Genomic DNA, 235,953 nt, shown 5'->3' with positions numbered 1-235,953 from the left:
CAGCACCTGCTGTGCTCAGGGTTTGTGTCTTGCTCTGTTCAGTGGCAGCTGTGAGCTGCCCTCCTGCAAGCTTGCCTCCAGGATTGTGAGTCAAGAACTCAGAACATGAGGAACAAACAGCTAACAACAACTTATGAGAAGTTCAAGTAGTAATTGATTATTACACTGTTATTCTTTGGCAGAGGCAAGGTTGGATTCCCAGGACAGCACTTAGCTAGGATACAGTAATTTCTCTTCCTAAAATTTCCTGCCTCATGCCATCTGTGCCTTCCAAGTTCTGCAGCGTGCTGACCAAAGATTAACATATGGACATTTTTTTTTTTAAATGTGCATCCCTGATTTATACCCAGAATAGGTTCATCCTATAAATCATCTCTCTGTTTAGACCCTGCTGTGACCCAGTTGAATCTGGATATCATAAAGTGCAGTTACTGATGTTAAAAATAGTTTTTCACTGGAACTTAGATACAGCTTTTGATTACATAGCATCAGCTGAATTTGTAGCACTGACTGGAGTTTGTCTATGTACTTAATGTATGGATCAAATAACAAACTGATTGGGAAGTTCATGCTAGAAAGATGACAGTAGATGATCAGTGGGAGGTACAAGAACTGATGATATGCATATAAAGCCTGTTCATAGAATCATAGACTCAATTAGGGTGGAAAAGACCTTTAAGATCATTGAGTCCCACTATTAACTCAGCACTGCCAAGTTCACAATAAACCATATTCCTAAGCACCACATCTGGACATCTTTTAAATCCCTCTAGGGATGGTGACTCCACCACTGCCCTGGGCAGCCTGTTCCAATGCTGGATGACCATTTCAGTGAAGAAATTCACACACAGAATCTCACAGAGGACCACTTAAGTTGGAAATTATGTTGAAGATTATGTACTCCAACCTTTGATCTCCACTCTGTCAACTAGACCAGAGCACTAAGTGACACGTCCAGTCATTTCTTGAACACTTCCAGGGATGGTGACTCCATCACCTTCCTGGGCACTAGGGCATTCCAATGCTTGGCAACCCTCTCTGTGAAGAAATTTATCCTGAAATATCCTGAGCTGGAAGGGATCCACACAGATCATCTAAGCCCAAGTCCTGGTCCTGCACAGAACAGCCCTAAGAATGTGCCATCTTTCTCTTTATTTCTCACACCATGAGAAATAAACAGAAATAGATTATAATCCATTAAATTATCCTGTTTATTCTCACACCATGTGCCTGAGAATGTTGTCCAAATGCTACTTGAACTCTGTCAGTCTTGGGGCTGTGACCACTTCCTTGGTTCTTTGTGCTTAAACTGAGCTGGTAAGCCTCCTGAGAAGCTGCTTGATCAATAGTGGACAAATCTTGTAATGTTATTGCTATCCTTGTTCTACAGGCTCAACAAAGAAACCTGGGTGATGAACCTGTTATCAAGCTGAGTAATGTCTGGACCAGACTGAATGAGTCTGGTTTCTAAAAGAAACCAGAAGTTTTTGGAGGGCCAAGTAAGAGCAACAGGCAGAGTAGCCAGTGGTCAGAGGGGGAGGCAACCTTGAAAGTAGTCAACATGATGGAGATCTAAGCTCCCTAAACAGAGCTAAGCATGGCAATGGACTGCTCTCAACCAGAAAAATTTTCCTCATGTCAAATCTAAATATTCCTTACTGCAATTTAACTTCACTCCTTTTTGTTCTGTCAGCAGCAGACACAGGAAACAGGTTATTCTCTTGGTCTTTTCAAATACCTTTATTGCACAAGTCTGGAAGACAGTCACCTTCTCCCCTCCTTCTGTACTTAGACTAAATAATTTAAACTTCTTCAGCTTTTCCTTGTGGATATATTGTGGTTCTTGGTTGTTCTCCTTACACTTCTTTGTTGTCTTTGTGATTAGTTCTTGAAGTCCAGGTCCCAAACTAGATGCCAGATTGCAGTACAGGTTATACCAGTAGCATGTGCTGTAGGGGACTCTTTCAAATGCTTCACAGGTGATATTCCCAATATTTTACCTTCTTGTATTTTGTGTGATCAGTTATCCTGGGTGCAGAATATTCTGTCCTTTGTGATTTGTCTAAATTTTCCCTTGTTCTTGTTGCATTGCCTGTGACTGAGACAAGTTGGCTTCATTACACACACCTCCTGTTCTTTCTCCACTTTGCATTACCCTGCAACTGTGCCATTCATGTTTTTCTAAGGAAGGACAACTTTTCTGAGACTCCATTTCTTCTTGGTCATATTTTCCTTAGGACCTGTGAGTTCACTGATTTGCAAGGAAAGCACTTTATTGTCTCTATTTTGCTGTTCCTCCTCACAAAAATGAAGAACACTTACATCCTAGTCTCAGCTACCTTTTCTCTACATTCTCAACCAGTTTCTCTCTACTGCTTGCAATCAAATGGAAAGTGAGCTTTCTTCTACCTATTCAGAATAAACACATTGCTAGATTTCTTCTAAGAGTTTTCTGGACAATCTGTTCCGTATATTTTTTTCCTTGATAAATATGCAGACGCTAAATCTCCATGGCTTACAAATTTGTACCTTTGACTGATTCTGCTAGCTGGTCTCAAAAAGCCTTGTCTGCATCATCTGCCCTGTTGAGTGTTTCTGTGGCACCACCCTTGTGCATTTCCTTCTTTGTCATTATGCCTATGTTAATATTACAGTATGGATTATTCCTCTCCCAGTTGTGCAACTTCAGTAGTAGCTGGTTCATTGTATTTAAGATTCCCAGCATTTCTTGTTTATTTCCTGTGTTTCTTGCATTAATAAACAAACATCTGGGATGTTCAGGGAATTGACTCACTGTTCTTCTTATGATCCTTATGAATACAAAGCAAAGATACCAATCTCTATTTATTAACAAGGTGGACTAAACATCTGCCCAGTAATTTGTAGAATGATGTTTCAGGAACCCAAGCTCTTCTGCTGCTACAATTTATGTAGACAAATGCTCATTTTCAAGATGTCTTTCTCACTGTCTTGCCATTAAATCACGACTGGAAGAATAAAAAAGAGTTCAAGGTGACTCCCCTGCTGCATCACCCTCACTCTTTGCACCTTGCAGGTACTACCTGTCCCTTCAGTCTCTCTTATAGCAGTATCCTTGGCACTCACATGGATGAAGAGCATGAGGAAATAATCACTAAACTGGTGGGGCTTCCTCATCTCATGAAGACCCAAGTCCTGGGAAGAAAGAAGCCATGAAGCATTGGCTGAAGATATTTTGCCTTTTCAGACTGAGAGGTGTGTAAGACAGAAGTGTTGGCTGTTCCACAGGTGGGACCAACCTGTTTTGCTTCCTGACAATAATAGTGCTGATGGTGCCAGGGGGATTTGCAATTCCACACCAAGCCACAAAGCATTTCAGAGATAAATTAAATGTTATTGACAGGTTTTGGTTCAGAAGTAACAGTTAATGAAAACCTGTGACTCCTACCATGAGATCTGAGATAACGTTAAGAGTGTTAGCAGTGTCTTGTTACAAGAGGAAAAGTGCATGGAAAATCACACAAATACTGACACTAAGAGTCTTTTAAATAAGAATTTAAGATAAGGAGGTCCTGTATGAGCATAGTGGGATCCTATTATGGGATAACATGATAATCCTATATCATGGGATAACTGCTGGAGATGAGGCACTGGTATCCCTAGAACATTACAACCAAGGATTGGATTTTGCTTTACCTGCCCACAATATGGAATGGGTAGTACTCCTATCTCCCATGAAAAGCTTGAGGCTAATAGCCAGAGTTACAGCAATGGCCTGAATGAGATGATTGCTTTGGAAGCCCCTTTTAAACAGAAGCAGGTTTAAGCTGTGTCAGATGATTCTCTGTTGACTGATGATTCAAGGGTTTTTGTATGCAGAGTGTAGGTGCAGATCCTAGCAGATAAAGTGAGCCCTGAATGCAGCAAACTGAAATTGATAGCACATCACAGTGATTTAAATTAATAATGTGCTGAAAGTCTGGTTTTGCTTACGTTTCAAGATTTTGGCTCTGTCTCCCTTTTTACCTTTGAAGTTAACATTCACTGCAGAGTGATCTTTGTTTTCTCCCAAGCACTTTCATCCTCTGCCTTAGGCCATCCCCTGTATATGGGAGGAGATCTGTGTGAAAGGTTTTTTTAAATCCCTCCTTAAAGTTAATTTCTGCTATGAATCTTATAAGCAATGATAAGCTGCTACTGTTTGCTGTGCTGCATGTGGTGTTCACCTCATTACTCACCACTTTCAAAATAAAGGAGCTTAATGTGCCAGAAGGTATTACCTTGGTAAGACCAGTTCTGCTTCTGTAGACCTTTGCAGCTGTCTGAGGATGTCAAGGCATAATCTGGCCGTGAAAATGGTATTTTAGGGTAAAGATAGGCCTCTGAGTTTTGTTGGGACAGTGAGTCCACCAATTCCTTTCATTTTACTGGAAGAAAAAAAATGAATTCATGTCAGATCCTGATAATTTTTCCCCTAGGTGTCTGGTTCTCCTCCTACTTCACTTTCTAAAGAGTTGCTTTATTTGAGTTGTTTAGATTCTAGCATAGCTCCTACAGTAGTTTGTGTGTTGCTGTATGAATAGCACCCAACCTGGGAATCCATACCCTGTTGAATTACACCTGTGCTCTGGAGACACCAATCCAGGATTAGGCACAGTGAGCAAGTCTTTTATTAGAGCAATGGAACTAATGCAGCCAGGCTCTTACATCACTGCTTGGGGATATTAACCTAATTCCAGGAGCAGTACAGATATTTAGCAAGGTATTGGGCATTGCTTTGCTGCACAGAGATGTACCCTTAGATTCTTACAGGTAGTATTCACATTCAGTCCATAATTCTCTGCAAGCAAACTGCAGGTAAAATCAGTGTTGCAAGCAGAAGACAAAAATGTCAAAGACCACCAACTGAGATGGATGGCCTGGCTTTGGACTGGACCCAGGATTCCAGCATCCTCCAGTGGTGAACATGGCAATTACTTTGTTATGCCTACCCATAACAGCAGAAAAAGGGCCAAAAGATTATGTTTTCTTGAGACGTCATGAAAAAAGATCACCTCTGATGACTTTTAAAGTAGGCACAGTACATATATGCAAATTGGATGAATGGAAGTACTGACTAGCCTGCTTTTGCAAGCCTCTAGCTGATAACAATCAGCTCTTGGGATAAAATTTTTATTGTCCAAAATCCAGTGTGTTGAACAATCATACCATGGGTTGTCTCCTCCCTCTGTCTGGCTTGGCCCAGCGCCACTGTCCACAGTTGTAGAGTGCCAGTTTATACCAGCTGGGACTCCTGACTATGATTTGCTTATTCATCAGGTTCTGAGGGGAAAATATAAATAGTACTTAGCTCTCTTACTGCTCTTTACAGGGGAAAAAAAAAAAAAAAAAAAAGAGTCTCATCTACATTTAAACAGAAGAGAAAAGCTAAATACTGTTCAAGGTAAAGTACTCAAATTTTGGTGTCTCCAGAAAACAGTCAAAAAGCTGATTGGTAGCAACACTATCACTGACTGGTGGATGAAGGATAAATCTTCAAATTGTCATAAAGGCCCTTTAGGAAAGTCAAACAGCTTTCAGGGGAATTCAGCATTTCATTGCTTCTACCAGTGTTAGCAATATATTGATTATTTTTGTGATTGCAAATAAAAGCAGCAGCCAGTTTGGGTCTTAACCACCTACAGAAATATCTGCTGGAAGAACTTGCAAAATGCTCAGTTTTTCTCCAAGCAGTTGCTTTGTATTGAATGTGAAACAGAATGGGAAGCAGCATCCTCCTTACTGTGCCGGCACTTCCCAGGAAGCACCTGGCAGTGGCTGGTGGGTCAGAGTGCCTGTCAGCCCCCAGCACAGCCAGGAGCAGCCATCACACAGCACTGTGCCACTCAAAGGCTCAGACTTTCAGCTGGGACTTTACTGGATTTAGCTGTGCCAGAACCGTGGGAGAAATCTTAGCCTAGTCATGTTAAGTAACCCCTGCATCCCAGCTCTTACACCATTGACTATTGTTTGAGCTTACAGAACAAAAACGTTGTATACTGCATACAGCAGCCAAAACCACAGCAGAGAATGTCTTTTATCCCAGGTTTCAAGCAAGTTTTAATTGTTTTTCCTGCTACTTAACAAGTGGATAAAAATCTCATCCTTCAGAGCAAAACCAGAGCAAAGTCGTTGTACACCCAACCAACTGGGCCTGCTTGGTGTTGCACAATGAATTAGTGCCATCTACAGTGTGAAATGGGTCTTGAAGATGGAAGGCTGTCAGAGGTTTAAACTACACTCAAAGCAAAACAGCATGCACAAAAAAATTACCTTACAATTTAAAAACAAATAAAGACATGATAAAAAGCCAGAAGAAAGTAAATTAAAACCTTGCTATGTATTGAAATAGCAATAGAAAATTAACGTTGTTTAATAAAAGTTTTGCTTTTGAATATGCTTGATTCCAGCATAGATCAATGTATTCATGTGTTTAGAATTTCTTTTCTCAGCTTGTTTATTTTTGCTGTTGTTGATCTAACTGAGCTTGAAGTAAATGACAAAATGTCACCTGGTGCCCTTCTTAATAAGCTTTATGCAATAGTTTCTCAAACCTGCTCTGGGTGCTCTGGTGTCATTGGTATTACTTACCTACACTTCAGGTAGGAGGACAGAATCTGAACTCAGTTAAGTAAATTCCATATTGTGTCATTTTCCTTGTTAATGTAGTTAATCAAAACCTAAGAGCATATTGTTCTTTTGGAGTGCTGTGCCCTTGACCAAGGAACATGAACATTTGATTGGGCTTTACCTATTTACCTAGGAAGTTGTCTCCATTATCTCTTATGTGCTCTGTTCAGGCAGTAAACCAAACAGGGGATTTTATTTTGATAAACTGAATGATTCACTTCTTTCTTCCCTTGAACAGTCTCACAGCAAGAGGGCTGAGCCTGATTGCTCTTCAGCCTTTACATGCCATAAATGAAATTTGGGATGGAGAATGAGTTTCTGACAATTGGATGTGGAGTTATCTTAAACTCTTACACAAATTGGCAATTAGGTTATGAAAGCAGGAGCAGCATCCCAATTTCTGCAGCACCTCAGTGCCTAAGTGGAACCTCTAACAATGATCTCTGGGTGACACCAATAGCAATTGACTCCTTCATTTGCCACTGATATTTCTAAAATTAAATGAATTTGAGAATAGGAACTGAAGAATCAGGCTCTGATCTCAAGGTCCTCCCAACCTTCCTTACTGCTCCCCTCTCTCTCCTTTCCTCTTTGCATCCATTTTCCCTCAGTATTTATATGTCTTTGCACATAGATCCATTGTTTGCTTATGCCAGTGATATTATGTCTATGGTACTTAGGGTAATACATGGCAAATTCAAGAACATACTTTCTCCTTTTTTTATACACACTATGCATAGCAGACTTATTAAATGTTGAAGCAATACTTGCAGTAATATCATATATCAGCCATTCTTTCCAGGAAATTCATAAGTGTTTAGAAATACCCATTCTCACTGATTGGTATGGATACTCATAGATCCACACAGAGAGCCCACACCAATTGTGAAAACCTTGTTTGATTTTCTGAGCCCAGGACTAGTCAGGCATTGATTCAGGCCACCAAATGTCACTACTTAACCAAGTTGTCTTTGTTAGGAGCACAGCCTCTCTTAAAGTCAATAGAGGAAGAAGGCAATATGCATTGTAGATTCAGATTTTAGGTGCACACTGCTAGAAAAGGGAGATGTACACAATTGAAGAAATCAAAAACAATGATAGGAAGAATTTATGGTGTCCACACTCCTAACTTGCATATCTCAATAAAATCTGGGAGATGAATTCCCTGGAGACAGGAGCTGAAAGGAATGACACTATTAATATTTTTTCCTTTAAAATCAAACCAGCTGTAGAATTGTGAACAAGAAGCCTTGTATGTCTGTGTTCAAGGACATGAGAATTAATCAGCTGTTTTTCTCAGAAGGATTATGTTAAAAAAATATCTGCTTTCAGTTTTTCTCAGAAGCAACCTGTACAATATCAAATACTCAGTAAATGCTCAAGGCAAAATGCTATCTATAATTAGCTTGTAAATGGTTTGTTTATTCAAAACACAGTGATGACTTCAGTGTTATTAAGGCCGCTTGGGCAATGCTCTTCAGCAATACGTATTCCAGATTATTAACATGCAGCATCTGATCCCAGCATTTGATTCTTCTCTCTGATACATTCCAGAAACTCAGGAGAAACTCCACTCAAGCTTTTGCTCCCCAAAACAGGCGTGGGGCTGAGCTCTGCCATGCCCACATGGGGTGTGCTCCCCAGAGAAGCACAAACACCCAGGTGGCAGCTTGGGTGTTGTTATTATATTGCAAGGGTTCCACATTGTTAGAGCTTCATACCTCCTTGATGTTTCTCATAGGCAGCTCCTCAGGCACTGACTCTGCCTTGTCCTCACAGCAGCCAACTGACTCCAGTTCCCTTATCCAACCAATCCACTCTTTTATAACACTCTTCTTATTGGCTACAGGTGCAGCCTGTTAATCTCAGGCCTGCTCCCAAGCCTTAATAATTAGCTCAGCTGCAACTATTCTACCTTTATTTTCTTATATTGTATCCCCCTACACTTGGGGACACACAGGTTCCCCTACATTGGGGGTCCATTCACCTTGGCCAAGTCCCATTGATGCATTAAAAAAATTATCCAACCTTTTCTTCCAAAGGTGCTTTCCATACAGCTTAAACAAGTGTTCCACTAAGGTTCAGAAAGAAAAGGTTATGAATTTATCTAATAACTCATCTAGATTGTGTCTATTGCAAAGCATGTTGTTCTGTATCTAAAGAAGCAGCTCATGGTAGAATTGCCACCAAATCCTCTCTATTCTACTGTAATTATTATTGAGTTGCAATTTATGGAAAAAATATTTATTATTGATATCAGGCACATTTATAGATGTCAAATGTATTTAATTTTATTGAAGACAGTTCTAATAAATATGTCCAAGTAGTAGAAATAGAATTTATTTTCTTCCAAATATGAAACTTATGCAGGGCAAGTTAAAATGTTAGAAATTTCTCATTAAAAGAAAATAAACCCCAACCTTCAACAATCTTCAAGGTAATTATAGTTACTTCATTTTCAAATAAAATTCTTACTTTTCACCATAATTCTACAGGTTAAATACCACCATCAGTACAATTGTCCTAAATTTATATTGCTGTAAGAATCATGTTTTGAATTCTTCTGTATCTTGATACATCTTTAATCTTTTAAGGCAGTGATAGGTTAGAAACTCGTTCATTGTTACTGAAATGTTTTCTTCTGTGAAAAAGCAAAGACAATCACAAATAGTCTTTCAAATATAACATCAAGAGATTTATTTGTGGGAATATTATTATAGACAGACCAGGGAAAAAACCCCACAAAACCACCAATGGTAAAAAATTCTCTCTCCAATAATGTCATTGGAGTAATTTTATCAGGACTGTGGATCTGAAGATTCGTGATAATGCATGACAATTTTTAGAGAAGTTTCAACATGTGTATGTTCTGTTGTTTTTAAAGTAAGGATTTCAATGTTTATGTCCAGGGAAAGTTAACAATTCTCTGTGCAGCAGGCTTGGTTTCCTCAGATGATATTCTGAAACCAAGTACCATGGAAAATATAACCCAGCATTATCTTCCTTCACACTCAACTCACATTTTTAAATAAAATAAACAAGTGGCCTCACACAGAAACCAAACTGCTGAAAGAGCCTTACACTATTATTTACAATCTTCCCCCAGGAGCAAATGAGGGAGAAAATGAGCTACAAATCAGGGGGTCGTGCTGTCTCTGTATGTTAATTGAAAGTGCTTTGCACTGGCACTAATGGAATGTTATTACCTGGCCAGAGAAGCTGCCCTAGGACCTGCCCTCCCAGCTCAGGTGTGAGGAAATGGTTCCAGCCAATGAACAAGGGACCTCAGCAATTCAACAGCAAGTTATTCCAATGACAGCAGTCTAAAGAGCAAGTACTCTTAAAAGCAGGGCTCTGAAAGAGTGAAGGAGCAAGGACCACCCTGTGGGATTCGGGGAAATTCTACATATGTTGGGAAAAATACAGAATGTATTTTTTTTGTCAGCCAATAAGAAGAAAGTACCTGGATAAGCTGTGCCAGGAGAGCTTTGAAGTCCTCCTGCCATTCTGAAGGGATCAATAACAAATCTAGGAACAGCAAAAAGCTTTTAAAATCTAAACTTAATGTGAGAAAACTCCTAGTGTTTAGGAGTGGTGTATAAGTGCTATCTGGAGGGTTGGCAATGCAAGTGTGGAGGAGGCTGGAGCAGGCTGAGCATCCCCAGGCACTGAATGAGACAGACAGAGGGATGAACAAAAGGGCCAGGGCTGAGCCAAGAGCAGCTGAGCCTTTTGGGGAACCCTTTGGACAAATATTGTTCAGTGCCATGTGGAAATAGCAGTGGTCTGGCTGTCAGTGCCCAGCACTGTCCTGAGCAGGGGCTGTGGTGATGGGGAAGAGTGCTTTGGATTTACAGTTCCTGCAAGGTGTAAGAACCAAATACATGCAGGAAACACCAAGATGACCACAGCTCACAGCTGAAGTGCAAAAGTGCAAAAAATAGATTTATTTCAGCACCTCACTGGCTGGAGGATTCCAAAATCAAACAGAGACACATACAATGCTCATTTTATCAGGGGCAAAGTGTGGCTAGGCCTGAGTCCTGTGTTACAGAAAAAAAAGGGGTTTGGGCTGCACAAATCTTCCCCAGGCTGTGTTTTACAATCTCTGAACTTCTTATCTCCCTTCCCCCTTACGAAAAGGCCGCCAGCCTGTCTGAGGAATGTTGTTATGTTTGTTAACAACACTTTGTTATCTGGGTGAGAAAGCTCTTCTAGAGCAGACAGAAAACAACCCAAATTGAACACAAATACATGAATTTTCTCACACTGAGAGAAATATCTCCCAGGTGCTAGGTTGGTCTTTGAGTGAAAACCGTGTTAGAAACAACTTATTTTTCTCTCTCCTTGCCAAGCTTCCATTTTTAACCCTTTCATCCCCATGGAAGATTGGATCGAAAAATTAGATTATATCTCATTTTCAACCCTTTTTTTAACCCTTTCATTTTTAACCTTTTTTAACCCTTTCATCCCCACGGAAGATTTGATCGAAAAATAAGATTATACCTCATTTTCAAGTGAATGTTCAGAAAGCTGAAAAATAAGTGCCAAGCATGGCAAGATTAATTAGAGGCACTGTTGCTATTGTAGGACAGTGCTTAATTTCATTTTAATACAGGAATTAATGCTAAAGTAGTCTGAGCAGGAGATAGAAAGGAGAATCTCAGCATAAATTTATGAAGTTTCCAATCCTCACAGCTGTAAAGAAGAAAGTCAATGGAGAGAACATGAGACACAAAAGCAAATACCTGAAAACAAGTAGCACAACTCAAACCCTATTATTTTAAAATATCGTGTATCTAAGACAATCTCTTGCTGTCAGAAGGTCTGGCACAGGAAGTTTGGTTGCTTAGGGTTATCCACCATGTGCTTAGCTGCTATTGCCTCAGCTGATGAATGTAAATCAGTCTTTTGCTTTCTGGTTACTTTAGACACATCTTTCAGACATATTTATTTCTGGATAATTCTGTATCTGTTACAGACAGGTAGGATATTTAGTGTTTGGGGAGAATTTACAGGAAGAAAACCTTGTTTCATCCTCCATAAAATCAAGCAATTAAATTTACCAAGATAACCAAACCACAGCTCTGGCAGATAACATGCCAGATATGTCTGTTTAATTACTGATCCAGCACTGTTTGTTTGTGTAGACTTCTAACTCTTTGCTCTCCACACCTTGCTAACATATTCTGGACATTGTCAAAAACTCCTTATGCTGAGGCTCTCCCCACCATCAATGTGTTGCCAGCTGTCTTGGAGGTGAGCTTCAAGGGTGTACTCTGACTTATAGCCTAGAGGAGGATGCTATAGTTATCTGATTCAGGATTTGATAATTAAAAGCAGGAGAAAGCACAGCAAAAAATAATAAAATGTATTTAGAAATGAGTAGGGGATTGAATAAATCACCTGTTTACTGCAGCTGAGTAAAAATCTTCATGTCTGCATATAACAGGCACAGATTTCATCTATGAGAAATGTCCATCCTGGAAATGGCACAGTCCATAGCTGAGGGGAGGATTATTTACTGCCCTGCCTCTCCACCTCTGAGTGCACAAGCAACACATTCTAAACAGATATGCAGATGTCTGATTGCTGATTGCTGTGTCAGATGTCTGATTGCTGTGGCTGACAGCTGACTAGCCATAAACCAGCCCCAGTTTGCAAGATGAGTTGCTCAATTAGCACAGTGCTTGTTCCTGGGCTAACAGCTCCTAAGCTTGGGCTTAGTGCCATGGCACTGTGGCTCTCCAGTTCTGCATGCAGAGGAGCAGACATGTCCATCTCTGTGTCTGCCCAGCCACTGTGTGCTTAAATAATCTCCTACCAGAAATGCTGGTAACATTTTTCTGCCTTTGCCTGTTACCCTATCACACATTTTGCTTTGATCCAGAGCCCAGGCAGGTAGCTTCACATTTCCCTGCTGTGGAAGGCTGCTTTCTCAGCAGGGAAGCCTCACAGCTCCACTGTGCACATGGATTAATGATGGTTTGGGTAGGGTGTGCACGAAGGAGATATTCTCTGCAGTGGGAGCAGGGGAGTATTTTATTCAAGGTACTGGTCATTGATGGGTCAGTTTCTTAAATGAAAGTAGTAAGTGATCTGCAAACAGGAATTCCAGAGAGTGTTTAATTGGGGTGCAAGCAATTTGCGTGTAGACACATATGGACAGGGGGAAAAAGACTTTTAAGGTTTTTGTAGATGGGAAGACGGACAGCTTTCTCCATTTTGCTCACAGCATGAGCAGCACAGACAGACTCCTCCCAGCGCCCGGGCTCAGCAGCACAACCCCATGAGGCCGTGGGAGGCGGCTGCCCCATCCCCGTGCTGCTCTCCGGGCAGCGGGCACGGCCACGCTCCTGCTGCTCCTCACCCAGCGACTGCGGCGCTGCCGCTGGCACCCAGCTTAAAAACGAAGGACTTCACTGGCAGGCAGTCTTCATTGAAGGGGATTCAGCATTCTACAGGCTTGGAGCAATAGAAGATAACAGAGGGCTGAGAAATTCCCGGCAGCAGTAGTCACTCGTTAGTCAGGATATCCCAGCTGTGCTCTCTCCTCCTCGGGCTAAAATAAAAATAATGAGCCCTGTAAAGCATTTTGGGTCCCGGCTCTTCTGCTTCAGGTCTGCCACTTGGAGCACTCGCTGGATCCACAGCTCCCCACCTGAGGACAAAGTGGGACTGCTGGTGAGTTGTGTTTGAGCCTTTTTTTTTTTTTTTACTCTCATGCAAGCCTATCTTCTTGGAAGAGCTTTCTCTTGCTGTTCTTTTTCATATAGAAAATATTTGTTTTCTTCTTCTTGACTAGAAGCCAGCTCTGCCCAGGAGCTCCCTCCACTCCTCAAATAAGTTTGTCTCCTTCCACTTCCTAGAAGGGAAATTTGTGCCTGAGAGGAAGGGAATGCTGACATAGCATCCTACAGAGACATGTCACAAAATCCATTTCGATGGGGTGCCTTTTATAATCTTTGATTATAGTCCCCAGCACAAGTATTCCACCATGTGATTATAGAAGACCAACTCAATTTATTTAACTAAAAATTAAGCAGCAACTCTCTGCATTATTGTATCAACTCCCAGTGTTGGTAAATACCCAAAGCTCCTTTATCTGAATAGTGGAGTGGTAAACTGTGCTACTGTAACTATTAAGCCAATAATACTATTTCTATAAAGATTTTATTTATAAAAACCTCAAGAAATAGGCACAAAATTTACTGAATCTGTAGGAAACTAAGAACCTGTAGGAAACTAACTAAACCTAATATCTTTTAATGTGCCTTTTATGGTTTTAAATGTGTCTTGTATAAGCATCTTGGTGCATGGAATGGACTAAGATACTTTTCTTTCCAACTGCCATAGATTGCTAGTACTTTTAGTTCAAACACATAAAATAATCCTCTGTGGATTATTTTTCCTTTAGAGCCTGTCACATCTCTGGATTTATAGCTGCAGAAGTTCAATAATACCACATAATTTGCTTGGCAATGGACATATCAGTTTGGGAGCATTTCAATTTGTTTAGCTTTATTTAACCTTATTTCTTTAATTTAGGAGACAATCATTGGATTCTCAGCATTTTCACTGGCAGTTCTTGGACCACCCGGATGGTTTCTCTGCCACCTTTCAGGCTATAAAAAGAAATAGAGAACATCCCTTCAAAATTAAGATGTAAAGGCTCCAATAAACTGTAATACTCCAAACTTGGACTCTCTTGAAAGTCCCCGTTCCCACACTGTCACCCATCCCATGGGCCAGGTCCCAGGAAGCTTTTGCAGGTACTGTAGAACTGGACCTGGATGTACAATGGTGAAATGATACAAAATAGTGGCAGGTCTGCTCTGCCATCTCCTGCAGCCTTGGACCAGGCTGGATCTGCCATCAGGACCTGTGAGAAGTGGAAGAGCGAGGAGGAGGAGGACTGTAAACCTGCTCCAGTGTATTTCAGTTTGGCCATTGAAAACCTCATCCATCATCCTGATTGCTGTTTGACCTTGTGTTTTAGACAGCAGAACATCCGTGTCTAGGAAACACAGGCCTGTGGTAGACTTAGAGGCACCCTACCAAACATGCTTGAGAATCCTGCCCTCCTGTGGGCAAGATTAAAGCACAATGGTGAATTATACTTGTGTGAGTCCCTGAAATACAGGAAAAAGCAGCAGGTTGGCTGATCCTCCACCATGGACCAAGCTTTGCAGTGCCTGTGCAGTCCCATTTGTGTGCCTTTCCTGGCTGCTGCTTTGGTGGTTCCCTGGTTGGTGAGGTTACAAAAATGAGTTTACTCTTTGCCTTTCATCCATGGCTTTGTCATTATTCCTGCATCCTTTCTGCACCAGCACATACAGGTACCATCAAAAGTTTAAAGTAAATAAATGGGAAAATATACAGAGAAAAAAAATTATAGTCATCTCATACTAAACCTCTGAGAATTTAGGACGATTTTCTTGATAGTTTCTCTTTAATCTTTACATGTGTTCTTTTGGTGTGTTCCTCTTCCACCAGGATAAATGTTTTTCTGCAGGTCATGATTGTCAGGTATTTAAATTTATTTTCAGTTTTTAGATTAAGATTTTTGAGACGTTTCTCCATGATTGCTATTTGCAATCACTATGATAAATACTTTGAAGTCTAGACTAAATTTGAGAAAAGTGCAGTAAATAATACTTATGTCATGTTACATGTGTTATAAAAGAATGTCTTCTAATAATTTCAAGTCTGTCTTGCAAGAAAATACAGAATATCAACCTTTTGTTATGCTTAAGTATTAGCAGAATATAATTTAAAATTCCATTAAGTCATTTGTAATATCTAATATGAAAACAGATTCCTAAAGTAGGGCTGTGAATGTGTAAGTGTTGTACTTGCTGTACTTCCAAAGTATTATTTTCAGATAAATGGCTTGAATTCCCTTCGGCCTTGTAACCATGACTGAAGTTTTCAGATGAGAATGGAAACATTCATCCTGTTTAAAGAAATACTGACTTATTTTTTTTCCGAGAAATGATAGCTTTGTCATTTAGTTGAACAGTCTGATGTGAAAGCCCAGTTGTGTATGTGGAAAGTTTCCCACAGATTTGAATGAGTGTTGGATATGTGCCTGTGTTCCTGGAATCCAGAGAAAAAGCAATGCCAGTAACTGCAAGGCACTTGGACAAGGAGTTTTGATCCTGCACACTGTGGGTGCATCCTTTGGAATAATAAGGCTATTTTGCAGAATTTTTTTGTAAAAATCAGCTTTGAACATTTCAGTGTATCTGCTTGTCCTGTATCTGATTTCATCATCCTTCTGTCACCTAGTAATGCTAAATAAATCAGTAAGATATTACATTTCAGTTGTTGTACTTGTCCTCTTAAATTATGACAATGAGTAATAAGATTGCCTGGTTATAATACATACTCAGGGGATGTGAGTAAAGCACTGACAATTGTGTTTGATGAATTGAGGTAACAGATATATGGGGATGTTTATATTGAAGCAGTGAGAATTTTTAGAATCTACTTACCTTTAAGAACTACTTAAAATTTAAGTGGTTTTTGAAAATACTTTTTTTTTTGATTTTCAGTCCACTTCAAGCATTTCTTCCTAAAAGTACTAATGATTACATTTTACAGGCATTTAAAAATACTTCAGTGTTCATGTAGCTCTCTTTACTGATTGCAAATGAATCTTTAATCCTGGGACTGGAAGCTCTGGGGAATGTGGTGCATAGAAAAGCAAGATGAAAGGGAGAGAAGCCAGGTCATTGCAGGCATTGCTGTTAGTGTGGTATGAATGAGCTTATGCTCTTCATCAATTGCAAAGGTGTTTATTTATTAGTCTAAACCAGCCACAGTTCAGATAGAACTGGGCTGATAAATGCAGCCAGTAGTCCCAGGGCTCTGGCTCCAACAGCTGCTTTTTTCCCCTCAAGCTTCCTACAGCTGCCCAAGGTGTTTGGTGAAAGTGGTTGGTGGGTTTGTCATTTCTCAGCAGTGACCCTGCCTGGTACCACTCAGGGCTCCCTGAGTGATGCTGAGTTCTGTGTGTGGACGTCAGTGGAGGCCTTTGCAAAGAAAGGCAAGAGACTCCTTCCTGTAATTCCACAGATGGGGAGCACCAAACATGAAATGCTTGCCCAAGGTAAGGCAGCAGGGTAGCAGGAGGTGGAAACAGAATTGAAGGATGGTTCCCTGCCATGCTTCTCATGGTATCTCTCCATCAATAGTTTGCATTTCTTGCAGATGCGCCAAAGCTGGTTTTAAGCTGACTCTAAGTAGCACGGGTAACACATATATTCCTAAGGGTAAGTGGCTGAAACCTGTTCTTCCATAGGAACACAAGGAGCAGCCATTCCAGGTAAGGCAGAAGATCTTGTATTGAACTAAACTTTGTAACATTTACATGCTTTGTGATTATGGTAATGTTCTGCAGTGTACAATTAAGCTAAAATACTCATAGTTCTGAGTAAGTGGAAGTGTCTTTCAGCCACTCTGTTGTCTCTTCTTAAGGATGAATGCTCTGGATGAGCTTACACTTAAATTAAGGGGCCCAGTAGTGTTCAGCTTATGGTCCATAAACACTCTGGGTCTGTAAAAAGTAGTTGGGGAATATTATGCAATTGTCAGGAAGCCTGAATTAGCAATAGATAGGACAATTTGTAAGGATCTGCAGATGAAAAAAATACATTCCCATGTGAAGTGCAGCAGCTTTCCTGCAGGCTGCTTCAGGAGTGTCCCAGTTCTATCAATTTAGTTCACTTTCTGTTTCCACCAAGGTTCCTGTCTCTGATAGTCCAGCTTTTGTTTCATCTTAGGCTGCTCCTAGACTCCTGTGTACAGCAAACCAATTTGGAGGAGAGACCAGACAGCTCACTGGCTTCTAGGGAGGCAGCCTTCAAATCAGGAGCAAGGTCAGTCAGCTTTAGTTGTTACTGAGCCAGGGTCTTCACCTGGGTCACAAACTTGGTACAGGTGTGGTAAAACACCAAGGATGTCAGCCGTGTTGAGTGTCACATGCTTTCTCTTCCCTTCCTTGTGGAAAGTCTCACACCTTCTTTTGCTCTCTGTAACTGTTTTTTCCCAGCAGAGACATCTTACAAATGATTTTACTTGAGTGTAGAAATACTAAAGCAAAGTAAGTATCTGGTTTTCTTGATTTCTCTGTTCATTTCTTTGCCTTTGGGCCATGATGCTATGATAGGTTTAAGAAGGCAATATTTTGACACTTGTCATTCTGATTCCTAAAGCATTACTACCACTACAATGTGCTTTTATTTTAGCCATGTAGGTAGGTGGTATAGTCAATTCTGCACAAATCTGATATTAAAGATAAGAAAAAACCCCAGCTGTTTGCAGGGGAGATATAATTCAGCCAGAGTGGTGCTGATTTCCACAAACTTGGTGTGTCAGTTGTCACAAAGACTGTGCCTCTTAGAGCAGTATATCCAGTCTCTGGTTTTTTAACAGTTGTAGTGCATGCTGATCAAATTTGTGCTAATTCTTTATGCAGGTCACCATGTATTTCTCAAACTCCACTGCTATGGCAACAAATTAAGTATTTTGCTCACTTAAAGGCTAATGACATTACTCTAGAAGAGAAATTGAGGGCATTTATCAGAGATTTTACAGTGACAGATGCTGACAAATGTAATAATAAAGCAAACATCCACAGACTTAGTTGACGTAATTATCAGAATAAGAGGAAAATTACAGTTTTGTCAGTACAATAAAATAACCACGGTACTTCTTAACAACATTTCGTTTCCCCAAGATCTTAATTATTCTAAATTGGGGAAAGAAAGAACAAATATCAACATTACAATCTGGCTACTCTGTTGGAAACGCAGTACTAGCTAGCAATGAGACCCAGAGCCCTTTAATGCTCCATCTCTCACTTTAAAGCAGCCCCAGTCAGTGATGACTGAAATGAATTTGTCACATGCCAGATGGCATAACTGATATGGGTCGGTGGCTTCAGCCAAGCTTCTGGTCACATTATGATCACTTCTGCCATTACTGCCAACTTGTTCTCTATTCTATTCTAATTCTCTACCCTACTCAAATGTCTACTCTACACCTTCCTTCTCAGAATAGTTACTTTCCTGCCCTCCCACAGGAGGAAGGTTGGGTTGATATTTTTTTCTGTACATAGTGCTGTGTGATAGTACCACCAAAGGAAGCTTTCCTTGCATTTATAAGTCTCAGCACAGAGGCTAAAATTGGATATCTTCACCTCAGAAGAAATTATTTCCCTGCACAAGAGTATACAAGCTGTCAGTAATATTGTGTTACTTTTGTGCAGACGTGATTTTCTGTGAGCAAGACAAAGTGCTTTCCCTGCTCGCTGTCTCTTGGCTCATGCTGTTTGACCCAGGTGTCAGAGCCCCAGGGAACTGCTCCAGGATACCTGCTGTAGCCTGAGTTAAGCCTAACTGTTCAGTTTAATCCCAGATAGACTTTTTCCTCAAGCGATTATATATTTTACAATCATTCATGAGGATTAATTCTTACATAGAGCAAAGATTTAGAGACAAATTTAATTTAATATGATATAACTTTTGCTGTGAAATACACTCATCTGAGCCTGAGGGACTCCATCTGCTGTTTGAATCTGACAGGGAGGAGGTTGGTCCCTATGCAGGAGCTGTTCAGGGGCTCCAGTTCCGTACCAAGACCCTTTCTTTGGCATTAGTTTTGCCTTGTAAGTATTCAGAAAGCACCATGTAGATTGAAAAATGCTGAGAGGCAGAGAACCCTGCGTCCTCCTACTTCGATTCACTCTGTGTTTGGTTTTTCTTATTGCAATTACCCTTGGCTCCCTCCATGCCACAGCCTTCAACTCAGACAGGCTTGTAGAGACTTAAGGAAGAATTTGAGATGTTTCAAACTTGTCCCCTCCTCTACTGCAGTTTTTAATATTCCCATCATAATGCAGTTATTGGTAATCTCCTGCCAAAAGTTTAAAAAAATTGAGGTATTGGCTTAAAAGAAATGAAATTGGATGTTAGCTGTTTTTGTTTTGTGTTTTGATAAAACTTAGGTCCTTGCCTCTCATTCAGGCATTGAAATCCTCATTTGTTTCAAACATTCTTTATATTGCATTGGAGTCTTTGACTATGTCAGGCAAGGACTAGTTTTTATTTAAAATGCAAATAGAGACCCATGTAATTACATGACTCAGGAATCTGAGCCTTTAAGGAAAACACCATGAGAATGTTTGAAGTGTTGGTAACAGTGAATATGTCTGGATAGAGATGTGCAGCTATATATCTGTGTAAACTGATAGAATGATTTATTTTTATACATGCATCAATTCACTTCAATTTATGAACAGTTTAATAAATTTCCTGTAGCGATTCAAGGTAGGAAGGCTTAGGATTTGTATTTTCCAGAAAGGATTACCTTTCTAAAAGTAGATTTGTTAATGCATGGAGATTTTTAAAAAAAGGAACAACAGAAGATGTTGTGTCTTTTTGGAGCTGAATACTTGAAAATGTAATTCAAAGTGACAATAGTCACATAAATAGTGACTTCTGCTCTTGATTACTTCTTTTCTCCTTACACAGAATTGATTTATGCCTGAATTATGTTGTAACTACAATATACACTCTTAGGTGGGCAAAACTTAATTAAAAGGCAGCACAATTCACAGAAACAATATGCTCCAAATCTCTTCCACCTTATCTACCTTATCCTGCAAAAGCCATCTTTCAAAACAACCAGACATACACAAGTCCATGGGACATGATAGGATGCACTCACGAGTGCTGAGGGAGTTGGCCAATGACACTGTAAGACTCATTTTTATTATCTTTTAAAAAGGTCAAAGCAACTTGGAGAGTCCTGAGAAATAGAAGAAAGCAAGAGTCACTTCTATTTTCAAGAAGGACAAGCAGGAGTATCTGGGAAATTATAGGTCATTTATCTTCACCTTGATCCATGGGAAAATGATGGAGCAAATAATCCTGTAAAGCAGTTCCAAATACATTAAGGACAGGAAGGTTATTTGAAGTAGTCAGTGTGCATTTGCAAAGGGAAAACCATGCCTGACCGACTTGATAGCCTTCTGCAACAAAATTACTAACTCAGTGTAGGAGGAGAAAGCAGAGAAAGTTTATCTTTAGCAAGACTTTCGTCAATGCTTCCCCATTACATCAGCAAAGAAAAAGTAATGAAATATGGACTAGGCAAGTTGTCAATGATGTGAATTGAAAAGTGGCCAAACAAACTGCCAGGCTCAGAGGGTTGTGCTCAGGGGCAAAAAATGCAGCTGGAAACCAGTGCTGCCCTGTAGGGGTCAGCTCTGGGCCAGTCACTGCTGGTTCATGTCTCTGCCCATGACCCAGATGATGGGACACCCTCTGCAGATGGTGCAAAACTGGGAGAAGCACCTGGTACACCAGCAGCTGAAGGCTGTGGTGCCATTCAAGTGTGTCTTGAGAGCTTGGAGATGTGGGCCAACAGGAGTCTCATGAAGCTCAACTGATGAAAATCCAAGTCGTGCACATCAGAGGGAATAACTAAGCAGCAGTACAGACTGGGGCTGAGCAGCTGAAAAGCAGCTCTGTAAAGAGTGACATGGGGGTCCTGTAGACACCAAGCTGACTGTGAGCCAGCAATGAGCCTGCCTGGCAAGAAGGCCAACAGGATCCTGGGCTGCAGGTCAAGGGAGGTGTTTATACTGCTCTACTTGGCACTGGTTAGACCTGACTGGAGTTCTGGGTCTGGTTCTGGACTTACCAGTACAAGAAGGACATGAATATACTGGAGTTAGTTGAGGGGAGGGCTAAGTGATGAAGAGACTGGAGCACCTGTCATGTAAAAGGATGCTGAGAGAACTGGGACTGCTTAGCACCAAAGTCAAAAGGTTTGGTGTGAGGAGTGGGTCTTGTCAGTGTGTACAGATACCTTGGGAGAGGGACCAAGAAGATGGAACCACACTTTTCTCAGTGGAGCTCAGTGACAGGACCATAGGCAATTGGCACAAACTGAAATACAAGAATTTCCACTTAAACAGAAGAAAAAGCTCTCTACTGTGAGGATGGTCAAACCTTTGAACAAGTTGCTTAGAGAAGTTGTGGGGTCAAAGATTTGAAACTTGGCTGGACATGGCTCTCAGCAATTTGCTCTAGCTGACCTTGCTTTGAGCAGGGAAATTGGAATAGGCAAGCTCTCCACACAATCTTTCCAACCTCAAAGATTCCATGATTCTGTGAAATTTCTGTTCATGAACCCAGAAAATAGCATTTATTCTTTCAGTTTTCATCAGTTGGTATGTAAATTTTCCACTCCCCATTCATTTAATGTTAAAATATATTCTTTCATTAATGATTTGTGGGCTTTAAGATGCCTGCAGCTTTTATGTGTTCGCTTAACTGAGGGTGTGCAGAGGCAAAAACCATATAGACATAAACCTTAGCTGCTTAAAATGGTTTCCAGTGGAGCACTGTACCCATTTTGTTTGGCATATTCATGAGGATCTTGCTGAGAAACCATGACTTTGGTTTAGCCCAGACACTTGAGAAATTAATTCCCAGAGTACCAAGTTTCTATAGTTGCTCCTTAATGACATTTGTTCACAATATAAAGTGTGAGTCTCTATATTTGAATTAACAAGCTAGGCAAGTATTAAATTGTTTGACTGAACAACAGACTACTTGTATAGGATTTATTTAGGGCTTAGACATTGTTTAGACAATGCAGAAGGACTCATAAGCAATAAATTGTTTACCATGTACCTGAACTACATGCTGTACTATGTAGGACCTTGTTCAGTAAATGAAGGCATAGCTGCCATTTTCAGACACTTAAACCAAAGAAGAAATTTTACATGAGAAATGGAATTAATATTTTCTCAGTGTACTCCTGCTTTATCAACCTGAGTGTTTTTAATAAGCTCACCACTCTGGTACATGAACACTTGGTATAATTTAAAGATACTTATGGAATCTCAGTTCCCCTCAGTGCAGAGAGTTCCCTATTGTAATGAGCAATAAAGCAGTTCAGATTGATTTGTTGCATCAACAGACAGAAATTCAAAGATGAAACCTGTCTTCAATATCTTATTTCAATGAAGTCTGAAAGCCATTTGTCTGTATATTCATCACTCCATGTCGTGAGACATAGAGCTGGGGGAAGCAGGTTTGTAGCACCACATGAGCTCTCTGGTCTAAATAACTCTCTAAATAACTTCATTAAATAACTCTCTTCACTAAATAAAGCTTCTAATAAAAGAAAAAATTAAATATTTACTCTCAAATGTTTGAATGTAAAAGAGAAAACAGTGGTATAAGTTGGCTTCTCTCTGTCTTTGGGGCTCACAAGCAGCAGGGAGTGTGGAAAGAATTATGGCCTCCAGTAAGAGCTCTGTTTTGTACCTGATTAAGTGGTGCTGAAGAATATTGGCCATGCAGTATTTTTAGAAAATTTCTTTCAGGAAAAAAGCAAACCAATTAAATGCCAGTGAACAGCATCTGCCCCTTCATTGTGCTTCATGGCACTGAATGTGCATTGTCCCAAATGAGGGCAGCAGTAATTTGGAGGCACTGCCTTGTATGATGAATACCAAAACATACCTATTTTCCTCCACCTCCACAGCACAATTCTCAAGACTCCCATGCCCTGGCTGATGAAATACTGCTGCTTCCACATAGCTTTTTCAGAGGTGGGAGGATCTGAAAAACTGGTATGGAAAGTTTCAGAGGAGAAACTCATAGCTCGCCGTTAATTTCTGACACGTAAGGTCAAGTCAGGACGCTGGGGAAGCTGACAGGACGCACAGCAGTGAAATAATTTCTCTTGGAGCAAATGAGTTTTATTGTTATTACTGTATATTCCCACCACAACTGGACAAAGATCTTTTCATCTCACCGTCGTCCTGGGGCAGTCACCATGGCTGGGATCTGCGGATGGAGGGGGCGCAGTCGGGCTGAGCGCAGCCCTTGGCTCCGCGGGAAGCGCTTGGCGGTCCCGAGGCGCTCGGGGCACGGTGGGACCAGGTGGGGAGAGCCGGCCCAGAGGCACCTGGCCCAGAGCCCGCCCGCCCGCCCGCCCGAGTGCGGCTGGAGCCCGGGGGCCGAGGGGAGAAGGACGCAAGGGAACAACAACGGTGCTGTTCCATGTCAGAGATCACACGGATGCACAGCACAGCTCCCGGCAGTGCCACCAGCGCTGTCCTCGCTCAGCACCAGCCCCACCGCAGCCCCGAGGGCACCGCCAGCCCCTCCGCAGCCCCGGCCACCCTGGCGGCCCCGGGGGCACCGCCGGAGCTTAGCAAGGTCTTCCGGCTCGGCAGCTCCCAACTCGGCGTTGTGACAAGCTCGGCGGGGCCACAGTCCCGCTGGGCAGGTGCCCCGGGACAGCCCCGGGTCCAGCCGGTCCCCCTCTCCCCATCGCATCCTAAGTCCCCCGTTCCCCGTCCCGTCTCCCACGCCGTCCCCCCTGAGGATGTTGTTTGCCGCGGCCGCCAGGCGCGCTGCCCCTTTAAGCGCGCTCCCGCCCGGTCCCGCCCGCCCGCCGCTCCCCGGCCCGCAGCCCTGCGGCACCGGCAGCGGCACCGGCACGGGCACCGGCAGCTCCATCGCGGCCGGGGGCCGGCGCTCCGCGGCGCCCAGGGACAGAGCGGGGCGGCAGCATGTCCACCAAGGCGGAGCAGTGTGAGTGGGGCCGGGCGGGCGCCGGGCCGGGGTCTGTCCGAGGGGAGGGGAGCGGGGCCGGGGGCGCCGTCCCGCCGATGGCGCTACCCCGCCGCCGCCGCCGCCGCCCGCCCGCCGTCCCGGCGGGGCAGCGCTGCCCGGGCTCTTCCTGCCGCGGTCTGCGGCGGCCGCCGGCGGGCGGTGCAGGGGGAGGGGGCTGCCGGCGTTCTGGCTCTTTCTGTCGGAGCCGGTGCTGGTGGCCGCAGCCCCCGGAGCTCCTCGCTGTTCGGGCGGCCAGCTCGGGGCGGCGAAGGCAGCGCCGGGGAGCCGACAGGAAAATGCGGGATCGAGGGGGACAGTTGGTATTGAGGCCGCCGGCTTCGCCCCCCGCCCCACGGCGGGAGCGGTCCAGCCTGCCCCGTGTGCCGGCGCTGCGCCGCGTCCCGAAGGATGCAGCCACCTGCGAGAGCAGAGGTGACGCACGCCTTGCCACCCTGCAGGTGGTCTTGCAGTGAGATGGAGCGAGAAGAGCCGTGCTGCCCTTCTTGCCCGGGCCGCTCACCTTTCACCGGGTGAATGTCGGCCGGGGGTTTGTGTGTTGCCTACAGGCCGCTTGCCACAGTGCCCGCGCCCAGCAGGGTCCCCCAGGTGCTGGCATCCCCTGCCCGCGGCCAGCCTGCCTCTGCCTGGTCACGGCTGCTGTAACCACCATGTTGGCTAGAGCTGATCAGAGCACGAGTAGATGACATGGTGGTTGGTACCTGCATCTGGCTGTGGAAGTGCTCCCCACTGTTGTTGCTCGTGACACCTGGTGTGTCTGCAAGAGCCCTGATGTGATGCTGAAAATATTGGGGTACTTGAGCTTGTCACCTATGTCAAAGCTACTTTCTTGCCTGATACAGTGTCATGGTTATGAACAGGCAGTCTGTGACCAGGAGGTTGGATTGATGTTTGTCACAATGACGTGATGTGATTTGACACTTTGCGTGCTGAGACTTGCTCTCTTCTTCCTCCAGGTCACTGAGAAGGATCCTTGTGTTTATATATGCCTATGCTGAACCCATCTAACAAAAAGAATAACTGTATTTTTTTCTATTAGGGTTTACTGCTTATTTATGGTGATGAATGAGCTTGCTTTAAAAATATTATGCAGATGTTAATTTATTGCTGTAAAGATGCAGTTCTAGCCTCATAATTAGAGACACAATATTCAGATTGTGCAGAAGCCCTGAATTGTGCAATATTTGGATCTGTACCCTTCTGTTGTTGCTGCCTTCCCCACCTTGCACCTGAGTTTTGTAATTGTTCCTTCTTTCCTGTGATACTTATACATTAATTACACTTCCTTCACACTGTCATGTGGAAGAATTTGTGCTACTTTTTGTCCTAGCACCGGCTATGGCATTTTTTTCCTTTTCTGTTCTGTCTTCTCTCTTCCTCTGTTCCTAAGGCTTTTGGTCTGCTCTGTTTGAGCTCCTCTTACATATTTTATCCTTGGCTGTTCTTTTCTTTTCGTCCCTTTGTACTTTTCAAGACACTGCATCCAGGCCTGCCATGTCCCTGTTGCTCTCTATTTCAAGAATTACTTAGGCTCCAAATTTCAGATCTTTCTGCCTTCTAATGTTCCTTTTCATGACACTCCAGGAAGAGTATTTGGTTAATGGACATATCCTGTGCATTCTAACCTGCTGAATGTATTTTTTTTACCAAGGCTGCTTCCCTGACTAGTTCTTATGGCATTACCAAATGTCTTTGTCTCTACTTAACTTTAAGATTCCCTCACCAGCAATTTTTGAGCAATGGACTCTGACAAGGATGTGTTGGTGTGCATACATCACTACCAGTCAAACTTTCAAACCCCAGCTGTCGCTGTTGTTGCTTCTGCCCTCAGTGAGTGACAGGCAAGAACCAGAATGTCTTGGGAAGGACTCAAGTTCCAAGTCATAATGAATCTCAGTTTACCAAGAACATCAGTGAAACACTGCAACTGAGGAATCACTGGTTGGAACAGAAGATGTGCTGGTCTAAACATGAATCCCACAGCTCTTGAGCAGGTTCTATGAACAACAGGTAAAATGGTGCCAGTCTGGAGGTTGACTGGAGAAGCTGCTCTTTTTTGTGACCACACACATCATGTATTGCCCACCAGATATATCAACAGTGAGTTTGATCATTGGACTCTTTGCAGCATGCCTCAGGTGTTCTGTTGTAGTCAAAGAAAATGAATTGTTTATCACCTTAAAAAGCAGTAAGTGGTGTTTAGTTGTGGTAAGTAATGTCCTGGGAATGCCTGATGCCTGCTCTGTTCCCCTCCAGGACAGTGGAGCAAGCAAGGCCATCTTTGAGGACTCCTAATGGTTTCACTCTCAGTTCAGTCAGTGCTGACACAGGGGCTGAGGAGTTTAGGGAAGTCTGTGTAGATGCTGGAGAGAAACCCATTTGTTTTTTGTGATGACCCTATGAGAGTGCCCAAGTGCTTCCACAGGGTGACACCACTTTTTGAAGTGTGAACTCAGAAAGTTGGGTCATTCACGCACTTGGTGTAGCTTGAAAGCTGGCAAAGTTTTTGCTCTGGGGCTTTCCTTTAGAAGTTTCTTTGTGTTCTGGGAGGCTGTGCTGAAATGGACAGAGTTTTGGGAAACAGAACTGGGAAGTGAGGCTGAAATCTGTAGCCTAAAGCTAATGTTTATATTTAGGCTTTATAAATAAGTTTTCTCTTTTGATATTTCGCCTGATACAATTGCACAACAATGCCAATCAATAAAAATGAATGGATTTCCATCTTTATTAAAAAAAAAGCTGTTCTAAGTGATTCTAGATACCCTATGCCCTTTATTGAAAGTTAGTAACTGTAGGGAGCACATAGCTCTCTGAAGTACATCTAGATCTGAATTCTGTAATAATCTTTGGGGTTTTGTTAGTCCATTTAATTTACAGATATCTGACAGCAAATCATGGCAGCCACAGTAATCTGTGCACCTTGCTGTGCATTGTTCTTAGCTGGGTACTGCCTTGCTCAGTCTGTGTCCTTTACAAGCATACTTGGTTTCATACTTTATTTTTCCCCCAACCAGAGAAAGTAACATCACAAAATACATTTATGAAGTCATTGCTTTCTTAATCTAGAAACTGAACTAGATTAGTTTTATGACAGTTAAAATCAATGTCTACCTTTTAAATAATCTGATGAGATGGCCTGCAAATCTGGGACTAAAACTGAGATTAGTGGGCAGAAAGAATGAGGTGTGAGATGAGGAGGGGAAAACAGCCTTGCACTGCTCAAGTCAGCCTCTGTAATGTGGAGTGAAGCACATCCTGCCCAGATGTTCCCAGCCCAGTGGTTTGGGGGCTGTCAGGAAGCAGTTATGGCTGCTCTCACACAGGATAAGCTCCTGCAGAGCACAGGTCGTGTGCCACAGGTCTACGTGGTGGCAATGTGAGTCTGTGTGACAAAATCCTGTTTTCAGTTGACTGAGGGAGAGGGGGAAAAGTCATGATTGCTTTTAGTTATTCATTAATTGTGAAGTAAAAGACTTAAAGATGAGGAAATATAATTAAAGATGCTTATGCATTTTTATGTGTTGCTTTTGCATATGCATTATGGCAGTGTCTGTGGTTGCATTTTTGCTTGCTGGTTTCACATAGACACCAGCCCTTCAGTCACATGATGGGCTTTCTCCTTGTGATGAAGCCAGGTAATATCATGAGGGAGACTTTTGTCTGTAGAAGCTTCACTTGCTGCAGGAACTGGGGAATGCCCTCCTTACAGCAGGAAATGAGTTAAAGAATGACCTTGGTTGGGTGCTGCAAGATTGGATTTCTTGTCATGCATTCAAGAAAACAGTTTTCTTTATTTGATGATTATTTGAGTGTTCCTCATTTTATGGATAATTGACTTGAAATTGTCAAACCTCATTTGTTGTGTGGCTGAAGGAATCTTTTATTTTCTGGATGTGAAAGTCCAGTGTGTACCGTTCCCTATACTGGCAAAAGGACTCTCAGTATCTCCAGCTGAGCCTCCAACAATATTTGCAGACACTTTGCTTTTGGTGCCTGTCCATCAGTCTTTTTCTGCAATATGGATACAATGTCACCCATTCTCATTCAATTTGCCAGTGTCACAGGAAAAAATCAGCTGAACAGTTCATGAATTTTCTAACTCAGCAGTGAGAGGCATAGCAATGTCTCCCAGGTAGTTACTACCTTTCTGTTCAGTGGTGGACTTAATGGTATTCATTCCTTAATAAAAGCCATTTGACCATGAGAATAAAACCAAGTATTGACTGATTACTTGTTTAGGAAGCATGATTTATCTTCCACACTGAAGGAACCCTGTAGAGGAGCAAGATATATCTTGGTCTAGTGACAGGCTGTTATAATCCGTATGTTTTAAGGGCTGAAAGAATTCAGAAGCTTCTCCCCTTTTAAGTGCCTGTTACAGTCTTGGTGCACTTTAAACAGGATGAAGGGTTCCCAGGCAGCTGTGCTTTCATGAGGCTGTGTCTGCAGTGCAGCATATCTGAGCAGCCCTCTGTCCCAGCCAGTGCACTCTCTCTCAGCAGAGTTGGTTCATCTGAGTGGAGCAAGAAGAGTTGTGTGTCTGTAGGTGTCCCTACATGAGACTGCTTGTGCTGTATAGGCAATGTAAGGCAGTGCAACTAGGAGGGGTCATAACTTTTTTTCCCAAACCTGAACAAGGATTCCTATTAGAAAATAAACCCACTGTTACTTGTAATACAACAAAAATTGGTTTCAGTGAAGGTGTACACCTGCTACTGCTCTTTGAAATCCCCTTATCTGCTTGATCACACAGGTCCTAAGACAAATAAACAGCAGAAACTTCACTCTTTTCATATCTTTAGTTCATTGCATAAAGTAAATGTATGGCCCAGTAAATCACCTAAGGTCTTTCTGTCTTAGCTTATATCTCTGCTTTGGCTGTAGAAATACTTATCTGTCTCACATGAACCTCCTGTGATCCAATGACTCATTCATTATAAATGACTCTTGAGATGCTTGGAGACATGGAAGAAGTGCAGAGTGGCAATATATATTTTTTAATTTGCTAACAGTAAGTTTGCCTAATACAGATACAGAAATTCACTTCCATGTGAATTTTACAATTTATTCAGTCAGAACAGAAGGAACAGAGAGATTTTTTTGAGTTTAATACTTAAAAAAAATATGGAAGAAACAGACATGTTTCTGTCAAAGTCTGCAGAAAGCCTAAATGAAAGTTTTTGTGTTTGTCTTTTTGTCTTTTATGTAGTTGCTTCCAAAATCCGTTACCTTCAAGAATACCACAACCGGGTTCTCCACAACATTTACCCTGTGCCCTCTGGAACTGACATTGCAAATACTCTGAAATACTTTTCTCAGACGTTATTGAGGTAAGTTCTGACTAATGCTCTTGAAGAAAAAAGAGCTAAAGAATTGTAGGGAATATCAATTGGCTTTGAATTGGTTGCCAGATTTAATGGGTCAATGGTCAGCCAAAAAGAGTCAGAGCACAATTTAAGAAAAACATGGTATGAACAAATCTCTTCAGTGGCTGTTGCCCAATTTGCCCAGTTAAGCCCCCTTACTGAGTGGCTGATTCTAGAATAAACTTGGTTGATTATGCATTTGCTTGGTCCTAACACTTAGCTGAACGCACAAACATGCTGAACTTGTGAAGAAAGGAGTTTGTGACCTGTCGAGTTTTAGATGTGTATAATCATGGCCTCCTTGACAGTCCTGGTGCCTCAGAATCCCAGAGTGGAGCCAGAGGAGCAAGCAGAACAAGCTTCTCACTGTGTTCAGCTCTTCTGGGTTCTGGTTCAGTCCCTTAGAGCAGCAGGAGCAGACACAAAGTTTGTGTACAGATCTGGATTTGGATGGTAACAACACATCAGGATTGTTCTGATCCAACATTTTTGATGTAGTCTAATGTTTAGTAATAATATATAGTGCTAAATACCACATGAATAGAGACTACATTATAAATAGGAAATACTATTCTTGTCTTCCAAAAAAAAACAATAGGAAAGAAATGTGAGACTTTATTAGGAATAATGTACATTCCACAGTGCTGCCTAGTGGATTCATGTTTCCACATTGTTTTTAAAATGGCTGTTGACCATGAATAGGGGATTTTTATCTGCTGGTTTTGGCTGGTACTAGTTTTCACATCCAGAAAAATGCAGTACAAATTGCATTTCTATGCATAGCTTCCTGATTTATACCTGGAAAGATTGTCCCTGCTGTCAAAGTGTAGTTTGGAAATAAAGCTAATTGCCTTATTTGAGGAGGAAACATTAACAGAATACAATTTACCCATATATTTGTACATATACTCCTATGATGTATACAAATTGAGAAGCAAGAATTTAAACTTGAGAGAATGACAACAGTTCATTCTAACATTTAAAGAGCCTGTGATACATCAAAATTTTCTTGTCCCTGTTTAAAAGGAGAGACACATAGACAGAAATAATTTTTAGTAGAATGTCTGTTCACAGCAAACTTGAAACCTCCTGTTTACTTTTGAAATTTCAAGTGCAAAACTGTTTGTTTCCCTTCTCATTTAGACTGTTGAGGAAACTTACAGCACCCAGTAGGACTTTTTTTGAAGGTTAATAAATTGAATTTTGTTTCATTGTATTGAGCAGTGGGAAAAAATGTTCAAAGAGTCACAAAAGATAATTCTGAAATGTATCTCTGTTCCCACATCAGGCTGTTATGATGGACTATTTGTACAACACACACTTAAATTGCATTTAAGTAAGATTATTTATGACAAGACAGCTTTTGCTTAAATACTTTGAGCCTTTAAGCTGTTAAAGCTAGAAAGTTGGACTTGATTCTGAACATTCTCTCTTTTAGCTGTAACTACCAAGTGCTATAATGAGATATGTTTCTTTTTGGTCAGAAGTTCATTGGGTCAGGATAGATTTACAATGATCTGCTTAAAGAAAGCATCTTTCTACCACTCTGTGGTCTTCTTGTATAATGTACAGCTGACCTGTCCTGTTGATAAATTCTTCACACTCCTGGAGCAGTGATGTTCCTGGGCTTACTGAAAAAGCTTTGTACCTAGCAACTATGAGAGCAGATCAGAAATCAGGGCAGCAATTGCACAATTTAGCAACTCCATTTGTTTTATTTCATATTCAAAATGGGACTGAACCAAAATCCTTTTGTTGATGATGCTGAACCCCGTAGGGCAGAAGTGATACTCATATCTGATACACAAATGGCTTTGTCCTTCATGATCTGGGATCTGATTAGCCCCAGAACTAAAAGGGTATGAGAAATTAATGTCAGGGCTTGGATCTAAATTTAAGTGGTCTGGGTTCTGATACTCAGGCAAGGTCAAATTCACATTCTAAACCCCTGTAACTGGGGAGTTTGAACTGTGGGTCAAAGGCTGAGTGCTATGGTTGAACCAATGTAAGTTTATACACTTGCTGATACTAAGAAAGAAGATGGATAAAAAAGCAAAACAACACACCCTGTATTTAGTGTGGCAGATGGAAAGAAGGAAACTCCCACCCACTGTGTGCAGATCTCTGGAAGATTTACCCTAAAACTAAACAGACTGGTTAAAAACCTTTCTGAAGAGCGTGTTCAAAAATTTATTTGAATATTTTGCATGCTGAGTCTCTTTTCTGCCTCCTACACTGAGACTCCATTGTACAAGGTTTAACATCAGTAATAGAAGTACATGGTGGAGAATAATCTTTCTGGCTTAACACAGAGCATGTGCAATGAATTTGTGCTGTTAGGGACAAACAATTATTGGTGAACATGTATAGTCATAGAAATAATGAAGGAATAGTCAGATAAATTCCACATAATGATTGGGTTTTACAGAAGCAGATTTTACTGTTTATTACACTTCTACCTTTCCCTGTTATGGACACGCTGACTGTGTTCTTTTCAGTGGGATGTGCCCACTGTTTTGAATCACATTCATATGTGCTGTCATTTTGCTGGCTAAAGATGGATTGCACAAGAGATTAATTTGCTCCTTTGCTCTGTATGCAACCTCCATAAATTACAAGCTCAGGGGTGGGGGGAACAGATGTGGAATGACTGAAAAAAAACCTCCTTATTTCTATAACAAACATCACATAAAATCACCATACACAATGCATAGCACATTGATTCATTTAATTCTTCTTTAGTTTTCTCTTTGGGAAAAGCATTTCTTTACATTACAGCATGAATTTGTTTCATGCCCTACTCATTTTCAGTGATTTCTCCCTCATTTGAGGAATGATCTAAGGCTTAATAAACATCCTGCAGAAAAGCTTGTTCTTTCACATTTTCCTGAAGAAAATTCTCCATATGTATTTCTAAGGAAAATACTTTCTGTGAGGCATAGTTATAAATGCCATGGTGGCTAATTAATGGTCATTGTGCTGCCTTGGTGAGATGTAATTCACTTGTAGGCATTTTAGGAAACCTGTCCAAGAGGGCAGTAATTGTGGCATAGATTTGCAGCAAAGATATACACATCTTGAAACAAGCCTTGGTAGCTTTGCCCCTTATTGCAGAGCAAGTTCAGTATGGAGTAAGTTCAGTATGGAGTTGTGATTTTCAGATATTCCAAATTCTCAGTACTTGGTTTGAATTGAACCAGAAGCAAATTGCTGTTGTATCTTGGTCCTTAGGGACCTCCTAGATTTTCAATTTTGACTCCTCTGTTTATTGCCTTTTGAAAACATAGGTCAGGCAAGAGCCTGGACATAAAATTGTGGGGTTTTTTAAATTTGTTTTTTAATAAATTTGGTGTGGTTCCATCTGGAATTGAGATCTCGTGTTATTGCTGTTAAACTAAAGGATGCCCTGATCAAGATAAAATAAGTGTGCTTTGGCATCTAATCCAGAGATGGGCCTGCAGCTCAGTGTAAAAAGAAAGGATTAATATCCTTTCTGGAAATAAGTGCACAAGGAGTGATGTTTTGGCAAGTAAAGAGATGGGTAATTGGTATTATCTGTTGGTAGACAAGAAAGGAATACAGTGTAGTACCTTCATATCTCTAAACATAAGCTATAAAATATGGCAAATGAACATCAAGCAAATTAGAAGGAATCAGCACTCTGATAATTCATTTTTAAAGTCATACTAGATCTTAGGTGATGTTCTGATAAAAGCATGACAGTGATCATGTTTCTCTTACTGGACATTGGGTAACAGAAACCAAAATCATCTGCCAAATATGTGAGGCACAATAAAAAAAAAGAAAAAAAAGTAATTTTATAAGACAGACTGTGTCTGTCATCTCTGACTGCAAGGGTGATGTGATAGTAGCCAAGTAGCCATGTCATAGTAGCCACTTGGCAAATAATTGTTTTTGTAAAAGTGTTTTTTATATATGGCAAATGAATGACACCTTCTCTTAGAAGCACCTTAGCAAGAGTTTGGCTTACTTGTGTAAATTGCTGAATTAACTGGGGGGTAAGATTTGCTGAGGTGATTATATGGTAGGGATTTCTGGACTGTTACAGAGAAGAGAGGTTTCCAGAAGTGCTCTCTCTTGATATAATTCTGCTCTACATGAGTCAGTGGAAATCTTAGTGCTATTGGCTTGTCTTTTATAAGTCTAACACTGACTGTGGGAACAGAGTTAAACCAACAGCAGCTGCTTTTGGAAATCCCAATGACTGAGAGGTGCAAAAAGGTGCTTAAAAAGGAAAAAAAAAGCATTGTGTGTGGGTTAATATATTTAAAAGGTGTATTATATTTTATAGGCACATATGGAGATTATGAACTAACCCTATAATTGCTTGATAACTAAAATATAACACTGCTTAAGTGAGAATTTATTTCTATTTAAAATAGTGGGGTTTATTTTTCAAATAAATTAGATTACCATGTTTACAACCATGTTTGCAACATTTTTAAAACTACATAACAAGCTGGTTGACGTATAGCCTCTATTTTGATTCCCACTAAATTATTTTTATTTTTTGAAATTATCTCTCCTTTAGTTTATAGTGAGTTATGTTGAATAATAACGTAAGTAACAGCAGGAGTGTATGGTAACATACTGTCTGATCTGCAGTTACATAATTGGTCTTGCTTGCTTAGCCCTTAGATTTTTGAAGGTAACTATTTACCCAAGGAGTGTTTGTATTCATAAAGCAAATTGTTTCCTCCCTAAACATGGGCAAAATTAAAAACACACATAAACAACCATTATCATTAGCTCACAAACATATGCTAAAGACCATCTACTATATATTATTTTATGACTTTTCCAAATGTAGTTTAGTTAACATTTTAGAAATATTATATTATTTCTAAATCCATGTGCCTGTTTAAACTTCATTATCTCAAATGATACTGAGTGAGTGGTCATGAAACAGTATCATAAAATACATACGGACATTATTTTAATGCAATAAACATGTGATTTTTAAGACTATCTTAACAAACACACATGTTTATTCTTTGCTAAAACATGTTTCTGCAAGTGCCACACCTATATTTTGCATGTTTTCAGTCAGTTGGCTCAAAAGATTATAGGGGGGAAAAAAGAAATCTCTCAAAATCCTCAGAATCTCAGAGCAAAATACCAGCCTATTTTGACACAGCTAAACACTTTTGATTCTTAGAATTTTTCTTAACTGTGAAACATGGGTAGGGCACTGAAACATGCATTTTTATATTTTTGCTCCTTATGAACCAGATAACACATGAGATGCAATGAATTTTTTCTAGATGTCAATTTTTAATTCTCTTATCTTGAAGCATGGAAGTAAATGGTTGCTAGATTTGTAGACATGCTGGTTTTGGTAGTGATTGCATCTTATGTGGGATGTATCTGGTCTTTTATTATTTGTTTTATAGTGTCATTTCAATGTAATGTGCTGTTCTTTGTGTCTTTGTTGTCTCTTTTTTTTCTTTGTCCCCCCAACAGCATTTTGTCCCGCACAGGGAAGAAGGAGAATCAAGATGCCTCCAATTTGACAGTGCCCATGACCATGTGTCTTTTTCCTGTGCCATTCCCACTCACCCCATCTCTAAGACCACAGGTCAGTTCCATCAACCCTACTGTTACTCGCTCCCTCCTTTACAGCGTCCTGCGAGATGCTCCATCTGAACGTGGCCAGCAAAGTCGTGATGCTCAGTTATCAGACTACCCATCTTTGGACTATCAAGGACTTTACGTGACACTGGTGACACTACTGGATCTAGTTCCCTTGCTACAACATGGGCAACATGGTAAGCAGGCCCTTGAATGATCCCAGTGCTGTGAATCCATGAGTGGTGCATATATCCAGTAGAAGAGATGGGCCTAAACTGACCTGGATCTGGATTTCAAATCTCCTGGGATGCATTTATATCCAAGTGTTCTGTTTGACTTTCTCAAATAAAGGATGTTTTTTTGCATAATGTGGATTTGGGTCTGAATTCTGAGGTTGTCTGATTTTTAGTGATGTGCTGGTGGTATGTAACTAAAATACAATTGTATGTAACAAAAACTACACATATGGGTGTAAAAATACCCAGATTTTTAACTTGAATCTACAGGGATGACTTCAATCTGTCTTTTTGGGGTGGGTCACTTAAAAATGCACAAAGAGCTTGCAAATGTGTATCTGGCCTATAAGAAATGCACAGATTGAGTGTTCTGGTGAAGGTCCATCTCTACACAGAATATAGTAGATATCTATTTGAAGAAAAAACTACAGTAATTGTGCTTTGAGATGGCTTAAAAATACTCCTGGGTAAAATAGATAGCAGCATCTCTGTCTGACTAAGAGAAAAACAATATTGTCTTATGTTTTAAATTAGCTACAAGTGGTTTTTGTGACTGTGTTATATTTGTATTGTTTTCCTTAAGTTCTGCTCTGCATCTGTCTGCCTTGTTAATCTGTTAGCTTTTCCATACTGGGATTCAGTAGCCCAGTATTCTCCCTATGTATTAGCCAATACTAATTTCCACTGTGGTATCATGATGTATTACTTACATAGTTCACTATGGGAAGATGGTTGTCTATCTGATAATGCTGCTGAAATTCTTCAGGAGGAAAGCTGTTTCTGTTAAGTGCAGAATTCCCTTTGAGCTGGCAGCAGTATGTTTGAATCAAAGACTGCTGCATGAGGAAATGGTATGATGCCCCAAAAGGAGGGCCTATAGCAAGATACAGATTTGTTGACTTAAATTCTTAGAAATGGTGGAGTTAATTATCAAAATACCTTTTCCTAAATAGATAACGTGGTGATGATTAACAATCAGTGGAAACCTGTAAAGAACAAATAACATCGGGCAAACATTTTTTATGGCAACACAGTGGCTCACCTTGTGTGGTTTTCCTGTCCCTAGTCACATTTTTGTTGCCATGCCATTTAACACCAAAAGGCAATCCTGGGACATGATCTCCACTTGAGTCAGGAAAATACTCTAGGAGTAATTACCAGTGACTTGGCAGCTGGAGGAGTATACTTGTGGGAAATCTTACAGGGCTCAGTGCTGGTTCTAGTGTTACTAAATATTTTAATTTTTTTACTTAGCTGATAGAATTTGGATTTACAAGTGTTATCAAGATGGTTGCTAGCATGTGCTTTATGTGAGAGATATGTGATTCAAGTAATTGTGGCAAGTTGCATTCTGTTTTGAAGTGTCTCCACAGGAGAAATGTAAAATACTCTGCTTAAGAGGGAAGTTAAAGGAAATAGAGGCAATACTAGCTTGGAAACCATACTGCAGAGAGCTCTGGGTGTTAACAGTGGATCAGAGAAGACCATAAGTCACTAACGTATAAATATTATTCTAGCAATGTGTAAACATTTTTTTTACGTACGAGGCACTCAAAGCATTATGTTTATTATTCTAGCAGCCCTAGTAAAGCCTCAGCTGGAGTAAAATTTTCATATTTGTCCATCTAGCTTCAAGAAAAACATGTACTGTTTGTGAAGAGTCCAGGAAAAAAACCAAGAGTGATTTGAGGTCTAGGAAATGTGAGCAGTGAGAGAAAACCAGAAAACATTTGATTTATCTAGCTTAGATAAAAATGGAAGGGAGATGTGATTATTGTATGAAAATACGTAAAGGTTGCTGTGAGGAGAAATAAACTAAACCAATCTATTAGTGGTTATAGTTGATCAGGATAAGAAGTTACACACTTAAATAGCAGCAATGGAAATTCTTTTTAATGAAAAATATTTTTATATGATAAGGATGATTAAGCATTAGGATGAATTGACAGGAGAAGGAGTGAACTGTCTTGCAGGTTTTTAGAACATTTTAGATAAATATGTGCCAGGAATAATTTGGTTGACTCATGCCTGGGGCAAGGGGAGATGGCTTGCTGTTTTGTATGGTTTTGTGTGCGGAGAATCAAATTTTGCAGTACAACTTGTTGTTTATTTCTTCCTCAGCTTAGTAATTGATTAAAAGACATACATATTTTTTTATCAGAACAGTCCGTGTTGTTTGGGTAAGTACAGCTGCTGTGCAAGGCAGTCCTGAGCTTTGGCCTGATCAGGTTGCACAAAAGTGTATTTAGCTGGTGGGTATGTATTGCAGGAGGGTGAATATGTATTGCAGGAGGAGCACTCTGTAGCATGGAGGGTCTGCTTAGACTCTTGCATGGAAGGCTGGCCAGAACCACTGAAATGGGCTGCCACTTTTAATTTTTGCTGTGACCCAAGATGTTTACAGCTACAGATCTCTGTGCTTTACAGAGACAGTTTTAATTCACACCAGTTGTACAGGTGAGACTGAAGGCCTGTGTATGTACTTAGGGCTAGGGAATAATTAACAAATTAACTAACAATGCAGGAGAAAGGCCTTCTGATGTGTTTGGATCATCATGCAGGTTCATACTCAGGCTTCACTGAGTGCTGTAACCTTTGTCAGAGGGTTATGGGCACCAGCTCACTTTCTCATTTGGGAGAGAGTATCAAGATTATTCCACAGTGCCCAGATACACAATAAACTGTGCCTTCCCTTTGGATCTAAAGTGTTGCACAGTTATTAAGTATCCTTTCCAAAGAGTTACAATATGTTTTATTAGAATAAGTATAGAAAATCTTGATAAATATTCCTATCCTTTTAAGCTCTGGCTGCTTTTAGCCTCAGTGGTTTCCCTGGAAATCAAAATCTGTAGTTTAATCACATGTGGTTTGAAAAATACAATGACACTTCCTGTAGTCAATATATGTGAGGTATTTTGCAGAACTCTTGAGGGTAATTAAGATAAAGTTCTTATTTTATTATGACTGATAAAGACTAGAATGATTTTTGCAAAATCTGGCCTTCAATACAATGTGCATTTCAAATTCTGCTTCTAGTAACATCTCTGCTTAAATTCAAGCCATTGTACATTAATATTAAGCCATTGTACATTAATATTATTAATATCAACACTGATTTTAACTGAGTATTTTATAGGCTGTAGCTTTCATATTCCCTTCAGACTCTTTGGAGGAGTGTTCAACAGCTGTTTCCCTCTGTTTAGGAGGGACATAAAAATTGAGGGTGAACTCACTTGTCTACAGTGATTGTCTTTCCAAATTACTTTGAGAGGAAAGCTGGAATTAAAATATAATTAATTATTTTAGTTTTGTACGTAGAAAGTACATAGTCATAATTACATTTTCATTGTAATGATTCTATATTTCTTTCATTTTATTCAACAGATCTTGGCCAATCAATTTTTTACACTACTACATGCTTACTTCCTTTTCTCAGTGATGATATTTTGAGTACTTTACCCTATACAATGATTTCAACATTAGCTACCTTTCCTCCATTTCTGCACAAGGATATTATAGAGTATCTCAGCACATCTTTTCTGCCTATGGCTATATGTAAGTAGAACTCATTCTAGTATTGTTCTCTCTTGGCACATAACAGTATCAGACTGTACGAGTCAAAATTTGATCTGTCATAGAATTGTAATGGAACATCAATCTCCTTACATAAAATAATTTCATGTGACTATTTTCAAAGGGAAATAGCTCTATAATTTTTATTTATTTATTGCACAGTGTTTTGGCGTGAATTCTTCCTTCCTTTAAAGTGTGAGGTTTATTTTAAAAATCACTGTTTTCAGACTCATAGAACTTTCAGTGCCAGCAGTGGGAGTTGTGAATACAGAATCAATGGGCAAACTGCTCCTGAAATAATAGATGCAATAGCAGCATGCATAATTTTTGCATCTGGACTGTATCTGGATGTACAAATATGATTTGTCTCAATGTGATGATGATGTGGTGATTTTCTGGTTTTCTCCCTCTCTGCCTTCTTGTCACTTTCTAAGTTCTTTACTAAATGGCTGTGCCTGTAATGTCTCCTATCCATAACAGTTAGGACTGAATCTGATGGTCCCTGCCTTTTGTCCTCTTCTTTCTTTTTACTTCCCCTCTGTGAAAATGTCATGTGATTACATAACGTGATAGTCCCTGCTCAGTGTGGCTCTTGAGGCATGTTCTGAGTGCTTATCCACGTACCTGACAAAAAGCTTGATGGGACTTCAGCAGTAGTGAGAAATGTAACCATTTTCTGTAGAGAGAATCATTAGGGTCAATATTAGGTCAGTTTTAACCAACAAGCCTTTTACTGTGTGTGACCAAACGCTGGAACAGCTTTCCAGGGCAGTTGCAGATTCTCCATCCTAGCAGATGCTCAAAACACAGTTTGCCCTGGATATCTGCTCTAGTTGGCTTTGAGCAGAGGGATTGGCCAAGATGGTCTCCAGAGGTCCCTTTTAACATCAACCATTCAGCGATTTTGTGAGAATGTCTCTTCCTTACCTCTATATTCCCGATCTTTGTGGAAAAACATGAACAACTTTTGTACAGAGATCAAGAGTAATGTAATTTAAGCATGCAGAAGATGCTGAAATAAGTATAGTCCAGTGTTTTGAGATTAATATTTAATACAAATTTATCATGTGTATTTTCTGACCAGTCAATGATCTTGGAAGAGTCCCCTAACTCTCCTGGAGCTCAGTTTTCTCATGTAAATATTCATTTTTAGTACATCCTAATGAGGTTTTCTGTATTAACTTTGACACATTTAATGACAGTGTGCAAATCAAAAGTGCTAAGATATATTTCATATGAATGTGCAATAGGTCCTCTTTGTGTTGAGAACAGAATTTTGAATTAAACAACTCCTTTTCCCACTGCTGGAACCTGTTAAAGAACAGCTGAAGGTGGTAACTTACCCTGTCTGTCCTCAGATCTGTAGAACTGTACCTTAGAATAACTGTTTGAGTCAAATCCTTGGTTTACTTAAATAGATGCTGTTCCCCAACTGCCCTGATAGAGATTGTATCCTTGCATTTGCATTTGTCATGCTGGCTTTCTTCTCTATCTGTTTTGGTGAGATTTCTGTATGAAACCAGTCTGCTGCTTTTTAAATTTACTAATCTAGTACTGTGTCCTACTTTTTTGCTGATGGCTATATTTAATTGCCCAGTTAGAGCTGCTGAGTATTTTTCAATTTAAATCCATAAAAGTACACCTTTCTGTAATAATTTGGGGGCAATTATTTGTCTGGATAACATTAAAAAATAAATGAATTAAGTGCAGTGAATGTAATGGTAATGTTGGGTCATGTGGAGAGCAGAAAGGGAGAAATTCTCCATTTTCTCTTCTCTCCATCATTTCTATTTGAGTGTTCTTTTAATTAGTCTCCTTGTCTTTCCCTGCTGGGAATTATATGCTCCTTTGCAAGGCAAGTGCAGAACCTTTCCTTCCCTTAGCCTTTAGTTCTGATTCAAACCAAAAGGGAGGATGCAAGAGATTGTCTAAGCAGTTGGAAAGCCAGATGGGAGGGATGAAAACAGCTCGCTGAGCTGGTAGCTACAGTTCTGTGCTTCTATCCCAAATGCTTGGTATTTGGGTCCTGGCAGCCAGGCTTGGGGAAGTGCTGAGAGGGTGGAAAGATACTTGTGACTTCTCTGTGTAGGAGCTTGCCTTCAAGGCCATGTTGCCATGTAAAAGTTCTGCAGGGTTTTTCCAGATATATACCATTTAATAGTAACCACTTCATGGGAGACCAGGAGGAACTCAAGCCACTTCCTGTGTGAGGTGAAAGATCCTGAGGTAAAAGAGAGTCAAGTGCTGCTGTTCAGCATTATCTCAGCCCAGTTCACATAACCATGGGACTGATGTTTCTGGTCTGCAGTTAGAACTTGAGCTCTCAGCAGATGCTCCTTGAGGAGTAATCTGTGCCCTTCACCAGCAGCTATCACCAGCCCCAGCCCTTCCTCAGCCTCAACAGCAGGCTTTCCATTTCACCCTCCAGTTCCTCTTCACCCTTCCTACAGTCCAAGGCCTAGGTGCACTTGGCTGCACAAGTGATGTTATTTTGACATGTACAAGTGATATTATTTAATTTGTGGGTTCTGAAGGAGAGAGCCTGAGAAGGCAACTGGTTGATGCAGTTTAGGGATGAAGTTGCACTGATCTGGAAAACCAGGTGTGTGCTCTGTGAATCAATACCTAGGCATCTTTCTCTTCCACTTTTTTTTTTTTTTTTTTGGTTTTCATGACATGGCACCTTAGGAATTTTATCTGCATGAGTTGGAATCAGTTACATGCTATTCTCACCTGATTTTCCTATTACAATAGAAAATTTATTTATTTTTTCCTTTTTATTTAAGTGGGATCTTCAAAACGAGAAGGTGTTCCAGCACATGTCAATCTGTCTGCATCATCAATGCTGATGATTGCAATGCAGTACACATCAAACCCAGGTATGTGTAAACATGCAACATGGTATCATTCATTCTGAAGCTATCAGTCAGGAAGTATTGTCAAATGCCATCAGAAAAATTTTCATTATGGGGAAAAACTGTGTCGTTTTCCAGCACAGGATGAAAATTATTTATTTTAGTCAAAACTGAGATTTCTGAGCATCATGCTGGTAATAATCCTTATGTAGATAAGAGATCTCTTTGTGATGGAGAAATAGGATTTGGTCCAGGATTGGAGACCCTGATCTACTCACGTTTGACATGAGAATATAGTGCTGATATATATAATGTCAGTGTTGGAGAGAAATACCACTTACCTTGACTACAGAAATTCATAGTAACTGTCTTATACTATGATTCAAATATCACTGAATTCACAACTGGTGCTGTTTTACTAAAGAAGACAGGTAATGCTGGCTGCAGGCTTAATGGAACCATAATGAAATTAAATGTAATTAGGAGTATCTAAAAAAAAGTGAGGCAGTCCCTGTTAAACGATTGGGATCTCATAACCAAATTGAAACAATATTTAACCCCAGTGAGCTGTTACATTGCATAATCATCAGCTGTCAAATATCTCCTGTCTTATGTGAATGGGTAGATGGTGTGTGTGGAGGAGCCCCACACTGCATTGTGTGAGGAGTGTCACATCATCCTAACTTGGTTCACACAAGTAAATAAAAGCAGAACACCATTTCTAAAAGCTGCTTGCAGAAGTCAGGTTTTCTTTCATTAAATGTTCTGTCTTTGCTTTTTTTTGTGATTTCTGTGTTGAAACTGTCAGAGAACAAGTGGCCCTGTGATTTTTGGGAAGTCAGACATGTAAAGTAGTTCACTTGGCTCTCATGTTTGTTTGATACAGAGTGGCTCCTATAGCCTCTTGATATGTGGGAATAATATATTGTTACATGTGACTTCCATTGCTGCCTCAAGATGAATGACAAGATACCCATTTACACTGTGACAGAGGGACAAAGTTCTAGTGAATCAGCAGGTATTTTTCAACTGGATGTGTTTGAAAAAGGTCTCCATTGCTGTGCAAAAAGCTGTACCCTCATGGTAATCATCTTCCTGAATTTCTTGACAGAAAGAAGTTACTAATATTCAGTTTCTTATATTTTGTGATGTCTCTTGGAGCATTGATTCTTTAGCAAGCCCTTTAAAATAAAAAATATTTGAATGAGGCATAGAGTTCTGGATGGACAAAGCAAAGCCAATCAGCTGATTATGTAACTTCTGTAGTTTCCATGTCCATGTTAAGTCTATACTGTCTTTTCTCTCTCAGTGTATCACTGCCAATTATTGGAATGTCTCATGAAATATAAGCAAGAAGTATGGAAAGTAAGTTTATGATCATATATACGTTGTGGAAATGACTGTGCTTGGGTAGTAATAAGAACCAGATGGCTTGGAAATTGAACTGACTGTATGCCAAGAAATTGTAAATGATCTTTATATCCAGTCCTCCCTCTGGATTATGGAGAGGAAGGTCCCTCTAATTTTTGGTTTACAGAGGCAGTTCCATGTTTTATAGAAACCAGCTCTGTTTCCTAAGTACTATGTGGTTGTGGCTCCAATGAGTGGAAATTTTAATAATGAGCAGGCTTCTCAATTCATGTGGGACTGGACTTTTATGAGAACTATTTGTGAGTATTGTTGTCTGAGTCTGCTCTGAATCTGGTTTATTTATCTGTATCTCACCTCTTTGCTCCATGACTAGACAGAGAATTCATTTTGCTCTGTTAGTGCACTGTGGGATGGGTGGTTGCTGTTGCATGCTCGGATCAAACTCAGAAGCATTCAAGTTGGTCATCTAATCTGTCTCTAAGAGCATACAAAGGAAGTTTCTTAGGGCATGAAATGTGTTAATTTTGTGTGTTCAGCTGTCTTTGAACAGAAGTGCAATATATTGAATTGCGGTGTGTTCCCTTGCAAAAATGAACATTTTGTACATGTCTTTCCTTAGGATTTGCTATATGTAATAGCCTATGGACCATCTCAAGTTAAACCTCCAGCAGTACAAATGTTATTTCACTATTGGCCCAATTTAAAACCCCCTGGGGCAATCAGTGAGTACAGAGGACTTCAGTACACAGGTCAGTGCAGCTGGTTTTGTACAGGCCAAAATAAATAATGAGAAGTGTTAAAGTCACATTTTTACAGTTCTATGATGTATTTGATGCTTTTTGTTTGATAAATTGTACATTCATAACAATATGCGATATCCATTTATCTGCATTTTCAAAACATGTAATGAAAAATAGAAACTCAGATAATGGCTAGTAAATATGTTGTCTTCATCACAATATTAACTAAACCTGAATAGGAGAAGAAATAAATATCATGTTTGTAACAAATAGTCTGTGAAACTGCTGCCTGGGCCTCCCAACAGTTCTGGTTTATGTTTCTTTCAATTATTGCTTTGGTTGCTTTTGTTGTGTCAGCTGCTAACACTGCTGTTGTTGCTAAGACTTCTTATCTGGCTGTTACTGTCAAAAAAAGTCATGTGATGTCAGGTGCAGTTAGTACAATGGATAAATTCTCAAGGTTATAGGATGAAAATGGGGGACAGTCAGGAGTGCAGCTGGAGTAGGTTCATGGTACAAAGTCCTCTGTCTGCCAGACTCCCCAGAGATACTGATGGGATAGTGCTGCTACAGGGGTGACTGTCCAGCTGCAACTCATTGCTTTTCCTGCTTGTCTGTCTCAACCTTTTTCAAATAATCTCTGTCATATGACATAAATTTTGTTCACTTTTAAAATTTCTGGACCAGAATGTGACATTTTAAATTATGAAAATCAAGGATTGGAAGAAACCTTAGAAGACCCCTAGACCAACTCAAGTGCAGCCTTAATGTTCCCAGTAGAAGTTTGTCTGACCTGTTCTAAAGCCTTCCATTGAAGGGTTGATAAATTTTCTTGACTATTTAGAAAAAAAATTCTTCATGTACTGCTCTGCATCACTTTTTCCACGCAAGCAGGTCTGTAAACTAATCATGATAGTATTCTTTTTGATAGTATTCTTTTTGAACTAGTTACTAGTACTGGATAGACTGGGCTTTTTCCATTATTTCTAAGTTTTTTGTTAATATATCCCAGAATGGGATGAGTATTATCTGCAGTTACATGGTATTTTGACCTGGGGGCATCCTGTAGAGCATCCAAGTGATGCCATTTGAGCATCCCTTTGTTGTTTACTTCTTGTCATTACACAGCCAAGGCTCCTTCTGTCACTGGACTATTTTTCCTTTGTCCCAGCTGTATTTTCATTTTGTCTGGGAAAGTAACTGAATTTACTCAGCTACTCCTACCATCTTGCTCCTGGAGTGGCAGGATAGTTAATTATTTCAAGATGCTGGTGAGATCTAGAAGAGTCTGCAAAAGGAATGTCTGTGTCTTTTTCCATTTTCTCACTGGATCCATGGTTCATTTAATTATATTGTAAATAAGTCAGGAGGCAGGTATATTCAAGATTGTTTATTGTAATTATTAAGCTTCATGAGGAATGGCTATTTGTATCATACTCATATTTGTAAAGAGGCTCTTGTTCTCAATTGAGACTGCTAGACAGAAAGAATATAAATGTCTCTTCTCATTTATTAATCAGCCACGTTTTGGTTTTGCAGCCTGGAATCCTATTCACTGCCAGCACATTGAATGCCATAATGCGATTAACAAACCCGCTGTGAAGGTACTGCTGTTGCTTTAGGGGCCAAACCCAGCTCTCTGGGACAGGGGAGGTTGTACTCCCACCCCAGCCATGAGCTGTGGTGGTGTGCAGGTGACCAAAAGCAGGTGCTTGGGGAGCAGCAAAGCCTGTTGGCACCAAGGGGCCACACCTTTGGGAATATGTTCTTTGGCTGCCTAAAGCGGAATGAGGTTTTTCCTGCAACTACAGTAGGAGATCTTGGAATTAAACATGGTGATGGTTGTAGAGTACTTTATAGAATTCTAAGCTGGCTCCTGGCTAATCCATGTAAATGTTTTCCTAGACACACACATAAATGTGTATAAATATGTGCACAAATATTACTGTATACAGGAAACATTACTTCAGTTCTGTAGGTACATGTTCACCTTGGTATTTTGATTGAGCTCATACAATACACCTACTCTGGTTATGATCCTTTGCTTGGAATGTGTCCTAAAGCAAATAGCAACAAAGCTTTACTTACCTTTTCTGCAGCTCTCTTTGAGGAAGGTAAATTGTTTCTTTACTGTTTATAGGCATAGTAAAAATGAAAAAGCTTTAACCAGGCTCACAGAACAATTTAGTAGCAGAGGCAAGAACAGCAGCCCAAGTCCAGAACATACTGCAGTTAGGTGTACTGATTAATTAATTTGTATCCATTAAATATGTAGGTACAATCAATTTCCCTGGCATCAATTTGTATACTAATATAATTTCTTTAGTCAAAGAGTTCTGCAGTGAGCCTTTCCCACAGGCTGTGCTAGGACATAATGATGGCACTTATCTCAAGAGTCCTGCAAGGGACCACCTTCCTGCCCACTCCAATCATTCTCAATGATTCCTTTCTCACAGGAAAAATACTGAAAGGTGCTTCATGTTGTAGTGGTCACTAGTTCCAGGCTAATAATACAATAGAGCAAAATATTAAAAAGTACAGTTTAGAGCTTTGCAGATTAAGCACATGAATATTTTTGAGTGATACTGTTAACCAAATTTTGACGGAACCAGTTTTGATCAGTCATCACTCAGAAAAATGCAGCCTAAATTGATGATTTGGTTAACAAAGATGAGAAACAGTCAAAGAGATATTTGTCTTTATTTACAGTTTTGCACTCCATTGGAATAAGAGTGATCAGAGTGGTTAAGATGTAGTGTACTCATACTACTGTTCAGTGTTTCCTTTGTAGTACAAAACACTTGAACAAATGAGGATGGAACTGGCTGTTAACTGTAACTATTTTCTGTAATTGACTTATGTGGAAGATAAAAGCTAATGCAAGACAAAGTCTGGACCTATGTTGCCAAGGGAACTGTGAGTCTTTGTTCTGTCACTGCAGTTGTGCTCTATACTTGAAAACTGTGACGACTGAAAATTAGATTTTGCTGGAAGAGGCATTTTTGAGATAGAAAAATCTAGACCTTTCCATTACCTTGTCCATTACCTTGTCCTGAACAATGGATCCTCTAAGTGCTGTCTCTTTGAGGACAAAATAGTAGCAGTGTATAGTGAATATGTGATGTGAGTATATAACAAAACGTACTTGTCTTTCAGAAAGTGATAATATTGGTACTGCAATATGTCCTATATTTTTGCAGGCTCTCACATCCCTATCTTTGTTAGAAATAGTTTGAGATCTTGTACACCACATGCTGAGTATTTTCTTTCATTACTGAATACTCTTAACACATATCAAAGCTGTGTTACATTTTATGTCCTAGCATTAACATGTTGAAATTTTTCAGCAAGCTTCAATGAACAGAGATGTTAATCCTTTTCCTTCTCCGTGTTTCAGATGTGCATTGACCCATCCCTGTCTGTGGCTTTGGGTGATAAGCCACCTCCCCTATATCTTTGTGAAGAATGCAGCCAAAGAATTGCAGGGTAGGTAAACCAAAAGCTGGAAATTGATAAATACTGTCAGACTCTATAACTCTGGAGGTTTGCTTTTTTGGAGTATGATTTGCATATAATTCATATAGGTAAATCTGTTGAAATATGTGGAGCACACTGCCACTCAATATGAATAAGGATTACAGATATTTACATGATCAGTATTTGCACCTACCTTTAAACAGAGCTTTTAATTTGAGATCTGTGAAAGAATAGATACTGTGGGATGCATTGACTATTATAGGGAAACCTCATTAATGAACCAGCTTATGCTTATGGAACATTTTTGTCCTCATCCATTAGTTGTCATTTAAAACCAAACATTCCAGTGAAAGTTCTTTTACAGAGCTTTCACTAATGTTTTGTAACATGTATTTCAGATTAGTCTCTAAGATATACCATGAAGCAGCAGAGATCAAAGAAATTGATCCAGGATTGGCCAGTACTTGGAAGGAATGTACCATGAAATAAAATAACCTCACTTTGTTTCCATTTTTGGTTGTCTTTTTTACCTTTAAATTGCTACTTTGGTTTGCATTAATATACAAAATCTACTGATACTTCCAGTCAGTGCCAGTCCTTACTTCAAATGGACAAGTTTACAGGTAGTTCAGAGCCTAAAGAGTGTTTTTCTCCTCAGTTTCAGACAACTTTAAATCACACTGGCTGTGGGAAAAGCAACTACATCTCACCTTAGGTTTTTAAGTCATCATTGAGTTAAAACTGCAGGAAAAAGTAATTGAATTTGGTAGAAGCATAGCTTCTAAGGACACACAGAGAAAACAGTACTGGTACTCTGGTTTCTTTTCTACATTCATCTGCTATTCTTCACTACCATTTCTTATCTGTCAGACTTTCAGAGGACACTCTCTTTTAATTTGATAAATTTAGGTCTCAAAAGTCATTTTGAAAACCTTGAACATGGTGACCAACATCATCAAAGTGGTAATTTATGGTAAGACAGCACAACCAAGAGATGTTATGTAAAGCAGTCTGCAATTTATAAAATTACATTTAAAAAAAGCAGCTTCAGAATAATGGCATTCCAACCACATTGATTTATCTAAATTTCCTCTGTACAAAAATAAATCCGTGTATATATATATATATATATATAAAGAAAGCTAATTATATATACATTTTTACAGGGATCACAGTGAATGGTTGATTGATGTTCTTCTGCCACAAGGTAAGAGATATTTTAAGGGTAGGTACAAACTGATCATAATTGTACAAAGCTATGCTGTATACTGTATTACTTGAACTGCTGCATTCTGTTCAAAAGTGTTGGTTTTTTTTTTTTATTTAAAGTAGTTTGTACTTAATGCTGCTTAATGTCCTTAAAGTACTATGAAGAATTGACTAATCCTCTATCTGAAATACTATGCAACTCTCTATGTGTGAGGAAACAGAAACAAGTGAACAGATTTTCAAATCTTGACGCATTCACAATTGGAGCCAAGTTTTTTAAAAGTACTTGTGTCCTACAGTGCTGTCCAAAAAATGGGGCTAGTTCTTCCAGTAACCTGGGTCTGATTTGAAAGCCCTAAAAGCTGCTGAAAATCTGTAACAAAGACTGCAAAGGATCTCAGAAAAGGACATAAAATATTTTTTGATGGTCCAGTCATTGATCCAATTATTGTCCTTTGGCCAGTGAGAAAACCTGATATTTTGTTATCTACTAGAATGCAGACAAAGTGTGTTGACAGACTAGTCAGCATATTATCTGAAACAATCCTTCCAGGGATAGAATGAAGACACTGCTTCTCTCCTTGCTTTGCAAACTGAAAATTCTTAAGCAGTTGAGATTTTCTTGCTGTTTGCTTTTAGTTGAAATGTTACCCAGATAAAGAATGTTTTATTTACTTAGGGGAAGCACATTTTCTTAATCAGCCCCTTAAACTTACTGAATCATATGTTGCCACGGCAACAGATCAAATAGCTACTGCTTACAGGTTGAATCTGCAAACATTTCACTCTGAAATTATGGGCCAGACATAGTGTCTGTTTTGGCATTGTTCATCCATATTCATTACTCTTATGCCAAGAGCTTTCACAAGTAGTGTAGGCCCACCTGAGCCATGTCTCCTGCAGCATGCCACAGTTGTGTGTGCAAGGTGTGCTTTTACAAGTCTGCCTGTGAGGCAGCAGCATAAGCAGAAGGAGGAGGGGTTGCAGAGCCCACCACACTTAATGCACCAAGGCTGTTATTGTATTTCAAAGTAGAAATAGCCACAGGCCTAAGTGTATAGTGTCCTCGCTTCTGCAGGCTTAGGGGTTTCAGTAGTAGCTGGAAACACAAGTTCAGCCCAGAGACTTCCTTGCAGGGTGTCCATTTTCCCTTGGCTGCCATAGTAAACTACAAAGGTCGTCACTTTGTGTTCATGTTTTGTATGCCTTCCCCTTACAGCTGAAATTTCTGCTATATGTCAGAAGAAGGTAAGATTCAGCCATTTGTGTGATGGGGCATGATTTGATGTTGTGTGTAATGTCATTCCATCGCTGTATAGTACGTTCTTCTTTGTACCATTCCAAAATTTCACAATTTATCCATGAATGCATTTATTGGTGGATGGAAATAATTCAGCAGCAGCAGGTTTCTTTTTGTTAAAACTGATAATCTTGATTTGAGTTGTAGGTTTTAGTTTAAGTGGCAATTAGTAAAGCAATCCAATTATGCAGTTGAGCTCTGTTTGTATTCTATAACTCTGCTTTATGAAGAGGATAGAACAAGAGATGAATTTTAAATTTAAGTGTTTATGTATCTTCTCATGTCCTTGAAGTCCTGGATTGATCCTAAATTGGGCAAAAATCAAACTGTAAAATGTGTATTTTTAAAAATACATGGAAAATCTTTAGCGCTTGGCTCTGAAAAGGTTGCTGACAAAAAGAATCTGCTCGCAGTACATATCAGCTAATGTGTTTTGATAAGACTTTTATAGCAAAGGATACAGTGTATAACATATTCCAGTTCTCAGGTGGCAAAGAAAGTTTCTCTGTGGGCTGGATTACTAGGTGGCAGAAATTTCAGGTGCTTATTTCAAAGGCTTGTACAGTTTCCTATGATAAGGCAGGTTCTTACATAGCATAAACTGTGGCATGGTGGCACCACTTTTTTGCACTCCTAAGGATCTGCCTGTTGCTACCTGTAACTTAAAAAGACCTTCTGAAGCATAAGCAGGTGTTAAGAGAACTGCTGTAAAATTTAGAGATTGCTCTAAGTCAGGACGTTGAGGTTGATGATTTAAATGTCAGTTTGGTGTTTCAGAAGAGGAGCAACTGTGACATTTAAGTCCACACTCAGCATTTAGTCCTGAGCTTGTCTTTCTGGAAGGTCAGTGATGTTTGGCATCAGGAGGTTGCACACAGTTGTGCTTAGACAGAGTGATTTTGGAAATTGCCAACACTTGAGCCAGCTCCCTGGTGATGGCTCTCATCCCTGCTTTCAGTTCCATTTCCCGATAACCTGTGGCCTGACAAACCCTTTTTTATTTCCAGAACTGCAGCTCCCACGTCCGAAGAGCAGTCGTCACATGCTTCTCGGCGGGCTGCTGCGGCCGCCACGGCAACCGGCCCGTGCGCTACTGCAAGAGGTGCCACTCCAACCACCACAGCGAGCTGGGGGCGGCCGCAGAGACCCACCTGTACCAGACCTCACCGCCCCCCATCAACACCCGCGAGTGCGGCGCCGAGGAGCTCGTGTGCACCGTGGAGGCTGTCATCAGGTACTGTGAGCCATGGGTACGCGAGGCAGGACCAGGCCTTGGTGTCCATATTGCAGCTCATGTGCACTGTGGAGGCTGTCATCAGGTTATGTGAGGCAAGGACATGTGAGCAGGATCAGGCCTTGGTGTCCATATTGCAGCTCATGTGCACTGTGGAGGCTGTCATCAGGTAATGTGAGCTGTGGGTACGTGAGCAGGACTAGGCCTTGTGTCCATATTGCCTGCAGATCTTGTGCACAGGTGGATTTTAGTTTCACTGGGATAATTGGGGAGTAGACACTGAACTCCTGCTGCTTTAGCAGAGAGTGGCTCAGCTGGGGACACTGTGGCTGGACAGTGTTCAGGCGGAAAGGGACCTGGGGGTGCTGGTCAACAGCCGGCTAAATATGAGCCAGCAGTGTGCCTTGGTGGCCAATAAGTACAATGGCAAGGAATTGTACAAGGCCAGCAGGAGCAGGGAGGTCATTCTTCCCCTGTACTTGGCACTGGTGAGACCACATCTTGAGTGCTGTGTCCAGTTCTGGGCCCCTCAGTTTGGGAAGGACGTTAAGATGCTTGAGCGCGTCCAGAGGAGGGCAACGAGGCTGGTGAGGGGCTGGGAACACAAACCCTGTGAGGAACGTTTGAAGGAACTGGGGGTGTTTAGCCTGGAGAAGAGGAGGCTTAGAGGTGACCTTATTGCTCTCTACAACTTCCTGAAGGGAGGTTGTAGACAGGTGGGGGTTGGTATCTTCCACCAGGCAGCAACTGACAGAACAAGAGGACAGAGTCTCAAGCAAATCAGGGAAGGTATTGGTTATTAGGAAAAATAAGATAATAAATATTCCTAATAGGATATTAGGAAAAAATTTTTCACTGAAAGAATAATAAAGTATTGGAATGCTCTTCCCAGAGAGGTGGTAGAATCACCATCTCTGGATGCATTTAAAAAACGACTGGACTGGCACTTGGTGCTATAGTCTAGCTGAGGTGTTAGGGCATAGGTTGGACTTGATGATCTTAGAGGTCTTTTCCAACCTTTTAATTCTGTGATTCTGTGAGTGTTGTCCTGATGAGAAAGTCAGCCTGGAATCCTAGGATTTGATGTTATTTTGTTTCAGGAAAGTGATGACATCATATGGCTAAATGTCTAGTTACTCTTGATTAGATACCTGTATCCACTGCAGGGAAGGTGCATTCACTGACCACAGGCTTGTTTTATAGCTTGCTGAAAGAAGCAGAGTTTCATGCAGAGCAGAGGGAGCATGAGCTCAACAGAAGGAGGCAGATGGGCCTCTCCTCTTCCCATCACTCCCTGGACAACACAGACTTTGATAATAAAGATGATGACAAGCATGACCAACGCCTCCTGAGCCAGTTTGGAATATGGTTCTTGGTAAGAAATTCTTGGTTTTTTCTCTCTTCGTGGTTGCCTCCCCTTTACTTTCTGAAGTCTGTTTTGCCTCTATTTTTTCCCACACTTCTTGGCTTTAGTTGGAGACATTCTGAATTGTAAGCAAGAATTTGTCCTGTGAAGCTGTCAGACTTGGAGATTTCATAACTAGTTTGGGTGGAGCTGCTGACTGCCTCTGAGTCTGCTACAAAGTATATAAAAGAATTATTCACTCTCAGGTTTTTAATTGACTTCTGTTTGCTTCTGTTCACAAGTGCCCCTGGTGAGTGCCATTTTTTTAATTTTAGAAGGCAGTCCTCTAAAAATCTATTTTTCCCCTTCCAGTTTTCAACATCACTTTCTGGGAGCAGAGCTTTCTCTCTTACCTCTGAATAGGCAGGAGGATTCTCAGTGGGATGTTGTTCCTTCCTGCAGTCAGCTTGATGAAGTTGTGTCAGTCAGTCCACTCCATTCACCTGGTGTGGGATGACAGAATGAAGCCCTGGGTTCTACCTCTACAGCAGCTACCAGAGATTATTCCAAAACAGCAGGGCTGCTCCTGGCTAGGTCATGAGCAGGCCAGGCTGCAGCCTCATAGATCCTCAGAAACTGCATTCTGCAGTTCTCCTTAAGGAGAATTCTTTTTCTCAGGCTCTTTCCAAGTCACCTTTCCTCTCAGGCTCTCTCTTCAGTCACCCAGTGACATGTGGGCAAATAGCAGGACCCCTCATCCATTGTGTAAACAGAGATAGGATCTCTGGATGGCAGAGTGGTAGGTGTGGAGTTCCATGGTGCCCAAAGAGCTGCTCTGCAGTTTCAAGGAACTACATGATTAAACTTCATATTCTGCTGACATCTTGTGGGTTTTGTTGTTTAACGCTGTTTCAGAATGAAAGACATCTATATATAAAGACATCTCTATATATTTTTTTGTGCCATGTGCATCTATTCTGTATTAAAGGATGTTTTGTAAAGACTGAAGGTCTATATTTCCAGAAGTAGAATTAAGTGCAAACAGAGCAGGTTGTGTTTCACTGTACATGCCTCATCCCTGACATTCAAAGTGTACCTTTCTGTGGTAAGGAGGAAGAACTCACTGTCTCCATTCTATTCCTGTAAAATCTCTTGAGCTTTCTGTAGTGGGTATTGACAGAGATGACCACACAGGTTGTGAGACTCTTGGGTTGCTGTTTTCCTCCATAAAATTACTATCTTTCATGCAGAAACTGGACAAGGGGTCAAGAGTTCCTTTTAAAAAGGCTGCCAGCTGATACTGCCTTTGAGTTAATGCTCACCTGAGCCAAGCACAAGGAAGCCAACACCTTAACTTCAACCTGCAATGAAGTAAAAGACTGTACTTTGAATTTGCAAGATCTCAAGAAAAATCATGGAGGAAGAACATTTTTTAAATGGGTTCTGGTTTCTCTGGGAAGGAGGGCTGTCATTTTTTTCTCCAGATGTGACACAAACATTGCTCTGTTGTTCGCTCACTGCCAGGCAGTGGTCACCAGTTTCAGGTTGCCAAGTGCTTAGGGTGCAGTTTTCACTAGGAAATGACAATGAATAGCTGTTTGGTGGCTAAAGGAGCTTCTCAATTCTCCTGTCATCCATTCTTTGCATTCAGTTCAGCAACCTGATTTGAAACTTTGTCTCCTGTACCCAGAGGGTGCCAAGAGCTCAAATATTAGGTAATTAAGGGCTTTGCAGTGTTCTGGCCTGTGAACTGGGGTAGAAACTTGGTCTCAGATTTGTGACAGCTTTACAGTCCAGGTGTCATTTTTAAAGAGTTTGGAGAAGGGGTGAAGAATGTTAATCATTATGTGGGAATTTCTGAGGACTTAAAACTCATATTCATGCCCCAAATGAGGACAAAAATTCAAGATTGAAGGCTTTTTGCAAAGTAAAGATCACTTATTACATTAGGTAGGCATTTTCTTTCAGAATTTTTGAAGTTCTTGATTTGACTTGTCTTTTTATCTGGTATGTCTTATATATGTGTGTGTATGTATAGCATATATTTTACTAGATTTACAGTACCTTCTGAAATTAAAAGTAATTTTAAAGTTCAAACCAAAAAGTTTGTCAAAGCACTCTATACTGATTTTTTTCAGTGTTGAAAGTAAACAAAAAATTCAGTGCCTGTTTTTTTTTCCCATTTTATTGTTATTTTCTGGTTAGGAAATATTTTGTCAATTGTCCTCTACCAACCTCTATTTAAAACTGATCATTTCATTTGTCTCATATGTAATCTGCATCCTCATAACTCTGAGAATATGCAAAATCTAGTAGACCAAAAATTTCCCCCCTTTAATTCTAGAAATGAAAGTTGGTTTGTTTTTCTCTCTTCCAGGTGAGCCTTTGCACTCCCAGTGAGAACACACCCACAGAGAGTTTAGCAAGGCTGGTCAGCATGGTGTTCCAGTGGTTTCACTCTACAGCTTACATGATGGATGATGAAGTTGGTAGCCTGGTTGAGAAACTGAAGCCCCAGTTTGTTACCAAGTGGCTGAAGACTGTTTGTGATGTCCGGTTTGATGTCATGGTTATGTGCCTCCTGCCCAAGCCAATGGAGTTTGCCAGGGTAAGAACAATTTATCTGAAGGCTCCCTTATTTGCTACAGAGATTAAGGTCTTAAGTGAAATTGCCTTTTTTTTTCCAGCTCTGACAACACAAAGAAATCTCAGTGGTAGAGGGAGCAGTGGAAATTGGGAATTTTTCCTTTTCACAGCATTTTTAGTTTTACTGTGTTAGAAAGTAGGCATTATTTACACTGATGTGAAGGCAGGTTGGAATAATATTATAGGTATTGAAAGATATTGTATTGTATAGGTATTGTAATATTATAGGTATTGGAAGCTACATTTTTGATACCTGCACATTTTTATGGTGCTGAAGTACCTGAACTTGTCTTTGCTAAAAGGTATCATTTGCCTACTCCCAGATATAAGCCTGTCCTTTAGTGATGTTACTTTGCTCTTTGCATACTTCATCTCTGCAGCTGTGAATTAAGGTTTTTGAAATCACACAGTTGTAACTGAAGGGAACTCTGGGAATTCTGATTCTAACTTCAGAAACCTAATTTGAGTGACTCAATTAAGATCCCACTCTGACATGGTTTGCCTTGTTGCTGATGGAGAGACAGAGATTTACCTGGAAGGTTATCCAGGGTGCCTAAGTGTAACTATTGGTGCAGCCTCTTCTAAAAAGAGTCATTCTTCCTGTCCATTAGTTATGGAGCAGAACTCACCACCTAATCATGCTTTTGTAAGACTTTCTTTTTCTGAGACTCTCATGTAAAATGTCCAGAGGACATGTTGGGCTTGTCTCCTAAAATTAAGTGGCTAGACTTGGAAGAGACATAAAGACTTTGTGTGATGTATGACACCATCACATGAACTGTGCATTGTAGGTTTTTCATAATGTAATGTATGGGATTTGCTGTACATTTGCAGACCAGCATGGACATGTTTTACTCAGTAACCATTGCTGCTGGGGGGCTTGTAGGTCAGCTGGGGCAGTTTGAGAGGTGGATGGATGCTTCAAATGTTAGAAACTGAACAACAGAGACCATGGCTTTGAGGTTAAGGGAGAAGGAAGGACTGAACCTCATGCTGAAATGTCTTGCAGATTTTTTTTGTTGGATCCAGCCCTTCTTTTGAGTTTTGTTACCCCCTACTGCAATACTTAAGACTAGACCAAAAACTTGCCAGATTTGCAAGACTTCACTAGAACATGAAGACAAATAGCCATGAAATTAGCTGTGATGAATGAAGGAAAAATAGTTTGCTGGCTGAGATTACCAGTAATTGCTGCCAAAACAGCAGGCATCTCTAGAGCCATTAGTCAGGAACAGCAGATGTGAGCCGAGCTCAGTTAGAATAATTAATCTCTGTATGCCAATTACTTATATACTTAGAAGCATATTTTTTTGCTTCCATCACTGAAAACCTTTCTTCAAAAAACCCTGAACTAACACCCATGAAAGAACACCTTGTACAGACTAAGTTTTTCAGAATAAAGACCCAGCACTGTAACAAGTTTCCCAGAGCAAAAAATTGATGGTGCAAGTTTGACCAAATAAATCTGTGCCTTTTTGAGAATTATAAATAATAATACACTGAATCATGACCTGAAAGTGAGCAAAGTTCATTTAAGTCTGGACAAGGCTTTTGTGTACTGTCAGTCAAATTAAAGAGAAAAAAACAATGCAGCTCCATGTCTGAATTCTAAATTCGGCCTTGAATTTATTAATAATCACCTCCAAAAATTTCCTGGCTGCAACACACTGAGCAAATTTGTGATACTGAGTAAGTTACAGGGACTAGAAATGTTGTTCATAGTTGCATTCACATTCTCTGAAAAAATTCCTTTGCCCAGGGCTTTTCTCCTGGGAAGCTGAAAGGCAGCAAGAGAGACCTCAGAGAAAAGGAAAACACTTCTTATCTCATTTGCTTCTCCTGTGTTGTGCCCGTGTGGAATATGTTTGGAGATTGTTTACCCACAGGTGATTGTTTGATTGGATTCTGGTGTGAGTTGTTTTGACTCATTAGCCAATTAGGGCCAAGCTGTGCCAGGACTCTGGGAAGAGTCACGAGTTTTCATTATTACCTTTTTAGCATTCAGTAAGTATCTTTTCTGTATTCTTTAGTATAGTGTATAGTGTAGTATTCTTTAATATAATATAGTATAATAAAGTAATAAATTAGCCTTCTGATAAGATGGAGTCTGATGCATCATTCTCTCCCCTTGTGGGTGGACCTGCATTTACAATAGTTCATCAGTATGATTTTTTGAAATACCCACAGGTTGGTGGATACTGGGACAAATCATGTAGTGCTGTAACCCAGTTAAAAGAAGGGCTGAATCGAATCCTTTGCTTGATTCCATACAATGTGATAAACCAGTCAGTGTGGGAGTGTATCATGCCTGAATGGCTGGAAGCTATAAGGACAGAAGTGCCCGATAACCAACTGAAAGAGTTTCGGGAAGTGCTGAGGTATGTAGGCATATGTTGGAATCATTCTGGTTTTGCATATGTTTGTTGAGGTTTTTAGCATTTTAAGATGGTGGCAACTAATAAAATGTGTGCAATAGACAGTAGTGAGTGAATGCTTCGGATTTGTTTTTGTATCTTATGTTTAAAGGATTTAAGCTTTGGGAAAGTTTTCTTTTATTGCCCCCCATGTCTTTGTGTCAAGAGCCAATTACATGATGCCTCTTTGGTGTGAGCAAGGCATATTCTTAGTGTGCTTCCTGCAGCATGTTGGAAGGACCATCTTTCTTCTCCTGTCCAGTTGATGAGAAATGGTGGGGATTAGTAGAACTGTATTTGTTATGATAATATCTTCCCCTATTAAGCAAAGGAAACACCAGGATAAGATTGGTGGTGGAGTCATAATTTTATGCCTGGTTTATGACTTTGACAATGAAACTTCACATTGCCTTTTAATTGATGACAGGGCTCAGAAACTGACTGTAAGTTCATATTTGTAGGTATTGCTGTAAACTTTTTTTAGTGCAAACATGGAATAATGGACTAGTGAGATGAGAAGTTTTTCAATTTTTGCATTGGATGATGGAAAAGATATTGCTATCAAATTAAATTGAACATATGTGATATCAATTCTTAAGGTGCATCACCAAATTCAGAGATGGCCTTGTATAGTCAGGACAGGTGGTATCAGCAGCCTAGCTCAGCTCCCATGGTGGGTGAGGCTGCAAGTAAGATTAGCTTCCTACCAGTTTTCTGTTCTGTCTCACACAGTGTATGCCATGCTACCTCAGTGATGCTACATTTTTGTTCTATTTTTCAGCAAAATGTTTGACACTGAGCTCTGTCCTCTCCCTTTCTCCTTGGAGGAGATGTTTGGCTTTATTAGCTGTCGATTCACAGGGTATCCATCTTCTGTGCAAGAGCAGGCATTGCTCTGGCTGCATGTAAGTGTCCTTGCTTGACAAGTCATGCTGAAACAGCTGATAATTTTGAAAAATAATCTGCTTTTCTGAAGTTGTTGCACCCCCTCTGCCCTTTGCTTATCTCCAATATGAGGATGGTTGGTAGGCAGACCCTGAGTGTTGCCAACTCATCATGGGCAATAATCTAGCTGACAAGGTGGGGATCAGTTAAGGGTTGCACTCAGTAATCTTGCCTGGGAATTTCTTTAACCTTTAAAAAAAAACCAAAAACCTTTGTTGTCAGTTGAGTCTTTAGAGCCATTCAGCTGGCTGACTTTTTTACAGCATTACTTTTTAGTCTCTACAGAAATTGGTCTGTAGATTCCAAAATTAATTCCAGACTCCAGAAACAGCTGTAGTTGTTTCTGCATATGAAGAGCTGGATTAGACTAGCTCTGTACCCACCAAGCTTTCTGCTGCTCTCACCCTATTTGTGCTATATTTGCTGCAAAACTGGCATTCACCCAATGTTACAGGGAGCTACAGGGATAATCATGTCAGATGAGGGCAATGAATTCAAAAAGGATATAAAATTTTCCACAGCACTTCAAAATTATACCTGTACTTTTCATTATTGCTTCTTTCCTGCTGAGGGTTATTTTAATTAAACCTTTACAAAGACCAATTTACCTGACTGTAATTTTAATTTTTTAGGTGTACAGAGTTTTCAAGTATAACATGATTTCTTTAGATTTTTCTTGAATTAATAACAATGACAAGTGCAAATGAGTTTATATTTATCTGAGTAATAGAGGCATAATAGATTTGGAATATTCTCCAAGTGATGTGCAGTTAACAATCCTGTCACTATGTTGACACCTGTAGGCTACCATTCATTTTAAGGAATAATAAACAAAAATAGTTATTAATTCAAGTATTGGTAATATTTCTGATTTACAGAAATATTTTTGTAGAATAACCTCACATCTCTCTGTGTTTGGGCATAAAATTGATCTCAAGGTGCACCAAGTGGATGTCAATAAATATTTTGAAAGTGCCTGTTTTATTTTGCCCTGATTCTAATGGAAATCTAAGCTTGCACCTCACTCATTGAGTCCCAAAGTTAAATGCAGAGATCTTGCTGAACTGAGGATCGTGTTACAAAAATGCATATAAAGTAGCTGGTGTTTGTGATCCAACTTGAAACTCATGCTTTCTTATTTATTGTCTTTCCTTAGGTGTTGTCTGAACTAGACATTGTTGTTCCTCTTCAGTTACTAATCAGCATGTTTTCTGATGGAGTTAATTCTGTAAAAGAATTAGCAAACCAAAGAAAATCAAGAGTCAGTGAACTGGCAGGAAATCTTGCAGCTCGGAGGGTAACTGCTTATTTTTTTTTGCTTGTAACAGTCTTCCTGATAGAGTCCACAGGAAGAATTAAAAAACATCTTTCAATATGGCAGCATTTGACTGAAACAGTATACATTTTGAAAATGAAAGAAATTTGGCATGACTTCTGTTAATATTACTCTATCATATAAAAGTGTAAAGGTAACACTGGTAGGAGTTTCTCAGTATCTTTTCCAAGCTGTTTTATTCTTTGCACCTTCTATTAAGAACCATCAGGAACAAACTGTTAGGGACAACTGGTCATCCAGAATGACTTTCTGTATATTCTGGTATGAATTTGGTGGGCCCAGGTACGGTTTGAAAGGGTGAGAGAGCAGAATTTATTTCTGGTTCCTGCATTTTTTGTCCCAAACACAAGAGATTCAGAATGTGATCTAAAGTTGTCTGTCAAAGGCTTATGGTCTGGAAGAAAACATGTACAAATACATAGGTACTACACATACTTGGTCTGATGTGACTTAACTTCCCAGTAGTTGGGATGAAGTGCTTCAAGGACACCAGGAACAAGGTTGCTTGAAAGACCTCATTCTTTACATTTAAGGAACTACGGCATCTAGGCAGTTGATGACTCCTTACACGTGGTCTGCCAGTCTTCTGATACAGCTTTGCAGAGAGCACTGCCACACCTAGCCCATGATCACTTCTAAACTAAGCAGAAAAGCACTTCTAAACTAAGCAGACTGTCTGGTCTTTCAGACCATGGTGTGAAAATTGACCTGGTGTGTCATCTAAGTGTGTATCTCCCTGCAATGCCTAGAAGTTCTCAGGGTGTTTTAGCTGACCTGCTGTGTTGTGGGCATAAATCAGTGCAGACATACACAACTTACTGCCATTGTGTCTAGTTCATTTCCAGCTACTTGTATCCTTGGTACAGCCCTAGTTAACAAAGTTCTCTTGGGGTGGGCTCCTTTATTAGCCTCCTGTTATTAAAGTCAGTGGCCATGGATTATGGAGCAGATCATTGTCACCTGATAGGTGCTTTACTGCCTGCACCAATTTTCAGTTTGGTTTTGGATGTTGAAATTCTCCTTAGTAGAAATAACATAATGGATGTCAGCTGCTTAGCTTGAGAGAATTTATCATCTGGGCAGAATATGGTTCCTGTACTTCCACTCTATCTTATCATTCAGTGGTGTTAATAAGGGACACATGTATATTTGGCAAAAAAGCTACACAAGGGAGTGGCAAGGCTGTCAAGAGTTCTTGCTATTTTTGGCATTTTCTTATAGAATGAGATTGCTTACATGCCTAACAGTCATTTGGACATGTTGATTTTTTTATGTTTTCAGGTGAGCGTTGCTTCTGACCCTGGGCGCAGAGTTCAGCACAACATGCTCAGTCCTTTCCCAAGCCCTTTCCAGAGCCCATTTCGGAGCCCAATACGTAGTCCTTTTCACAGCCCTTTCAAGAATTTTGGACATCCTAGTGGAAAAACAATTGATTTTGAGTGTGAAGATGAGGAAATGAATCTTAATTGCTTCATTCTGATGTTTGATCTAATCCTGAAGCAGGTACTTGCAGGAGAAAAATGTCCGCATGGAAGGAATGCTGAAGTTCTGTAGTCACTTTTGGCTCTCCTTTATTGATTCTCTTTAGGGCCTGGCATTGATTCTTTTGATCCTGTATTGATTCTCTTTCTGCTAAGGGCCTGGCATGAAGTGTAAGGCATTTAAATCCCAGTACAGCTGCCATCTGTCTTTATCTCTATAGAAATTATAGGTTAATGTTTAAAGAAGTTAGATGGCTCCACATTCAGGTTAGATACTAACCTGACACTAGTGAAAGGAACTTTTCCTTGGAACTTCGTTTATTTTTACAGACTAGAAGCAGAGATTTGTTGATAAACTTAGGTTATCAATTTTTGGATAGCTAAGTTTCTACATTATGAATCCAAGGACACTTGTTTTGGATGACAGTCTCCAGGTAAAATTAATGGATTAATTCTGTGCTTGAAATTGTCTATTTACTCTAGCTGTTTGAGCTTGGGCCTCAACACCAGTAGCAATTTAAAATTCTGAGTTACAGAATTCTTACATTAAGAATTCTCAGATTCTTTCCAGTACTGTAATATAAAACTAGCAGAAATGTAGGAAGAAGCAGACAGTTTGTACTCTGCCTTTTAAATTAATAATAAATCCTTACTCTTTTCACTTTTTTTCAGATGGAACTCCAGGATGATGGTGTCACTTTGGGCTTAGAGAACAGCATCTCAAAAGATATAATATCCATCATAAACAATGTGTTTCAGGCACCCTGGGGTGGTTCTCACACCTGTCAGAAAGATGAAAAATCAGTTGAATGTGGTCTGTGCCAGTCCAGCATTCTGTGTTACCAGCTGGGTTTTGAGCTGCTGGAACAGCTTGCTCCAAAGGAAGAAATCAGGCTTGTGGTAAGTAGAGTAGGAAAGGGTCTGTATTATTGGTGTGCTGAAACTCCTTCACTATTCTCATTCCATTGTGCTCAGGGAGCAAAGCTGCACTGGCTTTTGGCATGAACGATTCGGGAGGTTAAAGCAAAATGCCATTGAACTGTAAAATTTCCCAAGTTTGAATTGATTCAAAGAACCCAGGGAAGATGGCAATATTAATCCATCTTGAACTCTTCCCCCATGAACACTGAAGTACTTTTTCACTTTGGACATGCATCACTCCAATCCTACTGTGTCTCACAAAAAAAAGTAAAGTGTTAATACTTACCTTCTGATAAAAGCAAGGAGTGGATACTTTGAAATGATAAATGATTTTGAGTGAAGCAGTTGTCAAGTGAGCAAGTTGGAGCTTGACTGTTTGAAATGCTGAGCACTGTGGGAAAAATTGTTCTACTTCAGGTTGAGTACCCAGCTTTATCAGACCCAGATATGTACTCTCCAGTCACTAGTCATCATTAAAATTTTCTGTAGCTTTGCAGGAGAGTTGGAGAATTTCCGGTGGTGGTGGTGGTGGTCTGATGAATTTATTTTAAGCTGGATATCTATTATATGCAACTGTTCCATCTGGTAGTTGAGAAGAAGGCATAATTCCATTTATTCTGATGCTCATTTGTTGTGGTGTGTTAGTAGCAGATTTCTATTAGTTTTTTTCCTCCCATGGAGGGAATAGTGATGCCTTTTTATGTGTCAAATTGTCAGAATTTCATTTGATGTGTATCCTAGAAGTAGATATTTTGCACATAGTATTCAGTATAGTATTTGTCCTAGAAAAATGATCTCATGCCCCTCCAGTACAGATTCTCATCTCAAGAGAGAATTAGCGAGTAGTGCAGTCTTTGGGGTGCTGGGACACTTCCAGACTTCACCCTGAAATTTCCAACATAAACATCACAATGGGAACCTTAAATCCTGTGCTCCTTGCCACAGGCAGAAGTACCTCCAGCCTGGAGTTTACAGTTTTCAATGTACAAGTGGCTGAGGTAGGTCCTGCCCCTAAGCCTGTAGTGCAGGAAACACCCTGCTCCTGTCTGTTACTCCTTTCAGGCAAGGATGACAGACTTGGTGAAGTATTGGCCCTTTGATTGAATCCACCTCAGCTCCAATATGCATATACAGTTTCTGTTAAATCAATGTCAGAAACACACTTTTTTTTTTGTCAGTATCCATTTGCTGATGCAAAATATTAGATATGCAGGTGATTTGAGTGCATAAATGTACATGGAACTAAACAAAGAATGCCTCATTTGAGCTCAGTTTGTCACACCAAATGTAGCTTAGTCAGCAGGATATGGCCTCATGTATGTAGGTAACATCAAGAAATGAATTTAACTTATTATATTCTTAAAGGAGCCCACAGATAACCTCGAGGATAGTCTTCTGTATACTAGACCTGAGTTTATTATAGGAACTGAAGGAGAAGAGGAAGACAAATCAGCACCAAAGCATGGAGAAAACCCAGGAAATCACACAGAGACCACAGAAAATGCTGGTAGGTAGAGGCTGAAAAGGTTATTGCAGTAAGGCTTTAAAAGAAATGCTTATACTCATATACAATACAAGCAGTCTTTCAAGTTCAACAGTGCACAGTCACTTTTTTTATCATGCATTTAATTCTTTCAACGTATTAATTGAATAGGCTGTAAATAAGTTGATAGCAAGTGTGACTGTCTCCCAAAGGTGTTAAAAGAAGTCTTGGCTTTTTGAACATATAAAGTAGCAAAAACATTAGATGCCATATTCCATGCTATGCTAACTTTGCTGACTGCAGGGTTAATGTGCCTAGAATTAATTTATCTCTCATCATCTTAACATTCTTTAGTTTCATTTTGAATTCATAGATAAAAGAATTTTGATATTGTCTGTAACTTACATTTTTAACAGCAATAAAGAATGACACAGAAAGGAAGTTTTGTTATCAGCAACTTCCAGTTACCTTGAAGCTCATATACACTATATTGCAGGTAACATTGATTACTTGTTAGTTTACTTTGTATTGCTGGTGATGTCATTGTGTTGAGAGAGAAACATCTGTTTATGCAGGAAATGTCAAGGTTTGAAGAACCAGACATTCTTTTTAACATGCTGAATTGTCTGAAGATCCTGTGTCTTCATGGGGAATGCCTGTATATAGCAAGAAAAGACCATCCACAATTTCTTGCCTATATTCAGGATCACATGTTGATTGCAAGGTGAGTTATTATTGCACATTTTGTCTTCATGCTTCATTGGTTCTCCAGGTATACATTTTCCTTAATGTCAAAGAATTTGCAAGTTTACTATGGGAAATTAACAAGAGTGGTAGAGAAGTGTGGAAAGATTAAGAAACCTTTATAAAAGTTATTGCACAGGCTAATTAAGATGTAAATGAAGTCAAGGTAACCCTGCAGTGTCAATCATGGCTACTCCATTGTGAACCACCTCTTATGCAATAAGTCAGACTCTCTTATATTCAATAATACCATTACCTGAGACTGATGTATCTTCCTGGAATCTGCAAAATAAAATAAAGGATGTCATGAAGGCAGGCACACAGTTTATAGGGCCTTAGCATTAAAGCTGAGACAACAATAGTATTTCAAATTATTTTTATGAGGGACAGGAAGTTCATTCACTTAGAGTGAATTGGATTGAAATCTGTGCCTTTTAAGATTCTCTTTGGAGAAAGGGACTTCTGAAGAAAACTAGCTGAGTAAACATCAGCATATGATCTTCTGAAATACTGTTTGTCAGCACTTAACAGCTGCTCTGTATCAATTTCACTGAGTATCTCCCAAGACTGAGGGTTTTAGCAGCCTAGAGAATCTGTCCTGAATCTATACCAGCAAATTGTGAATATCCAACTTCTTAGTTACTTGTGGATGCACATGGTTTTTGGTGTCAAGACAGTTCATGTGGCTTATGTGGTCATGCTGAAAGCTGGTCATGCTGAAACTCCTAATTCTTAGCATAGACTGTGTTCCATGGCAGTTGTCTTGAACTAGGCAAAACTTTCAAAATGAAATATTTCAAAGTGAGGAATATTTGAACCTGGATTTTCAATAAAAAATGCTGTAGTTGAAGATCTGCAAGTAGCTCTGTTTTCCTACTTTGTTTTTACTACAATCCATTCTGTAGTAGTCACATAAATGCCCAGCATGGCTCATAGATATTTTCATGGAAAGTTCTTTACATTTAGAAGAAAGGATATCAAGGGAGTGTCTTTATAAGCAGCCTTGCTCTTTTTTGTCTTTCCAGCTTGTGGGGAGTTGTGAAGTCTGAATTTTCTCAGCTTTCTTCCCTGGCAGTCCCACTTCTTCTTCATGCACTTTCACTTCCTCATGGAGCTGACATTTTCTGGACAATCATAAACAGCAATTTCAACAGTAAAGACTGGAAGATGAGATTTGAAGCAGGTAGGCCTGAGAAATGTACTCTGTTTTCTCTTTGTTTCTTCTCTGAAGAAGTAGAGCTTTCTCTGCAGTAACTGAGAAGACATATAACAGATTATGAACTTTATGCTGCTTTGGAGAGTTTTGGAGATAGTTCAGTGCTAAACTATGGCAAAACAGTGTGCAGTAAGATAAAGGGGAAGATGAGACATTTTGGATAATAAGAATCAAAATTATAGCTCTTTCTAGCTATTTTTCATTGTTACTTTCTCAGCTGTGCATATTTCTTTGTATTAATCTGTTTATTAATCAGTACATAAACCATTGCCTAAATGAATATGCTCTTGTCTCGCTGCTACAGTTGAGAAAGTGGCTGTGTTGTGCAGATTTTTGGACATTCACTCTGTGACAAAAAACCACCTACTGAAGTACTCTTTGGCTCATGCATTCTGCTGTTTCCTGACTGCTGTGGAAGATGTCAACCCAGCAGTGGCTACAAGAGCTGGACTATTACTTGACACCATAAAGAGGCCAGCTTTACAGGTGGGTGTGCTACATGGGAAAAAATATATTCCAGTGGGAAGCTGCCTTTTCACCTGGAGGTCAGATGTACAGCATCACAGTCACTGCTAATACCTCTTTAGGCAAGCATTATTGGTCTTGGTACTTGACATATGCACAAAATAACCAGGGGAAATGAAACTGCCCTACCCCAACTTGGAATCGTGGAAAAAATAATTTTTAAGATCCAAGTCCAACCATAAATACTTTGATGGCTGCAGAGGATTATTGTGTTTGAACTGCTATTGTAGAAAACTGTAATTTTTTTTGATTATTTGAAGATAATTTGGTATTTTTCAATTAAAAAAATAAATTTTTAAGTCTTATGAAACCCTGCTGAGCTCACAGTGAGAAAATATATTTGAGCAAAACCAAACTTGGTCTTGATCTTTTCAAGACTCACTTAGACATGTAATTTTATGAATGTCAGCCTGCCAGTCAGGATTCACATGATTAAATCTAAACAGATACTTAAGTGAGAAAAGCAAGATAAAAAAATAAATCTTATAGAACAATTCAGTTCTAGTTCTGTGGAGAATAGAATGAATATGTATTTTAAAGAGCTCAGGGTTACTGCCTACAAAATGCTGTTAATGCTTGCTAGTTTAATTCCCTTTGGTACCTTTTCAAAATAATTTCCAGAGAAATTGAGTTCAATGACACTATTACTGAACTGGGGTTCAGTGAGACCAGTGTACTGCACTTTGATATTCAATATGTGGGCTTTCTTATCAAACTTAAATCTTGACAGTCCAGACAAAATTCTAGTGCAGAAAATGTACAGAAGAATTTTCAGGCAAAGTGCCTCTGATACACTTGACAATGTAATCTTTCTTCCCCTGTTTAACCTTGGTGATTCATTCTTTTTGTAATTAAGGGCTTGATTCAGTTACATAAATGTAATGTTTTTCTCAGATAGGGAGTGTACAAACCACTTTGATATTGTGTACAAAAGATGCAGTATTATAGAACTTTGCCTGTACCTTTGTATTTCTCAAAATCTTAGAAAATTCTATATTCAAAATATGATGCTTATTTATTTCTTTACTTACCTTTCTCTCTGATACCAGTAGCATTAGTTCTGATTTAAAGGACTTGGTAGAAAAAAGGAGCTAAACCTTGGTCCTATATTAACTGACAGGAGGAGTTATGAGCTCTGACCTTCCTTTATATAAAAAATCCTTAAGAGATATCTCATATCTCAGTTATGTGTTGTTTTCTTTGTTTCCCTCTATAGGGTCTCTGCCTCTGCCTTGATTTCCAGTTTGACACAGTTGTCAAGGATAGGCCCACAATTCTTAGTAAGCTTTTGCTACTTCATTTTCTAAAAGCAGATATCCCAGCTTTGAGCTGGGAGTTCTTTGTGAATCGCTTTGAAACCCTGAGTTTGGAGGCTCAGCTTCATCTGGACTGCAACAAAGAATTTCCTTTCCCAACAAGTAAGCATATTTCAAATCAATCTGATCACTTTTTACCAGCTTCTGGAATTTTAGCTGCTTGCAAGAGACTGAGGGAGTTGCAGGTCTTGTGTATATAAATTCTCTGAAATTAAGTAATCTTTCAGGCCAAATTAAAATAAAGTAAGCATTTTTTACTTCCTGAATACCGATTAGTCTGTATTCTGCTGCACCTTTGGGTGTTGTGTTTTGCTCTCACTAGGATGTGATTGCCAGCCTTGGTTGAACTGTGGTCTGGCTCTATGATCACCTGCAACCCACGTTAACCCCCTTGTTCTATTGTAGAAGTTCTAATGCTGTCACATTTGCTGTTCTTCAAGTCCCAGATCATGCCCAGCCCTGTCCTGTGGTGATCTGTACAAAGTCAGCCCTAAGAGCTGTTTGACCCTCTGAAAAGCACAGCATAAGAGATACATGGAATCCTAGAGCCAGTGCTCAGTTAACTATCTTTGCAGTGACAAATGTTTTAAAATGTTTGTCCTGTTCATACTTGGTTTCTTAATGAGAAACCAAATCTTCCTTTCACTAGACAGGGACTAAAAATTAATTCATGTATAAATTTTTAGAATGCTGAATAATTGAAGACTTCCTAACCCAAGTGGTGGCCTGTGAGTCAGATCTATTTCCATTTCCTGGAGGAGATGGGAACAGCTGTCTGAACAGTGCATGTTCCCTCAGCAGCTTAATGCTTCCTTCTACATTTGCATGGAGCCCAGTGCCTAAAAAAGCCTAGGTGCTGTGACTGCTCCACAGGAGAAGGGTGGAACTGCAAAGATATTTTCTTCATGTGTGAGTAGCTTGACCCAATGCTGGGAACTGCTGCTGTGGCCTGAGGAGGGTGTCTTGCCACTAGTTTCTAACACCTCTGGCTGCAAATGTAGGGCAATATCTTGAAATAGGAATATTTTTGCGTCATTTAAAATAAGCACAAGAAAATGTTCAGATTTCTTTTGAACCTTTTTTTTTGTCATTTCAAAGAGATGGGTGATGCAAAGGATGGGCTCACTGACTTCAGTCACTCAGATGATTAAACTCAAAGGGTTCCAGTGCACTATAGATATGAGTGTGGAAAAGTATTGGTGATCCCATTAAAACATGCAGTGATACTGCTGATAACACCACTGTAACTCCATAATCAACACTCACAGGTTTTTTGAAATCAAAATCAGGATGGTAGGTGCAGGTAGAACAGGAGGTTAGTATGGCAAAACTAGGGGCCATGGTTAGGTATGAGTACACTAAATGTGATCCATACTTGTGAGATTTCTGCCCTTTTAAATAGGGGGCACCTCATATTCTCTTAGCTTGAAATTCAGTTTTTGGCTTCAAGAATCTGTTTTTGACCAGCATAATCTTTTAACACAGTTATGCCTCTTGGGACTGTATAGTTTTTAGAATGAGAGCATGCAAATGAGTACCTTGCAGATGGACCCCATGGGCCCATTTGAAACTTTCTTGGCTCGAGTGGGACCTGGGGCCCAGTTGCATTTGGCACTTGGCAGCAATAGGACCTCCCCATGGGGTGGAATGAATCCTAACTTGGTCCATTGCATTTGCAAAGCTATCACTGCTGTCAGGACAAACGTGGCCAACCTCAGTGATGCGGCAATGTGGAAGATCAAGAGGGCTCGTTTCGCGCGTAACCGCCAGAAGAGCGTGCGCTCCCTGCGGGACAGCGTCAAGGGACCCGCCGAGTCCAAGAGAGCGCTCTCCCTTCCCGAAACCCTAACCACCAAAATTCGTTGAGTACCTATTTATGTTTTTGTGACACACCTCTGTCTTCTCCCCATGGATCATATCCCATTGATGGGTACACATTGAAGTTGTCAATATCTATCCAATTGGTTTCTGGCTGCTTTGGCATTACTCAGATAATGACAAGTCCGTGAGTTTGACAAAGAACACAGAAAAATTGTGTCTAGATGTGCCTGTTTAAAAGGCCAGAATAAAATGCTCCAAGACTAGCTTGTCTTTTCTAGATCTTAATTTTTATTTGTGGCTAATATGCAGTAGTTTTGTCTTAAATAGATACAGATTTTACAGAAAAAATCCTCTATTACTTATATATTTATTAATTATAATTATTAATCAGTGCATGTAGCATATGCTAGATGTCTTAAAAACAGCTGTTAATGGCTCAAATGAGTTTTTGAATATATTCAGCATTCTGTTGATAAGGAAACAATGTCCATGCAACACGTCTTTCCTGATGGTTTCTACAGGAGGACTTAGTGCTGGAGAACCATTGTCTGGAGTGCTGTGCAGATACCTTTCCAAGCAGAAATGAAGCTTGTCTATTCTCATTTAGAGAATTTTGAAAACACAGATTAGTCTTTATATTCAATTTGGACCTCTCACATTGCTCTTACCCATATAATAGGAACTAATAAAACTTTTGAACCTGGGTGCTAGTGAACAATTAACTTAAGCAGCAATTTTCTTTCCAACACTGCAATATATATTCTTTCCAACACAGTCCCCCTGAATATTTTGGGATTCTTAGGTAATCCTTCATGACCAATTACTGATGCTGCACAGGAACTCCTGTGTGCTGACTCTTGTACCAGTAAAATTAAATGATGGAGAAAATTAGAGTTATAGAACATAGTGCACAAAATCTGTAGGGCACAGAAGTGACATGTTCCAAGCAGTTACACTCACTGCCTGACAACAGTGCATGAGTAAACGAACATAAATGTGCTAGCACTGAATATATGCTAAGTGTAAGATGTCAGTGCTGCCTTAATAAACAGAGTTGCTCTTGTTTTTTTCCTGAAGCTGTGAGCTTGACCAGACATGAGCAGTCTGCACCAGCACTTGGAGGAACACCAGAGCAAACACCAGGTGGGTGTGACAAAGGAGGTGTGTTTTGATGGAACAGGAAAAGGAAGGCTCTAACTCTGACTTTCTTGCTGAATCATGAGATAAACTTGCACAAGATGGAAGTTGTCTAAATGGCAGACTGAATCACATCTCAGCATGATTCCAAAAAGTGTAAATTGAAGTTTTGCTCTCAGTCTGTATTTAAGGCTGCTTCCAGTTGTAAGTTAGACTTTGGAGTCAGTCAGCTATGCCAGCAGTGCCTCACCCTCCTGTGTTTGATTGCCCACAGGTAAATATTTGCTAGACTGGCCCCATGGGTCACCTGTTTTGAGTCAGGTCTTTGAGTCCTTCAGATTTTAAAGACAGCAGACAGAATGCTTTTGCCTGTCAGTACTGTATATTACACTCTGCATGCTTACAGCTACCTCAAGTCCCTTATTTTATATTTACTGACATTTTCTGAAGATGTCACCCTTCTGTCAGGCTTCTGTAGAATAGGTAGCACAGCAGGATCCAAGGAATCTCTTAATAATTATGACTACTGACAGTTATTGCTCTGAGTGCTGTGTAGGCTGATGATTTGGAAATGAAAAGATGTCAGATTCAGATCTTTTCATGTTCTGTCTTCAAGACTTGAAATACTTCCAACAGATGCAAATTCCTAATCAAAATATATCAACTTATTTGATGATCAGCTGAAAGAAAGATACCTTGTCACTGTGGGAGCTGACTAAGCTGTGAAATGAAATAGGGGAGTTTCTGAATTATCAGGATATAGCCCTGCTGTGCTAGCCAGTGAGAGCTGGAAATAAACAAAACATATGTGTGGGTTGTCATAGGCTCACAGAGGGATCAAGTGACATCATGATGCAATAAACAGGTATATCAGTGGATGATTGTTCTTCATTTAACAGCACCAACCACCTGCTAAATACTGGGCTTAAAGGAATTTGTTGCATAAGAACTGTCATTGTCACAGTAGGCATTGTTACACATTGTGGTTTTATCAGATGTATTTTGGTATTGCTACGCTTTACTTTACAGCCTTAGGTAGTTCATCACCTAAGGTTAAAACAAAGTTTCCACTAAAATATGTATATAAAATGTTTCAGATATCTAGAAACTACTGGTTTCAAGAGAATTCTGATAATATGATTCAGAATATGACAGATGATTTGGAAACTAGAAGACTAATTACTGTCTCTTTTCTCCTGCCCAATATTTATTATTTCTTCCTAAAAGCTTGTATGTTTGTAAAAAAAATTTTTTTTAGGTTTGTTTCAGTTTTTAACGCTGCATTGGGAGTACTGAGCTTATGTGTTTCAGCTAGGGAACTGACTGACTCCTAAATGGAGGATGTACATCTGTTGTAGAAAAACATGTATTTTATACATAGCCCTTGAATGAACCAGTTTTCATGCTCATCTGTTCTTTCTAGATCTAAAACAGGCATCCTTGCACAGTCCAAATGCAAGCTGAATTCAGTGTGCATTCTGTATGGATTAAACACCAGGATCATGTGTTTGTTCCTATGTCTTGTGCAGTATCCTGGACAGTCAGTGAGAGAGTTTCACTGATAGGGATCACACTTGGGATGATGAGCCCTGCTGTAATCCTGATCTGCTGCTTTATGTTACATTGTGATATACCTTAAAGTAATTTGAAGGTGTAGAGGTCTGATATAAGGCACAGATGAATAAAGAGATGAATCTTTGGCAGTAAGGCTAGATTGAATGAGGGCATGGAGGTTGTATATTACCTGGCTGTGTGTTTGGTGATGTGAGAAGGTTTTGATGAGGGCTGGGGAGGACAGGTGTCTGTATCTGTATACCTTATACAGGCACATACAAATGCACGTGAATTTTAAGAAATAAAATTCCTAGCCACTGTAAAGACAGAGCTGTCTTGGTTTTGCATTCCAGGCTTGGATTTAAACAGCCTCATGTGATAACAGGATACTCTGTACCTTGTGTTGATGAAATAAATGTTTAGTTCAGGCCTGGTATAACCTAAGACTCATTCCAGACAGCAGAAGTTTTTCAGGCTCTGAAGATCAATTGATTAAACTGGATTGTACCATTTTTGTAGTTTTAAACAAGTAGTTCTCCATTGCTGGGTTTTTACAGGTTCCTACATCAGAAATAAAACCAGGGTGAGTGACATTCCATAGTCTTGATCCTTAGTACAGCTGTGACAAACAAACCAGGGTGAAGCTCTGTTCACTCTATCCTGCTGTATAGTTTTCCTTGAGAGTACTGTATGAGAAATGAGATCTTTAATGCATCAGAAAGTGCAGTAATATTTCTGGAAAAGTAAAATGTCAGGAAAAGTCCTGAGAAGTGTCTGTTAGGTTGTTAGAGTTATGAAACAGTTTTGAAATTGAATGTTTTATCACTGAGCTTCTAAATTATATTGTTCAAGTGAAAATAAAATGGTTTAATCTTTGGAGATTAATTACTCTTTGAATTCTCTTTGGAGAACCAGTATTTATTTAGAGCCCAATGATCTTTTCATTTGTTTTATTTTATCTCCTTCTTTATTTTATTGAAAATCTCACAACATGTTATAGAGATGAAAATAAATAGGGCTGAATAATACAGTCAGATATCATCCTTATGAAAATTGTGTCTTTATGATATAATTCCATGGAAAATTTTAACCTGGGTGTAATATTATATAAGAATCAAATATTATTTCTCAGTTTATGTCCATGAAGCTAAGATTACTTTTTGTGTACATTTTTGAAGTACTTCTGAAAATGGTTTTGCTTTATTTCTGATTCTAATTATCTCAGACTTCACTGTTTTCTTTTTGTATCTACAAATCTCGGTCCAGCAAAAGCTTGTGTAGAGAATTTCCATTTTGAAGGAGGGTTTTTAAGTTAAAAATCCCAGTCAAAACTGGAACAAAAAATGTTGTATAACATAAAGTTCATTATTTCTTCTAACCCAAATAAGACCAATAAACCAAAGTGATTCTTAATAGAAGTGGATCTGAAAATTCCTGCCCCCTGCATAGTTTTAATTTTCACCTGTCATAGAAATGATAACCATCTCCCATGCTTTGCAAAACAGCCAAACAAATCTCTGTTCACCCATGAATACAAATGCAACACACTTTAAAACTATTTTAAAAAATTACAGACATTGCATTTTTTCTTGTGAAGAACCTAAGACAGATGCAGTTGTACCAGCAAAGAAGTCCTTTGTCAGAACAGCATATCATGTTGAGAATATGGGAAAATTAGAATATTAAAATAACACTCTTTATTTACAAGTTATTTGCAGTACTACAAGTTATCTAAGGGAAATACAGATATGTACTAATAGGGGAAGTCTTCATTCTTCGTTTAATCATTATTTGGTACAATTTTTCATATTTCCTAGCCTTGCCATTTTGTACATTTTCCACTTACAAAGACTGATGTCTGTTCATGTTAACTGAGAAAAGACTGATAACCATACCAGATGAGAATTTGGTGGCATTGGGATTTAAAGGATGTGGAAGAATAATAATATTCAATTTGGCAGAAATGCACTGGGATGGGAAATAAGGTGCTCCACTAAGTATGGGAAAGCTGAGAAATGGAGTTGAGTGACACAGTGGTGTTTCTGTGCTGTTGGACCTGAGGCTACAGAGGAGCAATGTCCTCAGAAGTGCATGCCTGTCTCCTGCAATTTCACTGGCTGTATTTGGGCAGCAATGGAACAGTGAACTCTGGAAAAAAATTCTGGTGTGTTCTATACCGTGTTTCTTGGATTTACAGAGTTCACACAGTGTTCTACACTGTCTCATACCAATGTCTCTTGTGCCCATAGGACAACCTTCCCCAGAGAACGATAATACAATAAAAGACCTGCTGCCAGAGGATGCTGGGATTGACCACCAGACTGTCCACCAGCTGATCACAGTGCTGATGAAGTTCATGGCAAAGGATGAGAGCAGTGCAGAGTCGGACATCAGCAGCGCCAAAGCTTTCAACACGGTCAAGCGCCATCTGTACGTCCTGCTTGGCTACGATCAGCAGGAAGGATGCTTCATGATTGCACCCCAAAAAATGCGCGTCTCAACCTGCTTTAATGCCTTTATTGCTGGAATAGCACAAGTAGGTGAAGGCACTTACTAGCTTTTGCTGCTATTTATTATTGCCTGTTGTTGAAATAATGGTAGCACAGCCTTGTTTGTAGCAAAATAATGGCTGAATGAGGTAATCCTATGTTGGCGATGAAGAGAGACAGGCAAGACTGACAGGTGATCAGGATTTGAGTTTATTGTGCACTACCAATTCTTATATACTGTTTTAAGAAGACTAGTAACATTTACTACAATTATTGGGTTAAAATCACAAATTAATGCATATTACAACGTCTCTTGGTTGCAGAGTTTAATGAAATTTTCTTTTTCCGGTCAACCAGTCTGATTGAATCTCCTTTTAATCCTCAAAGTTCTGTTTGCTCTTGCCAAGGTATCCTATTATCAAGTCTCTTATGCTAACCAGGTCCAAAGTCCATCGTCTGTCTTGTGTCCCAATATCTCAACAATCCTACTTAAAACTTTAACATATTTTCAGCTTGTGAAGGAATTTCTTTCCACTAGTAGTCTAAAGTTTCTGCATCACTGGTGAAGAGATTGTAGTTTTGTGTGCATGGAGGCATGAAAATACTACCACTGTATGAGAAATTAGAGACTGCTTCTAGCCTCTGCCTTCTTCCACTAGCCTTTGAATGCCTTACTTTCCTCATGAATATTTCCTCCTTTGTTCTTCAGGAGGACCTGTTCTTGTTTTGTTTCCCTACGGAAGAAGAGTTTCCCTACAGAAGAGTTCACGGTCTGTGAACTCTTCAACATTCTTCACTTTGCAGGAGGCTCATTTTTCTTCCTTACAGTGCACCAGGACTTTCTGTTCTCCCTTTCCTAGGGAGTGCTATTGCCATTATGAACTTTTGCTACATTTCTGTGATAAATGACCAAGCACATCCTTGCCTTGTGCCTTTTTTCTCCATCTTGTAAGGAGGACCATAATTTTCTACCTCACAAGGCTTTTCTAAAGCTCAGTTAATTCCCACTGATAGAGTAGTGGGTGGTAGTGGTCTGAAAAATGTTTTGCGCTTGCAGAATATTCTTATTTGCAGTGGAGCATCATCATCACTTCAGTACCTTTTCCTTTTCAGTCTCTCATAAAGGATTACCTTAGGGGACAAAGAGGGTTGTGTTTTCAGATGTCCCCTGTAACATTCAAACATTGCTCAAAGCTATCCTTGTCTCTTCTGGATCTGCAGATCTTACCAAGATTTTCTGGTTCATGCACTGGAATCAGTGATTTTTCAAAGTTAAATGTGATGTTGATAGTTGGATAAACTTTCACAGCTGGGGAGATGTCAGGTATTCCTATTTCAGGAAGCAGAATAGAGGATGTTAATGAAAACTGCGTAGCAAATGCATTGGGTTCCATTGTCCCAGAGCTCTGTGTTAATCATCTTTTGTTTGTGCAGTTTTAAATTAAAGAGTGTAAAAGCAGATTCAGACCTGTTGCTCTTGTACTGAGAGTCTGGAAGTGACAGTTCAGATCAGGACAGCATCTTCCACATTTGTTTTCCAAGTGTTTTCCAAGTTTGGAAGCCCAAATTTCAGTGATTGTAATTGGACTGATTTTCAGAAGTACTCCTTACTGCAACTGTAAATATCCGCCCCTGCCTTTTTCTTCCACCTTTAAAATGTCTTGTGTGAGCCAAATTTGCCATTTGTGTTTAAATCTTTATAACTGAATCCTGGTTCCTCTGATGTCAAAAGGAATTTGAGAGATTCAGTAGTCCAGGGTTTTTCTCCTTGCAGCAGACATCAATTTTAATTTGTATTTTGGAAGAATTCTTTTCTTAGCTGTAGGGTTGCTTTGTGTTTGGAATCACCTTTTTCTGCAAGAGAAATGTTTGCAATCCGAAGATGTGATTACAGAATGAAAACTTAGTACTGAGCTCTTAAGAGATCTATTTCAGTTGCTCTTCTTTCCTAAGCCATAAATACTTGTGTCTTGGTTTGGAAAGACAGGAAGGCAGGAACCTCCCCTGAAATGGAGAATGTAAACCCTCCCCACCCCTCCGGATTGCTATAAATTATAAATTAAGGGGCTCTCAGGCAAAAATATGGGAGCAGGAAATAACAGTTCTTTAACAGGGAAAGGAAAAAAAATAAAGGATAAAATAAACAATGCAGTACACTAGAACAACACTGACAGAGTCAGAACCCAACCTGACACCCTGTGGGTCAGGGTGTTGGTGGCAGTCCAATTGGAAATGTGGCTGCTGTCCTCCTGAAGTATCAGGTTTGGTTCTGTTGGAGAAAAGGGGGTCCTGTAGAGAAGGATGTATTCTTCCTCTGAAGACCCAGTGGAAGAAGAGACTGCTGCTGTTTCTCTGGGGAATCCCGTGGAGAAAGCCTTGCTGCTCTCAAAAACCTCTGGATTATATCTGGGTAGCCTCTGGGTGGAGCATCTCACAATGGGATGCTGTAGTTCTTACCAGTCATGCAGTGACATTCAATAGTCTGTTATCAGCAGATGTCCCCTCCCGAGGGAGGTGTGAATGTGGTCACTCAAAGAGAGAGATAAGACAAACTGCCCACTTGACAAAGATAATCTGCCATACAGATGGTAATTAAAAACATTTTGCATTGCAATCATCAACAACTTGCTTTACCCCGTGTGCTCCACAAAGGTTAGGATTAAGTTTGCTTGCTGTTTCGCTGATTTTGATTCCAAGCTTGGTTCGAGTGGACAGTTCAATAAAAAAAAAAAAAAAAAACAAAACAAAAACCAAAACCCAAAACCCAAAAGTCTCAGTATTTTTCACCGTGAACTCCGAGTGTTCCGGGCTCCGAAAGCCCGGGTTGCTCTGCAGAGGCGCTGTTGGCCCGCGCGGTGGCGCTGTTGCGCAGCGCGTTGTCCCGGCGCGGGCTCCGCTCCGCCTCTCCCGCGGCCTCTAGTCGTTTTTTATTCCTTTCTTTCTTTTTATTCCTTTATTCCTCTGTTCCTTTATTCCTTTATTCCTTATTTTACTACGGCAGCTTGGAAAATGGCTCTGCTCAGCGGCAGGCATGTTTGCGTTACGGGATGTACTCCATTAGGCAGCGCTCAGCCTCCTTTCTATGGATGAGCTCCTACCCATGCTGTGTAATTCTCGCTCCCTGGGGGAACGCGGCATTACGGGGTAGAACCGAATTTGGTGATTATAAATCATATATTCGACTGGATCGCCCTACATGGATAGACACGGGAGTCATCTGTTTAGCTCTACACGAGTATTTGAGACAGCTGCACGTCAAACTGGAGAATTTTACAGGGCAAAACTTCTAGTTGGCTTGTTCAGGAAAGAACTTAAGACCACGAGTTTAGAGTTTGTAAATTAGTCTCTTCTGCTTGTTCTAATAAAAACAAAAAAAAAAGAAGCATAGACTGTCTGTTTAGATGTAGAGAGCTGCTGATAAATTCAGTAAGTCCACTGGTACTGCAGGGGCATGTTAGATCTTGGGAGTTGTGCTGGAGCTGCCTTGCCTTGTTGCTGCACCTTCCCAGGTGTCAACCAACATAGGGCAGCATCAGACACGAGGGCTTTGTGGAGCCTTCTTATGGTCTAGTTTAACTGCTGATTTCAGCGTGTGTGATTTTAAAAACAGCTCTTGTTGGAAGACTGATAGGAAGATGATGAAAAATGGCATTGCAGTTTCAAGTGAAACACAGTTGTGCCAGGGTAGTGGGAATATATGGCTTCACTGCACTTCTGAATCACTCCTAGGATTCAAACCACTGGCCCCAAATAGCATGATGCTCTTCAAAGATCATGATGGAGACAAGGCATGTGACCAACAGTAATCACAGCAGCCTGTCCATAGCAACACCACCACTTAAGATTGATAAGCATTTTATTTAGAGCAAGATAATTTTCATTTGCTTTATTCTCAGATCCTTTAGGATTTATGTGCATAAACCTCCTGCATAACATAGTGAGCACTCTTACCTTTGGTGGAGAGTGGGAACCTAAAGTCATTACCTGATTCTAGAACCCAGGGCTTAAAAAATCCTAAGGCCTAATGTTGCAAGCTTATTGAGGAAAAAAAAAAAAGAAAACTGCCAGTACAATGTTAAAATGTTAATACAAAACTCCCAAATAACCAAACTACCCATTCCCCAAAACTCACAGGTGCATCCTGTTAAACATGGGATATACATGATATGGTTTTGTGTATTGAAGCATGATCAGCTTGTGCCATAATACAAGGCTATTTCAGCATAATATATTTTATGAACTTGCCAGTGTATCTTAAAATTTAAACTGTGCTGGATGAAAGGCTTTCAGAACACATTTTCTTTGTTTCATTCTGCCTATCTGGCTAAAATGAGAAGATGGCAAGCTGGCAAAAAGCTTCTGAATGGTAGTGAGATTTCCTTAAAACCACTGATTTCCTTTCACTTATCTAATACCTCAACTGTATTAATTATTTTGTTTTTTAACATCAGTGAATTTGATTTTGGTGAGGTAACTCCTGTGTTCTTTTCAGGTGATGGACTATAACATCAACCTGGGAAAGCACCTTCTTCCCTTGGTGGTGCAGGTGTTGAAATATTGCACTTGTCCTCAGCTAAGGCATTACTTTCAGCAGCCTCCTCGCTGCTCCCTCTGGTCCCTCAAGCCTCACATTCGGCAGATATGGTTAAAGGCTTTGCTTGTTATTCTCTACAAGGTGAGTGGTCTTAACAAGACACTGTCCACAGAAAAATTTACACTTCAATTTGAAATTTGTTACAGGGAATACCTAAATGTATGGCAAGTGAATGGAACTGTAAAGAACAATTTTCTTTGATATACTTACTGCATTTAATTTCAGTGTTTGAAATAGTTGGGATTTAGTCTGTGCTTCTGACTTCCTTTGTGCTTCTTCAGTCTTTATTGTCTTTCAAGTGTTTACTTGAGAGAGGAAACTTTACTGGAGAAAGGAAAATATTGATATTAAAATAGGGAAATGATGTATGAAATTCCAGTGAGGAGTATTTTGAGTAACTTAAAATTAGTTAAAAAAAAACTAAGTAGTGACTTTAGATGGAGGAGTGTGTCAGTTTAGCAGTTTGTATTCTTTAGTTAATGCTGTTAAATGCTGTTAAAATGTAAGGCATTTATGCACTGAAATGGAGCTGCAAATACTTTTGATATGCTTAACAAATTTCTAACAGGTCTATACGGTGTACAAGGAAGTGCAGACACTAAATGTTACTAATACGGACTTTTACTATTTTATTAAAATAATTATAAGTATAAAGCTGACAAGAGTCCTGCTTCTCATGATATATTTGGAAATGTATAATCAAGGGAAGGCAAAGGGCATCCAGCTAACAATATTATTGTAATTTTTCTGTTTTACTGCCTAAATGTTTATCCAAGGAGAAAAGTTAGTTTTTAAGCTGAAGTTTTTCTCTTTTGCTGAACAGTACCCCTACAGAGACTGTGAAATCAGCAAGATTGTACTTCACCTAATCCACATCACAGTCAATACCCTCAACGCTCAGTATCACAGCTGCAAGCCCCATGCAACTGCTGGTCCTTTGTATAGTGACAACAGTAACATAAGCCGATACAGTGAAAAGGAGAAAGGTACTTTTAACACTCTGATTTGTATGATAGCCATTGATTTAATTCACTAAGTCTTGCAGATGTTGTAGAATGGTAAATATGGTCTGAGCTTTAGAAGATAATACTTGCAATTGAGTCTGAAGTGGGACTTACCTGACCAGGATAGCCATGTATAGTAAAAGAGGTTTTTAGCTGCTCTGTGGGCTGAGCATAGCACAGTGGTCTCACATCTCCCAGGGGAGTGTATCTCACACTCAGTCACCATGCCTGGATAGTTCTTGGCCTTTCCTATGGCAGTGCTAGCTCATCCTACATCACACAAGGTGTGAAACCAGTGTGACACCACATTCTGGTTTGACTTTGTAATAGTGTGAAATCGTAGCAAATATTGATTCTGAAAAGACTATGAATTCAGTCTGTAGTTTGCTTTTCTCTTTAAAGGAGCTGAAGTTGACAAGGTTAATGCAAATGTGTAGGTGAATGTGTAAAGGCAAAAGAATGGTTCAGTAGTTTGTGTCTGATGGTGAGCTCTGCATGTGCTTGCTAGGTGTAGCAGAGGTACTGTGATGATGTGAACTGGTGTGAGCTTGGGGCTTCAAATGCCATGGTGTCACTGAGTGTTATTCCTTAGGTTTGTGAATTAGTTACATAATAAGTGTTAATGATTAACAAGTTCTTTTGACATTCTTTAGCCTTCTTTCAGTTTCATTCAGCTTTCCCTTCTCAAATAGTCTTTGTAGTATGCAGAAAACTCTTCTGAAGAAATATCCAAGAAACTCTCTTGTTTTCACGTCAGTACCTTTTCCTATTTCGCTTCTCATTGGTTGTGAAAAGATGTACAGCAAAACAAGAGCACAATATTTTGTTTACCTGGACACCCTATTCCTCTGCTCTAGCAAATTAAATCAGTCTTAACGTGGATTTAAACTACATATTGCATAACCTCACTCAGCTGGACATTTTGTATTGCTAGTGGAGGGCTAAGAGACAACTGTGGCCTTAATATGAATTTGTCTTTGTTTTGAGACAAGTAAATGACGTAATTCATAATGACTTACTAATACATTTATAAAGTACATTAACTTTCTGGATTGATTCTGAGACATTTTAAAGACAAATTGAAGTGCCCAAGTACCCAGCTTGTTACTGGTTCCCTGGGTGGCCTTGTGTCTCACTTCAGCATTGTTTTCTTATGTTTACAGTAAGGACAATAATATTTACTTGCTTTCCAAAGCTGTTTGGAAGGGCTTTGGATTCCCAGAGGTAAAGGACCATAAATGAGCAAATTTTACTCTGTAAATACTAACTAAACAACAGGGCTTGTTCTCCTCCTTTGTGGAAGGGCTGCAGAAAAAGGAGGATGTAGAAAAGTTTTCTTTCACCTACAAAAAGCAGTGAACACAATTTGCCAGGGACTTAGAAAGTTGAAGCCTTTCTCACCTTTTCTAAAGAGACTTGTTTAATCACTGGTCAGGTTGTGTGTGTGTGTGTGTTGCTGTCATCATCAGAGGTGGTGTTTAGATAGTGAACAGATGAGGATTTTGTTGTCAGGCAGCAAGAATTCATATGTTGAAGATGGATTTCCCCAGTATTGAACTTTTTCCCTAATTTTTCTGCCAAACTTCATTGTGGGGATCAAGTGTACAGACTGCTGTGGAACTGATGCTAAATCTTGTGACAAAAAGCATTTGTTGGTAAGGGGCAGAAGAAGTTACACACAGGACATGACATTAAAAATGATCTTCCAACTTATTAAAGCCAATTGCTGTAGAAATTCTTGCTATCAACCTTGATTAATTTTTCTGGCGTCATCCTTTCAATTGGGTATCTTGTCCCTGATGCCTTTAGGTGGCAGTTTCATAGCTTCAAATGTACTAGCACCTTTCCAGCAATTTCAGAACTGAAGATATTTATGTCTCATTTAAGTCTTCAGTTTTTGTCCATTCTAGCTCTCTGGCTTACTTGCCCCTTCACTCCCAGACACCAAATGCATTTCCTCTCTGTATTTGCTTGCTACAATATACAAGGCCAACTTTGTTTTTCTTTTGAGTGCTCTGTTTTTTTTATTGTCCCAGAAGTGTTTCTTATTTCCTTGGACATGAATCACTGGATGTAGAATTACAGAATGATTCCACATGATAGATTTTTTATTTTTTAATTTCTTTTTTTTAAATAGCTGTTTCATATGGATGATTTGGGCTTTTTTTTTTTTTGACAGATAAATAGATTTGGATCTTTCTTTCTCTTTGCTATTTTCATCTGGTCTCAAATCAGGGCATAATGTTTTACTATTATTACTTAGATCAGTAATTTCATAATTCATACTGTTAGGTCTTATTCTATTACTGTTACCATTACCATCTTCCCAAGATTATCTATTTCTTCCTTTTTCACTTTCTTATTTTGCTGGTTTATCCTTACCTTATGGTTCTTTCATTAATTTCCATCTTCTTCAATTTACCATTTCTCACTGAGCACTACAGAAGTTGTTTACTCAAGTCAGTGTCCCAATCTAGTGCATTTTTTCCATCTAAAGATTATTATTGGTAGAGAAGATCACCTTAGAATGGTACCAGCTTTGTTATGCTTTTGCTGCACTGTAACCCATTTTTCATTTATCTCAGACCTTAACTCAAGATGTAATAAGAATGACAAAGTTAAAGCAGGGATACAAATTTTCTAGCAAACTTCATTTTTCAATTCAGGCTTAATTGACACTAGCTGAGGTTTTGTTCTATAGACAGCTTTTCGTTCAGGAAATTGCTCCCTCTTAAGAGTAATAATGTTTTTTCTTTCTCCAGCAGAGGAAGACAGTGTTTTTGATGAATCTGATATTCATGATACACCAACTGGACCTTGCAATAAAGAGTCTCAAACTTTCTTTGCAAGACTGAAAAGAATTGGTGGCAGCAAAATGGTGAAATACCAACCAGTTGAGATGAACGCTCAGAGAAGTATGAATTGTTTTGTTGGCATAAACTCATGCAGAAATACAATTTCCTACTCTTAGTTTCAAGCTACCAACTTTCTTTGTAGAGTTTTTTGCACTGCCTAATTTTAATATAACTACTCTTACTCTGAAGAACACTCATTTCCCTGAATGAGTTATCTTTCAGGAATCTCAAAATAGGCACTCCATAGTAGAAATGCTGAGAAATCAGCAGTTGTTTTTCGAAACATTAAACTCTTCTGAATTAAAAAAACAATTAAGAGGATTTTTTTTAATTTTCTTCAGCCATTGGGCTGAAGACTTTTTACTTAAATTATTTTTTCTGAGAAATTGATTTTGTTGATAAGGTGGGACTCTATGGTAAGCAAATTTGTTTTTGCAGCTTCAAATGTATTTCTTTTGGCAAAAATGGGGTTTTCAAAAAGTAGGTTTTTAAAATCAAATTTCAAAAATTTGATTTCAAATTTAGGTGTTTGGAATCAATGGCCTGGAAAAATGTTGAAAAGATTTTCACGACGACCCACCTGCCTGTTTTTTTTTTCATTATAGGTGTTTGCAGAGGGAGGGGGAGTGATTCTGAATAGAGTGAACACTTAAACTTCTATCACTGTTTTTTTTTGCTTGTTGATTTGTATGTGGAGTATTTTGAAATATGGGGATATTAATGATTAGGAATATCCTATTTTATGTGAAAATATATAATTCATAATAATAGCAACAAGTATTATTTTTGAAAATGCTCTCAATGAATGTGTTCACATAGCAAAGTACCAGTGCAGTGGCAGTGCCAGCAGGTGCAGCTGTGCTCACTGCCCTCCTCCCCAGCAGATGAGGGAGGACTGGGTGCTGTGATAGCTGATGGACCCTGCTGGGTTCTAGGGTCACCAGGGAAAAATTCTCTGATCTCAGGCTTGTGCTGCAATATCCTCACTGCCAATACTGCCCTTGCTTCTTGAATCAGAGGCATCCATTTTAAGCCTGTTCTGCTGCAGTAAATAATAGGGGTACTACATGCAGCCATCCCAAGTATCTGTGGAAATTACATGCCTGTGACACCTCCTTTCAATGCACAAGGTTAAACACTCTATCTTCATGTACATCTGTCCAGGATGAATAGACTTTGGACAGCATTTAGGTAAACTCTACTCTCCAAATAGCAGATTTTTGTTATTATTTGTTGTAAAAATCCATGTACTTTGGTTCTGAGGTTAAAACAAAATGTGGGCAATTTTGACTAATACTGGGTTTGTATTTAAAATGTCAGTCATGTTGAATTGTGATATAAAGATGAAGGTATCTGCCAAAAGTCTCCAACTGAGGTAGTATTAGCTTTTTCTGTTTTGATCAGGTGAAATAGAGCTGGCTGAATATAGAGAGACGGGGGCCTTACAAGACAGTATTCTACGCTGTGTGAGAGAAGAAAGCATTCAGAAAAAAAAACTGCGCTCTCTAAAACAAAAATCTCTTGATATAGGGAATGCAGACTCCCTGCTGTTCTCGCTAGACGAACACCGCAGGAAGTCCTGCATAGACCGCTGTGAGCTAGACAAGCCTCCTGTCCCTGCCACACACAGGCACAGCGACTATGGACGCTCTCGGCAGAACTCTTCCACTAAAGCCGAAAATATAGACACGCAGGAAAGCCTTCCTCATACAGAGAGCTTCCAGGAAACCAAAAGACCTGTCATACCAGAGGTTAGGCTAAATTGCATGGAGACCTATGAAGTGAAAGTGGACTCCCCAGTTAAAGCTGCTGATCCCAAGGAAGATTTAGATCTGATAGATTTGTCCTCCGATTCAACTTCGGGTCCTGAAAAACATTCAGTGCTCTCCACTTCAGACAGTGACTCTCTAGTCTTTGAACCACTTCCTCCCCTTAGAATAGTGGAGAGTGATGAAGAAGAAGAAGCAACAAACCCGCTCAATGATGAGGTCTCTGGCAAAACTGCTATTTCATCTCCTTCAACTCCTATCAACGTGTCTGCGCTCAGCCTCAGCACAACTCCGCTGGTGCAGTTCAGCATTGAAGATTGCTCCAAAGACTTTAGTTCTAAGGATACAAGCAACAATGCTTCTGCAGGAATAGAGGAGGTCATTTCCATTTCTACCAAAGATCAGAAGGACTCTTCAGAGTTAGTTAAGCCAGAAGAATTTCAGGACGTGTCCTCTGGAAACTCACTAACTCTGAAACAGAAAAGGGACCTGCTGCAGAAATCATCTGCCCTTCCAGAAATGTCCCTTGATGATAACTCTGAGCTCAGTGTGGAGGAAATTAAACCTAGTGGAACAATTCCAAGCCCAAATGTAAAAACAGTCCTTATTAAAGTCCCTGAAGATTCTGAAAAGCAAACAGAAAGTGATAAACTTGATACCAATACAGAGTCTGACACTGAACAAAACTCAGAGCAGAAACAAGAAGGGGAGACTGAGGAGTCAGAATTTAAGATTCAGATTGTTCCTCGCCAGAGGAAGCAGAGGAAGATTGCTGTGAGTGCTATTCAGAGAGAATACCTGGACATTTCCTTTAACATCCTTGACAAGCTGGGAGAGCAGAAGGAGGCAGGTGAGCTCACTCACCCAGTCAAAAGGCTTATTTTTGTGTGAAGATTTTAGTAACAGACCTGTATAAGGAGATGTGTATATTTATAGTGAGATGTGGGTATTTATAGCATCTGATGTGCTAGCTGAGTGCTTTCAGGTGTTTGTTTCTCACAAGGAATGTGCTAATCATTCAGGTATGAGGGATGTGTAAAGGACCCATTTGAAAAGGAAGTGGAGTTCTGTGACAAAAATACTCATTCTGATCTCCAAGTAAGGGAATGAAACTCCCTGTCCCCTTTATGCTGGGAGTCAGAAAAATGGTCATACTTTAATGCCTTTTATCCTCCTATTCTAGTCCATGCTATACTGATTTTCTTTTGGTGTAGTGATTTTTGGCCCTTATTTCTTTTGCCAGCATAAGGCAGTGGAAAGCAGAATGGATCACAAAGTGTAAGGCTGAGCATTAGACATAGACATACACATACATTTTGTTTTTATAGACTTGTTTGTAGCCTTCTTTGTACTGGGTATCCACAAAGTTTTCTTGGTCTGTATTTGTTAAAGGTTTAAAATTCAAAGGTATACAATCCTCTGTGTACCCTAAGTGTTTTTTCAGGTGATTTCAATGCAAAATTTTGTTACTAAGTTTTTTCTGGTGGAGAGGAAGTGAGCTTTAGCTTTTCCTCAGGTTCCAAGTGGATCTATCAAACAGTTTGAGAAATGGTATGCTGCTGCCTTTTTAATTTCTTGGCTATTTTTTTCCCTAGGATTTTTCAGTTACTAGAATTTTACCATCTTAACAACATATTAATGAAAAAGGACAGAATCCTTCAGGCCTCAGTTCCTTGTGGCTGTTGAAGAGAGGGGGAATATTTATGCATTCCTGGCCTCACTTTTTTCTTAAGTGCTTCAGAGGGAATCACAGTATAAATTTTTCTTAGCATAGTCCAATTTTACAAGGTGAAATTGTTCCGTGTAATCGTAGTTACACTGTTCCCTTTGTGTTTCAGGCCTGTTGTCCCATTTATGGTTCTGCTAAGCTGAAGAACTACTGGAGCTTTATAAAAATTAAAGAGAGCTGAGTGCTTTTGAGCCTTTTATGTAGAGAAGTGTGGCCTTGAAAGAATTGTGCAATTAGACTCAGTGCTTTTTTTGACCATTAAAAAGGGCCAGTTTTCATGCAGTAATGAACACTGTTATCCTTGAAACTGCTTGGAAGGGCTGTTCCAGTTCTGAAACACCACGTGGAACCTTTTTAATGCAGAATTTTAAGCTGTGAATCTTCAGGATCAAATGCTAGGTCAACAGCCTCTTGAATGAAAACTGGAGGCATGTTGGAGTTAAGGCTTTTAAAAGATGCTAAGCTGTCACTTAAACTAGCTTTGTCTCAGTGGTCTCTCCTTTCCATGTTGGTGGTTCCAATAATCCCTTGAGTGAGATCAATATCAAACTCTATGAGCATTTATTATTTGTGAGCTCTAAAGACCATAGGCAGAAGTCTCCTTTAAAAAGTGATTTTAAGAAATAGATCCCTGTGCCCCCATAAAAATTCTTATGACACACACACTGAATCCCTTTAAAACTGCTGGGAATGCCAGATGGTGAATGGATGACTGAAATGATGCGAAAAGGACATCTAGGGAGAAGGAAGATTAAAAACTTTGTTGATTTTAAATGCTGAGAGTTTAAGCACAATTTTCACATACAGATCCTGCTGCCAAAGGACTTTCAACACTGGAAATGCCAAGAGAGTCATCATCTGCACCAACCCTTGAAGCAGGTGTTCCAGAGACAAGTAGTCACTCTTCCATATCAAGTAAGTTTGCCTCTGGTTTGAGGATTAAAATCAAAGTTACTGTATTGTGCAAGAGATGCACAGCATGTAAGGTAAATTCCTTCCTCTGAGTTCCCTTGATTCTTTGACAGCATTTTAACAGGTAGTAGCTAAAAATTTTCTCTTGGGACATGGCAAGTTTGACAAATGTAGTTTTCTTGAATTAAAGTAGGTAGCAGCTAAAAGCAGTATTTCACTAAAGCTGAATGTTTATTTTCCCCCGTGAGAAAGCATTGTCAATTGTCAGCGCACAGAAGCAGAAGATGAGGGTCCACAGGGCTCTTACTGTGGCCTTTGGTACATTTTTTGCTGTACCTTAGGAAAAAAAAGTCTCTTGCCATTTTTGTAAAATGCTTTGAATGCCACTTCCTTAGCTGCTTGCTGAAATGTGATAACTCTTTGTCGGGGATTCCCATAAGCATCTCAATTGAAAGTGAGCTCTGTTGTTTGAAGTAGACATGACAGATGTCTTAACAGAGCGCATGAAGATAAGATGTTAAGGTGGAGGTACCTTGGAACACTTAATAAAATTCAAAATGCTGTGTCCATCTAGGTGACACATCTGAAGGCCTGTGGGGCAGAACTGTGGCTAATAAAAAAAGGAGGGAAAATTACTTCCTGTGATACCAATGAACTGCTAGGTCAGCTCAACTGTCTTGCTGAACTTCAATTTCAGATTACTACAGCAGTATTAAATTTTAGTTTTGGAAATTCATCATCTGCTGATTTGATTGGAAGGGGTGTCTGGTTTATTAAAGGAAGAGTTTTATTTTAGACATGCTAGTTGTGTACTTCCCCAGTTTTCCCACAAGCATCTCAGGTCGTGTGCATCTCATAGAGTACATTTGTTGGCCACCTAATGATACAGATAGCACTTACTAAAGCAGCTGAAGAGGGTCCAGTTAAGACCTATTTCTCTTGCTTTTAGCCCAGTGCTACTGGTTCCTGTAAATTCCAGCACAGGAAACTGGGAATAGTACCTATATGATATTGAGCCTATATTCCTATTTAATATTTCTTTCCTCTTTCTGGAAACTTGCCTCAGTTTCCAACTGCAAGAAGGGATATGAATTCTTCCATTGTGTCTCCTGTACATTTAGACTGAAATGATTTTGATCTTATACTATGTATCTTTACAGTGCTTTGCATAATAGGCCCTGATTTGGACTTGTCTCTTTGAGTAGAGAATTCTACGGGATTGACCAGATCAGTAGATAACAAATGAAAAATATTGCAAGCCACTGTATGAAGGTTACTCATCTTTTAATGTGCTTGTTAGGTTTCTTGCAGAGAACCTGATAGAGGAAAACTTCCCCCTGTCATGGTCTAATCCCAGCCAGCATCCAAGCCCCAGGCAGCCGCTCGCTCTCGCTCCCACCAGAAGGACAGGGGAGAGAATGGGAAGGGTAACACCTGGAAAACTCATGGGTTGAGATAAAGACACTTTAATAGGGAAAGCAAAACCTGTGCATGCAAACAGAGGAATTTATTCACTGCCTTCTGTGGGCAGGCAGGTGTTCAGCCATCTCCACAAGAGTAGAGGCCCATGACAAGTAATGGTGACTTGGGAAGATGAAATCTGTCATTCCAAATGTGTCCCTCTTTCCTCCTTCTTTCATCCACTTTATATACTGAACATGATGCCATAATGTCTGGAATATGCCTTTGGTCAGTTTGGGTCACTTGTCCTGGCTGTGTCTCCTCCCAGCCTTCCATGCACCTCCAGTGTGGCAGCATGGAAAGCAGAAAAGGCCTTGTATTTGTGTAAACCCTGCTCAGCAGTAACAAAACCATCTCTTCATTATCAACCCTGTCTTCAGCACAAATTCAAAACACAGCCCTGTACCAGCCACAGTGCAGAAAATTAACTCTACCCCACCTGAAACCAGCACAGCTTGCTTTGCCACTAGTCAGTCACAGGCATGAAAAGTCACATGCTGCTCCACAGCAATCATCCTGGATCCAGCACTGTTCAAAGGCTGGCAACTCTGACATTTTTGGGTTTTACTTTTTTTTTTTTTTTTGGTATCTCTCTGGTAGTTCGGATTTTTGTGTGGTGGTTTTTTTTTGGGGTTTTTTTTGGTTCCCCCCCCTTATTATTTGAAGTCATTGCTGTCATTGAGAAATCAGGTAAATAATCCTGGAAATCCAAACCTGCTCAACAATAGCCTGATTATGTGATACATTCATGCAAAATTTTTAATTGCATCACAAAAAGCTGCTAGAGAAAATTCAAAGAGATAATTTTCTCTATTTTGACAGTCATCTGCACTCCAAGCAGTCTTGTCAGTTCTAACATTAATTGCTGTTCTTTTATCAGGAAATTCTATGCTTGATAAAGTGATAAAGCATCTATTTAAAATTATTGCCCTAGAAATGATGGAAATTCTATTTTTCTCTTAATTTGCTGTGAAAGGGAGCTGCAATATAACTTTTAAAAGTGAAACATAGAACGGTCGCTTGGTCTGGTTCAATTCTACAGGTTCAGTTATACCAGGGCAGCTTTGCAGAAATGCTGTACTTGGACCAAAAAATGGAGTTTAAATGCACTTCAAAAGGATATACTGGAAAGGATGTAATGAGTAAAAACATAAATATTTCATCTAATAAAATATATTCAGTGCAGATTTTCACTGAAGTATTCATTTTGGTTGTTGTTACTCAAGGCCTGTATTTGTTTTGTTTTGTTTTTGAGGGAGTACTCTGCTTATTCTTAATTTTAAACTCTTTGATAGAAAATTAGTAGAGCCAAGTTTAGGAGAAGGCACTCAACCCTTCTTGACTTTCTGAAAGTTGCAGTTTATCCTTTATCTGTACTTCTTTATCACAGTTAATAATGTGAAATTCTGCGTCTAATTTCACAGTTTAGATGGTTACTGTTCAGAATTTTAGAATGGAACCACCTCATAGTCTGTTTTTATGATGTTGAATGTAGTTCACCAGAGAAAAATGTTCATTGAGAGAAGATTTTACTTTGTTGCCCTTGCTCTAAGGGCCTGTTGAGGAAAAACTTAAAGCTATTCTTAAGGCAACATTTTAAAAGCTTTCCTGGATACTTGTGTCAGCAGTTTCACAGGCTTTGCTCAAGCAGGGCCTTAAAACTCTGTCTTCATACAGTGAGCAATGATTTTAGTTTCAGTGGTGGAAGCATGCTGCTCAGGCTCGATTGTCCAAGTGAATGTATTATGCTTGTTCAATTTGAATGTTTTTTATGAATTGAGAAAAAAGTTGAGAAAGTCAGAAGTTGTGTATGATCTCTTTCTTCCTCAATGTAATTAGAGAAAATATGAAGCATCATTTAAGTTGGAAATGGGCTTTAAGATCCTAGAGTCCAACCTAACACTGCCACTCCATCACTAAGTCATGTTCCTAAGCACCACGTTGATATGAACCAAAAGTCTTCAGTCTCCCTTATGGTTTTACTTTGAGTGACACGTATCTCATAAATCAATCTTTTTAATGAAGTAAATTGTTGGATGAATAAAAATGGAATGTTTGTTGCTTGATAGCTCTCTATAAGATAAATGGCAGTGAAGTTACAGCAGGGTCTCATCTTCAAAGGCTGCTGGCTTCACCCATCAGCAGAACGTGCAGGTGCTCTGCCTGAGGGGTGGGGGTGTAAGAGGCAAGTTCAGCTCGTGCCTCCCATGAATGATGCTGTGGTACACAGTGTCAGTCAATTTGGACACAGGGTCCAAATTGGACTTGGGTCAGCATGGACACAGCTGTTCTCATGCTTTGCTGGGAGGAGACTTGAGTTTCCTTCCTTGGTACAATGCATGTGAGTGAGGTTCAAGTGTACATTTATTGCCTCTCAGCATGGAAGTTTTGGGGTAGTCTTAGCTCTTCCCAGATATGAAATCTTTTGATTAGCTTTCATAATATTTGGAGGCAAAAAGGCACTGACAGTTGACGCAGTGAACCCAAGTCTCTTCTGACTGATGGCATTGGGGCCAGAATTGTACCCTGTGTAGCTGTTTGAGAGGTGCATATTGAATTGAGCAAGATCCTTAGAGCCAGCCATCATTGTCATTTCAGTATTTATATCATGCTGGCTTGTAAGATCAGGAAATGAGTGTAGTTCTAAATGTTGTCTGAGCTCCTGAAATCCTTTTGCATTTCTGACTTGCAGCTCAGTTCAGACAAATGAAAAGAGGCTCTTTGGGAGCTCTGACAATGAACCAGCTAATGAAGAGGCAGCTGGAACACCAGTCTAGTGCTCCCCACAATATCAGCACTTGGGATACTGGTGAGCTGCATTTATTGTTCTTTATTTCTGTTTCCTAAACCAATTACTGTGTAACAATCCACTTAAAAAAAAAAAAGGGAGTATTTCTATTCTACCATTGCAAATAAGTGATCAGTATCAAGTCTAAAGTGAATCTTTATAGACAGTACAAGATTATCATCTAGTAAATGTTGGAATAGTTATATATTTGGGAGGTAGACCCTCTGGTACAGTTTTGTCCCTTTAATTGTGCATATTACTCAGATTATTTCCTGGTCTCATTGGAAGAAATGGAATAATCACAGTTGAATTAATTAGGTCTAGGATTTCATCCCTGGTGCATGGAATCATTTATTTGTATGTCTGTTTACAATGGTATTGTTACACCACAGAGTTGTGCCTTCTACCAGCCAGTTTTGTTTCTCTTTAAAGAAGTTTTCACCAACTCATGCTGAACACCTGATGTTTCTGTTTACTCACTGCTTTTTCTCCTTTTAAGATGAATGCAAAGCAATGAAAACTGAATTAAGCATGTAATTTATTCGCTACTCATTTCATTTGTTTTTTGTTTTCTTCTGTATAACACTTTCAGTCGTACCAAATTCATAGCAGATGTCACTAAACAATAAATTCATTTTGGTTTGTCAAAAATGCTAAATATTTTAGTGCCCATTTTGATGTTAGTGCCATTAAAAAATTGTGCTTCTCAGGAATTTATCAGCAGATGCAGATGCATCTAGAGAAAGGAATGCTTAAAATAATATATGGAACTTAGCATGCTGAATGAATGTGTTACCATCAGCCCTGGACAGCTGAGTTGAAATTTTTGGTTAATTTAGTCTTCAGCATCAAGTTCCATCAAACTAAGCTGTGTAGCTGAAGAGTGGCTAAAGATATGGGGCATAGTTCAGGATTGTCCTTTCTATTCCAGTCTGCTGAGTAGCATGCTCAGCATGACACCCTTAAGTCATAAAGGTCAGAATTTGCTAGTGGTCACAATGGGGGTTTTGTTCTAAAAGCAGGTAAGTTTATTTATTGAAGAGACTTAGCTGGATCACCTAGTCTCTCAGGCAGGGTTTTAGAGATTTAAAAGTTACTGTCTTTTGTTCTGCAGGGAGTGCTTGTATTCAAAATGAACAAGTCAATACTCAAAACTGCTCAGAATCTCTGTTTAGTTAATCCTGTTCCAAATCTGGTAGCTTTCTTCACAACATCTATGACTTTTCCCTCCAATATTCAATTCAGCTAAAGGCCTTCAAGCATGGAGAGGCAAAATGAAATGTTCTTTTCTGGAAAGCTTTGCATCTCTCAGTCTCTTGTTCAACCACTAGCTTCAAAGTAAACTTTTTATTTGGACAGGCTTTTTTTTGGTTGTTTTTTTTTTTTTTTTAAATTTTTTTTTTTTAGGATAAATGCTCAGTGTGACTGTCATTTCAGTGCCACCCCACAAGTTTAAGACTCATTATACTCATGCATACCAAGTAGGAAGTAGTCTCATCCCACATAAATATGTGTGTTTGGTCCATGCATGCTTTATTAATTTATTTTTTATTACCTTGGGTAGGTGTCATGTGTTTCTTCCATTCTTATTTCAAATCACTCTTTTCCCAAACTTACTGTCTGTAAAAAAAATTGTTTTGTGCCTGGCTTCTGTCAGTACAAACTATCTCTTCTAATGTATTGGCATTTCTAAACACTTGTTTCTTCCTCTTTTTGTGGCTCATATATTCCATATCTTGTAGAATCTTACAGCTAGCACTTCCTTTCCTGTTTAATGACTCTTGTGTAAAATGCCTTTTTTATTAGGTTGTCTGTGTCCTTTTTCCTGTATGGACTTCTTTCTTTCTTTCTTGCCCCTTCCTTTCTATGCATAAAAAATTAACTATTTCCTTTTTTTTTTCTTTCTCTTTTTCTATAGCGGTTGTATTTGTCTTTCTCTTGTTTTAACTGTTTAAGACTTGTGGTGCAGCTGACTGGTGACAGGTGCTGGATTTGTGGTTCTGGAGACTGAAGTTCTTTCTTTATTCACAGAGCAGATACAGCATGGAAAGAGGCTGTGCAATGTCCCTGTTTGCCTGAACCCAGATTTGGAGGGACCACCACTGAGAATCAGAGGTTAGTTCAGAGTCTGTTTGACCTGGTCCTCTGCCAAGACTGCCAGGAAGATTTCATGGTCAATACAAAATGGTGCTGAATTTTGTGTTCTATTCAGCTGTTAAAACCCTCAGCTGTCCTGCAGAAAGGATGCAGAGTGTGTCTGAATCTCATTTCTGTATAAAATCTCCTCCCTCACAGCTGAAATACACCCAGACTCTCTTAGACCTCTGCAGTGGGGCAGTGACCTACTTTCTTTGCCTAAATCATGTTTTTTTCCTACTGTTCACAAGAGAGAACATTTTTGAGTTGTTAAGTCTTATTCCAACATGGTAACATGCATTATGACTGCTTTTAGCATTTGTGTGCTGCAGTGAACTTATATCTAGAGAATATGATAGTGAAACTTTGAAAGTCATGGCAGACAGATCTTTATCCATCTTAGAGGGGAAGAAAAACCTGGATACAAAATCTATATCTAGAGAATATGATAGTGATATGATATGAAACTTTGAAAGTCATGGCAGACAGATCTTTATCCATCTTAGAGGGGAAGAAAAACCTGGATACAAAATCTATATCTAGAGAATATGATAGTGATATGATATGAAACTTTGAAAGTCATGGCAGACAGATCTTTATCCATCTTAGAGGGGAAGAAAAACCTGGATACAAAATCTATACCTCTCCCCTGCATTCTGGATGTTGTTCTACATTACTGGAGTATTTTAGCCTTCTTGAAGTATCTGCTCATATCCAATAAAACCTTAGGGAGCAATTATAAAGTTCTGAACTATGGATGTGAAAGAAATGTTTCCTTCATGCTTCATAAAATGGTTATTTAAAATCTGCCTTATTCTCATTTCACTCCACTTATGTTGAGTTCAGAAATTGTGGGAGCTTCTTGGCTTGTTTTGCCTGAGAGCTGTTGTTAAATTTGCTTTTTCTGTAGTAACCAGGATTTTGTCATAATACATTCCATCTAAATCTTACATAGAAAAGCTTCCTTGTGTTTCCATAGTTAAATATTACCAGAGAAGGCTAGTGTTGACATTAAATCTGAATCTAGAGATTGAAGCAACCAGAAAGAAATTTGGCAATGGATTACTTAAACTGTAATTCGGGAAAGCAGAACTTGGAGAAGTCAAGGGTTTGGGTCTCCCATAATACATGACTTTTCCTAATAAAATAAGCATCTATCAGAAATTAGGTTCACAAAAAGTGCTAAGGGCAAAGTGAGCCCCACATGTTGGCATGATCACAGTGGCTGTGCTCTCAGCTGAAAAACTCAGCTTTAAAGGATAAAGATACTTCTGAAGATTTTCAATGGAAAGCATTTCTAATGATCAACCCTCCAATGTTCTCAATTCTTTATGAATTATTTATTTTCTCTGTCCTTTCCTGGTTTATCTCCTATCAGTCTGTTAGGATAGTATGAATAGAGTGATGATCTGTGTTGAGACAAGTGAACTTAATTCCTTCTTCATGTAACTGAGAACTATGGGAAGTTAATTCCCAAAATGTTTGGGAGAATACTGCAAAACTTCTGATGTCTAGTCTTGTAGCAACTTTAGAATCATCTTCTCTACCCAGTAGATAAAATTGCATCCAATTTCCTGGAATTTTTGGTTTATGTTATCTTTTTTCCCCATGGATTTATCTATTTTTTATTGATAGTTCTAGGTAATAGGAATAATCTGGCAGAAGCAAGGAATGTGCTTATATATCTTTTTATAGACACAATTTATTTCTTATTTCTAGGCATAGTAAAGCCATTATGGCTATTCTTTAAAAGTCTACTCATCAAGCATTTTGGATTTCTGTTTGATATTATTTTCTTTTTTTAATTCTTTTCCTAATTGTCTTAAGGTGCTACAAAATCTAGTTTGCTGTCAGCACCCAGTATAGTCAGTATGTTTGTACCTGCACCAGAAGAATTTGCTGATGACCAGCCCATTCTGATGACTGACAAGTAAGTGAGTTTTTTTCTCGCCTTTCAAAGAACTAGCTGAACTTCAAATATGTCAAGTAAAGTGTAGATATACTTGATGCAAATACAGAATCCATTTATCTCTATGCTAAGTTGTTTTTTTTTTTAACCCAAAGTAAACATTTTCTAAACACTGCTAGCAAGATGTGTTTTCAATTCAGTAGGACCTGGATGGTTGTGCACAGGAAAAATGATGACTCAGGGTATTGTGTGTCCATAGAGGCCAGGGGAAGCAGTTTCCATCTTACTTTAAATCAAGAATTTCTTCTGATCCATCAGAAACCTCTTTTTTCTGAGGGGAAAAAAAAAAGAAGTTCCATTTAAAAATTCCTTTGGGTTTCTGTTGAAATCAGTAGCTGTTGATGTGTCATCATGTGTATTCTACATAGCATTTTTAATGCTGATACTCACTGATCCTCAAAGCTTTTGCAAACCTCTATTGTTTGGTTAAAATGCCTGTAAGGGAATGTTAAACAGAAGTGTACTCATTTAATAGAGAAGTAAAGCAGTCAGCAGGGAGCCATGCATTGATTTGTTCAAAACTTGGGAAGAGAAACCACAAGCTCCTGTGTGTGCTCAGTCCAGTGGACAGACAGACATGCAAGGATGATCACTGGAGAAAGACAGGGCCATTGTGCAGGCTGTGACTGCTAGTGGACCTTATTGTGTGACAAAGTGAAGCATCCCAAAGTTAGTCTGGTCAGTGGCACTTCCCTTGGCCATTTCACAAAAGCTCAGGCACTACCTATTAACATGCAGACCAGCTGGGCTTGACTTCTATGACTTTGTTGCCATATTTTCTTTATGTTCAGTAAAAAAGGCAAGAAAATTGTCTGTTCAATTCCATTAAGTTAAAATCTCACAATCTCTTGGAGTCATTAGCAACTGATTGATTGAGGCAGCCTCCTCACTGGGCTGAGATAAGCCGATTTCCCACATTGGTTTGCCTTTTTCATAGGTTGTGAAAGCTTGTCTCATCTCTCCCAGATCTGACATCCCCTTTATAATTAGACATTTTGGAGCCTTTTCAGACCTTCTTCAGTTGTCTTTGAGCATTTCAGGAAGGATAAGTGACTCAGCAGCAAATCTGCCCTGGGAAAGGAGACTTTTCTGACATCTAAGGTTCTGTGCCCCTGAGAGGTCTTTTCATTTATTTCTTAATAGCTGTAACTGCTGTGGGAACCAATCAGATCATTGTTTTCTAATTGTAAAATTTGTTATTCATAATTCATGACTGACAGGAAGGGCAGTGTGAAATTGTTCCATCTCTTTAACATCATCTGTGAGTGTCATTGTTTGTGTGCATGGTGCCTGGGCCTTAGCCCAAGCTGCACAAATTGGCTGTGCTGACATTGTGGAGGGCCAGATGCTGCAGACTCCTCTTGGACAGTGCAAACTAATACAGTTCCATAGAGAAGGGAGCTGGAGTACAGTTACCAATGAAGGACCCAAAACAAGGCCTGCCCTGTGCCCCTCTTTCATTTGTCACTAAAGAAACAGGCAGTGTAGCTAGTGAGAAGTTCTGTTAATGTTTAAAACTATGGACTGTCACTATTTATAGAAAGATCACAATTTCATTGTCTTTCTAAATAAATGTGGAATAGAATGTACTAAGTAATAATACTTTTAAAAGACATAATTATACACAGATCTGTGTATAGTAATGCTTTGTTTGAAATTTGTTAACATCAGGATTAAAAATTTCCTTGCAGGTGCCATGACTGTGGGGCTGTTCTTGAAGAATATGATGAGGAAACACTGGGCCTGGCCATAGTTGTGCTCTCAACCTTCATTCACCTCAGTCCAGACTTGGCTGCTCCTCTGCTCTTGGACATCATGCAGTCTGTAGGAAGGTAAATTCAGGACTTTCCTCTCTCCAACAAGATTGAAAGGATTTTGTGCCTGGAATTGGGTTTACATAAACTTCAGTATACAAAGGTGTATATTTAAAAACTCTTAAGTGAATAACATCTGGTTCCGTCTTGTGTCTTTGTTACTCATCATTTTATAAATTTCTTATGTAACTTCTTCCACTGTCAGTTCAATTTTTGGCAGCTCTTTTGATATTTTCCCGTTTTACCCTGCAAAGGGAAATTCCAGCTCAGGAATCTCCTCAGCTTGTCTCCCACTGTAAGCAGTGATGTAAAGAATAAATTCAGATTTTCTACAGTACCCTTATTTATTTACTATATTTGTTACCTGAACAGCGACTGGTGCAGCAATTGGTGTGCTTCTTAAGCTTGGTCCTTGAAAGAAAAGAAAATTCTACTGTTAGTTTTTATTCTTCCTCCTAGCTGCTCCTTAAAATAGTTTGTTGTTTTTTTTAATTTTTTGTCCTGCCTCCTAGTGTTTTTTATACCCCATTTGTCAGAATTTATGCTCTTGTCCGCTTTCATTTGAGAATTTGAGACAGGACTTTATCTTTTTGAAAGAAGCCTTCTCTTTTCTAATAACCTCCCGTACCTTATTCTCTTCTGCTCTCTTGAAGTCTTTGTTAACAACTAGAGTACCTTGGCCCTGTGTTTCCAGTGTAATGCTCATAAACAGCTTCTGTGCTTCTTACAAAAAATTGCATTCTTTTGGCTCCCCCCTTGTTGCTGCTTTGATACAATTTTTTACTTATATGTGGCTCCTGCTTTAGAAATTATGCAGGAATGTGGTCAGCTTTTCTGAACTTTGCTCCTGGAGGAGTGTTGACTCCTAGGTATGATCATTCATTAGCATACCTGACACTCCTCAGGCTTTTCAACCATATTTTGTATGCTAGGTGAAAATTTGCATTGGGCTTCCAAACCAGCTGCTGTGTGAAATTGTCTCTGAGAAATTCTTGAACATTTGCTGCCATTATTTTTCTCTTGTTACTTTTACCAGTGTGCATGGGATAATTAGGGTGTACCATTGACACTGAATTTTGTGTGGTTGCTCTCTCAGCCACTTCCACAATTTCTTGCCTCAGAGGTGGGATGGATGTGATGGGGTGTTCCAGAGTAAATTTCTGAGCAGCACTAGACATGCAGAAACATTGCCCAGCTCTCCTCCTCCACTTTTCTTTTTGGAGGCTAAAATTCAAATTGCTTGACTGTGGCTTCTGCAGGGGCGTGGCTCTCCACAGCCCTGCTTCTGCTCTACCTCCCAATTCCATTTAAACACAGCAGCTTTTCAAGTCCTCCATTTCCATTAATTGCAAGGCTGCAGTTCCCTGCTGTCTCTGCTAATTAACTCTGATGGAGGCAGAGTTTCTGACCTAGATGGATGTTGCCCATTCTGTGTGACTCTTGTAAATAAAACAGCCACAGAGAGGAAATAATTTGGAAGATGAATTAGCAAGGGATGAGGGATAAGTGGGCTACCTTTTTCTGTGTTTTGAGGGGGAAATGCTGCATCTTTAGAGTGAGACAGCTGATTCATTTAGAGCAGCAGATGACAGTGCAACATGGGGTATTCCTGGTAAATGCCCTGTCTTGTTCCTGCTGGTTGAAATTTCTGAAAAATTCTAAATACAATAAGAGGCACCCCACAAAGGAATTACTTTGAAAATATGCAAAATAAGTAGTATATATAAGCAGAGAGGCATTCAGGTGCCTCACATATGTACCTTGCTCTGTCTTTCATCAAGTGGTGCTATATATATATATATATATATATATATCTCCAAATACCCATTTAACAGCAGAAGTGAAAATGAATTAGACTTTTTGCACTTTTTTTTTACTAATAGAGCAACTACTGTCATGCATAGAAGGGGAAATAAGGAGTTAGGAAGTCCAAGGTGTTTCAGGACCTAAACAATACACAGAAAGATTTTTCAGAAGTTATTTGGGAACCCACAGGCACAGATAGGCATCTGTTGGGATTTTCAGAAGGGAAAAATTTCTGGGTTCAGGTTACTGACAATTAAAGGTTGAAATGTTTCTAAGACTTTTACATGCATTTAAATTTATGATCTGGTTCCTTAATCAAGATTTTTGACTTGGTTATTCTTATTTAACTGATTTCCAGTGAGATTTAGCTATCCAAGCATTATAGCTGTGTTTGGAGGTTAAATTTAGGCTTGAGTTAATGAGGAGCTGTGAAAAGCTTAACTTCTGTTCCTAACGTGTACAGATTTGAACACATCCATTTCCTGTTCTGCTTTGTGGTCTGAAAAGTGGAGGCAATGATGAGAGTTCATGGCATTTGTGCAATAAAATATTTAGAGTAGTAATGATAAATATATACAGACAGTACATTTTTGAAAGTTTTAGATGTTCCCAAGTGTTTATTGTAGCTCATGTCAGGTGAAGTTTTTCCAAAGTTCAAAACCTAGTGTTTTGTTTGTCACAAACCCCATGCTTGCATTATCACATTCAAAAGGAGAGAAAAACATTAGACTTTGATTTCTTTAAGAAGAAAGGTTTTACATTGTTATGTTTCTGTACTTCAGTAGATTTTGGAAAATAGGTGTCATGTCCATTGGGCATGTGATTGGTCTCATTGCATTCTGCAGAAATCCTCGTGTGCCTTAATGTCAGCTGATGCTGCAGTCATTCCAGATTAAAAACCATCATTGCTTGATGGTGGCTTCAGACCTTTCTCACCCAGAATTAGCTTTGCACACCAGAAATAATATGTTGTATTTTAGTGTGGATTTCTCTTAACAATACTGAAGTCAGGAACTCTAATGAGTTTTTCTGATTTATGCTAGAACAACTGAAGATGATAAAATCTTTAATCCCCGGCACCATCAAGTTTGAGATTATTGCATTGCTGGAAGTATGTTGTGTCCCCAGCTTGTCATGCATAATTCATGAAAATCACCATAATTTTGGTTCATGCTGTTGCATTTGACTGAGCTGCCTTAGGGTCCTTTTTGGATTTTATTAATTGATTAGAGAGGCAGCTCTCTTCAGAACAGGAGGTGACCAAGAATGAGCAACAGCTAAGTCCAAGATAAAAGGATCATTAATCAAAAAAATCCCATTGAAGTTTAGATATAAAATAGTGGAGCTCTGTGAACTTTTCCCTTAGACTTATCAACTTAAACCATCTAAAATATTGATTTGCAACAGATTAAAATAAGAATTTTGTTTTATATATAAGGGATGCTTCCAGTGTCCATCTTTATAGTGGCTTTACAGTGTGCAGCTTTTTAGTGGCTTTTGGTATTAAAGGTGCTTTGCTTTGATATTGTAAGCCCTGATTCTATTCATTTACATGTCCTGCATATTGAAGTGCATGATTTTACTTTAAGATTGTGTTCAATATTTTCACTGCCCATATTTGCCTTTCAAGTCTATATTTAGGCACTAAAATAAATGACCTGATTTTTGAGAATACAGTAGTTCTCATCTGACTTTGGAAGAGCTTGTAGGTAATTAGTGGTTTTGAAATTAGGCTAGTTATTTATGTGCCAATATCTGAAACTAGAAGCCTCAATTTAGAGGGCCAAGCAAAGACTTTTTGCTGTGTTGCTGCATTAATCAGAAACTATTCAGTCAGTAGGCAGCTTCTGGCAAACTTTTTTTCTCTCTAAAAAAATTAGTTATCCATGATATTAGTTTGCCATGTAGGGCAAAAACATTACTTCATTATCTTTGTGCTACTAGAGGGAGGCAAGATTTGTCTTTAGAGCAGTTGAGCATTAGTGAGACTCCAAGACTGAATAGAGTTTATGTCATGCAAATATGATTTTTCTGAATTTAGGTGCTCTTCAGAAGATCTTTATGTTAACATTTTAAATGTTCTCTAAAATCTGTGTGTGTTCTTTATATAAAATGGTACTTTATTGTCTTACTTAAAAATAAAACACACACACAAAAAGAGCATATGAGTTTCAATTTCTTTTTTGTTTTTATTCCAGGTTGGCATCAAGTACCAGTTTTTCTAATCAAGCAGAAAGGTATGGCAGCAAAGGATACCTTGACAAAAGTGAAACAATCAATCTAAATCATCATCTTCCCTGACCCTAAAATCAACAAAATTTAACTTTTAAAAAATGTTATTTAATATTTGTGAGTAAAAGGAAAAAAATGTCCTTTACACTTATTTGAAATATCCTATATTTTCTGGAGATGAACAGCCATATTCATATGTGTTAAAGCTGGAAAAAATCAGATTCAGATGCTGTTTGTACTTCACAATTTCAGTGTAGCTTTTTCTAACTGGTTCTGTGTTCAGTATTTGTCTTGATAAAATATCTCCATAAATTCAATCAAGTGAATCCTCCTTGGCCATGGAGAATCCCTGGTAGTGATGCCTCATTATGTAAATCAGATGCTGAATAGGATAAATTCATTTTGTGAAGCTGTAAAGCATGTTAAGATGTGCAATTTATGAGTAAATAGATAATACTTAGGCTTTTAAAATTAAACCATTCATTTATGAATGATTAGGGAGTACTTCATCTTTTGAAGGAAACTGCAAGAGGCAAATGAATATTATATGTTTTTGTTTACCTGTTGTTCATGTGTTTTTTGAAAAGCCAGAAACCTTATTATGTGTCATTGAAATACACAAGGTGAGAGCAGGGTTGTATTTCAAATTCAGATGACTCACAAATAAAACTATGTGGGGAATCAGGAAAAATAGAGGTATTTATTGAGACAAATACTTTAAGTATGTGTATGTAATTTTTAATCTATTCATAGTTGAGCTCAAGTCATAAAATCAACATGCTGTACTTTTTTTCAGGATCAGGACACTTCTGTTTTTGAGTGTCTCACTCATAGCTGAACAATTCCATAATTAAAAAGAATAGCATCATCTTTATTTCCTCCATGTAGTCAGCAATAACAAGTGTTTAATCTGCAATGCAATTTTTGTCTTCTTTTCCCTTCATTTTCAGCATGATGATCCCTGGAAATGCTGCAGGTGTGGCCAAGCAGTTCCTCCGTTGTGTGTTCCATCAGCTGGCTCCCAATGGCATCTTCCCTCAGCTTTTCCAGAGCATTATTAAAGGTAATGTGCAATACCTGAGTGCTTTTCTGACCCTCAGGTTCCTCTGTATGAGCAGCCATTGTGAAAATGTCATCATTCAAATTTCAGATGGAAGCTTCTTACGGACCTTGGCTACGTCTCTGATGGACTTCAGTGAGCTGAGTTCCATTGCTGCTCTGAGCCAGCTGTTAGAGGTATGTTGACAATTGGCTCTGTTAGTGATGCTAATTTTATTAGCATTATCAGGGCCATTTCTCATCATTTGAGTTCAAACTTGCTTCATCAAAAACACTGAATTTTTGTTTTGTCCTCCCTGGAAGTAATTAGGCTGTCCTCACCATTGGTAGAGTGCCCCATTCCTTCCCCAAGCACTGCTTTTTGTTTCCAGGAACATTTCTACTCATACATCTCAGTTCTCCCTCTTCATTTTATCCAATGACAGTTTCTCTTAAGTATTCCAAAAATCTATTGCCTGCCTTTCACTGACTGCCTTCTATGTAGCTGGCTTATTTCTACTGTACCATTTTTCCTCCTGCTAGAACTATTCCCTTGTATGTGTCCTGTTCTTCCAAGATCATGGCAATTGCCTCATACAAGATGTTGGCATCACTTTAAAACTGCTCATGTCTTTTCAGGCTTCACCCTAGGACACAAGCCACAAAAGCATACATGGTCTATGGAACATTAATGAACATATCTTCTTTGAAACTGTCTAAAAGAAAACATGAAAAATCTGCTCCTGAATACTTTAAATTTTGCTTTTTCTACTGCCTTGCCAGTCTGAGCAGATTATGAGTTAGGACCCTGCTTAAAACATTTAGGCTCAAAATCTTTTGGTCAGTACTTTAGGAACTCTAGACTAACTTTCACATACACAGCTCAAATTCCCAGCACAACACCATCATTAACATAATAGAAAAAGTATGCAGTATTTGGTCTCAAACTCAGCACTTCCAAATGTCGTGGCAGGGACCATTTCTGCACGTGTATGATCGATCGTTCACAGTTCTCGTTTCCTTTCCCAGGGTTTAAACAACAAAAAGAATTTGCCAGCAGGGGGTGCGATGCTCCGCTGTTTGGAAAACATTGCTACCTTCATGGAAGCCTTGCCGATGGATTCCCCCAGCAACCTCTGGACCACAATTAGTAATCAGTTTCAGACCTTCCTTACTAAACTCCCATGTGTTTTGCCTCTTAAGGTATGATGTGTGGGCATCTGAAACAAGCTGTATTGCCATTGGTCACAATGTACTGAAACTGTGCATAAACTGTGGATAAACAATCAGAGTGGGTTGTTGTGAATGTTTCCTAATGATTCAGCTGATATTTCCAGAGGACTGGATTTATTGTATCTCTGATCCATCCCTTTAATTATGTTTTCTGTGGGTAACAACAGCAACTATGACCAGGGTACTTTTCACTTCTTTCTCCTATGCATTTTCTATGCCCTATCTCTGTCAGATTAGAATACTGCATTTGAGACAATCAGTATTTAGACAATGAAAATCCATCTGGTTTTAACTGTTAAAACGAAATAAAACTCTTAAGAAGAGCAGCACCACCTAATTAATTTGCTGAAAGGACACCGTAGTCAGACAAGCAGAGGGAACTGACACTACTGAGACTTGGGCCTGGCCTGTTTGGCTGACCAGGTTGTAGTTCTGATTGTAATAGAATATTGTTACAGAAACTGAATGCAGAAGCTCTGATTTATCAGAGCTCAGAAGACATACAGCAGGATCTTATCTCCTGGTGTGTATATTTTAGCAAACACAGTAAAAACTTCTGAGTCTTTCCAGTAGACTCCAGTAAATTAAAAGGAATTCTGATGCACTTAATCTGCAGTGTTTTTCTATATGGGCTGAGGGATCCAAAATCTAAATCTGTGACTGATAACATTGTCTTTTAAATTGGTTGTCACCACCTGGCTACAGGAATGAAATTCCTTGGCATTATTATCAGTAGTCAGATCTTGAAACAGCTTTAGATTTTAGTAAATTGTGGCATTATCCTTCAGCACTTACTAAACCAAACAGGCAATAACCATTCCCTCTGTGTAGTAGCCACCTCAATCTGCTGCATCTTATGTAACTGAAATAAATAAAAACAAATTAATTTTGTTTAATTTTAGTGGATCTTAGTGGTTCCAACTGCACATCCACCACTCACAGAACCTTTAGGTGAAGGGTTTACTCTGATTTCCCTTCTATTTATGGGAGGTATTAGTAAATACAAGTAAAGCAATTGCTTGCTCCTGCACTTTCCATCTCCTGTTCTTTTCTTTAGGGTTGTAGGGGACACTTTGATATTCTAGATGTTTACAGCAGGGGTGAAGCAAGACAATGGATTGATCCTGAAAAGTCCATTCTGTGCTGTAACCTGTGTGATTTACTTAAAATGAAGAGTACATCATAAGGAACTTAAGGAATCTGAAACAGCTGCTGCCAGGGCATATTCTGGTGTTAGAGGTTGTGAGATGTCTTAATATGTGAGGGAAAATATCATAGTCCAAAACAAGCACAGACATATAAAATAAGATTGATGGTGTGCACCTATGCTGTGTATGTTACCACTGAAGGGGCATGATTGTGTTCAAGGATAAGCCAGTTTAGAGAAGGTAATTAAAAATCAATCATCAGGGATCATTTTTCAGACTTCACTTGTAAGTTATTCATAGCTGCTACCACTATAAGCAAGATATGTACACAGAAGGGCACTAACTTCTTTTCTTTTTCTTTTTTGTCTTCAAATATGTTCAGTGTTCTTTAGACTCTAGTTTAAGAATCATGATTTGCTTGTTGAAGATACCTACTACTAGTGCCACCAGGGTAAGTTCCAGGAAGACAAAATTCTATTGCCTCAGGTACAGCCAGCCTGTGCAATTGTATGGATGTGTTCATTTCCCCTGGCTAGGAAAGCATTATATGTAAGCATAAAATTGTGCAGTCCAATACTGTTTGGAGAATGATAAGAGCTTTGGAATCTAGGTTACAGTGAAGTGGGGGTAGAATTGCATTCTTGTGTGGGTGTGAATGTATATCTTCTTAAAGATTTGATGTTCTCTTTTTTTTTCCCCTTCTTTTTTTTTTTCTTAAAAAAAAAAAATGAGCTTCCTCAGACATTTTTCAGTACAATTCCACTGAAGTCAGTGAGGTTTTCCTGCATAAACTATACAGCATCTCTTATAAACACTGTGTCACAAGTGCAACTATTTTCTAACTTTTTGTTTCTAAGTTCTGACAGAAGCATGAAGGCATATGATACAGCTGTTTGCCCAAAACAGTGTGAATCCCAGGCAGATAGCCTCTGAGCTAAAAATAATGCTGTTCCATTCAGGCATTTCAGAGTTGGAATGCTTCTTTGCTGTTTTGGGCAACGGGTTATTGATTTCTGTAACACATGTCATTACAGAGTCTTCTGGAACCTTTTTCGAAATTACTGAGTTTTGTAATTCAGAATGCTGTCTTCACTCTGGCCTACCTGGTGGAACTGTGTGGTTTGTGCTACCGAGCCTTCACCAAGGTAACACTGACACTGCATCTTCCTTTAGGGACAAGTGAAAATAGAGCAAAGTAGTGCTTCCCAAAAATAGTTTGGAAGTAAAGATGGAATCAGTATCAAGTTTCAGGCTTGTCAACAGTTTTAACATAGTTTGGTTAATAAAGTAGTAATCATGGTTTAGTGTCTTTTAATAATGCTAAGTTTTACATTCACAGTAAAGACACAGATGATGGGAACCTGCTGCAGATGTTGCTCAGAAAAGTTTTTTGATGAGATTTTGGGACTTGGACATTTTTTTCTCATATTGGTGAGATACCTGGTATTCATGCATCACATGAATATCAGTCATAGCTTTCCTAGTGCACAAGTTTAGCCATTCACATTTGTGAGTAAAAACTTAAATATTCCTGGTAGTGCCTTTGGAGAGCACAGCTGTGGGGGGAGCAGTAGACAACTGACTAAAATGAAAGACTCCAAGTTAGGAGCTTTCCATCTTAGATCCTGTTCATTCTGTATTGGGTATTTTCCTCTGGCAGGCATGGCTGTTGCTGTGTAAAAAAGAGAACAGTATATGTACACTTTTAAAATGTTTTAAAGATTCCTGGATGAAAGCTATGGTGTACAAATGGCAGTTATTACTTGGGTTCATTTTTGTAGCTATCAGTGAGAAGTTTAACAATAAAAAAAGAAATTGAGCCCCTGGTCATGTATACTTCATTATGTAGATTGTCAAGGTAACGAGCAAAAATGTTGCTTTAGCCACTAAGTGCAGTTTTCCATCCTTGCTACATTTGTCAGAACAGTAATTAATCCTCAGGAAACACTCTGTCATAAGTAGCTACATGATTTTCTGTTTTGATAATGTACAACTGGAACATGCATTCTTTCAGTCTTGTTAAGACTTAAAATATCACTGTACAAACAGTGAAGAAGAAATGATGAAAGAAATGACACTCTTTCAGAAAAACTGCACCACAGGAAAATAAGAAACATTTTTACAAAATGTAATGGTTTGAAGGATTAAATAGAAATTAATTTACAGTATGTTTAATGATAGCAAGCAAGTTCTAGCTTTTTGTCTCATTTGAAAGAGAAGAGTTTATGCAATGGAATAATCCTGAATAGAGAAGGGATTGCCTAGCTTTTGGAATTATTTTGAGTTGTGTCTATAGTTAAGGCTTTGGGCAAGGCAAAGTGAGTAAAATGTTAACGTGAACTCTAATAGTGGTTTATTTCATTGAAACAGAAAAGCCTCATTTAAAACTGAAGCAAAGATACCCCTCTTGCATTTGTGGTCTTATCAGAGTGTTTCATGTATCTGCTAAAGCAAATTATGATCTACAGGAAATTTTTCACATTCCTCAGGCTCTGAAGTTTCAGAGAAATGTAGTTAAAACCATGGTGCTGGAAAACCCACATGTGTGTCTTACATGCTGCCTGGTTGATTGTTCTATTAATGTAGTGAGTACTTAATTGCACACAGGAAACTTGGATTACAGTGCTTGGTAAATCTTCTTGATTTAGTTTAATGCAACCTGATGACCCAGAAATGGAAGCATTAGTGAATGTTCTGCATTGTATGGCCACAGAATAGTTAATTTAGTGGAACTCCACACTACATTATCTTTGCTATTTCTGAAAGCTTACTGTAGTTTTGCCTTAGAAGTGTCAAATTAATGACTGCAGTTAGAAAAAACACCAAATCAGTTATGATGTCTGTGTTTCTCTACAGTGGAAGTCACTGTATGTAAATAAGAGTGTTGTGGTAGAGGACTACATAGAAGTGAATTCCAGAAGGAATATAATTGTGAGCATTGAAACTATTCAAATGTAATTGCTTGTTTTGCAAATTTGAGTGTGCTGACTGGAACAAAACAGCAACTTTCAGCTGAGCTGTGGAGGATTCTTATCTTTTCAAAGAGCAAACTACTCCAACATGCACTTTGTAGAGGTCAGTGCTGTACAACCACTCCAAATCTATTTTTTAGGAAAAAAGATCCAACATTTTCCTAATAGCCTATGGCAGGAGTATCTGAGTTTCTCTTGTATTGGATCCTGAAGACTCACGTCAATCTGATATTTCCTTGTCTGAGTTTCTGTTCCAGGTCAGCAATTTGTTTCTTTCAGTGCCTTTGGAACTCTCAGTTGAGAGTACCATCTCTTCTGTGGATTGTAATCTTATCTTTAGTTTTCCTTTCAAGTGTCTTAAGGTCCTAAATGGACACTTTCTGGCTTTCTTATCTCTTAGAACTGCAGAAGCTTGAACCTAAACTTAGCCTTTTGCTGGTGTTCTGTTGACCCTTACTAAGTAAATGCAGAGTGCCACATGATTTTGCTATTGAATCTTTTAAAGAATATTAAGAGGCAGATCTTCAGTATTTTTAATTACTGCAGTATCAGCAGTGATACAATAAAGATTTTTGCTTTATACTGGCCTACTTGGAGGATAGCAATCTCCATTAAAGATCCAAATTGACTCTTATTACTAAGTTTGGACCCTGAGGTACTACTAGAACTTCAATAGCTTCATGTTCTCCATATTGACATGTGGTTGGTCACAATTTGAAGGTTGCAAAGCTGTTTTCTGTAGGGATACATATTGGCATTAAGTACCAATATAGGCGGATGGAACGTGCCTGGGCTCGTCTGGCCCCTGCTGCTTGACCAAGGGTGGCAGCTGTGGTGGTTTCTCCTCAGAGACACCTTTGGCTGGCTGGATGCTGCAGCAGGCACTTGGGACAAGTCCAGGCAAGCAGGAGCTCAGGTTTACCTCTGATGGAGAAGCTTCAAGGCAAAGTGAAGGAAAAAGGAGTCGGGTTCTGTGGGAGGGTTTCGATGCAGAGCTTTATTCCTGGCACCCAGGCCTCTGAATGCAGCAACAGCTCCAACAGAGCCAGGGAACTGCATGGTTGCTGTGTCTTATAACCCCAGGGAGAGGGGGAGGGAAGGGACAGGGATCCCATCAACTGGGTAAGGGAGGGAAAGTCTCAGGGGACAAATGACACCTGGATGGCCCAATGTCCCCAGGGCTGAGAGGCATCTTTGAACTCTGCCAATCACACGAGGCCGATGCCCTTGCTGGAATGCCAAGATTGACAGACAGCACTCAGCAAGGGGCAAGGGAGGGGAAGGGAGAGGATATTGGCACACCTGGGGAAAGAACCTTGATAGCTAACAGGCTATTACATCACACTGCAGCAGATACATAGACATGTGAGAGTTAATTTGGCTGAACAGTGGCTGAAGTAGTGTATTCCTGACACTTCTGGTATCAGATTTATACATGTGGCTCCCCTGGATGTTATTCTCAAGGAGCAATGGCTTTCTGGCAGAATATAAAGTTTATACATATTTATCACCAGCAGGATGATAGGAATAAGCAGACTTGGGTAGGAAGGATAGTTTGGGCCATTGATTTATATGTCATCACTCCTGATGTACAGTGCAGGAAGCAAGAAATCAGATGTCAAAAAATCATTTTGCCTGATTTTGCTTAATCTCTCTTCATCACATGTGCTTAACAAACTTTAAGAGTTTATACTGTGAGATAGGAGACTCCTTAGAGAAAGAAGCAGTTACCAGTTGTATTATCCCTAAAGCCAAGAAAAGCTGGGGTTCATGAATCGTATGCTGCTTTTCCAGTGTTCTGACAGAGCAATTTATTATGGCCCAGTTATATCCTGTATAGCATAGATGTTAGTATGTAAAATAGCTGAATGCTTTTGAAAGAATTATGTCTTCCTTCTTTTTCAGTATGTGTAGGCTACTGGACTGGGTTACTGATAGGAACTTCTGTCCACTCTTTGTGGGGGGATGTAAATGTCAACTGACTTGGATGTGGCACTGCATAATGTCTGTGTCTCAGGTCTGGCAAGGCATTTGATGGTGGGAAGGGACAGTCTTCCCAGAGAATTCTAACAAGTAACCAGGATTTGTTTACACTGTGGGTATTATGCACCATTCTGGTTCTCCATTCCTACTCAGAATATCACAGTGTCAGAAAGTTCAGGTAATGATAGCAAGAATGATCAAATGGTTGGAGTTCCACATACAGAGCAATAAAGTCAGAGCTCTTTGGTCTGAAAGAGCAGGACCTGATGGGAATGTGAGAGAGGTCTGCAAGGTCCCAAGTGATCCAGACAGGGACAGGTAATTTCATTCCTTTCCAGTGTAAAGAACATACTAAGTTTATAGGAACTAGTCAAAGCAAGTAAAGGGAAGTGATTCTTCACCAGCATGTGACTCTTTACCATTTGTGCCAAAGGTTGGCATGAGTCCCAGAGGTCAATGGACCAGTTATGTGGAAGAGAAATACACTGAGAGTTTTGAATTATACAGAAACCACACTGAGCTCAGAAGTTCCTTGAGCTGAAAAACGTTGGTGAAATTATACATGCTTGCCTTGTTCTTATTCTTCCTTTTGCTTCTGCTTATGGCTTTGTTGGAGATAACTTACTGAAGACATTTGTTCCCATCTGACCTCTCCTGGATATTCCTATATTGTATATTTTTTATCAGAGCAGCACTCATGCATGTGAATGTGTGACTTTTGAATATTTGTCCCCTCAAGAAATGGTTTCATAATACATCTGATTCTGGAGTGTTAGCTTCCTGCAAGTTTAGCTGCCTAGACTGCAGCAGTATAGTCAGTCAAGGACAAGGACTGCAGTTTGGGACCCATTCTGTCATCTAAATGTGTTATCTGTCTGCCCACTCCATGTAATTGAAGAGGAAGCTAGGAGCTTGAAGTATGGTCTCTTGATTCACAGACTGGCATCATAACTTCCATGGAATACACACCATTCTGTTGTTTTGGCACCTTCTCTCAGATCAAGGCCTGATATTTAAAATCTGTTTTCATTCAGAGATATGTGGGTGCTGTGGGAGGCATGCACTGCTGCTGCAAGCTTTGTTAGACAGTGTGCCACCCAGCTAGTGTGGGGACAGCAGTGCTCTGAAGAGGAGCACTGGTGACTGATTGGTCTGCTGCAACAAAAGCTCACTCACACTTTCAGCTTCTTGTGTGTGCAGATGGAGGTGGCCTTCAAATTGTCTCTCACTAATGTACCTCATTAAACTTCTCTGAGGAAGAGACAAACAATCCCGTTTTACAGATTTTGTGGAGAAACTGAGGCCCTGACTGAGTAGAAATTTTCACACATTTAATTTAAGTGAGCAGGCAAGTGCATGGGATTTACAAGATGGAGGATACCAGGTTTTAGATTTTAAGCACACTTTGGATATGCTCTCATTATTAGACCATTTATTTCATCTCTAATGGTTGTCTGAAATAGAGCATGGTGCTCCTGCTTATCAAAATTCTTGAGTTGTTGTGGTCAATAGCAAGTTACGGATTTGTTCAATGTTTTTATCTTACTCTCTAAAGTTGGAGAATGTCAAAGTAAGATGTATAACAAGGCCATCTTATCTCTTGTACCTCCTTGCTGACTCAGCCCTACAACTCTATTCTTAGACTTTTGTGTTCTGATCTCTACTGGCTGATTTCCCCTATGTTTTAAAGTGTTTCTGTGGTAGCAGCTGTAGCCAAGACTGTTTTTATTGTGGAAGTGGAAAAGTACTGCCAGTCTAATGAGTGGAAATAGAAGGTCCAAGCAGCTGTAGTGGAAGCACTCTTGTTAAAGGGGAATAACAGCAGAAAGAGAGTATGGTGAAATATAGACAGGTTTTGGCAGCTTCAGTGAAAGAATAGTGCTAAATACTATGCCAGTTTTGTTCTTCTGTGTAATTTCTTACTGCTTTCCTCTTTTCTCTTTTCATGGGACTCCTTAATGAAAGCTGTGTTTGCATACCTGGGTTTTATAACTATTTTATAAAATCTATCTGTATTTCATGTGTGAAATACTAAATCTTGCATATAATGTCTGACAAAACAGCAAAGAAAAATCACCTTCATTGATGTCTGTTTATTAAGCCTGTAGAATAATATAAATTATGAGTGATGTTGGCTTTTTTGTTTTTAGACAGCAGAAAGAAGTACATTTTTGTAATTTTGTTATTCTCAAACTTAGATAAAAGAAGTATCTTTATGGTTTACTAGTGGCTGTCAGTGAATTTCAGGCCATTCATAATTCTGTGGTTTTTTGTTGCAGGAAAGGGACAAGTTCTACTTGACACGCTGTGTTATATTGGAGTTACTGCAAGCACTCAAGTTGAAGTCACCCTTACCAGACATGAATCTGCTGCTGTTGGTGCAGGTACAGCAAATTCTGATGTAATTCTCATACTGATCCTGGCTTGGCCCAGGTTTGGGAGTGGGGCAGAGGCTGAAGAACTGAGTCCAACATGGTTACAGAAAGTACCAGCAATGTCTGGGGAAGCAAGAACTTTTTTAATCCAAATCCAGTTGCATTTGTATGCATTGGTGCATACATTTAGGCTGCTACATTAAAATTTAAGAAACTAAATTTGGAATCCAAATTTCTCATAATGATAATGACCTGTGCATCACTGCTCAAGTACTGAAGATCACAGAATATATCTTGAGTTGGAAGGGACCCATAAGGGTTGAGTCCATTGAGTTTTATATCATGTCCTGCTGGGGCAGCTGCCCCTGGTGCTGCCTTTTCTTTATATCCTAGCCTCAAACTCTGTCACCAGCTTGTGTGGGAAGGGCTGCTAGTGGATCATGGGTCACAACTCAGTTTCTGGCAGTAAGCTTGTCTCCACTTCCTGAAGGCCGTTTTCTTTTGACCTGTAGTTTTCCAGCTACGAATACATTGACAGTATTTCTGCTGCTTTCATTCTGTGGAGTCAAGCTACCTTTGGAAAATATGAGGAAATAAGATACAGGCTTATGAAAACTTCTGCCTTCAAGAAGGCAAGTGTGGCATGGTTTGGCATCACAAGCCTGTCACCAAAACAATTTGCTGAAGTCCATAAAATGTAATCACAAGCATTGGGCTCATTGTTCCAATGAGATAACAATGATATGTTAGGAACTTAAATTTGGAAACTTAAGATTATAGGGGACCAGCATAACAGCACTTCATAAGGTCTAGGTGAGATGTTTATTACATAGATATCCCATAATGCTCCCAGCATCACAGCTTCATTCACTCCTTCCCTTCCCATTATGGGTCAAAGCTTTATGTAGCTTACTATGGACTCATTTTCTTTTGAGTACTGGTACATTACTCATAGTAAGTAAATTATTTCTAGTTGACAGAGAAATAACACAAATAATATGGCAGTTAGGATAACTCTGAAAACAATTATTATGCCATCAGTGTTAGGGGAAGAAGTTGGGAAGGGAAGAATAATATGGGGGGTTTTTTTGATGCTTAGGGGTTGTTTTTTAAAATCCATTGAAGTTAAAAAGCAGATTGTCTTTTTTTTTTTTTTTTGTTGATTATTATTTAACTCAAACTTACATTTTTCAGTCCCAGTCAATACCATCAAATAACAACCACCAATCTCTTTCTGTCTTACAGCTGCAGTGATGCACCTTTATACCATGTACATTGGTTTTTGTTGACTTGAACTGATTTTTCCTGTATTGCAGAATGAAGCAATTATTCTGCATTACTCCTATAGTTCAGTCTTGTGGCTACCCCAAAGCATAACAGTCCCCTAGTCTAGTCCTTCCTGAATTTGTCATTTGAGAATGCAAACAGGCCATGTCAATTTTGGCAGTGGGGTTTAACTGATTTACGCTTGGGCTTCACATTGAGTCAATTGCCTGAGAGACCCAGTAAACAAAACTCTCTTACATCACCTTATCTCATAAAGATTAAATGGTATTTGCCTGGGTTTTCCTCCTAGCACTGTTCCCATATGCTGTATTCACTTTGGGATGTATTCATACCTTACACAACAGCATCTAATGTGGATATAAATGTCTTTTATGATGTCTCTCTTTCAGAGGCTGATGAAGTGATTCATATTTCCTGCCATCCAAAGCAGCCAGCTTCTGTTTTTATGCAGTCAGTGGTGAAGAATAGGGGTTATATTCAGACCATCTGCCATAGATGCCTACTGGAGGCATGATGACTGCTTCTCCCATTGACTGTAAATTGGCAGCTCTCAGTAGTATGTGGTCTGAATCACTCAACAGCCTCTGGAATTGCAACACCATAGTAACCACTAAGCCCATCTTAAGCACCACTGTAATTTAAGAAATCTACCAGTAAAAATGCATATGTCTCTTATTTTTTAAATATTCTCTGCTGCCATTAATAGAATTAAGGGATTGGTTCACTTCTTTACCACACAAAGCCACCAGGATATTAATTCAAATTGTATGCTTTTGAATGAATAAAGGCATAGCAGAGTTAACACAGCACCAAACGGAAATGGTTTTAATTTCCAGCAGTCATGTCTCCATGGACATGTTAGCCTGTATGCAAGATTCTATACAGACAGTGCACACAGAATACAGAGATTCTGTCAAACTGTTCCAGATAACAAAGGAGCTGTGATAACTTTAATTTAATGATAGATCAGTCGTGGGCTGACTAACAAAGGAGTTCCTAGAAAGGTACATTTGACACCCACGTTTATCCAGATTACATAGTGCCATCAGTGTCACTGGTGACATTAAGGCTAAGATGAGAGTTAACTTTGTCCCACTTTACAAAGAATGAGAATTTTTAACCAGATCACTCCAATCTTTGCATAGGTGTCGTGGGTGATAAAGGGTACATTAAGACTGTCTCCTTGATTTATCCTACCAAATGAAAGGCATCATGTACATGCTGCTGTTCCATGGGTTTCCATAGGAACTGCTTCTTCACACAGCATTTCATTTCCTAGTACTTTTCTCCTGCTCACATTTCATCAGCACACATCTTCAGGATTTCCATTGACTTCAAACTGTACTGATGTCTCTTTAGAATTTGCTTGTTCAGTTAGTCTCTAAGATTCAGTGTACCTGATCTGTTTTGTTGTAAAGCTTGTGGAAGTGTAAGAGTAAATTCTAGGGCTGTAAAGGATATTTTGAAATCCTTTCATGAAGAGTAGTCAGTCATTGAGAGTTCTGCTAACATGCATGCATTAGACAACCATAAAACATGGTAGTCAATATCTGTCTCAGTTTGTGAAAGTCCTATTTTTTAATCAGAAGATTAAGGCTTAGACCTTAGTTGACAGTTTTTTTTTTTTTTGTCTGCTCTTTCTAAGAAAGTTACATTGCATCACTATGGACAAAAATTGTTCCAGTGCAGATATAATGTTAGGACAAGAAGTTATTGGAATAAGCAAATAATTTGCAGGGTGTCCAATGCATTATTGAAGCTTATAATGATTAAATAACAGCAATAGCAAGTTTAATGTATGAATGATGTGGACATTGGAGATTTTAGGTCAAGGGATTTGGAAACACAAAGAAACAAGAAAAAAAAGTAAAATAAAAGCATCAGAAAAGCAATGAGAGATATTCTACTGTAGTAGCATGACACTGACCATGTCTCAGAAACAGCCTGTTTATGTTTTCTGGTGCAGAAGTTATATCATACCATACTAGTATGTTGTCAACTTCAAACCTTTTCATATAATTCATCATTGTAGAACTTCAGTGACATGTTATAATATCACAGTGAAGAATATGGCACCCTACCTTATCCTTCTCTATCATGGTTCTCTCTATAATGAGAGGAACATTTGATAAATTGAAGAAATAGCAAATATATATTTTTTTCATAAGGAAAGTCTGATTTGTTACATAATATTCTTCAAATTGCTTCTGCACAGCATATGTGTTAATTAAGCACATTAAAGTCAGATTTTTTTTCAAGAAAATTACCTCATTTATAATGGTGAGTTAAGTAGGTTGTTTTTAAAGAAGGAGATCTCTAAAGGCAAATTACTATGAATAAAAGCAAGAAGAGATCTGAACTTTTTTAATTTTAAATGAAGTAATGAATAAATTATTAGTGTCTTTAGGTTCCTCAAAAATAATTTAAAATAACTTATCTTTAATCTCTTCTTAGTTTGTTTGTGCAGATGCTGGAACAAAACTAGCTGAGTCAACAATCCTACATAAACAAATGATTGCCTCAATGCCTGGAGTAAGTACTGAACCAAAGTCCATTTCTTAGTTCTGTTCTGATTTTTAAAAAAAAAATACATCTTATTCAACTTGCTTTGCTTCATTTTAATGCTCTTTCTTTTTCATCTCTCCTGATTGGCAAGATGGATTACAGGCAAGGTTGAGATGCTTCATTCTTTTTATTAACAGTGGAAAGTTCTGAATTTGATGTTGCTTCCCTTGCTTTCACTGATAACCTTTAGTCATGTAGCTTACTGAGCTACATGACTAAAGTAACTGACTTCAGTGGAGCCTGTGCTCAAAAAGACAAATCAAAGATCTGCAGTTCTCAATGGGGAGCGGACCAGCTGAATGCATCAAAAAATGGTAGTAGGATGGAAAGCTACAAGCCATTGCCTCCATTCTCACAAAAGATTACCTGATTAAAGAAGGGAGTTGATGGTATTTTTCTGGTAATATGTAAGTCATTCATCTATACCCTGCTGATGAGTCTAGCTAAATGACAAGTACTCCTTGCCCGGGCACTGAATGTGCACCTGGTGAATATGGAGGAAGTAGCACAATGGGAGGTCTTGACTTGTTCCATGGCACATGTGACTGAGTACCCAAGCAGATGGAAGAGGGTTAGCCAAGTTTGCTTTACAAGCTGAGTGAGGAAAACTTGTTTCCCTGTGTTTGTCAGCTTTAGGGATGACTTAATAGGATCTTTCCCATGTATCTTCTGAGTGCGTGATTTTTTAAATGCCAATCTTTAATAATACCTTTCCTCCCAACAGGATATTTTAATTTATACTTGCTTTGAATAGACTAATACTGGTGTTACAAGGTGTGATAGGAACATGATCATTTCAGAAGAAACCATAGAAAATTAGGCTGCCTACTGTTTGCATGAAACAGAATAGGTTGTTGGAGAGAAGTCTTGTGCAACTGAGCATTTATTTTCAGAGATTGGAGTGTAGTCTCTTTCATAATTCTGTTATTCAATATTCTAGAACCCAGGTTGAATCCTTTGTGCACATAAACTGGATAGACGATATACTGACAGGGTTCCCAATGACCATAAAAACCCACTGGTTTTTATTCTGTCATGGAAACTGAACAACATTTGAAAAGCCAGGAGGGGGCATAGTAAGGGAACATACAAAAATGAGGAGTGCCCAGGTCAGTTGTTTTAAATATAGAATTCTCGCAGTTTTTCAGATTTCAGCCACTAAAACTCAACTGTGGCTTAATAATTCTGTGACTAAAACTAAATCTAGTTCATTTGTATGCTCAGATAGGATAATCAGCGTCTATGCTTCAAAGTGCAGGTAATGAAAAAGAGGCCAAAGAACAGTAGTTTTCTTCTGTAAACTTTACTGCAGTGCTCTGCCCTGAGCCTATGACTTGGGATAAAGTAGATTTTGGTGACTTCAAAAAGATATCTAATTTAATAATGTGATCATTTAGCCTCAAAAGTTAAGCATTTCTTTTACTTGACCCCTTAGAATGAGACATTTATAGTTCCTGTTGAATTCAGGCAGCATTATCTTCACCTCAGACTATTAACATGTAAACTGAGGTTTATGTGATACCTAGTGGGTCAGTAGCATCACCTTTGGAAAGCTTCCCTGCAGGGCTCTCTGATCTATTCAAAGCCCTTATTTAATCTGACAGCTTTGTTCTGTTGACTGCTTTATGCACCTCGTGCTCATCTTGTGCTTGCTGAGGGCCAGATTCACATTTCTCACTGTTCTAGGAAAAAGATTGTGAAAATCTGTAGTGCACAAATACAGCAAGCACCACATTGAGTCCCTTTGTTTTCCCTTTGAGGTTGTTTTTGCTGTGGCACAGGTGGCTTCTCAGTAAGCTTATACCTTTCTGATCTTACTGGAACACTGCATAGCTTTAGTGCCATTAAGATGCTGTATTTTGAATGCTTTTTCTTCAGGAATATAGAGGAAATATTCATTAGTTTTTCCTTAAAGGAAAAAACACAACACATTTCAGTGATGTTCATTTTAGTGATGTTTACACATAAAAGACCTGAAGTTATTTAAACTGTTTTTCCATTGTGATTAATGTGAAATAAGGGCATCTGTGCCTGTGACTGAATTTTGTTTTCTTTGATTGTAACTGATTGATTCAAATTGCAGAAGTGCTCAGCTGCTTGAAAAACTGAGCTGTTCAATTCTCATGAGTTTTTAAGACTAATTCTGGATCACTGTAAATTTCAGGATGACAAGACCAGAATATTCTTGAAAGTTTCATCAGTTGATCTTTTAGTGCTGTCATAGATAAGAGTATTTTATGATGCATGAAGAAATTACAGCAGCTGGGCTATCTTCTCATACTATAATCAGATAAGAGGAGATCATACAGTGAGAAGAAGAACATCAAAGAATACCTATTCCTAATTATTCCAAGTAAAAAGGAAAATAAAGAATTTGAGACAGACTAACTGTATTCTGGTGAAGCAAAACCCAGTACTTAAACTTATTTCTTTTATGTTTTAGTGTGGAACAGCAGCAATGGAATGCATGAGGCAGTATGTTGGGGAAGTGCTGGATTTCATTGCAGATATGCATACCTTAACCAAATTGAAGGTTGGTTCTGGCATATATTGATCTAAAGTGTATGAGTTTTTTTTACAAAAATATCTTTTCTGTAAGGAACCTGCCTGGGAGACACAGTAGGAGGTATTTGACGGTGACTGACACCGTTTTTTTCTTTCTCTTGTAAAAAAATATTAGTGCTGTTATAGATTACAGACTTCAGTGGCATTGGTAAAAAGTAGCTTATGTGATGTTGAAATGGAGGCTGATTCTAAGATCATGAGCACATAATAAAAATGCAGGCATGATTTTTCTGAAATGTTGATGATGATCAAATGTCATACCAAAGTCACTGTGAGAAGTAGTTGTGTTTAATATAACCCAGGGAAGCATAAAACTCCCTGCCTGTACAACAAAGTACACTCCTGTGGAGGAATCCTGTGTCTCTTATAGATAAAAACAGACACTTAAATTTATTGGAACTTCAGAGCTAATTAAAATGCAGTAATTGACCTAAAAAAAGGGGGTGTCCTTTTCCTAATGGATGCTGTTGTTTTCATTGTCAGGTTATATTCTTTTGAAAAAGAAATAGCTCTTATGGCTGTAGTCCAAACTGTATTTTGGTTTCTTTATATTAGTTGGATGACAAATTTTTAAGAGGAGTGATAGGAAAGTACTTCTGTTAGCATAAAATATTTTATTTAGGAATGCATTTCATAAAAAGATCCTAGTAATCATTAGCTAATCAAAACCTAAAATTCCTGTTTCATGGAGGAACTTCATGTCCCTATTATATTTCCTACAGAATGGAAATTTTCTAAGACGTTTTGAAAAATTAGTAGCCTAAGTAACATTGCTGCTCTGAAGCTCATTTATGAAGCAATGAGATAAGAATTTTTACTCTACTAGTTTCTCACACACTCACTTGTTCACTGTCCCTCTGGCCCCTCAAATCCACCTTGTGCCCCAGAGGGGAAACCATATTGTGTGTTAATAATACTTATCACAAAGGAAGAAGAATCCCAGCTAAACTGAAACTTGTGTCTTGAAACTCTCTGTAACTGTATTTTACTGGACAAAATATTCCCTTTCTTAAATTCTTACCCTGTTGGCCATGAATTCCTTTGAATTAAAGAAAATAGTCTAAGGGAAGCAGCCTGTTAGGCTGGAGTAGAATTTCCTTCAAAGCACAAAGTAATTAATCATTTGAAGTTGAATTGGATTGCCTTCCCACTCTATCCTCTTAAGTTATTCACCCATTTCTGTTAAAGTTCAGAACTGCTTTCACAATAGGTAGCAAATGAATCATAAGTGAGGCGAGAGATACATCTGCTTTGCTAGTTCCACAGGAAAAAAAATCAGCTTACCTGAAACCAGGAATGGGGAAAATTTGTTTATAAATACTTGCAGGTATCCTCTCTCCTGTGTAATGTTTCTGTAGAAAACTTTCTGTCATTTTGACTTTCTCCTTCTGCTCACCTCCCTTGAGCTGTAGTCTGATTTTTAGAATTGTTCTTACAGTGCTGAAGTCTGGTGATTATTTCTTATCCTCAGTGGGACTATTTATTTTTAAAAATTTCATATATGGATATAGGTAGAACATGAACTAAAACTTTACCTGTTTTTTCCCTTTCATTTTTTGAAATGGGACAAGAAGCTTCCCAAATCAGTCATCTGGCCATTTAAAATGAAGTAAAAAATTCCATGTTGTTTTGATTTAGCCATGTAATACAGGAATCTGAGGACAAATTAGCTTAATAGGAGAGTCAAATATGACCATAATTTTATGTATTGCAAAGAATAAGCTTTTCTGTCTTATAAAATTAAAAGGCAGTTTTTATTTAAAGAGAGAAAACTTTGTGGTTTCAACATGTTTGAGAAAATATTTTTAAGCATTTCTAAGTTTACAAATAGTCAGAACTTCAAAGAAATTCACAGCATCTAGATTCAAATTCTTGCAAGCTCATTTAATATATTTATTTACATTGCTTGGGTTTTATAACAGAAGTGTTACTACCTAGAAAATGAGTCCTGTGATCATCTGGTTGTACAATTTCTTGCAAGTGTGTATTATCAGCAGCATTTGGGGTTATAGTTAAAAAAGAATCCTATATGATTTATAGGACCAGTAACAATCCCAATAGCAGAAGGTGATTTTCAAATGTTGGTTTTCAAATTTGGAAATTTCTACTCTCTGTAGGAATTCAGAGAACAGACCTGGTTGGAGTTGTTTATTTATATCCAATGTCTTCTTTTGCATATCCAAGAATAAATTTTTTGAAAGAGGCAAATTATTTTCAGTCCTGTATATTAGGAACTGCTGCACTATAAAAAAGGTATAAATGTTAATTCTCAAGATAATCTGATTTCAGTGTACTGTTTCTATTCAGTTTATTATGGTTTCTTTTTCCCTTTGAGATAAAATCTTAATTGGTAAAGCTTGGCAGGATTTTATTTAGAAAATTCCACCATTTTTGAAGATTTATAATGTATCTGCCTTCATAACTGTCTATCCTTTTTACCTGTCTGTATAACAGTCATTAAATATTCATGCTGGTACCTAGGGGTTTTTCCCTTCAAAGAGATTTAAGTAAGTGCAATTTGAGAGTGTAAGTTTCTGTGGTTGGATACTTATCTGGTACAAAAATATGATTGGTTCACTGATTTTATCCTGTTATCATAATTGGATAACTGATGACCTGATTTTCTTGTGCAAAGCATATGGCTCTCCTTTAAAGCAAGCAACTGCAGTCAGCATGTGTTCTGTTATAGTCTAACCAGAAGGTAATGCAAAGTTAGCTGAATAGAAATTCAGAAGTATCTCGAGAAGCAGCAAAGAAACATCCCTTAAAGCTGGCAAAGCAGAATAAATTATCTTTACAAGCATAAATATTTGAGTGTTTCTTGGTGAGAGGTTTGGCTATTTTATTGCCAGAGCTTAAAGGCATTTGTAACTGAATAGTGCAGTATAGCTGACAAGTGCAATATAGGCATATTGCTGGAGAATAAGTGAGCTTCTTTCTGAGCATGTAAATGGGATATTGCACATGGAAGGCATTTCCTGCCCAGATGCTATCTTATTAAATGGTTAGATTATTTTGTTTTTACCTAAACTCTCTGGATATGCAAGCATTAGTTTGTATTGATCAGCTGTTGAATTTGCTGGTACAAAAGCTGCCTATACATTTTGCTCAATTTATATTATGTCTTTTTATTATTATATTATGACCTCTTTGAATTGTGGCCCTCTGTGGAAAGATCTGCATCATACTGATGTTACTAATATAGGGATTGGTGAATTTTAAAAAATCTATTTCTGAGCTTTGTTTTGTAGACACACAGATCCTGGGAAGGAATTGAAGGGGAGTGAAATAGAATATGCTGGGTTTTGGAAGAATTTAGTTCAAGCAAAATACTGGTTTTGGGTAGGAAATCAGATCTTTGCCTTGCAGAGTCACATGAAGACTTGTTCTCAGCCACTGCATGAGGACACGTTTGGTGGACATCTGAAAGTTGGTTTAGCTCAGATTGCTGCTATGGAAATCACCCGGGGGAACCACAGGGACAACAAAGCTGTGATCCGGTATTTGCCTTGGCTCTACCATCCTCCTTCGGCAATGCAACAAGGGTGAGAACACTTCTACACAAAATGGAATACTAAAATGAGTTGGAAATCTTCACAAAATTATGTTTCTATTGCCAGATTCCATAGATAAGACCCGCACTAGGAAATGGTGGCAGTGGGACATTCAAACAGCTGCTCAGCAGCTCCCTGATCCTTAACTGAGGAGTCTCTCAATATAATATTTAAAGTACATGCCAGAGGGATAGTGGAGGTAACTCCAGGGGCTTGACTGGAGTAACACTGGAAATTAACTTGATTCTTGGTCTAGGTGCAGACAGTGAAAAGCACACAGGCACTTGATCAGTCCTAGAATTACAGAAAATATTCTCTGAATTATAGACAAAACAACAGGAAATGGCCATTGAAATTATGCAGTACAAAAGAATGAGAAGTAAGTGTAGGCCTACTGATGTATGATAAACTACTGAGTTCACCTGGCTAAAGTTAAATGAGAGAAATCCTGCTCAAGACATGTTTTCTGTCCCTTTTCACTGAGAGAAATCCTGATGTACAGTGTTTTATTTTCTAAAAAAAGGGGAGTACTGTCCCTTGTGTTACAGTGACAACAAGTGACTTGTTTTGAGTGTAGTCAACTGGACTGTGTTTAAACAAACCTGGGTTCCTGTCCCAGCTTTGTCCCAAACTAACTGTCCAGGATTCTAGGGACTAAGGTGTTTAGGCTCCAGTCCTTTTAGATACATCTGCATGTGAATATGTGGAGAATATCTGCTTTAGGAGTGCTTAAATCCTTGCATTTTAGTTTCTTACATGTTAAAAAAAAAGGAACACATGTTTTTAATTGAAAGTAATGTTACTTTAAGATTGTATAGGGACTTGAGGAAGAGCATTGTATCAGATTTTATTAAAAACCAAAAATTAATGGAATGCCTCTTGGGTAATATGAGTCTTTGACAATGACAGCAAATTAGAAACTAAAACCAGCAGGGAGAGTGGCCTAGTAAATAGTGATTTCTTGATGGAAAAAAAATTATTTTCTTCCTGTGCCTATGAATTCAAATGAGTATTTAGTCAGCAGAGGGACAGACAAACAGGAAAGGGACAGACAAGATGTCACCAGTGAAGGGCTCTTTTTAGATTATCTAGGCACACTGCTTTGCAGTTAGACACTGTACTAGACAGTGGACAAATACTTAAGTGTCACAAAAAAGTATAGTCCCTGCCCTCCAAAACACAATCCAGATGTGCAAGGAGATGCCCAAGAACACAGAAATTAACTCCACTTTACCAGAGGAGAGGTGGAACACAGTGGAGGTAAGGCAGCTGCATGGTGTCCAGGGGAGCTGAGAGGAGCATTTCCACTTGGGCAATCCTTCCCATCTGATGATATCTGTGTAAAAAACTCATTCTCTGTGGGAGCAGTGAATCTGTGAATGCTTTAACCTTTTGTAGAGACTGGTTTTTGACCCACCAAATAGGTTCTATTGGACTTGTATGTGGTATGTCAAGGCCACCAAGATCTGTGTGGTTGGAATCTTCCCAATGATCTGTGTCTCCAGCACACTGAGACTGCATCTGCCAAATGTGCATAAGGAGACTCCATATTTTGGGGAAAGCCAGAAAACTTAGTATCATTGTAAAATCTGCTCTTTTTTGACAGGCCCAAAGAGTTCATAGAATGTGTCTCACACATTCGTTTGCTGTCCTGGCTACTTCTGGGGTCTCTGACACACAATGTTGTCTGTCCAAATTCTCCATCATCTTGCATGCCTATTCCACTGGATGCAGGTTCACAAATTGCTGACCACCTTATTGTTATTCTGATTGGGTTTCCAGAGCAATCAAAGGTAAGGGATTATGTGTTTTAAGTAGAGATGTGTTTTGTATTGGCCTTTTTGCAAACATTTATTTTTAGTAAGATAAAAGGAGGGGTAAAAGCTTAATAAAACCCAGGACCCAGGGAAAGAAATCTCTGTACAGTTTTTCTTATGTGCCTAGAAGACTGATGAAATTAGTACACTTAAGTTTGAGGTTTGGTTATTTCAAAATGTCTGAACACAGGAGTGAGGAATGAAAAACTGAATTCCAAATTGAAGCTTTAGCAGTGACCATCTCTGTAGCAAATCTCTCAGATAGTTATTTATTCTTGTTGTATATTTGCATTGGATAGCATGTAATAATTTTATGATCAAAATAATTACAAGCAGTGATGATTCAAGCACAACTTTTTTCTTCAAGTTTTCAGGACAAGAAGAGATATTACAGATTATAAGACATTTGTGACAGTAGTTAAACACAAATATAGCAGCAGTCTTTGACACCAACCAGGTTTTTATTAGTGACAGAAGCAGAATGATCATACATTTATCTTATACCTAAAATACTCCTTTCTTTCCCTGCACTCACCCAAGACACTGGTGCTTCCCATCCATTTCCTTGGCCTTTTTTTTTTGCTCTTTCAAATACCTCTTTCCAGTTACCAAGCAACCATTGCAATGTTTGGTGCAGTCATACTGCCACAGAGCATGAATCTCTCTTGCTCTTGCAAACTGAGAAAACATTTCTGACCAGAAGCATCTTTCTTGTAATGAAGTGGTGAATGTCCAGCAGTCCTGGAGGCTCAGACACTGTGATATATAACAAGGATTAGCAAGGAGCCATGCCTGAGTATGCAAAATGAATTCTCTTTCCTTGACTGTTTCCTTGTGATTATGAGCAGTCCCAGCAAAGCAGAAATGGATGGCAGATTAACAGAACAGATGTAAAATCATCTATTTTATATGATAACTGTCCTTTCAGGTTCTGAAGTGGAGTCATATGTGCCAGATCCTTCAGGCCTTCCAGAGATTGCAGTGGAGATTTCCATTAAGAAAGTTTCAGAAATAGTCCTAAATACCTGTTTTGCAAAACTAACCTTCTTTTAAAGGGACTGACCTTCATGCCAGGCACTTAGGTGGCATGGGAGCATATTTGCAAATGCAGTTTTTACAAATATAAAAAATATTTTATAAACATGGAAAAGATGTTATCAAGTGTACATGACTTACTAGTTCCTAATGGGAGGGAAACATGGGAAAGTGAGGGGCAAAACTGCACAGTGGGACACGTGACAGGGAATGAAAGCCTCTGCACTGTATCCCAATGGAGTTATTTAAATAAACATTTTCTTCTATTTTCTGTTTTTACAGACATCTGTTCTGCACATGTGTTCCCTGTTCCACGCATTTATATTTGCTCAGCTCTGGACAGTGTATTGTGAACAAACAGCAGTAGCTCCGACAGTCCAGAATCAGAACGAATTTAGCTTTACAGCAATCCTCACAGCCCTGGAGTTCTGGAGCAGAGTGACACCCAGCATCCTGCAGCTAATGGCACATAACAAAGTGGTAAGTCAGGTGCTGCAGACAGATTTAGCACAGATTAAACTCAGAGGAGGCTTGGCTCTGTTTCAATGGAATACAACAGGCTATGAATAGCATCATAAAGTGACTTTGATGCTTTTGAGACATTAAAGGATAGCTAATTAGTAGTGATTTAACCTCACAGTAGGCCTGAAACAGGATCCAGCCAGAATCTACCTGAAACAGCATCAGGAGTCTGAGCTGCTGCTTGTTGGATTATGAACTCCTTGCATCACGTCTCATATTGTATATATTCCTGCTCTTAACTGTGGTCTGTTGTTTTATCTGACTCTGCCTTATAGCAAATGAACTGTTCTAGGATAATTCTGTGAATATCCATTTGGTTATTTTTTACCATGTGATGGTGAAAAAACACTCAACTGCTGACAATTGGCCACCCATAATTCATGGGTTATTCATCAAAAATAAACTACATAAATATCTCCTGAAACATTTTTGAGTAATGAATGACTGGAAGGAGGCATCTCTAGAGATAAGATTTAAAGGGAAATGTTCATGGTGTCCAGAAATCATCCATACCATTTGCTTGGACGTAACCTTTAAATGTTTGTTTATGCCAAATACTCTCTTCTGTTGGAGCAACTTTGTACAATAAGAACCCAGAGGGCTTCCAGCAGACCTCTCATAGCTGCTCCTTTGCTTACTATTGACTAATGATTCTCTGTGCCTGCAGGCTTAGGCTTAAGAGCTTGTTTCTGATGGGCAAGGCCTATTGTGTTTCCTACATCCCAGACAGTCATGACAGGTCAAAAATTTTTATCTGGGACGTTGATTAGTAGTTCTGGCTCTGGAGAGCTTGAGGTTAGCTTTGGGAAACATTTTTATACATGGCCCATTCCTCTCAAGTTAGGTCTTAAGGTTTGCTCCTACTAAGGTTTTCATTCCTGGTTTGTTTGGGTTTTCTTTTTTCTTTTTAAATGTAGACCTGCTATGTGTATGGAAATTGTTTTATATAATTCTCCTTTCCCCATGTGAAACATTTTCCATCCCAGAGAGGTATGGACCTTGCCCTTTTAATTGTAATTGCATGGGCTGCAGTTGAAAGTCTTAGCCAGTTATTATTTCCTGTGTCTTTTCCATATCAGGCAGTCTCTAGATGATATTTTAGCCTGTGACATGGTGGGGTCTCTGTGGGTCACAAGCCATTGCTGGGAACAGCAGTTCAGGAAGCTCCATTTGAAGGAACAGGAAGTCTGCATTGTGTTTCCAGCCAGCCACTTGTTTAGTCAGACACAAAAGCCTCTTGTCAAGCCCTAGGATGAGAGTATGACTGGGAAGTCCCAAGTTCCAATCCTTTCTCTGAAAGTATATAATTATGTAGCTTTAGAGCCACAGTTATTAAGCTCTCTGCCTCAGCTCTTGCTCTGTGAAATGTAGATAGTAACACTTGCCTGTCTCACTGGGGTGTTGTAAGGTTAGTTAGTGTTTGTGAAGCACTTTGAAGATGAAAAGCACAACATAAAAGCTGAGTTTATTATTATCAAGGGGAATTTACATGTAGTTTAGACAGGCACTGTAAATAGTCATTGCTGGCTCAGGATGTTTGTCTTGTACCTGTGAATTTACACAATATAAAACATAAAAAGCTGTCTGCTACCAAATAACTGATATTTGGATCTGTCATACGTTGTGATACAAAATGGAAGAATTATGGACTAGCTGTCAGTTGAAAACAATAAATTGTCTTTTGACAATTTGGGGGATAAAAAGATGGGTGTTGTGAGAATGTTAATTTTCAAAGATTAAATAAATAAAAATAACAATTTCTGACACACAGATTGATGAGAATTGCATAGTGAAGACATAAAAAACAGTTGATGTCTGTAAAGAGCAAAGCCAAAGACAGCTTGTTTTGATGTGTGGTAAGAATTAAAATACATCAAAGGTTGAAATACTGAACACATAGCTGTTACCACATTGGGGTAAAACTAAACAAAGAAAAACATCCCATATGTGCTTGTGTAATCCTTAGTCCTGTGTGTCAGTGGTTAATAAACTACCTAGCAAATACAGGAAGATCCTTCTTAGAGGCTGTTGGCTTATCTTACTACATTGTTATGCTGGATATTTATTTGGTTTTACGCTTGATTTTTCTTTTCCAAGATGGTGGAAATGGTGTGCCTGCATGTGATCAGTTTAATGGAGGCCTTACAAGAATGCAACTCTACTATCTTTGTAAAGGTAGGCATACCCTACCATGAATATCTATTAAAATATATTGCCTGATTATTCTGATTTCTAAATGTATTGTCCTGTGCTTTCCCTCCCACTCAAAAAAGAGAGAGTGGAAGAGACTGAGGTTGAATGTTAATGCCACGATATACCCTAGCAATGCATGCTGAAAAACAAAATCTGTGCTAAGACCAGACCACAATCTCAAATTCAAGTTCTCCTGATTTTTTAAATGAATGTGTAATCTACTTCCTCTTTCCATTGCCACTAATGTCAGTAATGATCTTATTCCTCTAATAGACACAACTAATGTCAGTGACTTTGAGAACCTCCAGCTACTGCCTGAATTTTCAGCCATTCTGTATCTTTTAATCATCATAGGTCCTTTGCAGATCTCCTCTGTCTTCTGAGCCTCACATTCTTTTAGGTGGATGACAGAAACTTTTTGCCACATTGATTTTCTTGTTATTATATGAGTTGTTTCTTTGGAAATCCATAGTCAGTCTTCCATCACAGTGTTTGCAGAAGGGTTGGGGTAGTCTCACAAGCATAAATCAATTTTACTATCCTTTTTTATGTTTTCCCAGTGCAAGAGAGTTTCCACATAAGTAGTTAAGGTTAATATAGTTCTTCTGTTGCCATAAAGGAAATTTCTGACTATTGCTTTACTCCAGTCTTTTATGATCAAGCAAAAATTGAAAATAAAGTAGCTAAAATTGAAGGTCTTTATGTCAACATGAAAGTATTCACACTCATTGTGAAAATACAGATTTGTAATGGCTTGATTCACTACAGAAATTCTGTCACTAAGGGCTGTTAAAGTGATTATGGCTCTGTCTGAAAGACATATGGGCTTCTCTTTTAGCCAGTCCAGGATGTTCAGGATTTGACAAAGATGAAGAGTGGCTTTAAAGCTGTGAAAAGAGAGGCCTTTAGGGCCAAATCCCTGTCACAAATCAAATGAATGCTTTCAGGGGGTTATGTTTGAGAGCATATATCAATATAATGCTAAGTCAGGTTAAAAGGACATTGTTGTTACTATAAAATCAAACTCATAAAACTGTGGAACCCTGAGTTAAGGTGCTAAGCTTTCATGTTTGGTGGGTGGGAGATGGAAGAGAAGAATTTGGGTGGCCAAATCCCCTTTACTCAGCCCTAAAGTGAAATCCTGCAGTATACAAGAGATATATATATATATCTATCTATATCCTGAACAGTATACATGCATAACATTGCTACAGGATTCATTGTTCCAGATTACTATTTTTTTTCTGAACTGATTGCAAAAATATTTATTGTAGATGTGAAAAATAAGTTCCATGATTTAGGGACTTACTGTATGTTTGAAGTCCTTCAGAGACACAGTGGTGCAAAGCTTATTCACACGGGAACCAGTGAGTGAGTTCTCAAGTTAAAAATTATCAGATTTGAGACAGTCTCTTCTTCAGTGACTGTGAAATGAAAGTGTTGAACTTTTCTCCTGCTTTTCTATGTCAGAGGAGCTGGGAAAGTGGCCATACCAGTTTCGGCATTGGTGTTGGAGACCAGTACCTTGCTGGTCACATCTTTGACCATCAAATGCATCTCTGAGGAACTTGGGAGCCTACAGTGAAGACAAGAACAGCTCAAGGCCTTTTGCCAAGACCCAAGGTTTTTAGGCAGCCCCAGCAGCTGCTGTGTAGCTTTTTAGGGAGCTGGACAGACAGCAGATTTGGAGAGCCAGAACACAGCACCATGACCAGCCTGTTCTACAGCCTGGTTTCCCTTTAAAAATTAAACTGGAATCAGTATAGTTCTGTTGAAAATATAAACTCAAAAAATTTGATAGTGTCTGACAGCACTCTGTTCTTCCAGCTGTTCTTTCTGACTAGTGTTTTGTATTCTTCCTTTGTGAAGAAAAGGCTGGCTTAGGATTAGTTAACAAAACTCAAGTGCTTCCATAAAAATGTCTTCTTGTGTGACTTATCTATCTGTCAGCTGTAGCACTAGAGGGTTTGCTTGCTTGTGCGTGCAGCAGAATGTTCATTTCATTAAATGTGTCCAGACCCTGCAAGACAGAACTGGTGCTGGAGGACAAAGATCTGTATCTGACCTTAGACTTGTCCAGAAGAGATATTGATAAAAGCTAGTTTCCATGAGTGCCCTTTGCAGTCAGTATTTTTGGACATGATTCATCTTGATCTATTTTAGATACTTGCTTTGGGACAAGATGAACTGAATGTGAAGTGCTTGATTCTCTCAGCTGACTGAAAAAGTTGTCCAGTGAATTGGTTCAGATGCAGAGGGGTACCCTAAGTTTTCTTCCTGGCTTCCCTTCTTGCTTGATGTACTTCTGACACCAGTCCTGCCTCCACTGGCTAACTCCACAGGAACTCCATCTGTGCCAGACTGAATTGTCAGGGATGTTTTGTTGATGGCAGTGGGGTGTGGAGCATGGCCTCCCAGACCTGTTCCCTCCTCACCAAAAACACACCTTGGGATTGTGGTCACTGCATCTTACTGAGCACTTCATTAGTGTGAGAGCCCATGGAAGGGTGTACAGGGCTCACACATCTGCTGCATCTGGCTGCATTCCAGCTGTTTTGGCATTCATCTGTCTGTAAATGCTGAGGTTTGGCTATGGTTCTTCATGTGGTAGACTAAGTAATGAGTCCTGACAGAGTTTCATGATTCTCCAGCAAAAGAGCACTGAAATTGAAACAATTATCATTCCTTGCACAAGGGAAACAGCTCTTTATCTAATGTTGTCAATAGTGATTAGGTTTAACTTGCAGCTCCAGTAGCATAATTGGTAAATTGCAAATTTTAATGCCATTTGGAGGAACATTTTAGAACAGTAACCTCAATGGCTAAATTAATATTGAAAAACATGAATACTTTTGCTAGAAATGCCTCTCTGGCTTTCATAAGGTTGTCATGTTACACTTCCTCAGAAGAAAAAGTTCCCTGAAGAGCAGGAGTCTCTCCAGTCCAATCACAGCTGACAAATTTTCAGACCTCCTCACCTTGTCATTCTGGATAGATTTTAGCTGTGCTCCCCCACCTACAGAATACCTAACATTCTGCAGTGAAACACTGATGTGACTAGTGGCTTAAAAAATGTTGGTTATCATTTAAATATATGTCCTGTTATTAAGAACTACTGCTTCATTTTTTTTTTTCATTTCTTGATGTATACCTCACCATGCAAAATGTTTTGTCTCTTTACTCCAATATTGCTCACCTGCACATACAGAAACACCCTTACAAGGAAAGTAGTAACTGACTTCCTGTAACAAGTTTAATTCTGTATTTTCATCATTACCTTAAACAGGATACCAATAACTGCTACTGGTGATTCATCAAGCTACAGACAAGGGAAACGGGCTTCTTTACAGCTGAGATTTACCTCCTCCAAGTACTTAAAATAACCACATTTTCAGATTTTTGGTTCAGGCAATGCCAATTCAAATGGCTAAATGCATTAGATGTATCCTTCTCTGTCTCACAGTAACTGTAGCATGTTTACAGTCACTTGTACAATAACAAAATGCACCTCTTCTTGCAGCTCATACCAATGTGGTTGCCAATGATACAGTCAAACCTAAAGGTCAGTTGTTTCTGGTACTTTATCCTTTTATAGTATACATTTCTGTAAATTCTAAAATAATTTACATTTCTGTAAATTCTGGAAATAAGATGTGTGAAAATAGATAATTGTAGCATATGCAGTTGAGATGAGGCTCTGAAGTGTGATCATTTGCTGAGATGCCCTCTAGTCAGTGCTGCTCTATCCATTTCCCTCTGGAGCATTTTTCTCTCCCCAGGTTCTACACTGGGGCCTTTCCTTGCTATTTACTGAGATTTGTTGTTCCCTGAGCTGTGGTTTTTCTTAATGCCTTAGGCTTAAGAGTTCCCTGACAAATCAGGGTTGGGACTCTTGACTCAGGAGATAGATGTGGGTTCTAAAGAAGATATTGTGGGCCTGTTTGCTTGGGTAAAACTGCCATCTGGTCCTCTTTGTAAGGGAGAGGAAGGTGTGTCAGTGTGGTTGGTGAGTCAAGAGAAGAGAAGAAAAATTGTGGAGTTGGTCTCAGTAAGGAGTTGTGTTTGTAAGCACATTTGCCTTCCATGGCAACACTGCAGGGCAGGATGTGGAAGAAAGAAATTTGACATGGGGCAGTGTAAGAAACTCCCTGGCCAACAGACCAGTACCCTTCACATTGCTATATTAATGCACATGTTAAAGGTAAGAAACTAAAAGTTTTGCATCATTTCAACAGCATTTATCTGCTGGACTTCAGCTCCGCCTCCAAGCCATCCAGAGCAATGTCAACCATCACAGCCTGAGGATGTTACAGGGGTCAGGACAGATGAACAATAGCTCGTCTGTGCTCCGCAAGTGGCTGCAGTGCACCCAGTTTAAAATGGCTCAAGTAGAAATTCAGTCATCAGAAGCTGCATCTCAGTTTTACCCTTTATGATGCATTTAATTTGCTCCAAAATAAGTCATTTTTTAGCCTAGCAATAACAGGGTAAGAGCTGTAAAAGACCTTTTGTATAAATCCATATACAGAGTATATACTGTATCTACACTTTTTAGCCTAGGACAGATTGTGAAAAAGCTTATAATGGGTGAAGCTAAGAGCCTGCTCCTGCCAGTTTATAATTACAGTTACTCAGGATCAACAGGTTCTAAGTCTGCTTTCATGAACATGGATTGGACTCAAATCTACCATATTGTACATATGTCTCTGATCATTGAAATGTTCTTAAATGTTTCTTTACATTATTTTTGAAGCTAAACAAAAATCACTTTTCTTTGACTTCTATTTTTTTTAAAAATAGAATTGTGGGTATTCACAAACATGGAAGTGCTATGTTGCTATTTTTTGACAATTACAAAAGAAAATAGGGTTTTTAGGAACCTTTATATAAGTTTTTAGGGGGGAGGTGTTTTTTTTTTTTTAGATTCACAGCTGGCAATGCAATAAAATCTGTCACTATAAAACAGTGATGTTCTAATGAGGCTTTTTGTCATCATCTTCTGGGAAAACAGCAGCTTGTAAGGAGAGTTGTTATGAAGTGCACTTAGAAATTAGGTTGTTAAACTGTGCCAATTAATTTGTGGTTTTTTTGAGTACATTTTCCAAAACTGCCAGGTCTGATTTATTATTTTTTGAAATACTGCTTTTACTTCATTGATTCTATGCTGCTCTACTTTGTAGGTTTCATAGAAGCCTCTTTAATTTTGTGACTACTCTATTGTATTCTTCTGTCAATACTTGTATACAGTGCAATTAAAAAGATATCCCAAATCTATTCTTATTGATGTCTACAGAATTTATGTTGCAAACTTCAAGAGGAGCATGATTGGATTTGAACTTTTGCATTATGATATTTACAAATCCCAGCATTTGCATACTGTTGCATACATGATGTTTAATAACAGATGGATTTTAATATCATTAGGAAACTCAGCCAAAGCCCATTGGAATCTAAGGAGAATCAATTAACTCAGTGGATTTTACATAAAATCTTGAAAGCATAATGATTTACCACCTCTTGTAATAAATACTTAAATCTGTGCAATCCCAGTTGTATTTTCTGTATTTATTCTGTAATGCACTGATAAATAACAAACTTTGAGTTGTATATTGGAATGGTATTACATTCATAGTCTTTATTACCACTCTCACAATCTGCCTATGTTTCAGGTTTTGTGAAGGGTCAGTATTCTCTCAACACAGTCACTAAAATAAAAGTGGAAATGTTTGCAGATATGCCATTTAAGTAACGTTATGCTTTACAAAAACAACAAAAATAAAACCAAACAATGAAACAAAGAAAAATCAGGCATGTGCTAGCTTGCTTAAAATATGCCCCTCTGTGTGCTTTCAGTGGAAAGAAATTGATTTGGCTAATCTAAAACTGAAAGCAACCTAAAATTAACTACATGGAGGCTGGGGATGAAAAAACAGTAGGGATAAAAGGAAGGAGAGACATCCTCCCCCTGAGTCAAGGTTCAGAGTGGACCCCCTTGCCAAAGTGAGCCCCAGATGTGACCAACAGTTTTTAGCCTGAAGGTTTTAACAGCACTTAATTGATAGCCTAATTTAAACAATTTAACAAAGTATTCTATAAACACACCAAGCCTCTTAGAAGCCTATCTTAATACACCTAACATACATAAGAATCCAAGAGAGAGCATTCACAGTACCCTTACTGCAGCACATTCACATCCCATGCACACCAATGTACTACTCACCATGGACATACTGAGGAGTATGTACAAGGTCCCTGTGAAAAATCCCCCTGGAGTTCAGTGAAGTGCCCACTTTGGGTGCCTCTGCATCTTCCCAGCACGTGGTGGGGAAAGTGAGCTTCAAGGAGTGGGGGTAGCAGCCCCACTCCATCAGCAGCACCTGCTCAGAGGGTGGTGGCCCGAGGAGCCTTTCTGAGATCATAGTGTGGCCTGAGGAGGAGCAGGGAGGGGGATGCACCAGCACTGCATGCTCTTGAGCTTGCACTAGGTTTTTCTCAAATATTAACTGTCTTTCTTGCATCCTTCTTTCATGCAGGATCTTACCTCTTGGGACTCTTATCTCTCCTGTCTTATGTTTATTCCCCTTACTGTGTGCATTAATATGCAATAAAATCTGTCACTATAAAACAGTGATGTTCTAATGGGGGTGCCCACCATGATTTCCTGAAGGGTTTTGGGATTTTCTCTGTAATGATTCCCTGTAGGCAATTCCTTGCTCATCTGCAGAATGCTGGTGGTTGAGCCATGTTTTGTTGATTTTGGGATCCCTTCCTTTCACCCCAAGGTCTGTCACTCCCTCTTGGGGCTGCAGTACCATACTGAGTGGTAGGCAGTTGGAACTTTGGGCAAAAAGGAGCTGTGGTCTGTGTTTTCAGTGGGACTCCTTCCACCCCTCAACTCTGCTTCAATTTTGTACCTGCCACACAGGTGATACCTTTGCTAGGTAACCACATTAATAGGGGGCCCAGGTGTAAGGCTGGGGTCACCCTAGTGAAATGGAAGTGCTGTTGGGCCCCTGAAAGTGGGACCTGTAGGAGAGAGATTTTTGTATTTTGATCTGCTGTGATCTAGTGAGACTGAAAGACAAGGAGAGGGAGAGAATTTGAGGCCCTTGGCTGTGAGGTGGGTGAGCTCAGATGGGTGCAATGGGAATTGTGGAAACCTAAAGGATGAAGAGATGATTTGTAGAAAAAGAGCAGAGCCTGAGAAAGCTTGTTGTTAAAACTCACTGCTGGAAAGGAGAATCTATGATCAGGCATCTCAGTGGATAATGCATGGAAGCAACATGGTAAAAGCTTTTTCCCTGCCTAGCAAAATCTGCTTCAAAGCATCTATGTTCAGACTGGCAAAATTCAAAAAGAATGCAAATACAGTGGTGGGGAGTTTTTAAAATTAAACACAAGCCAAAGAAAGACCTGCTGAATCCAGGTCTTTAAACAGTTTAACACTGCAGGAATTGAGATTTGGTTTCAGCTCTGGGTTTAGAGATAAGAGTTGGTCACAGAAACTACTCCCATGTTTCAACATAGGATTTAGTATGTATCTGTCACTGATTATAATTAATATGGTTCTTATGGAGCTGTTATGCCTAGGCAAATTAGGACTGCACGTTATTAAGAAGCTGCTTTAGTGTAGGGGATATAGCCTGGAAGATGATAGGGCCAATGATTAGGGGTGTTTGACTAATAACAACAAATAACATAGGGTTTGACCAGATATGTGTGGTTTAAGACTTCAGGAAAATCTTTGAAGTGCACTCTAGGGATCTTCAGAAGTACAGAAATCTGCATTAGTAGTTTTTTAAAGCACTGTGAAATGTATCTTTACAGTGCCTGAGGTCAATATACAACTCAAATGAGTCACTCACATTATCTCTCTGAAATAGCCCAGAGCAGCAATTCTTTATATTCTGTAGGAAGATTAGGAAGTAAATAACATTTGGTGTTCCCTGAAAATGCTCCCGAAGAGCAGCAGCAAATCTCTCTGCTCTGCCAGGCTCCCAGCAGGGCTGTGTCTCGGGGTGTGTGGCAGCAGGAGCAGAATCCATCCTCTGCAGGATCACAGAGAGCTGCCATTTAGCAACAGTGTTTAGTCTTCTGTCGCAATAAGCTGCTTAAATCAACGCTTGTTACCAGGCCTGACCTAGTAAAAGCATTAATTTAGTGTGTGCTGAACTGTGAAATTCCCAGCAAGAAGGGGCACTTTAGATGAAGCAATGGTTAAACCCCCACTGCTGCTGGGTTACATAACCCATGTCCTGAGCGCGAGGTTAATGTCTGCACGGGCTTCTCCAGGGGCTTTCCTCTGCCTCTGGAGAGAGCCACGGCCTGAGCTACACCCAGGCTCACACAAACAAAGGCTTTTACAGCACATCACTTGCTACCTACATACGTGCCTTATCTTATAGGTAATGTTTCTGCACCATGGCCTTAGAGCCGTGGCAGTTCCAAGGTCCTAAAGGCACACTTGGTTCTCTGGCTTTGCTTTCCATGCTGTGACAGCAGTCCATGTGCTCTAGGACTGACGAACGTTCTGAGACAGAAGATGTCTCTGAACTCTGGCCTGCAAAGCTTCCTTTCAAGCTGGATGAAGATTACCAGAGCCCAGGGCTGTTTGTCTTTGCTAGCATGTCCTGGAAAAGAGTTCTGCAGCCAAGAATCCTGTGCTATCTCCCCAGCTGCACGCAGCTCTGGGAGAGTTCTAGCCACAGTTTTTCTTGTTGCCTCTTAATGTGACTCTTGGACAAAGCTGAAGTCTATTTTTTTTCAACAGGATCTGAATCTTGATTACACAAGAGCTGCTCAGCCAATGATGTGGGTCTTCAGCTGAGCAGTCTGCCTGAAGTCAGGCAGAGGAAACAGCACTACAGTTTGCTGTTGTCACTTGCATTTGTCACTTGGTTTCTAACTGAATTATTCTATCCACTTCTGCCTCTCCCTTCTGAGCACAATTTCAGCTGGAGTCTGAGAATCAAGGGACAGCAGTGAGAATAGCCATTGAAGGAGAAGATGTCCTGATGCTCCCCAGCTGCAAAGTGATCAGGAAGGGAACCTGGATCCACCCTTGGCACTGGCCTTCCCAGGGTTTGCTGATGGGGAGTCAGTTGGCACCAATGGAAGTGCCTCAGGCCAAAGAACAGAAGGGCACATGACAAAGAGTCCTGGCCTGCCTGCTGCCCCTTGTGCCTTAGTCCTGCAGCTGTGGGCTGGGGATTCCAGCTATCACTGTGTGTGGTTTGTGAATCATAATGTGTACAAGGAGCAGGAGATTGTGAAGAGCTGGCAGAGCCTGGGAGAGTGGCTCATTTCTCATCCATACTTACAGAGCATTAACATGGAGAAGTGGAACCCATGACTCAGTCACTAGAAGTCTACATTGTGTATTATTTTACAGTATTTTGCTGGATCTGATAGATACCAGAGGCCCTTCAGCCAACTGGCAAGCAGCCTTCAGTGCACTGCCCCAGGTAACTGCTCTGACACTGCATTTAACCAGCTCCCCATCAAACCTGACAAGCCATGACTGTGAGCTGGGAGGCTCTAAGTTTGACAGACACTTGCAATGCTAGGTCAGTTTTTTTCAAGGTATAATTAATTGTCTGGACAACATAACTGCTATGGCTGTTCTGCAATTTTAAATCCTTTCAGAAAGGCACAATAGCATGCCTGTGAAGTTTGACACACAGAATAAAAATTTTACAGGTAATAGACTTTTTAGATAGATTAGCTTTTGTGGCAGCTCCACTATTTTTGAATGAAAAAAAATTGATTGCAGTGAAGTACTTTACAAAAGGTTTGCTACACCTGTGAATTCACAGTCATGCAGGAATGTGTCAGTAAAACAGAATATAAAGGACCATCACTGAAAGAAACTGTTTATTAAAACTGTTACCTAATTTCCACTGCTAGCAAAATCCTGTGTACACAGTGTTGATTCATGATATCCAAAGCAAGTACAAAGTGCAGTTTTACTGAAGTCTACAGAGAGGCACAATTGGTTCCTGTTAGGGATCAGACCCTATGTATAGCTCAGAAGGAGCGAGGATTGATATGGTGAAGTGACCCCAGCAATGTGTGTTTCAGGTGCTTGTGGATTCCAGGGAGGTGTCACATTACACTGCTAAACTGATGCAGCCATGATTTGATCTTATTCCTCCAGATACATTTATTCAACACCAAGTGTTGCCATCATTGTGCAGCAAGCCAACAATGAAGGTTTTCTTCTGAGCCTTGTGTGTATGTGGCACATTTGTTCCCCTATTCTTGCCTCTTGGTTTACTCTGACCACACACAGCTCAGAGCTCAGCATTTTCCTAAATCATCTTAGTGCTCCAGGAGCTGAAGCTCAACATTTGCTCAGGAATCCTATTAACTGTACCTGCCCAAAGCATTTTCCAAGCTTTTCAAGAATAAAATCATGCTATTGGCATTTTCTTCCCTGTGATCACTACTCTGAAGACACCCATGTTGTTCAAATGTCAGATGTTTATCTGCTCTGTGTGTCACTGAATAACACTAGCACAGACATGTTTCCAAGCTTTCCTAGGAAGAATGTTGGAGGACCAAATTATTTTACCAACTAATTTCCCTAGGCCAGCATTTAAATTTAAAATAGTTTATTTCCTTTCCCTTGCACCAGGCCCTCTATCAGTCCCAACATCTATGCCTGGATCCCAGTCAGAACTTTCTCAGCCCATCTCTAATGATCATTTAAGATCCATTAAGGGTTGTGAGGGTAATAAAGGCTATACAATATGCTTCCTACTGATTATATGAAATTCAACCTATGCATCCACAGCATTTACAGATAAAAATTTCCACGTAGAGACTGCCTTCTTTGGAATCTTTTCTGCAGTAATATTTATCTGTTTCATTATAACTACTTTAGTATTTTTAACGTTTCTGTCAAAATGAATTGCAGCTGATTCACCTAATGTGTACTAATTTGCAAATTAATTCTATTAACTGAATTAGGCTTAACTGATCTGTGTTGTCCAATTGTTCGTGTGACTCACCCATCCACAGACAGGAGGAGTAGCCTCAATGGGTTATTGTTCTGTTCCTTTTGAATCACAAACCAGCTGCTAGTTTTCCCCAGCTGTGAGGCTGAGCTCAAACATTAGGGCAGCTGAAGATGCTTCACTCCAAATGAGAGGATTAGATGCAGGGAATTTAATGCTGCCTCAAGTGTCACAAGGCAGTGCAGAACGACATGGCTTGGAAACCACAGCAGCATTTCAAGGCTCTGCTTGGTCCCAGCTTGAAAATGTTGTCCTGTGTTCTGTGACATCTGTCCTGGGCTTCACAGTGAGTGTTACAGGGCTACTCAGAACGTGTAAAGGAGAGCAGGACAAACAACCAGGCCCCCTTGCGCCCTCCATTCAAGGAGCAGCCTCAAGTGTGACATAGTGATACTCCCTCACAGTTCAAAACAAGCAGGTGTTTGGTGGGATTTTGGTCTCCATCAGCTCCTCATGAATGCACAGAGCATGGCCTGTAGGGACATGAAGACTTAGGGAGGTTTTGTTCCTGCCCTGTTCCAGGTGTGAGTAGGAAAAGTCACACTAAGACGCTTTGGGATGTGTAGGTGAACCTGTGTAAGTCTGAGGCTTGCCTGACTAACTTTTCCAGCAGATAAACCTGGATCTTTAATTTTAGCCAGAAGTTAGTTTTCAGGTGAGTGCCAGCATCTTGGGGTATTTAGAATGCAGCTCTAGTAAAGGGTAGCTCCAGAGATTTGGAAATGAACCTTTAATGCTGGGACCTTTACATTCCTTGCAATTAGTTTTACTTTTGTCATGGGAGAGCTATTTTGGATGGTACCTTGAGCAGAGGGAAACACAGCAGGCACCTCAAATACATCTGTATAGTTTGAGTTGAGTTTAGAGCTAAATCTAAGAGGCTTTTGTCATTATTCCAGTGCAAAAGGAACAGATGATCTGAGTCACAGACAATGTGAAGGATCCTGGCATCACTGAATAAAAGCCCTAAATATGATTTATCTTAGTTTCTCTAAGCCAACAGCATCTTACCTAAGCTGTCACATGCTTCTGAAGTAGATCCAAATCTTATATGCCCTCCTAAGTCCACCCTTAGTAATCCCAGTAAAATATTAATTTTCAATGCTGCTGTCATATGAAAAGCTGAAAGTACCAGTGAAGTGTATTGATTTTTAAAAGTGAAAATTAAGTCTTGAGGGAGTCTGGCTAGCTCAGAGGGTTGTGCAATGCACTGGGGAGCCTGACAGCCATTGCTGTCTCAGAAGAGAATGGTGGCTCATGGCTGAAGAATGTTCCTCACTTATGGCACTCTCAGGGGGTACAAGCCTTGACCTGTAGAGTTTTCTGGGCATTCATCTCAAAGGGGGCAGGCACTTGAAAATCATTGCAATTCTGGGCTAAACACCTTCAGTTCTTGATATTTAGATCTTTTTTTTGTTTGTTTAGAAGGTGTTCTGTTGCCAAAAATCTCTCTAAGAGCCTTAATAGAGATGGATAGCAATTTAAAAACTGCATAATGGAAAATATATTTTCATCATTGAGAGAATTGATTTACAATTTTTGAGATAGAAAATGTACTTCAAATTCAATGATTGCTTCTCTTCCTTAGTATGTTTAAGCAACATCAACATAGCTCAGAAAAAATGCAGGAGTGATCCCTAAAGTGTCTTTGAAAATACCATCTTTTTCTGCTCTGAATACTGCAGAAGCTTCTCAGAACAACTTTTTAATTCAAACAACAAAATGTGCTACTCACCACAGAACTGAAGTGGCCTCCTCTGCCTTCTAAGTAGGAATTATGATTTCAGCTCCTTCATCACCACTTCTACTAAGCAAGAATCAAAAGCAATCAAGTCTGAAAGACCATAGGAATCTCAGATTAATACAATCAGCCTGCCAGTAGGGAGTCCTCTTCTTTTTTTGGTATAAAAATAGCAAATAATAATGCCAAGTAGGTCCTTTGTATTTTATTTTTTAAATTTTTATTGCCACTTGCTTCACACCATTAAATGCTTGTAAGAAAGATACAGTAACTGCAGCTATTATGGTTAAACTTTAGATGAATGTACTTGTCAGAATATAAATGAAATCCTATATCACTTTGCTCATTTTGTTTTGTTTTCCCCATCCTAAATGAAATTACAGAGAATTAAATTTTTGAAGCATGACCATGGCACAGAGAATTATTCAGCTAAGATCTGGCCACCTGCAAGAGGTTCTCTCCTCCCTCCCCTTAAGCTTGTTATTTATTGTCTCTGTTACTAATTAGGTTTCCTGACTTAAATTTAGTTTGCAGATGATGGATTTTAAAGAATATTGTAAGGGACAGGACATCAAGGTCAATATTTGAAATTGGCAGAGAAGTAACCTTCAGAGGGCTCATGCTCTGTGATAGCCCAGGACAGGGAGAGGCTGTGGGCTGAGTGGACAGTCTTGTTAGTGGATTTTGTTGTTTTTTGGAGGTTTGGGGGGAGGGGTTTAGTGTTTTTAAATTTTTTTAAAATTTTTTTACACCCTTAAATCACAGCACACAGCAAATGGCACTTCTGGTAGTGACACCATAATTCTGAAAGTTAAAAGCCTTACTCATTAAAAGCAGCACCTGGTATGTGAAGGGCTTCCCCAGGCCTCTGGGAAATGCTTCCAGGGTGGAAAAGCAATATATTTTCTTGCAGTCTAAAGGTAAACTGACAAGGAACACAAGGGAGAGGGAAGCACTATAAGCCTTTTAGATAAACATTGACTACTTTAGTGCTGACTGAGAATCCAGAAAGCATTGCAGGGCTGAATGGAGAAGAGTCATAATTGGATCCATGGCTAATTCTGCAGCAGTGAGGTGCAGTAGCAGCTAATCTTTCATATGTATAAAATGGAAAATTCCACTTCAGTCCAGTTCTGGTGCTAGATCTACTTTAAATAGCTATTTTCTCCTCCATTAGACCTAATGACTTCATTCCAGTCTCTTGCAATGTAAGGCAGTGCTTGGAGCAAAGAGGGGGATTGCAGCATGGTCTTCCACTGCTTTCATGGTTCAGGGCACCCTTCCAGGAGCAGAGTTTCACCATTTGCCCTGTGGGGGCTGGGAATCATAAGGGGAGTATTCTAAGAATGAGCCCAGGGTGAAAAAGCAAAAATTAATTTAGACTACATGTACTTTTGGTGGAGTCTCTATTTCCTAGACATCTGAGCTGTTTGTTTGAACAGACTGGACAGTTTCCTTCCCTGACTGATGTGGTGGTGCCAGAATTTCTCTTCTTTGACTTCTCCAGTACTTTTCCTTTTGACATGACAAAATGAGGTTCTAACTTGTGATCAGCCCAGAACTGCTCAAGCAGTTGGACTAGGTGATCATTGTAGGTCCCTTCCAACAGAAATAATGTATTTTATTGCTTTGGATTCTATTAAATTTCATTCTGCTCTATTCTAGATCCAGGCTGCCATGTCCAGGGCAGGGAATCTATGATGATTGTTGCTGGAAGATTTTTTTCAGCATCAACTGCTGTCACAAAGATACACAAACTCTTGGCTGGATCCTCAAAGGCTTCTATAAGACTTCCTATGAAATGCACATGACTGGGACTAGAGCCTTAAGAATCTGCCCTAAGAAATCGAATAAGTTGTAATAGTTATGACTCATTCATGTACAAAGCTGTAGCCAGGATGACAATCTGAAACAATCTTGGAATCACCATTCAGCTGGTTTACAGAATATTCCAGTAACTCATGCAGTACTGACAGAACAACCCAGGTATTTCAGGGAGGTTTTGCTCCATACTTGCTTGTGATATTTTGGTATTTTTCTATGTGAACTCTGTTTTTCACACTGAGATTAAGTGGATGGAATCACTCATTTCAATCACTCTTACATTAGTAATAATCCAGCTCTCCCCAGCAGGTTGATTATGTACCCTGGATAAGGCAGCTGCAGGATCTGCTGTGACAGGAGGGACTGACTGCTGAAACACTGCTGTCCATGGAGGCAGCTCATTTGGGAAATGTCAGCACTGGGTGAGATGGAAAGGATGTTTGAGAGCTAAGGAGCTAATGAGGAGACACACTTCTTTCTACAAGAGAAAGCAGAGGACTTAGAGTAATTGTTGCTGTTTTTATTCCAAGTCACTGCTCTTTATTGGATTAGCCAAGCTAAAATCCCCTCCAAATTAATGCTCAGGAACAAAACATTTGTAATAAAATAAATAATACTTATGTAATTAAATTTATTTGTCCTCAAATTATCTGATCTCCTTTGCTGTTACAGAGAGCCATATTTTAAAATGTGCATACTTTGATACTACATTCAATTCCAGCATATCCAGCTTTAAGTTGTTACTGAAGTACTGAAGCAACCATTTTGTGCTTTTGTGAGGCAAACTAAATAAGGGACTTGTAATATGCAAAGAGGACAAAATGGTTTCATCTGTGGTATTCATTGAGATACAGTGATTACACTGACTCTAGTAATTGTCAGCAGCCAATGACCTTCATGGGAATGCCCTGAGACAGGACATGGAGAAGAAAGGTCTGACTTCCATTTTCTTTGTCATACTGCACAGGAGGCAAGACTGGCCTCACTCAGAGCCATTTTATGAATTAGATTTTTTATTTGTAAAGCCCTCTGAGAGCTATCAAAGGAATTTGCCCACCCCCTTGCCTCTGTGTAAAGATCTGTGCACAAAAGATGGCTCAAAAGGAATTTAAAGACCCTAAGAGGTGGAGATCTGAGGTAGCTATGGGGCCTCAATGGGTCAGTGGAGGAAATTCCAAATGGACCAGTAAGCAAAACAAATAAAGCAAAATAAATAAAGCCAAACAAGCATCTGTTAGGTAAGTTTTAGTAGATTCCAGTACTTCTAGAGAGGATATTACCCATTCAACAAAGAGATAAACTTTTTCTGGATTTGATACCTGACTTTGAGAGCATATCAATTTAAATAAAAAAGTAGATTAGCTCACATTTTGTTGTCATTATACTGCAAGAGTTCTAGTGTCATCACATTGCAAGGGTTCCATATTGCTAGAGTTTCATACCTCCTTGATGTTTCTCATAGGCAGCTCCTCTAGGCACTGACTCATCCTCACAGCAGCCAACTGACTCCAGTTCCCTCAGCCAACCAATCCCCTCTTTTATAACACTCTTCTTATTGGCTACAGCTGTGGCCTGTTAAAATCAGGCCTGCTCCCAAGACTTAATAATTGACTCAGCTGCAACTCTTTAGGGGATAAGATTACTTTCTATACTACCTTTATTTGCTTATGTTCTATCCCCCTACAACATAGCACATGGAGAAGAAGGTATTTAATTTATTGAGCCTCTACAGATTGCATCATATTTTAAAGTTTAGAAGTGAACTTATAGTCTACATTGAATCTGTCTGTACTTTATGCTAAAAAGACTGATTATAGCCTAAGAAGGGCAGTTTGCTATGTTTTTGTAACAATATTTTGTTAGTGTTAATGGGCAGCCAAATGCCAAACAGAAGATTAATTGAAGCATCAGTCGGGGAAGAGCTGAAGTTTGGCTGGGAAGTCCTTAATGAGGAAAATACAAATTGTGCATCACTGTCAGTGATAAGGACCCATAAACATGCGTTGCAATATTTCTTCCTCTTATCAAGAAAGATGTTCTTAAATTTAAATGAAGGCGAAAATTGGGAAAGAAGGTCTTAGTAAAAAAAAAAGGCAGAAGGAGGAAGCACAACAGGCTGTGGGAATAGTTTGCATTTTCTCTAGAGAGATGGTTTTCAGTGTTCTGAACATCTGATGCCTTCAGTGTTTTCTATTACTGAAGTTCTGGATCCTGAGCTACCAGTGGTCATTCATGACAAGGTCCATGTCTGATCCCTTCAGGGTAATGTGCATGCCTGAAGAAGCTCCCTGGTACATGTAGGACACCTGCCTGTGATGCAGCAGAGGAACATTAAGTTGCTGTTTCTGCACAAGGGGGTTGTAGCCCATCTTCCTCCTCAGGGGCAGTGTCTGCAGTCCCTCTCATGGGGCACGATTTGCTAATTGGAAACTTCTGCTAAAAAGCCAAACTTCTTCACTCCTTCAAAGGTTTGAAATGCAGTAACCAACCACCCCAAAAGACCAAAAAAGATGGACCTTTGCAAATACCAGATCAAAATCCAGTGCTGTTGTTCAGCAGTCATCAGCAGTGATAACAGCTTTTGGTTGGGCAATGGAATGGGTTCAAAACATGAGGGATTGCAGAATCCAGCCCACAGAGGCAATCCAGCCTGCATTTTTTCTCCAGATATGTAAGAAAATTGGGGTTTTTTGGAAAAAATATTGCTGCTTAGAAAAGTAGACTTTTAATTTCCTTAATTTTGATCAGGTGTTTTTGTTAAAGGTTAAGGCTTATATAAAATTCTTATCCTGCAGAAAATATTTTCTCGTCAGATCCAATTTCTACTCAATTTTCCTTAGCAGAACTTCAGTCTTTGCATGGCAGAGGAGTAACACCTATTAAGCTTCAGTGGCAGGAGTGATTAGCTTAGCAGAGATGTCACAGGGCACCTTGCTTGCAGGCATGTGTGTAGAGTAACAATTCAGAGACAATCAGGTAAAGCCCAAAATAGGCAACTTCCTGATCAATGAAAGAACCCACTCAGAAAATTAAATTGCTAAAAGTCAAGCTTGGTCATTCATCTTCTACAGAGCATGATGGAGTAGGAAAAGCAATAGAAAAGAAGCTCTCTGGCCTCTGAAGGCCTGCTCCCTGCTCTGCAGGATTTCCTAAGTGCCCTGTGTGCAGCTCTTGCAGGTGTGTGAGTCTGTGTTGGAACAATTTAATTACCCATCCCAGAAACAGGGGTGGAGATGCTGCGCCCCTCACCTAGGGGAAGCTCTGGGCTGGTGCAAGCACTTTCCTCTCCTGATCCTGACAGAGAGGCCAAAGGGACCCTGAGCAATGCACCCACTTTTACTGCCACGACTAGAAGAACTTCCAAGCCTTTAATCTCAGAAACTTCTGGGGGGAGGAAAGGAGCAGAAATGTACTGAAGAGCCAGCAAGGCCTTTTGAGGCCTGGCCTGGTGATGGAGGGGACACAGTGGCACCCACTGGCCTGCCTGCTCCCCAGCTTGCCCTCCCTCTCTCTGGGATGAGGGTGTGTGACTCTGGGGCTCACTGTGGGCTGACCTCACCTGCCTGCTTGCTGCACTGGGAGTGTGGTGTGGAGCAGCCACCCTGAAGGACAGCTGCTTGTTCCCTCAGTGTCACAGAAAGTCAGCGTCCATTGGCTCTGGTGGTGGCTCTGGGATGGAGAAGAGGGATGATGGATGTGCTCTTCAAATATATGAATATTTATACAAAACACAGATGCAAGAATGAGTTATAGCAAGGGAATGGAGTCAGGTCCTCCTCCAAATGTGTGCCTATTTGTACTCTGGCATGAAAATGGGGGCGTTACTTTCAGTGATTTTTCACTCAATGCCAGCTAAGTACCTCTGTACACTGCTGCACTCAGAGCACAGATGTGTCTTCACTCTCTAACAATGTTTTTCAACACACAGGACCCTTGGGAGCCCATGGAATACTTTTTGGGAAGCTGTGAAAGCTGATGAGAACAAGCAAGGTTGTATATACCTGCAGCAATCCTTGTGTTTGATGTTTCTAGAGGAGGCTTTCTGCAAACAGGACTGACTGACTGCCACCTCCTTTGGGATGTCTGCTGGGGGTCTGCCTTTGTTCCTTGTGTCCATGTCTTATGAGAAGAATGGGGATTTACACAACAGTAAATGTCTCCCTGCTTTAAAAAAAATAAATTAAAATTTCAAAAGGAAAGTTCTTTTGGATTGAAACCAATTGTTAAGGGAGGAATAAAGGAAGTTGTTTACAAAGTGTGGGTCAGTGGTTGACAAGAGAAGAGAAAATAGAATTTATGCAATAGGTCACATAGGTCACACTGTTCAAATTTCAGATTGTGACTGTTTAGAGGAAAATTTTATCAGCAAACTGTTTGCAGAAGGATATCCAGATATTGGGGTTTGTTTGGATAAGAAATAATGAGAAATCTTCTTGCATGAAGAATTAACGATCCTAAATGAAGAAACAATGTCAAGTCAGAACATCAGCTGCTCAACTAATTAGCTTAATGGATTTGGCTCTCTCTAGAGAAGAGTGGTTCTGCATCATTTTTCCTTGTGGTTTTTTGCTTGTTTGTCTTGCTGTTGTTTGGTTCTTTTAACTCCACATTTGAGCAGTGTTAATTTTAATCTGATTTTTCTGATTCTGTGTTGTCCCAATACCTCAAAACATCTGTAGAACATTTTCATATACAACAAAAAATCAAGTCCTGCTGACATTGGACCATAAAACACAGTTTAAGTTTTATGCCAGTTTGGGCAGTGGAAGCCTAAGAGGCTTAACCAATTTTGCTGCATATATTCACATTTTGACTTTTCTTTTTATGAAACTGATAAATATAGCAAAATTGATTTTCACATCTTCAGGGTAGATAATTTTCTGATTGAAATGCTTCTCTGAGGCATGTTCTTTTTTTTTTTTTTTTTTTTTATGAACTTTCTCCTCCAGCTAGACAGAAAAATAGAAACCTTCCTGTCCTATCTGGTTTGGACAAGCAAATCAAGAAGGGATGCAGATGTTTAGAATGGTTTCAAGAAAATGCTGGCATATATGTTCTCTTTAGGAAAGTTAGGAAAAGGTACACAGCCTTTGAACTGCATCATGCATTGAAAAAAATGTGTTTCTTCCAAAAGGAAAAAATGCCAAGGTAAAAAGCAGCAAGAAGAGGCAGTAATTTCCACCACAGACAGTGACTGAATTAGGCAAGTAGTCAGGTGATGTCAGAAGAGCAAAACAAGACTCAAGCAGTGAAACACAGCAGAGCACACGAGGAGGGCAGTACATCTAGTACTGCTGTGGAGATCCCCTGTTTACAGAACATTAATCAGGCAGTGATTGATTTTTAAGGAAAGGCTGGGTACTGTGCATAAAGGAGCATTGCTATAATAATGCAGATAAACTGGCGCCCTGGAACCTGTCTGGAGAAGTGTTCTGTGTTTGCCTAAATAATGGAGATAAGGTAATGAAAAGCTCTGGGATGCTGGAAGCATCCTTGGGCTGCAGGCTGAGGGCACAGGGCTGTGCAGGAACAACCACAGCCATGTGGACAGGGAACAGAGCAGATGTAGGCTCACAACAGCACCACTTCTTCTTTCCTGACAGTTTGGTGAAAGGAGAAAAAAGTGTCTTTGCCTCCAATAAAACTGAAGATCCTTTGCTCCAGTGGGAGGTGACCTTTTACAAGGTGAAGATAGCAGCTCATTTCTATGAATGGAGCAGATTTATGGCAGTTGCTCTATTTTGAATGAAGTAGCACAATTCCATGGGAGGGAAGATTGAAGCATGAAATATTAGTGGGGCATGACTGTGCACTATTCCTGTTCTTTGCTGACAATCAGAAATTAATAAGTTACCCATAAGACAGTTCTTTCTTTCATTACCTTGGGGCTTTTTTGTGAAGAAAAAAATTGCTATATACCATCTATAAAACTTGTAAAGTGGGAAAAAAAGCCACTCATGAGAACAGAATCAACCAATTAAAAAAAAATCAAAATATTGAACAAAAGAGAAAAAGGAAATTAAAAGAGAACTAAATTTTGAAGTGTGGTTTCAGTTCTGTTGCCTCAATCATTTGAACTTAGTGACTGGAAATGGAATCAGACAAATGACTTTTTGCCAAGCTTATCCTTTCCTACAACACCCACTGGCAGTAAACCTAAGGTGCATGTTCCAATGGGAGCTAAGGGGCTCTGCCTGAGCAGTCACATTTGCCTTCAGGGAGGTGGTTGCTGCATATGGAAATAATTAGTGCCCTGGGGAACTGGAAAAAAAATTTCTTCTTACTCCAGCAGATGCTCTTTGTGGGCCCTGCATCGATCTCCCCAAATTAAATTGTCTCAGTTTGCCTCAACTTTGAGACTCTATTCACCAATGCTGGCTAAGAGAGCAAGCAGTCATACTCTGTGACCCACGAGGGCTCATGCACAGTCAGCAGAGATGGTTTGTCTGTTACCCCTTTCACACAGTCCAGGGAAAAACTATGGCTTTGATGTTCCACAGATTTCACAGGATGTCTACAGCTAGATCCTCCCTTTGTCCAAAGCCTTAAAGTGCAAGCTAAATCCAGAAGATATTTATGCTTAAAACAAATAAACAAACAAAGTGAAGTTCTCTCTGATATGATATCCATGTAGGCAGTGAGCAGAGAAGAAACAAAATGGTGGCATGAGCTGCAGTGCTGTGTCCAGAGATGAATTTCTGGGTACCTGCAGTCCATTGGAGCCTGACATCATCCACAGCCTCTGGTGGCCCTAGGGAAGGAGAGAAGAGCACATCTCTACAGCCCCACATGGGTACCCACAGCCTGGCAGCTGTCCTGGGGAAAAGCTCCTATCACAGTCCTTGATTCCACAGAGCTGGCAATGTCTCCTGAGGCACTGTGGGTTTGTGGATGCATGTGGTGTCCATTGGGGTGCTCTTATATTTAAGTTTGGTCTGAAGTTGTGGCACTTAGCTAAAAATCTGTCTTTCTGTTGAGTTATTTTGAATGACAGAGATGAAGAGCCAGGAAAAAAACGAACACCTTCCTTTACCAGGCTAGTTTCAGATTTCAAAGACCCAGTAGCCTGTTTCCTTTATTCTATCAGTGAAACTGATGCCCTGAAAGTTGTACCAAGAATGCACAGGCTGCCCTAGTGCTTACCACTCAACACCAATCCAGAGAGGAAGACATAATCTGCATCATGGTTTCATCAAAACAGGACAACTTTTCCCTCCAGTGCTTTTGCAGAGCTGTGGCTTTCTCTAAGGATGGCTCCACGCAGCACAAGGCTGAGCCAGAGTGGTGAGTGGAGAGTGCTGAGGGATGCTCAGTGCTCAGCTCTGTTGAGTCAAATATTCAAATAAAAAAAATATTAGCATCCACTGAGAAAATCACATTTAATTAGAAGGGAATGAAATGGACATGCAGAATAAAAAGGAGACCAGAACTGTTGCAGAAAGGAAGTTGAAGCAATCCATCTGAGAATTCTCTGAATGATTATTATTAATAACACTAAGCACTTATGTAGCATTTTTTGGGTCAAGTTCATTGCTGTAAATCATCACAACAAATGCAGAATGTAAGTTATTGTTCAGCATTCAAATGCCATGTCTAGTGTATATTAGTTTAGTTATCACGATCATATGATAAGGGGGTCAATTCTGTCTTTGTTATTGAAGGCTTTCCCCTCTATCCTGCAAATAATAATCTCACCACTTGTGTATCACCTGTGTCTGTTTCCTGGCATATGAAGTATGGAATAAAATGTACTAAATTCTAATACGGAATAACTTTTCATCTCCAACGTAGTTTTCAAATATGTTCCTTTATGCAAGAGGATATTTTAGACAACTATTTTATACTTTGGTTTCAACAAACATTATGTTCCCTACAACAAGCCCCAGAACCCTGTGTGAAACACCTCACTCTCTTTAGTCTGGAAAGCCTGAACATGAACCCAGCAGCAGTCAAGGTATTACACCAGCCAGGTCCATGGGAAACCAGGCACTCAAACAAGTACATTTAATGTACCATCCTGTAAAACCCATGAACCACACAACTCTGCTTCCCCTCCTCAGCTCTTCAGCAGATCCTCAATCATTAGCAGCCATGATCATCTGCTGGGCACTGCACTTTCTGCAACACCTTTGATAGTTACAATTCCCCTCTCTGATCTAACATCAAGGGTTTGCAGCCTCAGCTGGTGATCTATTTCATTCACACACATTATTTGCAGTCCATTGGCTTAATTCAGTTACAGTTGAAAATTAATACAGGTCAAAGCAAGATTTTACATAATGATTGTTTCCAGACACACTCTGGAGACTGATGCATAATCTGACAAAGTATCCTGAAGCAGATCTCACCATGTATAGACAAGTTGTTTGTGTAAGCAGGAGACCAGTTAACAGGTTGGAAAAACAATTCTGAAATAGCTATTTAAAAAAAAAATCTGTTCATGCTACAAATAGCATTGAGAAGAACATTCCTGGAATAAAGGTGTATTTTCCTGGTGTAAATGTGCTTGAGAGTTTGAAATGTTTGGGAAAAGGTGGGTTGGTAGCTAGTGTATTTTAGATCTTCTTTTTTTTTTAAATTGTATTTTTACTTTTTTATTTCTGCTGATTAAATGCAAGTCAAGGCAGAACATCCCTGAAAACACAAAGCCAAACCGAGTGCTGATTGTTTCTGAGCCTTCCCAAGCTGATGGAGTGTCATGTTGTTTTCAGCTGCTCCGTTCCCTTGGAGAAAGGGCACGTCTGTGCAGTGTGTGCTGAATTCAGGTGACACTGACAGACTGCAGCCATCAGAAGGGTCGAGTTGGCTTTTGGGGCAGCTCTGGTCATTCCTGTTGACAGCGTGTGAGCAGCCAGGTTGGGCAGACGTGCAGCTCCAGCCCTGGGGCCAGCGGCTCGAGGGGCGTTCGCTTCCTCGCTTCCGCTTTGAGTTCCTTCCCCTCGTACCAGAAACTGCCCAAAACAGGAGGAAAAACTGATTGAAGGGGGTGTCCTATGGCTGCTGCAGTAACCTGAAAAAGAACAAGGATTGTAGGGAGAGGGGCTTCATGCTCTTATGTATTTGTAACCTGCATTTCCATGTTCACTTCAACAATGAAGCACTGCCCTTGCCATTATGCTGGGCTGGGACCTTGGGCTCCTCTCCCATGTGATCTCCAGAGCCCCCTGAGGTCCCAGTTTGGGTTTCTGTCTCCAGAGAGAGAAGCTGAGCCTCTGAGCAGCCATGGCCCCCCAGCTGCTGGGAGAGCTTGTGCTGTGTGTGGTGCTGCAGGCTGGGAGTAGGGGAAGCACTGTGGGCTCTTTGGTGTCCCCTGCAGTGGATGCCTCACCAGATTGTGCAAGTGACCTCAAAGGAATTGTCTGCCCAAGAACCATTATTTTCATAATAACATTCATCTAGGCAGGCTGAACTAAATTGTATCCATGCACACACACACACACACACACACACATACACACATACACACATACACATACAAGGTGTTTTCACCACATTTCCTAAATTGTATACTTCCTAAATTTGTATAAACACAATTTGTTTTGTATAATTAATTGACTGTGTTTTCCAAAATAAAGTTGCCTTTTCTTTACAAATTTGTATGAATATGCCAAATTTTGGATGGACTGTTTTTGTACTCTGGTTATTGATTATAATCACCTGATTTTACATTATTTTCCACTAAGATGGACATCATTGGACTGGATACCACCAGCCCTGCCAAACTGCCTGAGTGCAGCAGCATCTGCCCTCTCTGCATCAGTAAATTCAGACTCTCTGAGCCTTGTCCTATGCTACAGCAGTTGTCCCTGTGTGACCAAGGAGAATGGGGCTGCTCAGCTTCCCCCAGGCACAGGTACTTATTTCAGGGTAAGATGGGTTGGCATCTGGAGTTGCTATCTTTCTCCATTGAAAACAAGGTTCTGGAGAGCTTAGATATATTAAACAGTGCATTTTTCAGTTTAGTTAAAGTTAGATGAGAGGAATCCTGCCTCAGGTGTTTAGCCTGCATAAGTCACAGGTGTTGAAAATAAACCTCTTCTCCCCTATAACAACTGACAGTGCACTATTATTGATACTCCTCAAGGTACTGACAGCAGGAGTGGAACCAATTCAGATCACATGGTGCTGCACAGAGAATCTGTCCCCATGTTTAGACATCAGCCAGCACAGTAGAAATACCAAATGGGAATTCATCACAAGACTCACCTTGGTAAGTCAAAACTCTTTAGACTCTCTAAGGGAGTGTTGAATATAGAGCATCGTTCAAATTTATGATTGATTAGTTTCCTGTTTGTACACTAAATAGCATTTCAGAGAAGACTTTTTTTCCCCCTTCAGAAATGATAAATTTTAATTCTAAAATTGCTTGGCTCCATCTGGTATCTTATCAACACAATTCCAACACAACATTACAGTTACAAAAATAAACTTCTGTGCTTTTCCCCATGCCCATTACTATGGAGTAGTTCCACTGCTTTTAGTAGGGCCATTAAAGGCAGCATGTGACCTTGTGGACACCACGCAGTCTGATGCTCGAGTTAATGAACTGCTTGTTAAATTTTCCTTTTTTTTTTTTCTTCTTCCTTGAATACAGCTTTGGCTCCAAAAAAATCATAACCTGAAACCAGCAAGTCTCTTAAATGCACCTGCAAACTGAGTTAGGAGACTTGAATTCATATTTCAGGTGATGAGGCATGAGGAAAAAAAAAAATCCCCAAACCAAACAATGTAACTTCCAAATCAGTAATTGCTCAGTTTGGTCCAATTCCTACATTCTCATACAGCCTCAGTAACTTCAGATATGCCCCTTCAGTATATTAAAAAACAAAAATGGGGAAAATTATAAACCCAGAGATATTTCCCACTCCCTTCCTACCCTCACTCCATAATTTTCCAAAGAAGAATCAAATGATAACAATTTTGCTTCAGTGATTGGGGCAGGGAGAAAAGGTTTCTTCAAAAGCTGTCCTGAACAGTTTGTGCTGCATTGTCATGGAAAATTGCAGATTTTCCTGCTGCTCATTTCTAGACAGGCAGTGTGTGTGTGTGTGTCTCTGTGCAGGAAGCAGGGAGCTGTAGGACTTTACCTTTGTCCATGCAGTGCCCAAGATACCAGGAAAAAGGAGAGCACAGCAGATTCATGTGGTCATTCATCACAGGGATTTCTCATATTGAGGGGCTCTACCTGCATGTATGACCAACATCACCTGTTTCAAGGTAAAATAGAACCATGAGTGGAAAGTGTCTCTGTTTTATTTCTGCTAAGTGGTTTCTACTAAGGTCTGTTTCTACCGAGATACCCAAAGATGAGAGCAACAAACTTCCTTGCTGAGCACCACTAATTTTAAACTAAATTTACAATGGTTTTGATTTTCCAAAATTATAGTTTTAAAAAATAAATGGGCTGAATTGCTTTTATTTAACTCTACCCCTGACTTTATTCACATATATTTAATGGTTCTTGAACAAGAATTGACTGATATTCAGTATCTTAACTTTAGTTGGAATGGTAGAAATGGAGCAATCTCACCTCAGAGAGGCTTTTCAGTGGACTTTTTAACCAGGATAAATGGTCTCTGAAGAAGGGAAACCATGAGTTTCCAGAAGCTTGTAACTGGTGATGAAAGCATTGATCTTCTTGTCAAATTTAATCCCAACTCCAAATACCCAAGGAATTAGAGATTCTCAATACAACAGTCAGAAGTTACTTCTAGGTTTCGTTTTAGTATTTTCTTCCCCCACTATCATTCTTGGAAGCAACAGGACTGTTCTGCAACTCCTGGACAAATGCAAAGGTCAGCTTAAAGCAGAGTGTTAGCATGGAAAATTTCAGCACAAACTGTTCACACCTTTCTAGGTTATAGGCACACTAAATGCTGGGTCTTCAAAGAGAATGACTCAAGGAATCTGGCATCCACATGTACTGTATGCACTTTTTGGGATTTTACCGTCCAAACTTGGTCCTGCATAATATTTAAAATGAAGATGGGGTAGGTGTGATGCATTCCTGGGAAGTTTTACAGGTGAGTTTTCAGCTCCAGAGATTTTCTGTGTGGCCATTGCAGGAGCACCAGAGGCATGTAGCTTGCCAGAAGACTTTCACTTGATGATTCCTGATGCTTTCATCATCTGCTTCTAAAAGTTACCAAAGGAATGACTTTGAGTAATCCAGACCTGTGTCTGTCAAAGCTGTTTTGTCTGCCAGCCAGATGGTCGATAGGTGAGGCTGACCTGCTGCTTCCAGGGCAGTTTCTTGGGGACAAGACAAATAGCATTTCTTCCCTGGATCCAGAGGTCACCAGAGACAATGCATTTAAAGTAAGCAAGGCTCTGAGACATTCTTGTTTGAAATTCCACCTGAAATTCTTGTGTTATTGTTATTATTATTATTGTACCCAGTGTTTAACATCACTAAGCTATCAGCCAAGCAGCCTGGCAGCCAATATCTATCTCCATTTGAGGGCACAGAGCCATGCACCTTGTGTTACCCTGTGGGGATCTGGCTGCTGGTGGCCAGAGAGGGCAGGGCAAGCAGGGGATGCTGGGCAAGGGACTGTGCAGTGCCTTGCTGTGCATGAAACAGGCACAATGAGGGGCTTCCTGCTCTCCAGCTGCTCCCTGTCACCTGAGTGGGCCACGGGTCCAGACAGGACTTTCTTCTGCTGTGTGGGGTCAGTGCCAGGACCTTGCCATGGGGTGAAGGTTTCAGCTACCTCAGTGTGGCTGAGAGCAGGCAGGGGCACTTGGCTTTCATAGGCAGCTGCATATGAAAATGCTCCCATTTTGCTCCTGAATGCCTGCCTGCCTTTCAGCTACCTCTGGAGTGGTGAGCAGATGGGTGATCAGGTGCATTTATGTTTTAATCCCTTGTTAAAAGGAACACACAGGCTTTGAAATGTTCTGTTTTAAGCAAATGGCTGCAGATAAGGTGTGAAGCCCACAGCCAGGATATGCCCCTCACTCTGCCCTTTGCACTTCTCTCACCCTCGTGGTACCTCCTGCACAGCCTCCTCCTCTCCCCCCTTTATTTTTTTAATTTTCTGGTAGGCATATCAATTAGATGAGAGCTTTTCCTTTTAAACATTGGCATTTTCACTCGGCCTGCTAAGGCTGTCAGGTCTTGTTTGCTGCTGAACAGTTCATGCTTTGGTGCTGGACAATGCATGAATGTTTAAATTGCCTGAAATGTCTAATTGAATTATCCTCAAATTACAAATCAAAATAGGGGAGGCTGTCTCTGGCTCACAGGCTCATTCACTGGGATGTGTCTGCCCTGCTGCTGCTTTTCTTTATATTTTCTTTTCTGCTTCCGACTAGGCCTGTGTTAAATGAAACTTAAATCCTGAAAGCATTTCTGTTTGCGTGTGCAGGGGGAAGTGATGCCCAACCTAAAGGGAAATTTATTCACGTTCCGCCTCTGAGTTCTCTTTGTGCTGCACAGAAATGAATTCATGAAATTTCTATCAAGGCATAGGAAAGGAAAACAGCCAGCTGCTATTTGCAAAGAAACTTCCTTTCTCTTTCAGCCACAGTAATATATCATATAAAATACTTTCAGGCAGATATATATAAATACCATTTAACTATTTTTTTTATGAGAGCTCACAGATTAAGGAAACCAACTGCCATAGAAAAGATTTGATATATCTAGCCAGCACACATGATAAAATCAGCTTCCTAAAGCCTTGCCACAATACCACAAGGGAGGAACTTAAACCCGTAGGATTTTCTTCTCTGAGTCCTTAGGGGAGGCAGAGGTGGGTCTGCCCTGTCCTGCACCCTCCCCAGCACCCCTGGAGGCTGATCAGGACTCTTCTCAGTGCAATGATGCTTCTTTCATGGATGTAATACTTTTTATAGAATTTTATAATAGATGATACAGGGGGTTTAAGTACCTACATCCAGCCTCAATCATTTTGTTGCTGAACCTTAACTTGCTCAATGACTGCCTGAAACAAGAGCTCAGAGTGGGTGCTGGTGCTGCACACTGTGTCCAGCACTTGCACCACCCCTCCTCTCCCCAGAAAATACCCCTTGAGGGACTGCACACTTCATGAAGGCACTGCTGCCTCCCCCTGTGGCTCCCAGGACATGCCCTGTGCTCTGTGTTGGCTGCTCAGGTGAGGAGCCCGTGCCAGGGCTCCCAGCCCTGTCTGGATCTCACACCCACACGGGCTGGGCTGGCAGGACACTCAGCCTGACCAGGAGAAATGCCAGTCCCCATGGATATATCAAACTGTGCCATGGGGCAAGACAGAAGCAGCAGGACAAGAGTTTAAATGTTGCAGTGAGTGCCTTTGTTTTAACTAAAGCCAAAAGTAAAACAAGTTCAGAAAATGCCAGCTATCTTGATATTAATATTCTTAGTATTTTTTTCTGAATACTAAAAAACTTAGTTTCAGGCCACTTTTTAGGGCAAACTCTCTGTAAACTCATAATTAGAAAACTGTTTCTGTGCTATAAATATGGTTGAAGACACTGCAATTATGAAAGAACCTTAAGAAAATGGCTTAGGTAAAATCTTTATTAATGGAAGATCAGCTCTGAAGGGATATTTTTGATAAGAAAGAGACTTATATTAATAATAAAAATGTTAACACTCCAGTAATTAAAAACTAGCACATACTATAACATCAGTTGTCAATTGCTTTTTGTTGTTTTCTTTTTTTTTAAAACATTTGATTGCTTTGTGCTCAAGGATTATACCTGCATGAATCAAGCACGCCCAAATAAAAGCATCTTTCAGAAATGGAGAAAGTTCTGATTTGGAACTAATTGTACTGGACATCTTTTAAAAAGATGCAGAACTTGGCAACACGTGCCCAGATGAAACCAGTGAAAAGCACTTCATGATTTTATATTAGCAGAATCACAGAATCCACATCTCTCTCATTACAATTTCTTGCTCCCTCTCCAAATGATATTAAACCCCAGTAATCCAATTTCTCTCTGGCCATCATAACACTGGTTTCCAGTGAAGGGATGGTGAAGGAAGAGCACATCAGGCAACATCAGGCTCTTCAGCACAGCCAAGTTGCTGCACCTCATCTGGTTTAGCCAGGTTTTCAGCTGTACTCAAGCCTCAAGGTTTCAAGCTGTACTCAATAACCCTGGTTTCAGGTTTGGAGCTCTTTTACTGTACTCTAGTTTGGTCAGATTTGTACCCAATCCTCTCATTGCTTGTTGTGACCATCTCATCATGACTAAAGCAAGACAAGAGCTCAGCCAAACAGCCGTGAATTTGGGGCTGATAGGGTTAGTAGGACTTGAGGAACCACACCAGGGTGTGCCCTGCTCTGCAAAGTGACATTTTTCTGTCTCTGCAGACTGGGGGTAAGGATGTTGATCCAACAGATTTGATGCCTGAAGCAGGGGTCAATGCCTTCCAGAAGCATTTTCTTTCTTAGTGGTCACATAGAGATTTTAATGTTGAAGTTTTCTTCTGCAAAACCTGTTTAATATTTAAACCTGACAGATACCATAGTCTGTGGCATATGGCTGTTGCTATAATTCATAAACTGACCCCAAACCACTTTGCATCATAGAATCATAGAATTGTTTAGGTTGGAAAAGACCTCTAGGATCATCAAGTCCAACCACTTATGCAGCACCATCCCATTCACCACTAAACCATGTCCCCAGGTGCCATACCTATGTGTCTTTTAAATAGGTCCAGGTTTACTGACTCTACCACTTCCCTGGCCAGATTCTTCCAAGGCTTGACAACCCTTTAAAGGTAGAAGTTTTTCCTAATATCTATTCTAAAACTCTTCCTAGGGCAACTTGAGGCTGTCTCCTTTTGTCCTATCACTTGTTATCAGTAGAAACTGACCTCCATTTTGTTAGAACCTCCTTTCATATAGTTGTAGAGAGATAAGGTTTTCCCTGAGCCCCTCTTTCTCCAAACTAAAACACTCCCAACTCCTTCAGCTGCTCCTCATAAGATTTGTGCTTTAGACCCTTCATGTCCCCACCATGCTAGATGGTTATTATTACTCTGTCTTATTTAAGATTTTTTTTCCAAATTGGGACATGAAACAATTTCTAAGGTACCAGCAAAAACTGTTAGGGAATAATGCCTTGGAACTAAAGACAACCAGAATGCTTCCCTATTTAAATAGAATCCTCCCCTCCCATGGCAGGTGCTAGCTGAGCTCACACAGGTACCTGGCAGTCCCTGAGGAATTACTTCAGCCTCCTCCTGTGGCTGGGGAAGGAGGAGCCCTGCTGGGAAGGAGGAGTGCAGGCTGTGGCAGGGCCTCACACAGGCTGTGCTCTTCACCTGTAAAGGCACAGAACTGGGAGGGAGAATCCCAGCCAAGGCACCCAGGTTCAGCTACAGAGTGTCAGTGTCCATCTGCTGAAGAACTGGTCCATGAACTGCTTTTGCTCTTGAGTGGAAAAGGAGGGTGAAACTCATCCAGGGAGTTAGAACATAAATTAACATTATCTCTTGAATATTGTGAACATCATCTCTTGTACCAAAATAAATACAGATATGTAGTGTTATGTGAAAGATGAAGAAATCACTCTAAAACTAGACTATGAAACTTCCAGCCCCTCAGCATAAGAGAAAGGGTTTTATGAGCTTTGGTGGGCTGCAGGAATGCATGATTGCAATCCCTTTGTTTCTGCACCACCAGCAGTGCAGATATCTGGGACAAGAACTGCAGGGTTAGCTGGGGCAGAACCAGGACCCATCCAGGCACAAGCAGCAGCCATGAGCTTCTCCAAAACCACAACAGAAAGTGCTCAAGCATGTCTGGTAAATTTGGGTAACAAGAGAAGTGCCTGAAGAGGCACTGCAGCCATTCCCTCATTCAATGCTCTCAGCTACATAACCAACAGGACACAGCTAAGTTTTTACAAGTACATTTTTATTTAAAATAAAAATTAATTATGGTGCCTTTTTAAAATAGGGTACTGCACAATCTGTATATGCAACACAGTTTTTGGTACAGAACATACTTATTGAGCAATATCCTTAAATACTAAATATACATTAATGGCTTGTTTGAGAAACATGACAACATTAAGTCTGATATTTTTTTTCTCTTTAGTCATTTAACCACTGATACAGATTTCCTATAAACAATATTCGTTTTCATCTGTACATGTGGTACACAGTCAAGAAGGCAGATCTTAGAATATTTACATTCATGCATTGATTTAAACACACTATTTTGCAGTTTAAAATAATATATTTTTGTTTGTACAGGTGCAGGGAGTATAGTAAATACATATCTACCATAGGCCTGATTCTCCATTGCTTGGCAGCATCAATGGTCATGACCTGGTTGGAGCAGGGTGCCCCCACTTTCTCCACGTGCTGTGACCATGTAGCATGCAAGACTGGACAAACAGGTCTCTGTATAGATATATATCAATATATTTATATTTTATACTTCGTAGAACTTTCCCCTTTCTTTCCATGTCTGTTTTTGCAGCATCTGTCCAAGGCAGAAATGCTTCCCTGGGCACACCACTGTGTCAGGTGTGGGACAGGATGGGCAGCAGGGCTGGGGCTTCAGCTCCACTTTCCTGTCTTGTGAGGAACGAGGAAACTCAACACTTGGCAGCTCAGGCCCTTAAGGTGCATTCCCTGCTAGTGGTGATCCATGAGAAGAGATTTGGAGCTTCTGCTCTCCCTCAGACTGAGGGCAGCAGTTTGCTGAGTTTGTCTGGTGGTGGTCAGAGCACAGCAAGTACCTTCTGTGTAGAAACTGGCCACCTTCACATCTGCTGGGAATTTGACTATTTTGTCAATGAAGCTAGGCAGGTCCTTTCTACCCCTGATATTTTAGTGGCTAAAAAGGAACTCAAAATGCTTGTAAAGCTGCATTTTGGGTTGCCAGTTCCCCAGATCCCGGATCACTGCTTAGTGAAGTGCTTATGTATCTAGTGAAGTGCTTATGTATTCCTTTCCCTTTGCATTTAATTATAGTACAGTAAGGAAACACAGAAGCCTCTCTTATATAAGCTTTGCAAGTAGTCTGTAGAGTATTAAACACAATATTAAACCCCATCAGCAAGCCTCAGAAATCACTCCTCAGTGACATCCCCTGTCTAGCCTCCCTTTTCTGAAGAGTTGTGTCTGATTCCAGTACCCTTTTCCTAGTGCCTTTCTCAAGATCCCTTTGGTGCAATGTACCCAACTGCACCTGGGCAGGAATCTAAGGGCAAAGCCACCCCATGCAAGATCTCCCACCTCTCCTGCCACGCTGCCATGTGAGGGCTGAGAGCCAAGGGTCTGGGCAGGCAGAAGAGCAGCTCGCAGCCCGTCTGCTGCTGCTTTTCTTTTGTGCATTATAAAAGCACATGAGGAAAGCTTGCTCAAGAACTATGATGGCAATGATGTGCCCAATACATTTATCAGCATGTTGCATATATTGATACTGTATATCCATCCGCCTAGCGAATAAGCCGTGTGTATTTCTCTCAAAATGCTGCTGCAGAGCTGGTACCTACTTTTATTGTGATTATACAGATGGGTAAACTGAGGCACAGAGAGGCAAAATTACTTGCTAGTAAACAGCAGATCAGTGGCAGAGTTGGAAACAGATCCTAGCCAGCATGTGCTGTGCCTTGCAATGCCCTGCCTCTCCACTCTCCAGGAAGTTTTTAAAGTTTATGTTCTCCTGGAGAGTTTTCATGGGCCCTAGGCTGGGTTTGCTTGTGGGTTGTGTCATCATCAGAATTTTCTCTAGTGAGGACATTTTACCACTGATACCAGTGAAAATCAAGACAGTTTAGTGACCATCTCTTTTTACTCTTTTTTTGCAAAAACAGACATATTTTGATGGACATAATGACCTACAAATCCTTTTTGTGATTTTGACCTTACAGAACATGCCTTTAAAGCTGTATTAGGAAACAAATTAAATTGACAACCTTTAGGAAAAAGTGCTAATCCTGAGCCCATATTATGCTAAACTTATCTGCATTCATACTTTATACTCTCAGATAAACATGCAACCAGTCTCAAGCTATGCCACATTTCCACATTTAGGCTGAAACAACTGGAGTAAAAAAAGAAAGGCAAACATAGGTAACTACACCAAAATAAATGTTATAGCTTAAAAATATTCTAGAAATATACTTGCAATATTTTTATTATAGTATTTAGGGGCTAAGTGCTTTAGGCAATCAACATTTGGGATACTAGACTCAAATTGTAAATTGTGTAATTTTAATCCCACTTTGGATCTAAGAATATATCACTGTGTCTTGCACAAGCACACAACATTAATGTGGCTGGGAATGATCATACTTGTGGTTACTTGCCTCCTTTCACTTTTGCAATTGCATTCACTTCCCAAGAAAGTCTAACTTTAAAAAATAATTTTATGCAGTTAAACTTCTACATAGTGATGACAGACTAAAAAGCTAAATTAATAACTACATAAATTTCTCAAGAGCAATATATAGCAGCATTTCTTTTTATAATTGAAAAGGTACTTGTATTTACATACACCCTATTTTTTGATAGGTCATAGAAAACTGCAGATGGGCCTGAGCTGAGACTGCTGATTTGAACATTCCAGAGTTTTTTTTGGGAAGATCTGCAGAACACAGTCTTCCTCTACCATCACACCAAATTCTGCATCCCAGGAACAGATTAACCACGGGCCGGAATGCGCTCAAAATCCAGGTCTGATTTCTGCAGTTCAGGCACATCCTTATATAAACCCAAAAGTATTGGTGTGCTGCAGTGCTGAGGGACAACACAGCTGGGGCAGCCAGGTCCCAGAGCGAGGCTGCATCGGTGCCTGGGAGTTACCCATAGACACAGAGACCGAGTGGTACCAAAGTTTTATGTCCAGACAAGACGCCAGGGTATAAATTTGTCTTTGACTGCACCACTACTTTCAGCACAGAGGTAAATGGAGACATACAGGTGGAGATATGACACAAAGGAAAGTTTTCAGGAGGTAGGGAAAGACCAGCATCTCAACTAGTCTCATCACCTTTATCCTAAGGGCTACTTACTGAGTCTGACCTGAGATCCTATGTGAAATGAATTTGGGTAGATTCAGCTTTGCTTTAAATAGTCTGCAATCCATGTCATGGAAAGTATACTGAACTGTTGCTGAACTTGGCACCACTGTCAGCCTCAGCTCAGGAGAGGCAGAGACCGAGGTAGTGTGGGCACAACCAGCTACCAGACCCTCCAAAGTGGTCCTACAAGCCAGACCCGCAATGTCCTCAGCGCATCAGTTCAGGAGACTCAACACTTTGAGGGAACAACACTAACCAGTGAATGAAGAGAATTTCAAAGGGCTGCTAGTCCTTTCAACACAATCCTGCCCCAACACTCACACCAAGATGTAAACAGTATCTTTCCTGTAGGAGTTTCCCTGGGGAATCAGTGTGATGCGAACACAGAGAAACATGGAGTTTCACAAAGGAACACATCTGTACTGTGTACCACATGTACAGATGAATAAAATAAAATGTGGTGCAAAAAAGGAGGCTGATTATGAAGTCATTATGTTTAAAGCGCATCTTAATAACATCTCTTTCAATAGCAATGGTAATTGCTAAAATCTTACATTTTAATTTCTTCTGCCTGAAAACTTCAGCCATGAAAACTGCATAGTCACCAGACCACAGATAAATTTTTTGGGATAAGTCACAAGTTCAGGCCAATTTTGCTTGATTGCTTAACAGAAACCTTTGTTCCCTTTGTAATAACAAAATAGTAAGAATGAAAAGAATGAAGCATCAGCGTATGAAACTGCACAGGCTGGAGAAGCACACGGGTGACACCTCTCACCATTTAGAGGGAGGCACCTCCCATTTAGAGGGAGACACCTCCCTCTGGCCCATCTGTGGGCCATAAACTACTGCCACTCTGGCAGATAACCCTCTCCTCAAAAGATTCTACTCCAGAAGCTTTTTGTGACACAGTTCAAACACAAAAGTAGGGGAAGAGAGGAAGAAGAAGAAGAAGAAGAAGGAGTGGGAGGTATGGCAACATGGCTTTCATGGGATGCAGCATGCAGTGCTTATGCCTTTGTGAGGCCTTTCCTCTGGGCAGCCCAGGTGGGTGAGCTGATCCTCCCCTGGAGCAGCAGCAAGCCTGGAGAGCAGCCTGTTTTTCTCTTCTGGATCACTGATGCGTGCGCTGTTTCTGAAATGAAGTCCTTGGCCACAGAGCTCCCTTGGTTGCCTCATTTCACCCACCTTGCATACTCTGTGTGTGTGCTTTGAAAGTTTGCCACCTCCTGCGCTTGGCGGGCTCCCGGGGATTATACGACCGCATTGTTATCAACTGTTTTGTTGTTCTGGGAGGAGGTCATTGCATATTCCGACCGACTGGTTCCGTTCTCTTCTTTTCTCATTGGTTTCCTTGGGTGAGCCCACGTTTGGTGATGTACAGACAGGGAAGGGAGAGAAGAAAAACAGAGATCAACATCTTCTTTGTCAATACAGATCGAAAGCCAGGACATGTAAGGTACATAATAATACTGAACTTCTGTCTATTTTTCCCTTTCTGAACACAGGCCAAAGCAGCAGCTAATTTTGCCAAGCATCATAGTCCACCTGCAAGGTGACATGTCTGATCCTAAGGTGTCATGATGTGCTCTTGGTGTCCCCATGCTAGTCTGTTAATGGATACAGATGTCCCTGTTGCATGAGATGAAGGCTCCTAGAAGGAATGTCCTCCACTGCCACCTTCATCTCTGGAGCACAGGCTGGGATGCTGGGCTGGGAGCTGGGTGGGCTCTGCCTTGGGGCAGTCATGACCTTTCTCCTCAAAGTGTCACATCATTCAGACTGGGATGATGACCAGTCATGTCCCCCAAGGACCCAAGTGCCTCACTGGTCATGAGAACACCACCGTGTTCGGTCACTAGGAGTGGACTCATCTGACCAGTGCAGATATGTACACACCTGTGGTGACCACCACAGACAATCTCCACAGCCAGTGGAGAAAAACAGGTACTTTCAAACATGATTCAGAACAGCTTAAAGTGGATATCCAAAATATGCCAGATGCTTTGTGCCCAAGGCATTTGTGTTTCCCTGCACTGTCAGCAAAGGCAGGCTAGTCTGCTAGCCCAGACAGAGGTGTCTGTGTTCTAGGCGTCTGAGCTGGAGACTGAAACATGGTGCCTGCTGTGACCTACCACACTTCCAGCAGCATTGCCTTCTTGTTTTGTTTAGTGGCCACTCCTACTACTTGCTAACACAGTCCAGGATCACTGTTAATTGTGAGAAAATTCAGGAAATTCTTAACAAGTGCAGAAAGCTATCAAGCATCTGTACATCACAGAGCAAAATCATTTATTTAGGATTTTTTAGTTACTCTGAAAAGGGACACCTGAGCTTAAGTCCTATAACAGACCATGTTCCATCTTGTAACTTCCCCCCACAACTTCCCTTCTCAAAAGGAGCTTAACTTGAAGCTTTAAACATAGTAGGAGGAAAAAAGCTTTGTGCTTTCCACACAGATATTTCAGACATGCATGTCTTGAGTTTAAGGTGTTGCTGAGGGCAAAAAGAGGACCAGATACATGTATTACAACAGTCATTCTGTGCTATTGTTCTCATCAATGTTTAACAAAACAAACAGCAATTATTACAAAATGGTTAATGATATTTAATTTCAGCAAAGTATTAATGGAAGCTTGATGGACAGTGATTACAGGTAGGTAAATTTGTTTGCTTGTAATCTCAAAGAAAATACTTTTGATTGTGATATTTTGTGCCTCTCTACCTGGTTGTTAATGTTAGTCATGATTGCAGCTATTAGAGAATGGAAATGGAAGGGGAGACAAGAGTTAAGGAGACTGAGGGGTTTGAATAACTGTTTTTCAGTGCTCAACATGCAGTGCCTGTCTGAATCTGAAACAAGGTCATGTGGGTCTTTCTTCTGTGACACTGAAAGCACACATCCACCACGCCACATCCCTGACAGGAAGAATGGAGACTCTGATGGCAGTGCTTATTTTTTGTCAGGGCAGGAAAAATGGAGTGGCTGCCTAAACATCTCTGCTGCTTTCAAAAATTCTTTTGTTTTTCTTTCCTCCCAGTTCCAAACCTATCAATAATTAAAAAAATTGATGACATTTTGGCCACTTTTACTTGCTGTTTTTCTCCTACTTACTCCTTCTTTCTTTGGTCTCCTATGTTTCTGCCCCTCTCCAGTTCCATTTTCTTTCCCTAACTAGACTTCTTCTTTCTTTATGTTAAAAAATGTCTTCCTCTCATTTTTATCTACATTTTTGCATTTTCTAGTAGTGATTTTAAGATGTACTGCTTCATTTGTCTTGAAATTTGGACTTTCCCCTCCCCAGGTCTGTGTGTCCCAGCACAGACCTGGGTGGATTGGAGGCTCTCCTCTGATGGTGAGATCTCTCTGCAGACCCTGCTAGACAGGTTGCCAGGGATATCACACCACTGGCACGTGCATGCAGTGGAAGAGCATTTTTTCAGAGCCTGCAAATAGAGGAAGGGAGATTTTATCAAGGTTCTGCTTCTGCCTTATCAATTGCTCAGAGTTAGTGCTAGCAAAACAGAGCACTTATTTTCCTGAGTCTCAATGAAAAGACTATTGTTACATGCAAAAGTTCAGGCTTGGAGACTGCTCTCTTTAACTCCTTCTCTCCATTTGTTTTCAAATGCACAACAGGCAGGCATTTGGGGTCAGACTTGCCCCAGGTACATCATTTAAATCACTGGCTTGGCAGGCTGGTATGGACTTGTCACCATGATGAAATTTGCCCATGTATTTAGATAAACAAGGTCATTTTGGCTTGTTGTGATTTTTCAAGTGCCCTCTTGTGTGACAGTGTTCACAGGGGTTCTTGGGTGAGGCAAGAGACGAGAATGTTGACTCTATGTTCAGAAGGCTTGATTCATTATTTTATGATATATATATATTACATTATAACTATACTAAAAAGAAATAGAAGAAAAGGTTTCCTCAGAAGCTAACTAAGCTAAGAATAGAAAAGAAAAGAATGATAACAAAGGCAGCTCTCTCGGACTCTGTCCGAGATACCTCCGTCTTGATTGGCCATTAATTAGAAACATTCAAGATGGCCCAATGAAAAATCTACTTGCTGCATTCTACAGCAGCAGATAACTATTGTTTACATTCTTTTTCTGAGGCTTCAGCTTCTCAGAAGGGAAAATCCTAAAGAAAGGATTTTTAGTGAAAAAGATGTCTGGACACTCTTGCATTAGGGCATTGGCTCTCTGTGTTCCACTAGTTCTGTGCCACTAACTCTTTTTACTCCAATTTTTGTTCACTGTTGAGATCCAAGCATGCAAAGTTTCTTGCACACCAAAGAGAACCCTTTTATCCTATTTTCTGCCTAATACACCAAATTGTGCATGATCTTCCAAAGTGTAATACTCCAAGCCCCCTTTCAGATGATAAGCTATGGACACACATTTATGCATTTCAATTCCAGGGTTGCTCTTGATTGGTTAAAGGGATGTTTGAAATTAGTGAGGAAATGAGTAGGGAACTATTCATAGCTGTGACATACTCACTTGGTGGCAGGCGAAACAGGCTTTTCACTAATAAGTGGTTTGCATTGTTTTACAGTATAATTTGTTATACATTGTTTAGCAAACAAATTGGGTCTTCATGCCAAACATCTGTCAATGAAACTGTGGCCATGCAACTCTGTACAGCTTAGCACACGCCTGAAATGGTGCCTCAGAGTCCATAATGACCTCTCCACCATGCATGCATTAACTTGTGCGAGTCCTAAAATCAAGAAAGCATCAAACAGCTGTTTAACAGTGTATTTCACACATCAAGCTAAAATTTCAGATGAAGTTCTGATCACATTATATATCTTATTTATCAAAGAATTTCATACTGGCTTGTCACATTGGCTTGTACCAATCCTCTGCAGAGTCCTGGATAAAGGTCAATAATGCACATTCAAACACAATTTTTATGTTCTACGTTTAGAAAATTTTTTAGAGGAAACATAGTTTTTGGCCCTTTATCAGGTCTAGTCACAAAACTTAGTTTGTATATTTGACAAAACCCTCCTTGCCAGCTTTGGCTACTGTGTCAATTTGGCATTGACCTACTGTTTATCAGGCAATTATGTGATCGAGTCCTAGGAAAGGGCTTCACCTCTCATCCCATTTGTACACACTTCACATGTATGGCTACACAGACAAAATCAAGTAAAACCAGAGCAGACTACTCATTTAATCATGACTTTATCACACCTCATTATAGGCTTAATAAAGCTTTGGGAAGAATAAGATCACTTTGACATGGGAACAGAACTTTTCTCCAGAACTGTAAGCTGCAAGAGAGTTTAAAACTCCCAGTGCAATCCACATTTCATACACTTCCAGGTGCTTCATGCTTGAAAGGGATGAGAGTTTAGAATAAAACCTGATTTCATAAGACAGCCTGAGTATTGCAAAACTGTTTCTGCCAATTACCTCCATAGCAATGTCTCTGTTGAGTGCCAGAGCATCCAGCCCAGCATCTGGGAAGGCTGGGTTCCAAGGAAATCCAATTAAGCTAGGAAGGGGTGACCTTGGGCTGGCAGCAGAGACATGACAGGATCTCAAATTCACCTCCTCCTGGGGTTCCCGTACCTGACTCAGCACTGCCAGGAGACACCTGTCTCCACTTGGGGATTTGCTGCCCTGGATTATTCTCTGGGGAAATACATATCCTATTTCTTCCCAAAGAGCAATAGAGGGTCATTCTTCTTTTCAGGTATAGCTAGAAGATGAAAGACTGGTTTTTTGGTATGCATTGTTGGAGGGCATGGCCAGTTCTCAGAAGTTCAAAGTGAAACTTCACTCTTTGCTGACAGTGGTACAAAATTGTAAATTGTAAAAGCCAACTGAAAAAATCTCTCTCTATGTACATATATACATGAAAGATTGCACTGTATGGGTATCAGTATCAACTGAGATTTTACCAAAGGTGAAGGCTACAAGGCATCTCTGTACTGTCTGTGCACAATTGTATTTGTGCCAATGTAAGGGGTGCGTGCCCATGCCAAAAATCCCTTTGTGTTTTCAGTTCCTCTCAGGAAGGTGCCTTTAGTAGCATGTAAAGAGCTTGTCTCTCTCCTAATTGCTGTTTCATTCCTGAACAAAGTTCTCTGGGCAGCTGCATTTGGCAGCCCCATTTCTGGTGCTGGCATGTGCTGGGTTAAGTGCTAATCTCTGGGGCAAAGTGGCTGAAGGGAGAAGGCAAATCAGGGAGCTATTTTACTTGCATGTGCAGTGATCTCAAAGCTCTTCTCCATAACCATATTTCATTAGCTATCAACACACAAAAGATAACAACTTTCAATAAAATTGGGTCTCATACAATACACCCATTTGCTTCATAGGATTGGTCTGTCCTCAGGGGACATATAAATAGAAGCACCCAGAAATATCCAAGCTGCCTATATACCAGTAGAGATCAAGCTGCAGTGGCATCTTTCTGGGTTACAATAAGTTGTCCAAGAATCAGGGTAGATATCTGTGTAGCTTATTTCCACTCAGCTTCATCTCCAGGGCTAGGATGCTAGCAGTACCTGTGGCAGCTCTGCTGAGAGCTCCAGGCTAGTCTTCACTGCTTGAAGCCCAGACACGATGATGTGTGGGCTACAGTCACACTTCAAATGCATCCCTATTTAGCAGACAGAAATGGAAGAATACATTTTGTCATGTTATTCAATTACTAGACCATCATTCTGCATAATCTGAATGTTTATAAGAACATAAAGAACATGAATGGAGGCTGTTTACATCTCAGTACTGGGGGCGTTCATCAAACAACTGTTTGATTCATGCTGGCCTCAGTCATCAGAGGGGAATCACCTTCCATGAGAACAAGTGGTGCGACAGGAGAAGTTGCTTCCTAAGACTGCTTTGTGAACAGGACTCCTGCTAGAGGAGCTCAGTGCATTGACAATAGTTGTTTTCAGGGACACAGCCATTAAATTTGTGTGCAGCCACACACAATCAGCCTTGCTGGCTAGCCTAGTGCTATGGCGTAGACATTTGGGGCTTATGCTGGAGGAGGACACTTCTCTGGTGAAAATCTTCAGAATCATGGAAAGAGTCACATTCTGACTTCTACCTTTCACTGTCTCAGAGACATATGAAAAAAAAATCAGACTGGATATATTTTATTTGACAATGTGAAGACAGAAGTCAAAGAAGAAACCCTAAAGATGAAAATTCTCCAGAACCTTAGTTTTTCTCCATTAAATTAGCTAATGGCCATATGTGACCATCTATCTGTCCAGAAAACAGACAGTACACTATTCATTACTCGTAGGAAGAGGTTACTGGCTCTACTGCCTCCCACATACAAAGCAAATGTTTTACAGTTATAATAAAAAGCAGCTCCATCTGGACAACTTTTAGCAACACGCTCACTACAGCTCAGTGTTTGTCTCCCAAGGCTTTTACCTGTATCTCCCATATTTCCATCTCCACTCAGGTTACTTAGATAGTCCAGCATCTAAAAGACCTACGAACTGTCTTGTCCCAGTGTTTATTACTTTTTATCACAATACATGATTTTTTTTTACTTACTCTTCCAAACTAGAAAGTGTTATAGGTATCTTGGATGATATTACCTGCGGCATTTGAAAGGACTATGTCTATTGGGTTATTTTCAGTTTTAGACATTTGATGGAGTTCTCCTTCCTCAAGCTGCTTTGCCCCTTTGCCCCTTATGGAAACAAATAAAAACTCTTGTATGAATTAGAAAATGCCATTCTTTCCCTAGAGACCTTTGAGTACTTCAATCTTAGCCAAACTGAACCAGTGGTCAGATGATAAATAATATTTACAAGAGCAAGTAATCATACAATTTTTAACATCTTCAGACCTTTTCTGTCTGTTTTGTGTGGAGAGGGGGAGAAGATCTGTGCAAGTGCTCTATATAGTGCTAGGATGATTATGCAAAAAGAGAAAGTCTCTTTCACAGCTCTGGAAATCATGTTGCAGGATAGCTTGACATAGCTCCAAGATACCAGCTCCCAAGGAGAGCTTCTTCTCTTCTGACTGTTCACGTGAGTGTTTTGAAGCCTGCAATTTACAGCTAACTTGGCTCTGCCTCACAGCCAATTTTAGCTGACCAGTTTCTGGAGTATATTTAAGGCCTGATGGCATGTGGGCGATTTCTGTTTTGGGATGGTTCACACTCAAATTCCCCTCTCTGTGCATGGATTGAGCCTTTGCTGAGTGTTTCTCTCATGGAAAAAAAATCCATACTGCTGGGCAGCCATTCATCAGCACTTAAGAGGCTCCCTGAGCTGGTGCACTCGGGCTGCAAAGCATGGGGGGCAGATCTCTTCCTGCAGAAATGCAGCTCTCTCAGCCTGCTGCAGTCACTCAGGGTATGTCTAAAGGCAGGATCTGGACTGTTCAGGTTGCAAGTAATTACAGTAGATTGCTGAGCCACATGTGAAATTTAAGAAGTGGAATCTAGTCCCCATTTATTTTCAGCAGTGCAAAGTCAGAGTAATTCCACAGACTTTGTTGGACTTGAGGAGGATTTGTTCTGATGTTACACAGGAAGAAGATCTGTCCCTGGGAGACAAAGGTGATGGATGCAATCCCATTTCCTACCAAGTCTTCAATTAAGCTAACTTCACAATTATGCTCCTACATGAAACCAATCTTAAGGAAGAGAAGCAGCTTTATTATTATGATGCTGGACAATTAACTGACATAATTGATAAAAGTACTTTCAGTGACCCCTCACATAATAACCCACTCTTTGCATTCCCTCTAATGATCTTTAAAAGGTTTTATTGACTGAAGGATATTACAGCTGACATTATCCATTGAGTGTTCTCAGTGTAGAATACACTGTCAATATGTTTTGATTATAAAAGGAGAAAAATGAATGGGACTAATGTAAAAAAATGAACTCATAATGCCAGCTTTTCATACTGGCAAAAAGCTACTAAACAAAATAAAAAGTAAAAAATAAATTAAAAAATAAATGAAAAAAAAGACATTAAATGTGTGAAATGAAGGCACTTTGAACAAAGCCAAAAGTTGTCTGGAGGATGGTCATGGCCATGGCCATGCTGGCAGTGGAGTATGCACTGGCAGTGCCCTTTGGGGATGAGCTGGGCACACTCCTGCTCCTCAAAGGCCTGTCCTGTTGCAGAGCAGTGCAGGCAGCTGAGGCACAGTCATGGAGCTCAGTTCACAGTGCACCATGCTCTGCTAAGCACTGCAGGACCAGCCTGGGATGGGGAAATGTATGCTCCCCCCAGAAAAATGGGATTATTTGTACCTCTACTGCATTAGGCACGATCTGCCCCCACAAAACTGAGACATACATGTTCTCACAGGTGCTGGCATGAGGGCAACAAACTTATCTGTCATTCTGTAATACATTAACTCCAGTGGAAACCCAAAGCTAGATCTCCCTCTTAGTTCTTTAAACTAGACCTTCTGGAGCAGGTTGAACAACTATTCAATGCTTGCTATCTTCAAAGTGCTTAACAAATATTAACTAGGAAAACTGGAAAAACATTAGAAGGTATCCTTACAAAAACATGTCCATATTGGAAAGGAAAGTGGAGGAGGAAAAAAAGAACAGGAATTCCCTACCACGTTTGCAAAATGAATGGCTGTTGATGCCTGTGCTCTGGGTCAGGGTGGGCATCAGTACTAGAAAAATGTGGGGTTGAAATAAGGGACAGAGAGAGGAGATGAGCAAGGGCTGCTCTTCCCTGCTCTCTTGCTCTCTCTCAAGGACAGTATGCCTGCCCCTCATCAGGCAAGTGACTGTAGAAACTGGCATTTCAGGCAATGGGCTTTTCCATCCCCCAAATTATGCCACTTTGTGTCCAGATATTTTGCTGAATGCAGATAACTACCTTGCCATTTAATCACTGTCAAACATAGGCAGCAACTTGAATGATGGAAGAATGAAGAATGAAGCTACTGCTGTTTCACAGAATCATTTAAATATAATCTCATGACACTATTTGAATAGTATGATAAATTTCTGTCGAAATGAACAAAAATTCTTTGCAGATCTTCTGTTACAGAAAGAAGAGTGTCTGCAACACAAATAAATGCAAAGAGCTGAGAAGAAAATTAAAACTCATAAAATTAACTATTTTGCAGCTATCTAGATCACTTTGCACTTGAGGCAATCTGTCTCTGCCTTCAACCAGACTGAGACCACTGATTTTTCATGCAGCTGCTTCTGGCTTTCTCTACTCACAATGAAGAGTCTTCACAGCCAGACCCAGCTCTTTGCAGGATAAATGCAAACACAATGTCCATGGACTGCTAGGATGGTCCCAGCCTTCCCATGCTCCAGGTGTGCAATGGGACAAGTCCATGAAGAGGCAGAGAAACCAGCAAGTCCTGCTCACTTTGATGTCTATGCAAAGGTTTGGTTTTGTGCAGCTTTAGACTATTGTAACTGGGGACAATTTCTGAGGAAGAATTTCAGTTCAGCCAGTCTCCAGACTGGCTTCTCAGGGCTCAGAGCAAGTGAAAGAAAGAAACTACAGTTCTAGCTGCTTGGGAGTATTAATATTTTTCATAAAGGCTTCATGCCACTGCCTCAAAAAGCAGACATCAAAGGCAGCACAATTTCTCCATGTGGGTCCTCCTTTCATGGCCTCTTTCAAAGGCTGGAATGAGGAACGACCCTATTTTCCCACTCCTACCTCTCACACAGCTGGGATCAGACTCTGCATACACCTGTTCACACACATCAGAGCCCTCTGTCCACTCCACCACCTGGCATTAGCTTGGGGCATGGATGTTGTGATGCCCATCCCCACGAACGTTCTCTGGCATGGCTAATTAGCCAACAGCTCTCCAAGATGGACAATCCAGCAGCATCGTTCTCCAGCCCAGCCACACCAGAGGGGTGGCCATGTGCCTGCTGACGAGGGGACTCTGGAGTGAGAGCAAGGCAGGGGTGTTGTGGACAGGGACCACCCCAGCAGATACCATGTTCTCCCACGCCAGCAGCTCTGCCCACACTGCCCCAGTGCGTGTCTCCCATCGCCGCAAGGCTCTCGAGCAGGGAGCTGAGTGCTGCTTAGCAACCCCACAGCACGAGAAATGCTGAGCACTGAGTACAGGGGTTGTGGACAAAGAAGGACAGAGGCAGCAGAAATCAGACTGTGCAGCCCCTCAAGCTGGGGCAGCACAGCTCCAAGGGGCTCAGGTGTGGTTGTGGGTGATGTGCACCCCATGAGTGTCACAGATATGCAGAGAGGGACCCTGTCTGTGCCTTTGCTCTCTGGACAATGCAGCTGTAGGCAGCAAATAGTAGAACAAGGTGAGGGGGTGTGAGATGTGATCTCCCTTCAGCTGGGACCCCCAAAACCAACTCAACTCACCAGGAGCTGCAGTTGCTGAGCCAGTGGAGAAGTCAGGCTTTACTGCTTGTACTCAAAATGCACTGCAAAACCTTTGTGGAAATAAGGGGTAATAAGGCCAGCAAGGAGGTTTCTGTTGGGATTATTTTTGTGCACAGGGAATTTCTGGGTCATAAGGAGCTGGAGTATGGATCTACACCCCCACCCTACTACCATGGGTACAATTTTCTCTGAGTCATAAAAATATTGAGACTGCAGGCTGTTGCTGCTGGTTTCTTGCAGGTCCTAAGCTGAGTCCTAAACTTGGATACTCCAGATAATCAAGACAGAAAGTTTATTCAAATGTCTCTGCACAGTGTGCTGGGTATGCCACAGCCACAGCTTTGGCTTTTCACCCTCATGGTCAGCCACAAGCACCCTCACATCAGCTTACAGAAAGTATGACTGGCTAAAAAATTAAATGAATGCCTAAGAAAAAATTATTTATTTGTCTTTAGGAAAAATGTAATAAAAACATCATGGTGAGCCTTGCACCTCTCCTGTATGTCTCAAAGCTCTAGTATTAACTTGTTTCTTCTATTTGTGTTGGGGTAAATCAGGAATGCTGCAACCAATATAATTAGACCAGCATGACCATTATATTTTGTCACAAGTGTGTAAAATCCACCCATGGCTATCAGAGTTGCATTGAGGCAGAACTCTCAACAATACTTGGCTGTAAGGGTAGACTTCTGCCCATTCAATGTGGCACCCTCATCTGCAGTAGAAAACAGAAAAAGTGGCAAGTTTGTTTCTGGTCACACTGAAAAATTCATTTGTCACAGGACAGACCATAATTCTCTACAGATTTCTGTTGGCAGCTTTGTCAATATATCACAAATTAGGAGTAAACAAGTGCAAAATGATCCATAAGAGACTTTTCTGTGAAACAACTGGACCACTGGTTTTATGCTAAAGACTTAAGCCTCTTAGAGGCTTTCAGAGCTCCTGGCTATGAGAAACAGTGGAGTATTTTATCCATTTATGACCACAAACTTTCTCCCTAGCAGAATTTGTGAGTTTGTGTAACTTAGAAGAGACAGAGCAATCCTGCCCTACAACACTTACAAAAACATGTAGTACTTATAAAAATCTTAGACTGACAGCACTGGAGAACAGATCCTTCTGCTTTTCTGACCAACACATTCTGCACAGACAGGAGCAAAACAAACTGCTCTGCACAGCAGCGCCCATGTGGGCACTGCTGTAAAAGGCTCTTTTATCCACTTCACTCATCAGCCCTTGAATGGTCAAAAGAGCTTAACAAGTAGCTGCAATACTTTTGATATTCTATTAAAAAATACTAAAAAATTACACCAATCCTTTTCCATCTTGATATATCCAAAAAACATCAGGCAGCACCCACTACCAGTCCCCTGTCCAAAATCCCCACTGATGCCACTGAATCAGCAGAATAAAAACAGCAGAGTTCTGGCATCTCCACTGGGCTTTGGTCAAGCTGTAAAGCTCTTCAACAGCTTGTCTCATAAATACTACCCTCAAAAGTTGCACAACCAACATCCAGACTTCAATACTGCTTGGTAGAACAATTGATTTTCCTTGTATTAGCACTCAGTTTTCATCAAGCAGTGATTTTACAAACTCATTTCTTGATGATTGAGAAATGGGGTCTCCTGCAGAAAGATTGGTTGCTTAGAGTACTTACATTGTCTTTAGTAGATCATCTGCAGCCTTATTCCAAGGATGGGAGTCAATTCACCACTGGGAGATGATTAGGCATAGAGGGAAAGCAACACATGGGGATGTTGGGCTTTGGTTAGAGGTGACAGAAGACCTGGACAGTGGTGTCCAGTGGTTGATACTAATCCTGTTGCTGATAAACACCAACATTCAGACAGTGGACTCAGGCCACAGTGCAAAGATCTTTTCCTTACTTTTCCAAAATATTAAAGTTTGCCTTTTTCTCAGCTGCCCTCAGTAACGTTCCTGGGGCCTTTCTATGATTCTTAGGGATGACTTCTTAAGGACTGATCCCTTTTGCAGAGCTGATCTGGTCTGGCACCAATGAATTGCATCCAAGGCACAGAGATCTGCCCCCACAAACCTTCTTCTTCCCTTTGGGCATCTCCCACTCAAACAGCAGTTCTAAATCTATCCTTTCTACCAACTATCTCACTCTATCTTCTGAGCAATTACTGTCTTTCCCTTCATCTGCAAGGAATTAAGGCACCATTTCAGTACAAACTCCTCTAATGCGTCAGGGAGAATAGGAGAGATTAACAATTTAAATTCACCTTGACCTGTCTGTCATCAGTCATGCTGTGAATTGCTCTTCAAAGCAATTAAGTACATTTAGGATTCTGTCTTCTTTGCTCAGGCTAAATAGCACTGTTTTGTTGCAATTAGTACTGACTTTGGACTAGACCATGCTTAGTCTCAGTGGCTCATAGGAGATGACCATGTAGAGGACTACACAATTCTTTCTCTTTAGGGGAGTGAGTGGTACAAAACTGGCTGGGGAAAAAGTGCAGGGCTATGACCCTTTTTAGTGGGACATAAAACCCTGCATCATGGGGCACCCTCACCACAGTCCCCACTGCCAGTTCTTGGCCTCCTTAGAAAGTCTCAGTGTCTTCCCCTTGCAAGTATCTTGTTAAACAAAGCCAAATTTCAGAACCTTGCTCCTGCTTCTGAAACTATGCAGTATACAGAGGCCATAAATCATACACAAATGATAAGCGCCCTAAAAATACCTGAGCAATGAATTTTAAGACAGTTTAAATATGACCTGTCAATTTTATTTCAGTACAATATTTTCTTCCATTTAATTATTATTTGAAGGTGAACTCAGCACCTCCTTAAGGAAGTGCCTATGTAGGCATTTATGGTACCTTTTTCTCAGACTATGAGAAACATATAAAAGTGGCTTCACAAAGTTAGAACAGTGAATAAAAGGTATATCATGTAAAGCTTGGCTATCATCAGCCCACTTTCCCTGCTGATCTAGCAGGAGGGCTCTTTGGCAGCAAACCCTGCAGTACATCTGAGAACAGATGGATCCATCCTACCTGAAATCCAGCAGAACCAAGGAGCCACATCACCAGGCACAGTGACCTGCTCATGGGTCATCTCAGACTACAGGGATGTTCCAGAGATACTGAGAATATATTTTTCACATGTTTGAAAGCCATCTGAAACACTCCCTGACAGGTTGAATAGGTGGCACATCACTTGTCATAAAGACCAGGATGCTCAGCTTTGCTTTTCCCTTCGAGGTTTGACAGATGGCTCTGTTATCTTAATTTTATACAGGGAGCCAGGGATTTATTTTTCCCTTTTATGTAAATATCTTACTCCCCTCACAGACACTGACACACCAGTGAGCTGCAGAAATAGGATTACACACTGCATGTCCCACTCTCCCCCATCTCACTTGCTTATTTACCAACCAACTCTCGTTAATCCTCTTTACTGTGTTTACTTCCCTCTTCCCTCCAGTCTTAGTGTCTTACTATTATTCAGGTACTTGAAGATGTTAAAAAAAGCTTAAGAGACAGTCACCTCCAGAGATGATTAAAATGAACTGAATTCCACTGATTGTTTTTGAGTCTGCATTGATTTACACCAGATGAAGGTTTGTTAGAGCTGCTGGCATTCATGGTGCACATTCCCGAACCCCAAAATCACATAAAACTGAAATAATCTGGTTTTCTTCATTCTGTGTTAGTTTATGGATTGTCTTTAGACCTTCTGCCTTTACTTCTTGATTACAGTCTTTTGGGGAAAAAGTGAGAATGGCAGGTTTTCACAGACAAAGACATAGTAAAGAATTACTTGGAAGCATTCTAGATTTTGAAGCAGTTATTCATCTGCTCTTTCTATGTGTTACAGAAATCACTGGTTGTGAGATCACTTTTTTAATCCATGAAATGTATGGAAAAGTCCCACTGCTTACAGTGAGGCTGACCCCCAGCCAGTGATTAGGCTGTCCTAGAAGTCTACAAATGTCACAGGTGGTGTTAACCGACTATTGATAATTTTTTTTCTGATGTGCTATGGAAAAGATTCTTAAAAGAATATCTAAATGTTTTTAAAAAGGGGAAATACCCCTCTAACACCAAGACCATAGAAAATAGCTATTTCTCCACTGCCAAACTGAGGGTGCTTTCATCATGTAACCATGCTGCAGCCCAACATAATATCATGTGTGGTCTCCTCTGGTGCTAGTTCTATGCAGCAGCACACATCTGTTCCTGGTGTGCCAGTCATGTTGTGTCCAATGCTGCAGTCACCAGCCACACAGAGAGGAAATTTAGAAGTTGCTTGAAGCACCTTTGAACTATCAATTCATATGTATCTTCCCAAAGTTCAACCCATCTGAGTATTAAAGTTGATGGATGCAACTTGGTGAAAGTTCCCTCATGGACCAGAGAGGTCAAATCCATTCACTGGGATGGATTTCAGCATTTCTTAGGACCATTTCATATGGAAGAACCTGAGTATTTCCAGGGTGGATGCAGAAATGGAGGTAGAAGTGTATTTGCTTGGTTCTGGTACTTATTATATACAGAGAAGCACCAATCCACTAGGCTGCATTTTATTACAAATCACTTTAGTGCCTAAAGTTGGTGATACACTGAAGTTTTAGCTTTTATGAGGGAAAACAGACTACCCCAGCAGACACAGTTTATATATAGATTGAATAAAAACACAGTTGAGTTATGATACCTCGAGGTCACTACCTCTCTTCCTGCTACAGAAAAGCAGACATAAGAGAGTTTGACTGGGTCTGGCCCTTTGAAACCAGTAAATGAGATTTCAACTTAAGCACAATAGGATTTTTCTTTTTCTTTTTACTCCAAATTTGATTCTTACGAAAGTGAGGGATTAATACTACAAAGCCAGACTCAATGCAAATAAATCCCTGCCTGCACTTTGCTACTAAAGCCTTTAACCCTTGTCACACCCTACAACCAGAGGACTGCTGTAACTTCACTCCTCAGCACCTCTTCAGTGGAGGGAGGAGACAGATTGGTCAGAGGTGCTGCAGTGACAGAGGTCCCAGTTGCAGGAGGAGAAGGGCAGAGGAGAGCTGGGGATGAGGGGCTGAGGAAGGACAGGGCAGAGCATGGTTATGGAGCCCAAAGCTGGGAACACACTGGAGGAACTCTTGGCTTTTGCCTTACCCAGATAAATCCCCTAACTCTTTCTCTAGTCACTTCTACCTTCCAGCAAAAAACAGAGGGAGGATTTCTCACATTAGCTAAAGCCAATTCAGCTCAATGATATGTAATAATACTGTGTTGAAGCCAGAGATGCTTTTCTTGTGAAGCGTCTGATCTTATATCCCAGCATTTATTGACAGATATCTGTTACAGTGGATCAAGAAATCTGAACTACTGGGGAATGCTGCCAGGCCCTTCAGGGCATTCTTTTAGCAAAACTGTCTTAGCAAGGACTCATTGATGAAAAGAAATGCTCTAGTTACCCTGTAAAATTATAATTAATATGATTTTCTTTCATAGCTGTCCATTCCACATCTGAGCAGTTTTCAGCTTAGCATTTGTCAGCAGTGTGAATGTCAAAAATAAGAAGATCTAAGAGGAATTTTCACTCTTCTCTGAGCCTAATGCCTGTTCAAGCAGCTGACTTGTAGGTTGATATTCATACTGTTGACAAATAATGGGTGTCTTCATCAAGTATTGGTATTATTTTGCACTGAAACAAAGCGTGAGACTGTATGTGAATTCCCCAAACCTTTGCAAGGCAGCTCTAAATTTGTCTCTTTTAATTTAATTTCTGTTCCTCCCATCTATTGCTCCTATCTACCAGCATCACAGCAGATTTGAAAAGCAATTCCTCGTGAGGCACAAGTTGCCCTGGAGAGTTTCTGCTCTCATACAGATACTTTGCAGCCTTGACACAAATCATTCACAATTTGGCAGTGGGTACAAATTGACAAATACAAATGAGTAGCAATGGTAAACCAGAAACTACAAGTCTGAGACTTTGCACTGTGTTACCAATTCAATTGGATGCCAATCTGAGTCCTCCAAAGATAATTTTTCGAAGTGCAGTTGCTAGAGTGAAAGCTTTCCAGCTCCCCCAAAATAATAAACATTCATTTTAGCTAAACTAGAATAGCAAAAATACTTATGCAAATTTAATAAGATCTAAAATAGAGACTTTCTCTTCTTGCTGGAATTCTCCCTTTTTGATGCTCTTTCAAATCCTGCATAAATTTTTCAACAACCACAAAACACATCCAATGCTCCACCATTGTGATAACCCCACCGAGGCTCAACAAAATCTTGCAATCATGTTGCATGCACATAATATTTTTCATGAAAAGTAATTTTACTTATTTTCCTTTTTCCCTCACTCCAAAATATTATCACTCGGAAATCATGAAGTTGAAAAAAACTGTCATTTAATCCAAGCTGAGATTCAGATGTGACTGCAGTGTCTCATGAGAGCTATGGATGGGAATCCTGCATTCTCTACTGCAGGCTGGGTCACCTGGATGTACCAATAGCTCCCAGCCAAGACCCTCACAGTATAAAACAGTGACACCACAAACACTCACTCAGCTCTGGGGTGTTGGCAGAGCCATACTAAATACAATAGAGGAGAAATGAACCTTGGTCCATCTGGCCTACAATTCCCACAAATTGCTTTCTCTTCTAAATCAACCCTTTGGACTTGCATTTGGAATCTTAAAATGGAAATGTTAACGTTTTGACCTTTTCCACCAGAAATATAAATTTCTATTTTATTTTATTTATTTAAGAGGAAATAGAAATTTTTATGTTATTTATTTATTTTAATTTTTATTTATTTTATTTAATTAAGAAAAAATTATTTTCACTCATATTTTTCTGTGTAACTGAAGTCAATACTTCCTAACTACTTGAGGCCTAGGCAAGTGCAGCTATTGCAAAGACAGTGGGCTGAAATGGCCACTACACACTGTTGTTGATGTAGGCATCACAGAGGCTTTTACATTAGACAGAGAGGTTTTGAATTTAATCTGTAGGTTATAATTTTGAAGCAAGAATAAATTAGAAGTACAGTCTCCAAATGAAAAACTACACATATTACCGTGGACTTTGAGTTATAAGAGTTTGCAATAATTTGAAATGCTAAAATTAGTAATGGACCCGGGAAAAGAATCTCACATCCCACATGTAAATTTTGAACATTACCACAAGTACTGTTCAAATACAAGTAGTACAGTGTTTCCTACCTCTACTCTTGCCCAAGCCAAAGCTCTCCACATTCACCAGCATTCTGCAGCAATTTGTCTGTAGGCAAGTTCTTATTAATCTGAACAATGTAGCTCTGTCCTGTTTCTAGTTTTTCTCTTCCTTATGCCCATGGGTGCATTGAACTACACCCTTTACACACGCAGGATATGGTACATGAAATGACTTTCCAATGAAAACACACACTGGCTACAGGATGCATTTGGCCTTTTGGATGCCTTTAAACTAAACAAGATATCATGAGACAAGCCTTGGGCCTTTAAACTAGACAAGATATCATGAGACAAGCCTTGGGTCAGCCTCTGTGGGGCTGCATTGCCCTAAGCACAGTAAAAGCTTCTGGAGCCTTACCTTTTTATGGCTTTGTAGCAAATGATGACAACTACAAAGAGGAACACTAGTGTGGCGCAGCATACTGCAATGATAATAACCAGGCCTGGCCACCAGGTCTCTTCAGTGGGACAAAAGGTAGACTTGGGAGCTGTAAAAAGAGAGAGGAAAAATACATTAATTCTCCCAAATCAACAGGGTATTATCAAATATGCTTCAGTCACTCAAGCAGTAGCACTACACCAGGATCACAGATACATGCAAAGATGTTATTTCACATTTAGGACCCATTTCTTTCTTTTCCCCAAGCAATCAATTTCTCTTATTGGTACTAAATATTTCTTGTCTCAGTCCCCAGATGACCAAGTTCTCTGTGTCAGTGTTATCTAAACCTGGTACTCAGCACAAAGGAGAAGGGCTCAGCTCTGCTACCTGAGGGAAAAATCTTCTTCCTCTGCACTCGCCATCTCCAGCTGCATCAGATTTAATTTTGGAGAGGGATATTATGCTGATAACAGCATGTCTTCAAACCCCATTAGGGGAGGTTAGTTGGGAGCCAAAGCAGTGCCTACCAATCTGTATTGTAGCTAATATTACTGTAACCTTGGAGTGAGGAAGGGGGATTTGTTTTAAAAGAATATGAGTTCTATTACATTTACTAATTGCTTTCAGAGTATTATAGTTGACAATCTTATTTTGCTTTACACTACCTTTGAATTCTAAGCCAAGTTGTCAAGATATGTTAACATTAAGAAAAGTTAACTTGTGGAAATATAAGCTATTATTATTATTATTATTATTATTATTATTATTATTATTATTATTATTATTATATTTTTCTTATTACATTTAGGGCTAGCATTATCTATTTAAGTATCGCTCAACACAAGAAATATTTTGTATCTGGTGACATTTAGTTAAAATATTTTCCTTCAGGGCTATGTTCCTTTTCCCATGCTTTCAGGGGACACATTTCCTGAAGGATGGTGAGTAATAGCCAGTGCCTAGAGCAGTATCAGTGTATTGCAGAGGGAGGAGAGAGCCTTAGTACAGCCTCTGCAACCACATAAATTCCATGAGAATTTTGGTCACCTTAAGTGACATTTAATAATGAATCAGTTGATGGGACTGTCTTTATCTATATTCTCAACTAAGTAGGTGAGAGAATGAAATATAGCAAAAGGCTCTTTTATGAGTCTCATTGTTTAACTTGATATTCTGAATGTCCAGTACATATCACAAATTGCTGCACAAGTTAAAATATGTCATCAGTCCAGTATCATTTATTGTGGTCTGACATCTCCTCTGTCTCCTGTGCTTGATTAGGAAAAGATACACATATCCTTAGATTATCACTCAATAGATCAAATAATGAATGACACAATTCCTGAGAAAACTTCTTTTTTCCAATTGCAAGATGTATAGAGGAGTTGGCAACATTGACCCCAAGGAACCTACAGCAGCACCTTAGGAACAGTCTAGGTAAAGAACTATAAGAAGCAATTAAGGTAATGAACCCAACAGCTGGACAACTAGTGGTTCCCAGCTTCCTCTCTGACAATGTTCACTTCTAGAGTGCCCCAGCAACTGAATTTCTACTTTATTACTGTCAGCTGAGGAAGTCTGCTTTCAGTGGGTGATGGAACTATTTACTGTGTTTTGATAAAGCTAATGATTTTAATATTCTCTGGGAGTTTTCAATGTTACATTCCAGAACAGAATGCATTTCAAAGATGACAAAATGTTTGCATGAAGGAGCAGGCAGTGTCAAGGTCAACTCTACCCTTCTGGTGCTGTCCTGAAAAAACACAAAAGGGAGCAGTGAAGTGAAAGGAAAAACATTGATCAGCAGGTGCCATGTAAAATTTGATGAGAGCACAGAAGATGGGAGAAGTGGGGCTATCCTTCTCCAGCCCTTGTTCTTCTTCAAAGACAGGATCAACCAAACTAGTCAGAAAGCAGAGTGGTGAGCCTGGGCTGCTCTCAGCACAATAAATGACACTGACAAATGGCAGAGGCAGGATATAAAGCCAGGCTTGTCACGTGTCTGTACACCATGTAGCCCTTGATGGTTTGTCACAGTATTTTTCCACAGAGAATAAACAGATATATGTGGAATTGAATAGTAAACATTACTCCTAGGTGCAATCATTAATGACAGAAAAATAAGAATTGCTAATGTGGAAGTGATGCCTAATCCACCTGGCTCAGTTCCTTCCCCCACTGGTTCAGACTGGGCACTCAAAAAGAAGCACAAGAAATCCTGCTGGAAGCTACCAAGCTGTTTCCTAGTGACTCGTGGTTTCATTCAAATTAAAAAATAACTTTATCTTTCTACTTCTTATTAATGCAGTGCTAATCTTGTTTTCCTTCGAAATGTCCACTCCTTTTTCAATAAGCTCACAGTTACATGTGCTTTTCTGTCTTTCTCAGTATGTGTTCACATAGCCCTCATACCCTGGCATTTCAATGTCCTTAATGCATTTCTCCTCACAATTATCATCTGAGGAAGAACTGCATTTAATCCCCTTATGATGGTGGGAAGGCTGAGCCTGGATGACTCCTCTGTGTGCAGCAAGAAACGTCAGCTGAGAGGGAAACTCCCAAAAGAACCAGCAAGATGCCTGGGAAGAACCACATCTTCAGAGAGACACTCCTAGTGAGTCCACACTGAGCTCTGGATGCTGGGGAGGCACTGATGTCCCAGCTCCCTGGGGCTGGGGTGGCTCTCCATCTCCTGCTTGACCCCCAGATCTCAGCTTATCACCTGCACCTGGGGAGAAGGGCTGAGTCCACAGGTGTCAATGGGCTCTCAGTGATGAGAAATTACCCTGTGTGAGGGCACCTGCAGCACCCCGTGCACCTTGCATGGAGTAGCAGTGCATTTCACAGGCACTCCCTGAAAGAGCACACATGTGGGTCCCAAACACTCCTCTGGGAGGTACTGGCATCACCACAAAACACACTGAGCAGAGGATGAGCACACATGTGGGTCCCAAACACTCCTCAGGGGGATACTGGCATCACTACAAAACACACTGAGCAGAGGATGAGCACACCTGTGGGTCCCAAACACTCCTCAGGGAGATACTGGCATCACTACAAAACACACTGAGCAGAGGATGAGCACACCTGTGGGTCCCAAACACTCCTAGGGAGATACTGGCATCACCACAAAACACACTGAGCAGAGGATGTCCCACACTACCTCTAACATTATTAGTGTCCAATTGTTTCATCATCCTCACCTTTGATGAAGTGCAGGAGATTCTGCAGATTGCACCAATTCTCCTGCTTGCCTCCTTGTTTGTACCATCCCTTTCAAACACATTATAAAACCCCAAAAATGGCATATTTCAGAGCCAAATTGTGCCCTTTCCCTTGAGTAAAGAAAGAAGCCGCAGACTGCTGTCCCTCACAGAGGTGTACCTGGGGAGTGGAGGACACCCCTGGGTGCCAGAAGTCCCTTTGTCATCCCTCTGGGCTACTGAGAGCTGAGGGCTGGCCAGCCTGGCCACAGAGGGTGCTCTGTGATGCTGGGGTTATGACAGTATAAAGCTAGACACAGTACAGTGTGGCACACATAAATTGAGTTAAAAGCCAGAGAACCGGTATGTCTCAAAACCTAACTATAAATGGAAAGTCACTGCAGGAAGAATGTGGTTTTTAACAGTGACCTCCCTCTTCAGCCCCCAAAATAGGGTGATGAAACTGATACAGTTTGCAAATGACTTGGGAATGCATTCAACTACAAATGGTGACAAACATATTTAGATTAGAAATAGGGTAATTATAATCATTAAGGATAATTAGTCATTACCATAGTCTATAATTTCTGGTTGAATATTTAAACAAAAAACTTAGTTTAAGGTAGTCTTTTCATTTTTACTTTAAGAGGTCTAAATTCAGCTAAGGAGATTGGACTCAGTATAAGACTTGAATAAGTAAAGAAAATGCTTTGGCTCTGGAAAGTCCACATGAGTACAGTGCCTTTTATCTCTTGGCCTTAAAATTTATGAAGTACAAATGTTGGTTAGGTTTACTTTTAGAGGGCTATCACCTTCTCCTACTCCCAAAGGCACCAGGCCTAAATAAATACAATGAGCAAATAAACCCATTTCAGCCCTGTGGTGGGTAGACTGATCCAACTTATTCAAAGCAAATTAACAAAAGAGTGCTTTCAGATCAAACTGTTCAGCATCACAAAAATCTTACACCTGCTTTTTTTGACTAAATTTGTTTTGAAGACTCAGCATAAAGACACAGCTCTGACTCTAATGTTAGAAGGTATCTGTACACAGCTGGCTCTAGCCAGAAATGTGCATACCAGAAAAGATTAGCTCAGCTATTGAGGGTTTCCCTCAATGTCTAGGCACAAAAATAAAGGTTCTATCACTGGAAAGAATGTTTCCATAAAATTCCCAAGAAGTTCTCTGATATTTTTTGGTCAGATCTCAGTGGTCATTCTCAAAATTGCTCCGAGCTTCCAACAAAAAACTGTGATGAAGCTGTTTTAATCTTCTGGGTTAAGCATTAAATAGTTTTGTGTGTGTTGTAAAAGTGATACATGTACTGCCTGAGACAGAATCTAGAAACAGGACTTGGAATCCTTGGATACACCATCAGGTTATCTTTAGTGGTCATGGCTGTAGTTTATAAAGCTTATCATTTCAAAATCTAGTGCTCCCATGATTTATTTTGATTAGTGTTATTACTTTCCATTACCATATGGGTTTTAGGCTAATTGCTCTTTGCATGGGCATGCTGGGACATTAACAAGTAACACAACCAAGTCTGTCAGGAGACAGAAAGGGCTCTCTGAGGGGGGCCACGCTGAGCTGGTGCCCCTGAGCAGCTCTTGGCAGTGATGCTGAGGCAGGGAGCCTGCACCAGGGCACCCCTTCCCACTGCCAATCCCACAGCAGCCAGCTCTGCAAAGCAAGGAAAAACAGAACTGAATAAAGTAAAACAAAGCAAAAAAACCCGAAACAAAACAAAACCAAACACGGGGCTGAGCCGGACAATAGCTAAGGGAGGCAGTGACCCGTGCTCCCACACGTAATCCAGGGGAGGTGTCTCCAGTGCAGTCTGTCAGTTCACTCCCAGACTGAGACCCAAGCAGCTGAGTGTCCACTGATGTGATGGGGAAGGGTGACAGAGACCCCCATCACCTCCCTACAACAGCAACTCCGTGCCTAAAGAAAGGAAGAGCGCTTTCAAGATAAAACTGATTATTGTTTTTCTTTTGCTCTTATTCCTATTCTTGCAGAAAGGTCAAGAGTGCTGTTGTAATCATCCTTATGAGACATCTGCCTGTTTTTAATATTGTATACTCACAACAGGCTAAACTCTGCCATCTCTATGCCTGAAGCATTTCTCTTGCTATTGTAAGGCTGCCTGAATCAGCCATGCACTTTTAATTAGCTTGCTAGGAAGCAGGATAGGATTTTATTTTGAAGGCAGGCTCATATTCCAAGGGCCTCAAGTGTTTTATCAGTCTTGGTTGGAAATTAAAAGGAAGATGCAGGCAGTGTGTTTTCAGCAATCTCTATGTATGTCACATATTCTAGAGACCTGGTAATCTTCTGGCAAAAAAAGGGTTTGGGTCCTAGTCTCATCTTCACTCTTATTTATTATTTTGGTATTCACATAAATTGTATGTTGATGTCCCATTTACAAGACATAGAAGACATTAGTTCCTGCAGCCATTATCACACTGGGATGCAGGGACAAGCCCAGAAAACATTGAGAAGTTTTAATGTGATTTCAAATGTCAAGGTGTATGAAAAAAACCCCCAGAGCACTCCAGAGTCCAATATGAACTCCCGGTTAAATACAGAGAAGGATTTTGAATGTGTTACAGTTTGGGTCTTTTCACATCAAGGCATCTCATCCAAGCTCCTGTGGAATAGAGGAGCTCAATTAATCCCCTGATTAATATGAAATAATTTGGGTTCTGTGAGGAAAAACCCAGCAGAGGCAGTTACACAAACACCAAGGCTCAGATATTTACTCTAGGCATTGCACTGTGTAACCCACAAGAAACAAGGAGAGCCTCCCTCACATGCTCATGTCTTTTGTGAGGAAGCAGATTTCAGTCCTGAGCCTGAGGCCTCTTGTCTACTTTTGCATAAGGCCCTTCACTCCCCCCAGCAGTGTAGATTCACCCTAAAGTGAGTGCTGATTAATTTAATTGTATGATAGGATGAAGCCTTAGGCAGCTAATAAAGAAGTTCCAAGGGCTCAAGTGATGTAAACTAGCAGAAGTCCACCCAGCTGTGAGACTGGTGCCAGCTGAGGACCTTGTCCCAGCATCTGCATGATGATGCTCAGCAGAGAAATATAGCTGAAGGTCAGGATCAGTGTCTCCAGAGCCCTGGAGGCTGAGGGCTCTCTGGGAACAAGACTGGTTACCTAACCCAGGGCCTTGGGGAGAGATCAGTGAGTCAGTGTCAGCTGAAGCATCCCCTCTGTTTGCTGCATTTCATCACGTAGGGACTGCTACAGATGTGTTTGGGTAATGCATGCGCTAGGAACGTGCTGCGTGTACCCAGGGCTGCTCACGGTCAGAGGCAGCCAGCAAGGGAAAAACAAATCCTTTAAAAGAGCCTGCTAGTGGGGTTTGTGGTACTGCTAGACTTGATACAAATATAGATCTTCAGCTGTTATTCTAAAACACATTGTGAGAACAGGCAAAGTATGTGTTCCCTTCCATGCTCTTGGATTTAAGTGGAAAATTTCCTGGGAGGATGGGGGAGAGGAGGCTGACCAAGAAATGGGTGACGTTGGTGTGTGTTCCAGGGGCAGAAAGCCATGTCTGCAGACATGACCTGCATCCTCAGGGCACCCCAATGCACATGCCCTGGGGCTGTGCTTGGCCAGAGGGAACCCTGAGCTCACCTTCACGTGGCAGCCACAGCCCCTGCTGGAGGCAGCCCTCGGGCTGGTGATCAGGGACAGACAGGCTTGCCAAAGGAAGGACTGGCATTTTCCACACTGATGGAGAAGTGGCTTGTCTAGCTCTGTCAAGTTTGGTTTTTTTCACTCCCTTACAGATTTCTGCCCTTCCTGTTGCCCTCCCTGTAAGCCCAGGGCCATTTCCAGCGTGCCACGATCCAGCTGGGTGAACAGCCAGGCAATAGCGGTGTGCTCGGCACAAAGCCCACACTGATTTATGGCCTCCCTGGAGTAGCTAGGTTAAATAACACTGCTAGGAATCAGCTATTCCTGTAGCAGATGATACTTCTGTTTATCACACTTTGTTGCAGACAAGTTTATATCATGCAGCTGCTCTGTGCATATGTTCCTACTACACTTCTAAGGGGGATGCTGCAATCACTACGCAGCGGGAACTTCTGCTATAATAAAAACATGTGTGGGAATGATGCTGGAGAAATTCCCTCCCCCGCAGCTCTTACACTGTAGATACTGTTATTCTACACTCTCAGTTGCCTCATCTTCTTAGTTTTCTCCTCCTTTCTAAAAACACTTCTCTTCTGAAACAAGAAACACACCCAGTTTTGTGCTTAGTTTTGGAGACTGGAGTGTTCAGGAGGTGAAGGAAAGGGGTAGTTCTGCAGGAATTTTCTGAAGGTCATACAAGAGGAGTGCATGGCTTATTGCAAGAAACAGAACTGGAACTGCAGGTGAAAAAACCTGATCATGGATAGTCAGTAAGGAAGAGAGCAGCTGGGAGGGGGAGGTTAAGTGTGATGCTCAAGATCTGAGCTTTAGGAGTTATTGAACCTGCACACATTTAGGTTTGGGTTTAGCAATAGATTTCACTAAAGCTCCATGTTACTGTGCTTTCTTGGTAGGTGACAGGCAGCTGCTTTTCCTTGGCAGATTTGGGATTCTTACAGAAAATGAACATATTGTTAGGACCAAAATAAAATAATAATAAGTAAAAATATTGGTTGGCCAGACGTAAGTAAAGCACATTGTGGGAAAGTGGCTTGTGCAAACTCACTGCACCTCAGTGAGAAAGCCAGAAAAACAAAATGACTTTTGACTCCTGGCCAGTCCTCCTCTCTGGATTGTATTTCCTCTTCTTTGGGAGTAAACACAAACAACTGATTTGGCTAAAATGACATTACAGGGGTGGAAACAGCAAACTCCCTTTCTGACTTGCCAGGCAGGCGCCAGATCTCTGCCCCAAGCCAGCACAGTGACACCATGCCCAGCAGCTCAGTGCAGCCAAGCCCTAAGGTCAGACACAAGGCAGGATCCCACAGGATGCCCTGGAATGGCTGACACTAAGCTTGTGGGATAACCTGCCTTGGTTTTGTACAATTGCAGAGGGAAACTAGAGAACAATTTAGAGTTCTACATACACATGGAAATATGGCAATGCATAGAGCAGAGCAGTCAAGGGATTGTCAAACAAAGTAGGAATGGAAAGTCTGTGTTCCAAATGATTAACAGGCTGAGTGAGGGCCAGACCTGCCTGCCTTAATCCTATTTGGTGGTTGGTGAAGCTGATGGGATGCACCAGAACTGAGGTACCCCTCATTTAGGGGCAAAACATGCTTTCAGCTGCTGAGGTCTTTTGGAGGGGAGCAGGGTTAGAGAGCACAGAGGGAGAATCTGTTCTCTAAAACATGATCTGGAGAAGCAGTAGCATTTATAGACCTTGTGGTAAAAAGGCTTTTAAGGAGATTACATCATAGCTAGCTTCTGTGTTAATACTCAGCTCTGGCACTTATCTTTACAATGCATGCTCACATCAGCCAGTGCCCTCTGATCTGACTTTGTCTGGTGTTTTTCTAACCAGCAGTCTCCCCATGAGACACTGCTTTTCACTCCCCATCTGATTCTCTCTCAGCATAAAGGACTGAATTGTTTCTACCCTGACTGAATCACACCCTGTCCCTCTCTGTCCCAAGCAAATGAGAACTGAAGCCTGTGCCTCGCAAGGCAACCTCCTCCTGCAGCAACACAGGCATTTGGGAGAGCCTCATGGGCATGGTCACATCCTCTGCTCTCCACAGCCTGGGTCACTGCCAGGCTGGGCAGCACCAAGAAAGTCCCCATGGCACCCCCAGGAATCCTAAGGGCTGCCTCTCCTTAGGAGCCATGGCTGAGGGAGCCCTGCCAGACCTGTTTGCTGAAATGGAGGAGATGTCAATCACATTAGTGGGTATCTAACCAACAGGTCACAAGTGCCACAGCATTTGGTGTTAAATTAGTACCCTGGCATTTATTTTAGAAGGTAACCTGGTTTCCAGAGGTTCTTAGCACTCTGAGATATACATGAAGATATACAACCTTAAGTTCAATTTTCTGCATTTCATGACACAGGCTCTAACCTCTCTGTACTTAGGCACCATGTCACTGCAGAAGACAGAAATTCCCCTCAGGAGGTGGGTTCCAGGCTCAGTTCCCCTCCTTTCTCACTGAGTGATTTTGGGACAATTTCCACTCCAGCCTTGTTTCTCCTTCTCCAGGATGGGAACAGTTGCTCCAGCTTTCTAAATGGTTGCAAGGTGTAGGGATCTTGTGTTGCCTTATGTGCAACATAAGGCTGCATGTCAGCACTGTTGCTATTTCTTTCCCAGTTCTTTAATAGAACAGACTTTAAAGTACCCATTTAAAAGTACTTCATCTATATTTCCACAAGAACTAGCTGTAATTATCTGACCTTCCTGTGAACCCCCAGTTCAAGGAAACACAGCAGCAAGGCCATGGTCTGTGACAGAGCAGCAGAGCCCAACACTGACCTGGAGACAGTAGTTCTCAGTTCTTTTGAACAGAGGCACCACTGAGAGGCACAGAGATGTGCCAGTACCATCCACCTCATTGCACAAACACACACTCTAGCTCTTCAGTGGCAACTGATGTGCACAGGCATTTCAAGAGCACTTGCAAATCTTCAGTGAGGAAAGATCAGTGCTGAACACAATCTGCTTGTCCTGCCAAACTGTGACTTCATCATGTTACAGTGATGAAAGTGAAAAAGCATCCAGAAAAAAAGAGGCCTGAAAACACTGGACCTTCATGCTAAATCTGCCATTTCAGCACACTTGGGCTTATTTCCCTGAACAAGCCCACATCCACATATGCATGCAGATATCTGGGGGTGTTTAGCCTGGAGAAAAGGAGGCTCAGGGGAGACCTCACTACTCTCTACAACTGCCTGAGAGGAGTTCCAGCCAGCTGAGGGTCAGTCTCTTCTCTCAGGTAACCAGCCATAGGACAAGAGGACAGTCTTAAGCTGAACAAGGGGAGGTTTAGGTTGCACATTAGGAAGAAGTTCTTTAAAAAAAGTGTGATTGGGCATCAGTATGGGCTGCCCAGGGAGGTGTTGGAGTCACCATCCCTGGAGGTGTTTAAGGAAAGACTGGATGTGGCTCTTAGTGCCATGGTCTGGTTGACAAGGTGGTGTATGATCTCAGAGGTCTTTTGCAATCTAAATGATTCTGTGACTCTGTGAATAACTTCAACATGGGCAGGAAGAAGTTTGCTTCTGGGAATCAGATATGAGGAGACTTCTTCAAGCTGCCAGGGAAAAGGACTATCTTTGCTTGCAGGCTTATGGCACTGTGCCCTGAGCCATTAGACATCAAACAAAAGTAGGAACCAGTGAAAGAAATAAAGGGTTGCTTCCAAATTGGAACTCACTAGGTCCAGGACATGCATTTTCCCACCTCAATCCCATAGCCAATACCACCTCCAAGGTCCACTGCAGTAAAACAGGTATAAAAAGAAATAAGTATTCTAGACTCTTTCTTCCCCAGTCAACCTGTCTTGTTTTCAGGCTGTTTCAGAGGCTGTTTTAGGGCAGAAGATGGGCTCATCATCAGTACCAGGAATTTCTGGGAGAAATAGGCTCCTTTGTGGAGCAGTGCAACTGCAGAGGTCAGATCATGGGGAAGCAACTGGCAAAGAGCAAAGACACTAAGTAGAAAACTTGCCTCATCCTCCCTTGTGACCTGATGGCCACCACTCACCTCAGACCACAGTGAGGAAGTGATTAGTAAACAGTAAACAGATTAGTAAACAGTAAACATCAGTAAAGAGCTGTCCAGTCCAAATAAGGTGGATTGAATCATGGCTTGAGACACTTGCTGAGAGCTAAGTGGCTTGGAGAGCTTATTCAGCATCTATCTGAATTTTTAGGAGATAAAAGCCCTTAAAAAACTAGTCCTTGCTTCTACTGTGCCTCAGGTACCCTTGGATGAAATCCATGCCCCAAAAGGTGCCATGAAGGCAGGTTCTGGTGAGCCTGTTAAGGTTCTGTGGTAGGGATAGTTGTATGGACACTGTAAGCTCATACAGTGAGCCTTCCCAGTTTGTTCATTCCCTTATTGAATATACTTATCTGATATGTTCTCCTTTTCAGGGTTTTGCTGAAGCTGTATCATCATTGGCAGAGGAGTAATAAGACAAGCCATAGTTCTGGTTTTTAGGCTGCCTCCTTTCATTCATTACTGCATGGTGATGGTGTGGCTGCAGGTGCTGCATCTCAGCCCTGCCACAGCCTCACTGTGTGATGGTACAGCCTCTTATTCCTTGGGACAGGACACAGCTGATCAATCCTATAAAAATTGCCATTACTTTTGAGCATAACAATAATAATAATATTAACAATCTTCAGTGCCTGACACCTACTAGTTTCAAATACAAAGTTTACAAGGATGAAAACATTATCTCTGTTTCAGATATGGTTACTCTGGGTGTCTGATATTGTAGCTGACTCTGTTGAGATCTCCCAGCAGGTTGGTGGCAGAGGGAGAAGCAGTGCCCTGGATTCTTTTCACCATTCCCTGGAGGGTGGGCAAGATGCCTCCTTTGTGGGAGTCACAGTGTGTCACCCTCAGACCTTCTGAAAGCTTATCAGTCTTTCAGCTCTTACACTGAACAGACCTTCCAAGGAGGGGTGATAGAGGCTGAAATTCAGGCAGCTGAGATGTGATTTCAGGAGTCTACACTCTTACAGTGATTACCAGTCTTTCACCAGCAAATGATTGATGAGACACCTCAGGGCTGGCAGATTCAATCTCACAGAAAGATGACAGATTTTCTTGGTATAATGTTTTATATACAGATTGAATTAAAGTCCAGATTTGCACAACTTCTTAGAGTTCAACAGTATTCCCATGAGTGGTGCCATCAGTCACAACCTGTGCAAAGTGAATAAATTCAGTGCTACTGGTATTAAATCATTTACTTGTAGATCCTTAACAGCTTTTTCAAGAGCTTGAGAACCTCTAGGTAATAGCAAAGATTAGACAAACCTCACGTCTTACTGCTAACACTTTCTCAAAATTAGCACCTTCAGGGAAGTCTGAGACAACACCAACTGCAGACTGAATTTCCTAAAACAGATTGTGGAAGACTTGGACATACTCTTCATATTTTCCTAATGTGTTAATAGGACAGTTTCTAAGGTACTGGTTTATGCCCATCTCTGAAAAATAAATGGTTTGCCTGTTGGGCACCCCAGTATATGAAGAGAGTGACTATAACAGACATATACTTTAGACTGGTAAGTGCAGATGGCTCTAAAGAGTTCATTTTACAAAGAAAGCCATTTTGCAGGTCATATGTCTAAGTTTTAGGGAACAGCCAGCTGACTGTGTAGCTGATACTTCTCTTGATGTATGGCATCTATATAAACATAATCCTCCTATTTGATATTATGTGGTTTATTCTTTGTATCCCTTCAATAACTCAGTTATTGCTGGAATTAAGGGCTACAATGATCACTTAAAAATGTCCCTTAAAAGATCAGTGAATAATTCCCATACCTACTACTCTCAAGTTCCTTTTCCAAATTGTATTCAGATTCAACTTAAGGGAAATTAAATTGATGACCCATCCAGAATAAAATGGAACTGAAATGTGAAAGGCCTTCCAAACCAGGTGTAAATTTAATTCTAATATAAGTAAAATTACATTTATCAACTAATAATTTTTCATGCAGTTTCCATAAAATACAGAACACTTGAAGAGGCAATTACATCACATTAGTAGATCGAGGCATTTCACCCTGCCAAATGCCCTCATATGAAGTCCTCAATCACCACTCAGTGTATTTGGAACTCCTGCAAAGCTAAAAGACAAGGCACAGGTTTCTTTTCAGCCACAAAGGCAAGCAAATTGGTTACAGGTTGCTACTGCACTGCCCCCAGGCTTGATACAGACCATGACTCCCTCCTGAGCCCACAGCAGAGGGCAGCCCCCCTGTAGAGGATGCTCTGAAAAGCTGAGGCAGAGCACCTGCACCTGGCCAGATTGAAACAAGAGTTGAGCCAAACCCTCCCTGTGCTCCACTGACAGTCATTTCCTTTGATAATGGCTATGAAATAAAAATATGCATCACTTTCAGAAGGAAAGGAAAATGTCCAGGGATGATTCAAGAGAATCTGCTCCATTGGTAAAAGTCCAGTTTAATAGCAGCATTTGTCAAGGAACAGATCTTTGTCTAAAATTATTTCTAACCAATGAACTGATGAAATACTAGCTCCATTTAAAAGACATTTCAAAATAATAAAATAATTCATTTAAACAGCCATTAGGGAGCCACAATTTGCTGCTATATTTATATAGTTATAATGCAACATAATTTACTAGTGGAAGGGTTAAATTAACTTGCATAATTATTAATAACAGATTTTGGCAGCAGCATCAGTTATTAGCTGATATTCATACTATATTAATGGACACTGTGTCCTCACTTTGGGATAACATCCTGAATTTCCAGCCTACTGCTTCCTTGACCTGCTACACTGACTTAAATATTACCCTTAAGCTGCAATTACACAAGCAGGGCAGCACTTTTATATCCTGTTCATAACAATACAATGCACAAAACCCTTACAAGAACATATTTCTTCAGGTCTGCTTTGCCAAGGTCAGCTGCTTAGCCCTCCCTGCTGGAACAGCTTGTGCCAATTAAGCATTTACTTTTGACTTGTCAAGATGAGGCACAACTCCTTCTGCCAGGAGCAGGTGAACCTACAATTACTTGTAAATCAGCAGCCTCTGACTCATCAGTAACTTCACTGAAGATTTGTTATCTTCTTAATCAGTGAAATGGTAGGCATGTACAAATGGACTGCCATCCACAGAAGGAATTAATGTCTTCAGCTTAGCTGACTCCTTCTGCTTAAAAAAAAATCAAGATGTTGGAGTGTGCATCTCAGAGTAGAAAGGACTGTTCTATTGCAGAACCAGTTTAATATGTGATGGTTCTTTTTAAAAATTAGACAATGCTTTTAATCTATAGACAACAGAACTCCCACTGATTCATGCACTGCAAAATCTGGCCTGAGGCTCTTACTTTTAAATACTTCAAAATGCATTTTCAAGAGAGAGGATTTTTCCATTATATCAATTTATTACTGTATGAAAAATTCAGAACAAATATGCAAGGTCCCAGAGCAGGGGAGATATTCATCACTTGCCTAAATAACAATCAGACTTGGCAAAAAATTTCAGAATTTATTGATGAAAAACTCTGAAATGGGAAAGCACTGGAAGCTGAGACTGACCATCTGGTCTTACCAGTGTCTCAAACAGAAAGAGATTTTACAACTCAATATGAGGAGATGTTAGGTGAAAGAGTGACAGCAGAATCCGATAATGAAAGTATTTGTATGAACCTTTCCAGTCTTACCTGCTTTCTAATCACTAATCCTGCTCTTCAAACTTAATATAACATCTTAGATGCTCAAACTATTTCAAATTTTGTATTTGACTGCTGCTTAAGGAATCTCCCCATCAAAAATAATTTTCTCATTTTGAGAAGAGGTGAGGATTTGTAACTTTTATTCCTACACCAGAAATAAATGTGCTTACTGGGAAAAAAAGGCAGGATTTTGAATTCTATATGTCTTTGGTGACAAAATCAAGTGCCTGCAATTTGAGGCAGAAAATCCAATCACTGCATTTCTGATTTAGATGGGTGAATTCTGCTTAATCCAGTCTTGGATGCTTAATGATTTGGTTCACTGTGCTAAGAGTGAAGGTAGTGTCTGTGATGTGAAAACAACATGATGGGGACTTGGACTAGACTCTGCTTCTGCCATCCTCCATGGCTCCAGGCTGTGGGCTCAGAGTTCAATTTAGATTTGAAAGTCTCCAAATCCTACAGCCAGTTCTGAGAGTCACATTCCTCCAGTAACACAAAAGTGCATGTGGGAGATGAGAAGAATTGAATTTTGGTTTTGCTTTGTAAATTATGAACAATGCTCTCACACAAGACTGCAATTCACAGTGTGACAGCTGTGTTACCAAAACTGGAAGGGCTTCCCTGTTTCAGCATTCTGTTTGCATTTTAAAAAAGTCACTGTCTAGACCATGCTCTCACAGTAGCAGTCACTACTGTAAATGTCTTCATGCAGGAGACAATGTGTCCCCTGCCATTTTGGGGCTACTGTAGTTCTCTGCTGTTCAGGTTTGGGAGTCACTATGTTGTATGCAGGATGGAGGAAAATGTCTTCCCCATATTCTAAAACAAACCCAGCCCTGTCTGTTTGCTAAAATTCCTTTGGGCATCACTTGGGAGAAATCCACCCAAGATTCCTCTAATATGTCCAAATATCTCAAAGATGAACAAGTCCTTCAGGCAGAAGGGCAGTAGGTGAAGGGTGGTCCTGCCAGCTGAGCACTTAGGGCCAGCAGCTTTGCAGTGGGTGCTTGTAAAGACAGAGAGCCCTCACAAGATGAAATGCTTAACCTAAGGGAAACCTAAACTCAGAGCTCGCTGAGGTGCTCGACTCCTGTTGCAGCAGCCTAAATCAGACTGAGCCAAGATGACCATCAGGTATCTCATATTTGAAGACACATCGTGACCTCCAGGAAGGCTTCGATTCATTTTGCAATCACAGCTTCCCCATCACTCCTGGGGGATAATCAGACCTCTGCCAAAGACAAAAGTTCTTTAGGCATTGAGTAGCAAACACATCAGCATCCAAGTACAAGAAATGTAGTGGTGAGCATCAGGACCACGCTCAGTTTTCCTGCTGGAATAGCAACATGGAGACAGAATTCAGCATAAGGTTCTAACTCACTCTTTGAATCCACAGTGGATCACCTGTGCATTCCACCATCAGGATATAGGACCAAGAAAATCCCAATGAAAACCCATTTCTTATTCTTTTATGTCCTAGAGCCATGTAATGTTTATTTCTATAACAAGTTCTTGCTCTGAAAGCCTATTTTAACAATTAGCAAGACATCTGAAAACTTTGTTTACTTGAAAACCTATACAAAGTTTAAGAAGTTACAGGCTATTCGTGTTCTTCAGATCCCTGTCTAATATACACACATTGTGACAGCCCAGAGATGAGTGGCATTCCTCAGGGGATGGTATTAGAACTGGTGCTGTTTAACATCTGTGTCAGCAACACAGACAGTGGGATTGAGCACATCCTCAGCAAGTTTGCTGATGACACCAGGATGTGTCATTCACTCAACGTGATGGAGGGGATGGATGCCACCCAGAGGGAGCAGATGCCATCCAGAGGGAAGGGATGACATCCAGAGGGACCTTGACTGGCTTGAACAGTGGGCCTGTGCAAACCTTGTGAAGTTCAACAAGGTCCTGCACCCATGTTGGGGCCATCATGAGTGCAAACAAAATCTGTGAAAAGAATAGATTAAGAGCAGCCCTGAGGTGAAAGACTTAGGGGTGCTGGTGGACAAGATGTTTGACATGAGCTGGCAATGAGTGCTCACAGCCCAGAAAGCCAAGTGTGTCCTGTGCACCAACACAAGTGTGACCATCAGGTCAGAGGAGGGGATTCTCCCCTCTGCTCCACTCTCATGAGAGCCCACCTGCAGTACCATGATCAGCTCTGGGGCCAGTATAAGGAGGATGTGGACTCACTCCAAGAGGCGGGCATGAAGACGATCAGAGGGCTGGAGCACTCTTTCTATGAGACCTTAGAGGTCCTTCTATGAGGCTGAGAGAGCTGGAGAAAACTCCAGGGAGACCTTACAGCAGCACTCAGCACCTGAAGAGAGCCTACAAAAAGGCTGGAGAGGGACATTTTACAAGGTATGGCTAAGGACAAGGGGTAATGGATTTAAACTGGAAGATCATAAATTTAGATTAGATGTTAGGAATAAATTCTTTACTGTGTGGGTGGTGAGGTACAGGAACAGGTTGTCCAGAAGTTTTCAAGGAGCACTTCCCCATCCCTGGAAGTGTTCAAGGCCTGTTTGGATGGGGCTTTGAGGAACCTGGTCTAGGGGAAGGTATCACTGCCATGGCAGGGAGGTGAAACTAGATGATCTTTATGGTCCTTTTTAACCTGAACCATTTCATGAATCTACAATCTGCCCCAAAAGATCTGAATGCCCTTATCTTTCCTACTTGCACTAAAGGGACCCTACATGCTTTCTGAAATGAGGCTGTACATCTGAGCTTATACAGCTGCCAAAAGGTTTCACCCTTCTTGTAGCTGGTCATTTTTATTTTGGCATTTTCACCAGTCCAAATAATTAGTTAATTAGATGCTCTGTCTCCAGAGATAAAGATTTCACTCTGAAAAACAAAATGATACAATTACTGCATGGAGATTAGAGTCCTCTGCAGTGATGTCATTCACTTTGGCCTTGCACTGACATGATTGTGCTTGATCTCAGCTGACAGCTCAGGGCAAGCTTCCACTAAGGTCAGGAGCTGTAAAGACTTCACTGTGCACCTTTGTGCCAGCATCCAACCACCAGAGACTGGTTCATGTATCCAGACTCAGCCTAAGTTTCCTCCTCTAAATTTTGACTGAAGCAATGTTTGAATGAACACTTCCTTTGTCCAGAGAGCAGATGGCAACACCATGGACTCCTTGTCCAATATGGGAGAAAGGTAAAGCAGAGAGCAAAATGTTGCTCACCAATAAGTGAGGAGTACAGGCAAGAACATCCTTTCTCTTCCTTGTACCATTTTAAAGCAGTCACTTCTGATATTTTTTTTCATAAGACCTTACACGGGTTAAAACTGATCCTGACTACTGTGTATATCTAGTTCTAACCCCTTCCCCCTTTCCTCTTTTGAAAGCCTAGCTTTTACTTCCAGACAAAGTCCTTTCTTCTTTGCAATGCCCCTGGAGAAACCTGCATGCTCACAGAGTATTTAGGGCTTGACAACAGCAGTTTTTCAGATTTTTAAGGATCAACATCATTTGAACTAGCTTAATCTCATGGGTCTGTGAAGCTGGGTTGGAAATGCTGCCTAAACAAGTATTCCATCCACCTTGTCTTAGTCTTGGCTAAAATCCAGAGACAAGGAGAAAAGCAGATGGAGAGAAAAAGACACAGTTAATTAAAGGCCAGGTTCTGAGCATCTCTATTGCCTTCAGGTCATTACAGACATATCTAGGGAACACACTCAATTTCGTTGAAAGTTCCTTCTTCCTTTGCTGTCAGCATCTAAGTTTAGTTGGCCTTAGGCCCCTTAGAGCCTCATGAGCTTTCCCTTCACTTCATCAAGGAGCAGTTTTCTAGGCATGGGTTAAAGAGCAGGCTGCTGCTTGCATAAGGGGAGTTACTCTGGAAACATCAATGGCCAAACCGTCTGCAGGAGCTGCCACGGGCTCAGGGACTGTGTCTCCTGACAGTCCCCACCATCACACAGTCCCCACCATCCTAGGTACTCCCAACATGGGCTGGAGTCCCTCTCCTCAGCCCCTGGGTAAGGTACACATCTGTATCAAATCAGACAGCAGCATCTCAATGGGATGACAAAAACCTGCATCTGAAATGAAGCTCAGGAAAGTCAAAGCTCAAAAAGCCCATGTGTCCCACTTTGCAGAAAAAGGTGCAGGTGAACCAGCAATACTGAGAGACCCAGCATGCACAGGGAGCAGCATGGCTGATGGCAGCTTTCATCTGGATACTGTAAGGGAGATGGATTCCCAGGAGGAGACACAGGGTTGTGCTGCCATGATGGAATTGGCTGCAGAGCAGAGGCAGTGAAGGCAACATCAGGGGTTGGATGAGGCACCATAAACACAAGTGGTCCATGTGAAGGAGTTAAAAATGTGGGGAAAGGAGACCTGGGGTCATCCCTGAAGGAGGACAAAAGCACTCTATTTAATTTCCCATATTCATATGGTTTCATTCATTTATTCAGTGCCTCCTCAGGATGTGCTGAAACACTCCCCACACATTCTTAATGTAAGTACCCAACTCTAACAGGGAGGTGTCTCCTAAACCGGGGAAAGCTGGTGCTCCTAACGCTGCTTGTGGTTTTAGACTGCCTGCTAAGCTGTGTGATTCTACTCATTTTCTCCAGAGGGAATTAGGTTATTTCCCCTCAGAGTAAACACAGCATTTTTCAGCTATTATATGTGAATTCTAGGATTTAATAGATTTTGTATAAATCTATCTGCAGGAAGCAGAACTAAAGATTTGTTGCTGGATCAACCTGTCAATACTGAAGTGTGTAAAGAGACACTAAATGTACTATAATTGTTCCTAAAAGTCCTCACAGCACAATAAAAGCCTTTCAGGGAGTGATTCAGCTGCTCACAAACAGTTATGCAGTGCCATCCCATACAACCAAGTAGGGTTTGTAAAACAATCAGGTGGGACTAATAGAGAGGACACATCAGAGGGTTCCCTGATTTTCCACAACAGCAGCTTGAGGCCATGTCAAAGAGCACTAGATGCTTCATACAGCAGACAACTGAACTGTCAGTGTCTGTAGTGACTGGAGAGACAAGATTTTTGCATGTATTGGCTTTAACCACCCAGCCCAAACCATGGTAGCTGCTTTAGAGTTGATCTAAATCTCTAGCAACATTCAGTTTGATTGCAGAGGGAGCTTTTAAGGATAGTACCTAGCTGTCCTTAAAGAGTTCTTCAAGAACTCTTTCCCTCTGCAGCCTTTTGTTGCTCACAAAGCTCTGAAAGCAATTCCAGCATTTTTATGTAGTACCTCATGACACAGACACTGTACCTTGTAAGGGTAAAAATCTTGCAGCTCCTGGACTGCTGTTTTTTTGCAGATGTCTTTCCAGTACTAAACTTTATTCACTTAGCAAGTTCAAAGTGCAAATCTAGCATCAACCACTTCACAATAGCTTTTGGCTCTTTACTTTCCTCTCCTCTGAATACCATTTAAAAGCAGTGTCTATAACATCAATATTTAACCACAAGGCTTGTTGTTTCTCCCAAGGAAGTGGATTGCTGTACACATGGACTAAATCACAGTGCCTAGACAGCTGATGATAATGAAAGCATCATTCAAGATGAGACACTTGATTGCTACTCTAAAGCTTACCAGTGAAAGAAATGTGTAATCTCTTTTTTTCATTGTATTTGAAATGAAGCCACTTGCTTAAGTATTAGTCATCTGGATTTATATAGCTCATTTTTAGAACTGTGTTAGCACCTGGCAATCCAGCCTGAGAAAGCACCAGGCTATCCCAGTCACAGGCCCATTAGATTTCTTGTTCTTCTTTCTGCAATGTGTGACAGACTTCTTTTTTTTCTGACATGATTTACTTCCCACTTGACAGGGGACAAATCCATGCACTCCGAGCAGCTGCCTGATGGAGGGGAAGCAGCCTGGCAGTGGTGCTCCCTTCCCAGTACAGCTGGTCAGCAGGGCTGGTCCCTGTGCCAACACTGCCACTTCTCATCCCCCTCAGGGTAACAGGGTACCCCAGGCACAAGAAAAGAGAGTGACAAAGTACTTTATTTTCTGGCTGTGATACAAAGATCAAGGTAATTTTCCATATTACTGCCCATGACATTTTCCTGAACATTGAAAGAGATTTTTCCTGCTATAAAAACTCTCCCTCTCCACTTTCCCAGCTGTCTTTGTACTTCCTTTCCCAAGTGTTTCACTGTTGGCTTTTCTCTGCCTTTGCCTTAATTTTCTGCAGTGTAGCACAAGTACAAAGCATGCTCCTGGCAGAAAAGACACTGAAAAATTCTGCCTGTCCTCTGCCTGACTACAAGATGTGCAGAAGCCTTCTTCATGTCTTCTGCACATCTGGAGATGCCGCTGATAAAGACAAACAGCCAAATGATGATACCTAATGATTTATTTTTCCCTGGGGGAAGTGCTGAGGATACTGGATACACTTTGCAACACTGCTCCCAGGAGAGTTTATATAAGCAGGGAGAAGAATTAATAGGCAGCCTTATGGGGAGAGATGAATTTATGAAAATGCAAAAGCATTAAGGAGATTTACTGGAACACCAGACTCCCGGGACCCAGTCTGTGTCCCTGAACCCAGCGGGTGCAGTAGAACCAGGAAGGTCTCTCCCACAGTGCAGGGACCATGGGGACAGATGTCACTCTCCAGAAATTATCTGTATGCCAGGGAGCACAGGAATACTGATGTGGAAAGCAGCTGCAGAGCTAGCCAGCAGGAACTGAAGGCACCAGGTGTGCTGGGCATGGGGATGTATGGCTGGAAATAAGGAGGAGCTTGGATGCACTGGGTAAGGCTTGGTGTGAAGAGAAAGAGATGAGTCTTAGCCTGCATGTGCATTAGTGAGAAAGCTGCTCACTTGCCACTGACTCCTGACATGCCTCCTATTTTTGTAACAGTTGTAAGCAATTTAAAACCAGTGAGCCTGAGTCACTGCTATGGTAAACTGCAGTGCTCCAGTGTCTTGACAACAGTCAAACATACTGAATGGTCTAGACAGAGTGTTTGGATTTTTGTCTGCTCATAAATTAATTTGCCTTGGAGCACCCAGACCTTCAAGCTGCACACCTGGCAAAAAAGGGGGTCATGACACTCAAGGGGCAGCACAGCACTGTGTCTCTGTAGGAATGCATTTCTCAGGGCTAGGGGATTAGGAAACCATTTAAAACCAGGGAATCATATCTAACACAATGAAAGGAGGGAATTTCTCTGGCTTTCCTCCAAAAGCCAAGCATTATTCATTGATCAGAATACAGATCTCCATCTCTACTGAGAACATTTCTTCTTCCATTTGCTAAGTGGAAAATGACAAATGAGCTAGCTGTGCCCTTTCCCACATCCCTTCTGCTGTCTCTCCAGGTGTCCCCGTGCTCTGCCCTCCTTCAGCACACCCCAGCAGTATCAGCAGGTACTTACTTGGCACCGCCAGCAACCTCGGGGGTGGCGGAGGTGGAGGAGGCGGCGGTAACAGAGGAGGTGGCCTGCACTGGCAAATTTCCTGGCAGCTCTCTGTAAATTTCTCTGCTACAGGCTTGGAGCATGACTTCTGGGGTTCACCCTGAGTGATCTGTGAAGAAACAAGTCATTGCATGAGCAGCAGAACTGTGAAAACTGGTGAATGTGTTCTTTAGGCTTGAGAACCTGAGTGGCACCTCAGACTTGTAGCAAGAACTGAGCTAAAGTTCCTAAGAGGTCCCTTCCCTACATGGTCCCCATTTTTAATATTTCTTTTATTTAACACAATATCTTCAAGAACTCTTTCCCTCTGTCAAATTTGGTTAAGATTGGCCAGCTGGCTTCTGAGTTATTATGGGGTAAGGAGAAGGCAGGCAGTGGCAGACAATACGATTGCATAAGCCTTCCTTCCTTAGGAAAGCCATCTAGCAGCATGCATTATTCACAGGGTCATTGCTGCAAGCCAAAGAGAGCTAATAAAAATTACAAGACAGTTAGGGTCAGGATTATGTTCATTTTCCTTAAGGCAGAACTGAGAGCCAGAGGACATCCCTCCTCTGCTTTGCCAGCCTCACTTGGAAGTTCAGAGAGCATTTCACAGGGTGTTTCACTTCCTGCCAAGAGGGGAGGCTACCCACGTTTTAATCATCTGTGGACCACAGCAATAACATGGTTTAAATGGAAATGCCACATTGTAGCCTCCTGTGAGATGCAGTGTTGGTTAATAACAAAAGTGAGGATGAGGCATTGCAGAACCCAAGCATAAGCATCACTTGGCCATGAGCAATAATTTAGCCATCACTGGTATACGATATATTCAGTAGCTTGATCTAGTCATGACAAGGACTGTTTATTAACAGCATATTTTTCTTATCATAGAAGTATTTACATAACTAGGGATTCAAGGAATATTCAGCAAAATTCGGTAAAATGTAATGTTACAAAATGGAGTCAGTCCCCAATGAAAAGGAAATTTGCTGAGCATCACAGAAGCTTCTGAGAGGTGTTAACTTCAGAGGTCTCTAAGCCAGCTCTTTTTGAATGACTTATACAGGATACAATTTCGAAGAGACAAAGCAAAGCCTAAAAGATTAATAAGCATGTTATCTAACAAGCACTTTGAATGTAAGCATTAGGAGACCGCCTGGGACAGACTGGTGTCCTGCTGAAGCTAAGGACAGTTATGCTAGCATATTTTCTTGTCAAGTTTGGTCTCAGGCGGGTTATTGTCCTAATAGTTTTGGCCTAACATCACCTTCTTTAATTAGCTTTTTTCCACAACACGTTGGTCATTACAAAGATGTCTCATGCCATGCTCTCTGATCTGTTTTAGGCAGGCTTCTTCTGCCTCTCTGGCAGGGTCACCCAGGGTTGCCTTCTCCCCACTTCTCTCTGCTGCCCAAGTTTTGCTTCCCTGCCCCTGCCAGCTCTGGGCACAGTCTGTCTCCTCTCCCCTTCAACCCTGGCTCCCAGCACGGCCAGTGTACCTCTTCCACTGCCCACAGCTGAGCACCAAGGGGGCTGCACTGCCCTGCAGGAAAGCTGTACATATTGTTTCATATATTTCTGGCCAAAAAGAGAGATGTGGCAAATTAAAACAACATCACTGCACAAAGGATGTGTTCACATGCGTAGGAGGTTTCTAAATGCAGAAAGACGCATTACTCTGGCCTCAGGGAAATGGAGGTAGGGCTTTGTTGATTAAATATTGTGGGGAGGGAGGAAAGAATAGAAAAGGCTACGTGTAGCTAAGTTGGAAGGACAGCTCAGCACAGCATAAGGCAGAAGGCTCAGTTCTTTAAACAGCTTGTCTAAATCTATTACCAAAGATAGGGAAAAACAAATTCAGCACAAGTGCTTTCCAACTTTCCCCTTCACCGTCAGGTAACAGTAAGAGGATGGTTAAAGATCATCCCAGACAGCTTCCAGGAACTTACACAAACTCTCTGAACACTCTAATGAATCAAAGCGACTTGGCTGTGTAATCCCTCATGACTAGTAATAAATCTGTCAGCAAAGAAGGTTTATTTGTTTTTAAAGTAAGTGATCCCAGGCAGCAGAATATCCTCCATGCTGCTTCAGCTCTTCCAACACTGCTCACATGAGGGGCTGGTGTTCCAGGCATGCTCCCAAGAGCAGCCCTGTGAGAGAAGCGTCCTTCCCTGCAGTGTTAGGGGCATACCTGGGGTACCTCCTTGTTCAACAGGTGTGACAAGATTTACTGTGCTGACAGAAGGAGGTGGGACAGCACCTCTCCAGTGGTGCTGGCAGCTGATTAGGAAGCAGCTATTAACTCCCAGCTACAGCCTGGGCCCTGGGTTATCGAATCCTGAGAGCTCAGTGCAGTCTTGCAGGGGACAGTGTGATGGGAGAAGATGGACACAGAGAAGAATAACCCTGAGCAGCCTTGGAGCCAGCTTCCTTTGCAGATCTGAAGCAGCTTTGCACATGTAAGTTTGAAGACAGTGCTGGTATGGCAAAGCTACATTGACTTATTGCTCTAACTTAATATCAACCAGAAGCAAAGGCTTGCTCTGTCTTTTTTTAGAGCTATTGACTACTTTTAAATCCCTGGAGGCTTTCCTCCCTTAGGCTGGTAATAGAGTGTCCTCAGAAAATAGTGGATAATTTTCTCAATTACTTTTCAGACAAGATTAACACTATCATGGCCAGTCACTTGCTACTCCTGCTCCTGTCTACTTTAAAAATATTATTTTAGAGAAAAAAAAAAAAAGAAAAAAAAAAGGAAAAGTTGCTTTATTTCTCAATACTTCAGCCTGAACCTCTATAACAATTTCCCATGATCATTTTTAAATAGTCAGGAAAGAACTGACATTTAAAAGCATGGGCTTTATCACTATTTGTTTCCCTTCTCCTGTCACTGGGTGAAATGTGTGGTTGTTAGAAGATAAAAGTAGGAACATAAATATTACCTTGATGGGTTTGTCTTAAAGGCTTTGTTTTAAAAACAAAGATATTTTAAGTTGGTTGAAATCTGCCAAGAAAAGGAAATACCCAAATCGAGGTTGAGGGCCTCAGGGAGGAGAGAAATAGTCAAGGACTACAGCAAGAGGACAGAATAGTAACAGTAATATAAAGCAGCAGATAACAGTAACAAGATAGAATCAGGAGAAAAAGGAAGGCATTTGGCTCCTTTTCAAGGAAAAAAAAAATCCCCCTGTTGATGTCTATTAGTCTTCTTATGAAAGAAATGAAGGCTATTACTTGTGTCTTCTAAAGGTAAGCAGAAAAAATCACTAGAAAATATGCTTTAGGGAACAATCTTGCTCTGGCAGGAGATGATGAAATAATACTCCATTGTTTCTTTCTTAATGCTTGCAATTCAAGGTAAACTGCCTTTACAGCGTGTGGCAGGAAAAGTGTTTTGAAAGAGCCACACCTTTCTATGGCCAGGTCAACTAAATGAATCTGGCCTCAAACTTTACTGCTTATTTGCTCTGGCAGACTCTCCCACGGCCCCAGAATGGCTCTGGAAGAGCTTTGCAGGTAAGGTGTACCTGGGAGCCCAGCAGGCTGCCAGGCAGTGTGTGGCACAGGGGGGGTTGCCTTGGCAGGGGATCACTCTGGAGATGGATCCCTTGCTCCCTAGCTCTCCCAGCCATTCCTCTGCTGCTGGAGGGGCCATGAACACCTTTTCTTGGCCTATCTGAAACTTGGTTGCTTGTTTGGCACAAGGCTTTCTTAGCACACTGAGCAGTTGGCCAGTCTAGACATATGCTGCCTGGACTTCAAGCTGATACATTTTTCCCCTGCTCTGAAAATAAATAGAGTTGACTTTATGGATTTGTGCATTTGATGTGAACATGTTTTGCAAAAAGAACAAATGCTTTAAAATATTTATGGAAATGAAAATCTGATCCACAAATGTCCAGGGAAGAACAAACAGAAAGTGGTAACTGGTGGTTTCTTTTTGCAGTCTCTGTCTCTGAAGTTTATGCCTGTGGAATATTTCTCTTTAATTCATGGTATCTTTTAGAAACAGTGTTCTTAGTCCTGTTTTGCATACCATGGAAGAATAAATCTGCATGTGGTCAGAACTGTTTAGTATTTCAGTAGAGTCCCATGGGGTTGCAGCAGTCCACAAGCACGTTCTAGAGAGTGGGATGGGAAAAGAGGATTAATACAGTCCCTGGAGGGTGGCCTTCTTGTGACTTTTTTTAATCAGGTAAAGGGAGGAAAGCTTTAACAGAAAAGTGCAGTTGACTGAAGGCACAGAGACCTCTAAAAGCCTGCTGATGTAGCAAGAGCTTTGTCTCTTGGTAGCAGTCTACAGAGATGAGATGAGATCTCACCAGTGCTGCATAAATCCCAGGACAGCTCTGTGCAATTCACATCAGTTAATCCAGATCCATGTTTACAAAACCAGAAAAAATGTGTCCCTGTTATTTATCATGACTCTTTCTGCACTTTTTAAAATTATGTCAAAAGCCTCTGACAGAATCATCCCTTTCCTCTTGTCACAGAACTGGCTACCATGCTAATAAGAAAAGATTGTGGGTTTTGTTTTGGTTTTGTTTTTAGTAAGACAAATATTTCTCCTTTGATTAGCATCTGACTGATTCTTTTAAGTGTCTCAAGGCAGGGCCTAAGGAGGAAAAGCCGAGGTGGGAGGGAGGGCTATGCCACACTAAGTCATTGTGGGGACAAATGCGTGCAGAGGGGCTGGGGGATGTGAGAAAACAAACACGCCTGCTGCTAGAGATGGAGCAGGGCAGGGGAGCAATGATGCAACAGCACAGAATTAGTCAAGGAGAGAATGGCTTGTGAGACTGAAGATAAGAGCAAGGATTATGACTCAACATGGAGAAGGGAATCTTGGGAGGGGTTCAACCATGAAGGAATTTCAGTCACAGGAAGGATGGAAGGCTGGCATGCCAGTGAGCATTCCACACCTGCCCTTCCCATTGGAATCTGCTGATGGGAGCCTAGTTTGGGGAAAACTGGAAAAAAGCAGGCTTAGTGTTTGTTCTTCCACAGAACAGCAAGCAACAGCACAAGTACAGTTGATGAATGGGTCATTCATCCAAATTCCAAATTATTGCAAGGAAAGGCTGGTGAGCTCCTTGGCTTTTGTATTTCTCAGAGCCTGTTTCAATTTTTATAAATGTAATTGTTTTAGAAAAATAATTTTAGATCATGTGAGTAGTTTCCCAGAAATATGTTTATCCGAGGGTTTTTTTCTCTGCTCAATTGACTGACAGGGGAGAGGTAGCAGGAGGCATCTCTTTTCACCCAACTGTGCTTCCCTGAGAAATTCAGCTATAGTTTAACTTAAGATTAGCTACCTCAATACTTGAGGAGGACAGCAGGAAGGTAGCGCTGGCAGAAATTTTTATGACAGGACATTGCTTTAAAGGTTGTTTTTGTTGTATTTCTGTTCATTTTAATCCACAAGGAGCACAAATCCTCTTTGTCATTCATGGCAAGAGACAAGATGCTAAAACAAACAACATCTCTCTAATCTCTTGGGAGTCACTAAGTTTAGATCAGGGAGTAAAAGATGTGGAGTCTCCACTTTGTTTTTCCAAGAAAGAAACTGTAATTGGTCTGTTCTTGAACGGCACTTGGCTGGCTCATCAATCACTTCTCTGAAGACTTATATTATAAATAAACTTTGAAATATCGAAGTGACGCATTTGAGATGAGCTTTGCTGCTGTTCTGATTCTCCAAACTGGATGGGCGCTCTCCCTCACTGTGTACCGATTGCTCCCAGTCTCTCTTGCTGGCCACCCACATTACAATCAAGGTCACACAACACCACGGCGTCGGAGTTGGCAAAAGCTGATTCAGCCCTTTACCCAGAAAACCCTCCATTCAATTCGCAATCAATACCGAAACCCCGCGGCAAGGCACGGCCGCCGGGGCTCCGCTCCGCCGCTGCCTCTTCCCGTGCATCTTGCCACCTACAGCAAAATGCGCTTCCCAGCCCTCCGACCGCCGGCGCGCCGAAGAAACTCCACTCCATCCTGCTGGGACCGAGCACTCTCGGACCGAGTTCGGCGCTCCGGGGCTGGCACGGCCGCCCGTCCCGCACACCCGCCATCCCGCAGCGCCCGGCACGGGGGGCCCTCGCCGGGGACAGCTGCAGCTCTCCCGGCTTTGGGGCCGCCCGCGCGACCACCGCCCCGCCACGGCCTCCTCCCCGCAGCGCCGGGGGTGCCGGAGGGGCTCTGCCCGCGGCCCCGCTTTTCCCCCGCCCCGGCCCCGCCGCCCCCGCGCCCCGCAGCTGCGAGCGGGCTCGGGCGGCCCTACCTGGAGGGACCCCCAGAGCGGGTGGAGGGCACAGTGCAGCAGCAGGGAGGGCCAGCAGCAGCGGAGCAGCCCCAGCAGCTGCCGGAGCAGCATCCCTCCTGGGCGGGCGGGCGGGGGCGCGGGCTCCGGGCGACCTGGGGAGGGAGCAGAGCGAGCCGGCAGCAGAGGCGTTGGCTCGCACCCATCCCCGGAGCGCGACTGTCCCAACTTTAATTCTGGAGGGGAGGGAGGGAAGGCGGGAGGGAAGGAGGGGGGGAGGGAGGCAGGGAGATGGGCGGGTGGGGAGGGGAAAGAGTGGTCGGGAAAACCCAGAACCCTGCAAGTCCCGGCTCCCTCAGCTGGGAGACGCGCCTCCACCCCCGCCCTGCCCGCCTCCCTCCCTGCCCGCCCCGCCGGCTTCCCCTCCCTGGGATGCTCCGGCTGTCGCCGCCAGCAGCCTCTCCGCGCCGGGGGCTTCCCGGCCGGCGCTCACCGCTGAGCTCGGGGCTCCCGCTCACACGGGAGGGGAGCGGGAAAAGTTTAGAGCCAGGCGCGGAAAAAAAGAGGCAGGGCCGGGGCCAGGGCCGGAGCCGGAGCCGGAGGGGAGAGGCGGGGAGAGCGGCGCGGCCGCGCAGCCCGGGCATTGCATCTGCCACCGGCCCGCCGCCGCTGCTGCAGCGATTTTTCAAGCCCATCGAGGCAGTCCCTTCCGCGCACGGCTCCCCTCGTCTCTCCCTCCCCGCCCGGGCTCCTCCCGGAGGCAGCTGCCCTGCGCTGAGCCCCGGGCGGCTCGGGGACCTGCGGGAGTGGGGAGCGCCGCACCCGCCCCGCGCCCTCCCCGCCGCCGAGAGCCGGAGCCTCCCGAGGGAGGCGCGGGATGAACCGGCACCCCCGGCCTGGAGGAGCCCCGAACTGCGGCCGGGAGGTTTTGGGGTTGGTGGCTGTCGGTGTTCCCTTCTCTCCTGAGTGACGCAAGGGTTTGTCCTCTGACAGGCGGGACATGGGGCTGGGTCGGCCCGCTGTCTCTGGGATGAAATAGGGAAGACGCTTCATGGCATTTGTGGTTCTATGTTCCAACAAAACACGCGGAAATGTGTAACAGTGCATGAGGGGAAGTGGATGGATAGACCACCCTCCAATATCGAGGCACCACAGGAAGGAAACAGTAGGAAATCAAGGATGATGATGGTTTTGCTTCCAATGAAGCACTAAAAGCAAAACAGCTCTTTTGTGACTTGGGCTATTGCTGAAAGTTGGGCCTTGTGGGTATCAAGATGACCATAAAACACTTGTTATTGGGTCCATGACACAGGGATCTTGTTTTCAATGTTTCAAATGCAGTAAAGCACATGGGTATGAACAAAATACTAGTTCCAAGGTTTACATTTCATACTGAGAGATGAATGAGTTTAGTTTTTCTTTGTATTTCTTGCACTCACTCAGCCAAGTTTAATAAAAATCTGCTCAGAGAAGAAGGAATGGAAATACATTGACCTCTGAACTGATAAACAGCTAAAATTCTTTTTTCATACCACTGTTACATTCATTTCATGTCCATTCATTTCAGCCCCGACAGGCACTGTTTTAAATGTCAGGACTATCAGGCCCAGGAGCATTTTACAAATGAGAACAGCACACTGGAATTTAATGGTGTTACACCTGAGTTGAGGTGGAGTCGTTGAACCCTGTTTGTAAATCCCTGTCTTGTGGTTTTATAAGATCAGAATTTAGAGAGGCAGAGACATTATGATCTTGAGTATAGGCAGTAATTGTACAGCAAAGATATTTTCTGTAATGATGCTGAAAAAGATGGCGTCCTTTTCTGTAAGCCTACTGTGTAATACGCAGGGCTTAATATAGTGTGCTCATTCAATTATAGTTTTAGTGAGCTGGAGTCACAAGAGACAGCAAAGCTTTTCAGGCTTTCTGGTGATTTCCTGAAGGTATTTCAGCACTTGGTCACAGTACAGAACATAATAAATTGCACCATCTGTATACATAGTTCTTGGTTCCTGACAGAATGAGAGATAAGGCTTTAGGCATTGTATGCCAAAAAAATACAACACAGATTTATTTTCTTTCAGTATTTACAATGCCTTAATGTCTGAAGAACTGTGGATTTTCCTGCCATTAGCGATTGCCCAAGTAGCTGTCTCAAAGCACTGTTCCTGTGGTTCAAAGACAACCCAGGGAACCGAGGAGACAGAGCCAAACTCAACCCACAGTCGCACGGAAGCAAGCGCAATCAGGGATATTGTTCTGACACAAACAAGAGCAGAGTTTGGCCCAGGTAATCAGCATCTTTTCTGTCTCACACTGGTAATTGACAGTTCACTTGGGAAAATTATTGGGCTGCAAATGTATTAAATCCAGCCTCTGGACCCAGTCATACGGTCCACACAGAAGCATATTTCCCATTAGTCTGAATGGCTGAAGAAAGGGCTGAATGTGTGCCCTGTTCTTGTCCACATGACACCAGTACTTTTCATTAATTACTTCATCTTCTCTGTAGTTTCTATGGAGAGAAAATAGAGTCCAGGAATTTTTCCACTTATAAGGAAGATAAATGATATCATTCTTGCAAGACTGTAGGCCCTGAATCAATGACAGGCTTGGAATATGTTTTGCTTAATAATGCATTAAGTATTTTGTAGCACCAGGGCAGGTTTGTGGAAGAACACGATGATTTGTCTGCAGCAGTCACACTACTGAAGTGTGGAAAAGGATAATGGCTAGGGCCATCCTGGAATCAGAAACAGGATTTCCTGGGGTGTAGTCCCACTACTACCAACTCGCTCTGCTACCTTGGGTATATTTTAGAAATTACCTATACCAGATTCCCTGCCTGTCAAAACAGCACAATGAGATCCAACTACCCAAAATTCTTCCTGTTTTTGGTGGGAAAGGCAGTAACAAGGTCCTGTCCTCCTAAATGTTTAGCTCATCACAGAAACAAGGAGCAGTAGCAGATCCTTTGCTGGTGTGGTCAACAAAGATCCGTGCTCTGGTTCAGGGCTCTGGAGATGAAAAGTGATTTGTAAGTGTTACAGCTCAAAATAATAACTTAAACTATTTTAAAAGGGTGTTCTCTTTTTTTGTTTTCAGAAAAAGACTGCACAAACAGCATCATTCAAGCTGTTTCTTGAAAAATTTAAGTCAAATATTAATGGTCAATGGAATGATGACCATTACTCATTTTCCCTTTCATCTTTGATCTGATTACCAAGGAAGAATATTTGTCTTGTTTGCTTCATGCTTTTATTTTTTAAACAATTGCTGATAATCAGAGAAATCGTGATTAACACTCCAATGGAGCAACTACTCCGGAAACATCAGTAAGGCTTGTGACACTGATTAGCTGTACTTACAAATATTATCATATTTCTTTAATCTAAATAGCCATAATAGCCTTTAAGAGGCTATTTATTTTGTCAGTATTGATGGAGTTTACAACATAAATTCAAATGTTCAGAGAGCACAGGAGAAGGTTCTCTTTGATGTTGACTTGTCTAAACTTTATTAAAATCAATAGATATTCCCCAGTCTGACTTTAGGTGAATTTTATCCCTATGTCTTTAGAGACATCAGAGGGGTTTTAGCTGAAGCCAGTAGCAGAGGAAGCAAAGGCAGCCTCTTCTCAGGCTCTGTGGTCAGTCAGGCCTAGAAAGAATCCACTTAAGCAGTGTTTTACTAATGACATTTCTGGAGGCAAGTCAATGAACTCAAGAAGAGTGTCCAACCTGGCGAAATGCTAGAAAACATAAACATGCTAGAAAACATTTTAGCACTGACTTCTTAAAGCCTTCTTTAGCCTGGCATGGTCTGTCCCAGATTAATTTTTGGGTTTGAGTCTAGAAAAACATCAGCAAGCAGGTAAATGTACAACATCACTTTTGCTTGCACTGAAAATATTTTTGTTGCTATTTTTAAAAGATATTTTTATTACTCCATATATCTAAAGCAGTACTTTCAACACATGGAAAGTAAATTTACTGGTTTTGGATTTCAAGTTTCTACCTAGCAATCCACAATTTATTGTGATTTTTTAGAAGATCAGGAATTAATAAAGATCACAGTAACAGAAACAGTGGAGGAAATTGTATTTCTTAAAATACCATAATCTCTTCCCATGGAGGGGAGAGAATTCTTCTTGATGATCCCAATTATTTAATAAAACTGAGGACCATACAAGTAACAGATTTGATTTTTGGAAGATGCTATTATTCTATTGTTCAATATTTCCAACTTGGAAAAAGATTCCCGACTTTGAGGATATCTAGAATACATTTGGATAACAAATGATTCTTTGATTTTCATGATATTAAAGGTTTGGAAATGAGTTTTAAGTTTCATACGTATCTGAATTTCAATAAGTGCTCTTAAAGTTGTCTCTCAGATAAATTCAGGCTATTGCACTGCATCTGGAAACAGTGGCAGGGTGCCCCCTTTTCATGCTATAGGCCAGGAACACTGTAATCAAAATCAATGTTTCCATGTCAGGTTAGGTGAGGAATGAATAGCACCAACATGGAAAGTTGTATGTAACCTTTAGCTTGTGTTCCCTCACCTGAAAGTACAGGACATGGTAGATTTTTATTTGTGGTCAAAAAAGCTGTGGCTATACATCATACAAGCCTGTTCTTGTATTTTTCTGACTCTGAGATGCTACTTTCAGTGATAAACAGGCCTTCTGCTTATTAACTTGCAGTAGTTTCTCACATTTTTTTCTCTTCAAAAATGGATTTTGTCAGCAGTATCCTTGCTCTTTGTTTATAAAGGTAAAATGTGTGGGATTAGTTATTAAACTCTCCAGAAAAAATCCTAGATGTAAGGAAGAGATTGTATGCCCCAAATATGTCCTATTTTCAGCTTTATCAATTGTTCACACAACACATTACTTCTTACATATTTTACAATTTCATTCACTTGTGACTTTATAATGAAATCTCTGCATGCTGAGTGAACTGCAGGTTGCAGAAATCACTTAAGTGCTATGTCACTTTTTCACTCATTATACATTGCTGCTCTGGTCTCAAAGATTAAATACTTGTTATTTGAATGTGTAAAAGATGGTATGAAAGCATTGCATTCACATTTTCTCTTGGACTCTTTTTGCCTACATGTTATGGAAATGGAGGGATGGCACGGACAGGGCTAAGTAAATGTACAAGAGTCCAAGCAGATCCAGATGAAAGGCAAGGATGGAGAATCACTGCTTCTAAAAAAAATTATCACTATAGCTTCTTTTTTTTAACTCATCCTTCAAGGAGAAACCTGCACATATTTGGTCAGACTGATCTAATTTTGGTTACCAGAATAATCAATCCCAAGCATCAGAATACTCCCTAAAACTACAAGTCCAAGAGTTTCTATGCCTACTGTGTGCAGGTCTGTATATTTGACAATGTTTCATTAAAAAATCCATGAAAAATGATCAATTTCACACAACACTAATTTCTCTTTCTTTCCACTCTCTACTATTTTTTACCTCTGTTTCTAGTTGACATGAAACCTAGCCTGAAAAATTAGGAACCAGATTTTAGAAAGCTGTCAGTCTGCAGATCTCAGGTGCAGAATGTCCAGCCTGTCATTGTTACTGCAAGCACACAGATCATCTGGATTCTTATCTGGGTTCCAAGCTGTAGGGGGCCGCAACCCTAACCCTTACCCAGGCAAGTAAAGGAAGCCTTGGGCTATGGCTGGCTCCAAGGAAAAAGCTGTGAAGGAAGCCATGATGAGGCAGTTTTGAGCTCCCCTTGGGATGACTTTTGCAGCTGCAGGGTGCCTGGAGCTCTGGGCTTTGTGGTTTTCAAAACCCTAACCCTAACCCTAACCCTAACCTTAATCCTAGGCAGGAAAGGCAGCTTTGCGCTATCGATGGCTCCAAGGAAAAAGCTGTGGAGGAAGCCATGTCGTGGCAGTGTTGCATTCCCCTTGGGATGCCTTTTGTAGCCACATTGTGCCTGGAGCTCAGGGCTTCCTGGTTTAAAAAACCCTAAACCTAGGTGAAACCCTAACCCTATCCCTTGGCAGGAAAAGAAGTCTTGGGCTATGGAGGGACCCAAGGAAAAAGCTGGGGAGGAAGCCATGTTGTGGCAATTTTGCCTTCTCCTTGGGATGCCTTTTGTGGCTGCAGGATCCCTGGAGCTGTGGGCTTTGTGTTTTTCAAAACCCTAACCCTAGGCTCAACCCCAACACCAGCCCTAGGCAGGAAAAGAAGCCTTGGGATGCCAAGGGGAGCACAAAACTGCCACAACATGGCCGACTCCACAGCTTTTTCCTAGGAACCATCCCTAACCCTAGCCTGATTTACCTGCCTGGGGTTAGGGTTAGGGTTATGCCTAGGGTTAGGCATAGGCGCAACCATAACCCTAACCCTAAACCCAGGTATGTAAAGCAGCCTAGGGTTAGGGATGGTCCCAAGGCAAAACCTGTGGAGGCAGCCATGTTGTGGCAGTTTTGGGCTCCCCGTGGGATGCCTTTCGCAGCTGCAGTGTGCCTGAGCTCGGGGCTTCCTGGTTTAAAAAACCCTAACCCCTAGGCGTAACCCTAACCCTAACCCTAGTCAAGTAAATCAGGCTAGGGTTAGGGATGGTTCCCAGGAAAAAGCTGTGGAGGCAGCCATGTCCTGGCAGTTTTGTCCCTTGGGATTCTTTTTGTGGCTGAAGTGTGCCTCGTGCTCTGGTCTTTGTGCATTTCAAAACCCTAAGCCCCGGTGAAACAATAAATGTGTTAATTGTTGTCAGAAAATACTGGTGGAAACACTCCTGAACATTTTTTTTGTCTTCATCTACTTGTAAATTCCACAAGAGTGCATTTTTTTAAAAACCCTTCTGCTCTTTCTTTAACAACACATTCAACAATATGGCATACACTGTGATAGGTGGATGAGATAATCTGTGCTGTTGACAAATATGTGACATTTGTTAATGGCAGGGAAAGAAATATGAGGCTATTCTGATGTCTAACAGCGAATTTTGGTGAGTATTTTACATCAGCTAAGGTTAAGGGTTAAGAGCCATAGTCTGAGCAGGTCAGATCATAATGGATCCATCTGTCTCATAACAAGAACTATTGATTGGTTATAAGCCCCAGCTAGTGCAGGACTATCACAAAGACAACACCAACTCGCCAGTGACCTCCACTGCAGTCATAGAGCACTGGTTTTAATGGGGAGAGATTCTTTCAGAAATCTGCATGCTGAGCACCAAACACTGCTCTGGGACAATCACTGGCAGGTCCCAGTGGCGTTACTGGTAGCAGGTCCCAGTTCTTCTAGCAAGCCTTTTTTGTATGTAATACAGGATTTTGTTTAATTCAGAACTGGAAAATCCAGTGATTTGTCAGTGGTTTCTAGACTTTTACAGCTTGTTAAATCTTTCCAAATCTTTTGCATTTCATGTGTCTGAAGTCTTCTTGAGGTACACCAATCCAATTAGCCACTGCTGTAATTTCTTAGATCCTGTGTGGTCTTTAATATCTGAAGAAAGAGAAGAAAGATACCTAAAGTGGTGCCTATGCTTTCTGCAGAATATATCCTGGGATCTGCCTGCTGACAGTAGGTGGTAGGTTAGTGTTCTGTGAGATATTGCTAGAATTTTGTTAGATTAGCGCAGTAGCTGGGAGCATGGCTCCTTGTGGCTCAGACTGGCTCTCAGGGGGACTGCCTGACAGACCATGCTACCTTCCCTGTACACAAGACAGCCAAACACATGGGTCTTACAGCACTGACAACTGCACTAATCCTGGCTTGGCCTTTGAAGGACATAGATAAATGGTGCTATGAAAGTTCATAAATCTACATCTTAAAATATTTCAAACATTGAGGTACAGCAAAGCATTTCACATCTCTTGGCAGCAAGCATGTGTTCCTAAAGCAGTCCTACCGGGCTGTGCCTGTGGGTTTCTGTTGTCCCCTCTAAGTATTTTCTAGGGTCAGAGGCATTTTTCTGGCAGCAGCGCTCTCTGCAGGGGTAGACCTGGAGATGAACACAGTGCAAAGAATTTTCTCAGCTAGACATAAGGGAAAGGCAACAATATGTTTAGGCAACAATCCTAAGAAAAAAGGTATAAGTTCTGAAATACTTTACCTTGGGCCTATGCTACGGATGTTTTGATGAAATCAAACAGAGATTACACTGCTTGTAATTTCTTTTATGTGACATGTTGGCACTGTAATGCCAAATTGCTTCCCTGGCAGAATCTTATGCAAAGTGTGGGGATGTCTCTTACTAAGGCCACCGACATCAGCAGGCATGTATCAGCAGTTTCAACACACCTTTTTTGCTCTGAATCAGCCAGTGGATTTAGATCTTATTGCATTCTAAAAAAAAATTATCTCCTATTAATAAAATCCCAGTTATTACCTTTATGTTTCTAAGATTAGTCTTCTGTCTTTTTGTTAACATTCAAATCCTTGATCTGTTCCTTTTCCTGTTTCATCTTAACAAATACATGCTCTAGGAAGAGGAAGAAATCTCTCTGTAGGGTCTGGCAGTCCATAGTTCCTCCAGCTGAAGCGCTTACACCTTGCAGTACTATCTTGCAGTCTTTGTCTCACCAAACAGTGAGACAGCTCTCAGGAGGTCCCAGGAAGACATTGATTTAGGTTTCTATCTTTATGACTCCTAACATCAGTGCCCACACTCTGTTCCACACAGCCTGAGGTGTGCTCTCTCTTGCTTCAAATTTCCATTCTGCTCAGCCTACTGCAAACCAGTGAAGGAACATGCTAAAAAATTCCAGTGCTTTCTTTGTTGTGATGAATGATGAACTATATCATAGCTTTGCTAGTACTAAGAATTCTTGTCTAGTGAGAAAATTTTGGGGGTATTACTGTATTTGCAATGTATTTTCCTGCTGCTTATTTGCAACATATTTGCTTGCTGCTTACATGAAGGCACTGAGGTATAATCAGAGAAAAGAAAGATATATAGATATAGATATATTTGTAATTGCTCTATCACTGGATATTTTAAAGGATATTAGAAATGCATCTGTAAGGATCAACAGAGCCTGAACCCATTTAAGGACTAGAAGAGTTATCAGATTTATCTTTGTCAGCCCTTTCTCTTCCCCCAGACCATCAAGTATCAGTCTGGTGTGTTGGAAATCCCTGGGAGCCACTAGCTGCTGATTTGAAAAGAAACGCACCTAGAGCTGTCCTGAAAGACTGACATCATCATGCTTTCATCTCAGTGCCTCCTAAGCATTTTGAGATCCTCTAATGAAAGTTATTACATAAATGCATAGCAATCTATTCTTAAATGTTTAAATCATGACAGAATTTGAATACATATTTTTTGTGACTCAGTCATGAATTACCACAATTTGCATACAGTATTTTCCTATATTCAGCATACCCTCCTTCTCATTTAGTCCTTCTGACTTGTGCTGCTGTAGTGACTTTAAACCTGAATTACAGAAGCAATTTTGGAGTGCATTGCTGTTAACTTGGTGATGAGTAATCTTGCTGTACCTATAGGCAGGAATAATTGACAATTTTTTATAATGAGCAAGGAGGAAACCCATAATCAAAGGAAACATTTCTCTATTTATGAACAAGCGCATCCATTTTACTCTTTTTGTATCCAAAGCTATAGTGGCTGTCTAATGTGAATGTTATTTTCTTTTGCTTATTGCTGCAGTGCCAAGGGATAAGATAATATTAGGCCTTCACTTAATAAGGCCCTGGTCAAATGCTGAGGAATAGGCAGGGATGCCCCAGCACACTTACAGTCTTAAAGAGAAGAACAGTGAGAAGGCATAAAATGCAAGCATTAAAGGAAACTGAGAAGCAATTCTCTGTCTGTGAAATAAGTTTATTTGCAAAGGGTAGCTTAATATTTCTTGGGAACACCCTGATGTTTCCAGTCACCTCCTTAGCTGCCTTTTTCTGGTTTTCTCTACAAAAATTGGCCAGGTGACAGCAGCAGTCCTGCTAAGTCCCAGGTGTGGGAGAGAAGCTGACATGCCTGCAGCACCTATATGAACCCAGTGTCCAGTGAACTGGAAATGCACAGTCCAGCTCCACACACTTGTCCTAGACATCTAGAAATATAATTCTGCCATTGTGTACTGGATATTGAAGGCAGAAGCCCATTGTCTTTGTTGTCTTCAGGAAGAACCAGAGTTAGGAACTCCCTGGGCCTGCTATGATGCTTTTGATAACAATACCCCACTGTCCTTTTGAATGTTTTTGCAATGTCTCCTCCCACCAGGAGAGGAAATAGGTCCTGAAGATCATATATCCTATATATAATATAGGATCCTATCTATATATATATATATATAATATATTATATATAATATAATCCTCCTTTAATTATGAAGGATTTTAACAGTGATTATTTCTTGCCTGAGGGACTAAATGTTTACTCTTGAGATAAAGAATTGCCTCACAACAAAGCTGTTTTACCAGATACTGGTTTGCCCCATCCCTCTCCTGCCCTTGAATATATTTTCATAACGCTTATTTTTGCTGTAATAATCCAGCATCTGCTATGCTGACAGTCTTGCACAGGGCTATTTAGAACAGCTAAGGGCTGATTTGAGTCCCAGAGCAAACAGGCTGGTTGTCTTTCCCCCTTTTCCCCTCCTTTTTCCTTCTACAGGTTAGCCTGGTGCTGATCTCCCCTTCTTCCCAGCCCTGTTGGCTGGGGAGGGGTGGACAGGGCAGAAGCACTCTCTGAGGTGCAGCTCCAGAGTCCCAGGGCATTTACTCCTGGCCCCCTTGGTGGGGACAGCAGCACTGTTCAGGGTGTGCATTAGTCCTTTTCTCTCCAAATCTGTGGTGCTGGAGCAGGATTAGCTCTCAGCTAGCAGAAGTCTTGCCCCTTCCTCTTTCAAAATGTGCCTGAGTCATCAGGTGTCTTCTGAGACATCACAGATAAGCAGTTATTGGACCCCATTTTGGTGTTTGAATCTGGTACCTGACCTCGCCACTGGAAGTTTGGAAAATAAGTCACCATACAGATGCAGAAAGAGAATAATTGCACCAGAAGGATTTTGCTGGAATTACTTGGGGTAAGCTGACAAACTCTGTGGGTGCATTTTCACACTCAGGCTTCAGCGGGGTCCTCTATGTGAAGAGGACTCCAGGCATTTTCAACTCTGGTAACATCTGTCTCTTACAGCTCCAACTCATTTCTGCAACTAGCTCAACCACAAGAAGACACTGATTCTCTCTTTACAACAAGTTTTAGCTAGAGCAAAGTAAAATTTTAGCTCTGACTTGCTTGAAGTAGAGAGTTCTGGTGAGCACTGTCAGACCCTACATCTACAGGGTGGGAAACTCCATCAGCAATGGGTGCACTGCATATTTTAATTTTGGAAAGGGAGAAAGTTTGTGTTCAAAAGCTCTCTCCAGTGCCAACCATCTGCTTTCAAGAATATTTCTCTTTGTGCTATTTCTATGAACTGGGGGTGAAGTGTAGCCCTTCTCAGTTATCCATTCATGGTTACTTTTCATTTGTTTAAATTGCTCATCCATCTTCTCCATCAATATGTCTCTTCGCTTAGCACAAAGATAATAAATTCCTGTGCCCATAAACACTCTGGTCCATAACTTCTCTAACATAAATATGCTTATTAACTTTTCTGCAGGATGACTTCCATGAGGAAGATGGCATATGTGCACACTGGAAGGAAGATAAGAGTCTGAAGTAATTGGATTAGCTGTAATAGAAAAATGGGTGAGCTGCACGGATGGAATTCACCCAGGACTAATTTGGAGCACAGAATATCAGAGTGCTGCAAATCTGATAGCAAATGATGCTTGTTTAGATTGCAGATCAGGGGGCTTTATAAGTGTATATCTAAGAATGAATCTGTATATCATCTGTAGGATGTATCATCCATGCACCCACAGATATCTGCATGCAGCATTCTTTGATGAAAGGGTGCCCTGATGAATATGTTTATTCAGGCTAAGAAAATTATAGGAATTCCACTATATTTCAGAATCCAGTAGAAATAACTGCCCACACATTCTGAAATAGCTATGTACACTTTTTTCCTTCATCTCCTTACCTTTAGCTTTCAAATATGGAACAACTCTTGCTCCCTCAATTGGCATCAGCGAGAGGTACTGCTTGTAGGGAATCCTGTATGTTTAGTTATGGGGGAGGTTCTTCAGAGCTAGCTCAAAAAGAACAACATTGGCTTTTAACCCAAGAGAGATAACTTAGAAACAATTTTTATAGAAGAGTTCAGTAATTCTTCCAGAAGAGAGGCTGCAGAAAGACAGCCAGGATAACTCTCACATTGGGTACACACACCTGTGACTCAGGTACATCAGGTGTGTTGCTCAGTTCTGCTGACCCACGAGGACCAATGGTACCTTGCGTTAAAATTTAAAGACTCTGCTACATTTTGCATTCTGTATTTCTGCTCTCCAGTTACTCATTACTCCTCCTGTTCACAAAAGATTCAGCTTTCCTACTGGTCTCCTTCCTGGAGCAGAGGTAATTATTCCCCATGGTGGAATCCAGGACCTGCATATGGCTCATGGAATTCTGAAGATTCATGTTCAACACTGCAACAGGTGCCCCAAGAGCCAGTTCTCTGGGGCCTCTTGACAGCTAGTCTCAGCCAACATTGCTATAATGTCTGCCTAGGGCTGTGTTGCCAGGGATGGGGCTTTGTTTCCAGCCCCTCTTTGCCCTGTTTTGCTTTCATTTGATTTATAGTTGTCTCTGATAGCTGAGATTAATGTGGATTTTTATTTTACAGGCGAGCACGGCGTTAATTTTCAGAGTATTTATCGCTCCAGCCACATAAAGGAGATAAATCACCTTAGAAAGAAAATGTCCTCTTGCATGCAGTCAGCTCAGTAAGTTTGTCTAAACTCATAAAAGGTTGCCATTTAATCTCTGTCTGGGGTTAAGTCCTGTGAAACTGTGACTGAGCAGTACAACAGTAGTAAGCAGTACACAGGACAGGAAATGCCTGCTTCCACCTTTCAGAAGTACTCAACCCTTACTTCTTTCCACAGGCCCTTAAGCTTTTATTCAATGCTCAGTGGAGATAAATATAACATACCCACAGCTCTCTCTTGAATGGAATAAATTAATTTATGTATTTATTTACATAGCTATATAACAGTGTATTTTTATGTAATATAGTGTAATGTATTTTTAATGTGATATAGCAATGTGTTTTTCTAAAAAAACCTACTCACCTGCAAATGGCTCTCCACATAAACGATCAAGCAGGTGAATATGCCCATTCACCAAAACATTTTTCTGAGTATCATTCATGCCATCCATTTTACACCAGATCAGTACTGGTCTGACTGCTTACATTTCCAGATAATTTTCCTCCCAGGTATATATGAACCTATCTATTTTTCTACCTCAACATCACCTGCAAGGTAGCTTGGTATATATTGACTTCTCAGTCTAGTTGAAACTGGCCATTTTGAGATAGATTTGTAGTAAAAACTTGATTTTATTCTGTACAACCAACCAATCTATTGCTCTTGTGCTGTATTCTGTACACAACCAGTCTTGTGCTGCAGTCAGTTTTGGTGTCTATTTAGAAGAATCAGAAACAAATATACCTTGTTATCTTGCTTATATGTAGTGAGAGACCCAGTTGAGGGTCATCCAGAGTGGCAATGACGTCCACTACCTTTATGTTCATGTACCTATACAGCTTTTGCACTTTGCAGTCCATGCTGATTTTGGAAGCCTTTCATACAGAGGATAGTTGGAATAGTTGCTGTTATTGCCTACATGGCATCCAACAGCTCCATGGTGCTGTTCCTATGCTTATAATGCTAAGTAAACAGAAGTTTTCAAATAAATTTAACAGATCACTTCTATTTGTCAGCAATTTACATTTTTTTATAAATTACAAACAATCCAATTTTTTTTTTTATTTATAAAACTTGTCATGTCTCCAACCCCTGGATATTGAACTACTGGAGAAAAACTGGTGTTTTCATTCATCCATTCAACTGCTTTTGGTGAACATCCCAAAATGTCATGTTTGATTTTGCTTTCAGATTCTCACAGAAAAATCTGCCTGTTCTAAGGAGATCTGAATAAAATTAAATAATGATTAGATGAGGGGGTTGTTTTACTGTGATTTAGTAAAGCAGAGCAGACTTTTTCTGCAGCTCAGAAGAATAAGAATCAATCCCCTGCTTGTTCCAGCTCTGTGCCCATTCATATCTCTGGATACTTATGAAAAGCATTACTCACAAATCAGAGAATATCCTAACCTTATTGCTCAGTACACATGCATTTGAGATCTGTGTAGCTTAAGCATCTCTGTGCTCAGCAGAACAACTGGAGGAGCTTGCTAGTGTAGCAGATTGAAAAATAGCTAAACACAGGGACTGGAGTGCACTAATGGCTGTCACACACCCAAACCTGTGATGTGGCCACAGTAAAAAACAGGAGAGAAAGACCCCCTTCTAAAATTAAACAAAGCAGAAAACAGAACAAGTGTGAACTGAAGTGATAAATTATAGAGGACTTCATGTGGAGAAATCAAATAAATCTCTAAATATTTTTAGCACACTCACTTCTCTTTCAATAGCTCACCAGGAGGTTCAGTGGTCTCACCTGGCATCTTATTAATCCTGCACTGATTGGTGAGCATGCGGGAATGGAGCAGCACTGGCATCTGGGTTAATCGCATCTTCTAGGAAATCATGGAAATGACACAGGAGACACTTCACAAATGGTGAGCTGAGGTTTTGCTGAAAAAAAAAAGGCTCTGTTTTCACAGCAGCTGGTCAATAAATCTAGCACTGTTATGGATCATAGCTATAAGTCAGGTTTCAAATTTTCCCAACTGCAAGAAGCATCTGTCTTATTTAGAGTCTGAACACAAACAATCTTTGCTGCAAGTGCAAGATTTAGTTTCTCCTGCATTTGGGTTGCTTACTTTCATTTGTGTCTTTTACTTGGCCTCTTCTTTGAATCCTAATATTTCAGAAGACTATTTTTGATCAATACAATCTTTTTGCAGTGCTGACTGATTTCCTTATTTTGAACTAAAAATCTCTTTCATAAGCAATTCCCAATAGAAATGTTCCTTTTAGTCTTATGCACTACTTGGATTTTTCCTCAGGGATGGAATGTTATTTTTCTTTTTAATTCTCTCTAAACTGCTGACACTAATGCTCTCTATAAAACTTGTTGTAGGCCCTGCTCTGTATCTCGTCTATATTTGGGATTAGGGAGAATTATTATCATGTGGTCCTAAAGCAGCTTTTTTGAAGTCTTGAGTACACTCTCCTGTCAGGTGAGTACTGATTATATATTATAGAAAAAAATGGTTTTAAAAATAGATTCAAGAGTGAGAAAAATCTGAAGGCTTGAGATGAACTGTTAGGAGAAACGAGACTGGGAGGAATTTGCTGTAAGAGAAAAAATCCTAGTTCCCAAGGAGGATGCTCAAGTGGATAATGCTCTTTATTCTGAATGGAAGCAGCTGTGGCCCAAGAGGTGACACAGTGGGGCTAAACACCATGAGAGCCCAGGACATCTGAGCTCACTTCCCATCAAAATACAAAATTTGGAATCTGGAAGTTTGATTCCGTTCAAGGGGACTGGGAACATTCACAGCAGAAACCAGTCCCCGACTCAGAGAGCTCAGTGCATAGGCACACACATGCTACATACATAAATATACACGATCTTTTGGGAAACATATCAAGCCGAAAATCCACCCTTTGAAGCAGGCTCTTTCCAGACACCCCAAATCAGATACCTAAATATGGAAACAGCCTCAAAACCAACCTGTTTTAAAGGCATTAGTTTGGCATTTCTGCTGCTTTTAGAAGAGGTCTGTGAACTCACAAAGAAATATTTCATGCCTTACACTTAAAGTGATTTCAAAGGCAGTCACTCACTGAAGAAAAGAAAAAGAAGGTACACTGCCTCTTGATAGTCTTTAAAACACAAGCAAAACAGAATTCTTTGTGCTTTGTGAAGGAGAAACCTCAGATGTTAAACACAGAGGTCATGGAGAAAAATGCTTTTTAGTGCAAAAAGAAAGGTTATTCTGAATGTTGACCTCCTGAAACTGGTATTCCTCACCTCAAGTATGGTGACTGTTCAGAATTTATAACCTTGATAGTTTTAACTGGAGAAAAATATATATAAATGGATCAATATGTTTAATTGCAAATCTGACAGAGATAAATCCTTCAATGAATCACTGGCTCAACTTCTTGCTTGAAGTTAACAGTAATTTAATTAGATTTGACTTCAAAAAATACCTTCGCATGATTTAATGGTGTAAATAATGAGATGTTCAAATTGCTCACTGAAAACATATTATTTAAAGAGGTATTTTAAATGTAAGCAAAGAGTAAACAAGCTGTGTATTTGATGGGTTACACATTTTATTCCCAGCAGACCATTTCACACTGGGGAGTATCACTAACTTGTCAGTGTGATATAGTGGTATGAGCAGGAGCATCAAAATTGGTGGTTGCAAGGCAGAACATATGTGATCTTGGGAAAGACATTTCACTTCTGCATTGTTTTTTCATCTGTAAAATACAGAGCAGGGGAAAAGTAATGAAGCTCTTCTGGAGTCTGCAATAAGTTAATGTTTGTAAAACACTTGAGGGTTGTAAATGCAAAAGGTGTTAGAGAAATGTTGTAATTTCAATTATTTCTAATTTTTTTTTCAAGTAGGGGTCAGAACCTCAGATTTGGTAGGAGTTTTTAGCTATATTTTTTCTTTTCTGTCTCCTTCTGTTTCTACTTCCATCTTCTTGGAGTTTTTGAGCAATTTAAAACCAAACTGGCTGAGAGCTTGTGAAGGTAATGCTTTGAGAAGTGTTTTATGTTTATTGAATACTGCTCTAAACCTTTTGCCAAACTTCTCTGACTGAGGTTGCCAGTAAAGTTTTGGGGTTTTTTTTTCTGTTTTGAACTCTTGAGAATATCTTATCAGTATTTCTCCCATGCATCTAACTTAGAGTACGTGAACAACTGTAAGCCCTTCTAAAGTCTCATTGAATGAGTTTTTTGGGGCCTTACAACATGACATAGAACACTGCATGCTGAATCTTTGTCCTTCCTCTGGTTCCTCCTTGTTATGGTTCCTGGGGACCTGGTGGCCCCCTGCAGTGTCCTGGGTGGTGCAGGATATTTCCTGGTCAAGAAATATTTGTCCTCACTGCAGATGGGACAATTACAATTCATGTTCCCCTCCAAAGAAAAGCTATTGGTACATTATTTTAAAAAAAGTATTCTTCTATGCTTGATTAGTGCTGGCTGTCGTAAGACCCAGACTGCTGGGTCGTAAGCCTCAAGTCTGACATCTCTTTTTTTCTTGTAGTCATTAAAAGCCTTTCAGGAAGGCAAATTTAGTAGCAAGACATCAGTGAAACATAGGCTAACTCCCATTGCGTAATGGTAACCTCTGTCTCTGGGAGTTATTAGCCAGGGTGACAGGCTATGCACTTATTTATTCTTCCAGTGGGAGTGAGATCAGAGCACAAAGGTCCCTTGGGGACTCCTCCATCTCAGTCCTAACTGGGGTATTTAATAGTTTCTACCACAGCCCTATTAAGGTTGATTGTGAATTCTGTCCTATTATCTAGAAACCACTATTCAGCAAAGTGACAGCCAAATCTTTTAGAATATTGTTATTTTTTATAAAATAGCCTAAGGCTTTTGGGTGAGAAAAAGGAAGAAATAATTGGTTAGTACTGAGAGAGACTCAGGTACAATTTAGAATTCATCCCTATCTATTAAGGTGGAATAATTTCTATATTGTATATTCAGAAGAATAATGAAAAATTAGATTTGTACTTACAGAAAGAAATGTCCTTTTTTTCTTTAATTGGTTCCTACTTGGAGAACACCTGTCAGCACATTCTATGACTGTATTTCAGTCTAATCCACCATTTAGGTGTTTCAGCCTAAAAACATCTTAGTGATTAAATTCTCTCTCTGCAGTACATGTCTCCAGGGGACTCCCTCCCCCTGGCACTAAAGCACACCTCGTCATCTCAGAGTTCAAAGCCCACTCCTAGTCAGTGCATTGCCAGAATTCAAGAACTGTAATGTTTTTAAAAGACTGTGATTTTTTTCTTGCCAAGGGTGCTGGCTTTTTGTTCCAGTATGGAGTATATGATGGAAGACCAAACTGAGAAGCTCTAAGTGCTCAGAAGTCCTCCAAACATTGCCTGCTTGATGCTGTTCAAAAAATAGATAAGACTGAAAGTTTATTATAAACAAGATTTTTACTCATGTGGTTTAATGAAGCATGATTTACAAAAATAAAAGAAAAAAATGAAAAAAGCTTGGCCTTCTCTGCTACTTTTTGATGAGTAAAGCTTGACAAATATCTATTTCCATCATCTGGCATTGTCACAGTCACATAACAAGCATGTGCAGACTATCTCATTTATCAGTCTATTTTTTGGTGTCTTCTTTATAACTCCCATAAAAGCATTGTAAAGCCCAAGGTGCCAGCCTGCATGGTGCTTTGGGCTGATTGGTATTTCCACCAGATATTCTCTGGAGGACAGAAGGTACATAAAGATAATGGATAGAAGGGGCTGCTTTAGGTGAGAGGAAAAAAATTACAGACATCCTAAAAACCACAGTGCATTTAAGGTATGGTTTGAAAGTACAGTAAATCAGAGCTATCCCACAGTCAGCATGGCACATTCCTTCTTGTGATATACATTCTACCACAGCAGTAACATCCAACCAATCACCTTCATTCCCCTTTTTGTTGTATTGCCTTTATTTGCCAGGGCATTGTGCCAGATTTGGTAGCGTCTCTGAAGCAGCAGGTCAGGATATAGATGTCTGACAAAGAAGAGAGGTCATGTGGAAAGAGCTGGTTATTAATTTTGAAGAAGAATGTGTGCTCATGTCAATAATAGCCAAACAAGAGGGTGGCCTTAGGTAAAGAGGATGTATGGAGGGACAAACCTTGACTGTGTTAAGCATATAACCTGCATAAAGATCAGCAAGAGTGATCTAATTAACTTCAAGGGGAAATGTGTTAGTTGTGAGTCTAGAAGGTGATGATTTAAGAACCTTTGCTATTGTACAGCTGCTGCTATATGAGGGAACACACAGACCAACCAGCTTTATGTATATCCTCTTACCCTACTTCATATATCACTTCTTACCCATCAAACACTCCACAAAGACTTGCTCTTGCAGCTTTGTGGAAAAGAATGAGACAACTGGTACCCAAGCAAAATGTCCTGAAATATGTTCTTACATTAAAAAAAAAAAAGTATTCTCTTGCCTTGTTCAGATCCTGTCTATAAATCTTCTTTCCTTGGCAGGGTTATTAAGAACAACTGGCTGAAGCAGCACTGTTGTTAGCTGAGATTCTTGCTGTCCTATGAACCTGTCAGCCAAGTTACAGGAGTAAGTATAGAGAATCAATACTTTGTCTTTTTGGCAAAGAAAAAGAGCTGACATTGATTCTTCTAACTCTTGCAGGTGCCTTTCATACTGTGCCCTTTGATGTGTGATCAAGGCCTGCCTATGGCCCCACTGCAACCTTGTAGGGCGTTCAGCATAGGAGGAAGGAGAGTCCTACAAAGCCACATCTTCCCTATCTTTCACAAGCTAAGGAATGGGTGAGTTTGGCAGAACTTCACACTTTCAAAGGGATAGATGGGATTGGGTGAAAAGGCTCCTCTTACTCTTTCCTCTCTTGGATGTCTGACCATCTGGCAGTGTTCTGTGAGTGACCTCAGTGGACTTCTGGAGAAGTCTTCTGTCATAATTTAATATATCTGACTGGGTAATAAGATACGGTCCAGAAACCACCATTAAATTAATAACTGTAGACTACAGTCCCAGGCTATGTTACAGAATAACAAAAACTTGAACTTGCAAATAAGTCAGATTACTGAGAATTAACACAGGCACAACCAGAGGTGGTCTACTTACATTATGATAATAACATTATATAGTTCCTTCTTTGCCCCCATACTTTCCTGTCACTGCTCCTTAAAAACAGTAAGTAATATCATGTTTGGCTGATGTTGCTTTACAGACCTTTTGGGTGCTTGCTTTTTCTCAGCTCAACTGCATTTTGAAATGTTATGCACCTCTGCAAGAGCCCAGTCAGAGGTGGGTAGAGATTTTACTTTGTAATGATTATTCTAAATCCTAAATGCCACCTAGTAAAACAATCATAATTTGACTGCATTAAGTATTCTTTGTTAGTTCATTAACCTTGGCATTGTCAGCATGTTGCCACAATCAAATACAATTTATTCCATGTTGTGCAATGAGAGCTGAGGGGAGATCTCACACTGGGCTGTCATCTAATGGACCTCAAGCATCTGCTAAATGTAACAGTGCACTGTGCTCAATATGGGCATCTAGCAAGGGGAGAGGATGTATGTGCTGAAGATGACCTGGTATAAATTCAGGTGCTGAGCTGGGCACACCCAGTCCTTTAATCACAGTTTCATCAAATACCTGACAAACTTTCTGAAGCCCAGAGTGGTTTCCCTCTTGAGCTACAGCTAACTAGAATTCCCACAGGAATGTTTCGATTTTGCTTACTTGAATGCTGTTCTCAGAGGAGGAGAGAACTGATGTACAGGCTTTGCTCAACATCTGTGGTACTTTTCAAACCACAGATAATCAGTGGATGATGCAAAATGATATAATTTGCATCAAAAAGATAACTGAAAAGCCTCTTACACATATTAGTGGGCATAATTTAGCCCTTTGATGTAAGAACAACAAAAGAATATTAAGGGAAAATTCTGCTTTGTGTAATGTGTGCTGATAGAAGAGCTGAAGCAAATGACATCTTGCAGATTTCTGCCACCTTTTTTCATGTTGACCTGCCTGTGGCCAGCTCCCAAAGGTCCCTGTGCAGCAACATGTGATGCAAAAAGCCTCAGGCCCAGTTGCTTGGAAAGGATAACTTCCTCAACACAAAGAGTAAAAAAGAAAAAAAAAAATCCAAGCACCCTCACCAGTGCTGCAAAGGGAAGGAAAGGGATAAAAAGCACCCTGAGAAACTTTTCAATCTTGTTATAGTAAGAATAATTGAACAGTGCAAAGTGTCATAAGCAATTTGTCTCTATGCGACAGACAACAGACCTGTTTTGAAGGTGATGATTACACTGACTTCCCAGCAGAAGCTCAATCAAATCTGTGGTTATATGGTTTCCTTCCAAACTGGAGAACACAGCAGTGCTGCTGTTATTTGATAACAATTTTGTGGGTATGAATTTATCACATGCTTTCTACTTGGGCTTCCCTTCAGTGCTTTTGTCAGTCCAGACTCCATGAGCAGGACCACCCCATCTCAGCCAGATATGTCAGCTTGCTTCAATCCAGCCAGATATGTCAGCTTGCTTCAATCCTGACTTTCTGCCTGGTTTGGACAAAGAAAATACAGTATTTAGGCACATGTCCACATGTCCACATGTTCCACAGTATTTAGGCCATGTCAGTAGTTTTTAGAAGTCATCATCTCCAGTGTTGTCTATGCTCAGGCTATGTCTAGGCTGTTAGTGTGTTAAAGGAAGATAAAGCCAGTTATAGCCATGTATGCAAACAGAAGAATAATACTAAGCACTCTGAGCTCAGTAAATTGTGGTTTTGGTTTACCTTCTGGACCTTCCCTACAGCCTGTATTCCTTGAGATCACTCAGTTTTCCACCAGCTATTAGTCTTTACAGATAAAAGATGAATTCTGTTTAAAAATGTAAAAAAAAACCGTTTGTGTTTATTAAAAAAAAACAACGTTAAGATGATAAGATTTTACAGGTGAATATGACTCTTATGGGAATCAACAAGCCTTTCTGTTACCTAAGATACCCTTTTCCAGAGCTTCAGGTTTTTATCCATCCTCTTAATGTCATTTTATTACTGCATCTGAATCAAAACACTCTGCTAATAGTAAAAGCAGGCTTACTTCTTTTCCTGCTTAGTACCTATTTCTTGATTTCATTTTGGTGTCTGTCCAGAGTTGTCCTTAGGATGTCTCTTCAGAGTATTCTTTACTTTTTATTTGCACTGTTAAAATTCCAAACTGCCTATCAGCTATCAAACTTTCAGCTAGAGGCATAATGATATTTTATTGCTAGTGATTTGCCCATTTGAGCCTATAAACCAGCAATCAGCTGGTTTTGTTCTGATGACAAATAATGCAGGTATTTATCATTGCAAATAATGGACATAAGTTGGACGTCACCTACTTACTCAGATTATTGCTGAGTTACGCCAGCATGCACGAAATCAAATGTTCTGACATCAGAGACTGATGTAACTTCCATGGAGTCAGTAGATCTGTCTGAAAGTGTAACTTAAATGAACAAAGTGGTTCCTCCTGCTCTCGTTGAACTAAATGGGAAAAAACCCCACTAAATCAACAGGATCATGATCTGGTCACCTGGGGAGTGTCTGTTTACAGAGAGACCAGTTCTTCACAGAATCAAAGAATATGTTGTGTTGGAAGGGACCTACAATGCTCATAGAGTCCAGCTCCTGTCTCTGAACAGAAAAATCCCCGAGTCACCCCATGTGCCTGAGAGCATTGTCCAAACTCTTCCTGAACTCTGTCAGGCTTGGTGCTGTCACCACTGCCCTGGGGAACCTGTTCCAGTGTCCAGACCCCCTCAGGGTAAAGAGTCTTTTTCTAATATTCAACCTAAACCTCAGGCCATTCCCTTGGGTCCTGTCACTGTCACCAAAGAGAAGAGATCCATGTCTGCCACTTCTCTTCCCCTCACAAGGAGGTTGTAGACTGCAATGGAGCATTGGCAATGAGGCAATCGAGGCTGTAGTTGCTATTTCAGTGAATAATTAATAGCTATTTCTGAGTTGGGTATTTTATTATTTATCAAAAAACATCACTTCATCAAGGCTAAGGAGTCTATTAAAAACCTTTTGCTTTTGAGAAAGCCTGTGCCTTACAAAGTGTAATGAGAACAAATGCCTGAACCTTGAGTGTTTCAGAGACAAGGTCCCCAGTTGGATGGAAGGCTGTTTAACTTTTTTCACACTGGCAGTGGCCTTGGGAAACAGGTATTACCTAGCAAGCTTACTGCTGGTGGTTTTGTGGAAATTTCTTAGAGAAATAGGGTTGAGGGTGGGGGGAACATGGGGAGAGACACAGGGCAAACATTTACCCAAGCTGCAGGGCATGTTACCACCTAGGCAGCACCAGCTGGGCTGGCTCAGGTTGTAGCAGTAAAGCTTTGATAGCTCCATTACACCAGCAGGGAGTGGGAGAACAAGGACACACTCCCTTCAGGCTTGTGCTCTCTGTGCTTGGTGTGGAGATCCCTTTCTTGGGCAGAGTTTGTGGCAAGGCATTGCATCTGCTGATTGACTTGACAGGCTGTGCCCTCTGTAACACTTAACAGACCTCCTGGTCCCTGGGAGAAAATAACTTGCTTTTTAGATATAAGAATACTCCTACTTATTATGTTCCCCTCAGTCCTGATAGGTTTGACTGCAAACAGAGAGCAAGGTGGAATGCTCCCTTCTGCCTCCTGGACCAATGAGTTGTGTGCCAGTGGCCAGGCAACCAGGGCTCTGGGAAAGGGGTCAGTGGGTGCTCACTGCCTCATGCAGGAGGGTCTCTTGCCTGTCTCCTTCCTACTGTAGCAGCACAGGCTCAAGGCCTTAATAAAGTCACAGCCACCTGCTGAAGGTCCTAATTTACTCACTGACTTTTGGAAAACACGTAGACACAGAGAGCAGCTGGGTAAGGTGCATCCAGAGCCCTCTGATGTGGTGTTTGAACTGTCACCTTACAGCCATACTGGAAGCAAGCTTGAACACACATATCTGTGGGTACATGGGAGAGCTCCCCCCAGCCCTGGTGTGAGCTGAGCATCCTGAGCCTGGCTTCTGCCCCTTGTTCCACTCAGCCTACCTCCCTGCCCAGGTCCAGGAGAGCCAGCCTCTTGCACTCTGTTCCTGCTCCCAGTGTCTGCAAGGCAGAAATTGCTAAACATTGTTTTGACTCCAGCTGGCTGGGAGAATGAGTCTCAAAATCACCTTAGCTCCGTGCATGCAGACAAGGATGTCATAATATGTCTGCATATATCACATCCTTGGTACTGGGAAGGCATTTGTAGTAAAGCTGGAGGTGACTGGGATCGGACTCCCAGACGGCAAATTAATGTAACTTGCAGGGACATCACTGAGTCCAGAGAAGAACAGATGGCATGCTCACTGAAGAGCTTCAGAATAGGATAAGTCAACTTTTAGTACACTGCAGTCATGTTTAACTGGCAATATTTCTTTGCAAATGGATAAACCAGGCAGTTCTAGAGGCAATGGTGAGCCCATAAATTGCTCACATGTTTTTGCAGAATGGCTTGCTAGTGCTTTATGGTCAAAAATGTACTTTCTGCAGCAGCTCTCAGTCAATGCTCCTGAAAGCTTTAACAGGGCAGAGTCTACTGTCTGACTATTGCCACAGATTAGTCAGTCCACATCTCCTCCATTTTTTGTTCTGAAGTCTTTAAATACATTTTGGTTTTACTTTGGGGAAATCTATTCCTGAAGTTTGTTTGTTTGCATTGTTTTGTTTCTTTTTGTTTCATTTTGTAGCATTGAGCACTGTTGAAATAATTCTTTCCCATGTTGTTCCTGTGCACTGTGCTTTTTAAATTCCACGTAGCTTCATATTTGTTCAAGCAGAAATGCTTAAAATCCCTGGCAAGGGGTGTTGTTGTCAGGGGTAATCACCTCCCTGCAGAGATGAGAAGTACAAGGTGTAAATGAGTACCTCTGCTCCCAGAGGCCGTGTTAGCCAGCAACAGCCACGCTCCAGGATGTGTCTTAGAGGTATTGTGGAATGTCTTGTTTTTCCACATAAATCATTTAAATAAATTATCATGATGGCTGGAAACTGCTAGCTGATACTAAAATGTCTCAGATGAAGACAGAAAGATAAATCTTTTAAGCACTTACCATCATGACATGTTCCATTAGTCCCTTATTTAATTACCAGCAAGGGGCAGTGTCAGGGAGGGGAGCAAGGAGGTTGTGAAAGGATTTTCTCCATTAGAAGGAGGGCATCGAAGTGTGGATTGAGGGACAAGCTGAAGTCAGTACGGTTTCAAAAGAGTGAAGCTTCCTGGCATGCCAGCCCTGTTGTGTAGGGGTACCTGAGGTGGCTTTAACTGGCCTGCTGGGGCAAGCTTGCCACCATGCACACCCTTGTGCAAGCCAGACTTGCTGCTGCTTTGCCAGCTCCTAATGTCATTGTCACAGGAGATCTTCTAGCCTTGCTCTCCCTTCAGATCACAGGGAAGGCGTCAGCCTCATCTGCACGGATGAGATTTCATCTTGATCTGTCCCCTGACAAGCACAATGACTTTAGTCTATCTAGATCTGAGGTGCTCTTTTACTTTTTGCACCTTTAAATTTAACTTTTACTTAATTTTTATTTGATTTTTTAATTTAATGTACAGACAAATAGCACTTCCTATCCTTCATTTTTATGATGAGAAAAAGTCTGTTGAAAAACATTGGGAAGGCTTGGATATCACTAGCTCAAAAAGAGAGTACTGGGGCACATGTAGCGAAGAAGACCTGCTGTGCTTTAGACAACCTCTTCAAGCAGGTTGCCAAGGGCAAAACACCAAGCTGTGGACAGCAAAGCTTAAAGAGTGTGTTCAAAATGCTCCAAAGCCTGGGTCTGTCAGGAGTGGACCCTGTCTAGGAGCTCTCACAGAACTCAGTGCTGGGCAGGCCTGGTCGTGACTCGTCATTTACGGCTGGTGAGATTCCGCGGGAAGGCACACACTCTGTGATTCACGCACGGGCGGCGCGCTGCACTCACCTTCACAAATCAGCCACAGGTGGTACACCATCAGAAGTGGTCACTGACAGCCACAAGCATGGGCTCTGCTGACGCTGCTCCAGAGCCACCCCTTCCACACAGTTCAGCACCCTCAATCCCCTGCACAGGAGAGGGCGGTTCTGTCAGCTCTCCATCACCCACAACTGCTTTATCTGCAGCCAGCTGGACCTGCTGGACCTGCTCAGGTACCTCTGGCACAGTCTGCAGCGGGCTTTTCCCCTTTTAAACCCCAGCCTGTCTGGGCATCAGGGTCCCTGGATTAATCCCCTGGAAACTTCTCACTGCCCCAAACATTGCATCCTGAAGTCTCACCCCTGCAGTGAGTTCACTGAAATAG

The 235,953-nt window shown here is 40.6% G+C and overlaps 2 protein-coding genes and 1 long non-coding RNA gene across 9 annotated transcripts; 2 read left to right on the top strand and 1 right to left on the bottom strand.

Moving 5' to 3' along the window:
• The first annotated feature begins 12,284 nt into the window (after positions 1–12,284).
• LOC139589816 (uncharacterized) lies at positions 12,285–15,974 on the top strand. The gene is made up of 2 exons (XR_011679138.1): positions 12,285–13,332; positions 14,197–15,974. It is a non-coding gene; the product is annotated as an uncharacterized lncRNA (long non-coding RNA).
• An 8,155-nt stretch (positions 15,975–24,129) lies between these two features.
• Positions 24,130–133,545, top strand: UNC79 (unc-79 homolog, NALCN channel complex subunit). Of its 6 annotated transcripts, none has more exons than XM_071426568.1 (52): positions 24,130–24,275; positions 29,524–29,644; positions 35,324–35,469; positions 38,893–39,063; positions 41,868–41,960; positions 43,246–43,301; positions 43,927–44,056; positions 45,587–45,651; positions 47,445–47,533; positions 48,691–48,731; positions 49,953–49,981; positions 51,041–51,267; positions 52,471–52,642; positions 54,990–55,220; positions 57,446–57,636; positions 58,454–58,577; positions 59,774–59,914; positions 61,235–61,456; positions 62,107–62,334; positions 63,721–63,862; positions 64,255–64,334; positions 64,414–64,562; positions 65,608–65,765; positions 66,103–66,284; positions 67,540–67,741; positions 69,321–69,500; positions 70,538–70,603; positions 74,401–74,687; positions 79,133–79,315; positions 80,058–80,220; positions 83,001–83,153; positions 84,498–85,712; positions 87,399–87,506; positions 91,657–91,773; positions 93,784–93,867; positions 95,716–95,818; positions 97,549–97,689; positions 101,676–101,714; positions 102,660–102,772; positions 102,860–102,945; positions 103,777–103,950; positions 105,511–105,579; positions 106,163–106,273; positions 112,363–112,467; positions 116,200–116,277; positions 118,754–118,843; positions 122,245–122,420; positions 124,036–124,222; positions 125,564–125,761; positions 127,901–127,978; positions 131,517–131,558; positions 132,232–133,545. In XM_071426568.1, the coding sequence occupies exons 1-52, from the start codon at positions 24,254–24,256 to the stop codon at positions 132,430–132,432; spliced, it is 7,959 nt and encodes a 2,652-aa protein (XP_071282669.1). In that variant the 5' UTR covers positions 24,130–24,253; the 3' UTR covers positions 132,433–133,545. The 6 variants fall into 6 exon arrangements, 5 of the variants coding, with proteins under 5 accessions (XP_071282669.1, XP_071282666.1, XP_071282668.1 ...); XM_071426565.1 differs by having other exon boundaries at positions 35,165–35,469; positions 83,004–83,153; XM_071426567.1 differs by having other exon boundaries at positions 35,165–35,469; positions 84,624–85,712.
• A 25,890-nt stretch (positions 133,546–159,435) lies between these two features.
• On the bottom strand, positions 159,436–210,557 carry PRIMA1 (proline rich membrane anchor 1). Of its 2 annotated transcripts, none has more exons than XM_071426561.1 (5): positions 210,307–210,506; positions 209,835–209,968; positions 203,522–203,672; positions 181,512–181,641; positions 159,436–163,930 (listed from the first exon to the last, which is right to left on the bottom strand). In XM_071426561.1, exons 1-5 carry the CDS (start codon positions 210,455–210,457, stop codon positions 163,831–163,833), a joined length of 666 nt encoding a protein of 221 aa, XP_071282662.1. In that variant the 5' UTR covers positions 210,458–210,506; the 3' UTR covers positions 159,436–163,830. The 2 variants fall into 2 exon arrangements, with proteins under 2 accessions (XP_071282662.1, XP_071282664.1); XM_071426563.1 differs by lacking the exon at positions 159,436–163,930 and adding an exon at positions 167,092–167,306 and having other exon boundaries at positions 210,307–210,557.
• Positions 210,558–235,953: the final 25,396 nt, after the last annotated feature.

This window comes from Agelaius tricolor, unplaced genomic scaffold (genome assembly GCF_023055355.1).
Source record: "Agelaius tricolor isolate 1412-34295 unplaced genomic scaffold, bAgeTri1.0.p SCAF_5, whole genome shotgun sequence".
Lineage (NCBI taxonomy): Eukaryota > Metazoa > Chordata > Aves > Passeriformes > Icteridae > Agelaius > Agelaius tricolor.
The sequence above is the reverse complement of the archived record's forward strand: the minus strand, read 5'-3'. Positions and strand labels throughout refer to the sequence as shown.

What these genes read in the sequence shown, in the direction of transcription:
- PRIMA1 (XM_071426561.1), bottom strand. Translation starts at nt 210,457, where the DNA reads ATGCCCGGGCTGCGCGGCCGCGCCGCTCTCCCCGCCTCTCCCCTCCGG. An exon ending in CGCTCTGGGGGTCCCTCCAG is followed by an intron (nt 203,673 to 209,834) that starts GTAGGGCCGCCC and finishes GTTTCTTCACAG; the next exon opens with ATCACTCAGGGTGAACCCCA. An exon ending in GAGGTTGCTGGCGGTGCCAA is followed by an intron (nt 181,642 to 203,521) that starts GTAAGTACCTGC and finishes CTCTTTTTACAG; the next exon opens with CTCCCAAGTCTACCTTTTGT.
- UNC79 (XM_071426564.1), top strand. Translation starts at nt 24,254, where the DNA reads ATGTCCACCAAGGCGGAGCAGT. An exon ending in AGGCATTGCTCTGGCTGCAT is followed by an intron (nt 58,578 to 59,773) that starts GTAAGTGTCCTT and finishes GTCTTTCCTTAG; the next exon opens with GTGTTGTCTGAACTAGACAT. An exon ending in ATACCTTAACCAAATTGAAG is followed by an intron (nt 118,844 to 122,244) that starts GTTGGTTCTGGC and finishes TTTGCCTTGCAG; the next exon opens with AGTCACATGAAGACTTGTTC.